General features: G+C 43.7%; 5 protein-coding genes and 3 non-coding genes across 8 annotated transcripts; 6 read left to right on the top strand and 2 right to left on the bottom strand.

Moving 5' to 3' along the window:
• Positions 1-523: 523 nt before the first annotated feature.
• Positions 524-73699, top strand: IGFBP7 (insulin like growth factor binding protein 7). The gene is made up of 5 exons (XM_049789951.1): positions 524-1140; positions 68081-68190; positions 71710-71826; positions 72308-72434; positions 73446-73699. Exons 1-5 carry the CDS (start codon positions 654-656, stop codon positions 73463-73465), a joined length of 861 nt encoding a protein of 286 aa, XP_049645908.1. The 5' UTR covers positions 524-653; the 3' UTR covers positions 73466-73699.
• Positions 73700-73894: 195 nt separating this feature from the next.
• POLR2B (RNA polymerase II subunit B) lies at positions 73895-123730 on the bottom strand. The gene is made up of 25 exons (XM_049789935.1): positions 123630-123730; positions 117547-117619; positions 115945-116095; positions 114442-114554; positions 114099-114318; positions 113643-113801; positions 112160-112324; positions 110600-110796; positions 109648-109767; positions 107948-108134; positions 105561-105704; positions 105190-105329; positions 104734-104845; positions 97723-97877; positions 95597-95795; positions 95109-95277; positions 85796-85892; positions 84621-84715; positions 82655-82905; positions 82485-82574; positions 80772-80879; positions 78736-78849; positions 78194-78354; positions 75047-75242; positions 73895-74047 (listed from the first exon to the last, which is right to left on the bottom strand). Exons 1-25 carry the CDS (start codon positions 123646-123648, stop codon positions 73958-73960), a joined length of 3525 nt encoding a protein of 1174 aa, XP_049645892.1. The 5' UTR covers positions 123649-123730; the 3' UTR covers positions 73895-73957.
• LOC126033097 (U6 spliceosomal RNA) lies at positions 89197-89304 on the top strand. The gene has a single exon (XR_007504251.1). It is a non-coding gene; the product is annotated as a U6 spliceosomal RNA (small nuclear RNA).
• On the top strand, positions 96244-96350 carry LOC126032947 (U6 spliceosomal RNA). The gene has a single exon (XR_007504106.1). It is a non-coding gene; the product is annotated as a U6 spliceosomal RNA (small nuclear RNA).
• Positions 123731-123775: 45 nt separating the features above from the next.
• Positions 123776-138752, top strand: NOA1 (nitric oxide associated 1). The gene is made up of 7 exons (XM_049789842.1): positions 123776-125243; positions 127631-127795; positions 128590-128792; positions 129346-129477; positions 133365-133481; positions 136261-136381; positions 138463-138752. Exons 1-7 carry the CDS (start codon positions 123776-123778, stop codon positions 138660-138662), a joined length of 2406 nt encoding a protein of 801 aa, XP_049645799.1. The 3' UTR covers positions 138663-138752.
• A 17637-nt stretch (positions 138753-156389) lies between these two features.
• REST (RE1 silencing transcription factor) lies at positions 156390-184189 on the bottom strand. The gene is made up of 3 exons (XM_049789936.1): positions 183285-184189; positions 170648-170731; positions 156390-158588 (listed from the first exon to the last, which is right to left on the bottom strand). Exons 1-3 carry the CDS (start codon positions 184180-184182, stop codon positions 156541-156543), a joined length of 3030 nt encoding a protein of 1009 aa, XP_049645893.1. The 5' UTR covers positions 184183-184189; the 3' UTR covers positions 156390-156540.
• A 2246-nt stretch (positions 184190-186435) lies between these two features.
• On the top strand, positions 186436-187446 carry LOC126032140 (translation initiation factor IF-2-like). Its single transcript, XM_049789841.1, has one exon. It carries the CDS (start codon positions 186436-186438, stop codon positions 187444-187446), a length of 1011 nt encoding a protein of 336 aa, XP_049645798.1.
• Positions 187447-201353: 13907 nt separating this feature from the next.
• LOC126033029 (U1 spliceosomal RNA) lies at positions 201354-201517 on the top strand. Its single transcript, XR_007504185.1, has one exon. It is a non-coding gene; the product is annotated as a U1 spliceosomal RNA (small nuclear RNA).
• The last annotated feature ends 42302 nt before the right edge of the window (positions 201518-243819 follow it).

Genomic DNA, 243819 nt, shown 5'->3' with positions numbered 1-243819 from the left:
AGGCTTTGAAGTTGATCCTATAGAGAAATCTAAAGACTGAGGAAGAACGGTAGAAAGTTTCGAGAAACGGGGAAAAAAGGGTTGCTGGTAAAAATAAACAAAGAAATAAATAAATAAAACAAAACTGGGGTGTTCCACGTCTCAGTGGTGCTCCGTGCCTCTCACCCAGCTCCAGGACTCACACTTGAAACTTGACTTGGCACCAGCAAGCACTAGGAGGAAAGGCCTAAACCCGAGATTGGCACCAATTAATACCTCCTTTGGAGCCTGCACCCCAATACCCGGGCCTGTGGCCAACCAACGGGTACACAAAATTCCCCTGTGGATTCTGGGCCAGAAAAAAATATCAAAAAAATATTAAAATGAAAAAAAAATAGATTGTTGTAGAGCAAGAAACTTCAGGGGTATGAATGAGGAGGACCACTCAGAACTTAAAAGTCCAGGGAGTCGCTCCTGGAACACCGCGCGCCCGGAACAGCCGCACCCCTCGCGGCGTGGGATGGGGTGGGGTGGGAATGGGGCACCCCCAGGAATCCGGTCCCGGGAAGGGGCGGCGCTGGCGGGGAGAGCCGCCCCGGGGTGTGGTTCCGAGTTTCTTAAGGAACCGGCGTGCCCGGGCCCCGACTCGAGCCGCTGTGCCGCCGCGTCCCGCCATGGCACCGCACGCACCGCGCGCCCTGCTCCTGGTCGCGGCCGCCGGGCTGCTGCTGCTCCTGCTGCTGCCCCTCTCCTCTTCCTCCTCTTCGGACGCGTGCGGGCCCTGCGAGCCGGCCTCCTGCCCGCCCCTGCCCCCGCGCGGATGCCCGCTGGGCGAGACCCGCGACGCGTGCGGCTGCTGCCCGGTGTGCGCCCGCGGCGAGGGCGAGCCGTGCGGGGGCGGCGGGCCGGGCCGGGCGCACTGCGCGCAGGGCATGGAGTGCGTGAAGAGCCGTAAGAGACGGAAGGGTAAAGCCGGGGCAGCGGCCGCGGCCGGCGGCGCGGTGGTGAGCGGCGTGTGCGTGTGCAAGAGCCGCTACCCGGTGTGCGGCAGCGACGGCGTCACCTACCCCAGCGGTTGCCAGCTGCGCGCCGCCAGCCTGCGCGCCGAGAGTCGGGGCGACCGGGCCATCACCCAAGTCAGCAAGGGCACCTGCGAGCAAGGTGGGCACACCCCTGCGCGCCCCTCTTGCGGGACCGACCCGACGGGGCGGGCTCCCCGAGAATGCCCGAGACCCTAGTCCGTCCGGGTGGCATCGGGGAGATGGATTAGAGGGGAGGAGGTGGGGGTATGGGGACTCACTCCCCACCACCAGCATCTTGTTTGGAATGTGTGGGGATGGAGTTTCCATGATTTAAAAACAAAAACAAAAAGAAAAGAAAAATGAGAACTTGAAGAGCGAGTGTAAATATAGAAGATTTTTTCCATTGCCTCTGACCCCCAACATAACCCAAACTCGCCCCGTGATTCATGCTCCTTTAGATAAAGCTTTTCCCTTTCTGTTGAGAAAGCAAAGATACCACTTTTCTCATCCTTTCGGATAGGGATGTAGACAGAAGTGCTGTCAAGGAATGGGAAAGGAAGTTGGATGACAAAGGAACTGCCAAAGTTGATCTGAAACTGCCAAAATGATCTGAACCCTGGGGCTCCACTTTGATACCTGAAATATTTTGAGCCTCCTCATACCTTTAGATGTGACCCCACTCCAAGTAACAGGACTTGTCGAAAATTGCTTATCCCTGGGCCCGGAGAGATAGCACAGCGCTGTTTGCCTTGCAAGCAAGCAGCCAATCCAGGACCTAAGTGGTTGGTTCGAATCCCGGTGTCCCATATGGTCCCCTGTGCCTGCCAGGAGCTATTTCTGAGCAGACAGCCACGAGTAACCCCTGAGCACCGCCGGGTGTGGCCCAAAAACAAAACAAACAAACAAACAAAAAAAGAAAAAGAAAATTGCTTATCCCTGATCTAATTGGCTAGATTGTTAAGAATTCTCTTTTTTTATTTGGTTTGGGGCCACACCGACCGCTGCTCAGAGATTATCCTGACTCTGCACTCAGGAATAGCTCCTAGCTGGCTCAGGGATATCACATAGATGCTGGGAATCAAAATTGGGTGGACTGCATGCAAGGCAATGGATCTATGCACTGCACTATCTCTCCAGCCCTGTTAAGAATTGTTTTAAATTGGGGCAAGAGCAATAGTACAGTAGGGAGGGTGTTTGTCAATCTCTGACATCCTATATGGTCCCTCCAGCCTGCCTGGAGTGATTTCTAGAAAAAAAAATTTTTTTGGTAATAGGTTGTATGATTTTCTAATATTAAGGAATCCACCTATTGGAAATTACAGAGAGGTGGGGGCACACCTGGCAATGCTCAGGAGTTGCTCCTGGATTTAAGTTCAGGAATCACTCCTGGCTATCTTGGGAGGCCATATTGGATGCCAGTGATGGAACACTGGTCGGCTGCTTGCAAGGCAAGCCTTTACCCACCGTATTATCTCTCCAGCCCTAAGAAATTATAAGGTTCTTAGGAAAAGTTACTAATTATTTGTGAACAAAAATAAAAGACTATGACTTTGAAGAAGTCTGTTACTACGTAATTTTTGGAAATGATTTTGTTTTTCCTAATTGTACCTTTTTTGTGTAATTTGTCCTCAGACTGCACTATTCAGTAGGAATGCCTTTGACATTAATTTGTCATTTATTTTATTCCAAACAAGTCCAAGCTTGCCATAAATGAGTGGAGAAAATAAGCAGAGACCAGACTTAGCAAAGAAGTCGGAGAAAACACTTATATTTTTTTCTTACTCTGCTCCCTGAAATAACATTTTCCATAGGCAGTACTTACTTTCAAAGGAAAGTCAGACATCCAACAAATCTTGGCTTTTGCATTCTTGGTTCTAGCCAGGGAATAAAGGGAGGGAGAAGGTTCTTCTGAGAGGACAGAAGCAGTTCCCTCTTTAACAAGGATTGAACTTCCTCCAAACTTTCCAAATAATTCTTCCCTTAGAGCTTTTCCCAGAAGTCCATAGGCTGATATGTCTTATGTCACCCACTTCAGAGTGACTATTGAAAAAGCTTCAATTGGGTAATTTACTGTTAACTATGTCACCATCACCTTCAGCATAGAAAAGCTCAACCTAAAACAATGCACATCCTTTCCCAAGAGAAATAGTCATTTGTTCTTTTGGATCTAACTTATCAGTTCAGTCATGACATGTACATAGTTTATAAACTCATTCCAATATTAAGATTTTTCTTAGAAACTTTCCAAGGGAAATCCCCCCCCTTAATTTATCCAAATTGCTGATATTTGCCTTAACGGAGCAAACATTTAACTTGGTGATTATCATTTTACAGTCTCTAGCTAAGGAGGTAGATTAGGTTTGCTTTTTGTTTGTCTGTTTTAGGTTCATAACCAGTAACATTGGAAAACTACTTCTAATCTCCTGATAGTGTTTGGCGGAATAATCAGTACTGATTGTTCCCAAATGCAGAGCATAAGTTATAGACTAGCTATCTTCTAGGTCCCAATAGTTAGTTGGATTTGGGGATACTTTGAAGGGTTTGGGGGTCACACCTAGCAGTGCTCAGGGAAAGTATGGGGTGCCAACAAATGCTCTGCATATTTTACTATTGTTTCAGCCCCTGTAGTTAATTTTATCCCAATTTCTTCTGTGATTTACATCCCTTTGCACTCACAGCATGGTGATAAAATACTGCAATTAATCAACTTCTACAATACAACCTCATTACTATATGCACCTAACTTCTCACCATCTCTCAAAAGCCGAGTTTTTCGCACTTTTTACACCTGTGAACCAACACCTGTCCATAAGGCCAGTGGTTTTATAACCAAGGTGGTAAAGTAGTTGTTTTCAGCCTTTCTGCTACTGCAGACTTTCACCATCCATGGAGGCTACCGCTCTAGTTTCCAAACCCCTTGAGGGTACAAATATTTATCTTTGAGTAAATGTTAGAAGTTTTAGAGAGATGGGCTCTGAGACCACTTCCTGCAGGTGGCTGAGCTGAAAAGAATCAACACCACAGAAGTGCTTCCCCATGGCAGAGACAAATGGGACAAACAGCTGATCTCCCACTGCATAGCCTTTTCAATGTGTTTTGGCAGAGAAGCAATCCCTCGCAGAGCACACTTTAGCTCTGTGCCCTTTAGTATCAGGACCTTGCAAAGAATAAGAAATGAAACTAGGGGTGCCCGGAGCAATAGTACAGCAGGTAAGGCTCTTGCCTGGAATACGACCAACACTGGTTCTATCTTTAGCATATCCTGTATGATCCCTTGAAAACTACCAGGGGTAATTCCTGTATGTAGAATCAAGAGTAATCCCTAAGCATTGATGGGTGTCACCAAAAATAATAAAAAATTAAATAAGTATAAACAAAAGAAATATAACTGGGGAAATTGGTGGCAGGAAAGGAATAGTGGTGAAGGAACATGTTGAAGTGTTGTGTCACTGAATATCAACCATCAACAATTTTTTAACTATTTCACTATGATTCAATTATCATAAAAATTTTTAACGAATAAGAAATGGGCTGGAGTGAGAGCCAAGATAGCAAAGATAGCGGTAGAACATTTGCTTTGCATACAGATGATCTGGGATGAATCCAGGTTTGCTACTAGGTATTCCATTTGGTCCCTTGCATCTGACAGGAGCAATTTCTGAGCACAGAGCTAGTGGTAACCCCTGAGCATTTCCAAATGTGGCCCAAAAACCAAAAAAAGTTTTCTAAGACCCTCCAACCATTTCGACTTGCAGAATAAAACTGCCTTCTGCTTACTGGAGGTTCGAGAGGAAGGAACCCCACACTTGTTTCATTAATATGTAATTCTTGTACATCTAGCCTGGGGCCGTGCTGTGCCAGGTGCTCTACAGCCAGGGTTGCACAAAACAGATCTCTTCTTGCTAATTAAGAAAGTAATTTCACAGATTGCAAATTCATCTCCCAAAACACTTGTTTTGGTGCCCTGGAATCTTCCCCTCTTATCAGATTCACCTTCTGAGGGGAGAGTTCTGCTTGTGTTTTGGGTCTGGGAAGAGACAAAGACATCTTCTTGAAAGCTTGAAAGACTAATGAACACATAGTCTCAAATCTTTTGTCTTTCTCTGTGTAGTGCAACTGGATTTTAGTGAAGTCTCGAGAAACCAGAAAAAATAGGGGAGTGGATTTGATAATTCCGTTTTATAAAGACTTAATATAGTGAAGTAAAGATGCATAATGAAGCTGACAATGGAAAATAACCTGGTTCTGCTTATTTATTCTGGGTCTTCATTACACTTTTTTCCCCATATTCCACTCTCTTTGAGCTCCATGACAATCCCTTTTTACCACCTTAATTCCTTCGGATACTATCCCCTTATTCTCCTCCAGAATTAATTGTACCTGTGAAATCAGTATTTATTCTTAATTCATCCACTCTTGGTGGGTGGGGGCAATGTTCAAAGGACTCAGGGAATCTTCTACAATTGTCAGCTAACTAGATCAGCTCAGGGCCTCCAGGTACCTGGAGAACCAAAGTAACTTGGAGAACCATGTGGTGCCAAGTCAGCACATAGAAATAGAAGGCTGTGTCTTAACCATCTTTCTCTCTGGCCCCAATTTATATATTCTTAAGTGTCCCCCCACCTTAGTAACAGTAAAGGATGAACTTTACACAACCTTAATGGGTTTATGAGAATAAATTTTGACCATGATTTTGTTCTGTTATTTGGGATTCCATCCTCTGCAGTCCAGCCCTATTATCAGACCCTCACCAATACCATTTTTCCCTCTTCGAACACAGCCTTTAAGGATCACCCACTTTCTCTGTTTATACTCTTTGACTCTTAGCTCTCCAGCCCAGTGACATCCTGATTCTTCTCCAATTCCACATGGGCCGTCAGCCATTTTCCCCAGCAAATGTTTCTTGCTCTCACACTGCAGATATATGTGTAAGCAAAAGGCACTCTGGCAGAACAGCCAAAGCACTGAGCTCTAAAACACAGACTCCCAGGCTATGAATCTTAACTATGCCATTTAGTCAGCCCTGAGCAAGTTGGTGATCTCTCTGGGTCTGAGTTTTCTCACGTGTACTACAATAATGCTAATCAAGTTATACCAGAGAGTGGTCATGAAGATTCAGTATTGTGTAGATTACCAATAGAAATCACTCAATAATTCACTGTCATTATTTAATTTGGCATACACGAGGGAAGGGTAACTTTTAATTTAATTATTATAGTTCTTAGTTTGGCTCACATTGTTTTAACAATAGTGTTAACACTTCGGATTTTGATCTACACAGTTACTTTAATCACCACTTCCAAGTACCCAAGATCCACACCAATATTTTTATGTTACATCTAGTCCCCCTCTTTTTTCTCATCACCCCCCCTTCCTTTGCATTCTCAGTTTTATACTCCAGGAACAAAGCTTTTCCATTATTTTAATGAGGGAAGGAAATCTTTGCTTTCTGATCCAATCCAGGTCCTAGTTCAGAGTCTGGCAATAGTAAATACTTAAATATACATTGTATGAATGAATAGTACTTTGTCAGTCACTTTCTGGTCTCAATGGTAAGCATACTTGAATTTAAAAAAAAAAATCACACTCTCCTAGTAAACAGCTTGAGACAGAAATAAGCATTATTTATTAGATACAGCAGATAAGGTTAGGATGGGGAGATGAGTGTTATGAATTGAAATGAACCAAGCAAGTGAGGACTTCAGCAAGGACCACAAGAATCCTTGAAAATACTCTAGAATTAGTTCAGCACTTCTACACTGTTCCAGCTGCCTTCTTGAAAGTCTGGTACAATTCTAGACTGGAAAGTCCTGCAGGATGGTCTACATCTTGGGTAGAAGAGGGACACTTAGTAAACATTTGTTGATGAAACAGAGGAATCCTCTTAAGGAAATGTCTTGCCTGATACAGAGAAGCATCTGGGACCTTTTAGTAGTGGTAAAGATGCACTGACTTTGTTCATCAAAACCATGAAAGTTTAGGGCCAGGAAAAGAGTACAAAGGGGTCTTAACGGTACTTGCTTGCATGAAATCAACCAGGGTTCTATCCTTGGTGCCACAAGTAGTTCTCAAAGCTCCTCCAAGAGTCACTACTAAGCACAAAGCCCCTATGTGGCTCAGAAACCAAATAAGTAAATTAGGAGCCAAAAAGGTGGTTCACGCTACTCACTCAATCTGCTGAGTTTAAAAAAAAATAACAACTCAACTACAATCAAATTTAATTTATTCAAAGTCTTCTTTTAAGTACCTTCACACTTAGGAAAACACACAGTGGGTTCTTGAGCCTCCTTGCTCCCTTTTTATCTTACATAGAATTGACCTTTCTGAGATCTAGGGCACAAACTACATCTAAGAAGAGTCTGTGCTCTTAACATTAGGTGGGTCCCCAGACCCCGATGTTTCCACATACTCTTCCTGGCTAGAAGTTGTTTCAAATTGGTCCAAAACAATAAAAACTGTTCTCGGGGGCTGGAGAGATAGCATAGAGGTAGGGTGATTGCCTTGCATGCAGGACAGTGGTTCGAATCTCAAGCCTGCCAGGAGCAATTTCTGAGCATAGAGCCAGGAGTAGCCCCTGAGCACTGTCAGGTGTGACCCCCCCCCAAAAAAAAAAACATTGTTCTCTAAGTGGAATAAGTTTCAGTCAAGATTTTGATTATCCAAAATTTATTTTGATTCATTTGAAAGTTCTTTGAGAGGCTCTTTGTAGATTTGTTTTTAATGAGTCTACAACATTTGTTGATGTACCCATGTTCTGGGCCAAAGCAATGGCACAGAGATAGGGTGTTTGCCTTGCATACAGCCGACCCAGGATGGACCTGGTTCAATTTCCAGTATTCCATATGGTCCCCTGAGCCTGCCAAGAGCAATTTCTAAGCAGTCTGGAAGTAGGGTGTTTGCCTTGCATGCAGAAGGACGGTAGTTCAAATCCCAAGTCTGACAGGAGCAATTTCTGAGCATAGAGCCAGGAGTAACTCCCTGAGTGCTGCCAGGGGTGGCCTAAAAAATCAAAACAAATAAATACTCATGTTGTATCACTACACTTTGGTGAATTGGAGGGAACTTATGATCTGTATGTACTATTTGATCTCTGTCTCTTTCTGCTAACTTGACTCTAAAGCCCTTGGAATGTTCTATTGTTGAGAAATACCAAAGTGTCCTTAAGTATGTGACTGAGGTAGCATTTGGAAAGCCTCTAAGGTCTTTGTTCCCTAAAGAAGGGAGCTAAGAGATCAGAGAGAGAGCTCAAAGGGCTGAAGAGCATGCTTTGCATGCAGGAGGCCTGGGCTTGGTTTCCCCATACACTTCTGGGAATGATCCCCCAGATACTGAGCTGAGGTAACCCCTGACAGTACTCAATATGGTCCCATACATCCTCCCTTCAAAGAAAGATGAGGGGTTGAATGCCAGTGTTGCCTCCTCTGTGCTTAATTGATGAGAACTTTCAGTTTCATCTGACTTCCAGGGAAGAAGGTGGAACTGAAGATTAAATTCAATAGTAAATGGCCAGTGATTTAAACAATCATAGACGTGTATTGACATGACACCTCAATAAAATCCCAGAGGAAACAGGTTTGAAAGGCTTTTGGAGGATGAACATGTGGAGGACAGCATGTCCAACCCACTCACTTTCCATGCCTTGATACAAATGCCTCTTTCACCTGGCTGTCCCTAAACTGAAGGCTAATATAATTTTAATAAATTAGTAACATGGTGAGTAAAATTTGGCTTTGAGTTCTGTGAACTGCTCTAGCAAGAAGGGATTTGTTGAAATCTCAGACTTCCCACTAGTTGGTGGGAACAGGTGACAACTTAGATTCATAGTTAATGACTGAAATGAGGGTGAGTTGGAAGGGGAGATCAATTTTTTTTTTGTTTAGGGGAAATGCTTGGATGTTCTCAGTCCTTACTATTTGCTCTGTATTCAGGGATCATTCTTAGGATACCAGAGGTTGAATTCTGTTCAGTCACATACCTTGCTGTAGTTTCTATCAATCCTAAAGGGAGACCAGATTGTAAGACTTAACCTATGAAATCTTGGTGTATTTCAGGGGCAACAGTGTCAGGATTGAGTTGAATTGTAGAGCACCCAACGAGTGTCAGAGATTTGTTTGATGATGTGAAAAAATGCACTGTGACTGGCAGCAGAATCATAGAGCTTAGTGGAGAGTTGAAACTGAGGGTTCCAAAGTGGCATGAAATTGTGAGTGGTCTGATTTATCTCATGGGAATGCAAATCAGTGTAATACTTTGTTAAACTAACACAGTTATACCATAAGAATGGGCAGTGATTCCAGAGGTCAGGGATTCTTAACTCATGATTGCAGAGAAAACCAGGAATTGTTTCATGCAAATGTGTCATAGTCTTAAAATAAAGAGCAAAATGAGGGAAATGAAGTATTTCATGGGTTCAAAGAAATGCAATTTGGCGGTTTGGGGTGCATAGATTCAGATGGAAAAGTGTTTTCTAAAGTGAATGCACTCCCTAGGATAGCTGGGGAGTGGGGCTTCTGGAATGATCCAGGAGGTGGCAGTAGCCAGTTTCATTTGTAGGTGGGGGTTACTTTCTGTTTATTTGTCTAAAGGAGGTTGATTGTTTTGTATTTTTCTGAAAAGGGGATTTGAGGCCAAATAAGTTTGGAAACCTCTCTGGAAGAAGATAAAATGTGTCCAAGAGGAAACAAAAATTCATATGGTGTTTTGTTTGGGGGGAAAAAAGAGAAAGATGATGTAAATCGTTAAGGAAAGATTAATGAGTCTTAACAGCCTAAACTCTTCTGTTATTCATGTTTGGTTTCTGATTCATCACCAAAAAGCCAACTGTCCTCATATCCAGATAAATACTCAAACAATTATTGGCTTGGTGGCTTCTTAAAACAATTATATTGGGCCCAGTCTAAAGGTCTTAAACACAATGCAAACAGTACACATGCATTTTCTAAATGGCTCCCCAGCTTTGTTTTGAAAATGGCATCATACATGCCAGCTTTTCACATCTCACTAGCACAAGGAAGAGAAGGAATTAGCTGTGAAGAATTAGTATGAGGTTAGTATAGCATTCGAAGGAAGGAAGGGGCATTAGCTGGGACCTTGTGGTGCTGCCCAGCAGAGTGGGAGAACTGGACTTTTAGCAGAGCCTCATGAGGGAGGCCCTAAGGCCTGAGGAGAGGATAGCTACTAACAAGAACAATGGGTGCCACTGAGTCATACAATTGGAGCTGAACTTTTTTATTTTGGGGAAGGGAACATCCAGTAATTCTCAGGATTTACTCTTGGCTCTGTGCTCAGGAATCACTCCTGGCAATATTCCAGAGTGGTGCTGAAGATCAAACCTGGATTAGTCGCATGCAAGACAAGTGCCTTAACACCTGAACTATCTCTCAACCAGGGATCTGAGCTTTTAACTTGTCTCTAATGGTGCCTATGGTTTGACCATGGATTGAATGGGAATAATTTTAAGTCTCCCATTAGGAAGCTGTTACAAGAATCCCTAGATGCCTTCTTCAAAGGGCCTATAGTTTCTCCCTTGATTTTAGAGACATTGTCAAATACAGGTCCCAATGAACTGTGTCACTTAAGAGTGAAAGGACGAAGTCTGTTTTCTCTTATTAAAAGACTCACGCAAAGCACCCTCGCCTGTCTCACCTGCTCCCTGACCAGCCCAGCTCTCTTCCTTACATGAGAAAACTTTTTCTCGCACTTCCTCATCCTGTCTCCTTAACACTTTCTGAAACAAAAAAAGTCACATTCAGATGAATAAACCCCAGCCAACAGAAGTGCTTTAAATATCTTTCTGATCCAGACAGAAAGTACAAAACGGCTGGCACCCCCTGCTTTGCATGTAGGAGGCCTAGGATTGATCGCTGGTACCACCGGTCCCCCAAGCACCAGGCCAAGAGTATTCCCAGAGTGCCACTGGTGTGGCCCCAAAAACTAAACAAACATATTTTCTCTGGCCTTCACTGCCCTCTAGAGCACAGAAAAATTTAGAACATTTAGTGGATCACTGATTCTTTCTTATCACTTGACCCAGTTTTAATCATTAGCATTTGAACAGATTTGGAGAAACCCAATGTTGCTTTAGAATAGAGTAAGGGATTAATTAAGGTATTTGCTTTGCAGGAGGCTGACCTCAGTTGAGCACTTCCAAGCCTTGCCAGTAGTGTCCCCTGAGCACTGGAGCCAGGAATAAACCCTGAGACAGGCGGGTGTGGTCTAGATCCTTCCAAATATAAAGGGATATAAGACTATATTATTTAGGAAAGTAATCCAAAGAACAAGTCTTTAAATGGAAGATTTATGACCTACTGTGTCCTCAGGAAAGGGAATCAAAAGACTTGGAATTAAAGGCACACTTAGATCATGCACCAGGAAGAACTTGTCGGTAAAACCTGCTGAGCACAGGAAAAGGCCCTGTGGGTATCAGAAATTCTGTCTGGAGTCTCCTTTGAGGAGCTGTGAGAGAAGCCCAGTAAGGAGGGGAAGCATCTGGGAAAAGTTGTTCTGACTTGGAAGAGATTTGTGCACCCTGGCGATGTGACACAGAAAGAATAAGAGGCGTGGCCTTTATTGTCAGCCTTAAATATAATTTCCATCCTGTCCCTGGAGACTTGTCTTCAAGGTTTACTGTAGACTTGCCTTCTTTTTTTAAAAAAATATACTGCCTTATAAGGTGCTCTTTGGGGGAGTTTAATGACAAAACACCCTTGGCTAGTACTCAAGGCCAAGCTGGCCTTCCCTTATTAGAATTCCTCCCACTGTGGATAAGATTATGGTGCTTCCTTTACCTCAAACTACCTCCCAGATGAACAGACTGCATCTGTGGCTTTCGTTGTAAGACAAATAACAGCTTGTTTCTAGCAACTATTAAAAGGGAGATCCCTAAGTTGTTGTGGACAGAACCATTAAACCAAGAATGTATGCATAACCTTTACTGTAGTTTAGATCCAAGACTGGCAACATTGGAAGATTCTGAGATTGAAAGAGACTTTTAAGTAAATAAATAAGTCTGCTTTGAATATTTTCCTGAAACCCTTCATGTTTTATAAGTAGGTGAGATATGGCCAGATATGACTATAGAAATTTGCCAAGTCTATGCCAGGTTGGATTTTTCCAGATCAAAATCATTACACTACAATCCCTCCCCAAGATAAAGTGAGGAGATCAGGAGAAGAAAGGCAGGGTTGATCATGTAAGTAGAAAATGTTTATTTTTGACTTAAAATTGATGCTAAGTGATGGAACTCTCTTGTCTTCCTAAATTGGATTAATGCAGTATGATCTGGCGCCTTTGAGCAAAATTTCATTTGTTGAATTGACTTCACCGCTCTACAGAGGAAACAGAATAAAGTAAAGTAGAAACAGCTAGAGCTAACATGAACAGACACACATATACACACACACCCGAATACCACCATAACACATATGCACACATACACCACCCCCAACAAACACACACACACGTGCAAATACCACCCCAACCCATTCCATGAGGCCAACAACCAGTAGGTTACCAGAGAAGCAGCTATCCAGGAAATTTACCAGTGCCAAAGCAGGCTAGGGCCCAGAGCCAGAGTGAGAGCACAGCAGGTATGGCATTTGTCTTGCACATGGCTAACCCGGGTGAAATCCACAGTATTCCATATAGTCCCCTGATTCTGCCAGGAGTAACCCCTGAGCGTTGCCAGGTGTGGCCCCAAAACAAAACAAAACAAAACAAATAAAACAGGCCAGGTCTGCAAAAAGTTTTATGTCTAAAAAGACAGGTTCAGGGCCACTGACTGGAAAGATAATCCAATAGCCCGGAGTTTATGCATTGGATTTCGGAGGTCTGAGTTGATTCCTGGCACTGCATTGTCCCTTGAACATCTCATAATCTGTGTGTGTCCCCAATCCCAAAGGTACTGAGCTGGAAGTAGCCCCTGGCAGTTCCAAGTGTGGTCCCAAAAGCCAAAAGAGGAAGGAGGGGAGGAAGACATAAACTTCTTATGATTATTACCAAAATCAAATTACTGAGGGGAGATAGAAGTCCCATATAAGCTGTCTGGAGCACAGGTTCAGTCACCTGGTAGACTGAAGTCACTTGCATATGAGCTCTTCCTTTGGTTTGTAAGGGGAAGATCAGGAATTTCATTTTGGTCTAAGTAGCAGTCTCCGTGCTTCACTGCCTCTGCAGGCTCCCTGGGTTGCTCTGTGCTGCTCACAGCACCCAGGAAGGTAAGGACAGTGATTCCAGTTTCCAAAGAAGGAAACTGAGGGTCAGCAATGAATAACCGCTCTGTTATTTACAGGTGGGTTCACCCTCTGTTATACTATATATTGTGTCCACACAGACCTAAAGAAGCATATATCTATATGGATAGATAGGTAGCATATATATATATAGATATCTATATATATATAGATATCTATATATATATATGGATATATAGAGGACTGATTAGAGAAAATAATTTCAAAATCAGCCTTTTACAGAAGTTAAGTGATTCACAAGAACTTACCTTGGGTGTGAACAAGTTTCAGAATACTTGAATAAGTTATTTTGATTACCTTTTTTTTTTACCAATGAACAAGAGACTACATTATCATCTAATTAGCTCTTTTTACATAAAATAACAGATTATGATATAATTTAATTGGCTTGTTGTTGTCTAGTAGGCCTTTAATAGATGTCATATTATAGCTAATGAAATGGGGTGGGATCTTTTGGTTTTGGGGCTATACTTGACTGGGGAAGGCTGAGGGAGGTTGCTCCTGACTTTGTGCTCTGGGTTGCTCCCAGCCTGCTGGAGGACCATGCAATGGTGGCAGCAGAACCCAGGCCACCTGTATGTAAAGATTGCACTTTGTCAACTGGGCTTTCTATAGCACAAAAACCGTATTTCTTTTTGGTTTCTGGACCACACTCAACAGGTATTGAGGGATTACTCCTAGCTGAAAGCAGTGCTTAGAATTATGGGTTGGGATCAAACCAGAAAGGTGATATGCAAAGCAGGAGCCTTATCTCTCTGGCCTCAAGATGGTATTTCATGAATGAATGAACAAATGAATGAGTGAATATCTGTAGAGGAGACCTCAGAACCCTGAACTCCATTTACCATCAGTTCTTTCAGTGTCTAGCAAACCTGAGCACCAGTTTCCTCGATTTGTACCAACAGATTCTGAAGGGGCAGTTAGGGGACTTGGATGTGATGTGTGTTCATCCGCCAGACCCTTCTGGTAACTGTGACTAGGTAGGAGAATGAAAATTGCTAAGTAACTATCATCTTCTCCAGTGCTCACTTTCTCCAGTGGTTTTAGCTGAGCACTGACTCAGAGCCAGGCCACCAGGTCCTGTCACTCATCAATTGTCCTGGTTGAAATAATAATATTTACTCCACATCTAAGCTGCAGGTCATGGTAGGAGTTCTCTTGAGGGAATTTGTGTTTTCAAGAACTAAAGCTCTTTTTTTTTTGGTCCATCAGGTGACAACTTGCAGAAGAAAATTTATGTAGGAGTTTGAAAACTTAATTAAGCATAATCCATTTTGATTTTGAAAGGCAAGACTAAAAAGAGCGCCTTAATATGCAAACAGGCAGAAAATGCAGCTGACTCCAATCACCCCGGCTTTCATCTTGTGTTTCTCCAAGAAGGGCTGCCTCCGCTTGGGGCACAGGGAGGGGGTGCAGAGACTGTCTCTTCCCTTGAGCAAGAGAGGCTCAAAGGCATTTCATGTACATCTCAGCAGATGAACAGGCCAATAGGCCAAGTGGTTGCATTGGGAAAGCTTTAGATCTAACATCTGTTCTTTTCTGGGCTAACTCCCCCAAGCAAGGGGAGGGGGAAAATATTATAAAAAAAAAAAAAAAAAAAAAAGATCTCCTGGAGGCAAAGCAGTTTCATGAGCATTGAGTGGAAATAAAAAATGGATCAGACCTGGGACCGGAGCGATAACACAACGGTAGGGCGTTTGCCTTGCATGTGGCTGACCCAGGACGAATCTCAGTTCGATCCCCCGGTGTCCCATATGGTCCCCCAAGCCAGGAGCGATTTCTGAGCGTATAGCCATAGCCAGGAGTAACCCCTGAGTGTCACCGAGTGTGGTACAAAAACAAAACAAAACAAAAAATGATCAGACCTAAATACCGAACCCAAAGTTAATGACAATAGAATCAAGAGACCCAAACCACAACAAGCTATACACAAAAGGGACCTGTTACACTAGCAGTCTAGGGGGCTAAGGGTGGAGGTACGGGATGCATGCTGGGAACAGTGGTGGAGGTAGGTCAACACTGGTGGTGGGAATTGCCCTAATGCACTCTCACTCTGTACCTTAAATATAACTGTGAAATTCACATTGGTCTCAATAAAAATTAGGAAGGAAGGAAGGAAGGAAGGAAGGAAGGAAGGAAGGAAGGAAGGAAGGAAGGAAGGAAGGAAGGAAGGAAGGAAGGAAGGGGGAGGGAGGGAGAGAGGGGGAGGGAGGGAGGAGGGAGGGAGGAGGGAGGGAGAGAGATCTCCTGGAATATTCAGAAGGTTTTGAAAGAGACCACACAGAAATGAAGTTTTCTGAATTTCAGAACGACTCCCTTCTCCATGGGGACTCTTCAAGCGTTCTGCTCAGAAACCAGAAATCCAACGGCGGATTTCTGAGCAGCTGCACCAATTACATTGCTTTTCTGCTTTCCAGGGAACACTCTTCTCCTCCCTCGCCCACACCACCCCCTTACTTTGCCTCAAGAATCCCTAGAACATGTGAAAGCAAAAGAATTGCTTAAGCAGCAGGACAGTCTGAGTTAGAAACAGACCATTAGACAGCTGCTGCTGTGAGACCTCCATTGGGGAAAAAAGCAGGAATGGATGAGATCAAGGCTCAGCCCAGTTTTCAGCTGGGCTAGGGTTGGGGCCAGGGCTATCAGAGCTTCCTCACTCTGCTCAGTTACCTTGGCTAGGATAAAGTTGGTATACAATTCGGCTTAGGGTTACATTTAGGGTTAGGGTTAAGTTTCATATAAGTTTTAGTGGTTAGGCTTGATTATGTGTAGTATTGAAAATGGAAGTTAGGTATAGGTGATTGTTCAATTTAGGCTACTTAGTCAATTTTGCCTATACTTGGGTAAGGGTTTGTATAAGATTTAGCTAGGATTAGGGCTAGGGTTGTGGGCTGTCACCTTTTAGTGCAGTGGTTTTGATCTTGTCTGTAGACATCAGAATTTCCTAGTACAAAATGCCGGTGTCTGCATTCCTCAAGATTCTGATTGAAGTTGTGGTAGGCTAGTGACTTAGGCAGGAGGGCTTTCAAAATCTTCAGATGATTTAATGTTCAGCCATATTGTTTTAAATATATATAAAGTTATTTTGGAGGTGACTTAGGATGTACCCCTATTCTTTAGGAATATTATAATCCTGGAGTAACCATTTATTTAAAGTATAGTGTAGTGTAGTGTTACAGGAAGACCTTCCCGAATAGCTCATACTCTGTAGAGAATGTAAGCCCTAGAAAAGATGTTCTCTCAGTATAGGGCTGGGAGCTTGGCATTTGGCTCTGTGCTAGTTTCCTACTCATGCAGTGATGTTATCTGAATCAGATAGTATGGAAATAATTCAGTACCTGTCAAGATTGTTGTTCTTCCAAACTGTTTGGATGCCAGAGTACTGTAAAACAAGTACTGACAAGTACTGTAAGGCCTGGGCTGGAGCAATAGTCCAGTGAATAGAGCAGTTGTCTTGCACGAGACCAACCCTGTTCAATCTCCAGTGTCCCATATATATGCTTCCCTAGGCACTGCCAGGAATAACTCCTGAATGTAGAGCCAGGAATAACCAGTGAGCATTGCCAGGTGTGACCCAAACACCATCACCACCAAAGAAAATAGTATTCACCTAAGACCAGAGAAATAGTGCAGGTTGGCATATGGCTGTGACTGCAGCAGAAACAGTATATCAAATTCTGGCACCACACACAGTCCCCCGGGTACTTCTGGGTGTTCCTTTCCCCAAAAGAAAGAAATTTCTCACCTAAAGATACACAACTCACCATGGGCTTGGTGCTTTTACCTGTTTCCTTCACTGTTGTGTCCCTTCATCTAAATTGTCCTTGAGATATAGTAGGCACTCATATCCACTGTTATTGACTAGCCAAGAATGGATTGCAAGGTGTATTGCTGAAAGGGGAAGGGATCCACACACTGGCAGAATCCCTCTTTCTCCATATCTCTGTTAGCCCCACTGGAATCTCTGCTTGATAAAGATGGCTCTGTCCAGGATTTAGAGGAAAATCTCTTGTCACGATTGCTCCTAGAAATGATGTGGTCAGGCTTTAGTAAGCCTCCAATCAAAGTCCCTTTAACCAGTCCATTCAAAACCTGGTGTGTGTATATGTGTGCATGTGTGTGTTTCTATTTATGTCACCTATTTTGATATTTATCAATGATTTTGTTTTTACATTGAACCCATCAGCTGATTGTCTGTAACTGACCAAAGTTTATTCAACACTTATTTTCTCTCAGTCACAGCAGAGTCTTCTTTTCTTTAGAACTACTAGACGGCCTAAAGCTCTATGTTTGGGGAAGTTTTAAACTGCAAAATCATCCACAGAATGCACAGAAATGTGCATTAGTGGTGGGAAGGTTGCACTGGTGAAGGGGGGTTTTATTTATGACTGAAACCCAACTACAGTCATGCTTGTAATTATGGTGCTTAAATAAAGAAATTCTAAAAAGAAATAAATATATAAATAAATAAAATGTAAATTAAAAAAAAGTAGCACTTGGAGAGATAATACAATGGATAAGGAGCTTGCCTTATATGCGGCCTACCCAGGCTTGATCCTGGAACCCCATATGGTGTCCCCCCCCCCAACTCCACCAGGAGTGACCGCTGAGAATAGAGTCAGGAATCAGCCTTGACCATCACCTGGTGTGGCCCCAAAACAAACAATGAATAAACAAGTAGCACTAAAGAGATTTCTAATAGGGTACCTCTGACTCTACTTGACATTCACTGGATGAAGTATGGCATCAGATTGTCACTCTGTATGTTACAATAAGCCTCTAGTCACATTTTCCTTAACCAGTCCATTCAAAACCTGGTGTGTTTCTGTTTATATCACCCCTTTTTATATTTATCAATGATATCAATTATATCATGATTTTATTTGAGAGCAACAAGTTTTCATGCAAATCCAGATTGTAAAAGGTGAATAGAGCCAAAGTGATAGTATAGTGGGTAGGGCACTTTCCTTGCATGTGGCCAGCTTAAATTCAATCTCCAGAATCCTTTGTGGTCAGTCCCTTGAGACCCAACAGAAGTAATTCCCAAGTACAGAGCCATGAGTAAGCCTTGATCATTGTTAGGTAACAAACAAACAAAGGTGAATGATGAGGATGGACCGAGCTGGACATGACCAGGAAGTCAAACCAGGCACTGAAGCATTGCCCCAGGTGGTGAGGGAGAGCCATAGTGCCTGTGATGCTCCCACTGGAGCCCTGAAGGATGTGACTTTCTTCTCAGCACAAAGTAACTGCTTCATGACACACAATGACTCTGGATCTGTGTTGCATATCCTGTTCCTGTGCCACTCACTAGGGGCAACACATTTACTTGAGGTGCTTGTACAAACATAACTGTGTACCCAAGATCATATACTTTATTTGTGGCTGGGGATTGGAGGGGATTCTCAGACAGCAGGCTTGCTTGGACACCCATGCTGGGCACAGGTGGGAGGTACCCAGGATCAAACTCATGGCCTCAAGCTTATAAAAGCAGGCATTTTTAGTACTGAGCCAGCCCCTGGACCTTTCAAGTGTCTGTTTTTTCTAGATGTTATTTGGGTGACATAAATGAGGATATTTGCATAGATGAGAAAGAGAATGTTCCCCCATCTCTAAGAAGCAAACCTGAGGTCCACTTAAGGATTCATGAAGGGTGGAGATGTAGAAGCAACAGCCAGACCAAGTTAAACAGTCCCTGGCAAGTCAATAAAAATGCATAGGAACAGAAAAGCACACTCATATTTGCATATACATGTCTCATTTCTTAAATTTTAATCAAAAACAAATATTCATCTACATCTGTGGCATTATATTTAAGTTGCAAACTATATGAGCTTATAAATTATATGACTATAGCTAGATGGTATAAATGAATTATTATTAGTTTGCCTAAAGTGAAGTTCTGAAGTATACATGTGACTTTTTTTTTTTTTTTTGGTTTACTCAAAATTGATTTAAGGAGAGAATGTTGATCCCAAAGAAACTTCAAAGATGGTAAGTGCTAAAACAAGATGGAACTTCATTTTGCTCTATCTCAGTCCCTAGCTGATGTGTAAAACCAAGTAGGTGCAAAGGTTTTATGAGATTCTTTCTAATACATTCTTTGTCAGGTGTTTCACTTTTTGTTTTTTGAAGGGCTTTGGTGGGGGGAGTTTTTGTCTGTGGGTCACATACATGCAGTGTCCATAGATCACTCCTGACTCTGCACTCTGGAATTCCTCCTGGTAATGCTTAGAAAACCATAAAGGATGCCTGGGATCAAACCTAGGTTGGCCATGTACAAGGCAGACACCCTTTCTGCTGTACTTTCACTCTGATCCCAGGTGCTTTGCTTTTTGAGCAAACCACAATGAGTTTAAATTCTAGAATTAATTCTAATTTAAATTTTAAGACTAATATCCTTATTAATGTAATATTTGCTATTCTGTAGTTTCTATGAGTTCTGGAAATGTGGACTCATTTAAATTCACTTTCAATATAAATATCTTTTGTTACTGAGGAAAAATGTTTTAAAGATTTGTAGAATTTACTAAAATCAAAGATTGCCTTGTTTCTATTATATCTATTCTACATTTTATTCTTTTGATGTTTGGTGCATATATGTTGATATTATTCTTTGCGACCCTCGATGGGGGACCCCTGACCCTCGGGGGTGTGGGAATGAAGGTCGCTAGTAATTTGTGGGTTCCCTCGAGCAGAGCCGATCTGTGAAGTAAACTTGAGAGGTTAATAAGGAGAGAGCTTAAGACAACTCACGATGTTCAAAAGGATTTATTGCCCAGGGAGACTAGTATTTAAAGGCAAAATACGTCATGGGAGGTGTTACAAGTACGTCACTCAATTTTCCACCAATTACAGCTTGCAAGCGCTTATCAGCATAAGCTGGGGGCAGGAAATAGGGAGGGGTAAAGAGGTAGACCTGAGCACATGTAAAACATCTTGTTTGTACTGAAAGCACAAGTCCTGTAAAACGTTACCAAACAGGATCTTATAAATTTTACTCAGCAAGCATAAGTAAAATATCAGCTGTAAACACATTAATCTTTTGCTAACACAAAGGCAAGTTCTATATGTGTAACTTTCTTTCTGGCTGGGTGGATGGCTGCTTTGAATGTACTTTAGAGTTTAGCTATTTCCTTTGTCCTCAGGGCATGAGTGCCTCTTGTCACAGTGGGTAACAAGGTCAGGGACTTCTGAGACACCCTTTTGTTCTAGGTTCTATCAGCTCGGCTCCCCACAATTCTTGATATACTTTACTTCTTCCTTTTTATTCAGACCTATTTTTCATATGTTTAGGATATTTTCTAAATATTATCCCTAATGTTGAATAGTCATTTGAATGAACTATAATTTATACCAGTCTTGTTTTGTCATAAATAACCTTTTAATGCATACATCACATCTTTGGGCATAAATATCACCTTCATTTTGATGGGAATAATGGGGCTCACATCTGAGGGACCTATGTGCTGCCAGAGATCAGACTGACAGCCTCGACCATATGCAAGACAAACACCTTACCTTCTGTCCTATCATTCCAGCTTGTTCTGTATTGATTCCAAATGGGAAGTATTGATTCTAAATCTAAGCATTTAAGGGCCAAGGATATATGTCAGTGATAACGCAACAGCTTTGCATGAGTGAGGTTTTCCAGTTCAGTCCACAGAACTGCCCCGCATCAAAGAATGCAATCCGTCCCTCACACTGCTGATATGATCTGTGTTCCTCCAAACCAAGCACATGTAAGCACCAGAAGCAAGTGTACAAACAAACCTCTCCCAATACAACCCAACAACGAAGGGGAGGATGAATGGATACATAATGACATATGACATTTTTTTTATTCTAGTTCAGAGTTGGCCTTTTTTAAATAATTTAGATACATTTTCCCCTACAAAATGAAAGCTCAAAAGCAATGTGAACCAATATACAGTAGAAATTACTTTTTAATTAGCTTCACTCTTGGGTGGCATTTGTCACAGTCCCTCTTCAATGACATTATTGAGAATTGTGTCTTAACCCCAGTTCCTGTTCATGAAATGTGTAATAATTGACCAAAAATATCCCAAGGGCCTTTTCAATTATCTAGTTGGCATAAAAGATTGCCAGGCATCTGGAGTTTTTTGCTCAAATCATTGAGAACACTTCCAACAAGAACAGGAAAGTTGTCAATTGGCAATAATATTTGTCCCGTGTTTAAAGTCCTTTTGGCTGCTCATAAGCTTCATAATAGGGCAATGAAAAGAACAGGCCTTCATACATGATTAAATTTGGGCTCTTCTCAAGCAGGTGCATCCATGCTAGGGGTAGCTTGGAAATGTCTAGTTAGGGGGCAGGTGAGCTAAGTACAGGGATTAAGACTCTTACTTTGCACATGGTCACCCTCCTTGATCCCTGATGCTATATGTGAGCCCCCAAGAACCACTAGGAGTGACCTTTTAAGCACAGACCCTGGAATAAGCCCTGAATACCTGCCCCCTCCCAAAGGGAAAAAGAAAAGAAAAGAAAAGGTAAAGTGTCTATTGTAGTTCTAGAGAGATGCCTCAGAGGACCAGAGCACATGTGAAAGCTCTGGGTTCAATCCTTGGCACTATTTGATCCCCTGATACTGAGCAGCCCCAAGCACTGACAAGTGAGATCCTAAAAGCAAATCAAAGGGGAAAAAAGTATTGCAATGGCAGCTATCTACATGAAATGCAAAGTTCATGAAGTCTGAGAGTTTTATCTTCAGTATTTTCCACTAGAAAGTGGGCTGTAGGACTCTATTGGACTACAACCAGATACATGTTGATTATCATTTTCTCTCTGAATATGGTCTCCATTCACAATACTCAGATCTGGTAGGACCTCTTGTTCAGTCTCACTTATGAAAGTGTGACTCTCCCCTCACAGGGAGTTTCGCTTAATGAAACTGGGAAAGATTTCACATTTCACTGCATGTGCCGTTAGAGCTCTCCCTGGGTTCTTCAAGAGATTGGTGAGGCCTATTTTTCTTTTCCCTAAGACCTTCCATTTTCAGCACATTTTGCAACCGTATTTCTTTGTAGGCTTATTCTGTTGCTACAGTAATGCAACAGTTATGAAAATATTCTTCTAAAGCAGTGATGCCACATGCACTCTTTCTGGCAGTATTTTCCCTACCCTTGACAGGGAGATAGAAATCCTAACTATGTCCCAGATTCACAGAACATAGCTGAAAACTTTCATACACATGAATATGTAGGTGACAACTTTAGTCCTCACAAGAACTTCATGTCTTAAGTGTAATCTTTACATTATAAACTAGGCAGCCTGAGCAGAAGCAGTCATACAGAGGGTTGGGCACTTGCCTTCCACATGGCCAACCCAGGTTGTATTCCCAGCATCCTGTAATATAAAAGCCACAAGTTGTGATATCATCCCAGGCACTCTGTTTCTAAACCGCACACAAAGGGATCTGAAGGAGAAGGATAGAGGTGAAGAAAAAATAAGCCAAGTCAATCAGGAGAGAATACTGCAGTCAGTGACTTCTCAGGACTTCTCAATTTAAGGTGTCTGCCAGAGCCAAAAGCCAGAACTCCTATCTCTTTATTAAACCAAGTCCCAATACCAGGGGTAGGAGGAGAAAGAAAAAGAGGGGGGTACCTATACAGTGGGCTTTTATATATTAGAGGAAGAGGTTTATGGAAGAAAGAAGTTGGGGGAATGCCTTTGTTTTGGGTTAATAGTTGGGAGTCATCTTATAGAATCCCATATGACTCTCTGAGCACCACCAAGAGTGATTCCTGAGTGCAGAACCAGGCAAAAGAAATAAATAAAATAAAAAGGGCCGCTAATCTTAAGTATGGAGAATGCCCAGAGCCCTAAGTAAGAGTACTCAGAAAAGCTGGATCCAGGATTCTAGGTGAGCTGGTGTGCCTTGATACACACAAATGTGCTCATATAAAAAGCTGTGGGAAGCTAACATTGAGCCTTGGGACCTATTAAACACAGAAAGATTTTATTTTTTATTAATCATTTCTTTTTGCTACAGTAATGCAACCTTTTTGTGTTGATATATACATTTACCATTAACTAGTGTTAATGTTATAATTCTATCCCTTACACCTGAAGTATTTATTGATCTTTGGGTTCAATTTCCTCTCCTAAACAATCTATCTCTTTTTAGGATGCACCCTTTTTAGAAGCTCTTGGAGAGTAATCAGAAATTGACCCTCATAGGTCCAGGGCAAAGAGATGAAACATTGCTAGACAGGTATTTGAATAAATAAGGAACTTACAAGTTTGTCTTTTATTTATTTTTTATTTGAAGCACCATGATTTGCAGCACTATTCATGAGAGGGTTTCATGCATACAATGTTCTAATACCACACCATTCACTAGACTGCCCACTCCCCTCTACCATTGTCTCTGGTCCCCTACCAATCACACACACCCCCAACTACCTTTGGGGTAATTCTGTAAACCAATCCTCAGGTTCTATCGTCATTGACCATTTACAAAGCTTGTCTTTGCCACAGGTGAGTTGTTTTCTGTTCCCATGCCCCAACTTCTCCCATCAAATCTTAGAAAGTTTTTATAGAGACCATAACTTGGTCCAGCCATATATGCCCCCAGATGATAGTCTCCACACATTACTAACTCAAGAATGTATAATTGGCAGCTTCTAAAAAGGCACATTCCAAGGGGAGGGGGGCTGAGACATCACTAATTGCCCCAAAGGGCCATCTCATGGGTCAACAGGCGGTCAAATCCTGATGTCCCCCACAAAAGTTTCCTTCATGAAATTCCATGTATTGTGAATTGCTACATTTTCAAAATCTTGAATTATGCTAAATATTCCTAATACATGGCAATGCCTTTGTTTATTTGTCTGTTAAGCTATAGATGTGTCTTTGAAGAAATCGAGCCAGAACAGCTAAAACTGTTGCTTTAGTTAATTAAAGTCACTTCCCTTCCTAGTTCTGGCAGGGTACTTGTCTAATGTAGCATGAAAAGAATTATTCCCTGAGTACTTTCAATTAACTTGGTTGATTCAGGTGTTCCAATTTCTAATTTCCAAAGCACAATTTAGTACCTGGATCTGTTGGTTTTGCTCAATGAAATAAACACATCTTTCCACTCACGGGAAAAATGAAAAATAAGTTTTTAAAAGACATGTTATATCACTGCTTTCATTTGTTTTCTTTAAAAAAATAAGTAAAATGAAAGAAAAGGCTCTTAAATCACTGAAAAATGTACGCACTTCGGGAAGAACAGATTAAATTTTGTGTTTGGATACAGTTGATGCTGGAGAAATCTGGTTTTGTATGCATATAGGCTTGCTCATTTGTGACTGTTCATCCCTATGGAATGTGTATGAGACCTACTGAGAAGTCTATGAAATGAAGAGGTATTGTAAGGACTAGAAGGCAGAACTATAGATGCTGCCAAAGAAACCAAGAGATAGTAAAATTCTCAGGGACACTCATTTACGTCACATTCAAGGAATTCTTAAGCAAAGAGATAAAGGAACATATCTCAGCCATTTTTGAGATTTGAAGGTTCTGTTTTGTTGGGGGTAGGTGATGCATGGATCATTCCTGACTTTTGCTCAAAAGATCATATGGGATGTCAGGGATAAAACCAGGGTCAACAGCACACCAGACTATCTCCTTATTCCTGTACTATCTGTCCTGCCCACGAATTGTATTCTGTTTGCAGATATTTTAATACATTCCAAAGGGGGAGCCTTGGCAGTGGGGAAGAAGGAAAGATGGATTGCAGAAGAGCAGCAACTGGGGGTATCAGTAATTAATGTGTTCAGCTGCAGGTTATAATAAACCTGGCAACAGTGTCTTAACCAGAAAGGGATTTACTTACTTGGAGAAGAAGGAGAGCTGGTGCTGGCAGCTGCTTTGGCATTGAGAATTCAGGCTTATTCTTTCTGTTCAGTCTTCCTTTGTGTGCTGGCTTTTGTCTCCTGCTCAAGTGGTCAGGCTGATTGCCTTGCATGCACCCAACAGGGTTAGATCTCTAGCACCACATATGGTCCATCAAGCACAGCAAAGAGTTATTCCTGAGTACAGAGAGCCAGGAGTAAGCCCTGAGCACCCTCAGGTATGTCCTTATTAAAGAGAGAGAGAGAGGGAGAGAGAGAGAGAGAGAGAGAGATTTAAGAACTTAAAAAAAGAGGGGCCGGAGAGATAGCATGGAGGTAAGGCATTTGCCTTTCATGCAGAAGGTCATCAGTTCAAATCCCGGTGTCCCATATGGTCCCCCGTGCCTGCCAGGAGCAATTTCTGAGCATGGAGCCAGGAGTAACCCCTGAGCACTGCCTGGAGTGACCCAAAAACCACACACACACACACAAAGAGAATTTAAAAAAAGAGGAGCCGGAGTGGTGGCACAGAGTGGTAAGGTGTCTGCCTTGCTGGTGCTAGCCTAGGATGGACCGTGGTTCGATCCCCTCAGCATCCCATATGGTCCCCTAAGCCAGGATCTATTTCTGAGTGCATAGCCAGGAGTAACCCCTGAGCATCACCGGGTGTGCCCCCCACCAAAATAAACAAACAAAAGAAAGAATTTAAAAAAGAGAACATGGAAAATGACAATGTCAATCATATATCCCCTTTTACCAGATGGACAAATGTTTTCCAGTGTTCTCTTCCAAACAAGTGTGTTCTGATTCCATATACCAGATACCCTTAGCTATCACTGGTCAGTAAGATAAAGAAGGGTGGAGATGTGACCTAACTCAGCCTACCTATAGGAGAGTAGGTCCTCAAATAACTCATTCCATTCACATAGTTTAGCTATAAAATTGATGAGAAGAACATAATTTCAGCCCATGCAGAACTAAAAGGCATTGTTGGAGTTCCTGCTTTCATTATTCTTGTTTAGCTCAATGTCACAGTTTTTAAGAACTTGACACTGACATTAAGTAAGGACCTGCTGGTCTGCTGTAGCTACATTTCAAGGGGCCAAGGATATAACTTTTGTGTTTCAAGGCACCCAGCATCTAACATTTGTGTTTCAAGGAGTGAAGGATATAACTCAGTTATAGAGAATTTACCTTGCATCGTGATTGATACTCTGGGTTCAATCTGTAATCTCTCCTTTTACCCATGCCCCAAAAAATCATCTGGCACTTCCAAAACTATGACTGAAGACAAAGAGAAACTGAAAATTTAGTGTTTCAGAATCTGCAGACTCATTCAAACTTTACTGAGCAGTAATCAATCTCCTATGAAAACCAGATGATAAAATAGATTATGATAGGAAAAAAATTAACAATGAGCATTATAGGCAAATGTCATTCCAAAATTCACTTAGGAAAAAATCCTCTCCATAAGGTCCCAGATCTTCAGAGACTATCTTGAAATGGCATTTTCCTCTTAACAGAAATAATGGCTAATGGAGTTGAAGGTTTCTGCCTGATTAGCTATGATATATGGAAAGAGGTCATTTGAAGTGAATTTGAATACGAAGTCAAGATTTTTTAATTACTTGTATATAAATAGGTACTGTAAAAAACGTTTAGAAAACAGGGACTAGAGGGTAGGACAGCAGGTAAGGCACTTGCCTTGCAAGGAAATAAACCCTGTTTAATCACTGTCATGCATATGTTTCCTCTGAACCCTGCCAGAAGTGATCCCTGAGCAGAGTCAAGAATAAGCCCTGAGTACAGCTGTGGCCCCAAAACAAAGAAAAAAAATAGTGTTTGAAAAGATAAATAAAACCATACTTACAAGAGTCAGAAACCTGACTACATGTCAACTAAATGTATGGCTGTCAGCTCCTTTATCTTTTGACCTTTCCAGTTTCCCACCTGTGAGAAGAGAGCGAGCAGGACCTATTTTAAAGAGCTGTGGTTATGGGAAAGAAGTGAGGTAATGGATTTGAAAGCCTTTGTAACTGTAAAGCCCTATATAAATGCAAGATTTTATTCCCTTTGATTTCACTGAATATTATAGCAGCAGCTCTCAAATGTGCCCAATTAGTTAACTACCTTGTGTACATCTGTGTCAAATGTTTTCTTTTAATAGGCCACCCATGAGCCAGTGGACTATCCCCTTCATTTTAAATCACTTCCAGCCAAGTGGTGCCCAGGGACAACTTCTGTGATAATGCTAGCGTGAACCAGGCATAATTAGTAAGAAGAAGTGCTACAACAAATCCATGCGCAGTGAAATAGAAGTGCTTTAAAATCAGCATCCTCCGGAGCTAGGCTATTGCTCTCCTGCCCTTCATTAGTTGGATAATCAAGAGTTGGCAATGTTCTCCCACCTAGAAGTCCATGTTGCATATTGACCTGGAAAGGGATTTTTCCAGGTAACGATGGCAACTTTTATGTGAACCATCAATCACTTTAATGAGTACAAGTGAACATTCTATCACCCTGCCAAAAGATACAGGAATTAACAATGATTCATTCATCAGCTTAGAATTTGAGTAGTTATGTGTGGTAGATGCAGCGTGGGTGCAGACCCTGTGTCTAAGGTGTACAGTCTGATCAGGCAGTAGTAGTGAGGGCTGAGAGGAATGTGGATCCCTCATGGCCACAGAGCCACTGCAAAGATGGATTCCTGTGATACAAGGAGGAAGGAAGGGGAAGCTGTTGAACGGGGCTAGAATTTCATTTGTAGGATTAAAGTTCTTGAATTGGGTGGTACAGGCAGTACAAAGGTCTACATGGTGTCAGCATTTTTATAGAAGAAAATGGAGAAAAAAAATAACATGATGAGAGAACAATGATGGAAAAAATACCACAAACCTAGCCAATAAGGGCTCAAAGGGAAGTATGGGACACCCAGCCATTTGTGGGTCAATGCAAGGGACATAAGGAAGAATCTGGGGCCAGAGAGATAGCACAGCGGTGTTTGCCTTGCACGAAGCCAACCCAGGAAAGATGGTAGTTCGATCCCATATTCTCCTTCAAGTCTATCAGGAGCGATTTCTGAGTGCAGAGCCAGGAGTAACCCCTGAACACCGCTTGGTGTGACCAATAAAAAAAAAATGAATCTGAGGAACTGGAGCAATCTAGGCCCATAAACTCACAGATCTGTCCACCCTGGGCTAGAGAGATAGTATAGAAGAAAAAAGTCTCTTGGCATGCATGCTCAAGCCTGACTTTATCTCCAGTATCACTCGGTCACCAAAGTAAAGCCAACTGTATGTTGAGCACAGAGCCAGAAGTAGCCCCTGAGTATTGCCAGGTGTGGCTTAATGTAGAATTTTGTAGAATCACCACTTCAGTTACTATAGTAACCTGCAACTCCTTCTGCTGCTCAGCTGCTGCAAGACTGTAGCTCCTGAGGCTGCCAGGGACAGTGGTTCGATGCTATCAGGGGCACATGGGGCTCAGCTGCCTGGTGGGGCCTTGTGCCCTATCAGGGATGCCAACTTGTAGTGACTGAACACCTGGAAGAGGAGTAGGAGGAGGGAGGGAGAAGAAGAGAGGGGGGGCATAGAGAGAGGGGGGGGGAGAAAGAGAGAGGGAGAGAGAGAGAGTATCCTTTTATTCCTCCTAGATCTGAGGGGTTTCGAGAGAGGGAGAGATAAATAGAAATTCACCGACCAGAGGTGGCTCAAGAAAGAAAGAGGGATAGGTACAAAGAGGCAGCATCAGGCCAATGCTTTATCTTCATGCCCCCCACCCACCTACCCAAGGACCTAAAGGCATTGCCTGGTCACTATCCTGGGTCTCCAATGGTCTACGTTTTTCCTTTTCTACCTGGCATGACAAGGCATGTCCAGGTTCAACTGTCACTACAGTTGGGTATCCAAGGAGCATTTTCAAGTCCAACTGCCGTTGCATCATCTGAAACTTAACCTCCTCTTACCCAATAAAGTGATCACTGAAATGGGATTGGCTCACAGAGTAGAATATAAATAGACACCCTACATAAATAAGCCCCTGGATTTGATCCCCAAAAATGTTTAGGCCCCTAAGCACCATTGTCGATGACTTGTAACATCTAAAATAATAACACTGATTCCCCCTTCCATGAACTCTCCCAGGAAAGAGTCCCTCCCCCACAGAAACTTCTAATGGATAAAATTGAACAGGTAAGAGACAATAGAAAGGAAGGAAAATGAAAGCCAGATAAACGTCGAACAATTAGTGTCTGCGGATTGCAAGCCAGCTGAGCAAAGGAGAAGAGGGTCAGATCTTTCATTCCACAGTATTATCAGCGAAATTTTTCTTTCTCTAGTTTTTTTTTGGGGATTGTTGTTTGTTGTTTCTTTGTTGGGGGACCATACCCAACAGTACTCAGGGACTAGTGTCTTTGTGCTAGGCATTCATCCTCATAGATGCTCACTAGACCTTTGGGAGACATGGGATCCTGAGCTTTGAGCTTAGGCCTCCTCTCTCTCTCTCTCTCTCTCTCTCTCTCTCTCTCTCTCTCTCTCTCTCTCTCTCTCTCTCTCTCTCTCTCTCTCTCTCTCCCTCTCTCTCTTCTCTCCTCTCTTCTCTCCTCTCCTCTCTCTCTCTCTCTTCTTTCTCTCTCCTCAACTATTTTTTTCTCAGAAATACTTTATCAGGGCTGAAGTAATAGCACAGTGGTAGGGCATTTGCCTTGCACGCAACCAACCCAGGATGGACCCTGGTTTGATTCCTGGCATCCTATATAGTCCCCTGAGCCTGCCAGGAGCAATTTCTGAGCACAGAGCTAAGAGTAACCTCTGAGCGCCGCCACAGGGTATGAAACCCCCCCCCCCAAAAAAAAGAAATACTCTAGCAGATCTTCTGTAGTTAACCTCAGTGAGCTAAAATGGTGTCACTCATCACTAGCTCAACTGGCATGAGGCAGTTACTGTCCTAAGTTAAGCTTAGGGTTTAAGGGCCCCTCCTTCCCTTAGCCTCACATTGATCTCTGTTCTCCTCCCTCATCCACTGCTGTATGTGAAAATGAGATACAAAGGTTAGTTAATCCAGTCTTTTTTTTTTTTTTTTTTTTTTTTTTTTTTTTTTTTGGTTTTTGGGCCACACCCCTTTGACGCTCAGGGGTTACTCCTGGCTATGTGCTCAGAAATCGCCCCTGGCTTGGGGGGACCATATGGGACACCGGGGGATCGAACCGCGGTCCGTTCCTTGGTAGCGCTTACAAGGCAGACACCTTATCTCCAGCGCCACCTTCCCGGCCCAGTTAATCCAGTCTTAACATCTTTGATCATGAGAGATTTAAGAAACAAAGACAAATCTGGTATCCTTCAAGAAAGAAGGGACCTGTCTGATGGGGGTATGTAATCATTAACATTTGTACCAGCTGATGATCTCATTTGCTCTCAAGCCTGATTATATTATAGCTATCTTCAAATGTGACAATCATTAAAGCCTGGGAATTTTTCTGCTAATTACAACTGGTAGCCATGTGATCACACAATCAAAATGAATTATAAATGAAGTTGTTTTTGAGTCCTTTTTCTCTTGGATAAATGTAGACACATGATATACTGCCATACTATGTAATTTAACTTGGTTTATTGATACTTACTTGCATTATTGATCCTCTAATTGGCATGTATTGATAGACAAGTAATCCAGGGCCGTATATGGAAAGTGAGGACTAGTTCCCCACCTCCCTTCCCACCCCAGCACATCATAGAAGTTGCCCTGCATACTTTTCCACCCTTTTGTTTATACAGCTTATAATTAGGTTTTTATGGGATAAATTATAATGGAAAGAATGAATAAGTCATAATCGTAGTATAATGTAATAAGCAAAAGATAATCACTGTTTAAACCATTTTGTTGTCAATTTATTGACAACATTGTTGTTAATTTTGCTCTTAACTAGGGTAAGTTTCAAGAAGCACCTAGATCTCTTGTTCCAGTTATTTATTTAGGAATAAACTCAGCACCAACTACATAAACACTTTTTAACTGGCCAATTAAAAACAAAAGCGGGGGGGGGGGGGCAGAGAGATAGCATGGAGGTAGGGCATTTGCCTTGCATGCAGAAGGACAGTGGTTTGAATCCTGTCATTCCATATGATCCCCCAAGCCTGCTAGGAGCAATTTCTGAGTGTAGAGCCAGAAGTAACCCCTGAGCGCTGCTGGGTGTGACCCCCGCCAAAAAAAGGCAGAGGGGAGAACAGAACAAAGAAATCATAGCATGCAAGTCAACATATCTTTAAGATTAAATGAAAACAATACAACATGTAGCTCTAAGGAGCCAGACAAATATTACCTAAAAGTAAAAGATAAATATTACCTAAAAGTTCAAGAAATCTAATTTTACATTAAAAGAAACATAATAAAGATATAAGATCAATTTATGTCACACACACCAAAAAATGCATCTAAATATGAACAAAATGGGTTGGAGTAATGAGCAGGTAGGTCACTTGTCTTGAATGCAGCCAACCCGGGTTCAATTCTCAACACCTCATATGGTCCTCTGAGTCTTCCAGGAGTGATCCCTGAGCAAAAAGCCAGGAGTAAGCCTGGAGTCCTACCAAATGTGGCCCAGAAACTACCTAAAATAAATAGTCAGAATTTTATTCTGTTTAAGATTGATTTGAATAATTCTCAAATAATATTTTAATTCCCCATTAACTACCCTGCCTGCTTTCATCAGTATAAGAGCTTTAATATTTGACAGTGTCATAATACCAGAAGGGGTTTCTCAGAACACAACTTGGGACCCACACTTGACTAGAAAGGAAAATTCCAGTATCCTTTGCAAATTCATGTCAATGTTCAGGAAAGGCTTTCTGATCATGACTGGTATCCTTTAATAGAAAGTTTATGTCTACTTTTCTACTGTAGATATTAAGATCAACAAATCCCCAGAAACTATTCTTGACCTCAAAAGGACCCTATTACTTTACCCTTCCCAACTTAAAAATGGAAAAACTGAGGATGATGCATTGTATAATCTGGATGTGGTAGAAAACTGGTCCAAAATCCACAGGGATTTTGTTGCCCTCACCAAATTCCTCTCTGATTTATCTCTGTTCTACTTACAGTTTTTATCCCCTAATACAGGGTCTGTTTGATAAGTGCTGCTTACATAACATCCAAAGTATAAACTAACTTATCAGTACCAAAGGTGCAAGAAGAGAACATAACTTGATTTATTGCTCCAAAGTTGGGCTTTTTTCATGTCCTGGTGAGGGAATTCAACAGGTTGGAGCACATAATTTGCATGTGGGGGGCCCGGGTTTGATCTCTGCTCAGCCTGTGACTATTTGGGGGTTATATGAAAATCCCTGGGTGGTATCAGATGCTTCCAGCAGCAAATGGCTTCTGCCCAAGGTTCAGGCATTCCTCTCGGACTGCTCAGAGGGTCACCCCACACATCAAGAAGGATGTGACTAACAAAGAATGTGACTTTAGAGCCTGCAAGTCCAGACAGCTTTTGATAAACAGTTTAACAGAAGTCAGGAATGTTTTTCTTTCTGAGGAGAAACTATGCAGTTTATGGTGTGAGTGAGAGGGGTTGCAGGCAATAAATCCAAATGTCAGCTTCCTCCATTCATAAGTTTTAGGACTTTAGCAGCAATCATTCTGATGCCCTGACAGGTATTCATTTTTAAAACCTGTAGCTAGATGCAGGCCCCAACATAAGAAGAATGGGATGTCAGAGAAAGGAATGACTACCAAGCACATTTAAAAACAAACTGGACAGTGGCCAGCGGCCCTCATTCCTACACCAAGGTCAGGAATATTCCAGAAAGCATCCCCTCTGTGCTCACTTTACCCCAATAGGGATCCTCATTTCCTGTGCTGACAAAAGGGGGAAGCTCTGCAGAGGAAATGGGTGTTAACTTCCAGGATAGGCAAGTGAAGTGGACAAGATGGCATCTCAGCATTCTCAGCCCACTTGAGGATTTCCAGGAATCTTAGCTCAGGACATAGTAAAAACTGAAAAGTAGAGCTGACATGGATACCACTTGGGGAGGAGAGATTTAACAGTAGGTAGGGTGCTTGCTTTGTACATGGCCAACCCGAATTAGATTTCCAAATGATCCCCTGAGTCCTACCAGGAGTGATTGTTGAACATAGAGCCAAAGCCTGAGCACTGCCATGTGTGGCCCAAAAACAAAACCAAAAATGTATAGGTACCCATTTTTCAGGGCACAGAGAAATGATCTTTATGACCCATGGTGAATTGCTGATCTCACTTTGCTTTGTGTACTTCCATTTCCGTTGGATATTTGGTCTATCTTTTCATGTATTCTTGGGGAAAGGGTGACTAAATAGTTGAGGCAGACATTCTCTTAATATTGTTGATTCTAAATTAAAAGTAAGAAAAATAGGGGCCGGAGCTATATCATAGTGGTAGGGCATTTGCCTTGCACACGGCCAATCCAGGATGAACCCTGGTTCAATTCCTTGCATCCCATATAGTCCCCTTAGCCTGCCAGGAGCAATTTATGAGCATGAAGCCTGGAGACACCCCTGAGTATCATTGGGTGTGAACCAAACACCAAAAAAAAAAAAAAGGTAAGAAAAATAAACGCCACTTTGGGGATGGGAATGTTGCACTGAAACCCATGACTAAAACCCAACCAAAATCACTTTTGTAATCAAGGTGTTTAAATATATTAGAAAAAGAAAAAGAAACGCCATTCACCAAACTTCTAAAGAAGTTTCTAAACTTCCAAAAAAGGAGAGGAGGATTCAGTACTGGAAGAAAGGAAACCTTTTATTTTAACTTTAGTCAAACTTTTCATGTATTTGAATTCTAAATTCTTTGAAAGAAGTTGGCTCAGTTACTTCAGCCATGACCCTGGTAGCCAGGAGCTCAAAGGACTCTGGATGCAGTGGAGTCAGTGCTTTTCATAAGTAACCCAAAAACATTTGTAGGTATTTCTTGGGACTGGAGAGATGTACAATGAGTAGGGCACTTGCCTTGCATGCAGTTAACCCAGGTTCTATTTCCAGGATCCCATATGGTTCCCCAAGCACCACCAGGAATAACCAGGTGTGGTTTTCCAGGTGTGACTCAAGAACAACAATAAAAAAACATTTCTTGGGGCCAGAGAGATAGCATGGAGGTAGGGTGTTTGCCTTGCATGCAGGACTGGTTCGAATCCCAGCATCCCATATGGTCCCCCGAACCTGCCAGGAGCAATTTCTGAGCTTAGAGCCAGGAGTAACCCCTGAGCGCTGCCAGGTGTGACCCAAAAACAAAAAACAAACAAGAACAAAAACATTTCTTGCTTTTTGAAGAATCCTTTTTTTTTTTTTTTCATTTTTTATGGAAGTGACTTTGTATTAGTTACCATATTATATACGTTTCAAATGTACTGCATTCTAGAGAATCATCTCTACATGCCACATATGAAGGCCACAAAAGGTCTAATCTCTGTCCTTCACCATGCAATTAGTCCTTTTGCCAATTTACCGACTTTCTTCCCCTTCTCTTCTGGTACCCACTATTTGGTTTTTATGATCTAGGAGTTTTATAGTGTTTCTTCATTCATTTTGTTTCTTTGGCACACGGAGGCTAGTTGTGTTTGGAAGGTGGCCTACACCCACATATTTAGAAGTTGTTCCTGACTCTGTTCAAGAGTGACTGTTGGTGTTTTTAAGATGTATGTGGTACTCAGGATTTGAACCAAGATCCTGAGGTTGCAAGGCCTTACACCTGCACTATCTCTCCAACCTAGTTTTGTTTTATCTTTTGCACATAATATAGCACTTGTCTTTCTCCATATGAACCATATAAAGTGCTTCATGTTAATAAATCTTCAGAACATGCATTTTCTTTTTTATTTTTATTTCATTTTTTTTTTTTGGTTTTTGGGCCACACCCAGTAACGCTCAGGGGTTACTCCTGGCTATGTGCTCAGAAGTTGCTCCTGGCTTGGGGGACCATATGGGACACCGGGGGATCGAACCGCGGTCCGTCCAAGGTTAGCGCAGGCAAGGCAGGCACCTTACCTTTAGCGCCACCGCCCGGCCCCTTATTTCATTTTCAATGAACGTTGGTTCTTTTGTTAATGTAGGTATTTCTTTCTTCTTTCAGAACTCTCCAATGCTTGTGTTGAGTTCTGTGAGGATAGAAATTAGCATGGTAATGAACCCTTACTCAGAAAGCTGGGAACCACTCAGAATGATAACTGAGAAGTCAACCCAACCCCTAGACTTGTGGCCTTCATACTGATTCAGCAAATTATTTAACCACTCAGAATTTCTAATTTCTCATTCATGAAATGGAGCTATTAAGCATAAGCTCCTCCTTAGGTTCTTGTGAGCTTTACTTGAGAGGAAACCAGAACCTGTATTATGCTCAACAAAGGGTATGTAGGTACTTTAAATGTTGATGGTAAAGATCATAATAATTTTTATTAAGTTACTATCTTCATTGTATTTGGCCTTTTTTCTGAGGAATCAGAGCCTCCAGAGTTCAAGAAAATCTTGGTCAACCAGGACAACAATTCAATGCGAGGGCCTGAGGATAAGGGTTTTGCTCAGGCCCTGCATTGTCAGGAATTACTCAGATCACAATGGCAGTGCTCCAGGGTCTCTAGAATTAAAACCAGAAAATATCCAAGAGGTTAAGTTAAATGGTACCAGCGGTTGAACTAGGATCAGCCGCATGCAAGACCAATTCCTTAACCTTGTACTCTCTATCTCCAACAATCTTTTTTTTTTTTTACTTTTGAGCCACACATAGCAGTGCTCAGGACTTACTCCAGGCTCTGTATTCAGAGGTTACTCCTGATGGAGTTCAGGAACCATGTGGGATGCTGGGTATCGAACCCAGACTAGCCTCATCATGCAAGGCAAGTGCCTTATCCACTATGATATCTCTCTAGCACTGCAATTCATATTTTTTAAAAAAGACCAATAAACTGGGGCCTGCGTGGTGGCACAAGCGGTAGGACATTTGCCTTGTATGCACTAACTTAGAACGGACCACAGTTCAATCCCCTGGAATCCCATATAATCCCAAAGACAAGAGCAAGCATAACTAGGAGTAACCACTGAGCAACACAGGGTATGGCCCAAAAAGCAAAAAAAAAAAAAAAAAAAAAAAAAATCAGTAACTCAAGAGTTGATAAAGAATAACTGGGCTGAAGAGAATAGAGTACAGCAGGTGATGTTGCTTGCCTTACATTCAACTGTCTTGGGTTCAATCCCTAGAACCTCATGGCCCCTTGAGAATCCAAGGAGTGGTCTTTGAGCAAAGAAATAGCAGTATCCTTGAACACTGCTAGATGTGGCTCCCAAAAAAAAAGCAGGGGAAATAAGATGTGTGAGGTTCTAGGGATATATACAGTGGTAGAGCACTTGCCTTATATATGTGATGCCTTGGACTTGATCTCTGCTACTGAACATAAAAAATAAAGTGCAAGCATTACAGCCTGAAGTGTGACCCATAGTGAACACAAGAGCCAGACTATGCACATGGTCCTCAATTAAATGAGCGAGATCCAGAGGAATGCCTGTGCAAACACCATAACTATGGGAATGCTCTCCCACCCCCACAAATCCCACACCTAAATGTGTGGTCACTAGAACTAAGCATAATTTCCACAGCTCTCACCCTCATCATCACAGCAATGGAGTCCACAGAGGGAAAGGAAGGGGGCTGTGTCCAATCTTAGTGGAGAAATTGGGAGATTCCATTCCTTTTGCATTCTGTTTATATTTACATTCCTGAGGACTGAAGCTTTGGTATAGAATTTAACTGAAGGCAACATCCTAGCATTTGTATTGACCTTGGAGTGCCAGGGTAATTATTCTGTCAATTATTTGACTTTTTAAAGTGTGCTTACGTTGAAGAAAGTCTGCCAAGGGAGCACCGTGTTAATGTGTAACACAGAGATAAGCAAAGCGCTGCTCTTTTTTTTTTTTAATAGCTGTTCAGCTGGAAAACTGAAATGGTTCTATTTGCATCTCATCGAGCTGTGTTGAAAGATGAAGGGAGAAGGGGCTTTTTACTAATGAAATACAGTGGGATGTGAATTTCACCAACACAATATGCAGTGAATCCTCTGCAATTTGATTTTTTTTTTAATAAGAATAAAAGACCATTACAAGAAAAAAAAAAAAAAGGCAATACCTTGCTTGAAGAAGTGCTGGCACTTAACAAGAAGACAGTGAAGAGGGTGCTCAGAATTGAACCAAGAAGATGTGCACTTCTCAGGGAAGATCATTCATAGTATGAATAGTCCCTACTTGCATAGACAGCAAGGTCATTTTTCTTACCGAGAAGAGAAGGCATTAATCCCGGTGCTGAAGAATTGTTGGGACAAGAAGGAAGAGCACTGCAGGGCACCTTGTCCTCAGCCAAGAGGTGACAGGACTCAACTTTGAACTCTCCAAGGCCAGCGTAGCCCAGATGGCAGCACCCAGGCCTTTGAGAGTGCAGTGGGGCCTCTTGAGAGGAGTTAAGAACACTGTTGTTAGAGCAATTGGCCAGTCATCATTCACGTGAATTTCTGAAATGCCTGTCCATGAGATGCTTGGCTGCTTAGGGACTGTTGGTTGTGATTAGAAAAGCCTTCCATAGCCTGCCTGCTTTATAAACAGATTGGAGGAACATGACCACATCTTTTAAAAAACAAAAAATCTAAAAAAGGTCCAGACAGATTGTACAGGGCTTGCAGCCAACTCAGGTTCAATCCCCGTTATTCCCTCTTGTTCCTTGAGTACTACCTCATGTGACTTTTTTGTTTGTTTTTGGGCCACACAAAGCTGCACTCAGGGGTTACTTCTGCACTCAGAAATAGCTCCTGGCAGGCTCAGGGGATTGGATGCCGGGAATCAAACCCAGGTCCATCCTGGGTTGGCTGCATGCAAGTCAAAGACCCTACTATTGTGCTATCACTCCAGCCCCTGCCACATGTGACTCATGAATATAGCGCTAGGAGTAAAGCCCTGAGCTAGGTATGACTCCTAAACTAAGCAAAACAAAATATTAAAATTAAGTTTTTTAAGAAACATCTACCTAAGACTACTAGCGAATGCAAAATGACAGCAACAGCACTGGAATATCAAAAGTAAAGGAGGTTTGTAGTCAGGAAGGGATCTCATTCAGTACTTAGAAGTAATTTAGATCCTAAAGAATTATATTGATGACTTGAGAAAAGACTGAAGTTGGGGGCCCGGAGAGATAGCACAGCGGCATTTGCCTTGCAAGCAGCCGATCCAGGACCAAAGGTGGTTCATTCGAATCCCGGTGTCCCATATGGTCCCCCATGCCTGCCAGGAGCTATTTCTGAGCAGACAGCCAGGAGTAACCCCTGAGCACCGCCAGGTGTGGCCCAAAAACAAACAAACAAACAAAAACAAGACTGAAGTTGGGGTCAGAGATAACTCAATGAACTGAGCCCATGCTTTACATGCAGGAGACCCAGGTTGATCACTGGCACCACATGATCCCCGAGCACATGAGGAGTGACCCAAACATATATATATATATATATATATATATATATATGGTTTTTGGGTCACACACCGGGCAGCGCTCGGGGTTACTTCTGGCTTTAAGCTCAGAAATCGCCCCCGGCAGGCTCGGGGGACCATATGGGATACTGGGATTCGAACCACCGTCCTTCTGCATGAAAGGCAAATGCCTTACCTTCATGCTATCTCTCCAGCCCCACCCAAACAGATTTTTTAAAAGCTGAAAGCGAACAGTAGATCTCTTACCACTTTTTCACCATCTGAAACAGGCGATTTTTGTAAATGGGTTCTTTCATTCAAGACAAAATTTTAGGTTACCTATTTTAGGTTTATGGGACTGTATTAGTAGTTCGATTCCAAAACCAACTACCTGGTTTTGAATCCCCAAGTCTTTCATTAACAAGCTTTGTGACTTTGGGCAACTTACTCAACCATTCTGTGCCTCAGTTTCCTCCTTTCTAAGATGGGAGGCAGCCTGGAACTGGGGAGATAGTACAGGAGGTAGAACATTTGCCTTTCATGTGGTCAACCCAGGTTTCCTATTCAGCATTCCATATGGTTACAACAACATCAAAAAGATGAGAGAAGACCCAGCTTCAGCATTACTGAGAGGATGAACTCAACACATGTCTGAATGGCCACAGTGAATAGTGAATTGGTATTGCTATAGTTCTGTCAATGAGGAGGGTAATGGCAAGGGTAAGTTGAGGAAGGGCAGAATGCAAAAAAGAGTAGGATCATGGAATCTGGTGGTATGGAACATAGAATGAAACCAGATCATTTATCTTACCTACTAAACTAAAAAGACTCCAAAATATAATCAAGACTTGAATATAAGACCAAAAGCTATCAATATATAGAAAAAAAATGACATGATCTTTGATGTTCACCCTAGTGATGATGTCTTTGTAGATTCATCTAAACAGCAAAAGAAACAAAAGAAAAATATATACAATAGTACCGTTTCATACTAAACCTTTACCAGTCAAAGATGCCATAATTAAAATGAAAAGGCAGTCTACTGAGTAGGTGGAGAGATTCACAAACCATTTATCAGACAAGGATCACTAACTGAAATATATCAATAACCCATATAAATCAACAACACTACAACAACAAAAGCCCATAAATTATAATTTACTGCAGTTTGCCCTGCAGTAAAATCAAAACTAAAATCAAAACTTCTCCCCAGCTGTGGCATTCTTTCAGATGATAGCAGCCTCATTTCTTCATTTCTCTTTTTTTTTTTTTTTTGTCGTTATTTTTGTTTTTCACCACTCCTAAAAGTGCTATGGCGTTACTCCTGGCTCTGTACTCTGGTGAGGCTCAAGGGACCATACAGGATTCTGGGAATCACACCTCAATCAGCCAAATGCAAAGCCAGCACCCTCCCTGCTGTACTATTATTTTTCCAGCCCCTCAATTTCTCATTTTTGGGGGGAGGGCGGGGGTCACACCCAACAGCACTCAGTGGTTACTTCTGAGTCTACGCTCAGAAATCTCTCCTGGCAGGCTCGGGGACCATAAGGGATGCCGGGATTCGAACACCATCCTTCTGCATCTAAGGCAAAACGCCTACTGCTGTGCTATCTCTCCGGCACTCAATAGCTCTTTTTTAACTTAAAAGGCCACCTCACCTGGAAACCTTCTGTCTTGGTTTCCAAATGTCCCAATATCTTTTGGTGAGTGGGTTTCACTCTCGCTCTCTTAAAATGGACCCAGGTCTCCAGAACTTCCAAACAAGTGCAGAACTCACCAGGACCCACTGCTGCCATGGAAGAAGACCAAGACAGCTGGCCTTGAGTCTGTTAGTGCCATTGGGCTCCATGAAGGCAGAGCAAAAGGAAACGAAGGAACAAGTTTTCCAAAATGATTCTTGAGTGGTCTAGTAGTACAGGCTTTGTGCCATTGTTTTAATTTACATTTTAAGTTGAGAAATAATTTTTTCTAACAAGTAGAAGGCTGCATAGTAGGGTAAACTTAAAAAATTATATTGAGGGGGCCAGAGTGGTGGTGCAGCCATAAAGGCCTTGCATGTGGCTGACCTAGGACAAACCAAGGTTCGATCCCCAGGTGTCCCATATGGCCCCCCAAGCCAGGAGCAATTTCTGAGTGTATAGCCAGAAATAATCGCTGAGTGTCACCTGGTGTGGCCCAAAAATAAAAAAAAAATTATATTGAGCTACCTAAGTGAATTCTTTTTTTTGTTTTTGTTTTTTTTTTTGTTTTTGGGTCACACCTGGCGGTGCTCAGGGGTTACTCCTGGCTGTCTGCTCAGAAGTAGCTCCTGGCAGGCACGGGGGACCATATGGGACACCGGGATTCGAACCAACCACCTTTGGTCCTGGATTGGCTGCTTGCAAGGCAAACGCCGCTGTGCTATCTCTCCGGGCCCCTAAGTGAATTCTTTATGGTCTGACTTCTACATTGCACTGCTTGGTTATTGCCCTTCTTTTTCAGAAATTATCAAACTTAATATTTCTATGTGTCAAATGCTCTGTAGCCTTTTCCACTGCTCTGGTTGAACACTTCTTTGCCTTCAAGGCATTTGAGTTTTGTTGGGGGTTTGCTTTTGTTTGCTTCACTGAAGGTTAGTGTGCTTTTCGTGTTTTCATCATTACCTAGCAGAAATCTCATTAGAAAAGCACTTTAATATATTACTTGGCAAGGAGACATTTACCCATGCTGGTTCATTAGTGAAGGAACCGCCCCATGCTTGAAGGGATGGACATTCCTCTGTAAACCCTGGAAGCTTTGATCATTCCTGCACAAGTAGAGAATTATTTTAATGCATTTAGGGAGAATGGGAAGAGCTATGGTATTTCATCATATAATCAAATCATATACCCAAAAAAACTGGTGGCACGGAGGGGAAGCAGTGGATTGAGACCACTATGTGAAGTGTCTGTATCTGTGCTGTTGTTGCTGGAAAAGAAAAAATAAAACCCAGAATGTGATTATGTGGTGGCAGTTATTATACAGTAAAATACAGGTATATTTTGCATTCACATCTGGCAAAATAAAGACAACATTGATTAAGAAAACAATGAGGCATTAATATTCTGTGCAATCTCTCTGAAGACCTTTGAAGCTAGGATCATTTTAGACAAATGGCGAGTTAAGCAGTTTCACAGCAGATCACAGATGACACTGAAATGATCCTAATGAGAAGCAACTTTTCAAAGCCAGGTTCATTTTACCATGAGAAAGTCTTCTTCTTCTTTGAATTTTGAATTGCAAACTTCTAAATTCCTTCAAAGCTAGGGTGTGCATGGAAGGCACAGAGTAAGAGGATTGCTTATTTTTTAAGTAAGAAGCCCTTCAGCAAAGCGCTAGGCTTTGAAATGTGATCAGTCAAGGGCCAATAGGCCTGGATTTGCCCACATGACAGTTTCATGTTGCGTTCCAAACAGAGCTACTGTCTCTCATACAAAGCATGAGTGAACCTGAGGGCATCTGGTGCCTTCTAAGCACATGAAGTTATATTGTTTTAACATAGATTATACCTAATGAAGTACAGTTTTTCGGTTCCTTAAGCATGACAGTACTTGGTGCTGGTGCTTTTTTATTCTTTTTGGTTTTTTTCCTGAAATGCTTTCTATTTTCCATTTCATGGAAAGTCTTAAAAGAAGTGAGCTGTGAAAAGTGTTTAGAAGGAGGGCTGTTAAATTGCAGGAGATGCCTAGCACAGAAATCAAGGGCATTCTAAAAGAAGGGCCTTCCTCCAACTCCAAGAGATAAAAAGCAGGGGAAGCGGAGGTGGAATAGTCAACTCTTACAGACAGAAGGAAGGCTGCAGTTTTTTCAAAGTTGCCTGAATGAGAAATTGAACTCAGATGCAATCATGGCTCATTTGCTTTGTGGGGAATGAATGGGGGTGATTGGGCCACTGTGGTGGTGTTTCAGAGCTACACCTGGGTCAGTGCTCAGGAGTCACTCCTGTTGGGGGGGGCGGATTATGAAATACCAGGGAACCCAGCCCAGTAATTTAGTATGCAAAGCACATGCTCAAGTCCTTTGAGCTATTATATCCCAGCCCTCACTTGCATTGAAGGCAGGAGGAGCCCATACCCACCTGTGCTCAGGAATCACTCCGAGCGTCAAGGGGACATGTGCAGTGCTGGGGATCAAACTAGGCTGGCTGTATGCAAGGAAGGAACCTTATTGCTTATTCTGTCTTTCCAGCCTTTCCATTCAGGATCCTTGAGGCCTCTTCCCGCCCCCTGCCCCTATTGATGCATCATCTTTTCTAGCCTTAGGCTGGAAGTACATTAGGGCTTCTGGATCATTCTGAATTATTCTCAATCTTATTAGGATTTTTATTTGTAGGGAATCATCTCCAAAGGAGGTCCAGCCTCCTGGGGTCCTCAGTCAAGAGTTGGGGAGTTAATAGCAAGAACTCTTTTGCAGATCACATCTGCCTGACTACCTACTTCAGAAGGAAATAGACTTGCTGGATGTGAGAGTGCCAGAGAGACCTCCTGGTGACTGACCCCTTTTTCCTTCCGCTCAAAGTACTCTTCTGATTGGAAGAAAGGAATACTCAAATGGGAGGTGAAATGAGGTGCTTAACTAAAATTTGCCGAAGATTACAGCAAGAAGCACAGTCTTTGTCAAGGCCAAACTAGCTTCTCTCTGGGAACCCAGAGAGATCAACAAGCTGCCTTTAGTAGGATCTGGAGTTGAGTTAATGAGCTATGCTTTTTGCCAAAATAGATTTCCCCTTGCTCCTCATTCCTCTAACAGACCTCCTCCTGATGAACCCCTCCTTTACCATCACTGTGTGCCCATGGCCCAGTGGAGCCAGGTGTGCTCATAACAGCAGAAATTGCTGTAGGATAGCCCAGGGCAAATAGATTGACCTTTTTAATGAACAGCTTTGCTTCAATAAATCAGTTACTACATTGGAATGGGTGAATGCTGTACCATTCATAATTGCTCCTCAAAGGACCAGAGAAATAGTCCAGTGGGTAAGGTGCTTGCCTTGCATCTTGATGATCGTTTCATATATGGTCCCCTGAGCATTCTCTGGGGTCACTCCTGAGCACAAAATCAGGCATAGCCCCTGAACCCCCACCAAGTGTGCCCATAAAGCCCAAAATTTCTCCCTAGAGTGATCATCTTTGACCTTCAGGTTGTACCCATTTTAGTCACCTAAGGAAATAAACAGACATCCCTGTATTTTTTGCTCATGACCTTTTCCCCCAAACTGAGCAGGCTTGAGTTATCTTAGGGATCCAGAAGAGAAAACAAAGATGCTCCTATTTTTTTTTAGCTTTGCATTCGCATGTTTTGATTTGGCTTCATTGAGATTGAGAACCTTCCAGCATTCTAAATGTGCCCCTGTGAGCCCACCTCATTTCACTGAAGCATAATACACAGGGTGGATTCAGAACTGGTTTTATCTTCTCACAGACTAATCTTTTGAAATGGTTTGCACTTTTTTTTTTCTGTCCCCAAAGGGATTTGTTAAATGTGATTTTCAGCAGGAACCATGTTCTTTTTCCATTTGTTCTCTGTGATGGAAATGCCTAGATAAACAGAATCTGTGTTAATATAATAAGGCAATCAGACTTCTTTTTCAAGGTTGGGGAGGAGGGCAGGATAGAGGAAACAAAGATAGAGCAAGCTCTGTCAAACATGAAATGAGTCCTTCTGCGGTTTTCATTCTTATTTAAACCGGCTTCCTCATAAAATTTAATTTATACATAACATTTAATGTGTAAGATAACCTTATACTGTGAGTCCAACAGGCATTACAAGGGAGTAGTGCCTCCCTCTGGGTGGACTTCTAGAAGAAAGGTTGACCTATGATTCTCAGAAGAAAACTAAAGAGAACCCCTGGCACTTTATATCTGCAGTATTTTTTTTATTTGTTTGTTATTTTGTATTGTATTGCTTTGATACAGGTAGAAATCTTGGTACTTGAAGTAGGGATGTATCAAAAGGCAAAGCCATAAACAGGAGCCCATTTTCAATCCCTGGCAACATGAGGTCCCCTGGAGCGTCACTCCCAAATTTGTACCAAAAACTGTTAAATGAAAGAACTCGAAGTCATTAGAAGGTGTATGGTTCGGACCTATTTGTGCTGATGATGCTTTGCTGTCCTACTTGGCAATCCCACAGGTAGACAAAGAGTCTCAGCTGTGTCTTAGGCTTCCACCAAAGAACTCTTTGCAAGCTTGGCAAATTGTGAGTTGGAGAAAATATTCTATCTTGAGCCCTCATGAGGTGAGGGATAGGATGAGGGTTGAGAGCAGACTCATAAGATGCTGAGGGCTGTGGTCACCTGCCAGAGACCCTCCCTAAGGCTTGGACAAGATCCTCACTCCAGTTCTCAAGTGGGGTTATAGAAGCTTCGTAGGAGCTATGACTTTTTTCTCAGGAGCTTGGTGAGAGGGGGCACTGAGAGTGATCCCTAAAGAGATTCCCAGAATTGGCGTTTTTTGTAGAAAGTGGCATGTGGAAGAGTGATGACAATGTGGAGAACATTCACTAAGGTCCTCAATTAACACAGAACCAGTCCTTTCCTTACCCCCAACCCTGCCTCGACCTTCTGAGAGCTCAGGTGTCTGTCCTGTGCCTGCCTACCTGCCACCATATTCTCTTGGCACCTGCAGAGGACACTACTTACACACACACACACACACACACACACACACACACACACACACACACACCATCAACACTACTTACACATACACACACACCATCAACACTACTTACACACACACACCATCAACACTACTTACACACACACACACACCATCAACACTACTTACACATACACACACACCATCAACACTACTTACACACACACACACACACACACCATCAACCCTGCCATGTCACTGGCATCCCTGGATATTTTCTTTTCTCACTTCTAAGAGAAATAGAGACAGAAGTGGATCATCTCTTTGTCTTTCAATTGTGACCCTAATCATGTACTGAAACAGAGAAAGCATTTCCGTTTTCTTGCTTTAGTTTTCCATGGGGATGAGAGGACCACACCCAGTGGTGTGTGGGTATGGAGCAGGCCTTTGCGCTGGCTGGCCAGTAACTTGTGCTCTGTTAGCTAAGCCTCTGTCCGCCTCTGGGCTGCTGTGTTTCTCTCTGCTTACGTCATGGTTGGCCCTTCTTATCTGGGCATGAGTTCATTGTTTACTGAGACTTGGCTTCTGTTTTGTCCTGTTCCTTGGGTACTTGTCTGCTTGTTTTGCTAGAGAGAGAATTCACTAGTAAATGGGTGATGGGTATCCTTTTTTTTATTGCCCTGGAAATTTTTTGGAGGGGGACCCGCTTTTTTTGAAACCTATCTTCAGATCCCAAGTATCTTGGAATTGTTCTTGTTGTGTATGACGCCCCACCTCCTTTCCCAGGAGGCCAGGCCTCCAGGATGACAACATTAACATTTTAAAATTTAATCTTACTTCCTTTTTTGGTTTGGGGACACATTTGACTATACTCAAGGTTTACTCCTAGCTCTGTATTCAGGGGTCACTTCTGGTAGGGATTGGGGACCATAAGTGATACTGGGGATAGAACCCCAGTTGTCCATGTACAAATACCCTACTCACTGTAATATCACTCCAATCCTTCATTGGGGAGGGGGATGTCACAGCAATGCTCAGGGTTTACACCTGGTTTTGCACTCAGAAGTTGTTCCTGGCAGGCTCAGGGGACCATATGGGATGCCGGGATTGGAACCGAGGTTCATCCTGTATTAGCCATGTGCAAGGCTGCCCCTCCAGCCCCAATCCCTTCTTTTTTTTTTCTTTCTTTTTTGTTATTTTTGGGTCACACCCGGTGGCGCGCTCAGGTGTTACTCCTGGGTCTGCACTCATAAGTCGCTCCAGGCAGGCACAGGAGACCATATGGGATGCCAGGATTCAAACCACCATCTTTTTGAATCTGCTGCATGCAAGGCAAACGCCCTACCTCCATGCTATCTCTCCAGCCCCACCAACCCTCCACTTTTTAAATGTAAAAAAACAAATTATAGGGACCGGAGAGATAGCATGGAGGTAAGGTGTTTGCCTTTCATGCAGAAGGACGGCGGTTTGAATCCTGGCATCCCATATGGTCCCCTGTGCCTGCCAGGGGCGATTTCTGAGCATAGAGCCAGGTGCTTGGTTTGTAGGCAGCTGTAGCTATACACCTAATTTAAACCCACCACCACCACATATGCTTCCCCAAGCACTACCAGGCATAGCCTCTGACCACTACTGTGTGTGAGAAAGAAAGAAAGGGAGGGAGGGAGGGAGGGAGGGAGGGAGGGAGGGAGGGAGGGAGGGAGGGAGGGAGGGATCTTTGGGGCCAGATAAATAGTGCAGGGATTTTAGGTAGACCTTAAAACCAGCTGACACTGGTTCTATCTCCAGCTCCAAATATGATCCCTGAGCAGTTTTGAAAATGATCTCTGATTACAGAGCCAAGAGTAAGCCCTAAGCACAGCAAAATATGACCCAAAAAACAAATTCAGGGGCCAAAATGGTGGTGCAAGCAATAGAGTGTTTTCCTTGTACCCACTAACCTAGGATGGACTGCAGTTTGATCCCCCAGCGTCCTATATGCCCCCCCACAAGACAGGAGTGATTTCTGAGCGCATAGCCATGAGTAACCCCTGAGCACCACCAGAAAAAACCCAAAACAAAACAAAACAAAACAAAAACACACTGTAACCAAGTGTGAGCCCCCTGGCAAGCAGAGAAGTGGTATTCAGGCACCATAACAAGTGAATAAGTAACATGGAATCATAGGAGGAACAAAGGGAAGCAAAGGAAAAGAGGGAGACACTTTTAAAAATATTTGAATGGAGATCGCAGCTATGTGCAACTTGACTGGGATTACAAGGCACGTTCTCAAATTGGCTCTTTGATATGACCATTGTCATGAGGATGTCATCACACGGACCTCTTGCTCATGCCACTTTTGCATCCTAACATGGCAACTCTCTAGAGCAAATGATCCAAGTAAAGGCAAAAGAAAGCTGCCTTGTCTATGACCAGGCCTCAGAAGTTACACTTGTACCATATTCTATTCACTAGAATTGAGTCACTGAGTCTGGCCCATACTCAAGGGCAATGGAATTAGGCTTCGCCTGAAACAGGAAGGATTTGATTAGAGGGTGGGAAACCCCATGCAGCAATAGTGTTGAACAGTACCTGGATCAGATAATCTAGTGATAGGGAAGACAAGATTAAAGAAGATGCTCCATGCACATCTCTGGGTGGGAGTGGGAAAATCAGGAGAACAACTGACTCAAGAAGGGAAGACTCTTGGCTTTGACCAGCCAACCCTGGTGGCTGTCATAGGCCATATAGGCACTTGCATCTTTTGGAGGAAGGAAGTACTTTTCACCAATCTGACTTCCACTTGCTGCTGCTAACTGTTCTGTGAGGCTCTCTTCTCCACTAGAGTAGCTCATCAGTTCCCTGAGACACTGCCTCAGGACCTAGTCTCCACATTTCTATGGCCTGCAGGGAGGCTCTTTGCCTCCAGAATAGCCCCTCTGAGCATATCCCTCTTGGCCCTTTAGCCATTCCACTCCTCAGAGTGAGCCCTTTACTCTTTTCACTGCGGACTTGGATTCCAGGAATGACATCTGTATTCTCTCCAGAGCTCCTTTCCCTTCTGTTTACTCCCCCATTGGCCTCCTAACCTCCATAGATGGAGTGTATTTGTCTTGGATGAATCAGAGTCTCAGACTCATCTCCTTGGCTCCCTTTCTCTTGGGCAGAGAACTCAGAGCCATTGTGCCTGTGTGCATGTGTATTTGGGTAACTTTTTTGTCTTTTGGTCTTGTTTATCTGTCTCCACCACAGCGTGGGGGTTAACCGGCACCTGGGCCCTGGACAAGTGTGGGCTGAGTTCACATGGGATTTCTAGCCTGGAACCTTTCCTGATGTTCCCAAATTCCAGTGTAGCCTACTCTTTTCCAAAGCCAGGCCTCAGAGGGACTGGGAAAATTACTTTGCTGGAGCCTATTTTATCTTACCCATCCTGGTGTCAGTGGAAACTGCCCCCACATCGAAGCTACAGATTAACCATCTGCCTAGAAGTGATGGAAGATTAAAGACTTTACTCAGACCTTTTTAGAAATTAGCCCAGCTTCACACTGTTTAAGTGATAGCTAGCTGATTAGATGCATAATCATTAGGCTGGAGCAATAGCACAAACATTAGGGTGTTAGCCTTGAACACGGCCAACCCGGATTCAATCCTCAACATTCTTTATGGTCCTCCAAGCCCACCATAATGGTTCCTGAGTGCCATCAGTTATGGCCCACCAACCCACCCCCCTCCCCCCAAAAAAGCATGATGCTTGTATTGGGATTTTTTTCTCTTACTAATAAAGTACAAGGAGATAATTTCATACCATTCTTGATTCTTTTCTGCCGGCGTCTAGAAATGTGCTGACGCAAATATTTATATCCCCACCCAAAGTGAAGACTTGAACAAGTTGGATCTCGGGGGTCCTTTTAGGTCCAAATTTCATCAATTGTTTCATGATTTTAGGCCAGGGAAGGATTCAGCTATCCCAGTTGGAGACTCTTCTCCCCCCACCCTTCCACCCTCTCCCAGCAAAGCCCCTCCAATCATGGGAGCTTTTCCCCTCTTTGCAAAATAAGCAATTTTTCTTTTGTCTTTGGAAACACATTTTAAGTGGATCTATTTTATTTAAAACATAAAACAGCTTTTTGGGCTAGAAAGAAAGCTCAATAGGCTAAAAGCACAGACTTTTCATAATAACTGGATCTCATCCCCAGCATAGCTGGAAAGTGGCTCCCCCCAAAAAACAAACAAAACATAAAACTTTTGAACACCTTCAGAGAATGGGCATTTATGCCTTGCTAGTTGTTTTTCTGAAAACTCATCTTACCCAATAAACCGTTAGGGCTTGTCAAGATATATTTCTGCCGTTTCCAAGAGTAATTTTATGCCGGTTTCGCCCACAGCAAATCAGACCAGTGACCTCCAATTTTTAGTCTGATAAATTGACTGATAAGGCAGCATTTTGCTATAGTTAGACTTATCTTTTGTCTCCCGAGTTTTCAAATCTGAAGTTTTAAATGGGGTTCTACTTATTTATAGATTTTTTTTTAAACATATGATTCATGTTCTCCAATCTGTAAAAATACGGAATCAGCAAATCTGGTTATTTTACTGCTCTAGTTGAGGAGCTGAGTCAGGACCATAAGAAGGTCAAACCCAAACATTGACCTATTTGTCTCCATGAACAACTGAGGATCAATTTTTTAAATAGGCCACAGTTAATCAACGTCTCTGCACTTTAACCTCTCCCAAATACTAAAACATGATCTCTACAAACTCTGGAATAAATGTACTTATAAATGTGCCCCCAATCGGAGAGATAGCACAGCGGCGTTTGCCTTGCAAGCAACCGACCCAGGACCTAAAGTGGTTGGTTCAAATCCCGGCGTCCCATATGGTCTCCAGTGCTTTCCAGGAGCTATTTCTGAGCAGATAGCCAGGAGTAACCCCTGAGCACTGGCGGGTGTGCCAAAAAACAAACAAACAAAAATAAATGTGCCCCCAAGTATAAGTAAAAATAAAGCCAGTATCTTACTTTTTTTTTTCTTGGATTTTGGGTCATACCCGGCAGTGCTCAGGGGTTATTCCTGGCTCCACGCTTAGAAATTGCTCCTAGCAGGCTCGAGGTACCATATGGGATGCCAGGATTTGAATCAATGACCTTTTGCATGAAAGGCAAACACCTTACCTCCATGCTATCTCTCCGGCCCCCTAAAGCCAGTATCTTAGACAATTTCTAAACTCTCCCTGTTTGAACTTTTCCTATGAAAATTTTGAACCTGGGGTATTTGTTGGCAGTGGCATTGGTTTACTCAACTACCTAGAAGTTGTGAGTCGTTTTCTTACTTCTAAGCACAGGAACACAGAGAAAATAAGTCAGCTCCTTGCCAGCATGGAGCCCATGATTTACTAGTATATGTAGACACAGTTATAAATTCACTGAAAAATGGCTATGAGAAGGAATAATAGAAATCAGTAAGGAAGGGAGGGAAGCAAGAGAAAGAAGGAAGGAGGGAGAGAGGGAAGAAAGGTAAAAGAAGGAAAGGAGGAAGGGAGGGAGGGAGGAATGAAGAAAAGCTTGTGAAGCAAAAACTAATACCTCGAGGATATCTAGCAGTTAATCAGGTAAAGACAGGAAGGAATGGAAAATAAAGGAAGTTTCAGGGAAAAAAAATAAGTAAGGACTGGGGAGAATATGAGAAGTTTATGGAACATGACAAGTTCTTTGTGACTTTGTAGTTTGGTCTTACAATTCAGGGGATGGGCATGGAAAGAAAGTCTGGTTAGATGCTCTGGTAAAGTTTTAATTCATTCTGGATTTCACAGTATAGTAGACATGCTCATTTTCGATGCTTTGCCAAGCACAGGATGAAGATATAAATCTGAAGCATACATAATTCTAGAGAGAAAACGTTTTCACAAATGAAAAGATTGCTTGGCTTTGCCCAAGAATGTTTATTACTAATGTGTTAACACTGTTAAATTTCTCCAAAGATTCCTTCCTATATAAGGCATTTTCTATGTAAATGGCATCTCAAGTGATTTGTGAAACAAAATATGAAGCCTATTTTTAAAAACTGGTGTCCATATTAAATACACTGAAACCTTTAGAAAAGACTGGAAATTCCAGCTGGTTTATTCTAAGATGTGACTTGTGTGGTTAAGTTCCTGTAGGATTCACCCATAATCTTCCCATTCCTCCTTCATTCATCACAGCACTTATTTCATGAACAAAATAACACTCATCCACTTTATGTTTTTCCTGCTTAAGACTATAAAATAAAAATTTTTAAGTAGTTAGCTTAATTAGAAACCTTTCTCAGCTGTATCCCATTTGCCCATAGGGTTTTCTTATAATGAATATATTGAGGTGGGGCTGGAGCTTGCCTTGCACTCAGCAAACCAGGTTCAGTCCCAGGCACCATCTCTGATTCCCCCAAACCCTGTCAGGAGTAAGCCCTGCGGTCATCTAGGTGTGGCCCAAAATCAGAAACAAAAAATGCATTGAGTGTCAGAGATTGATATTACAGAAGATTACAGCCTTGCATATGGCTGGTCCTGACTTACTCCTGGCACCTCATAATGTCACACACACACACACACACACACACACACACACACACACACACACACACACACATGCAAGCACGCGCACGCGCGCACGCACATACACTGCCAGGAGTGATTTCTGAGCCATGTGCCCTAAAAGCAACAGCAAATGTGCCTTCAACTGTGCAGTAGAAAAAATCAGGTAACTATTAGATTAATTGATTAGATGGGTTTTTTAATATCCCCTGTTTATTAAAATTCCAACCTCTGGACAGCATATTTTATAATTAATGATCAATATATTCTGGAAAGGTGAAAGATCTTTTCCTTAATCACCTTCTGAGTGTATTACAAGCTGTTAGGGTAAGCATCAGGTACTAACTCCTAGTTAATAATATAGCACACGGTGAAATGCTGCTTGCTCAGCTTTTTAAAAAATGGCTCAGATGGGGACCGGAGAGATAGCACAGTGGTGTTTCCCTTGCAAGCAGCTGATCCAGAACCTAAGGTAGTTGGTTCGAATCCCGGCGTCCCATATGGTCCCTCATGCCTGCCAGGAGCTATTTCTGAGCAGATAGCCAGGAGTAACCCCTGAGCACCGCTGGGTGTGGCCCAAAACAAAACAAAACAAAAATGGCTCAGATGCTATCATTAGAAGTTTCCCTTGACTCTTGAGTTCATGTGCTCCATTTTCACAAGGTCCACATGCCCCTGGAGATGCAAGTGGCAATATTAGACCATGTTATATTTGTTCCTTGAGGTCTAGCTCGTATTTTCTTTCTTTGTAAATAGACTCTGTTTTCTTCTCTTGAGTCAGTTTAACTGATTTCCGGCAACCTTCTTGCAGTTCGCTGGGATTAGTTCAATTACTCTCCCTTCATCTCTTCCCACTTGATCACAAGCAGTAGCTTCCCTCTGCTAAACCAGCTTCACCTTTCAAAGCTCCCCAGCTTCCTCTAGGGTCACATTGTTTTTGCCAAAGAGTTTCCTGGTTTGAGCCTCAACATCAAGGACCAGGTTAGGGCTGGGGGCCTCCCATGGCAATTACCAAACACACCCTGACTAATGGGAGACCGAGAATAATCAGCAAAGCAGAGAGAACGGATGAGACTGGGGGGGCAATGGAAGATATTTTCTTCCCAGATATGTCCCGAGTATTTCCTCCTTTCCTCTGAAGAGGTGCCAAGGGTGAAACCCCAGCTGCTCTGTGCAGACCCCGTTTTCCTTGACTGAAACAAAAGAACACAATCTCTGAGATTAGGGTCCATGTGACTCCAGCAGAACCCTTGTGGAAGGAAAGGAGGGTTCACTGGGTGGCCTTGACTTTTTGCCTGCAACTCACCTCATCACTGTACTTTCCCTGACATTGCTCACAGTCCCTGTACATTTGCAGCTTCATAGCTAGCTTTCAAACCAACCTACCTTACTGATGCGAACCCTTGAGCCCTTTTTACTGCTTCCCTCCTGCATCATCAGTGGAAGTAACAAAAACAACACACAGAAACTGAAAGCTGCATTCATTACAGGAGAAATAACCACAGCCTAAAAATAAAAGTGTCTAAATAAAGACATCTGCTCCTATTAAAGCTAGTAAGGAAAGCAAAGAGCATTCCCATGGTCTTGCTCAAGGGGAAAACACAGACATAGTTTTCTTTACTGCTCCCATTGGTCCCAGCTCACATCCCAGATGGTCCCCACTTTATAAAGCAAGGGACTTACATCCCTTAATGAAAAAGTCACAATCTTTTTTTTTAATTTAGAGGCCACACTTTACAGTGCTCAGGAAATCATTTGGTGGGGCCGGAGTAGTGGTGCAGTGGTAGGGCGCTTGCCTTGCACGCTGCTGACCTAGTATGGACCATATTTCCACCCCCCAGCATCCTATATGGTTCCCCAAGCCAGGAGTGATTTCTGAGTGCATAGCCAGGTGTAATCCCTGAGCGTCACTGGGTGTGGCCCAAAAACAATGGGGCCAGAGAGATAGCATGGAGGTAAGGCACTTGCCTTGTATGCAGAGGTCGGTGGTTCAAATCCTGGCATCACATATGGTCTCCTGAGCCTGCCAGGAGCATTTCTGAACATATAGCCAGGAGTAATCCCTGAGCGCTGCCAGTGACCCAAAAACCAGAAACAAACAAACAAACAAAAAGAAAACCATTTGGTCCTAGGGATCATGTAGTGCTGGAGATTAAACCCAGACCTCCTGCCTATGAAGCATGTGCTTCACCTTTGAATCATCTCCCCAGCCCCTAGATTCTCCTTTAATAGCTTGCATGGCCTAGAGGAATAGTACAGGGGATACAGCACTTGTCTTATTTGTAGTTGATCCCAGTTCAGTCATCAGTACCACATATGGTCCCCTGAATACCCTAGGAGTGATTTCTGACCCTAGAGCCAGGAGTAAGCCCTGTCTGTGTGCTATCAGGTGAGACCCAGCCACCTGTACTCCCAGAATTAAAAATTAAAGTCCCTCATCTCTCACTCAGTAATCTTACTAAGTGATGGAGAGACATACTCATTACCTGATTTTTTGAGCAGTGTTAGTTGGCACTTTCAAGCTTTATTGAACAATCTAGATCATTCCAGTTTTTAATTCCATATCCAGCACCTTCCTCTCCACACTCCAAAGCAGTATCTTGTCACTGTAATGGAACACACATTCTCTCTGTGTTTATGGTGATCCGCAAAGCAAGGTGGGGAGCAAAAGAATAAGTCTAACAAGGGACTTAGACAAGAATAGGTCCCCTAAGTGAGAGGAATGTTGTGGTCCAGTTTGAGCCTTGAAGACAGGACTAGAAAGTCTGGGAGTCAAACATACTCTGACTGATGGGAAACTGAAAACACTCAGCAAAGCAGAGATAATGGATGAGACTTGGGGCAAATAGCTGAACGCTTTCACCTCTGGCACAAAGATGCCCCCAAATAACCCCAGGGCCCAAGCAAAGGAGGGGAAAACCCTGAGAAGGAACAAGGGGAGTTGTTCTGTGAGACTGATTTATGTCTGGGAGTATCTGTTTATCGGTCCCTGGAACCATGAGAATTTCCAGTGAAAATTGGGATCCTAGCCTCAAGGGCAAAACATCAGGGAGTGAAATGCCAGACAGAGGCCATCATGCCCTCACCCCATCCCCAGCAGCCAGAATGGAGGGGGGGGGGGTGAGGGGCTGACTGCTCACACACTCTCTTGTGTCTCTTGCTGCTCCTGCCCTCTGAACACAAGTCACATGTCTCTTAACAGAAGATATAAAGGGAACAGAAGAAAACAGTCTTTATTGGGAATTTTTGGAATTAGGAATTAATTAGGAATTATTGGGGGGGAGGCTGTTCCCAGGCATAGCTCGGTGGAGTCCAGAATTACTTCCAGCAATAGCCAACCAGTCTGAATGATTTAAAGTTTGGATTCAGGAGCCAGAGAGATGGTACAGGAGGTAAGGCATTTGTTTTTACAAGTGGCCAACTCAAATTTAATCCTTGTACCCCAAATGGTCCTCCAAGTACCACCAGGAGTAATTCCTGAGCATGGTGGGTTGTGAACCCAAAACAACAATCAAAGAAAAAAATTATGTATTGAGAGGTTCCACCAAGATATTTCAAGAAAACAACCACCACAATCCAAGAGTAATAGGAAACTGGGTGCTCATAGTCCATGCTGAGTACTCATAAAACCTGCAGGGGCTTATGGGTCAACAGGATAAGAAGCCACAATTGCAGGATTCTTCTTAGAAACCATTCCCCAGGACATGTAGGCAAGCATGTGAGATACACTTTGTATCTATACTTTCACCAGTGAAATTTCTCAACCATACAACCTGCATATGGAACAAATCCCTCTGGGAAGTGGGTGTGTGTGTGGGTATTTATATGCATGTTCTCAGGGTCAATGCATCAAGTTTGGGGCCTCATACACATAGAGCAGATGCTTAACCATTGAGCTATATAGCCTCAGCTCCAAATCTACTCTTCAGGCAAGCTTCTATTCTGAAAGAAAGGGTGACCCATTTTGTCCTTGCAAAATGTCAGGTCCCACAAGCAGTTTCCAGAGCTGGTCACTCGACCTTGCCATTGGAGAGAGGGAACCTACAGTATCAGTCTTCTTCTGGCCAGTGAGTGAATCTATGTGCAGAGAGATCACCAGAGAACTTTATCTGCTGAGGATCCCTGTCTACACTGCTCAAAATTCAGGTCATGAACTGAAGGTGGCAGGAAACGGAAGTCTTGAAAAATTTAGACACAGCAAAAGGCTTCTAAACATGAAGCAGCCAAAAATGAATTCAAGGGCTGGAGAGATAGTACAGTGGTAGGGCGTTTGCCTTGTATGCAAACGATCTGGAGGGACCTGGTTCAATTCCCGGCATCCCATATGGTCCCCCAGCCTGCCATCGATGAATGGTCCCCAACCCTGCCAGCAGTGATTTCTGAATGCAGAATCAGGAGAACCCCTGAGCTCCGCTGGGTGTGGCCCAGAAACCAATCAATCACTGAATCAATCAATCAATAAATAAAGTTAAATTTATAAAAATAAATAAGGGCTGGAGAGAGCATAGCAATAGGACATTTGCCTTGCAAGGGGCTGACCCAGGACTAAAGGTGGTTCGAATTCCGGCATCCCATACGGTCCCCTGAGCCTGCCAATTTCTGAGCTCAGAGCCAAGAGTAACCCCTGAGGGCCGATGGGTGTGACCCAAAAACCAAAATCCAAAAAAACAAAAAGTGAATTCAAAATCAAATGCCTTAAAAAAATCAAATGCCTTATACTTAGAGTTTTTTTTTTTTTTCCTTTTCATGGTACCTAGGACTACACACAAGGTCTCTTGCATATAAGCCAGCCCTCTGCCTCTGAGCCATCTCCAAGTCCTAGAACTAGGCAACTTTTTATTTGCTTGCTTTGATATTTTGTTTGGTTTGGGACCACACCCTGTTGTGCTCAAAGCTTCTTCTGGGTTTTGTGCTCGGAGGTTACTCCTGGTTATGCTAGGGGAAACATGTGTGGTGCCAGGGATCAAACTGGGGTAAAGTTCATGCTAAGAAAGTACCTTAACCCCTATACTATCTCTCCAGCCAACTTCATTTTTTTGGGTTTTGATTTTTATGCTTTGGTACCACACCTAGTGGCACTCAGGAACTGACCTCAGCTCTGTGCTCAAGGGTGTTCCTGGCAGGAACCCCTACATGCAAAGCATGCACTCTAGGCTCTTGAGCTATCTCTCCAGTCCCTGAATGTAAGGCTTTTCCAGAAACACTCAACTGTGTGCATTTTCCATGTGAAAAGAGCAGTAGAATGAGCAGCAGAATTTTCAAAAACCCTGTCAGTCCATTGGGCCAGGAGCATCATAATGACCACACAGTGGCTCAACCTTGCCTTCTTCCATATTCCAGAATATTTTAGAATCTAGAATTAAAGTCTATTTGGGAATCCCCCCTGTCCTTTCCTTTCAGCTGCTTACAACCTTCTATTTTTTGAAACTGCCTGGTCTGCCATGCTTGTCATTCAGCACAAACTTCAGGGGAGGAAGGTGGAGAGAGGCTGAGCTTCAAACTTCACTCCCTTTCCCCACACAGCTCTGTTCTGAAGGCATGAGAAGAGAGTCATGCGGGAGAGCACAGGCTCCAGGTAGAGTCCATCTGGCCTGCACCTCTGGTCTCAGTGGCTCCAGGAATTACACACATATACATGCACGCATGCACATACCTGCACACACAGGTCTGACTTCTAGTTTTAAAAAAAATGACATCAATTAAAACTAGTCACTGCCTGAAGCCGGTGCTAATCATTCAGCAACAGAGCTTATGACTTGAATGTGTCAGGCTCTGGGTTCCTTCCTAGCAACTATGGCAAAACAAGCACATTCCAGCTGCCTATGTCTCTGGCATGGGAGTGGTGTAGTGCAGGGGCAGGCAGGGGCCCAGAGATGAGATCACACTCTCAGTTTCTAGGAATCTCAGAATTAGGGGCATGATTCCTCCTGCCATTCCCTCTTGGGGAATGGGAAAGTGTGACCCATATTTCTTTAAGTGGAAAGAGAGCAGGCAGCACATTTAGCTCTGTGCTCAAGTGTCACTCCCAGCAGTGCTCAGAAACCATATGGTGCTGAGAATCAAAGCAAGCCAAAGCCTGCCCTCGCTTCTTGGGCTATCTCCCTGTCCTGGCCTATATTCTTAATACCTTGGACTTAAAATGAGGCATAATCCAGATGAAATAGGCACATGGGATGAGGCAGAAATTGTTTCCAAGGCTCCGTGAACCCTACCAAGATCCCACCACACAACATCATCCGCGTGACTAGGGAGTCACCTCCAGAGAGTTGGGGTTTCCCTGGAGAAGGAAAGCCACCCTCACTGGAGCAGCAAGAGCTTTTTCCTTAGTCTGTGCAGACAGGCACAAACCCTTGCCCTAGCCACATAATAAAGTCAGTTCTTCCAAATGTTGCTGCAACCACATTTAAAAAAAAAAAAAAAGGGAAAAAATAAAGCCTAGCTTGCTAACTTAACTTGTTTGGACATCGTCCCGTCTGGTGTCATGAAGACGGTGCCAGTGTTCTGACTTAGGTGGGCGTAGGCCAGGTGAGCGCATGCCTTGGCACTGTGGCTGGCACGGCCCCAGGAAGCTCAGCCAGGACATGTTGCCATGGAGCACACGCTGCCTCCCCCATCTGAATGTGGCTCAGAATTCTTTGTGCACAGTTGCTGGGAGTGACAGTGCTCAGGAGCTAATCCTAGTTGATTGCTTGGGAGTCCCATGCCTAGGGTCTGAACCCAGGCAGTCTACATACAAAACCTGTGATTACTGAACCACATGGATGTACTTTTGCCCTAAGGCACAATTCTTTTGCTGATGATCTCAGAACAGAGTCACCTGTGGATGGAAATCAACCTAGACTCAGTTTTTCTACCCACTCTCTACACTGAGAAGAGAATATGTCCCATATAAGATCCAGGTCAAATATCAGATGGAAGGTTTCTAAATACTGTGCCTACTGCAGAAGAAGTAGATCAAGGGACCAGAGAAATGCCACTGGGCTTAGGGCAATTTGCCTTGCATGCATGATTGATCCCACTTTGATTCTCAGTACCCCAGATGATCCCCCAAGCACTGGCAGGAATGATCCCTGAGCACAGAGCCAGGGGTGAGTCCTGAGCACCATCAAGCGTGCCACAATCCCCATATCCTTCAAAAATAAACCGACACATTCTTGGAAGCTTTTCAGCCTCTAAGATTGAAACCAAAATGGAATGGTTCATGAACCCAGAGGTTACCAGGAGTCAGAATGAGAGTCACAGGGTCAATGTGTGTTGCTATGGATTGTATCAGACTCCAGTACATTCTAGTCAGTGACCCTGAAACTGTCTGGGATCAAAGTGCACAAAATTCTTTCTTTTCCCTTGGGGACTGTGGTTGAAGAATCAGCAGCTCCTGCATTTCCTCCATTTCCCGCCTGTGGGCAGAAAATATTTTTTTTTCATTGTGTAGGAACCCACCTAGTTTTTCCAGGATTAAAATAGCATCGAGACAGTGTATCCCTGCCCCCTTTTTTCTCTACCCATTTTAGGTCAGTCTGTCCCTTCCCCTCTCTCAGTAGGAAGACACTCTCTACTCCTTGTCACTCAGATGATACTTGCCATTCAGCAAGTCTAGAACCACATATTCAGTTGACCTCCATCACCCTCCCTATTCGAACTCATCTCCTTCAAGCTGGCACCTGGCTTCCATAGATGCAGTGACAGCCTCCTCAGACCCAGAGCACATAATCCCCACTTCTTTGGCCATTTGGTAACCAAATACTTAAGATTTCATGCATTCTCTCTGGGCAAAAGCCCCTTTACAGAGGTGACCACCTTAATGGGGTTCCTTCCTTCCCCCACTGGACCTGGAAACACAGTGAAGACACATTTGCCAGAAGAGCATTACCCACACTTCAGGAGCATTGAACTGTAAACCCATTGATGGAGAATTGCCCAGATTTTAAAGTCCTTGTTCAGACTCACAGCAGCATTTAGTTCTCAGTTCAAATGCAGTAAATCTTCCCCCATTCCACCATAGCAGATGATAGTTGGAAAAGGGAAGGCAATTCTCCTGCACTGCTTCCCTGGACAATGTTTAGCAAAGCCCTGTCATCGTCAACTTTTGGGCCTTCATTCATACACTAAGGTTGTAAATGTCCCTCAGTGGCATCATAACCAGGTGACTGCCTTAAACTTAGACCCTAGAATTAATTCCACCTTGTTTCTTTCCTGCCTTTGCAGTCCTTGGCTGATACCTCAAGGTTGTGTGTTAGACTCTTACTCTGAGGCCCAGCTTTTGTATCACTCCACCACTAGATGGTCTCCAATGATTTGCCTTGGCAAATGGCTATGCTCTTTGATTAGTACTTACTACTTCCCCTGACTTAATACCAGGACGTTACCAAGTGTTTCTTCCTTTTTCCTTTCTTGGTCAGACTTGTCTTCCTACTATTCTTTTCCCATTTTTGTACTTTTGTTTGCTGCTTTTCTGTTCAATGTATTATCAGATTCTAATATGGAGGATTTTGCCAAGTCACCTGAAGTTGTTCTCTCTATATGTGGCATCACCTATCACTCTTGAGCACTCCTTGTTTAGTATGAATGCACACAAAGGTCTATGTGGACAATTACAATGTCCACATTACAATGACCCATAAAACTCAAGAGCTCTATCATTTGTAAACCTATTGTAATTCAGCTGTCTTTATACTTGGCTATTTTTCACCATATTAATAAGCAGTTTTCCTGTTAGCAATTCATCAAAAGCTAAAATGTGAATACTATAACCCAGAATAATGCAGAGAGCCTGAGCTATTGTTTGCTTCTTTATTTTTAACAGTGTATTTTTAGAGGGAGTCAGCAGGGGAAATTAGGGGCCATATTAGGTTGTGCTTGGGGACTACTCTTTACTCTGTGCTCAGGGATCATTCTGTGTAATACTTAGAGAACCATGAGTGTCAGGGATCAAGGGTCAAACCAGGGCCAACCACATAAGCTAAATCGTGTACTATCTCTAAAAATTCCTGGTTATTAATAAGGATGATGGATGATTCTTCCCACACCCCACTTCTTACCCAACCTACCCTCCACCTTGGGATTCGCTTAGCTAATGTGCATTCAAATTAATTTGCATTCCTTGACCAATATGCCACTTGATTTGTGAGTGGGAAGTAACCAAGAAATACTGCTTGTGTTTAGAGAACGTCAAATAGAGCATTAGAGAAGAACATAATGAATGATGTGCCAGTTAATAGGTAAGAGAAGGCAATTGCTATGGAGCCGGAGCAATAACACAATGGGTAGGCATTTGCTTTTACCCAGGTATTCCATATGGCTCCCTGAGCCTGCCACGAGTGATCCCTGAGCACAGACCTAGAAGTAACCCCTGAGCACTGTGGGGTATGGTCCCAAAACAAAACAAACCATCAAAAACACTTTTGTTAGATGCCTTAGAAATGTGTCTTATGAGTTTTCAAGTCATTGGCTGTCTTCTCAGTTCTCTTTTACTCAGTCATGTTATGTGGCTATCCCTACTACATGCAATCTACGTATCAATAGCACATGAATAGCACCTGGTCCCAGCATTTCTGAGCCATCTCAAACTCATTGAGGATATTGGCGCCATCTGTTGTCCCAACTGGGGGAAATATTAGGGAATGAAGATTCACTAATGTGTATGCCACCAACTCGGAACCCAAAAGGATTTCAGAGAAGAAATAAGAAGGAAGTGAAGCCATAAGATATGTTGGGGACAAGGACAAAATTGTAACCAACAGGCTTCAAATAATGGGGAGGCATAAAGAACCATTGTGGATGGGAGGATTTCCAATAGGCATGAGCATTAGCAAAAGCGAAATTTCTGAAGATTCACTACAGATACAGAACAGGACAAATTACCTACTGGCTGGATATAAACTTGAATCATTCAGCTGAGTTCGGAAAAGCTAAGGTCAGCTCACAAAACATACCTCATCCAGAGACAATCCCCAGTGAGAATTCTGGGTTTGGAGGACATTTCATCCAGCCTGACTTTACACCTAGCAGACCTGAGTTTGATCCCAAGTACCTAATATTACCTCCAGCCCACCAGGAGTATTACCTGAGAGCAGTCAGAAGTAAGCCTTGAGCACAGCTGGGTGGGGCCCAAAACAACAAAACAAATAAATTGTAACTTTCTTCTTCCTTGTCACAACTTCATTTTGGATTTTTTTTTCACTTTCTATTCTTTTACTTTTTCTTTCCTTTTGCCTTTTTTTCCTTCAAGGAATAGTTAAAAGGCACTATCTATGGTTACTACGAGAGAGTTTTTGAAAAATAAGAAAAATGATCTTATTTGAAAATGGTCAGAGATGGAATTGAACGAGTTGTCAAAAAGAAGAGAAACGAAGTAGCCTGGGTTTAGGGACACCACTGAGAGAAAAATGCTGGTGGGTTTAAGAGGAAAGCCTGGATGCGGGTTTTACTCATACCAGACACCAGATGGCGCTTCGAACACCTCAGTTACTGCCTTGTGTGGATGGGGGGAGGGAGCCAGGGACTGGGTGGTAGTTTTCCTCTTGATACAGGATGTTTGCTAGACAGATGTTAGTAGTTCCTGAAGTCCTTCTGGAGACAGAAACAAAGATAAATAATTAAACCTATCCTGGACTTGTCCTTATGCACTTAAATATTCTGTGACTTTTTAATTTTTTTAGAGCTCACTTTTTTCTTTTTTTTCTTTTTTTTTTTTTTTTTTGGTTTTTGGGCCACACCCGGCATTGCTCAGGGGTTACTCCTGGCTGTCTGCTCAGAAATAGCTCCTGGCAGGCACGGGGGACCATATGGGACACTGGGATTTGAACCAACCATCTTTGGTCCTGGATTGGCTGCTTGCAAGGCAAACACCGCTGTGCTATCTCTCCGGGCCCAGAGCTCACTATTTTTTAATAACTTTTATTGTGAGCAACATGACTTACAAATCTTTCACAGTAACATTTAAGGTACATAGTGACATTGAATCAGGAGTATTCCCACCACTAGTGTTGTCCTCCCTCCACCCCTTTTTCCAGCATCTCCTTCCTTTGCTCCCCAGACTACTTGTATAACTGCTCCCCTCTGTGTATAGCTTATTGAAGATTGGGTATCGATTCTGTTGTCGTTGACTTTGAGTTTGGTGTTTAAGTCTGATCATTTTTTATTTCTACTCAATATTTCTGTGACTTATTTTAAATGCAATCTAGACACAGTGCAGGGTTTAGATGGCACCTTTTGTTACCCTTGGCTCAGCTTTGAGAACAAACTTTTAGCCTGCACATGAGCTCAGTAAGAACTACAAGTTCCTCTATCCCTAAAAATAGTAATAGGGCTTGGATCTATTTTGGTTTTCTTGGTAAAAAAAAAAAAAAAAGACGGAGTGGAAAGAATGAGAAGTTAATTTGTTGAGCTCAAATAGAACCTGTAGGAACTGCCTTGTGTCAAACATGAAATTTGAGCTGCTAGTGTGCAGCAAAGTTACTTATCCATGCAATATATAGGATGCTGATGATTCTTGCATTTTGGGAGTTTTGATAGGGACTGTGGGAGGAAGCATACAGATCAGCTCAGGGCTTGACCCATGCTAGCATTTTGGTTTATCACTTGAGCTACCCCCAGCCCCAGTGTGATGGTTTTGGAAAATACAGAGTATAGAATTGCCATGTCTGCCATTGTATTAGCTCTAAATATTGCTCTATCTCTTCTTTCTCTAAAATTTGTTCATGTGGTGCCCCTGTGGGTTTTCATACTGCCCATGCCTTATTCTTTTTTACTTGTATCTCACTCATCTAATATTTGCCTTTATCCAAAGTTTCTCATCTAGAGATAGTACAATGGGTAAGGCATTTGCCTTGCACATGGCCAGCCTTGGTTAGATCTCTGGCACATGGTTTCCTAAGCATTGCCAGGGACAATTCCTGAGTGCAGAAACAGGAGTAAACCCTGAGCACTGCCGGGTGTGACCCAAAAACAAAACAAACTTTTTCCAGATCTAAATGATACTACAGGGATTAAGATGCGTGCCTTGTACACGACCAACTCAAGTTTGATTCCCAGTATCCCCTATTGTCCTCTGAGTACTGCAAGGAGTGATCACTGAGCACAGAGCCAAAAGTAAGACCTGAACATTGCTAGGTGTGGCCCAAGCCTCCCACGCCCAAAAATAAAACCAAGAATTTCGCCATTCCTTCTTTAAATTCTGAATTTCCAGTGAGCCTGGCAAAGAACCAAGTGAATCAATGGAAAAAGTACAAAGGAGTTGTAGATATGTGTTGCATTTAAGCCCTTTTGAATGGGCTTTGATGGTGGTGGATGGTGAATGGAGGGGCCTTTCTCTGCTGTCCAAACACCACGTGTCTCCACCAGCTGTCGGGTCTACCCGTTCAGGTTGGCGGTGAGGATAGATGTGAACCAAGTAGTAGGAAGGACACTGGGACTCAGGTGAAAGCTAACCCATCTCCACCTATTCCCAGAGTAGCTAGTCACTTAACTATTATGTTAATCATTCATTTTTATATGACATTCCTCTGCAAGAGATCACAGACCAAAACCGCCAAGCTGTTTGGTAGGTTACCGATTTCCAGCTTAGATAATGTTTGTTAAACTTTGCATTGGGTTTAGGAATCTAACTTTTGTCTTAAGACATTTGAAATCAGGCGAGTTTGTACTATACAGCACACTGGTGGTCCTGGAGGCCTCTTCACCTCTTCTGACCTTGGAAACTGCAGCTCAGTAGGCCAATGAGGGGCATAGACTTTGGTATGGCAATCTCGTAGGAATCTAGTGAACATCCAGTAGCAGAATTTAAATCATTTAGGTTCTTAGAGTGGACCAGATATTTGACTCAGCCATTCACCTAAGATTGTATTTGTTCCAAGGAGGAAAACTACATGTGTCCCTAATCTGCCTGACCACATGTGCCCCCCAAAATGAAATCTGTTAAAATAAAAATAAAAGCATGTTGTGGGAAGATTTCATGGAGTCTTTAAGACTCCGAACATAGGATTAGGGAGGTGGCTTAGAGGCTGGAGTACATGTTTCACATGAGGGAATTCTGAAGCCAGTTCACAGTACCAGAACATATATCCCAAGTACCAAATCAGTAATAATAGTTTCATAGAGCACTGCCAAATGTATCCTAAATTCAAAAGAAAAAGAGTCAGAAGAAAAAGGAGGAGGAAGACAAGGAAAGGAGCAAGAAGAGGAAAAGAGAAGGGGGAGGAAGTGAAGGAGAAGCTGATTCAAATCCTGGCAACACAAAACCACAAAAATTAAAACTAGGGGCTGGGAAGGTGGCGCTAGAGGTAAGGTGTCTGCCTTGCGAGCGCTAGCGTAGGACGGACCGCAGTTCGATCCCCCAGCGTCCCATATGGTCCCCCCAAGCCAGGGGCGATTTCTGAGCGCATAGGCAGGAGTAACCCCTGAGCATCAAACGGGTGTGGCCCCAAAACCAAAAAAAAAAAATTAAAACTAAAAAGAACCCTGAAAATCAGGCTGACAAGTATCCCTAGGAAAGACTTCACTACTGTGACTGGAATGCAAAGGAGGCAAATCAAAATCATGAATTTGTTGGGGACACAAGAGATAGTTGCATGCATCCAACCAGGGTTCAATCCCCAGCACCCTAGATGTTCACTTGAGTGCCACCAGGAACGATCCCTGAACACAGAGACAGAAGTAAGCCCTGAGCATTGCTGGGTGTGACCCAAGGATTTGTTGGTAGGTTTATTTAAGGCAAAATTACATCCTTTGTGTGGTTTTGATCCCTAAGAGGCAGCTTTGTTCCCAAGCGCCCTCAAGTCTTGGAACATTCATGCGTTCTCAGAACAGTCCCTGGAGATCCCCTGTACTTGGCTGTCATCCTGCCAAAGTTAGCCTCCCAAACAAGGTCAGCCCACAGGCACTTGGAGAAGAGGTAGAAGTCGGTCAGAGTTCTGCCAAGTCTCAGTCCAGTTCCCCTGCTCTGCTCCCTGAACACATACTGATGACAGAGAAACCTGGCCCTTGGCCCATCATGCACACATCCTCTTTGACCTGTGTTAAAAGGAAGGAAGCACAATATATTTAGAGCTTTCAAAACCTCGACAGTTTTGCACATTCTTACAAAGGGAACCAATAAAAAAAATTACCCCAAGAGATTTTAAAGAAATTAAAAGTCATCCTTTTAATATTATAGTTAAGTGGGAAAGATTTTACATGCGGGGGGGGGGGGTCACTTCCTTTCTGTGTCAAGAAATAGCCTGTTGCAAGAGGGGGAGGCTTCATGTCCTTGGAATGTTGCTGATACCAGAAAACTTTCCAGGCCCAAAGGAGAGGTTGTTCCTTTCCCATCACTGAAACAGTAGAGATGATCCAGCAGCTCTCTGCTGCGTTTCACACGCAGTCTTGGGGTAGAAGTGAATTCAGATCCTGAGAAAATCATTCACTCATCCATGTCATGGCTCGTTCAAGAGATGGTGCTGAGCTTCGGAAAGGCGCCAGGCCCCACTCTAGCAGAAAGCCTGGTCCCAAGGTTCCAGCTTTTAGTTCTACTCCCCTCTCTGCTGAGCAACTCTAGTCTCAGAAGGCCTGGGAGAAGAAAGGGGAGGTGCTAAGACCTGGCATTGGGATCTGGCAGAAGTAAAAATACTATGTTTCAAGAACAGTGAACACAACGTTTTCCAGATGTGTGGACTTGACCATGTTGCCTTTTTAAAAAGAACTGCACATGAAGTCATTTCGTGGTTTACTTGCATCTGTTTAATGTATAAAGGATTGTGCTGGAGGAATAGGACAGGGCTAAGATGCTTGCTTGCATATGGCCAACCTGGGTTTGATTCCTGGTATGGACCCTGAGCACTGAGCTAGGAGTAAACCCTGAGCGCCGCTGGGTGTGGCCCCCAAACCACTCAATCAATTAATAAATAAAGTTTAAAAATAAATTAAATAAACTAGAACCAAGCCCAAGCAAGGCAAAAAACAAAAAACAAAAAACAAAGGGCTAGGTATGCCTGATAGAATTTGCAGCCCCAGCATCCTTTCCAGACAGAGTGATGATGATTCTAGCTAAGGACCCATCCAAACAGATCTGGGATTTTTCCAGTACAAGGGATGGAAAGGTGCCACTTTGGACATCCTCAGGTAACCTCATAATTCACTGACCCTGTTTGGGCAGTGCCCACTAGCCAGTGCACTAGTGATCCCTGGGAACTTGGCTTTTATTGAGGATTTGGTCACATGCTTCTCTTTTATGTGTCATCCACCCCCAGCTATACTCCCACCTTTTCCCTTGGATTTCCTGCCCCAATGACTTCTATTCCTCTGTGTTCCCATCCTTCTTCCTAGGCAAGCAGCCCTTTTTATTGTTCTACTCTAGCTTGCATTCCCTCTAAATCACCACTGACTCTGAGCTTCTTGGCACAGCTGCATCTTTTCTGGGTGCTGAGCATATTTTCAAATAGCTTATGATATCACAAACATCAAGACTGTCCTTTGTGTATGTTGTGGCATCAGGGTTTAGAACAAGAGGTGAAAAGGTGCACAACATTGAATTCAGTGGGCAAGTACGTCCAGCCCTAGTTTTATTTTTTTTTTCCTGTTAGCAGAAGAGTGGTTGCTTGTTGTCCCTTTCCTCATTAAAATAGTGGCTAAACGGAATATTAAACACCTTGGAGCTAAAACTTCGCTGTAGGAACTGGAGAGATACTTGAAATGGCTGGAACACATGCTTAACATGCCAGAGCTAAATTTAATCCCTAGAACTGCATATGATAACCTGAGCTCCACTAGGAATGACCTTTGGACACCTATCTAGGAACAGCCCCTAAGCATATTGGGTGTTGTCCCACCCCAGTTGTGTGTGTGTGTGTGTGTGTGTGTGTGTGTGTGTGTGTGTGTAGCCATACCTGGCAACGCTCAGGGTTTACTCCTGACTCTGCACATCTTACATACTATATAAGGCAAATGCACTACCCAAATAATGAAAAGCAGTTGGTAAATTGATCATGTGACATGATTTGAAGGAGAAGAAAATCTTTCATGAGTTATCTTTTCTTCTTATATTCATTTTTTGCTTTATCTAGATGTGAATATTCCCAAAGCATACTTCAAAGTCATGTTGGTGATGAGAGTAGGTGTGAGAGGTGTTTAGTCAACTTCTTGACTTTTCTCCACCAGTCCCCTTCTAAACTTGTTCCCCTCCTGGATCCTCTGTACTATATATATTGGTTGGTATGTTGTGGACCTGTGAATTCCACCTGTGCCCTCTTGAAATAACCTAGGGACCCTGTGACCCCAATTGATAAATGCTGGTCTAGTCTAGGACATTTTATCCAGATAGTTCACAGAGAAGCCTCAGCACATTGGTAACGATGGGCTTGGCATTGTGTCCTCTCTTACAGGTCCTTCCATCGCGACACCCCCCAAGGACATCTGGAATGTTACTGGTGCCCAGGTCTACTTGAGCTGTGAGGTCATTGGAATTCCAACCCCTGTGCTCATCTGGAACAAGGTAAGTGGTCCAGATGTCAGGATGATTCCTTCAATGGCAGGTACCTCTTGAATTCTCACGGGTGATCATTATATAGAACCCTCACTGTGTTCACTTCCACTGGGACACAAAGTGGGCACCTCACGGACTCTCTCAGATACCTAACCCTGTCTGCAGGAAACAATCTTATCCAGTTCCTGATCCCATTCCCTTGCTTCTGTTAGCCACACAAAACATGGCACCTTGGATCTGAAAGTCTTGTTCTTACAGCTCTCTGCAGTAGGTATCTGCCAGAACTGGGTGAGCATGAGTGGGGAGCTCCCTGCCCAGGCTGGCTGGATTCTACTCCCAAAGCCAGGCTTTGTGTGCCCCAGCATTGGGGCACATCCAGTGGTACTGTGTGGAGGATGGGGCAAGCAGTGACAGGGATCATATTCATGGTCTCACACATGCTATTCACATGCTCCACCACTTTGAGTCTCATCCCACCCCACTATTGATGTTTCAGATACCATTTTGTTGTTGTATGACCTTCCATATATTTCACCATAATATACAAAGCTGTTGATGAGTTGATGATGTTCCAGCCTCAAACTAAACACCAGTGTCAGCATCCATCCCCCACTTCACCCCATCTCCTTAGCAAACTTTTTTTTAAAATTTGCTTATAAGTTTGGGTCACATGCTTATAGTAGTGTTGTCTCTTATGGATGTGGTATTGTAACATTGCCTCTGAACCATAGCAAAGTCCCAGGCCCTTTTCCAATGTTTTTGTTATTTTTTGCCAGGCACCACCTCATTCCCTCACACCTTCACTTCTCCTCCTGGGAATCTTCATCCCTGTAATCTAGAGTCACAGGTTTGCCATCATTTGATACCTTCCCTTCCCTCTTGTTACTCTCTATGCCACAGGTGAGCAAGATCTGGTGTTTTGAACAGATCATTTATGGTCATGGGTCACCCTATGCATTTTACCTTTGCCCACCAAGTGACAGTGGGTGACTAAGTGGGTCACTATGTGACACACCCCAGCATTAGCAAAGATGTCTAACAAAATGTCTTAAAAGGCATATGCACCTGCGTTGCCCTTTGATTGTGAGGTAAAAGGAGAGGATGCTCCACATCCTGACTTCAATGTAAGATATGCAGATTCCAGGATCTTTAATACAGAAACATGATTCCAACAACAGAGACTGTGTGAAAAATAAAAGTGTGTTGGCACTACAGACAATGTATTGGATTGGACGATCTAACTTGCCTGGAGCCTAGACTTGGTCTTGTGCCAGGAAACTTCAGGGGTCTGGTCTCTTTGTACTTAGGCCAAGGTTATTTCTTTCCATGTCCCTCATATTTTGGTGGGCCTATGCAAACAACAATTGCCACTCTAACACCACTTTTACTGTGTTCCTTTGACTCTAATCCTTAAAAAGAACTCACTTAAAATTTGAGGTTAACTTAAGCTAATATGCATGTATATGGAAATGTAAGAAAATACTATGCCTGTAATGTTTAAGGAGTTACGTAAGTTTTATGGCTTTAGATTGCCTTGTGTACTGTTAAGAAATATTATAATGTGTTACAATCTGGGTACTTGAGGGACAAAGTATTTGTACATGATTCTGTCTTATTTATCTTAATGTTCTTTGGCTGAAATTTCAAAGTTAAGATATCAGCAAGGGGACTTCTGAGAATTATGTTATGGGTGATTGTCCTTCCACTGTAACTTTATCTTGTCCTCTTTCTTTGCACCCTTATTCTCATAATAAATAAATAAAATAATTAAAAAAAAAGGCATATGCACCCTCCCCCATGTACAAAAGCACTGAGTGACCCTTGAGTAACTTTTTTTTGGTGGTTTTTTTGGGGGGCCACATCTGGCAGCGCTGGGTGTTACTTCTGGCTCTGCACTCAGAAACCATTCCTGACAGGCTCGGGGGAACATAAGGGATGCCAGGAATCAAACCTAGGCAGCATGCAAGGCAAACACCCTACCACTGTGCTATATCAATCCAGTCCCCCTTGAGTGACTCTTAAAAACAAAGACAGGCAGGGGCCAAAGCGGTGGCTCAAGCGGTAAGACATCTGCCTTGCCCACGCTAGCCTAGGACAGACTGAGGTTCAATTCCCAAGCCAGGAGCAATTTCTGAGCACACAGCCAGGAGTAACCCCTGAGCGTCACTGGGTGTGCCCCCCCCAAAAAAACAACAAAATCAAATCCCCTGGCAGGCACAGGGGACCATATGGGATGCCGGGATTCGAACCACCGTCCTTCTGCATGCAAGGCAAATGCCCTATCTCCATGCTATCTCCCCGCCCCCCCCCCCAAAAAAAAGGTTAAAAAAAAAAATGGAGCTAGGGGCCAGAGTGGTGGCACAAGCGGTAGGGCCCAAAAACCAAGAAAGTAAGAAAGAGAGGGAGGGAAGGAGGGAGGGAGTAATTTCTAGGCCTTACCGGGTAGTTCCCAAACATCCCGCCACCCACCCCCCAAATTCTGTGCTATATCTATCTTTTGGGAGTTTTTTGTTTTGTTTTGTTTGGGTCACACCTGGTGATGCTCAGGGGTTATTTCAGGCTGTGCGCTCAAGAGATTGCTCCTGGCTTGGGGGACCATGTGGGACACTGGCAGATCCAACCGTGGTCCGTCCTGGGTCAGCTGCATGTACGGCAAATGTCCTATTGCTACACCATCACTCCGGCCCCTCTTTTGGGAGTTTTATTTGGGGCTCCCATACCCAGTGGTGCCCTTGGCTCTGTGCCCAGAAATTACTCCTGGCAGACTCCTGGCAGGCTCGGGGGACCATACGGGATGCTGGGAAGGAAACCCAGGTCTATTGCATGCCGACCCGCCATGCTATAGCTCCAATCCCACTTTGGGGAGTTCTTTGAACTTCAGTGAATTCTTAAATGTTAACACTATAGAAATCTAATTTCATCTACTTCTATACATTAGTATTCTGTTCTTTCATTAGGAGCACGATGCCACCAGTGATCAGTGATCACATCATCATTCCAGGTGTCAAATCCAGGGCCTTGCACTTGCAATTTGATCACTTGAGCCACATCTTGGTCCAGTCATTAACACTTTCATGTCAACTGCTGGCCTGCAAGAAAAAAATTCAGGTGGTTTCTTGTGCCTGAATTGTGGCCAGGACATATAACCAAAAGCCTTATCAATGGACCCAGAGATTGTGTCCAAAGTCTATACCTTTACTTTATCCTAAGGGTTAATACTTGTTGAAGAAGTAAAGTGCTAAAATGAATAAGTATTCAGGAAAAGATGTGAAAATTATTAAGTATGATTCAAGAAAAATGTTCAATCTTGAAGCTGGAAAATAGTACTGCAGTCAACTTTGTCTTGCACGTGACATCGACATCCCAGGCCTTCTAGCACTGTCAGATGTAATTCCTGAGTGCAGAGCTAGGAAAGTCCTGAGAGCTGCTGAGTGTGGCCCCCAAACAAAAATAAGTTGAATGTCAATCCTGTGTAGATCTAGGGTGCAAAGTTGACAAATCACTAGTAAATTTCATTTTATTTTACAGGTTAAGAGGGGTACCTTTGGAGTTCAGAAGACAGAACTCTTGCCTGGTGACCGGGACAACCTGGCCATTCAGACCCGGGGTGGCCCAGAAAAGCATGAAGTGACTGGCTGGGTTCTGGTGAGTACTAAGAGTTGGCATGATTTCACTTGATTAAACACAACAGGTCTGGTAAAGGGAACCAGTATATTACCAGGTACTTAGTCTCTTCTCTCTCTTTTGGGGGTGGGTGGGGTCCCCACCTAGCTGTGTTCCAGACTTACTCCTAATTCTGCACTTAGGGATCACTCATGGGGGATCATACAGGTGCCAAGGATTGATCTAGGGCAGGTCGACAGAAAAGTGCTCTAAAGGCTCCAGCCTCCCTTGCAATTTTCATAGCTGTGCAATGAATCTAACCAAAGGTTAGTCATGACATTTCCCAAGTATAAATTTTCCCAGCGTGTCATCAATGGTAGCTGTGTGAATCTCTCAATATAGCTAGGACATGTACTACTTCTAGTAGCATGCTCTGAAGCTCTTGTCTATCTTCGGGCTCTTGTAAAATGACCTGAGGCCACTGGACAAAGAGGAGGAACTCTATGCCTTTCTCCCCCCACAGGTGTCTCCTCTCAGTAAAGAGGATGCTGGAGAGTATGAGTGCCACGCATCCAATTCTCAAGGACAGGCCTCGGCATCAGCAAAAATCACAGTGGTGGACTCCATACAAGAAATACCAGTGAAAAGAGGTAGTTAATAAATCTCACCATTTAGAAGCAACTACTGCTTTTGTTTAAGGGACAGAACCAAGTACGAAGGTATCAGACAGGCCTTAATGTAATTCTGTAACATTAAGTGCGCCATCACAGCACAGATCAGAGTTCTAAAGCATACTCAGATGGGTAATGGAATGCTATTATTGTGACTTAGAGCTTTTCACTCTATCCTTCATGTAAGAGACAGAACTGAAACTTGACTGGAAAGGCTTACATTTTCCATAACTTTCTATCTACACGGCAGTTTTCCTGGGTGTTGTGACTGTTCTATTAAATCCCCATTTAAAAAGAAATGATTGGAGGCAATTCTGATCCTTCACTTAGAGCTTTTGTAAGAAAAAGCTGGAAAAGAGAGTATATTGGCAAGTACCCAACTCTTACTTCATTGTCAAAGAGCTTCCCTGAAAGCACCCATCCCGCAGTGTAAGAGCACGTGGCTACTTTACATTTATATAGTTCTATTACACTGATGTCGGAATTGGCTTTCCCTTAAGCGAAAATGAGATCAAAATTTATGTCAGCATTTGTCAAACCATTCCACGGTGTGGATCATTCAGCTGCAGTATGAAAGGAAGAAATAGCAAGATGTGTCTGATCAGCTTCTCTTCTGTCAGGATGTGAAAGGCAGGCAATGGAACAAACAGCAGAAGCTAAGAGTCAAGCTGTATGTTTGCATCTCAGTTCTGCTAATTATTCTTCTACTTCAAAATCTGATGGAGAACAAATTCTTTAGCCTCTACTTAAAACATGCTCTTCCAGTTCTCGTGAGATCCACCCTTACACATCAACTGAGAGGGCAAAATCACTTTCCACATCTGAAATAATGTGTAACCTCACACCCAAAAAAAGATGCCCACCACTTCACTGAAACAGTACAAGTCCTTTATTCCCATATTTTAATACCATTATTTACTTGGAAACCTAAACTTGAAAATGAAAAAGTCATCTATCTATAACCATTTAACCTTTTTTTTCTTTTAACAGGTGATGGTGCTAAACAATAAAAATGCAGAATATATTAGTCTCTACTATTAAAAGTACCCCTGGATAACTTCAACCCTATTCTTAATCTGGGATTACTTTTTTATCCAGCCCTCTAACATTTTAGTTATATTCACTGTTTTTTACAGAGATACAAAATAAAGATAACACATCAACTCTATCTACAAAACTTTATTGTCTATTTACATAACAAAAGCATGCACACAATTAAAGTCAATAAAACGCTTTTCTTGCAATTGAGTACATATTTGTGATTTTTTTAACAATAGAAAAAAGACACGGGGGCCGGAGAGATAGCACAGCGGCGTTTGCCTTGCAAGCAGCTGATTCAGGACCTAAGGTGGTTGGTTCGAATCTCGGCATCCCATATGGTCCCCTATGCCTGCCAGGGGCTGCACCGCCGGATGTGGCCCCCCACCCCACCCCCAAAAAAGAAAAAGAAACAAGACACAAAATATATTTACAAGTATCTTGTTGAGAACCTTTTAAAAGAACTACACACTCATCATCCGAGGGGCAATGCTCATAGACATGAGTTCCTGGAACAACAGTTTGCATGCATAAGGCATCCGTACCAAGGAAATCTGCAAAGAAATCAAGAAAAAGCAATTGGTAAAGCTATACTGAAATGAACCCACTCCTCTACCCCAGAGAAGTAAAGGTTTTATTCTATAAAAGGTGAATAAATGAGTGGCTGACAACTCTTCCTATTACCCTGGCTTGTGCTGGTTCTTTCTCCTAACAGGTGTTTTACTCTTTCTGCCAGACATAATTGCTACTCATCTACCTTAATTAAAAGTTACAGCTTAAAATTCCTTATACAAGGCATTATTATTTCTAAAATGTGAACACTTGAAAAATTAGCTCAATGAAGCTGGTTTTCAGAAAAATCAAATAATTATCCTTTCCCCATTAAAGACATGGAATTTTCTTTCTTTTTTTTTTCTTTTTTCTTTTTGGGAACACCAGGTGAATATTCCTGGATATGCACTCAGAAATCGCTCCTGGCTTGGGGGGCCATATATCGAATCGTGGTCCATCCTAGGTTAGGGCATGCAAGGCAAATGCCCTACTGCTTGCACCATCGCTCCAGCCCCAAGATGTGGAATCTTTAAAACATGAGGCCAGAGAGAGAGAGTACAGCAGACAGGACATGTGTTTGCTTTGCATGTAGCCAATCCAGGGTTGATCCCCTGCATCCCGTATGATCCAAGCCCTTTCCTGAAAGCAGACAAAAAGAGCATATCTGGGGAGAGCCTTAAATCAAAAACTAGCAAATGCAACAAAGGGTAGCATCTTTTTGGAACATACTATCAAAATATTTGGTCCATGGTGTTTTCATAAATAGAGTGGGTAGGGATCTTTGCCTTTAACATTGCTAGCCAGGGTTCAATCACTAGTACCCCTTATGATCCTAAGCCCCACCAGGAACAATCCCTGAGCACAGAACCATCCCTGAGCAATGCTGAGTGTAGACCGAAAACTAAAATTAAAACCAAAACAACAACAAAAAACAGTGAAAATGCGATTAACACGTCATAACTAATGACCAACAAAATTACACACAAAACAAGCATACATACCTGGGTTTTATTGCGACAGCCCCTACATTCATAGGTATGGGTCCTGGTGTTGGCAATAGCCATTATTCCACAGAGGTTGCAGACGTGAACTTGATAAGGATCTGATGCTTCAAACAACCTTTCCCTTAAAAATTGGGCTGCTCCATGGGCAATCTGACAGTCTCGTTCCATTTCTCCAAAACGCAGACCACCATCACTGTCAAGGAAAGAATAAATTATTCTCTACCTTTTTTCTGCTACCAATACCACCACTGTGACTAATGGCAAAGGTGAAGAATGATAATAGTAAAGAAAGAGAACTAGGCTCTTGGTTTCTTTTTGGAGGAAAGAGATGACTGAGCGGCATGACTGCTAGTGTTCGGCAGCTGGAAATTGTTATTGACAGGACCCAATTGGTACTGGGGACCAAACCCAGCTCTGGCCCCCTTTGGGGGGGGGTATTGTCCTTTAGTTTGGAGCCTACAATTTACCAGTGTTCCTACTACCAGTATGGTGCTTAAAGAGTCACTCTGGATAGTGTTTACAAATTGGTCATATGGTGTTAAGAGACTGAACCTGGGCCTCCTTCAAGCAAAGCATATGTCTAACCCACAAATGTAATACATAATTTTCCTCAAAAAATATAATCAAGAACAGAGTTGATACTTTCATGAGTTTACTAGTATTCACCTCTGTAATCAAAAGTAAATAATAGAAAAGTCCATCTAAATAAAGCAACTTCCCTGTGAAGCAATCAAGTCTGCATATAATATTAAAAACAAAGCAAAACTTCCTAGGGATATACCCTAGAAACAGTAAAACAATACAAAAATGCCCTTTGCACTCCTATATTCAGTGCAGTGCTATTTACAATAGTAAGAATATGGAAACAACCCAGGTGCCCTACAACAGATGAGTGGCTAAAGAAACTGTGGTACACCTATGCAATGAATATTATACATCTGTTAGGAAAGATGAAATCATGAAATTTGTCTATACATGGATGGACATGGAGACTATAACGCTGAGTGAAATGAGTCAGAGGGAGAGAGACAGACACACACTTGTCTCACTCATCTGTGAGATTTAAGAAAAATAAAAGGGCCAGAGAGATAGCACAGCAGTGGGCATTTGCCTTGCATGAGGCTGACCCAGGTTGGACCCAGGTTTGATTCCTGGCATCCCATATGGTCCCTTGAGCCTGCCAGGAGCAACTTCTGAGTGTAGAGCCAGGAGTAAGCCCTGAGTGTCACTAAGTGTGGGCCCACCCCCCCCCCAAATAAATAGAAGACACTATGGTAATAATACCCAAAGACAATAGAGTTGCAGTTGGAAGGACAAGCCCACGATATATAACTTACCACAAACAACGGTGAGCACAGTTAGAGAACTAACTACATTAAAAACTATCGTGACAATGATAGCAAGATAGAGAAATAGAATGCCTATGCAGAAGACAGCCAGGGGGCGGGGGAGGAAGGAAATGGGGGACACTGGTGGCAGGAAAGTTACACTGGTGAAGGATGGTGTACATTTGCCCAACTATGAAACCCAACTATGAACATTTTTGTCAACAAGGTGCTTAAATAAATTAATAATCATCATCATCATCAAAACAAACAACCAAGCATCAATGGCCAAATTTGGAGGATGCTAAGCAACTCAAGAAACAGAAAGAAGAGAGGAGGGCTGGAACTTCCAGCTCACTTCATGAAGCTCACCACACAAACAGTGGTGAGTGCAGTTAGAGAAACAACTACACTGAGAACTATCATAACCATGTAAATGAATGACGGAACTGGAAAGCCTGTCTAGAGTACAGGTGGGGGTGAGGTGGGACGGAGGGAGATTTCGGACATTGGTGGTGGGAATGTTGCACTGGTGAAGGGGGGTGTTCTTTACGTGACTGAAACCTAATCACAATCATATTTGTAATCAAGATGTTTAAAGAAAGATAAAAAAAAAAAAAAAGAATCAGTGTCTGGAGCCAGAGCAATAGCACAACCAGTAAGCTATTTCCCTTGCATGTGGTCAACCTGAATTTGATCCCCGGCATCCCATATGGTCCCCTGAGCCTCCCAGGCATAACTTCTGAACACAGAGCCTGTAGGCCAGTTAATAAATGAAGAGAGAATCATGAAATTAGAGTCTTATCAGTTTATAACACTCTAGTTCACGGCTCTAATGATCATCAGTAGCTACTAGAACCATAGAATCTGATGTTGGGAGTATACAATACTGCTTATAGAACATCACTGCAAAAAAAATTCAAACCTTATCAAGCTACTAGATCTTATTTACTACTTATAAGAAAAATGGAAATGGACAGCACAGTTAACAAAATCCAGACTGAGAAACCCTCTAAACAATACAGGTTCTTCAACAAATAACACTATGAGGAAAATAAAAGTCAAAAGCATAACTTATATTTACATACATGCAAACACAGGCACAGACATACAAGACCCAAAAGGTTAATTAACTGCAAAGCATAGATCTTATATCTGACTAAAATCAAGAAACTTTTAAAATTAAGCATTCATTTGGGCTAGAGAGAGTATGGGTACGGCTCTTGCTTGCATACATTCAACCCAGGTTTGATCCCCACCATCCAATACAATCCCGAGCCCCATCAGCAGTGATACCTTTTTGCAGAGCCAGGAGAAAACCAGGTGTGCTCCGCATCCCCCACTCCCAAATAATAATAAAATTCTGAGGGTTGGCCTTGCATGTGTGAGGCCTTAAATTCAAGCCCCCCAAGCCACCACCTATAAACACCAAGTGCAGTAATCTGGGATTCCTCAGCACAGTTTGGGCTGTATGAGTTCTGGTCCACTACTGCTAGGATCGTGTGCTCTCAAATGAAAGGGCACAAGTCTCAGAGAACATAACTGAAAAACCCCATAACACCGCAGTGAACACTTGACCCCAGCACCACCAGAATGTGTGTGAGAACAGACTAAAGGAGCATGAGAGGCCATGAGCAAAGCCACTGTGGGGCCCATGGGAGCACAGTACCTCAGTGTCACCTGATGTGTAACCCATGAGAGCAGCACTCCTCTAAGTGCAAGTTCCACAACCACACACAGGTGTGGCCCCCAGTCACTGCTATGCCTCAGTGGAGAGGCTGGTAAAGTGGCAATTTATGGTGATGCAGCAGCCTCTTACCGAGATCTGCCCTCCATGGGCTGCCGATTAAGAATTTGAATAGGTCCCCTGGCACGAGAGTGAATCTTATCGTCTACCATATGTTTCAAACGTTGGTAATAAGTTGGGCCGATGAAGATTTGGGATGTGATTTTCCGGCCAGTGAACCCATTGTACAAGACCTGAAACAGAATTTGAAGCACAGACCTCATAAAGTTTAAGAAACATATATGTGCATGTGATACATTATTCTATTAGCATAAAAACAAAAAAACCAGTCTGTACTCAAGAAACTGTCACCATGGGTGATGGTGGGAAGATAAGAACTGTGATGACAGCAGGACCATCTAGGCAACAAGGATTCTAGTCATTCACCCTTACAATTCTGAGTACCAGCCACATAGGCATGTTCACTCAGTGACAATTCATCAAGCAGTACATTTATACCTCACAAGCTTACCTGTTAGTACTTCAATAAAAGGTGTTTTTATTTTTTTTGAGAACAAAATTGTAAACACACACAAAATATAATGTGACAGGTTAATAATGAAAAACAAACGTACCTCATTTCCTCTGAGATGGTAGCCATAGTCTGATAAAAGATTAGAGATCTTCTGCACGTTAACAGCATCATTGAAAGGTGTGGCATCCCCAATTTCACCCTTGTTGGCCGACACCTTGAAAAAGAAAAGCTATCTTTTAGAAAACTGCTTCTTTACTTTTTCCCCTTAGAAGTCAATAAAAATGTTTAATAAAATTTTCTATAGCACCAAATGTTTTACACTTGAAATTCCTTTATGTGGTTTAGAGAGGTAATATAGTGAGAAAGGCTCTTGTCTTGCTCATGGCCACTTCAGGTTCAATTCCTGGTAACTCATATGACCCCTGAGTATAGAGCCAGGAGGAAGTTCTGAGCTTCATGTGTAGTTCAAAATCAAAACAAAAAATACATTATGGAGAATTACAGAGAGATTGAGGAAATAGCTTGGCAGTCAGGGTCACAGGACCCTGCAGCTGAGTGACAACCTGCCCAGTACACTATGGTAGACCCCAAGTAAGGCTCATGTGGCCCTGGCAGGCCCTGCACCACAGGACCGAACGGCACGACATCCATCAAATGGGTCAGCCAGGAGTAACTCCCAGGCTCCTAAGCAAGGTCAAGAGGCCCAGGAGGGAAAACAATCTGACATGGTAAGTTGCTATATTGTGTGGTTCATTTCATTAATACATTACACACAAAGTTCCTATAACAAATTCGTTTGCCAAAAAAATTATAATTATGAACTTTCAAATAAAAAGCTATCCATGGGCCTAGATAAAAATTAAGGATTCTAAATACTTCATGGGTCAAAGAAAATTAGATTTTTGAGGTTGGTTTATTTATTTGTTTTGGTCCACAACTGGAAGTGCTTAGGTCTTACTCTTGGCTCTGTGCTGAGATCATATATGGTACCAGGGACTGAATCAGGTCAGGCATGTGAAAGGCAAGTGGCCTACCCACTGTACTATCTCTCTGGTCACAAGGAAAATGACATATAATGTTCTAACACTAAGCAATTCATGTATTAGGCTATGGGTCATTTTACCTTAATATATTTAAAAACTGAAAACTTGGGGCCAGAGCAATAGCATATTGGGTGGGGTGTTTGCCTTGCACACGGCCAATCCCAGTTTGATTTCCCAGCATCCCATATGGTCCCCCAGGACTGCCAAGAGTAATTTCTGAGCATAGAGCCAGAAGTAATCTCTCAGTGATGCCTCTGGGTGTGGTCCAAAAACAAACAAACAAAGAAAGGGGACAGAGACCAGAAACAACTATCATGACTATGGTAGTGAGTGAAACAGAATGCCTATCTCAAAGACAGAGGCAGGGGTGGGGGAGAATGGAGATGGGGTTATTGGTGACAGGAAGGTTGCACTGGTGAAAGGGGGGAGTACTTTTTATGACCAAAACCCACAGAGGCCCAGCTAATCTCTGGAACTGCAGTGCCCTCGCAGCACCACAGCCTCAGTCCTTCACCAAACCACTGGCCTGCTCAGCCAAGAATAGCCATAGGAGGCCTCAAGTGTCCTGGTCATTACCAGGACATATCCTTCCTGTATAATTATTTCCAAGAGGAAAGAAATATGAGGGACCAGAGTAGCAGCACAGTGGGTAAAGCACTTGTTTAGCACATGGCTGACCGGGGTTTTGGTCTCCAACAACGCCAGGGGTGATTCCTAAGTCCAGGGCCAGGAATGAGGCCCCCTGCCAGGAATGACCCAAAATGGGGACTGTGGGGGGGGGGGGGGAAAGAATCATACTATCCCCCATAGTAGCCCAGTTTTAAATATAAGAACAATTTCATACCATCATTTTATACAAAGCATAAGCTTAAAATCTTTAAAAAAAAAAAATCTCTTGGAGCCGGAGAGAAAGCATGGAGGTAGGGCGTTTGCCTTGCATGCAGAAGGACAGGGGTTCGAATCCCGGCATCCCATATGGTCCCCTGAGCCTGCCAGGAGAGATTTCTGAGTATAGAGCCAGGAGTAACCCCTGAGCACTGCCAGGTGTGACCCAAAAACCAAACCAAAACAAAACAAAAAAACAGCCTCTTACCTTTCCTTGAAGACACTCAATCAAGTGACCAATAGTCATACGAGAAGGAATGGCATGAGGATTTATGATGATATCAGGAGTGATTCCTTCACAGGTGAAAGGCATATCCTATATGGCAATGTTAAAAAATTTTTTTAAATCTTTGAGCAATAAAACCAAACCTGGACTCCAGCAACAAAACTTTTCCCTTTTCCCAGGGTGCCAGTGATCACATCTTTAACCTCGTGCAGAAGTACTCATACCTTTATCAACAAGTCAACATTCTAGGTCACATGAATTTTCCTATCCTAAATTCAGCTCAACATGTATATTCATAGACTAACTCAAAACTAGATATTATTCCTTTATTGCCTTTGGATTCAACAGTTGAAGAAGTTTCGTTTAATAAATCCGCAAGGGCTACGATACCTGCCTTGCACAGAGCTAACTCCAGTTTGATCCTTGGAACCAGATAAAGTCCTCCAAGCAACATCTCTTGAGCACTACCAGATTACCAGATGTGGTGCTACCCATTCCACAAATGAATAAAATGCTCAACAAAACTGGGTTAGCATAAAAGAAATTTGTGCTCCTAAGTTCATTGCCACACTATTAACAATAGCCAAAATGTAGGAACAATTCAAGTGTCTAAAACTGGATAAAGATATAAAAGTTCAGGGGGATGAAGATAGAGTGCACTTGCTCTATAAGAGGCTAAAAGGGCTCAATCCCCATGACCCTATATACCTGAGTGCAATTCCCAATCCCAAGTCCACCAGGAATGATTCCTGAGTGAAGAGCCAGGAGGAAGGCTAAGAACCACCACCACCACCACCACCACACACACACACACACACACACACACACACACACACACACACACGCAAAATGTGGTACACCAACACAATAAAATGCTACTCAACTATAAGAAAACATGAAATCAGGCAATTTTGCGACTACATGGGTGGAACTGGAGAGTATCATGCTGAGTGAAGTTGAGAGGGACAGACACAAAACAATCTCTCTCATATGTAGGGTATAAAGAAACAAAGTAGGGTTATAACAAAGACCCAAAAGCAATGAAAACTGAAAACTGGTTTCAGTGGGAAGTTTACCACAAGGAAGGGAAGTAGGTGGGAGGAATGGGCAGGTTGTCTGGGTGGGTGGGACAATGATGGGGGAAGAGGGATGGCAGGGTGCCATACTGTGTAATGTAAGGAACTCTACCATTAACAGTATTATCAACCATGATGCTTAAAATAAAATGTAAAAAAAAAAAAAAACAGAACAAAACTGTGGTTTGGGGGGCCGAAGCAGTGGCGCAGCTGTAAGGTGTTTGCTTTGGGGCCCGGAGAGATAGCACAGCGGTGTTTGCCTTGCAAGCAGCCGATCCAGGACCAAAGGTGGTTGGTTTGAATCCCGGTGTCCCATATGGTCCCCCGTGCCTGCCAGGAGCTATTTCTGAGCAGACAGCCAGGAGTAACCCCTGAGCACTGCTGGGTGTGGCCCAAAAACCAAAAAAAAAAAAAAAAAAAGGTGTTTGCTTTGGATGTGGCTGGCTGACCTAGACAGACCGCGGTTCGATCCCCTAGCATCCCATATGGTCACCCAAGCCAGGAGCAATTTCTGACCCTAGAGCTAAGAGTAACCCCTGAGTGTCATCAGGTGTGGCCCCCAAAAAACAAAAAACAAAAAAACCCTGTGGTTTGGGACAGAGAAATAAAAGACACTTACCTCCTGTCTATACTGAATACCACAGGTACCTTTTTGTCCATGCCGACTAGCAAATTTGTCTCCAATCTGTGGAATCCTAACAGAGCGTACCTGGGTTCAAATAAAAACAGGTTAGTGCAGGTGACCCAGTTAACTTCTGGCAAACAGAGAAAATAAGAAAGTGAACTCACCCTAATTTTACAAAATTTATATCCTTCCTGGTTGAGAGTTACCATGACCTGGTCTACAATGCCTGTTTCACTGGTTCTGAGAAAAGTGCTACAATCTCTCTTAGTGTAGCGTCTATTAGTGCTCTCCAGCTCATCTTCATTTTCAGGTAAGGTGACTGTTTTGCCTATAATGACATCATCTCCTGATACTCGAACCCCTGGAGCGATCAGACCATCATCATCCAGCTTGTCATAAATGGCATGCCTCATACCTGCAAGGAGATGGGACATGAAATTTTCTAAGATAATACTACCATATAGAAAAAGTATTTCACTATTAAGTTGTACAGCCTACTCCTGCAGTTTTCGGAAGACAGTGAGGTATCTGGATTGAATCCAGGGTCTCAAACATGCAAAGCATGTCTACCATTTGACTCAGTTTCCCTCCCCATAAACTATTTTAAATGTCATGGACATTTAAATGTGACTGAAAGCCTAACATATTAATCAGTTCTAAATCAGAGAGCAATCCATGGAAATCTCTAATACCATGAATCATATATAGTAATAACATAATGCCTTTATCCCAAATACTCCAAATGAACCTGAACTCTAAAAGAGTACCTGAGCAAGCACTGTAACACAACCCGTCATTTCTGGATATGTGAGTTGCCATCTTATTCCTTTAAAACATGAACAAGAATATCTACTATGGATGCTAATACATTATCCTACAGAATCTGTTATATCTTATGTAACTCTTTTTTATTTTTTTTGGTTTTTGGGCCACACCCGGTAACGCTCAGGGGTTACTCCTGGCTATGTGCTCAGAAGTTGCTCCTGGCTTGGGGGAGCATATGGGACACCGGGGGATCGACCCGCGATCCATCCAAGGCTAGCGCAGGCAAGGCAGGCACCTTACCTTTAGCGCCACCGCCCGGCCCCTTATGTAACTCTTAATTCCACTAGACACTAATTCACTTTTACCGAGAAACACCCACAAAAAAGGGTCTCCAAGGAAGACTCTATTTTGTTTAGGTTTCGGTTTAAGGAGTGATCCATGAACACAGAGCCAGGAGTAAATTATCCAGAGCACCACCAGAGTGGCTCAATCCCTTTCCCCCTTCCCCAGAAGTGTCAAAAACAAAAACTGGAATAAATAAAAACCTGGGCCAAACCAGCAATATAATGGATAAAGTATCTGCCTTGTACCCGTCTGACTCAGGTTCAATCCCCAGTACCCACCATGGTTCCCTGAACCACCAGGAGTGATCCCTGAGCACAGAGCCAGGAGTAAGCCCTTGATATTCTGTAACTCCAAAATCGGGAAAAAAAAAAAAAAAAAAAAAATTTAGGGGCCGGGCGGTGGCGCTGGAGGTAAGGTGCCTGCCTTGCCTGCGCTAGCCTAGGACGGACCGCGGTTCGATCCCCCGGCGTCCCATATGGTCCCCCAAGAAGCCAGGAGCAACTTCTGAGCGCATAGCCAGGAGTAACCCCTGAGCATCACAGGGTGTGGCCCAAAAACCAAAAAAAAAAAAAAAAAAAAAAAAAAATTAATGGATTCCTTTGCATTTAAAAAAAAAAAAGAAAAAAATGCATATTAAAAAAACTCCTGTCCCTAGCTGTCAAGATTTCTGGAAGCCCACACATTTTCATAAATAAGAGTTCAAAAGGGGCCGGGAAGGTGGCACTAGAGGTAAGGTGTCTGCCACGCAAATGCTAGCATAGGACAGACCACAGTTCGATCCCCCCACCCCACCCCCCCAAATCCCATATGGTCCCCCCCAAGCCAGGAGCGATTTCTGAGTGCATAGCCAGGAGTGTAGGTGTGGTCCCCCCAAAAAAAATAAGAGTTCAAAGAATGACATGACATACTCCCAACCATATGGCAAAAATATTGGGGGAGGAATAAAGCCAGAAAAGTTCATTAGGAAGGCCATGAGAAGTTAACTTTGAATTCTGTAACTTAAATATCAGCTTCACTTACCCTGGCATGTCTCACGTGTAGGCTTCTCAAAAACTTCTTCCTGGTCAAATCCTTTCTTCGATTCCTGTTCTTTATATGATCGATAGAAAACAGACCTAAAAACACACAGTTCTATAGTTAACTTCTATTTTATTTTAATTACGGGCCTAATTTTTAGTGACTGGCTATTTGGGAGGTTATTTAAACCATACCCTCTAGCACAAGCATTAACTTCATTAAGGGTCACAGTTAAGTCCTTAAAGCTGACACTCAGGTCACACATGTAACATCTAACTCATCATCAGCGAAGCCCACACTGCATGTGAAAACAGGAAGAGCCTAAGGCCATTGAGTACAACCACTAACTGGAATGAGTCCCTCCCTATAACACCTCTCAGTGTCAACCAGCATCTGCTCAAGTATTTCTCATGATGTTTGTACTCTAAATCTATCATTCAGCTCTAAGTACTATAAAACTGCCTTGGGCCATACTCTCAAACCAAACAGAAAAAGGAAAAAAAAAAAAAAAACCTCTCAAAATATTGTGGTTTAAAGTCCTGTTTTCTGTTTTAACCAATCATCAATATCATAAACCCTGAGATGAGTGCTTGTCAATAAAATAATCAAACTGAAACGTAATAGAAAAGGTTAAAAAACTATTCTAATTTTAATGATAATTACTTATGACTCTAAGATTGTGGATTGATAGTATTTTATCTTTGATATTTCTATATTATCTAAATAAAGACATATTTGCTGACCAAAAAAGACAAGCTCAAAATATAAATACAATACACACAAAACAATGCTTTCAGTTGTTCAAATAACTGCCAGACCTTCTGCTTTATGCTGTAGGACATAGATTTTATAACAATGAACTACAGAAAGAAACAAACTTTGTTAATGGAAGCAAAATTTTTCTAGATCAAAATTTAATTTCTTCCAATTTATATTTGTGTGTTGGGGCATAATCAATGACACTCAGGGTTACTTCTGGCTCTGTGCTCAGAAAATTAGTCCTGGCAGGCTGAGGGAACCATGTGGGCTGTCAGCGATTGAACCCAGGTTGGCTGATGCAAGGCAAATGCCCCACCTACTGTGCTATTGTTCCAGCCCCAATTTGTAAATTTTTAAAATTTAATTAAAATACCAATATGCCCAGTGCATCTGTTTTGAAAATGTCATAAGTAGCTGACCTGAAAAAGCCTCGGTCTACAGCTGAGCGGTTCATGATAACAGAGTCTTCTTGGTTATATCCAGTATATGATGCAATGGCTACAATGGAGTTGATACCTGTAGTGAAGACATTAAGAACACATATTAAAGTGTCAGCTAGAAAACACAGACAAACCCTCCCAACCCTTTCTTTAAAATCAATTTTATTAAATTTTCTGCCACAGATGTTTGACCATTAGTAAACTGAGGCAACTACTCTGATGGCTTGATATTTACTTTATATATGCAATTCCTGAAAATAGTCATTCCCATTGTGTTCATTCTTTTTTGATGTTTTCTTGTTTGGTTTCGGGGGGGGGGGGGGGGAGGCCCACATCCAGCAGCGCTCAAGGGTTACTCCTGGCTCTGCTCTCAGAAATCTCTCCTGGTTTGGGGGGCCATATGGGGTGTTGGAGATCGAATCCAGTTCTGTCCTGGGTAAGGCAAACATTCTACCATTGTGCTACCACTCTGGTCCCATACACTCAAACTTATGGGCTTACTCCTCCTGGCTCTGTGCTCAGGGATTATTACTCTTGGCAGTACTTAGAGAACCATATGTAGTGTTGGGGATCAAACACAGGTCAGCCTCATGCAAAGTAGACACTTTACCCAATGTATTCTTTCTCCAGCCCGTGTCAATTTTGTTTTGTTTTGTTTTGGGCCATATCCAGTGGCACTCAGGCATTACTCCTGGCTCTGCACTCAGAAATCACTCGGAAAGGTTGGGAGACCATATGTACAATGCCACGTATCAAAATCGAGCTGGCTGTGTGCATGGCAAATGCCCTCCCTACCTGCTGTACTACTGCTCCAGCCACTGTATCCATTCTTATCATCAATTATCACACAAACTTGACAAGCTTATTCAGAAGTGCCTACCCAAACCAAATTTGAATAGTCCTACAACTATCCTGTAGTATACACAAAATATACGTTTTTTTCCCACCAAAAGTAGATAATATCCTATGCATGATCCTAAACTTAATAGGCAACAAACAAATTTAAACCCTTGATATTTTTCCCTGAGGGGAAAAATGATATCTGGCTATGATCAGGTCTTTCCACAGTGGAGACCAGGGGGCCAACTATGGTCCTGGGGACCAGACCTGAGTTGGCCACATGCAAGGATGCATCCTATCTGCTGTCCTGTATCTCCAGACCTATCTAATTTTTATACTTTCAATTTTGATCCCACTACTACTTTTTTTTTTTTGATTTTTGGTTTTTGGGTCACACTCGGCAGCGCTCAGGCGTTCTTCCTGGCTCTACACTCAGAAATCTCTCCTGGCAGGCTCGGGGGGCCCATATGGGATTCAAACTACCATCCTTCTGCATGGAAGGCAAATGCCCAACCTACATGCTACCCTTTTAAAAACCCTGCCAGTTCTGCTCTACTCCTATATTCTCTCCCTGTGACATACACCAAAAAAATACTTAAATGTCATCGTCCCCCTCAAAATATTATATCTAGATGCTGCTGTCAATTTTGATGAATATGTAAAGAAGGTAACAAATATTACAGAAGATTATGACTGAAACTCATCTACAATCTACAATCATGCTTGTAATCATGGTGCTTAAATAAAGATTAAAAAAAAAAATAGAGGCCGGAGAGATTGCCTTGCATGCAGAAGGATGATGGTTCGAATCCTGGCATCCCATATGGTCCCCTGAGCCTGCCAGGAGCAATTTATGAATATAGAGCCAGGAGTAACCCCTGAGCGCTGCCAGGTATGACCTGAAAACAAAAACAAAAAAAATATTTTTATCAACAGAAAAACTTGCCATATAAGCCCTCTCCCCCTATTTTTTCAAATTTGGTTTTATTTTATTTTTTCTTTTCTTACTTTCTTCTTTTAACTTCAAATTTATAGATTCTACACAGGGGCTCATCCCCATTTTTTTTTTCCTAACAGAACCATAGAACATGAAGCAGTTTGTTCTGCCTCATAAATTGAGGGGAAAAACAAGTAGACAGTGGGGCCGGAGAGATAGCTCAGCGGTAGGGAGTTTGCCTTCTACACAGCAGACCCAGGATGGACGGTGGTTCGAATCCCAGCATCCCATATGGTCCCCAGAGTCAGCCAGAAGCAATTTTTTTTCTTTTTCTTCTTCTTCTTCTTCTTCTTCTTCTTCTTCTTCTTCTTCTTCTTCTTCTTCTTCTTCTTCTTCTTCTTCTTCTTCTTCTTCTTCTTCTTCTTCTTCTTCTCCTTCTCCTCCTCCTCCTCTTCTTCTTCTTTTCTTCTTCTTCTTCTTCTTCTTCTTCTTCTTCCTCTTCCTCCTCCTTCTTCTTCTTCTTCTTCTTCTTCTTCTTCTTCTTCGTCTTCTTCTTCTTCTTCTTCTTCTTCTTCTTCTTCTTCTTCTTCTTCTTCTTCTTCTTCTTCTTCTTCGTCTTCTTCCTCTTTCCTCCTCCTCCTCCTCCTTCTCCTTCTTCTCCTTCTCCTCCTTCTTCTTCTCCTTCTTCTTCTTCTCCTTCTCCTCCTCCTCCTCCTTCTTCTTCTTCTTCTTCTTCTTTTTTTTTTTTTTTTGGTTTTTGGGACTCACCCAGCGGCACTCAGTGGTTACTCCTGGCTCTGTGCTTAGAAGTAGCTTCTGGCAGGCTCAGGGGACCATATGGATTGCCAGGATTGGGACCACAGTCCATCCTGTGTTGGCTGCATGTGCAAAGCAAATGGCTTATCGCTGTGCTATCACTCCAGCACCCAGGAGTGATTTCTGAGCACCGCTGAGTATGACCCCAAAAAACAAACAAATAAAAAAGTGGATGGTACCAGAGGCAAGCAGTCTCATGAACACTAATTAAATGGAAATTAAAAAAATGACCAGCCCTAAATTCCCAACCCAAAGTCAACGACAATAAACTCAAGAGACCCAAACTATAAGCTATACACAAAAGGGACTTGTTATACTAGCAGTCCAGGGGGCCAAGGGTGGAGACAGGAGAAGGATGCTGGGAACAGGGATGGAGGGAGGTCAACACTGGTGGTGGGAATTGCCATAATTCACTGTCACTATGTACCTTAAATATAATTGTGAAAGATTTGTAATTCAAAAAAATTTTAACAGAAAAGAAACCAAAAATCTTGATGACTGAATAGTTTGATTTTCTAAATCTGAATAAAAATTAATATGCTTCCTTAATGCTAAATTCAATCTTCAAATAATAGCTGACCCTTTTAACACACAGGGCCAGAGCATAGCAGTAGTGCATTTGCCTTGCACACGACCAACCCAAGACGAATCCAATTCTATCTCCAGCATCCCATATGATTCCCCCAAGCCTGCCAGGAGCGATTTCTGAGCACAGAGCCAGGAGTAACCCCTGAGTACTGCTGGGTGTGCCCCCCCCCCTGAAAAAATAAATAAAATTTAAAAAATAGTGCTCTCTTCGGCAGCACATATACTAAAACTGGAATGATACAGAGATGATTAGCAATGGCCCCTGAGCAAGGATGACAAGCAAATTAGTGAAGTGTTCCATATTTAAAAAAATAAAAAATAATAAAATAAAATGACACACTATTCTTGTTCTCCTGTGTGTGTACAGCAAGGGGACACAGTTAACAAGGTGCACTGGTAATGAACATCTGGGACAAACCCTCAACCTGGGCAAGAACAGATTTGGAGAAAGCTTGTAACACACACAGACACAGCCCTCCTCCCTAAATACCTGTTACTGAAAACTTCTGGCAAGACTATCCTACCTAGATAGCTTTTTCACTAGCCCAAGGCAGCTCACTGCATTATAGGGGAATGGGTTTTGGATTGTTTATTTGCTGTTGTTTTGGGGTCACAACGAACTATGCCCAGGGGTTACTATTCCTGGCTCTGTTCTCAGGAATTACTCCTGGTCTTATTCAAAGGACTATGAGATGTTGGGGAACAAACTATAGTCAGCCACATGCAAGGCAAGTGCCCTACCTGCTGTGCTATCTTTTTTTTTTAAACTTTATTTATTTATTGATTGATTGGTTTCTGGGCCACACCCAGCTTTGCTCAATGGTCTCTCCTGGCTGTGCACGCAGAAATCATCCCACGCAGGCTGGAGGATCATATGGGATGCCGGGAATTGAACCTGGTCCCCACCCAGGTCAGCTGCAGGCAAGGCAAATGCCCTACCACTGTGCTATCTCTCCAGCCCTATTGCTGTGATATCTTTTTAGCCCTGGAGAAAGGTTTTTCTAGATTTTAGGGCACTGATTATCATTCATATGAAGGCAAGTCAAAGTTATCAGACAAGTTCTGTTTGGCTCAAAGAGGGTCTGTTTTTTTTTTTGTTTAACTTGAGTTCATTTATGATAATTACTTAAAATTTAGGAGCTCAAACAGAGCTAACTAGTATGGTAGGTAGGGTGCTTGTTTTGCATGCAGCTGATGCAGGTTTGATCCCCAACATTCCACAATCTTCCACCAAATCTGCCAATAGTGATCCCTGAGAACAGAGCTGATGTGGTTCAAAAGCCAATCGCCAAACTGGGAGGTAGTTCAATAAGCCAAGTACAAATAAAGTATGATGAAGGCCTAACTGTTATCCCGAGGACCTCACAGTCCCCAGAACACTGCCAAGTGAGGGCTAGAGTTAATGCATTTGTACAAAATCTTCAACAATATCCAACATTGCTCTGAAAATCAATCTAGAGATACTGGGCTGCATTTACATAGTACCTAAAGAGGGCTAGCAACCAGAAACCCTTTCTCTAACTCAATAACTACCCATACATCTGCTTATCCCAGAGAATTTGAGTTGCAAGCCCTCTTCCTTAGGTTTGTACTAAAAATAACCTTGAATGCACTTGAACAAAAAAGATCAAAATTACAAGAAAGCATTTGTTCCACTGTGCATTTAGATGGTTTGTATTTAAATTTGGAGCAGGGAAAGTTAAAATGATGTGTGGGAGAGAGGAGATCATGGAGAAGCTGAGTCCTTTCCTGGAAAGGTGGGTAAGCCACTGGAGGCTGCCAAGAAGGGTGTTTGGAGATCAAATGACAAAGGACCACCTCTGTAATGAGGCTCTGAAATGGAACAGGTTTCCTCTAAGACAGTTTATTCACACTGGTTACTACCCTTTCATTTGTGCTAATTATTTCGAGGAAGCAGTATTAGACAGAGGAAGTGAACGGGCAGGATCCTGACTACAGGCAGACCTGAAGAGAGGCAAAAGTTGGCAGATTCCTTGGAGATCTGACCTTGGGGTGGAGGGGTGAGGGTAGTTACACTATGCTAGAAGGACCAAAGATGTCCTAAGACGCAGGCTTTCAGGCCCACACTGAGCGATGCTTAGGCTTTACTCTTAGCTCTGCACTTAAGGTTTACTCCTGACAGGACTCAGGGGACCAAATATGGTACAAGGATTGAACCCAGGTCAGGCATGTACAAGGCACATATGTACTTTATGCACTATACTATTGCTCTAGGCTCCAAAGTGGCATTTGTTTATATACTACAGGCATGACTTTTCTAGTTTTCTCATTTTAGTGGAACATAGACTACCTGCTAGGAAGTACCTATAGGCTATCACCGCTGGGGGTCCTGTGAAGTTTTCCTGCCTGTCATGTGACAAATCCTAGATCACTATGCTCAGAAGACAACATTTTCAGTACCAAATTCAAGACCTATGAAATCAGCAACATTTAGTCAAATGCAGCAAACTATGCTCCCGTTACTTATTTCTTCATTTAAAAGATCAAAATCAGGGGCCGGCGAGGTGGCGCTAGAGGTAAGGTATCCGCCTTGCAAGCGCTAGCCAAGGAAAGATCATGACCGTGGTTCGATCCCCCTGCGTCCCATATGGTCACCCCAAGCCGGGGGCAATTTCTGAGCCCTTAGCCAGGAGTAACCCCTGAGCATCAAACGGGTGTGGCCCCCCCAAAAAAAAAAACCATAAAAAAAAAATCAAAATCATGGGCCAGAGAGATAGCATGGAGGTAGGGTGTTTGCCTTGCATGCAGAAGGATGGTGGTTTGAATCCTGGCATCCCATATGGTCTCCCGAGCCTGCCAGGAGCGATTTCTGAGTGTAGAGCCAGGAGTAACCCCTGAGTGCTGCCGGGTGTAACCCAAAAAAAACAAACAAAAAGATCAAAATCAGAAGCAATATAGTCAAGAGTGAAGAGCACAAGAAAAATGAACAAAGGTTTCTGCCTGTTAATGAGGAAAACACAGGTTATATTTTCAAATATGAATTCACAAATTTTCTTATTTTAAGTTTTGTTAGCTTCAGGCAAATGGCCTTTCGGATGCCATCTCCCATTTACTAACGGTAGCTAATAAAAATACCACTATGACTAAATCAACTAATATGTATTCCTCCCTTACTATTTGCCAGGTACCAAATCATGAGTTTTCAAAATAGATTTATCCATTTTAAAATGCACTTTTAAACTATTTTTGCACCTTCTAGCATATATATTGTTGTATTCATTTTGCTGGTGTAAAACCATGAAACTTCTGTAGTGCTTAGGAGATAATGTATAAAATGCCTTGGAAGGTTTTTCACAAAAATATTGACCTTGTTAGAAATATTGATTGGGGCCCGGAGAGATAGCACAGCGGCGTTTGCCTTGCAAGCAGCCAATCCAGGACCAAAGGTGGTTAGTTCGAATCCCGGTGTCCCATATGGTCCCCCGTGCCTGCCAGGAGCTACTTCTGAGCAGACAGCCAGGAGTAACCCCTGAGCACCGCCAGGTGTGGCCCAAAAACCAAAAAAAAAAAAAAAAAGAAATATTGATTGAGGGGCCGGAGTGATAGCACACAGGTAGGGTGTTTGCCTTGTATGCAACTGACCCAGGACAGACCTGGGTTCAATGCCCGGCATCCCATATGGTCCCCTAAACCTGCCAGGAGCAATTCCTAAGCATAGAGCCAGGAGTAGCCCCTGATCACCACAGGGTGTGGCCCAAAAAAGAAATATTGATCTAAGCACAGGTAAGCACAGGTAATCACAGGGGAGGGGGCTGGGCAGACCATATCTTGGTACTTTGGTGGTGGATACAATATGAAACTATTTTTGAAGTGTTATGAAACTGTGCCCCTAAAACATACATCTTATAAACCAATGTTCCTTTAATAAAAACAGCAATAACAACTGAAAGGCATGCATTCCCTCCCAGTCGTGCCTTTACCACTTCACATTAGTCCCAAAGGAAGAAACATTTTTACTTCAAATATAAGCCTTCATTTCTATTTCTTTCCTTCCACAGCAATGAAAAAAAAAAAAAAAAGGTACTACATTTGAAGAAAACCATGTACTGTTCACAGCTCTAAGAAATGAACATAATGGAGAAGACCTAACAGATTGTTTCTCTAAGCAAGAGTAACCCCTTGTGGAGAATTATGAAAATAATTCTGTAAGAATTTACTAGCAATTTGTAGTTAACAGTTTATTAACAGTTAAAAACACTACCTTGGGGCTGGAGCTATAGTACAGCAAGGAGGATGTCTATCCAGTCAACCTGGATCAATCCGATAGCCCCCTACATGATTCCCAAGCCTGCCAGGAGTGATTCCCTAAGCAAAGAGCCAGGAGTAAGCCCTGAGAATCAATAACCAAAACCAAAACCAAAACACTACAGAACAAATTTTATTGAAAAATGGTATCTACAATCAAAAATTCTTAAGGGGGGGGGCAGAGGGAAAGCACAGTGGGTAGAGCATTTGCCTTGCACGTGGCTGACCTGGGTTTGATCCCCGGAATCCCATTTTCCCAGAGCCTAGCAGAAGTAATTCTAAATGCAGAGCAGGAGTTGTAACCAGAGAGCCACTGGGTGTGGCCCAAAAAGCCACACTGGGTATGGCAAAAATCAATCAAACAAAAGAGAGTAAAAGAAAAAGGGGCTGGAGAGATAGCATAGAGGTAGGGCATTTGCCATGCATGCAGAAGGATGGTGGTTTGAATCCCAGCATCCTATATGGTCCCCCAAGCCTGCCAAGAGTGACCACACGCCCCCCCCCCAAAAAAGAAAGAAAACCAATCTCCAAAAAAGTTACCATCTCCATGACATTTACTCTAGATTTTCAATAAAAAAACTATCACTTTGGGGCCGGAGAGATGGCATGGAGGTAGAGCATTTGCCTTGCACGCAGAAGGACAGTGGTTCGAATCCCGGAATCCCATATGGTCCTGAGCCTGCCAGGAGCGATTTCTGAGCACATTGCCAGAGCAACCCCTGAGCACTGCCGGGTGTGCCCCCCCCCCCAAAAAAAAAAAAGACTATAACTTTCTTTGGGAAATTTTTTTTACCACTTTCTACTTTCTTTCTATTCTTTTTTGTGGGGAGTGGGGGCACACACAGATGTGCACAGGACTTAGTCCTGGCTCTGTGCTTAGATATCACTACTGGTGGAGCTCATGATACTATGTGGAGTGCTGGGACTCAAGCATGCATTAGTGGCATACAAAACAAGCACCTTACCTACTGTGCTATTACTCCAGTCTCTTGTGTTTTCCATATTAAAAAATTCCACGAAAGTGATAGCACAGTGAGTATGGCATTTGCCTTAAACGCAGCCAACCTAGGTTTGATCCTGACATCCCAAAGTGTCCCCGGAGCCTGCCAAGAATAATTTCTGGGCACAGGAGTAATCTCTGAGCAATGCTGAGTGTGGCCCAAAAAATAAAACAAGGGCTCGGAGAGATAGCACAGCGGCATTTGCCTTGCAAGCAGCCGATCCAGGACCAAAGGTGGTTGGTTCGAATCCCGGTGTACCATATGGTCCCCCGTGCCTGCCAGGAGCTATTTCTGAGCAGACAGCCAGGAGTAACCCTTGAGCACTGCTGGGTGCGGCCCAAAAACCAAAAATAAATAAATAAATAAATAAAAATAAAACAAAACAAACAGGGCCCGGAGAGATAGCACAGAGGTGTTTGCCTTGCAAGCAGCCGATCCAGGACCAAAGGTGGTTGGTTCGAATCCTGGTGTCCCATATGGTCCCCCGTGTCTGCCAGGAGCTATTTCTGGGCAGACCGCAGGGTGTGACCCAAAAACCAAAAACCAAAACCAAAAAAAACCAAAAAAAACAAAAAAAAAACAAAACAAACATACAAACTTCATGAGAACAGAGGCTATATTGCAGGCATTTTATTTAACCCTTGCAAACAAATAGAAGTGTTTAAACATGCAGGACCTTAACGTATACAGAATAAAATTGAACATACCTGCTGGCAACTCTCTAAACCACAGATATTCCATATACCGTGTTGTCATATTGCAAGCATTTTATTAACCCTTGCAAACAAATAAAAGTGTTTAAACATGCAGGACCTTAACATATACAGAATAAAATTGAACATACCTGCTGGCAACTCTCTAAACCGCAGATATTCCATAGACCGTGTTGTCACAAGAGGTTTTTGAGGATAATAAAGAACATGGGCCAATGTATCCATACGAACATGAAAGTTGGTGATATAAACTCCCATAGCCTGCTTACCCATAGCAGATTGGTAAGTGTTTCTAGGGGACTAAAGACAGAAATGAAAATAAAAGATCAATGAGAGAATCAAGTATTTATGGGGTAAAATTGGAAAAGTTTGTTTTTCTCTAAGATAAGTAGCAATCATTTAGAATAATTAAAGCTCTTTTCACTGAAGTACAATAGTTAAGCATTTTAAACACTGCTTCTCTGGAAGGTTTCAGTCTCCCTCTCCTCCTTTTAAAGGATGGGGTCATGGCCTTTTAATGAGATGACATTTTTTAGAAAGAGATTATAAAATAATCCCTAATTATTTATTCTACTTTCCCAAATTCACCACAAACCAGAAGTTGAGCATTGCTACCAACCTGGTTATGATCAGGAAAGGGAATAATTGATGCACAAACTCCAAGAATCATTGACGGATGAATCTCACAGTGTGTATATGTGGAACAATAAGCAACTTCCTTTTCTTGTAAATCATCTGGAGTCATTGCAAGCATCACAGTTTCTTCTTCAAGAGTATCAATATATTCTACTACCCCACTGGCAACAAGATCCTGCCAACTAAAAAAGAAGAATTTGCTCATTTCTGAGTGTAAGGATGAGTTTGATTCCCAGCACCATTCCATATGCCCTCGGAGCAATCCCAAAGGCTCTCTGGTTTAGAAGATCCACTGCCACGAAAAAGTGTAGACTCCAGAATAACACAACAAAGTATGTGTTTAGTACAACAATTAAAGTGACCAAATCTCTGGAGAATACTGCAGCCAAGTGGTCACAACCCCCAGTCATCACAGAAGAAAAATCAGAAGAGGGAAAATATGTGAATATATATATTAAAGATTCATTTTAAAGCAGGTTAACCTCTTATTAAATTTATTTTGCATTATGTTGATGATTTTATATATCATCTCTACTGCTTATATTATAGATTAAATAATAAAGTTTAATGGGTCATTTCAATATTTAAGTAAAACCCTATAAAACACTCTTGCTTAAAAACATAAATTAAGTGCTCGCTTCGGCAGCACATATACTAAAATTGGAACGATACAGAGAAGATTAGCATGGCCCCTGCGCAAGGATGACACGCAAATTCGTAAAGCGTTCCATATTTAAAAAAAAAAAAAAAAACATAAATTAAGGGCCGGAGAGGTAGCACTAGAGGTAAGGTGTCAGGCTTGCAAGCACTAGCCAAGGAAGGACCACGGTTCGATCCCCCAGCGTCCCATATGGTCCCCCCAAGCCAGGGGCAATTTCTGAGCGCTTAGCCAGGAGTAACCCCTGAGCATCAAACAGGTGTGGCCCAAAAAAAAACAAGAACAAAAATAAGGAAATAATTTCTTTTGAAGGTGATTAATAATATTCTAGAATTAAGGGTTGGAGAGTTAATACAGCAGGTAAGGCACTTGCCTGAACCCATATGGAACATATGGAACCCCATATGTTCCCCCTAGTTCAGTGATTCTCAAATAGTGGGGTGTGCCCCCCAAGGGCGCCCAGGGGGGACTCGAGGCTACGTAAAGGGGGGGCGTGTTTGACCTTGGCAAACACTGTCATAACAAGCTAAGCCTCGTGTTTATGTCTCTGTATGTCTCTGGAGCTGAGTTGCTGTGTCCTGCTTCAAAAAGCTATGCAATGCAAAACGTGCTCACTATAGTCATTAATCCAGACATCACCTCTGATTTAAAAATCAGCTCAAAAAAAAAAAAAAAAAGAAAAAAAAAGAAGGGGCCGGGCGGTGGCGCTAGAGGTAAGGTGCCTGCCTTGCCTGCGCTAGCCTAGGATGGACCGCGGTTCGATCCCCCGGTGTCCCATATGGTCCCCCAAGCCAGGAGCGACTTCTGAGCGCATAGCCAAGGAGTAACCCCTGAGCGTCAAATGGGTGTGGCCCAAAAACCAAAAATAAATAAAAAAAAAATAAAAATCAGCTCAAATTATTTTATATATTTTTCTTTTGCAGGCTAAAGTTTTTTTAATAAAGATACTATTTATAGTTGCGTGGGGGGCGCAGAAAATGTTTTCTTCTTCCTAGGGGGGCATGACAGAAAATAATTAAGAAGCACTGTCCGAGTTCAAGCACAAGTGATCCCAGAGCATGGAGCCAGAAGTAAGCCCTGAGTATTATTGGTATGGGGCAAAAACAAAATAATAAAATATTCTAGAATTGTGGGGCAAGAGCAATAGCACAATGGGTAAGGTATTTGCTTTGCATGTAGCCCACCGGGGTTCAATCCCAAGCATGCCATATGGTTCACCTGAGATTGCCGGGAATGCAATGAGTGCAGAGCCAAAAGTAACTCCTGAGTACCACCAGGTGTGGCCCAAAACTCAAACAAACAAAACAAAAATGCTAGAACTAAATAGTGGTGTTAGGTAAAAATTTGTGAATATACAATAAACTACTAAATTGTATACATCAATAGTACATAAACTATATCTAAATTTTTCTTTAATACACGTATTTTTCACATTGCGAGTTCGTTCTTACCTGTAATTGTTATATTCTCTCTCCTTCAACTGGTCAATATGTCTCTTCTTTAAAAGTAACTTTTGTTTTTCCACAATCAGAAGTGGTCGACAAATGCGGCCTGCATCTGTATAGATCCGGATCTCCCTCTCTCGGATATCTCTGATCATAGAAACCTAATTTACGAACATAAAGGCAATAGTGTTATAAACTTGTTTTCTTCATATCATTTTTAACTAAAATAATAAAACCAATACATTTCTACAACAATCAATAAATGAACAAATCAGTTACCATTATTTAATTAAAAAACAGCCACACTGGGCCCGGAGAGATAGCACAGCATTTGCCTTGCAAGCAGGCGATCCAGGACCAAAGGTGGTTGGTTCGAATCCCGGTGTCCCATATGGTCCCCCGTGCCGGCCAGGAGCTATTTCTGAGCAGACAGCCAGGAGTAACCCCTGAGCACCGCTGGGAGTGGCCCAAAAACCAAAAAAAAGCGCCATATTTTAATTTTTTAATCTTTCCTTTGATATTTTAATTTTTTATGAAGGAAAAAATTTAATCTTGGTAGCTACTGAGTTGAAAATGAAACAAATATAAAATGCAAAATAAAAACTATTTTTTATTAACAAATAAACATATATTTAGTTCATCTATTTGGTAATTACATACATTTTCACTTTAAAACTTTTTGTTACACTTTCCCAATTAGTGAGTCTGACTTCTCATACTCATGGATCAAACAACTAATAGTTTCACATATCACTACTGACCATTTGAAATGTGGCCATTCTGAACTAAGATTGGCATTAAGTATAAATTACACACTGGATTTCAAAGACAATACCATTAAAAAGTAACTCATTAGTAAAAAATTTTTTGTTTTGTTTTTTTATTGGGTCACACCCAGCAGCACTCAGGGGTTACTCCTGGTTCTGCGTTCAGAAATCACTCCTGGGACCATATGGGATTCTGGGAATCAAATCTGGTTCTGTCCCAGGTTGTCTTAATGCAACGCAAATGCCCTACCACTGTGCTATTGCTCCAGCCCCCTCATTAATAATTTTTAAAGGCCAGGAGGTGATTCAGTGCTTAAGGAGGCCCAGTGCTGATGCTGGCACCACATGACCACCCCCAACATACACACACACCTTACATCCACCACCCCAACACTTTCGAGGTGGAGCACAAGTTGACTCCAACACCATCAGGCTTAAGTAGTACCATTACCACTGTGTCTAAGTGGCCAAGTACTACTAGTAATGGCACCCAGACAAACTGCTAAACTCCTAAAAATAATTTTTAAAAGTAATATTTTTGTGTTAATTTTAAAATATTTTTAATCTATCAAAATAAATAATCGAATGATGAAAATCACTTGGTCTCTGACTACAAAAATCTTGTTACTGAGCAGTAGGAAGAGGGAGTTGAGGGAAAGGAAAGAAGAGGTATGAATAGTAATGGAAAGTGGTGTACCGTCACTTTATACATCAAAACCAGTAAAGTGGGCCTGGAACAATAGTTCAGAAGGTAGGATATTTATACCTGGCCACCCCAGGTTCAATCCCCCACACCTAATGTCGTCCCTCAATCATCCCTGAATGCAGAGCCAGGAATAAGCCCTGAGCAATGCTAGGTGTGCACCCCCCTCCCCCCCCCCCACAAAAGCCCCACAAATGTTATCATTACTGTAACCATTTAGCCAAGCTACAATAAAAATATTTGATATAAACATTTATTTTTCTGTTTTGTTTTTTAAAATATGGTCAGTTGGGCCGAAGAGATAGCACAGCAGTAGAGCATTTGCCTTGCACGAGGCCAATCCGGGACAGAACCCAGGTTCAGCTCCCAGTATCCCATATGTCCCCCTGAGCCTGCCAGGACCAATTTCTGAGTGCAGAGCCAGGAGTAAAGCGTTGCCGAGTGTGGCCCAAAAACAATCAAAAAATATGGCTAGTAGAAAAATTATATATTTATAGAAAATATCTCCAAAATTTGGGGGAAATTTTTTTGCTGCTTTGTCTTTGGGGCCACACCCAAACAGTTGCTCAGGGTTTATTCCTGGTTCTGCACTCAGGAATTACTCCTCACAGGTTCAGGGGACCAAATATGGTGATGGAGATCAGATCTGTGTTGGCTGTGCAAAGAAACCACCTTACCTGCTGTCCTACTGATATGAGCCCAGATCTGAACAAATTTGTAATAAAAAATAGTATCATTCTTAAGCACTTATAATACGGAGGTATCCATATTATAAATCAAATGAAAATGATTATTTACAGTGAATTATTTAAGTCTATTATGTAATCTTCTTGGAAGTCAACTAAAAAATGAAGTGTAAGTGAATTAGAAAATAGGAAAACAGATTCATCTTATTTAATCAAAGTACTTAAAGATTGAACTTATCTCAGAAAGAAAATGATCAAGGCTATTTGGTTTTACAGAAAATGGAAAAACAAAGTTTGAATAAAATATTAAATTCTCTAAAACATCATCTCTAAAGCCAAGAAATAAAAATTGTCCCAAATTATTGCCCACTCCCTTTTTTAAAAAAACAATGGGCAAGGAGGGTATTTGTCTTGCACACAGCCAACCCAGGTTCAATTCCCAGTATCTCATATGGTATCCTGAGCCTGCCAAGAGTGATTTCTCAGTGGAAAAACAGGAATAACCCCTGAGCACTACTGGGTGTGGCCCAACCCCCTTGCCCCCATTCATTTCCCCCCCAAAACAATCTGGGTCAATAAAAGAGTTTAACAGGCTAAGTACATGCTTTGCATGCAGAGAAGGTCCAGGTTTAAGACAACCCAAGTAGTGAGGTTGTGCAGACCCAGAACAGAGAAAGAAAATAATCTGAAGTGAAATATGGCATGTGTGAACAAACTCCTTAAGTAGCATTCTTTTTTTGTTTGTTTGTTTTTTTGTTTGGTTTTTGGTTTTTGGGCCACTCCCAGCGGTGCTCAGGGGTTACTCCTGGCTGTCTGCTCAGAAATAGCTCCTGGCAGGCACAGGGGACCATATGGGACACCGGGATTTGAACCAACCACCTTTGGTCCTGGATCGGCTGCTTGCAAGGTAAACACCACTGTGCTATCTCTCCGGGTCCCTTAAGTAGCATTCTTTTTTTTTTTTTTTTTTAAGTAGCATTCTTATGGTGCATATTAGATTGCCTTCAAAGGTCCTACTCCTTGAATCCACAAACAATGGCATTCCTAATAAAAATTGTCTCATTAAAGTGCGCTGTGTCTCCCCCAAAGTCCAAACAGTAACTTAAATGCAGAATAAATTAGGTTTTATTTGTCTAGAAGAAACTGTTGAAAGAAAAATCCCAAAATCCTACAGAATTAAAGTTAAAAATGGATTTTGTGGGGCTGGAGAGATGTACAGCGAGTATAGCATAGATAGCATACAGTGCCTGATATGTGAATGACTCAGGTTCTGTATGTGGCACTCAATATGGTTCCCCAAACCCTTCTAGGTGTCTCCCTGAGTACAAAGCCACTCTGCATAGTAGAGTGTGGCAACCCCCAGACAAACCAAAGTAAAGATAAGGTATTTAACTTACGTCCTTTACCTTACTATGCTAACCCAGATTCAATCTGTAGCACCACACATCCCCTGAGCATCAACAAGAGTGATTTCTAAGCACAGCAGTAAATCTTGACCACCACATCAAAGAAAAAGGCGGGGGGTAGGGGGGGACAATGTGAAAACCTCTTATTATCAGAAAATATTAAAGAGAATCAGAGAGCTTGTATAATGGATATGGTACCTGTCTTGCACACAGATAAACAAGGTATAACCATATAACATATGGTCTCTGACCACCACCAGGAGTGATTCCTGAGCACAGAGCCAGGCAAAAGCCCTGAGTATAGCTGGTGTGGCCCAAAAATTAAAAAAAAAAAAAAAGGCAAAAGGCACTTATTTCTTTTCACTGGGGAGTTTACACGTGTAGTAAGTCAAGCAAATAAATCAATAGTGACTGTAAGTATCCAATCCAAAATATTTCAGTAAAATGTTATATATAGACACAAAGATCTAAAGCAGGGTCAGCACTCAATCTGCGAACTAAATCTGCCCTGAGCTGCCATTTGCTTTTTCGCAAATGAAATTTATTGACTTTAGTTATGCTACTCTTCAATCAACTGACAGTATATGATAAAGACTACAATATTTTCTACCTGTCCCTTTACACGAAGTGTATGCAAACATGTTATCTTAACAAACAGGATTCTGGGATGGCTCAGAGGCTCAGAGTGCCTGACTTGCAAATACGAGGTGGTACTGGTAATTAGATTCCTGATGCTGTTCCCTATAAACTGCAGTCCTGGTAGCACTGTTTTCTGCAATTCCAATCACCCATCAGCAGCCAAGTCTTGCCACACTGTAGCCAAGGTGTGTGCAAGCACTATAACTAAAGGTGAGCATTATGGCCAGAAAGGCCACAAGCATCACATGTGAGACCTCCCCCCACTACCACCACCACCTGAAGTACCACAGAACAAAAAGAAAACCAAAACAAAGGGCTGAAGCAACAGCATAGCAAGTAAGACATCTGCCCTAAACACAGGCAACCTGATTAAACCCTGGCACCCCTCATATGGTCCCCTGAGCCGACAATGAGTGATTCCTATCTCTGAATGCAGAGCTAGGAGTGGCCCAAAGACAAACCAAAAATCAACAAATATGCACATGCCACAAACATGGGTGCATGCAAATCACAAGTCTTACAACATCAATAGAAAGAAAGGACACAGGAAAAGTAGTAATCTATGGTCAAAAAAATGTTTTAATTAAAAAATTGGGGCAGAAGCGGTGGCTCACGCAGTAAAGCGTCTGCCTTGTCTGCACTAGTCTAGGACAGACCGTGGTTCGATTCTTCCAGTGTCCCATATGGTTCCCCAAGCCAGGAGCGATTTCTGAGCGCATAGCCAGGAATAACCCCTAAGCGTCACCAGACATGGTCCAAAAACCAAAAAAATCCAAAAATCTTAACTCTGGGGCCAAGGCAAATAGTACAACAGGTGGAGTGTTTGCCTTGCGTGTGGCTGACCCAAATTCAATCCCTGGCATCCCATACAGTCACCTGAGCCTGTCATGAGTAATTTCTGAGCACAGAGCCAGGAGTAACCCCTGATTACTGCTGTGTGTGACCCAAAAACAACAACCAAAAGATTTATTCTAAAATTACACAATTAAGGCTAAAGACTCTATACAAGATAATATGACATTACAAAATTTTTATCCTAAAGGGGAAAAAAAAAGGTCACTTTTAATCTTCAGCCTTTCCTGACTCCCCACAAGTATTTGCTCCGGAGTGGATATAACTATAAATATCCCCTGATCAAAACCCAAAGCCTACCTGCTATGGGAAGACCAAGACAAATTTATGCAATTTATAGTTTCTCTCTAAACCTACATCCACCCAGATTATCCCCAAAACATAAATCTGGCGGAATCAAAATCCTGAGCAATGGTCCACAATAAAAAAGGTCCATCTGAAGGAGTAATGAAGATTCTCATACAGTTTAATAACTTAAAAATCACCTAATCTGAAAGCTCTTCATTATTCTGCATGTAATGCACCTACATATAAGTAAATCTATGAGAAGCAATTTCTGGTTGACTCTCTGGAGTCAAATAGAGGAAAAAACAAAGATTATTATTCCCTTTTAAAAGCATTGTCAGCTTTACAACAAGAACTTCTGAAGAATTCTTTTTACTTTAAAATATAATTTGAATTCTAAAACATACTTCAGTAACTACATGACAAATTAAAAGTATATGTGTAAGCACTACTGGAATATTTTATAATATCAAAATCAAAGCATCACCTAGATTTTTTTTTTTTTTTTTTTTTTTGGTTTTTGGTTTTTGGGTCACACCCGGCAGCACTCAGGGGTTACTCCTGGCTATCTGCTCAGAAATAGCTTCTGGCAGGCACGGGGGACCATATGGGACACCGGGATTCAAACCAACCACATTAGGTCCTGGATCGGCTGCTTGCAAGGCAAACACTGCTGTGCTATCTCTCCAGCCCCATCACCTAGATTTTTAATGATCTATGGTATCACTTACTGGAAGCCAGTTAAATGAATAAAACATTTCAAAGATAACAGAGGGCTAGAGCTGAATGCCTAGCATGCAACTATTCAAAGAGCCCAGATTCAGTCCCCAGCATCACATAGCTTCATATGATGGCAAAAGAAAATTTTCATTAATCAGGATACAAACTTATGATTTGGTTAGAAATTACATATCAGACTTATTAATATTAGTATCACAAAAGTTGGTATATAAAATAGTAGTTTAATTTTGTGTAGGACAGAAAGACCATCAAATTTGCATTGTGATTTCTTTTTTTTTTTTTTTTTTGGTTTTTGGGCCACACCCGGCGGTGCTCAGGGGTTACTCCTGGCTGTCTGCTCAGAAATAGCTCCTGGCAGGCACAGGGGACCATATGGGACACCGGGATTCGAACCAACCACCTTTGATCCTGGATCGGCTGCTTGCAAGGCAAACGCCGCTGTGCTATCTCTCTGGGCCCACATTGTGATTTCTTAAGAACCAATTTTTTATTCTACAATTGAGATCTAAAAATACACGAGTTAACTAAGCAATAAACAATATTGCCAATATATGGAACAAAAAAAAAAAAAAAAAGAAATTACATATCAGGATCAGAGTGACAAACGAAGAAGGTAGAGTTCTTGCCATGCACACAGCCAACCAGGGTGTGATTCCCAGCACCCAATATGATCCCCCAAGCCCCATTAAAAATGATTCCAGTGAGGCCGAGATATAACACAAGACATTTATTTGTCTTGCATATATATGGCCAACACAGGTTTGATCCCCAGAATTCCATATGATCCCCTAAGCACCTCTGGTTGTGGGATAAAGAAAAAGGGATCCCTGAGTGCAGAGCCAGGAGTAAGCCCTAAATAAGCCAAGTATGCCCTCCTGCCCAAACCAAAAAAATAAATAAATAAAACAAATTATGTTCCTTTAAATATAGACTCTTACTTCAGACACAATGATGTCCATCTGTCGGCGCAGTTTCCTTAGAGTGTTCATAAGTTGCTCAGGATCTTTATGTATTCCAACCCAGCAGCCGTTGACAAAAATTTTGGTTGCACTGAAATTCAAAAACAGAAGTATTGGGGCTGGAGAGATAGCATGGAGGTAGGGCATTTGCCTTTCATGCAGAAGGTCATCAGTTCGAATTCGGCTTCCCATATGATCCCCCGTGCCTGCCAGGAGCAATTTCTGAGCATGGAGCCAGGAGTTTCCCCTGAGCACTGCCGGGTGTGACCCAAAAACCACACACACACACACACACACACACACACACACACACACACACACACACAAACGGCAAAACAAAAACAGAAGTATTTTGCACTTAGTAATTCTGTAATAAGCTATAGCAAAGTTTAAAAATAATTTTTATATTTTATAAGAAAACACTTCTATACATACTCAGCAATAGCTGCAGGAGAAATTTCTTCTAAATTTTCCATACTCCATTCTTCTAAAAATTCCAAAATTGGAGACGGTTGAGATCCAACTGAAATATAAGCCATCAAGGCCAAATTCTTCACTAGTCCTACAGCATGGCCCTAAGAATATACAAAATATTACACATGGCTTAAAGTGCCTATAAGTTTTTTCCCCTATTAACTTCCTTCAATTTGATTTCAAGATTTACTTTCTTATAGAACACAACTGCAGCAGTATCTTAATTACATAACACTACATATTCACATTAAAAACTTAACTTCTAGGAATAATTATGCCCTACATAATTATTGGCAGAATTTTTGTCCTGAACATGAATTCTAATGTATTACCTCTGGTGTCTCAGCAGGACACACCATTCCCCACAATGTATTGTGTAGCTGTCTTGGTTTTGCTAGCTTGCCATCTCTACCAATAGGAGAATTTAGACGACGCAGGTGAGAAAGCGTAGATGCAAAAGTCAGGCGATTTAACACCTAGAAAACAATAGGAGGTCTTTAAACTTTCGGTATTTATATACAATCAAATTGTTAGCAAATGCGCATTGGTTTTTGGACCACACCTCTCAGTGCCCAGGCACTAGTCCTGGCAAAACACTCAGAATTACTCCTGGTGGTGCTCAGGAAACTATATGGAATACCAAAGATTTAATTCATATCCATTGCATGCAAAGCACTCTACTCACCACTGTACAATGTTTTATTTTTACATACAAAATGTATTTTTATGAGGCTGGGAAGGTGGCGCTAGTGGTAAGCCTTGCAAGCGCTAATGTAGGACGGACCGCGGTTTAATCCCCGGGCATCCCATATGGTCCCCCAAGCCAGGAGTGATTTCTGAGCTCATAGCCAGGAGTAACCCCTGAACGTCAAATGGGTGTAGCCCAAAAACAAACAAAAAAAAAAAAAGTATTTTTATATACAAAACAGTTTTACCTGTAAAACTTCCCTCAATTCACTTTTCCATGCTTGCCTTGGTAATCCCCATAATTTAACTAAAAATTGCAGCAATGACAAATATGCAGTTCCAACATGTTCATTTATTTATTTATATTCCATCTCTAATCATAAGGACAAGGACAGAAATTTCTATTTGCTCTCTGCTAGATCCCAAGGACCTAGAATAGTACTTAACATACTGTAGGTACACAATAAATAATAAATATTGCCAACTCTCATTTCTTGGACTACATCATGTAACAATGTGCAAATTTTTATTTATGATGGAAGGTGGAGCTTTAGACACACCTGACCCTGCTCAGAGGTGCCAGAGATTTGAATCCCAGTCAAAGCCTTTGCAGCTAGCTGCATGCAAAGCAAATGTCTAACTCCCCAGCCTGTTTCAGTTTGTTTTTAGCAATACATAATCAAACCTAGGGCTTCAGACATGCAAGGAAAGTATTCAATTACCAAACTATAATCCCAGCACCTTCATATAAGATTTTCTAGGCTGAGGCCTTGCTCTAACTGTTGATACTGACAGTAAATTTTTAAAACAAGGTAGTATACATAAGGAAGAAATAATACAATAATCTAAATAACCTATCCTATTCCTTCCATCCTATCAAAACCCAAATATTCTTCCTCTGCTTAAGTCTCCTGTTATGGAAAATTATATCCAAAGATCAGGAAGTCAGAAAGTCAGGATCGTGTAAAGGCAGAGGACTCTACTCTACAACATGCTCCGATGCAAGCATAAGCAACCTAACACATTGTTTTGTTTGGGGGGTTTTGTGGCACACCCAGCAATATTAGTGGTTTATTCTTGACTGTGCTGAGGGATCACTTCTGGTGAGCTCAGGGGATCTTACAGGGTGTGAAAACTGAACCCAAGAAGGCTGCATGCAAAGTAAGCACCTTGCCTGCCATATTATCTCTCCAAACCCAATCTGAGCACATTAAGGTACATAAGTTAACAGATATTCATTAAGTAGGTTATGTGTATTAAATGCATATTTTTTTTCTTTGGTTTTTGGGCCACACTCGGTTACTCCTGGCTATGTGCTCAGAAATCGTTCCTGGTTTGGGGGACCATATGGATGCAGGGGGATTGACCATGGTCCGTGCCAGGCCAGGCAAGGCGAATACCTTACCGCTTGCGCTACTGCTCCGGCCCCTTAAATGAATTTTCAATTTCCAGTATTTTCTATGATAGGTTTACTAGAGCCTAGCTTAGGAGCTGAAAATCTAGGGAACAGCACAATAGTACAGTGACTAGGAAGTTTTTGTTACATGCAGTAGATCCAGGTTCAATCTTCAGCACCCACAGTCCTCTGAACCTACAGAGTGATTCTTGAGGCCAAAATCAGAACTAAACTCTGAACACTTCTGGTTATGATTCAAAAACAAAAAACAAACAAAAAGGCTGACAACCTATATTTTTAATAAAGGAAAAGGGTGCATTTATTTTCTGCATCAGTATCTAATAGCTTTTAAGATATTACAATTTCACTGATATGTCCTGTTTTATCTCCTAAACAGCTATTCAAATTTATTAACAATCTCAAGTTTCTAAAGCAAGCCAAACTTAAGTTTCAATAATGCTAAGACCTAACTTAAGTTTATTTTCATAATTTAAAACCTACAGGACTTTACATTTGACTCATGGAGTTAGGGGGGTTGCAAAAAAGAAAAGAAAAAAGGAAAAAAATTACAGTGAACAAAACAATCTCCTTCTCCCTTAAAATATCCCTATCAAACTTGAGATGACACCTTCTTACCTGAGACACACCAGCTCTGGCTTGATGAGCTTTCTTTTGATCACCCCAGTTTCCAGTAGCTAAAGAGTACTTTAAGCCATCAGATATAATTCTTGTTTTAATTGCCAACTCCAAGTTAAAATCCTTTCCTCGGTCAATAAACTTTTGTGCATAGATCCTCACTTCTTTAAGCAAGTTCTTAAACATACTGCCAAATGAAAAATACTGTCTTAAAATACATAAAGTATTTCAACATGCAGTCTCAAAATGGAAAATTATGCCCACATGGGAGTAAAGAAAGGCGAGGGGATTTTCTCTTTTTAATATAAAACACAGAATCACATATAGTAATATAAAACACAGAATCACATACAGTAATATAAAACACAGAATCACATAAACATCTTAAAAAGCAACTAAGGCGGAGTGGGAGATAGCATGGAGGCAAGGCGTTTGCCTTGCATGCAGAAGGATGGTGGTTCGAATCCCGGCATCCCATATGGTCCCCAGAGCCTGCCAGGAGCAATTTCTGAGAGTAGAGCTAGGAGTAACACCTGAGTGGTGCCAGGTGTGACGCCCCCCCCCCCCCGCAAAAAAAAAAAAAGACAACTAAGGCAAGAATGTAAAATAGGGGCCAGAGAGATAGCACTGCGGTAGGGCATTTGCCTTGCATGCTGTGAAGCTGGGACAGACCCAGTTTCTGATATCCCATATGGTCCCTCAGCCTACCAGGGGTAATTTTTGAGTGCAGAGCCAGAAGTAACCCTTGAACACCGCTGGGTGTGGCCCAGAAATCAATCGATCAATAAATAAATAAAGTTTTAAAAAAAAAGAATTAAAAAATGCTCTTTAGTGAAGTGATAATAGGACAAAAACACTAATCTATAACATCCTAAATACCAAAGCATATATAAAAGCCTAATACTTTTTGTACTCATTAACTATAAATTGAAAAAATACATCAAGAATTAAATAAAATCACATAAAACCTCAAATCTACTGGAGGCTGGAGTGATGGGACAATGGGTAGGCATTTGCATTGCACAAATCTCAGCCCAGGTTTGATTCTAACACCACAGATGTCCCCTGTGCCCTCTAGGAGTGATCTCTGAGCACAGAGAATAAGGAGTAAGCCCACCAAATAAAAAAATATTTAAAGCCTATATATTAGTTACTAATTGTTTGTTTACTTTCTTCCAATTTTTACATATTTTTAAAAGTATAAAAGCAGAATAAATATTTCAGCATCACTTAAAAAGTTATGGCCATAATTTAATGTTCTCAAATACCGTTATAAAGTTTACAGAGCAACAAAGAAATGTAATCAAATACATAAACTGTCCTCATAAACTACAAATTTTCACAAGTGAAGCAGAATTAAATCCGGGCAAATGACAAGCAAACAGAATACTAACTTCCTGTGTGGCCAGTAAGAATTACAAAACTGATAGAACAGCAGTAGGGCATTTGCCTTGCACGTGGCAGACCTGGGACAGACCTGGTTTCAATTATCAGCATCCTAAGTCTTAGATCCCCCAGACCTGCCAGGAGTGATTCCTGAGCACAGAGCCAGAGCTAACTCCTGAGCACTGCGAGGTATGAAACCAAAACCCAAAACCGAAAAAAATAAGAACAAAATTGGTTAGCCTCTTTATGAACAAGGAAAAGACTAAAGTGAATCTCCCCACTTTAATAAGGAATATCATTTTAGAATTCTTTACCCTCTAAATAAAAATGCAAGTAGAGGTCCGGCAAGATCTAGTCTTTTGTTTCCATAGTGATCTCTGTCATCCAGCTCTCTTCTACCCAAAGCTGCTAGAAGCAACCTATGAACCATGTACCTACAAAAGACAAGAAAAGAAAAAGTAAAGTGAAAAGAACACTCACTGACTTGTGTGAACCCTTCCATACATATATTTGAAATGTTATTTTGGACATTTTTAGTTTTCAGAAAACTACTTCCTTCCATGGACTAGTCCTTAAGGCCCTCATCTCTATTGTCTCTGGATATTAATACCATACTATCTTTTTTTTAAGTATTTCAAATAGCAGAGGAGTACCATTAGGGCAAAGAAAGGACCATTATGACAACAATGGTTGGAAATGATCACTCTAGACAAGACTGCTGAAAGGAGATATGATATGCATGATATGCGTGATATGCATGATCCCCTTCCAGTAACAATATTGAAAGCCATTATCTGAGAGAGAGAAGAAAAATGTCTGCCATAGAGGCAGGCAGGAGAGAGGGCAGGGGAAAGGCAAAAGAGAAACTAAGACACTGGTTAACGGGAAATATACACTGGTGAAGGGTGTTGGACACTGCATGCATGAAACTCAATCATGAAAAGCTTTGTAAAAAAAAAAAATTTAAAAAACTTCTGAAACTGTATCTTAGCAAAGAACTTAAAACAATAAATTATAGGCGCCAAAGCGGTAACACAGCAAAAGGGTGTTTGCCTTGCATTTGGTCAACACTGGACAGAGCCCAGTTTGATTCTTGGCACCCCATATGGTCCCCCAAGCCTGCCAGGAGCGATTTCTGAGCAGAGTCAGGAGTAATCCCTGAGCGCCACCAGGTGTGACTGAAAGAGTCAGGAGTAATCCCTGAGCGCCACCAGATGTGACTGAAAACCCCCCCACCCCCCAAAAAAACAATAAATTTTAACTTACCCCAAGAAATAGGCTTTTTTGGTTTCACAAAAATCACTAACACCAACATGTGGAAGCATTTCTTTTTGTAAGACTTCTTTTGCATATTTAATTCTTTTTTCTTTTGTGACACCAGGTTTTGCTCCTCTTGAGCCAATAAAATTTAGTGCAACATTCTGTTCTTGAATGACAAAAGCTTCATCAAGGGAGGGTTTAACCTAAAAGGTAATTTAAGTGTTATATACAAATTCATATTTTCACTGCCAAAGAAATCAATGTCACTTAGCTTCTATTAAATAGCCTTTTAAGGGCCTGAGAGATAGCACAATGGCAGGGCATTTGCCTTGCACACGCCTGACCCGGGATGGACCCAGGTTCGATTCCTGGCATCCCAAATGGACGACCCACCCTCCTCGCCTGCCAGGGGCGATTTCTAAGTGCAGAGCCAGGAATAACCCAAGTGGTACGAGGTGTGGCTATAAACCAAAATAAATAAATAGCCTTTTACCTAAACAGTTAAGAATTAAGAAATATATAATTTGAAATTTAAGACATTTTAGAAATCTGAAAAAAAATCTCACAGTATTGGCAATTATACTTTCTAGAAAAATACAAATAATTACAATATAAATAAGATATTTGGACTTTTACATTTTAGTGTACAGGCAGGTGACCTAGATTCAGAACATAATCAGAGTACCTGCAGGAGGACTCTTGAGCTCCAAACCAAGTATAAAGCAAACACAAAACAATTTATTAATTACGGGGCCAGAGAGATAGCATGGAGGTAAGGTGGCCTTTCATGTAGAAGGTCATCAGTTTGAATCCGGCTTCCTATATGGTCCCCCGTGACTGCCAGGAGCAATTTCTGAGCATGGAGCCAGGAGATTCCCCTGAGCACTGCCAGGTGTGACCCAAAAACCACAAAAAAAAAAAAAAAAAAAAAAAAAAGGCAAAACTATTTATTAATTACAAATAAATAAGTGTACCAAAAATGCCTATTTTCTTAAAATTTGAAACTATTTCAAAGTTAAGTAATTAAAAAAAAGACGTTTGCGAATTACCCATTTCCCTCTCAGCTACTACACCAGAGTGGTATGCTTTTAAATTTGTTCTTATACCATTTATTCCTGCTGTCACAGAACCCAGGCTGCCTCTGAAAACAAGTTTTCATGTTTATTTCACACAAAGCATTGCCAAGAAAGAAGCCAGGCCAAGACAGAAGATGTTCACTAATTCAGTTAAGTGGTATGGGACTTGTGACAACTAAACTGCTCGACTAACAGCGTTCTATACACTAATAGTTTTATTTAAAAAAAAAAAAATAAAACTTTATTTATTCATTGATTGACTGGTCAGTTGGTTGTTGGGCCATATCTAGCTGTGCTCAGGGATCACTCCTGGCTCTGTACTCGAAATCGCCCCTGGCAGGCTAGGGGACCACATCGAAAATCAAAACTGAGTCCTCCCAATTCGGCCACATGCAAGACAAATGCCTTACTGCTGTGCTATCTCTCAGGCCCAACACTATTAATTTTAAACCTCTTATAAACACTGCAAATTTATTTTCTTTCACATTACCATTTCCATCATCTCTGGGTCTTCAAAATCATAAATAATATGCTCTAAAATATCTCTGTCAGACACAAAACCTAATGCTCTAAACACAATTATGATGGGAACTTCTTGCTTGATGTATGGTAAAGTTGCAACAATGCGCTGTCCAATAGCACTCTTTTTCGCACCCTAGAAAAAAACAGTATCATTAATGTACACAGAGAATCACACCCATTAAAAACAAACAAAAACCATGAGAACAGTAAGTGTTCACTGCAGGTATTTCACAGGAAGTGAAATACTCTAAGTGCCTACTGGACTTGGGTACTTAAGGGGGATAAAATAATATGCATAGTAGCCACTTATTAACAATAGTGCAAACCACTGTCAAAAAAGAAGAGGGGGAAGGGAAGGAGAGAGGGGGAGAGAGAGAAGTAAAATGTTTTCCCCAGAGGCAGGTAGGGAAGGGTGGGTGAGAGAAAAACTGGGAACATCAATGGCAAAAGGTGTTGTACATTATATGATTGAAACTCAACCATGGACAATTTTTTAACCACAGTGCTTAAATAAGTACTTATATAAAATTTAAAAGTATTTTTAAAAGATTATCAAAATATGGGCCAAAGTGATGGCACAGTGGAAGGGCACTTGCTTTGCACATGGCCGATCTGGGATGGACTCCAGTTCAATTCCCAGCATTCCATATGGTCCCTCCAGCCTGCCAGGAGCAATTTCTGAGCGCAGAAGCAAGGGGTAATCTGAGTGCTGCTGAGTGTGCTCCCCGCCCCCCAAAAATAGCAAAACTGAAAAAGGCTTCAAGTCCATAAGTCAGCAAAGAATTAAAATAATCAATTACTCACGGTGAGGGGCCAGAGCAATAGCATAGCGGAGAGAGCGCTTTTCATGTGGCCAATCTAGGTTTGAGCCCTGGCATCTAATATGGTTCCCTAAAAGTGCCTAAAGCTCAGAAGTGATTTCTGAGTTAGTTCAGAGTCAAGAGTAAACCCTGAGCACTGTTGCGTATGGCTCAAAAACTAAAACAAAAACAAATCGGGGCTGGAGAGATAGCATGGAGGTAAGGCGTTTGCCTTTCATGCAGGACAGTGGTTTGAATCCTGGCATCCCATATGGTCCCCTGAGCCTGCCAGGAGCGATTTCTGAGCATAGAGCCAGGAGTAACCCCTGGCCAGGTGTGACCCAAAAGCCAAAACAAAACAAAACAAAACAAAACAAAATAAAACAAATCATGGGACACCGAATCCTCCCAACATCAACTTAATGACACTTAGTATACTTACCATACCCTTCTAATAGAAGGTAAGCTAGACCCAGATTCTGGACTCACCAGAAACATCTATAAATGTTGCTACTAGAATAATTCATTATACAACTAGAAATACTAAAATACATCATCCTGATAAAATGCTTCAGAAAAGTTTTCCTAAAAATGCAGTCGAAATTACATAACAAGAATAAAAGAATAAACCCGAAAGTATCCCATCCATACCTGTCCTCCTCTTGCCAACATGCTAACCCAAATAGTGCTGGTGGGTCGAGAAGAATTCTCCAGGCATGATCTACACTCTCCTGTGTAGGCATATTTTGAATCCTTTTTGGCAAAAACATAGACTGTGTTGGTTGCCATTTTTTCTTGAGCAATTAGGACCTATATAAATAATAAAAAGGTTAAGTCATAAACCCACAAGCCCTTGAAACAGCAATGAGTAAATTCTACATTTTAATCTGATCACATGTGGTTCACAGATCAAGAAGACCAAAATTACTACAACTGTCCAGTTTCTAGTACTAATCCCTAGTACACAACTAAATTTTAATCCATAAAGTAAGACATTCCCTAGGTAAGTCAACTCACATTTTCAAAGTATTCTGTATAAAAGTTTATAATTTAATTTCAACTTAAACCTCAATTATGACCTTGTGATTTAAAAAAATATTACTATACCTTTTCTGACCCATTAATAATAAAGTAGCCACCAGGATCCAAAGGACATTCATTTAATTCACAAAGATCACGATCTGTTAAGCCATTCAACAGGCAGTAAGTTGAACGCAACATAATTGGAATTTTTCCTATAAAAGTTTTCTGATGTTGAGTCTGAAGTTGTTCTTCACCTTCTTTAATGACTGTTTTTGTTATATCAACATAAAGTGGAGCGGAATACCTTTAAAAAGAAAACCAGATTGTAATTAACTAACAGTTTGATATTTGCTAAAACTGTCAACTGGTTAGAATTGTATTTTCTTAACAGCATTTCATGAAGAGTTACTAGAAAATTCTCCCTTACGTGAGGTTTCTTAATCTGGCCTCATTTGGCATCATTGGTGAGGGAGCACCATCTCTTTCCCAGTGGGTAGGCTTGGAGAGGTAGATTTGTTCAAACTTCAGCAAATATCTGGGCTGAATAAAACCAAAGGATATGACAAGAGTAAATAATCTTTCCAATTCAAGTTTTCATAATCAGGGATTGAAGTGATAGTACAGTGGGTAGGTTACTTAGTTCTACATGTTGACCTGGTTTGATACCCAGGACTCCCATAAACAAATGGAAAAAAGGTAGCTATACCAGTATTATAAACCATAGTGCAAAAATGTATATTAAAAAAGGACCTAAGGGGCCCGGAGAGATAGCACAGCGGTGTTTGACTTGCAAGCAGCCGACCCAGGACCTAAGGTGGTTGGTTCGAATCCCGGTGTCCCATATGGTCCCCCGTGCCTGCCAGGAGCTCTTTCTGAGCAGACAGCCAGGAGTAACCCCTGAGCATCGCCGGGTGTGGCCCAAAAACCAAAAAAAAAAAAAAAAGGACCTAAGAAAAAACGTTAATTCTGGGAGTCAGCACAGTAGCAACAGTGAAAAGGGCATTTGACTTGCACAAGGCCGAGCAGGTTTGATTCTCCAAGTCACTATGAGTGATTTCTGAAAGCAGAGCTAGGAGTAACTCTTGAGCAACACTTGATGTGGCAAAAGAAAAAAAATTAGTTCGTCCAAGAAACATATATAAAAAAATCCTAATTACTGAGAACTTTTCCAACCCCAAGAACTATCACTCAGGGGCCGGGCGGTGGTGCTAAAGGTAAGGTGCCTGCCTTGCCTGCGCTAGCCTTGGATGGACCGCAGTTCAATCCCCCGGTGTCCCATATGGTCCCCCAAGCCAGGAGCAACTTCTGAGCACATAGCCAGGAGTAACCCCTGAGTGTTACCGGGTGTGGCCCAAAAACCCAAAAAAAAAAAAAAGAACTATCACTCAGTCCACAGACCCCCAAAACGGGAGGGCATGTACATACATATGGCAATGTGCATGCAGAAGGCCTGATTTCAGTCCTTGACCCCATTGGTACCCACCATCCCCAACTCTGCGTTTGGGGATTCCCTCCTGGCAGAACACTGGGCCTTCTGCATAGAACGAATGCTCTTGAAATCACTAACCTATCTCTTCAACTCTTCTTGAGCTAATTAAAGATGCTCTAAGTATACTGCTAAAAAACACCTTCAATTTTTACCTGTAAGCAAGGTTAGAAAACTTAGTTTTCAAATTGACACTCTCCTTTTACTTCTTTTGGGAGGGGGGAATTGGTTTTTTGGGCCACACTCAGCAGTGCTCAGGGGTTATTCCTGGCTCTGCACTCAGAAGTCACTCCTGGCAGACTCAGAAGAACAGGTGGGATGTTGAGATTCGAACCAGAGTCCGTCAGGGGTTGGCCAGGTGCAAGGCAAACATCCTACCACTGTGTTATTGCTCTGGCCCCCTTTCCTTTTTACTTGTGATACTTATTAGTAATACTCTCTTACCGGTTCTTCAACTTCCCCACTGGCATGTTGAGCTTCTGCTTGTAGGTCTATAGGTGGAGCATCTTCCACAATTCTTTGAACAGACATCTGAATAAACTCATCAAAAGAATCTAGCTGTTGTCTGACCAAGCCTTTCTCATCAAAATAGGAACTGGGAAAATAATAAGTTACCTGTTAATTAACTCTGATGTTTTTAGCACATTTCCCATTAAAATTATAATTAAATTTAACAAATACTCATTAATACCAACTGTTTTACAACTATCACTTTATAAGTTATCATCAAATATCACAAAAAAAGGATGAGACACAATGGAATAGAGTGGAATATCCTAAATAGAACCTAAGGTATATGATCAGTTAATTTTTGATAAAGGAGCAAAAAATATGAAGTGAAACAAGGAAAGCCTCTTCAACAAGTGGTGTTAGGAAAACTAGTGAGCTACATGGAAAAAAAATTAAATTAGACCTCACTCTTTTTTTTTTTTTTTTTTTTTTGGTTTTTCGGGCCACACCCGTTAGATGCTCAGGGGTTACTCCTGGCTACGCGCTCAGAAATTGCCCCTGGCTTGGGGGGACCATATGGGACACCGGGGGATCGAACCGTGGTCCTTTCCTTGGCTAGCGCTTGCAAGGCAGACACCTTACCTCTAGCGCCACCTCGCCGGCCCCAGACCTCACTCTTAACACCATGCACAAGGGTCAAATCAAAATCTACCTGTGTTCCTTGCAACACTATCCACAAGATGGTAAAGTGTTATGTATAAAACCCTATCAGCAATAGTATCATAAAGTATTATAAATCACACATAATATAAAAAATATTTTAAAAAGTGTCTCTCGGGGCTGGAGAGATAGCATGGAGGTAAGGCGTTTGCATTGCATGCAGAAGGACCGTGGTTCAAATCCCGGCATCCCATATGGTGCCCCCGTGCCTGCCAGGAGTGATTTCTGAGCATAGAGCCAGAAGTAACCCCTAAGCACTGCTGGGTGTTACCCAAAAACAAAGAAAAAAAAAGTGTGTCTTAGGGTTGGAGTGATAGCATAGCGAGTAAAGCATTTGCTCTGCATGCAGCTGACTTGGGACTGACCCGGGTTCAATTCCTTGTCAGGAATTCCCATATGATCTCCCGAGCCTGCCAGGAGTGATTTTTGAACACAAAGCAAAACCCCTGAATACTGACAGGTATAGTCCAAAAAAAAAAAAAAAAAAGTGCCTCTTATAGAAGCAGGCTGGTGGGAGGCAAATGGGAGGAAGCAGACTGGTGAAGGAAAGTGGACAATGGTGGAAAGGATTGGTATTTAAATATTGTATTCCTAAAATCCAATTATGAATAACTGTAATTTCATGGTAATTAAAAAAAATTTTAGGAGCCAGAATAATAGCACAGTATGTAGGGCATATGCTCTGCATATAGCTAACCCAAATTCAATCTCTAGCCTTGCATATTATTGACCCAAGTTTGTTCCCCAGAATCCAAGGACATCCCATATGTTCACCAGTCCCTGCCAGTGTGACACTAGTCTCACTATAATAAAGGAAAGTTGAGGGGAAGAGAAATTTTAAGAGAAAAAGAAAATTTAATTTGACTAAATAGTTACCTGATTACAATCCAGCATGCTTCTTGCCACAAATCTGGGGTGATTTCATCATCATCCTCATCATATTGCATATCTGCAAAATCAAAAATATTGTGCTCATTTACCATAAAATACAAGCATCCTGCTATTATTTTGAAGTAGCAGAAGCATATGTACTCTCAGTTAAGTAAAAAGCAATTCTTTAGGGCCGGCAAGGTGGTGCTAGAGGTAAGGTGTCTGTCTTGCAAGCACTAGCCAAGGAAGGATATAAAGGCTGTACTAGATACAAATGCTACCCTCAGAATAAAACTATTCACTTAATACCCATCAGATAAGGGGCTAATATCTAAGATATACAAGGTACTGATAAAACTTAACAAGAAAAAAATCTAACCTGATCAAAAATTGGGGAGAAAGGCCAGAGAGATAGCAAAGTGGTGGGCATTTGCCTGGCATGTGGCTGACCCAGGAGGGACCCAGTTCAATTTCCCACATCCCATGTGGGCCCCCTGCCTGCCAAGGGCTATTTCTAAGTGCAGAGTCAGGAGTGACCCCTGAGTGCTGCTGGGTGTGGCCCAAAAGCCAATCAATCAATACAGTTTAAAAATATATGGAGAAGAAATAAACAGACACTTCCTCAAAGAAGAAATACAAATGGCCAAAAGGCATATGAAAAACTGCTGCTCATCAGTAATCACCAGGGAGATGCAAATCAAAATAACAATGAGGTATCATCTCTCGCCACAGAAACTGACACACATCACTAAAAAACAAATACAATCAGTGCTGGCAGAGATGTGGGAACAAAGGAACTCTTATTCATTGCTGGTGGGAATGCCGTCTTGTCCAGCCTTTATGGAAAACAATATGTATATTCCTCAAAAAACCTGGAAATTGAGTTCCCATATACCACTTCTAGGAACACAAAAACACAATATAAAAATGCCCTCTGCTCTCCTATGTTCAGTGCAGCACTATTTACAATAGCCTGAATCTGGAAACAACCTGAGTGCCCGACAACAGATGAGTGGCTAAATAAAAACTGTGGTACACCTATATAATGGAATACTATGCAGCTGTTAGGAAAAATGAAGTCATAAAATTTGCTTATAACTGGATGGATAGAGACTACTATGTTGAGTGAAATGAGTCCGAGAAAGGGATAGACATTAGAATAATCTCACTCATTTGTGGAATATAAGAAAAACAAGAGTTAGTATGGCAACAGCACCCAGAAACAATAGACAAAGGTCAGGAGGTCAAGCCAGGGTAGAAAGCTTGCCACAAAGAGCAGTGAGTGTAGCTAAAGTAAAAAAGTGTCTACTAGGGCAATGATGTTGTTGGAACTTGTCACTCTGAGGAGGGGAAAGAGTGTGCATGAGTGAGAGAGTGAGAGAGAGAGAGAGAGAAAGAGAGAGAGAGAGAGAGAGAGAGAGAGAGAGAGAGAGAGAGAGAGAGAGAGAGAGAGAGAGAGAGAGAGATGGGAGAAAAATGGGAGACAATGGTGGTGGGAAGCATGCCCTGGTGAAGGATGGTGTACATTGTATGACGGAAATCCAATAATAAACAATTTTGTAACCATGGTGCTTAAATAAAGCAATTAAAAAATTAAAGCAAACAACTCGGGGCCATAGAGATAGCACAGAGGTAGGGTATTTGCTTTGCATGCAGACGGATGGTGGTTGGAATTCCAGAATCCCATGCGGTTCCCCGAGCTTGCCAGGAGCAATTTCTGAGCACAGAGCCAGAAGTAACCTGAGTGCTGCCAGGTATGACCAAAAAAAACAAAACTTCAAGGAGGGGTGGGCTATTATAACATTCACAAACATCAAGTTATGGGGCCGGAGAGATAGCATGGAGGTAAGGCTTTTGCCTTTCATGCAGAAGGTGGAGTCCCATATGGTCCCCTGTGCCTGTCAGGATCAATTTCTGAGCATGGAGTCAGGAATTTCCCATGAGCACTGCCAGGTGTGACCCAAAAACCACACACAAAAAAAAACATCAAGATATGACATTTTATTTTCCAGAAATAGATGCAATTCCACATCCATGTTCACATCCTGTTATAGTAAGAGCAAGACAGTTATCTGAGAGAGGAGATTAATATAGCCTCCCCTTGAATCTGAGTTATCCTTCCTTCCTTCCTTCCTTCCTTCCTTCCTTCCTTCCTTCCTTCCTTCCTTCCTTCCTTCCTTCCTTCCTTCCTTCCTTCTTCCTTCTTCCCTCTCTCCCTCCCTCTTTCCTTCCTTTCTTCCTTTTTTTTTTCCCTTGGGTTGAGGGATCCTCATAACCAACAGGTGTGGGGAATCATTTAAAGTTTAAGGGTTTGCTGTTCAGAGGAGCATGCAGTGCCAGATATTGAACTCAGGGCTCAAACCAGGGACTCTTAGCTCCAATTCTGAGGCATCTCCCAACCTGGATTTTAACTTTCCCCTAAGGAAAAGAATTCAACTGAAGTGACAATACCCAACTTCAACCTGGCTGGCTGAAACACTTGCTTTGGAGCTCTAAGTTTTCAATTAAGTCCTATTACTCTAAGGTTGCTATACTGTGAAGTAGTACACACCATATGAAGTCACCTAGAGATGCTCCAGAAGCAGTAACTTTGAGTCCTCTGGACTAGGTAGAGGGTAGGCATATAAGTAAACACCCTACTTAGTCCCAACTTCAATACTGTCTTTCAATCTTGCCAGTCAAAGACAAATCATTCCTATTATGTTCTTCCTAAAATTCTAGCCACTAAATATACTAAGAGATTCCCCCCCTCCACTTGGTTATTGAGTCACATCCCAGCTGTTCGCAGGATTTCTTCCTGGTTCAGTGCTCAGGGATCTCTCTTGGAAGGCCCAGAAGACCATCTGGGGTGTCAGAGATCGAATTTGGGTCAGCCACATGCAAAGTATGTGACTTACTCATTTATCTCTCTGGCCCCATGAATATACTAAAATTTCAAGCAAATTTTAGGACAATTTAACAGCAATATAACTGTTTGAACAACAGTATATTTGGAGAAACATGTGGGGCCAGTGAAATAGTACAGGAGTGGAGTTTAAGTCACATGCAGATAACACAGATTTGATCCCTGGAACCCCATAGGATCACTTTCAAGAACCAAAAGAAATGATCCCTGAGCAGAGCCAGGAATAAGCCCTGACCACCACTAGGTATGAACAAAACACAATAATAACTATAATAATAACTTACTTTATTATATATAAATACAAATTAGGTCACTCCTCAGAAAAAAGTTAGACATTGTGTAATGTAATAGTATGAAAATTATCTTTTTTGGGGGGAGAAGCCATATCCAAGGGCACTCATGGGTTACTCCTGATTCTTTACTCAGGAATCACTCCTGTCAGGTTTAGAAGACCATACGGGAGGGCTGCATGCAAGGCAAGCACCCTATCAGCTGTGCTATAGCTCTGGCTCCCTGAAAATCTCTTAGATATGTGTAAACATATAAACATAAAAGTACAGGTACAAAAAGCCTTAATTATTTATTACGGAGTTGTTTATATGTGGCAAATGGTAGACGAGAATGAAATCGTAGGCTCTAAGAGAGTAGTGGTTATTATGAACCCCTGGCACTATAAATAGGACCCTGAGGACCAAGAAGGGGATTCCCTGAGCACCTGCTGTATCTAGTCACCCACATACACACACACACACACAAAGGAAAGAAAACACCCTTATGTTTTTACATTTTTTTGTTTGTTATTTTTTTGTTTTAGGGCCACATGTCTGAATTCAGGGATCACTCCTAGTGGTGCTGAGGGACCATATGGAATGCCAGATAATACCTGCTGTATTCTCTGGCCCCACTCTTAACATTTTTAATGTGTAATTTGTCAGTCCTGTAAAATACATACCCGGTGACGCTCAGGGGTTACTCCTGGCTATGCGCTCAGAAGTCACTCCTGGCTTGGGGGACCATATGGGACACCGGGGGATCGAACCGCGGTCCGTTCTAGGCTAGCGCTCTCAAGGCAGACTTACCTCTAGCGCCACCACACTGGCCCCATTTTTTTCATGATATTTTTCGGGAGAGGGTCTGGAGAAATAGCAGTGATTAGGAGGTTTACATTGGAAGCAGCCAACCTGGATTTGATCCTCAGCATCCCATATGGACCTCCAAGCACTGCCAGGAATAACCCCTTGAGCACGAACAGGAGTAATCCCTGAGCACAGTGAGTGTGGCCAAAAGATTAAAAAAAATTTTTTTTCTGGGGTCTTTAGAAACAATACAGTGGGTAAAGAACTGTTTACCCAGTTTTGTGTTTTTCTCCCTCTGACTTATATCACTCAGCATAATAGATTCCACACAGCTCACCCCAGTTCCATCTCCAGGACTACAAAGGGTACCCAGAACTAGGCCAAGATTGATCCCTAACACAGAGACAAGGAGTAGGTGCTGTGCACCGCTGGATGTGGCTGAGACAAAGATTTATTTTCTGAGATTTTCTTCAACAAAACAGAAAACAATACAATGAAGCTAATACATTAGACTCAAGATACGGAATTTTGAACAGAATGTTTGCTTGTATTGTCTCCATGAAGTAGCTGAGGACTTGGGGAAGCTGAGTAGCTGAGGAATTGGCAGCTAGAAGAAAAAGAAAGTAGTAGCTTTGGAGAAATAGCTATGGAGAATGGATGGGGAGGGAGCCTTGAAAAATACGATAACAAAGAATGAGAACAAGCAGTGCTGGCGGGGATGTGGAGAGAAAGGAACTCTTATTCACTGCTAGTGGGAATGCCGTCTAGTCCAACCTTTATGGAAAATGATATGGAGATTCCTCCAAAAACAAGAAATTGAGATCCCATATGATCCAGCTACACTACTCCTAGGGAGATAGCCTAGGAACACAAAAATACAATCCAAAAGTCCCTTCCTCACACCTATATTCATTGCAGTGCTATTTACAATAGCCAGACTCTGAAACAACCAAGATGCCCTTCAACAGATGAATGGCTAAAGAAGCTGTGGTACATATATACAATGAAATATTATGCAGCCATCAGGAGATGAAGTCATGAAATTTTCCAATACATGGATGTACATAGAATCTATTATGCTGAGTGATATAAGTTAGAGGGAGAAAGACAGAATAGTGTCACTCATCTATGGGTTTTAAGAAAAATAAAAGACATTTTTGCAGTAATTCTCAGAGACAAAAGAGATGAGGACTGGAAGGTCCAGCTCACAATATAAAGCTCACCACAAAGAGTGGTGAGTGCAGTTAGAGAAATAACTACACTGACAACTATCATAACAATGTGAATGAATGAGGAAAGTAGAAAGCCTGTCTCAAATACAGGCGGGAGGGGGAGATTTGGGACAATGGTGATGAGAATGTTGCACTGGTGAAGGGGGTGTTCTTTATATGACTGAACCCCAACTACAATCGTTTGTAATCAAGGTGTTTAAATAAAGACATTAAAATAAAAAATAAGTTAAAAATTGCTAAAAGCATGCAGAAATCAGACACATGAAATACTCAGATTTGAAGAACAATTTTTTAATTTTTTTTCTTTTTGGGGGTCACACCTGGCAGCGCTCAGGGGACCATCTGGGATGCCAGGATTCGAACCACCGACCTTGTGCATGAAAGGCAAACGCCTTACCTCCATGCTCTCTCTCCGGCTCCATTGAAGGACAATTTTTAAACATGAAATAAAACAATGAGGTTATATATAAAAAGGTTTCCGGCGTATTGGCACAGCCTGGCACAACTGACAGTAATATGATGCTCAAAATCGTTTCACTATTCTATAAACCCATAACTCTGGCCTATGGGAAATCACAGAAAGACAAAAGGAATCTTACTTATGGTGCTGTTATCTGAACACAATAAAAGGAATCGGGCTTATCGATCACTATCAATGTGGAACCTCCATTCCATCCCTACCAATCCTGGCATCGTTCTAGCCAGGGGGTGTGGGTGTGTGTGTGTGTGTGTGTGTGTGTGTGTGTGTGTGTGTGTGTGTGTGTGTGTGTGTGTGTGTGTGTGTGTGACTTAAGAACACTTGCGGGACACCCATAAATGCCCCTTCCCTTCTCTCCTTAGAAGGGTGACCACGAAATGCCTCGGGAGATCACCTACCCTCGTCGGCGTCATACATTTTGGCGACCAATTAATTCCTCAGCGCCTCACTCAAGAAGAAACCAGACAGGACGCACGCAGCACTGCACGGCAGCCACAACTCCGGCACCGGAAGCCGAAGTAACTTCGCTTCCGGCGTACCCAGAATGCCCCGCGCCTCTGATGAAAGGCCGGCCCCAAACTCCCGCGCCCAAAACCGGCGCGTGCGCAATCCCTTCTATAATCTTTTGCGCGTGCGCCAGTTTTGGAGGCTGGTAGCGGCCACAACATCTCGCGAGAACTCACGGGATGAGCCGGAAAAGGCGGAGCTTACGCGCCAGCTGACGAATAGCAAGCGGCTCTCGAGCCTTTTTAGGCTTTCCGCGGGTGTTTCTGTCTCAGAGGCGCTCGGCTGCCTCTCGCGGGTGTGGGTGCGCGCGCGCAGCTCCGCCCCCTTTTTACTCCAGGAAGCCGCTTCCCTCATGCGGCCTGCACGTCTGTCCCGGAGGCTGCTGCTGCTGCTGCCCTCCTTCCTGGGGCGACCTCCTCCCCCGGTTGCACCCTGCGGCCTACGAGGACACCTCCACGGAACGAGACGATGCGCGACCTCCGCCTCCTCCGAGAACTCCTCGTGCTTGGGACGTGGCTTTCCTCGGGGCTCCCAGGCCGCCGGGAATTCCGAAGGAAGAGATGATGCTGAGGAGACGTTTCTGTTCCCCGAATACGTGCGAGACCCAGAGCCTGTCGCCGCCCTGGAGAAAGAAGTGAAGGAGCTGCGCGACTTGCAGCAGTTGCGTGAGGAAGAAGAGCGGCGGAAGCAGCAGCTTCGAGAAGCGCGGTGGCTGCAGAAGCTGCGACCCCAAAGGCGCGAAGAGCAGACGAGGAGCCTTTCGGACCCGTCCTCGCTGCACAGCGGCCTCAGCTGTTCGGGGTGCGGGGCCGAGCTGCACTGCCAGGACCCGGGCCTGCCGGGCTACCTGCCCAGCGACAAGTTCTCCGGCGCCGGGGCTGGGACCGTGTGTCAGCGTTGCTGGCTGCTGGTGCATCACCGACGGGCCCTGCGTTTGCAAGTGAGCCGCGAGCAGTTCCTGCAGCTGGTGAGCTCCGCGCTCAGGCGACCCGGGCCTGCCCTGGTGCTCTACATGGTGGACCTGCTGGATCTCCCTGATGCCCTAATGCCACAGCTACCCGCGCTGGTGGGCCCCAAGCAGCTGATCGTGCTGGGTAACAAAGTGGACCTGCTGCCCCAGGACTCTCCTAACTACCGGCAGCGGATCCGGGATCGGCTGCGAGAGGACTGTGCCCGTGCTGGGTTACTGCCTCCCCCTGGGTCGCGAGGACCCCCGCACCCTAGTGGAGACGGGCCCAGGAACTTGGAGGAGGAGGAGTCCAGTCCCAAGGCCAAGCCTGGCCCTCTGCTCAGAGATGTCAGGCTGATCAGCGCCAAGACCGGCTACGGAGTGGAAGAGTTGATATCTGCACTCCAGCGCTCCTGGCGCTACCGCGGGGATGTCTACCTAGTGGGTGCCACCAATGCGGGCAAGTCCACGCTCTTCAACACGCTCCTGGAGTCCGACTACTGCATCGCCAAGGGTGCTGAGGCCATCGACAGAGCCACCATCTCCCCCTGGCCAGGTGAGCCTCCAAGGCTCACCACACTGCGTTTGCTGAGAAGCTATATTCTGTAGCCCAACAACCAAAATAGATCTTTCTTTTAGGTCTGCCAAGATGGATCTGGAGCCTGCCCTTTATTATCATCGTTCTCCTGGGGTCCCAGAGAATTGGACAGTGAATAGGGCATTTGCCTTATTAAGAGGCCCACTAGGGTTAGATTAAAGCACAGTTAGGTATATCCGCTGGAGCGGTGGCACAAGAGGTAAGGCGTCTGCCTTGCCCACGCTAGCCTAGGACGAACCGTGATTCGATCCCCCAGCATCCCATATGGTCCCCCAAGCCAGGAGTAACCCCTGAGCATCGCCGGGTATGGCAAACCCCATTCTCCCCCCCCCCCCAAAAAAAAAACAAAAACAAAAAAACCTAAAGTAGTTCTCTGTCTTGGTCATACATCTCAGCCAGGGTTTTAGCTTTGTTCCTCGAAATTCAGTGACTGCTGCAGTCTTCTAGCAGAAATGTTTTTGGAACATAGCTATGTATTTCAGTTTCTCAAGAAAGGACATCTTGGGACTTTGTGTGCCTGCATCTACTCCTCATACTTAAATTTGTTCACTATATATTTGACTTTTGAGAGATTCCCTAATGATGTTTGTAGCTTTGTTAAGGAACAATCCACAGGCCTGAGCACTGCTTTCCCCTACCACCACCACCACTGCAAAAAAACAAAAACAAAAACAACAAAAAAAAAAACTGTTGGACAGGGAAGTAATACAGAGGGTTAGGCCTTGGACTTGGACTTAACAGGAGTCCTTAAGCATAGCAATTGTGGCCCAAAACCAAAAATTGAAGAAGAAATAATCTTAAATTCATGTAGGAGTGCCAGAGAGATAATAGTTAAGAACCTTGATGTGGCATTGCTAACAATCCCTGTTTTGTCCCCAGCACATGTCCCCTAAGCACTGCTGGTGTGGCCCAAAATACACACAAGTGCCAGAGTGATAGAAAGCACAGTGTAGGGCATTTGCCTTGCTAACAGCTGACACAGGGATGAACGGGATTTGATCCCTGACATCACATATGGTTCCCCAAGCCTGCAAGGAGTGATTTCTGAGCACAGAGCCAGGAGTAATCCCTGAGCACTACTGGTGTGACCCAAAAACCAAAACAAATATGCACAAAATGGGGCCAGAGGGATATTGCAGATAAAGCAGTTGTACACAAATAACCCAGGTTCAATTCCCAGGGATGATCCGCTGAGCTCAGCCGAGTAAGCATTCAGCACAATGGCTTTGTCCAACACTCCCCCCCCCCCAAAAAAAAAAAAAAAAACTTTTTCTTTTTTAGGGTAAGAGAAACAGTGCACAGTCTGGGCAAATGTGTTTCATGCAGAATCTAGTTCCCTGGCGCCTCTAGGTGCAAGCCCTGTGCATGATTGAGGCTAACTGCAAAATGGAACTTTTCTGACCCTGTTTGTATTAATCAGTTGACAAAAACAGCTGCCCTCCTCCTTTTTCCCTTTGGATCCAGTGTTTAGCTAGCTGTTTGATAAGTAGTTCATCTCTATCTTGGCTTGTCAGGAAACATAGCACCCCAGCCAGAAGGGGCAAACTTGGGGAGAATTCAGATTCACAAAAGCTTTTTGTCTTTGTTTTGAGGCCACAACCAGAAGTGCTCAAGGGTATTCATATGGTGTTGGAATTCAACCTGGGGTCCCCACATGCAAAACAAGTATTTCTTCCCTTTGAGCTATCTCCCTGTCCCCACACAGAAGTACTTTTATACTGGATGGCAGTGGGGTGGTAAAGAAAAGAGATCAGATGTGCAGATTTAGAATTCAAGTCATGATTTAGCCCGCAGGCCACTCTGAGTTTATTTATTCATCTGTAAGGTAGGAATTTTACAGAAAGCTGTCATCAAAGTTAAGTGGAACAATCACAGTATCCCACAGTGAACCTCCTCAAGGAGTGTTTTACTCTCTTGCTTCCTACTCTTCCACTTTGCTCAAAATGTATTTTGGTGGGGCCAGAGAGATAGTATAGCAGTAAGGTGTTACCTTGCACATGGCTGACCCAGGAGGACCCAGATTCAATTTGCGGCATCCCATATGGTCCCCCAAGCCTGCCAGAAGTGAATTCTGAGCACAGAGCCAGGATTAATCCCTGAGTGCAGCCGGGATTAATTTTTGCAAAACAAAAATTAATAAAATGTATTTTGGGGCTGGAGCAATAGTATAGTGGTGAGGGCATTTATTTGTCTTGTGCAAAGCCAACCTAGGTTCAATCCCCAGTGGCTCCCTAGACTGCTACAAATGCTCCATGAGTGCAGAGCCAAGAGTAACTTTTGAGCACACTGCCAGATGTGGCCCAAATCAAACAAATGAATAAAACATTTATTTTTTGGTATTTTAGGTACTACTCTAAACCTCCTGAAGTTTCCTATTAGCAACCCAACTCCTTATAGAATGTTTGAAAGGCAAAAGAGACTGAAAAAAGAGGCAACTAAAGATGAAGAAGATCTGAGTCAACAAGAACAAAATCACCTTAACCTCTTGAAAAAGCATGGTTATGTCGTAGGTAAGCTTCTACAAAAACACTCTTCCTAGGTCTGGGTTAATATTTTTTTTTTTTTTTTTTTTTTTTTTTTTTTTTAAGTTTTTTGGGTTACACCTGGCTCGTGCTCAGAGGTTACTCCTGGCTATCTGCTCAGAAATAGCTCCTGGCAGGCACAGGGGACCATATGGGACACCGGGATTCAAACCAACCACCTTAGGTCCTGGATCGGCTGCTCAAGGCAAACGCTGCTGAGCTATCTCTCCGGGCCCCCTGGGTTAATATTCTTTATTGAGGGGCTAGAGCAGTGGCGTAACTAATAGGGTGGTAGCCTGGCACGCACTAACCTAGGATGGACTGCTATATGATTCCCTAAGCCAGGAGCGATTTCTGAGCTTATAGCCAGGAGTAACCCCTGAGTGTTCACCGGGTGTGGCCCAAAAATTGAAAAAACAATTCTTTATTGAGCAACCTAAAAGCTGCTTATATTGTTATTTACTCTATACTCCAGCTGTAAATTATTCCCCACCCCCTTTTTTCTCCTTACCTGTTTACAGCCTTCCTGTACTACAGCCATCTGATTTCCAACTCTCTTCTGGCCTACCACCCAAGAGTGCACACCCTTGATCATTGCAAATATCTGACAATCCCCATTGCCTTCGGGGGGAAAAAGTGTTGTAGTTATACTTCTATAAACTGTAGTTTAAAAAAAAAAACTGTAGTTAATATTAGTAAATTAGTATGGCAGACAAGAATGACCTGCCTGGAGTCAAATATTTTAAATCACTGACTAATCGTTTCAGTCTAAATTGTTCTAGGAAGAGTTGGAAGGACATTCTCATATTCAGAAGAACAGGTCGAAGCTGGCTTTGTGTTTGATGCTGATTCTCTTGCCTTTGACATGGAAAATGAACCTGCCACAGTTGCAGATAAATCTAGGAAACGAGTAGAACTGACCCCCCAAGATGTGAAAGATGTTCACTGGTTTTATGACACCCCTGGAATTACAAAAGAAAATTGTGTACGTATCGATTTATTTTGTTGTTCTTTTTGTTTTTTGGGGGGTTTTTTTTGGTTTTGTTTTGTTTGTTTGTTTGTTTTTGGTTTTTGGGCCACACCCAGCGATGCTCAGGGGTTACTCCTGGTTGTCTGCTAACAAATAACTCCTGGCAGGCACGGGGGACCATATGGGACACCGGGATTCAAACCAACCACCTTTAGTTCTGGATCGGCTGCTTGCAAGGCAAACTCCTCTGTGCTATCTCTCTGGGCCCTTGTTCTTTTCGTAGTCACACTTAACAGTGCTTGCTAAGAGATAGCTTGCTCCTATCTCTTCATTCTGTTATTATTCCTGGTAGATTCAGGGGACTATATTTGGTGCCACGGACCAAACCCCAGTCACCTACTTGCATGATAAGCACCATAATTCATGTACTATATCTCTAGCCCCTCAATTCATTGTTTTTTTTTCTTCATGTGTGTTTTGGGGCGCATCCCCAAATGGGTGTGCCAGGGATGAAGTCAGAATGACAATTGAGATAATTCTCTTTTAAAATCTGCCCTTTGCTTCACAGGTCTTAAATTTATTAACAGAAAAAGAAGTAAATGTTGTTTTGCCCACACACTCCATTATTCCAAGAACTTTTGTCCTTAAACCCGGAATGGTTCTATTTTTGGGTGCCATAGGTCGCATTGATTTCCTACAGGTAAGAAAATTTCTGACCCCGTATGTACCATGACTCCATATGGTGTTGTGTAACTATGTGTGTGAGTGATGGGGAGGGGTGGGGAGGGAAGGGAATGGAAGGAGGGCAGGGAGAGTTTAAAAAAAAAAATGGGGGGGATGGGCCCGGAGAGATAGCACAGCGGTGTTTGCCTTGCAAGCAGCCGATCCAGGACCAAAGGTGGTTGGTTCGAATCCCGGTGTCCCATATGGCCCCCCGTGCCTGCCGGGAGCTATTTCTGAGCAGACAGCCGGGAGTAACCCCTGAGCACCGCCGGGTGTGGCCCAAAAACAAAAAAAAGAAAAAATGGGGGCAGTAATAAAAGGTCTCTGAATTCAGGACAACCAAAAGTGAATTCCAAATCTATCACATTGGAGCCATTGTGATAGTATAGCAGGTAGGGTGTTTTCCTTGTACACTGCTGATCTTGGTTGGCTCCCCCACATCCCAGTTGGTCTGAATCTGCAAGGAGTGATTCCTGAGTGCAAAGCCAGGAGTTACCCTTGCACAGTTGAGTATAACCAAAAAAACAAACAAATAAAAATCTATAGTATCACAAATCCAATGGGTTTCTGGTAGCACTCACCTGCATCACATTTCTCTGGGAAAAGGGGTGGCAAATAGCAGAAGTTTAAGCAGCCCTGGGGAGACCTTTAGAAATGAATTATATGCATTTAAGTAAATTCCATGCTTTTTATGCACATTCAAAATTTGGAACTCCTTGTTCTAGAATGATAGTAAAGAAGGAAGGGCCTGGCCTTGCATGCTCCCTACCCGGGTTCAATCCCCTCCACCACATATGGTCATCTGAGCCCCAGATGTGATCCCTGAGTACAGAGCCAGTAGTAAGCTCTGAGCAAGCACCACCAGATGTGACCCCAAAACCTCCTCTCCCCAAAATAAGTACTCACTAAGGATCAATCTGAAGATTTTAGAGTATATAATTATTATTTTCAAAAGTGAGAACAGAATATAAAACATGTGTCCAGCCACACTGAATGTTTCTTATTTAATTTGTTAATATTTAGTTGCAAACACTTAAAATTCATTTATATTGCATTAAAGCCCACAGAATGTTCAGGTGTTTGGGAGGTTTTTGGTGTTGGGTTGTTTTGGTTTTTCTGTTTTTTCAATTTTTTGGTTGTTTTTTTGGTTGTTTTGGTTTTGGGGCCACACACCCCAGCTCTGTGCTCAGAAATCTCTCCTGGCTCAGGGGACCATATGGGATGCCTAGAACCAAAAGGCCGTGTGCAAGGCAAATGCCCTGCCTGTGTGTTATTGGTCCAGCCCCTTTTGGGGAGTTTTTTTGTTTTTCTTTCATGATGCTAGGGATCAAATCCAGGGCCTCACACATGCAAGGCAGGCCCTGCCCACTAAAAAATATTTTGTTTGGGGGCCCACCTGGTTCAGTGATTGGGTATCATTCATAAAGCTGCATGAGGACCATGAAGTAGTATGGATGGAACCTGCATGCTTATCCACATGCAAAGCATATGCTCTGGCCTTTTTAACTATCAAATTATAGTCCTTTAACTTGATATTTTGGTTTTGGGGCCACACCTGGCAATGGTCAGAGGCTTACTCTCAGCTCTGTGCTTGCGGTGGAGCTCAGGGAATACAAGATGCTGAGTGGAGCCAGGCCTCTCACACATTTTACATGTATTCAGCCTGTCAAGTTCTCTCTCCAACAGTGGAACGTTAATATTTTTTACCTTAATTTTGTACTTGAACAATTAAAGAAAACAATATTTTCTTTTGGTTTTAGTATGAAGCATTTATTTTCCTAACAATAAATAAATAATGGGGGGGGGGGCAGTGTGATGTTGTGCATCAAACTCAGGCCTGAAATCTGCTAGGAATGTATGTGCTTTGCCACTGGAACTACTTCTAGGACAGACCATGAGGCATTCTCTTTACTTTTTTGTTTTGTTTTGTTTTGGGGACCACACCTGACAGTCCTCAGGGGCTACTCCAGGCTCTGCACTCAGGTATTATTACCCCTGGCATAGGTCAGGGGACAATATGGGATGCTGGGGATTGAACCTGGGTTGGCTGCACGCAAATTGGCCTTTGGCTAAATATGGCCCCTACATTTTACACTTTTGGGTTTTTCTTTTTAGTTTGCAAGTTTTGTTTTGTTTTTGGGTCACACCCAACTGCGCTCAGGAGTCACTCCTGGCTCTATGCTCAGAAATCCCTCCTGGCATGCTCGGGAGACCATATGGGATGCCGGGATTCGAACCACTGTCCTTCCGCATGCAAGGCAAACATCTTACCTCCATGCTATCTCTCTGGCCCCACTTTTTTTTTTTTTTTACCTTTATTTTTTTCTTTTTGGGCCACACATCGTGACGCTCAGGGGTTAATCCTGGCTATGCACTGAGAAATTGCTCCTGGCTCGGGACCATATGGAATGCCAGGGATCGAACCAAGGTCCATCCTGGATTGGCTACATGCAAGGCAAACGCCCTACTGCTGTGCTATCACTCTGTCCCTCCCCCCTTTTTTTACCTTTTTATGTTATTCTTTATTTTGGGACCACACCCATTAGTGTTCAGGGACTACTCGCCTTGTAATCAGAACCCTAACTAGTAGTTCTTTGGTTTGGGAGGGGTGGGGGCTCCTGTGGTGCTGGAGATCAGATCAGGGCCAGCTATGTATAAGGCAAATAAATGCCTTACCCCAGCACTTGTACTTGTATTATCTATCTGTCTCCCAGGAAGCATTTTCTTTTTTTTTTTTTTTTTTTTGGTTTTTGGTTTTTGGTTTTCGGTCACACCCAGCAGCGCTCAGGGGTTATTCCTGGCTCTATGCTCAGAAATCATTCCTGGCAGGCTTGGGGGACTATATGGTATGCCGAGATTCGAACCACCGACTTTCTGTATGCAAGGCAAATGCCTTACCTCCATGCTATCTCTCTGGCCCCTGGGAAGCATTTTCTTAATGGTATCAGCAAGGCAACAGAAAAGGGACCAAGAAAAAGTGCGACCTGGGTTCCCTTCCCAGCACCACGAAGCCTCCCAAACACCACAGGATGTTCCTGGTGTGTCCACAGCACTGCAGGGCCCAACAACAGGACAGTTTCGGGTTCGATCCCCAGCATCCTATATAGTCAGTCCTGAGCCAGGAGCAATTTCTGAGCACAGAGCCAGGAGTAACCTCTGAGCACCACTAGGTGTGGCCCAAAACAAAACAAAATCACTCCTGGATGCTCCTTCCTTCCTTCCTTCCTTCCTTCCTTCCTTCCTTCCTTCCTTCCTTCCTTCCTTCCTTCCTTCCTTCCTTCTTCCTTCCATCCTTACTATCTTCCTTCCTCACTATCTCCTATCTCCCTTCTTCCTTACTTCCTTCTCTTTCCTTTCCTCTCTCTGACCTTCCCTTCTTCCCTACCTTTCTTCCTACCCTCCTTCCCCTTCCTTTCCCTCTATCCCATCTTACTTCCCTTCTTTCTTCTTCCTTTTTCCTTTCCTTCCTTCCTTAAAAAAAAAAATCACTCCTGGTAGGCTCAGGGGACAATATGGAATACCAGAGATTGACCCCAGATTGTCCGTGTGCAAGGTAAGGCCCTACCCTCCCTGCTATTGCTCTTGTCCCTTAAAAAGTCTTCCTCAAAAACTAGTCTTGATGATATTTATTTTTTGCCAAGAGATCTACTTTGTAAATTGATTTGTTTGTTTTGGAGTCACACTCAGCAGTGCTCAGGGCTTATTCCTGTCTCTGCACTCAAGGATCTCTTCTGACCAGGTTTATGACATCTTGTATATTATTTTCCTGGAATACAACCAAGTCTGCTGCATGCAAGGTAAGGATTTTACCCACAGTAGTATCATTCCAACCCTGTATAAAATACCTTTTTGTCTTTTTTTCAGGGAAATCAATCAGCTTGGTTTACAGTTGTGGCTTCCAACTTCCTTCCTGTGCATATTACTTACCTGGACAAGGCAGAAACTATATATCAGAAGCATGCAGGTCACATGTTACTCAAGGTAAAGCAGACCTGTGTATAGTCAGGTACAGACACTCTCAGGCATCCAAGGCCTGTCTCAGAAAGCCTTAGCTGAGCACAAGCCTCTATGTGAGGCCCTCAGCTCTCTCTCTTGTTAGGGTTGTGGCTATAAAGTGAAATGGACACAAGAAAAGGGATATTTTTGTGGACTAGCCCAAGAACAGCTGCAGAGCTCTATTCTTTGGTTCATGTTGTCCCATGGCATAGTCACATGAGACTATTTAAATAATATAGTTACAGAGCTGGAGATATAGTACAAGAGATGAGATGCTCTCCTGGCATGAGGTTCAAAATCCCCAGCACCAAAAGGAGGAAAAGTAATACACATGATACCCCTTGAGTAGCAATGTTGCAAATTATAGTATCTAAAAGGAGAGAGAGAGAAAAAGAGAGGGAGGGAGGGAGGAAAGGAGGGAAAAAGAAAAAAATATTTCTAGGGTCCAGAGCAGTGGCACAAGTGGTAGGGCATTTGATCGCTCGGCGTCCCATATGGTCCCCCAAGCCAGGAGCGAATTCTGAGTGCATAGCCAGGAGTAACTGAATATCACTGGGTGTGGCCCAAAAAGCAAAAAAAGAAAGAAAGAATATATATATATATATATATATATGTATATATATATATATATATATATATATATATATATATATATATATATATATATATATATATATATATATATATATCCAGGCAGAGGGGAGTACTGGCGAGAAACTGAGGACATTGGTGGTAGAAAATGTGCACTGGTGAAAGAGGATGGTTGTTGAACATTATATGATTAAAACCTGATCGTGAACAACTTTGTAACTGTGATTTAATTTAAATTTTTATTACTGGGAATTAGAGTGATAGCACAGCAGGCAGGACATTTGCCTTGCACATGGCTGACCAGTTCTATCCCCAGCATCCCCTATGGTCCCCCAAGCACCTCCAAGAGTAATTACTGAGAACAGAACCAGGAGTAACCCCTGAGCACAGCTGGGTGTGGCCCAAAAACAAACAAAAGTGTTTATTTAAAAATCTCCAGTGCCTGGGGCTGGAGAGATAGCACAGTGGTAGGGAGTTTGCTTTGCTTTGTGGCTGACCTGGGAGGGACCCAGTTTAATTCCTGGCATCCCATATGGATCCCCAGACTGCCAGGGGAGATTTCTGAGTGCACAGACAGGAATAATCCCTGAGCTGGATATGGCCCAAAAAACAATCAATAAAATAAATAGTTAAAAAGAAATACCCAGTACCAACCATGGTCTCCCAATCATTACCAGCAGTTACTCCTGAACACAGTACCAGGAGTAATCCCTGAGCATCTGGCAACATTTGGGAGTTACTCCTTGCAGGCCCAGGGAACCATATAGAGTATTGGGGATTGAACTCAGGTCAGCCATGTGCAAAGCAAGCACCCTATATGTTGTGCTATTGCTCTGGCCTCATCCCTCCCAGGTTCTTAATTCTTTTTTTTTGTTGTTTTTTGGGCCACACCCGGCAATGCTCAGGGGTTACTCCTGGCTGTCTGCTCAGAAATAGCTCCTGGCAGGCACGAGGGACCATATGGGACACCAGGATTCGAACCAACCACCTTTGGTCCTGGATCGGCTGCTTGCAAGGCAAACGCCACTGTGCTATCTCTCCGGGCCCCTTAATTCTTGGTGCTTACCCCCTTCTCTACTGTTCTACAAACTCCTTCTTTCAACCAATAATAAAATTTCCCCCATCTTACTACAGGGGTAAAGACATTTATCTTGGGGCCGGAGAGATAGCATGTAGGTAGGGCATTTGCCTTGCATGCAGAAGCACAGTGGTTCGAATCCTGGCATCCCATATGGTCCTCCGAGCTGCCAAGAGCGATTTCTGAGCATAGAGCCAGGAGTAACCCCTAAGCGCTGCTGGGTGTGACCCCCCCACCCAAAAAAAAAAAAAAGGCCAGAGAGATAGCATGGAGGCAAGGCATTGCCTTTCATGCAGAAGGTCATTGGTTCGAAACCCGGCATCCCATATGGTCCCCCGAGCCTGCCAGGAGCAGTTTCTGCTCGTGGAGCCAGGAGTAACCCCTGAGCACTGCCGGGTGTGACTCCCCCCGAAAAAAAAGACATTTATCTTGCATATCATCAAGTTAGTTCTGTCCCCTTCACTATATATGATTTCCTGAGAACTGCCAGAAATAATCCTCAAGCACAGAGCTAGGAGTAAGACCTGAGTATACCAGATATGGCCCTGAATTACAGGCCAGAGAGATGGTACAGTGGAAAGGATGCTTGCCTTTTGTTTTCGTTTTGTTTGGGGGCCACATCAGGTGGTTACTCCTGGCTCAGAAATTACTCAGAAATCACTACTGGATGGTATTCAGGGGACCATATAGCATGCTGGGGATTACCACATGCAAGGCAAATGCTGTATGATCAGTCCGACTCCTACGGTTCTTCCTTGCATACAGCCAACCCATGTTCTATGCCTGCAATTCCATGTAGACTCCTAAGCCCACTAGGAGTGATTCCTGAGTGCACAGCCAGGAGTAAGCCCAGAGCAATGCTGGGTAAGGCCCAGAAATAAAAATAAACAAAATACAGTGGATACTAAAGCAAGATTCTGCTAGTAGACAATACTGTCAGGTGCACGCAACCATATCTCTTAACTAGGAGATTTTTAGGCCTCCTCTCATTGCTGTACTGCAGTACAAAATTGTTTACTCTGATGTACTTGCTATCCAATTTGGAGGTAATTCATTATGAACTTTTAAATATGGTTGGTTTGATCTCAAACATAGGTTCCAATAGGTGGAAAGGAACGCATGGCAGAATTTCCCCCTCTTGTTCCTGAAGACATTACTTTAGAAGAAGGACTTAGAGATGCTGAAGCAGTAGCTGACATCAAGTTTTCTTCTGCAGGTAATTGTATACCAAGAACTTCTGTTGTTGTTCTGTCTTGTTTTTGTTTGGGGTGGGGGGAAGCACACATAATGGTGTTCCTGAATTATCCTTGGTTCTACATTCAGGAATCACTCCAGGAAAGCTGAAATGGTAGTGTGGGAAAATAGACTATATGTGATGCTGGGATCAGACCCAAGTCAGCTGGGTGCAAAGCAAGTGTCTTGCCTGCTAACTTCCTTTCTGGTCATTTTGATTTTTTTTTTTTTTTTTTTTTTTTTTTTTGGTTTTTGGGCCACACCCGGCGGTGCTCAGGGGTTACTCCTGGCTGTCTGCTCAGAAATAGCTCCTGGCAGGCACGGGGGACCATATGGGACACCGGGATTTGAACCAACCACCTTTGGTCCTGGATTGGCAAACGCTGCTGTGCTATCTCTTCGGGCCCCTTGATTTATTTTTTTAATCAAGTGAAAGCACTTTTAGAGAGACTGCACAGGAATCAAGCCAGTTGCCTTGTACACACTCACTTTGGCTAACCCTGGTTCAGTTTTCAACACCACACAGGATCCCCTGACCACTGCCCAGGACAGCCCCCCTCCCTGATCTCCCTCACCCTGGAAATGGAACAAAGTTAAATGAAAAATGACCCACAGAGGCAGAGTAAGCAGCTGGAAAGTAGTTTGCATGCGGGAGACCCACATTTGAGTCCCAACACTACATGGACCCCCAAACAGAATTGAGAGTGGCATTAGGAGACCACCAAGTGTCCCCAAAACCAGGAGAAATTAAAAACCAGAATGGGGCTGGAGTGATAGCACAGCAGGGCATTTGTCTTGTATGTAGCCAACCTGGGTCGGACCCAGCTTCAATCCCTGGCATCCCATATGGTCCTCTGAGCCTGCCAAGAGTGATTTTTGAGCCAGGAGTAACCCCTGAGTATTGCCAGGTGTGGCCCAAAAACCAATCAATTACCGTATTTTCCGGCGTATAAGACGACTTTTGAAACAAAAAAAAAAGTCAACCAAAAATCGGGGGTCGTCTTATACGCCGAGTATATCCCGAAAAATGTTTCAAACAAACAAACAAACAAAAATCAGGCCACAGAGTTTCCAAATCTCTTTCTTGGGGGCTCCCAAACAGTACTCAGGAGATCCGGGGGCCACTTCTGGCAAAATCCAGCTAACTGTGTTGGTGGTTCAGTGCTAGGGTCCGAGGATGGGGTGTTGTTTGGTTCATGTAGTGGGGGAGATTAACTGACGCCACCAGGGAATTGCCAGAAAAGGTGCCTATGATAAGGGACCAATCATTGCAAGGCTGCTCGGACCGCCTCTCTAACTCAGCCAATCCAAGCAGGCTTTTTATGCATGCAAATTAGACAATGTTCTGGACCCGAATCTACACTATCAAAAGCCTGCTCAGATTGGCCAGAGTCAGAAAGGAAGTCTATTACAGTATAACTTTTGAACCTTTGCTTGTTGTGATTGGCTCACTGTGGTACATACAGTTGCAGCACAGGAACGTTCTGTCTGATACAGCGAATATAGGCCTAAACCTGTGTTTTAACTGCAAAATTAGGGGGTCGTCTTATACGCCGGAAAATACGGTAATAAATAAAAACCAGAATGAGGGACCAGAGCAATAGCACAGCAGATAGGATGTTTGCCTTGCATGCAGCCAGCCCATATTTGATCCCTGGCATTCCATATGGTCCTCAAGCCTGCCAGAAGTGATTTCTGAGCACAAAGCCAGAGTGCTGCCGGGTGTGACCCAAAAACCAATAGAAAAAATAATTAGGGGCCGGAGAGATAGCACAGCAGTAGGACATTTGCCTTTCACACAGCTGATCCAGGATGGATGATTGTTCGAATCCTAGCATCCCATATGGTCCCCCATGCCTGCCGGGAGCGATTTCTGAGCATAACCAGGAGAAACCCCCTGAGCACTACCGGTGTGACCCAAAAACGAAAAAAAAAAAAAAAAAGGAAAAATGAAAAAGAAAAAAATAATTTTGAAAGAGAGAATAGAAGTATCCTTGAGCTTTTGCCCTGCTGTTTTCCTGGGTAGGTGCTAACCACACTCTATTCTGATACCTGTATGCACAGGTTGGGTTGCAGTGACACCTCAGTTTAAGGACAAGCTGCTTCTCCGGGGTTACACACCGCAAGGAACAGTTCTGACAGTCCGACCCCCCCTCTTGCCACATATCGTCAATGTCAAAGGAGAGCGCATGAAGAAAAGTGTCGCCTATAAAACCAAGAAGCCTCCTTCCCTTGTGTACAATCTGAGAAAGAAGAAAACTTAAGTACATGGAGCCGACCTTCCTTGTGCTGAATGTTATCTATGTTGAACTTGATCAGATGCCTTAAATTATATTAAATATACCTACCCTCAAGACCCACAGTTCCTAGTCTTTTGTTTTAGTTTTGTCCCTCCTGCAGGTGCATGCCAGGTAAGTCCCTAAACCTCTGTCTCTGGCCCAGATGTAGTTCTTTTATTTTTTAACTTACTATTTTATAATTAGGGCACTAATTAAATCCTACCTGCTGTGCTATTACTCTGGTCCCTCATTCTGGTTTTTATTTATTACCGTATTTTCCAGCATATAAGATGACCCCCTAATTTTGCAGTTAAGACATAGGTTTAGGCCTATATTCACTGTATCAGACAGAACGTTCCTGTGCTGCAACTGTTCATGTTATAGTTTCAGGCATAGAATGTTCCAACACAAACCTTACCACTAGTGTCCATTTCTCTCTACCAATGATCCCAGTTTCCCTCTACCCCTCAGCCTGCCTTCTTTGTAATATTTTTTTTTTCTTTTGGTTTTTGGGTCACACTTGGCAGCACTCAGGGCTTACTCCTGGCTCTATGCTCAGAAATTGCCCCCGGCAGGCTCGGGGGACCATATGGGATGCCGGGATTTGAACCAATGTCCTTCTGCATGCAAGGCAAATGCCTTACCGCTGTGCTCTCTCTCCAGCCCCGTAGGTAATTTTTTTTAAAATAACTTTTATTGTGACCAAAGTGAATTATTAATCTTTCACAGTAATATTTAAAGTACATAGTGACAATGAATTAGGGCCATTCCCTTCACCAATGTTGTCCTCCACCCCTGTTCGCAGCATGCATCCCATACCGCCCCCTTTGCCCACTGAACTGTTAAGTGTAATAGGACCCCTTTGTGTATAGCTTCTTGTAGATTGGGGATCGATTCTGTTTCGTTGACTATGAGCTTGGTGTGTAGGTAATTTTTTAAGTTTGGTTATTGTAATTTTGGTCTCATGCTTTTATAGTGTTGTTGGCTCTATGGTTTACATACCTATACTACATCTCTACTCCACCATTGTGTCCAAGGCACTGGCCTCTGCCCTATTACCACCTGTTCACCTCTTCTTTCTTTTTCCCTTTATTCCTTACCTTTGTTTTCCTCATTCCTATTATTCAGGGTCAAGGGTGTTCCCTGTAACCCCCTCTGATACCTTGCATTGTGAGACCATCTGTTATTTCTCCTTTTTACTTCACTTAACATATCTGCCAGCTCCATCCAAGTTGCAGAGAATTTCTGGATCTCAACTTTCCTCACAGTTGTAGGAAGTAGTTCTTAATGTGTAAAACTGAATTTCAGTCCATCAGGTATCACACAGCACATAATTGCAGTGGCAGTAACAATTCCCCTATCTGGGGCCAGAGAGATAGCATGGAGGTAAGGCGTTTACCTTTCATGCAGAAGGTCATTGGTTCGAATCCCAGCATCCCATATGGTCCCCCGAGTCTGCCAGGAGCGATTTCTGAGCATAGAGCCAGGAGTAACCCTTGAGCGTTGTCAGGTGTGAATCAAAAAAAAAAAAAAAAAAAAAAAAAAAGGGGCCGGGCGGTGGCGCTCGAGGTAAGGTGCCTGCCTTACCTGCGCTAGCCTAGGAGACGGACCGCGGTTCGATCCCCCGGCGTCCCATATGGTCCCCCAAGCCAGGAGCGACTTCTGAGCACATAGCCAGGAGTAACCCCTGAGCGTCACCGGGTGTGGCCCAAAAACCAAAAAAAAAAAAAAAAAAGCGGAAAAAACAATTCCCCTTTCTGCCTGGGACAATCCAAAGGTGCCCTGCATATCCAAAAATATCCTCTAGAGGGCGGTAACTTCTCAAATAGGAAAATTAGACATTTTAAAAGCTTCAACTTGTGTTTGTGGCCATTAAAATTTTTGTATCTACTGTTGAGGATAAAAAAGAGTTGAGTTTGGAGCTTGCATCTGACTCTTTGGATAAAATGAATAAAAACATGATGAAGTTGGTATTTGTGGGGAAACACAAACTTTAAACTGCTGACATAACCCTGTTACCAGGAATTTTAAGAAAACAAGAATGCCTGCCTCATCTCTCAAACTCTGCTTTTAAGATCTTTTGATTACCAAGAAACCCTTTTTAAAATAGCCACAATTCTTATAGGTATTATTTACCTCTAAAAGTCAAGTTCCTATTTTATAAAGCTTAAGATGTATCTAAAACCCCGGAAAGATGGCACAGCAGCGTTTGCCTTGCAAGCAGCCGATCCAGGACCAAAGGTGGTTGGTTCGAATCCCGGTGTCCCATATGGTCCCCCGTGCCTGCTAGGAGCTATTTCTGAGCAGACAGCCAGGAGTAACCCCTGAGCACCGCCGGGTGTGGCCCAAAAACTAAAAAAAAAAAAAAAAAAAAAAAAAAAAATGATGTATCTAAAAATGTTCCAAGGCTTCTTGCTTGGAGATTCCAGTGGTGAAATTTAACTAAAGCTTCCATCTCCATAGTGTCCATCTTTTCTGGACTTAGTTTTCTCACCTATGACATAAGAGGATGATGGTAGATTTTTCTTAGTTTTAAATTCTGATTCTCAGTAAAAACAGGTGGGAAAATCAGGAGAAGCCTGGTAACCTCACACCAAAGTGTTTTGTGCCTTGCTAGTCAGGATTTGATTGGGAGTAGGAATTGATGTACTCTCTGGTCTGCTAACTTAAGAACTAGGGTACAGATGTAATCTCATGCGAATGTGTCTCTTGATCATACTTGATCATACTTCTGGCAAGATGGAGAGAGAACAGGCTCACTTCCTCCTCATGACTGATGGGAGCTCTAGGCAGGGTTGTTACTTCTTTGCAGAACAGGCACCAAGGCACTCCAGCCTGGGCAGACTCTCTCATGGGCGTCCTCTGATCATTTACCCTGGCTTCCCTCCCACTTGGCTCTGTCTCATGGAGTAGGAGAATCATTTCCATTCTCAGACTGTTCCATTTTCCCTTGGCTGCTTTCCTCCCACGGGGATTGTTTTCTCTCAACCATCAAAGAGTCAAGCTTAAACATAAGGAACAAGGCTTCAGATTCATGTGAATGAGAGAGAGAACACCTCTGTCTTTTTCCACAGCTCTTTGCCATGTCGTCTGCCTCACTCATGCCCTACAGTGGGAGGAGACTGGCTCAGACAGGAGTGGGGCCTCGTGTTTTCACTTCCTGTCAAAGAGACCTGTTATTTCTTCGTTTACTTAGGGAGTTTTATGATCTGAATATCCCTATTCGTCATCATCCTTAGAGCAACCACAGCCTGGACCCCCAGGTTCCTGTTTCACAAAAGCTTCCTGTATAGCTGGAGGGAGTGAGGCTTGCCTTGCTAGAAGCCAAACCTGGTTATATCCCAAGCAGCCACACACACCCTGAGCCCTACCAGGAGTGATCCTTGAGCACTGCTGAATGTAGCCCAAAGTTTTAAAAATAAAGTTTCCTAGGATCAAAGAGATAGTAAAGTGGGTAAATGCTTGCTTTGCACGTGACTAACCCAGGTTTCATCCTTGCGGCCCATATGAGCATCGCTAAGACATGACTCAAAAACTGAAAAAAATCTTTTTTCTTATATTTAGGAAATTATCAGAATTTACCTTGATCTAGTCAACCTAATGGAAGGTTATTATGTTCTTCACCTTTTATTTCTACTCACATTGCCAGGGATCAAACCCAAGTTTCATAATCTCAAGGCATGCACTTCAACACTGAACCATATCCCCAACCTACATTTTTTTTTATTATCCTTAATTCAAAGCCTCACATATTTAAAATGCATACTACATTGCTGAACTATCTCCTTGCACAGGAGAAAAACATTAGTTTTTGTTTTTTTAATTTTGTTTTGGGGGCATATCTAGCTGTCTGTGCTCAGGGCTTACTCCTGGCTCTGTGCTCAGGAAAATTGAGGTATTAAAACTGCGCTAGGTGCTGGCAAATGCCTTAATCCCTCTACCTTCTCTAGCCCCATGCTCTAGATCTCAATATTCTCATTGGAAGAAGCAGTGAATCTGATGCTTAATCTAGTTAGCCCCCTACCAATACCTAGGAAACTGAGGAAATTAAAAAGATATTCATCTGGTAGAGAAAACATGATCAGATGATTTTTGGTTTTTGTTGTTGTTTGTTTGGGGGCCACATAGGCTCTCAGGGGTTAATCCTGACTCTATGCTCAGAAATCTCTCCTGGCAGGCTCAGCAGACCATCTGGGATGCTTAGGGATTGAACTTGAGCCGGCTGCTCAACTATGTGTTAGGCAAATGCCCTACCCGCTGTGCTATCACTCCAGCTCCCTGATCAGATGATTTTTGTATGACAGCCAAAATCCTAGATCCTAACTTTTTTCAGCAAATCTCTGGAAGAATAGTAGGCATGTGATACATGAAAGAAAGAATGAAACGAAGGAACATTTTTTTGGTTTGGGTTTTTATTTGCTTTTGTGGATATTTGCTTTTGTGGAGCTGAGAGCATACCTGTAAGTTCTCAGGGAACACTCTTATTTCATTGTTTGCAGTCTGTTGCCTTCAGTACCCAGTGGACCACTAAACCCAAGCCACCTGCATGCACAGTATGCAATCCAGTCCTTTGCATTATCTCCCCAGTCTGGAACTTTGTTTATCACCAAACTATGCTCAGGGCTTAGTCCTAGTTCTGTACTCAGGAATCACTCCTGCAAAGACTTGAGTGGTGCTAGGGATTAATTCCCAGGTTAGCCTCATGCAGAGTAAGTGCTTTTCCCACTGGCAACATTTGTTTGGTTGGGTTTAGTTTGGGGGCCACACCCAATGGTGCTCAGGATTACTCCTGGCTCTGAGCTCAGAAATCACTCCTGCCAGGCTAGGGATGCTGATGATTGAACTTGGGTCAGTCCCAAGTTAGCTATGTGCAAGGCAAATGGCCTACTTGCTGCGCTATCACTCTGGCCCCTGGTAACATTTTTTTTTATTAATTTTAATCTTTCCTGGAAAATATCAATAGAACTTAAAAATATTTTTAGTATTTATACTTTGTATGGTTTGGGGCCACACCAGTTGTGTTCAGAGGTTTCCTATTTCTGCACTCAGGGATCATTTCTGGCAGAATCAAAGAACCAAAGAGTTGCCAGGTTCAAATCTGGATGTCAGCTGTGTGCTATACTACATGCATATGGTGTGATTATTACCTGAATCTTTGATGAGGCAACTGATGCAAAAGAAACCTGCCCAAGGTCACATAATTACTCAGTGATAGAGCTTTGATGGACAAATTCAAACAGTCTACCTCCAGAATCATGGCTTTATTACCAGTTAGATCCACTTTTTTTCATCCTTCCTGTATATACAGTTTAAGGATATGTGTAGATTCAAGAGCCCCATCACCAAGACTTAAGGTTATAGTACAATCCCCTAAACATCTCTTTATTGGTAATGACCATCTACTATACCCTCTATACACTAGAACACATCATAAGCCTAAAGGTGAACATTTCAGGAGGGGAGTATTGGGCCATACCTGGCAGTACTTGGGGGCTACTCTGTGTTCAGAGATCACTCCTAGTAGTGTTTGGGGACCATGAAGTGCCTGAGATGAATGTGCCATACTTTGGTACTCTTTCCAGTCCCTCTCCAAAAAAAAAATTTTTTTTTTTTTTTTGGTTTTTGGGCCACACTCGGTGACGCTCAGGGGTTACTCCTGGCTATATGCTCAGAAATTACTCCTGGCTTGGGGGACTATATGGGACGCCAGGACCGTAGCCCGTCCTAGGCTAGTACATACCAGGCAGACACATGCTTTATGGCTTTTTAATAGAAACTAAATAATTACCAGTTGATTCTCTACCATCCTTGTTACCATATACAATTCCATCCTGAATATGTATGGGGAGGGGGGAAGAAAAGGGGGAGGGAGAGAGAGATGGTGGAGGCAGGTCCTAGGGTTGTTTTGTTGACTCCTCTGTTGACTGCTTCCTGGGAATTTTTTTCTGTGACTAGTGAGCTTTGCCAAGTACCACGGACAGATCACAGCAAGTGTACAGCTCCTCACTGTTTTGATGAATAGAACTGTCAAGTAGATATAAAAATCTCAAGTGCAAATGTCCAGAGAATATATCAATAAACGATCATGGGGGTAGGGGCTGGCTTTTAGGGCTAAGGAAAGGGCTTGAAGGGCCAGAGCTCGTGTTTTGCATGTGGAAACCCTGGCTAGTACAAGGATCCCAGGTACCACTGGGAATAGCCAAAAAAGAACTGATAATTGAGGCCAGAGCAACAATACAGCAGGTAGAGCACTTCCCTTGCATGGAGCCACCCAGATCAGATCTCTGACATCTCATATCCCTGAGCTCACCAGGAGTGACTTCTGAGTACAGAGCCAGGAATATTCCCTGAGTACTGCCTTGTATGCCCAAAAAACAAAAACGCACTGGTATTTAATCCTAGTTTTACCAGTTATATATTGAAGATGGACTAAAGGAGCCAGAGTGATAGCACAGAAGTAAGGCATTTGCCTTGCATGCGGCCAAGACAGGACAGACTCCAGTTTGAATCCTGGTACCCCGAGCCTGCCAGGAGCAACTTCTGAGCACAGAGCCAGGAGTAGCTCTTGAGTGTAAAAAAAAAAAAAAGATGAACTAAGAACTGAAGGATTAAAACTTCTAGATTTTATTTACTCAGTTTCAAAAGATTTTACTTTCATAAAAGGGAACCCTGGTTGCTTCCACACACAGAAAAAATTAATTTTTAAAAAGCTATCCACCGGGCCGGAGAGAGCATGGAGGCAGGACATTTGCCCTGCATGCAGATGGACGGTAGTTCGAATCCCGGCATCCCATATGGTCCCCCAAGCCTGCCAGGAGCAATTTCTGAGCATAGAGCCAGGAATAACCCCTGAGCGCTGCCAGGTGGGACCCCAAAAAAAAAAGTTTTCCACACACACAAATAAAAAAGCTTTATACTGGGCCAGAGACAACAAAGAGTACAGCACTTGCCTTGCACACAGTAGATCCTGGTTTGATACTTGGCATTGTGGCCCACCAATCAAGGTGTGATCTCTGAGCACAAGATGAAGCCCTGATCACTCCTATGTGTGGCCCAATCCCCAAACAGCAAAAGCTATTGTTTTCTGAGATAAATATACAAGAGGAAAATATAAGAAATGGGAACAACTTTTTCTTAAAATGTCAGATTTAAAACATAAAACATGGGGCCAGAGAGAGCACAACGCATTTGCCTTGCAAGCAGCCGACCCAGGACCTAAGGTGGTTGGTTCGAATCCCAGTGTCCCATATGGTCCCCCATGCCTGCCAGGAGCTATTTCTGAGCACAGCCGGGTGTGGCCCCACCCCCCCCCCCCAAAAAACATAAAACATTCAGGACCACAGACAGTATAACTGGTAGGCCACTTGCCTTGCACAAGGCCAACCCAGGTTTGATCCCTGGCATCTTATATGGTCCCCTGAGCACAACCAATTACTGACTGAGTGCAGACACAGGAGTAACCCCTAACGCTGCCAGTTATGGCTCCGAAGCCAAAAAGAAGTTAAAACACTCTGAGCCAAAAATATAATACAGGGATTAAGGCGCTTGTCCTGCACACAACCAACCATTATTAGATCCTTAGTACTGCATAGTTCCCTGAAAACAGACACACACATACTCTCTCACTCTTTCTCTCTCTTTCTCTAAATAAAGCTCTTATGGAAAGCTGAGACTGAGAAATGAGTTAAAAATGAAAAAATGTGTTACACATGGGAACTTGGACAAGAAACTGTTGAGTAAAGGAAAACAATGCTTAACAGTTCCAGTTACTAACTTCGCCATTCAGCCTAGGGCATTTCACTTCTAAGTACAGTTGCTCATTTGTTTGGAAAATTTTTTCACTAGATTGACAGGGTACAATTAGGTTTGTATCCATATTCAAACAGTAGCTATATATATATATATATATATAGTGGGGTTATGGATGGGGTAGGGAGCTTTTACTACACCTGTTGATGCTCAGGGGTTACACTGTAGTACTCGGGATCATATGAAATGCCAGGGATTCAACCTGAGTTGGTGGCATGCAGAATAAGTACCTTACCTGCTATACTGTATCTCCACCCCCAAAACAATGATTTGGGGGGGGGGTCACTTTTTTTTTTTTTTTTTGTGGCGTTCAGAAATCCCTCCTGGCAAACATAGGGAACGATAGATATGGAATGCAGGGATTTGAACTACCATCCATCCTGGATCGGCTGTGTGCAAGGCAAACACCCTACCGCTATGCTATCTCTCCACCTAAGAATTATTTTAAACAAGCATTACTTGCTCCCTTTTTTGAGTTTGGCAATTTATGCTGGGATAATACATCTAGACATCACACTATGTAAGAAACTTCAGCTGGGATGGTTCAGACAACTAGAAAACCAAGTCTTCCCTTGGTTGGTCTCATCCTCAAAATCACCCTTGTTCACAAGACATGTTAAAAAAAAAAATAAATAAAAACCTGAGACTAAAAAGTGCAAAGCCTCCAGAGATCTATGCATGTTGTAAGTAAAGATTCAAGCTCCAAGGGGCTGGAGTGATAGTACAGTGCAGGAGTGGCGAACAAGTTCGACACAAAAGAGCCAAAATTTTAAACTGAGTCAGAGAGCCACACCACGCAGTGACCTGCCAAAACAAACACACACACAAAAGTATATAATTTTAACAATAATAAACACATATTGCATTTTGCCATTTCGAGTGAGGGTAAAAATCCTGTCGCCACCCCTGGTACAGTGGGTAGGGCATTTTTGCCTTGCATGCAGTTGACCTAGGTTCAATCCCCCTGCATCCCATATGGCCACCAAGCCTGCCTTGAGTGATTCCTTAGTGCAGAGCCAGGAGTAACCCTTGAGGTCAAGGTATAACCCAAAAATAAAGCAAACAAGACTGAAGATCATTGGAAGACTATATACATTTGTGGTCATTTTCTTACTCTAATTTTGGTGAATACCCTGCTGTGCTCAGGGCTTTCTCCTGGCTCTGCACTCCTGGTGGTGTTTGGGGGTACAAGAGATCAAACTTATAACTGCTATTCTATTGCTCTAGTCCACTGTGATTTTAGCTACCACCAAGCTTCTGTGGTTAGAGGTGGTAGCACTGAAGGTAAGGTATTGCCTTGCCTGAGGGTCAACCCCAATTCGGTCTCCAGCATCACATATGGTCTCCTTGAGCACCAGGAATCACTCCTGAGCAAAGAACCAGGAATATCCCGAACAAGATATGGTTCCCAAACCCAGTAACAAAAAACTTTACCATGGGAGTCCGGTACAGACAGCACCTATGGAACTGAGCAACTTTCACACCCCACAATGCTCAGATGTTACTCCTGGCTCTGCGCTCAGAAGCCATTCCTGGAAGGCACAGGGGACCATATGTGATGCTGGGATTCGAACCACTGTCCTGGATTGGCTGCATGCAAGACAAATGCCCTACCACTGTGCTATCTCTCCAGCCCCCAACTGAGCAACTTTTATTTCATCATCTTGCAAGACAAATGCCCTACCACTGTGCTATCTCTCCGGACCCCAACTGAGCAACTTTTATTTCATCATCTTTTTTTAAAGAATGCCAAACCCAGACTGGCTACATGCAAACCAAGTGCTCCAGCTGCTGTACTCTCATACATCCTACAGAAACTTTGGTGCTGGGTACTGGAGGAATAGTAAGTGGGTAGGGTGTTTATCTTGCAGGCATCAGACCCGAGTTTGTTCCCAGTACCCCACAGGGTCCCCTGATCCTTGCTAGGAGTGATTCCTGCCTGCAGTGATCCCTGCCAGGAATAAGCCCTCTTCTTTAGCTGGGTATTTACTGGAGATCGCACACACCTCTGTGGGTGTGGTGTGGCTGACCATCAACTTTGTGGTATCAGATGTCATTGCAAAGATGCCTGGACCATGTGTGATGCCTCTGAGAACATCAGGAATTGAACGAATTTTTGACCAGTTGCAAAGCACGCATTCTAAGCCACTAGGCCAGTGATGGCTAACCTTTTTGAGCCTGAGTGTCCAAACTGCTGCACAATGCCCGGTTCTCCCAATGACCAGTCAGCCCTGATGCCAGGTGAGCTGCAAAGCAGACACCAGCACACTTGCCACCCACCACACTGCATATCTTTTTTTTGTTTTGTTTTGTTTTTTTGGGCCACACCCGGTAACGCTCAGGGGTTACTCCTGGCTATGCGCTCAGAAGTTGCTCCTGGCTTGGGGGACCATATGGGACGCCGGGGGATCGAACTGTGGTCCGTCCAAGGCTAGCGCAGGCAAGGCAGGCACTTTACCTCTTGCGCCACTGCCCGGCCCCCACATTGCATATCTTAATTGCGGACCCCTTCCCTCGTGCCAGCTGCAAGGCCTTTGTGTGCCACAGCTGGAATGCATGCCATAGGTTCGCCATCGAGGCACTAGGCTATTCCTTAGTTTACTCTCTAGGGCCAGAGCATTAGTACAGCAAGTAGGGCACTTATTTTGTATGTGCCTGACCCAGTTCGATTCCTGGTACTCTAGCCTGCCAGGAGTGATGATCAGTGATCAGAGCCAGGAGTAAGTTCTGACCACTGCTAATGTGGCCCAAAACAAAAACAAACAAAAAAACCGAACACATATGCACACACACAAATAAATCCCTACATGTACCTAAAACCCTAGATACCCTTAGTGAATCTATTGCTTTGGTAAATGTCAAATTTAGACTATCTTTGTTCCCATCCCTAGTTGTCCAGTCACCCTACTCACAGAGTTAAAATGCTGCAGGAAGTCAGCCATCTAAGAAGTCTCTGTGGCAGAAAAGGTTATGAAAACACAGAATTGAGCAATCCTGTTAACTCTTCAAGAACAAGGGACTGAGGTTTGATGACTAACCTGGCCCAAACTCTGAGATTATTTCTTTTTCAGGGGGTTAGATAGTACAGTTATAAGGTGTTTACCTTGCACACATTGACCCAGGTTTGACCCTAGCAGCCTATATGGTCCCACTTCAAGCACTGCCAGGAATGGTCCCAAAATAAAACCACCAAAACTTTTGTTGTGGTTCCACAAGCATGTCACGACTTAGATACTTCCAGGATGAGGTGTAGCTTGGTTACTGTAGAGCACTTGACTTGCATCTGAGTTCCTGGGTTCAATTCTCAGAAATGCCCAAGCTCTGTTGGAGTAACTATAGATCACCAAGTAAAGAGCAGTCCCCAGTACCATTGGGGGTTATGTTTCCAATTCCTAGAATTATTTCAAGAACAAAAAATGCGGGACCGGAGAGATAGCATGGAGGCAAGGTGTTTGCCTTTCATGCAGAAGGTCATTGGTTCGAATCCCGGCATCCTACATGGTCCCCCGAGACGGGCACTGCCGGGTGTGACCCAAAATTCTCCCCAAAAAAGAGCAAAAAATGTTGCCCAAATGGTGAAGTGCACAGCCTGTATATACAAGGTCCTGCATTTGATTGTGCACCAATGGATATAGACAACTCAGGTGGCCTGATTTCACTGATTTCAGTATTCCTCAGCATTGGTATCTACCATACTTCTCTGTCCTTTGCCCTACAAGTCCAAACCAATTCTGGCAAAATTAAGTGGGATAAAGATGTAAAAGGGAAATAATGGGGATTTTAAAGCAATCATTGAGGTCAGCGGTAAATGGAATTATATTCAAAAGCATTAGAACTGGGGCCAGAGAGATAACATGGAGGTAAGGCGTTTGCCTTACATGCAGAAGGACGGTGGTTCGAATCCCGGCATCTCATATGGTCCCTCGAGCCTGCCAGGAGCGATTTCTGAACATAAAGCCAGGAGTAACCCCTGAGCGCTGCTGTGACCCCAAAACAACAAAAATAAAAAAGCATTAGAACTGGAGAGTACAACGGCCAGAGTGCACATAGCCATCCTAGATCATCCTTCCAGCATTCTACATGGTCAAGGCCCACCAGGAGTGATCATCACTGAGCAGAGCCAGATAAGTCCCACAAATTATCAAAAGGAGGTCCTATTGAAGGACAATGCTTGAACTTCAAGATAAAAATCACCTGGGACCAGAACACTAATAAAGCAGGTAAGGGCTGCACAGAGCAGACCCAAGTTCAACTCCAGAGACCTTATATGATCCTCCAAGTCCACAAGGAGTCATCCCCAACACAGTGCCAAAAAGTAAGCTATGAGCACTTCCACTTGTGACCCACATACAACAAAATATCTGACTAACCTAATTAATAAGAAAGCTCTCATCACACTCGAATTATTAGGTTTGGTCCTGGCAGTGCTGTGGAGTTTCTACAATACCAGACTTGGCTACAAGCAAGGCAAACACCTTAACCCAAATACTTTAAAAGAAACTATCTTCTAGAAAAGGCTTTTTTTTTTTTTTTTTTTTTTTTTTTAGTTTTTGGGTCACACCCGGCTGTGCTCAGGGGTTACTCCTGGCTGTCTGCTCAGAAATAGCTCCTGGCAGGCACGGGGGACCATATGGGACACCGGGATTTGAACCAACCACCTTAGGTCCTGGATCGGCTGCTTGCAAGGCAAACGCCGCTGTGCTATCTCTCCGGGCCCAGGAAAGGCATTTTTAAATGTACCACAGGTTCATTCTCCATATTGGACTGACCTGTATCTTAAACCTGATATGTACTTCTATTTTTGTTTTTGTTTTGGAGCCACACCCGACAGCGCACAGAGATCATCATCCCTGGTGGTGCTCCGGTGATTATATGGAATGCTGGGGATTAAACCCAGGTTGGCCTTGTGCAAGTCAAATGATGTACCTGCTGTACCATCACTCTGGCTCCATTCGTCTAATTTTGTTGATGGTGGTGGTGGTTTTTGGCTTTTTGAGCCAAACCCAATTGACATTTGGGTTACGCCTGGCTTCTGCACTCAGAAATCACCCCTGGCAGGCTAGGGGACCATATGGGATGCCGGGAATCAAACCAGATCCCTCCTGGGTCAACCACATCCAAGGCAAACACCATACTGATGTGCTATCTCTCCGGCCCCCTCCTTTTCTAAATTTATTTATTTATTTATTTATTTTTTTTTTTGGTTTTTGGGCCACACCCGGTGACGCTCAGGGATTACTCCTGGCTATGCGCTCAGAAGTCGCTCCTGGCTTGGGGGACCATATGGGAAAGCGGGGGATCGAACCGAGGTCCATCCAAGGCTAGCGCAGGCAAGGCAGGCACCTTACCTCTAGCGCCACCGCCCGGCCCCCTTTTCTAAATTTTTAACATAGGGACATTTAAGGTCACACCTCATCACATCTTAAAAGGTCATTCCCATCCATGCTGGGGAACAATATGCAGTGCTAGGAATTGAACCAAGGTCAGCTGCAAGCTAAGCAATGACTTAGCCTCTGATCTCTGACCCCCAGTCTGTTTTGGTTTTTGCAGGGTTAGAGATAAAACCCAGGGACTCACATGTGTAAATATTCTCTAGTAAGTTTCATCTCCAGAATCAGGTGATAGAGGGCCACATCTGGTGGTGCTTCACCAGCTACCATCACATGGTATCATGTGATTGAACCTTGGCCTCCAGGATACAACCTTATGTTCTCAGCCTATTGAGTCATCTCTGCAATCCCATAATCAGTCCCTTAACTGACACAACTGATGACAGTAATCAAAGGTTCTGGAGGATTTGGGAAATCTACAAAAGACAATGTTTTAGGCTCCACCAAAAAGCACATTTCCCTTGTATAAGCATAGTTCAAGAGCTCCTTAAGGTCCCTCCCTTCTGGAACAGGGCCCAACATCTGCTACTTGAGCTGACTTCTACTTGTAAAAGCATCAGAAAAAATGATCACCCCATGCCAGAGACAGAACTTTAGTTGCAGAGCACTTAATATGATGCTTGATGTAACAACTATTTCCTCTTCGAAGCATCTTTTCCGGCAACAATATGACAAACCTAGGGTAGGGGCTAGAGAGATAGGACAGCAAGCAAGGAGCTTGCCTTGCATGTGCAGACATGGATTCAATCCCCATTATCCCCAAGATTGAGCACAAAGCAAGGATAAAGCCCGAGAACCATGGGTACAGTCAAAAGTCTGGGGGTTGGGCGAAACAGTAACAAAAAATACATAAGGATACTTGCAATTGCAACAAAACTAATTTGGTGTACCAATAATAAAGGCATAAAAGGCTTTTTAAAACTTTATTTCAACATAACTATGCTTACAGAAATACACTCATATTGGTTAATAGAATGCAATTTAAGTTTAACTTATCCTAAATAATTTGGACCAAAAACTTGGTACATGGTTTAAGCTTTTTAAAAACAAGAATTCACAATCTGATTTTTCATCTATTACAAATGTATATAAAAGATCCTCCATCATATGCTGCTAAAGCTGGCAGCAATAACCTTGAGAAATTAACCTTTGGTTTGTTTCTGAAAAGTAACATGTATTGCACTGTAAAAGTTTATAAAATTGGTGCAACAAAACATTGCTGTAATGTTTCAATGCCAATTTACAAAGTTCATTAGCTAATGGATGTTGAAAGGGTGGGGAGAGCCTATGTACACTTATGAAACTGTAAAAGCTATCTCATCAGTTAATATTGCATGTAGATCATAAGTCTACACAAACCAAGATTAAGATAATTCCTTGAATCTGAATTAATACTATCAGCTCAGTTCATCTGCTGAGGTCAACAAGGGAACATGAGTTTTCCTCATTTACACAAAAAAATTTTCTTCCCCAGCTTTTCAGTCCAGAACTGATATACTACAGACAAGGTCCTCCATTGTCAACATTCATGGGGTGACATGTAATGAGGTCTACTTGGATTTATATTTGTATTAGCACACATATGCATAGTAGTGCCCAAAGGTAAAGACCACATGACTTTTAAGAATTGTAAAAAACTAGAAAGGTCCTTTCTTGGAAGACTACATCAAAACATACAGCAAGTTATAGAGAAACCTTATCAAAAAGATGTAACCACTTGTAAATGACACAATTAAAAAAAAAAGTAGCCCCCCAAAAGCAGCTCTGAAAGAGGAAAAATATAACTTAAAATATCTTGAAAACCAATGTGACTATAGGTTCAAAAGATAGTTAAGAGAAACAATTCCTTAAGACTACCTAAGTTTAGGTTTATAATGTATCCTATTTCAAGTTTATCTCTAGTTACTAAACATCAATTTACAAATAACATGTTCGTTCTTTATCCTTATATCAAAAGGGAAAAATCCTAGGTTTAATTCTATCCAGTAGAAGGGAAACCAAGAAAAACAAAAATACTCCATGCAAATATCACATTTTTTAAATGGAAGAACTCCCAACTAGACCAGAAGTTCATACTACTAATATGCTTTTCACTGAAACAATTTTTAATTAAGTACAAACATATGGCATTAAGGTTCAGAACCTAATATAGGCCTGACAAGTCCTTGTTTTCCGGAAGGCCTCAAGTCAAACTCAGTTTCCAGTAACCATCCTTTTTAACAGATCAATTTCATAATAAGGGATTATAATTTCCTTTGTATTTTGTTTTTAGCATTCTAGTCTTAAAGAATCCACTCTTCCCTAAACGGATTCCCAACGTCCAATCTATACTAACTTGAATCTTTCTGTATTTAACATAAAAGGTAACTTACTTAAACTGTACCATGAATATTAAAAACTAGCCGTTAGAAAAGACTTAACTAGCTTTATAACTTAAGCTTTAAAACATAAATATTTGCAGCTTGATCTTTCGTTGACAATGATTGTCTGAGCCGAGAATTCACCTAAAACTTAACATCATTTACAAATTCTCATTCATGCAAACAAAACACACACCATCAACACACAACTTACCCTCACACCTAGAATCTTCTTTAAATCTTTGGCCTCCCAGTCAATTTCCAAGTTCGTATGTATTATAACTCAAACATCACTCTGATGTTTCACCAGTTTAATACTACCCACACTTCACCAATGCTTTTCCTAACGTCCTCTGTTGTTCTGCCAAAAAAGAAAACCTGTCTCAAGGAAGTCACCAAATAAAATAAAAAAGGGACCACAGTGGTAGTGCAGCAAGGTGGGTGCTTGCCTTACATGCGACCGGCCCAGGTTCAATACCCCAAGCCCATCAGGAGTAATTCCAGAGTACAGAGCTAGGACTACATAGATCCTGAGCACCACCAGGTATAGCCCAAAAACAAAAAAAAAGAAAATACAGATATTGGTTACTTCAGAACAGCCCATGAGACAGAATTGTTCACGATCCCCTATTGGGATCATACTTTTGATTAATGAGCATAACTAGTATCAGCAAGGAAAACCCTACATTGGATTCTTTTTTTTTTTTTTTTTTTTCTTGGCAATTGGACAAAGAACATACCCAAAAAAACTGGGAGTGGACACTTTTAGTACAAAGTGCCCCTTTCCAGGTCCTCTATCACAGCTGCATTTTCCTCTGAGGCCTCACCTTATCAAGAGACTGTCACAGACAGTCAGGACACCCACAAGTCTGTGGAAATCCCTGAGAAAAATGTGATCTTTAAGCCTGGACTGTACTTAAGTTTTACTAACCCTTTCCGACTGGACTTATATCATGGAAAATATAGAGGCTGGTCTAACAGCACTCAGGCTACCACCCTCTACCAAGGTTTTCTTGAGAGCTACAGATATGGAAATCTCTCAAGTGATGTTCTGAGTAATCTGGAGAAAATTATGCCTCCCAAATCCAGGTCTGTGGTTTCCAAATATCACCAAGTTTGTATGCAGCTGAGTAACCATGAGAACACCAACCATCTAGTGGGGTGGGGGAGGTTTTCCTTGAAAATGACTTAGCATTGTACATTTAGGAAGTACCTGTACCAAAACAGGCCCCAAAATTGTTTTCTGATGGTTGGTATTTGAGATAAAATTACATACAATAGATAGCCCCAGTAGTTTGTTTATTGCAAAGTTTAGACTGAGAGCTGTGAATGTACTATCATCCATTTAAAATAAATAACATGAAATAAAGATTCTGGCATTAATAAAGGATGTGAAAATCAAAATCAAAGGATTGAAGCTGCATGTTTCATTTGCTCACAACTTGCACACACCAATGTTCTGCAAAAAAGACAATTGCAGCAAAAGAAAAAGAAAACTGCCCTTTTGCAAACAAGTTTTTTTAAAAGCACTCCTTCTCCAGAGGCCAAAAACAAAACAAAACAAACACATGCATATATATGTATAAAGTGTTACTATTTAACACAAATGCTATTTCTAGAAAAAGTATAACTGCATAGGTTAAAAAAATACAATGTGCAACATCTTAAGCCATTAAAGCACCCCCCCCAAAAAAAAACAAAATCATAGTTTTTATAACGATTAAAATGCAAATACAAGAAATGATCCAAAAAAAATAAAAGGAAAGAAATGATCGAAACACAGGAAGTAAATACCTGGACTGATATAATGTCCACTGCTGAGATAATTTTTCTTCAATTTAAATGTCTTTTTTCATCGCTAAAAAAAAAAAAATTTAAAGTGCTAACTTTATATAAAGCAGGCAAAATTTTCAAGTAATTTGCTATTTTAAGTATGCCAATTTTTATAGAGCTAAATAGAGAGCTAAGAATAAACTAAATAAGGAAAGATAGACTCAAGAGAAAAAAAATACCCAATTATAGTTGGATTAGCAGTAGCATGCTCTCATCTCATCCTGATCCTTCAATGAGCTAACCAATTCAGGTGTCTGCTAGTTGAGTATATACGGACTCTTAGCTTTGCTACAATCTAACAACAGTTATAACAACCCTAACAAAAGAGCACTACTTAAAAAAAAATCAACACCAGCCACGAATTAAAGCGATTTAAAAAAAAAATCAAAAGACCGTCTACTACCGTAAATGAATATAAAATACAATAGATCTCACAGAGTAAAAGCTATAAAAGCCTTGTCCAAAGTTTGATCACTCCTGCCCCTTAGCTGCCTTTTCTAGGAAATACACGTTGACCAAATGGCGATTGAGGTGTTTGCTGTAATCTTTCTCCTTCCTAAAAGAACGATCACAGAAGATGCAAACAAAATCTCCCTGGGCCGCTTTGCCAGCCGAGGCGTCCTTGGTGTTCTTCTTGGTCGCGTCCTGCGGCGCTGATCGAGCCCCGTTCAATCCCGAGTCATCGCTGCCCTCGGACATGTTGTCACTGAGGTCGCTCCCGTCATGGCTGTGGATGCCCTCGTCCTCGTCCATTTCCTGAGACTCGGTGGAAGCTGTACTGGCAGGCAGGGGCGCCACAGCCGCCTGGGACCCGGCTTCACCTTTCTCTTCGGGCCCGGGCGACAGCGGCGGTGGTGAGATGGATTCCGGGGCAGGGGCAGTGGTGGTGAAGATTGCTGCATTGTCACCGTCACCGTCACCATCACCATTACTGTCACCATTACCATCACCGGGGAGGTCCTGGGCTTGGCCCTCCTCAACATCCACTTCCATGTCACAAGGCTCGGTGGCAGCCCCGGGCTTCTCATCTCGAATTTCGCACTCTGGCATGTTCGAGTTTTGTTCTGGGGGTAAAATGGGGGTAGATTCTGGCAGAGCACCAGGAAACTCAGCTGCCAGCCTCGGCTCACTGGTCTCCACCTCCTCCAGTGCTTCCGTGTCTTCCACAAGAGGCTCCAAAGTCTCGGCGCTGCCCTGGCCCTGAGGGAGTGATTTCAGGTCTCCCGAGGCATCGGAGTCAGACTGGACCTCAGCCTCAGCCTCGGCCTCAGCCTCGACTCCCTTCATGGGTGATGGGACATCGAGCGTGCTGGTGCTTTCCTTCACGGGCACTAAGCCCACCTCAATGAGGACCTGCTCCTTCTGAGTCATCTTACACTGTTCATTCAACTTACCCTTTGTATTCTCTTCCCGAGACTCTTTGGATACAGGCTCCTTGGGGGGAGGCTCCTCCTCGGTGGAGGCCTCCGAAACAACATCCATGGGAGTGGGCGCGGGCAGTGACGGTGGCGACAGGGCCAGCCCAGGCTGAGGCAGAGGCTCCGTGGGCGGCTGCGGCCGAGTTGGGGAAGTCGGGGTCGGAGTGGAGGACCTCGAAGACAAAGGTGAAGATGAGGGTGCTGTCCTAAGAGGCGATTCCTTCCGAGCTGGCTCTTTGTCTGGCGGTGGCATCTCTTTCTGAACGTGCCCCTTAGGCACAGACTTGCTCCCCTTCCTACTGGCTTTACTTCTCAGCGTTTTCTTCTTGGAACTTCTTTTCAGGCAACCATTCTGCTTCTTCGTCTCCTCTACCTTGCTGGCACCCTTTGGCACATCCTGACTCGTTTTGGATTTGCTCTCGGCCTTCTTTTTCTTTTTCGCTGCAGGTTCGTCGTGGGCAACCGACTCTTTTGAGGAATGGGGTTCGGCTTCCGCCTTCCTTTTGTTCTTCTTGGCCTTGCCACCCTTTTCTGAGTGACTCGCTGGATGGTGACTCCCTGGATGCGGCGCTGTCCCTTTCATCTCCAGGGCTGACTTGCGAGTTCGCGTGGTCACTTGGCTGGAGGCATTACTCGAGGCTTTTTTCTCTTTCGCAACATCCTTCTTCTCAACTTTCACAGACTTCTCGTTTTTCTTCCCAGCCACATCCCCTTTTATTTTTGATGGCTCCAGTTCTGGTTTCTCGCTGCTGTTGCTGTTGTTATTACCAGGCAGGTCCGCCTCCCTCTTTTTGGTTTTCTTGAGCTTCACTTTCGAAACGTCCATGGTCTTGTTGGGACAAGTAGGATGCTTAGATTTGAAATGATACTGCAGGTTACACTTCTTGGAAGCCGCGTAGTCACAGACGGGGCAATTGAACTGGCGTGGATTAACGTGGAGCTCGACGTGTTTTTTAAAGTTACTTCTATCTGCTGTTTTGTAGTCACAGTGTGGGCAGTTAAGAGGTTTAGGACCATTGTGAACCTGTCTCGCGTGACGGGTTACTTCGTGCTGGTTAGAGGCCACATAACTGCACTGATCACATTTAAATGGCTTCTCACCTGAAGGTTAACGAGAGATGTTGGAGAAGACAATACATTAGGAGAGGAACTGAATATTGAATATATGAAAATACACTTACTTACAAGGGGGAAAAAAACCACTTCACTGCACCATGCATCTTACAATGACCCATATTAATTTGTATATCCCATGATGTTGATTCTCAAAGCAAACAAAAAACTGTTTTCGGGCCCGGAGAGATAGCACAGAGGTCAGCCGATCCAGGACCAAAGGTGGTTGGTTCGAATCCCGGTGTCCCATATGGTCCCCCGTGCCTGCCAGGAGCTATTTCTGAGCAGACAGCCAGGAGTAACCCCTGAGCACCGCCTGGTGTGGCCCAAAAAAACAAAAAAAAAAAAAAAGAAAAGAAAAGAAAACTGTTTTCATAAATCATCACCTGATAAATTTTAGTCCATAAACTGAAGTGTTCAAGCACTACTAAAAAGCAGAGGCTCGTCAATAAGTTTATAATAATTACTGAAAGACCAGTGCTCTACTAACTTTGGGACAAGAGCACACAAACTTTCTATCTCATCCTTAGTTTTTATTTATTTTTAAAAAAGGTATAATGAAGTGGGTATATATTCAAAGATAAACTGAAAGATTCCAAATAAGTATTTCACATGCAACTATAGTCACAGATAGTTGAGAAAAAAAAAAAGTAAAACCATGTTTTGAGCCTCATGGAGCAGATTTATAACTGACATTACTTAACCCTTTTGCAGTGCAAGAGATGAGTCATTTTATTCAGAAAAACTGTTTGCAAAAAAGTGTTTGCAAAGTCTGGGTAACTATTTAATAGCAAAAAATGTTATCTTTCCCAGTCTTATTTCAAAAAGGCAAAGAAACAAGGTAAATGAATGGAATATACAAATAGATATGGCATGTAAAATAAGCATAAATCATAATCACAGATACACATAAAAATCAAAATGACCCGACCCCCAAATTAAAGGCATTAAGAGTAACACATTCTATCTGAATACATACCCATCTAGATCACACTTTAGTAAATATTACCAAATGGTATCCATACCCCACTGGTCCAATGGAATGCATAGTAGAAAAATGGAAATTAACATTCATGAAAATTCACATGTCAACATTCTTAAGTTCACATCAAATTGTATTTTTCTTCATAAAGCAAAACTATTCAGACATTACAAAAACCATGTAGTTGGTAAGTTACATGACTAAAAAATGTCTGATGGTACTCAAAGCAAAAACATATCCAAGTATGTTATGTAGGTAACAGGATAACTCTTCCCATGTTATCCATTAATAGATCCATAAGGAAAGGTTACTGTAACATAACTTAGCCCTCTACTGGACTCCATCTTGTCCTCTCCAATGAATAACTTCACTCCAAGCAAACATTTAGTCAATACATAGAAACATAGAATGGAGAAGACAGATTTCCTAAGAGTCTATCAAGGAAAAAAAGATAGCTCAAAGGGCCACTGAAGGTTGAAAAAAACAATACAAGGATAGAGCACTTGCCTGCATTTAGCTGTCCTGGGTTGGATCAAATCCATGGCCTCAGTCATCAGGCATCTGCTCTACCACCACTGAACCATATCCACAGCCCATGATTTTGTTTTCGTTTTTGGGGGGGTCACACCCAGTGGTACTCAGGGGTTACTCCTGGCTCTGTGCTCAGAAATCGCTCCTGGCTGGCTCGAGGGACCATATGGGATGCCAGGAATCGAACCCATGTCCAAGGCAAACACCCTACCACTCTGCTATCTCTCCAGCCCCCTCAACCCATTATTTTCATTTTGGTTTTAGGGCCACAATGGGCATGCTCAAGATTTACCCCTTGGGGGTGGAGAGATAGCATGGAGGTAGGGTATTTGCCTCGCATGCAGAAGGAAGGTGGTTCAAATCCCGGCATCCCATATGGTTCCCTGAGCCTGCCAGGAGCAATTTCTGAGTGTAGAGCCAGGAGTAATCCCTGAGCACTGCCGGGTGTGACCCAAAAAGCGAGGTGGCGTTAGAGGTAAGGTGTCTGCCTTGCAAGCCATAGTCAAGGAAGGACAGCAGTTCGATCCCCCGGTGTCCCATATGGTTCCCCCCAAGCCAGGGGCAATTTATGAGCGTAACCCCTGAGCATCAAACAGGTATGATCCGGAAAAAAAAAAAAAAAAAAAAGGAAGGAAGGTGGTTCAAATCCCCGCATCCCATATGGTTCCCCCGAGCCTGCCAGGAGCGATTTCTGAATGTAGAGAAAAAAAAAAAAAAAAAAAAAAAAACGATTTACCCCTGGCTGTGGTCAGGAATCATTTCCGGAAGTATTCAGGCAACCATATGGGATGACAGTGATAAAAGTAGAGCTAGTTGCTACATGCAAGGCAAGCAACCTTACCTGCTGTGCTTTCACTCTAGCCCTGTCCATGTATTTGGTTACACCCAACTGTGCTCAGGACTTACTCCTGGAACTGTGCTCATGGATTATTCTGGTGGGTCTAAGAGTGCCAGGGACAGAAGCCTGGTTGGCAGCATGCAAGGAAAATATCCTACCCACTATACTATCACTCTAGCCCCTACAATTTTTATAAATATATTGTTACAAGCATGAATCAATGTGCAGGTTCTACCTATAAAAATGTGAACAGAGGGCCCGGAGAGATAGCACAGCGGCGTTTGCCTTGCAAGCAGCCGATCCAGGACCAAAGGTGGTTGGTTCGAATCCCGGTGTTCCATATGGTCCCCCGTGCCTGCCAGGAGCTATTTCTGAGCAGACAACCAGGAGTAACCCCTGAGCAATGCCGGGTGTGGCCCAAAAACCAAAAAAAAAAAAAAATGTGAATAGAGGGGCCAGAGAGACAGCACGGAAGCAAGCAGGACGTTGGTTTGAATCTCGGCATCCCAGATGGTTCCCTGAGCCTGCCAGGAGCAATTTCTGAGAATGAGCCAGGAGTAACCCCTTGAGAGCTGCCGGGTGTGACTCAAAAACAACAACAAAAAAAAACAAACAAAAAAAAAATTGAATAGAAAATTACAGTGATCTACTTAAAACTTAGATATGAGGATTTACTTGATTCTTTTCTATTTCGCCATACACATTCTCAATTTACTACTACTAAATTTTGCTTTTATTTAGAAACTGTTTTCACGGATCAGAGATGGGTAAAGAGAGATAGCAGAGTGGTAGGGTGTTTGCCTTGCACGCAACTGATCCAGAACAGGCAGTAATTTGAATCCCAGCATCCCATATGGTCCCCGAGCCTGGCAGGAGCAATTTCTGAGCCTGAGCGCAGAGCCAGCAGTAACTCAGGAGTGGCCAGGTGTGACCCAAAACAAAAACAAACAAAAAAAAAATCAAGGATCTGAGATAATACAGCAGGCAGGGCCCTTGCCTTGCATTCCTGACCTAGGGGTTCAATCCCCAGCACATTATAGGGTCCCCTGAGAGCACATTATATGGTCCCCTGAGAACATAATTATAGGATCCCTGAAATTAGAATCAGAGTAAGCCCTCAGCATTCCAGGTGTTTTGATGTTTTTTTCCTTCTTAGAGAAAATAATTCCTAGTTAAGGAGGACAGTGCAGGGCTAAATCAATAGCACAACAGGTAAGTAGGTCATTTGCCTTGCACAAGGCAACTCAGGCTCGGTCCCTGGAATCCCATATGATTCCCAGAGCACCACCAGGAATGACCCTTTAGTACAGAGCCATGAGTACTGTAATGCCTGAGCAGCGCCAAATGTAACCATAAATAAATAAATAAATAAATAAATAAATAAATAAATAAATAAATAAATAAATAAATAAATAAAAATTACTGCACAAATAGTGCAAACTACTGTTTTAGAAGATCTATTTCTCAATTTTTTTCTTTTGATAAATCCTTATGCTACATGAAGTCCCCAAGCACCACCAGGAGTGATCTCTATATACAGAACTAGGAATAAGTCCTAAGCTTAACCAGGTATGATTCCCTATTATAAAAAAAAGTTCCGGGGCCAAAGAGATAGCATCGAGGTAAGATGTTTGCCTTGCATGCAGGTCGGTGGTTCGAATCCCGGCTTCCCATATGGTCCCCTGAGCCTGCCAGGAGTGATTTCTGAGCATAGAGCCAGGAGTAACCCCTGAGCGCTGCCAGGTGTGACCCAAAAACCCCCCAAAAAAAATCCAAATCAAAGAATGTTAAATCCATTTTTATAAGTCTGGTATCACCTACATATTTTTTTTTACTACATCAGATAACTACTATGTTATTCTTAAACGAACATATGCATAAAAAGGCAAAAATCAGAAGCTCAGGGTTTGGGGGGTGGAGGAGGCCCGAGGATCACGGCAGGATAAGGGAAATCTGGCTTCAATATGGTCCCCAAGCACCACCATGTCTATTTCCTGAGTAAAGCCAAGAGTAACCTCTGAATTTTTTTCAGATCTCAGAAACTAGCACATGCTCTACCACTTACCTTACACCTCAAAATGAGAACATTTTGTTTTGTTTTTGTTGTTGTTGTTGATTTTTGAGTCACCCGGCAGCACTCAGAGGTTACTCCTGGCACTACGCTCAGAAATCGCTCCTGGAAGGCTCGGGGGACCATATGGGATGCCGGGATTATTCTTCTTCATCAAGGTAAACGCCATACCTCCATGCCATCTCTCCGGCCCCGAGAACATTTTATTTGGGGGAGGAGGGAGATCATACCCAAGGGTTTTCATTTGTTACTCCTATCTCAGGAACCAGGGGCTCTCCTAGCAATGTTCAAAGTACCAGTGCAGTGCCAAGGATTAAATCAGTGTCAGTTACAAATGCCTTAATTCGGGGCCGGGCGGTGGCGCTAAAGGTAAGGTGCCTGCCTTACCTGCGCTAGCCTAGGACGGACCGCGGTTCAATCCCCCGGCGTCCCATATGGTCCCCCAGAAAGCCAGGAGCAACTTCTGAGCGCATAGCCAGGAGTAACCCCTGAGCGTCACCGGGTGTGGCCCAAAAACCAAAAAAAAAACAAAAAAAACACAAATGCCTTAATTCCTATATATTTCTCAGGTCCAAAATAGGAAGGTTTTTTTTTTGGGGGGGGGGGTTTGGCCACACCCGGTGATGCTCAGGGGTTACTCCTAGCTATGCACTCAGAAATTACTCCTGGCTTGGGGAACCATATAAGTGTGGTTCCATCCTAGGTCAGCCATGCAAGGCAAACGGCCTACAGCTATACCACCACTATGGTCCCAGAATGGGAAGTTTGCATTTACAAAATAATGGAGGGAGAACTGATGACCCTTCAGCAAATTAAAAAGTCAGGGTAGGGGCCGGAGAGAGAGCATGGAGGTAAGGCGTTTGCCTTAGATGCAGAAGGTCGATGGTTGGAATCCTGGCATCCCATATGGTTCCCCGAGCCTGCCAGGAGTGACTTTTTTTTGTTTTTTTGGGTCACACCCGGCAGCGCTCAGGGGTGACTCCTGGCTCTATGCTCAGAAATCACTCCTGCCAGGCTCAGGGGACCATATGGGATGCCAGGATTCGAACCACCGACCTTCTGCATGAAAGGCAAACGCCTTACCTCCATTCTCTCCCTCTCCCTCTCCCTCTCCCTCTCCCTCTCCCTCTCCCTCCCCCTCCCCCTCCCCCTCCCCCTCCCCCTCCCTCCCTCCCCTCCCTCCCTCCCTCCCTCCCTCCCTCCCTCCCTCCCTCCCTCCCTCCCTCCCTCCCTCCCTCCCTCCCTCCCTCCCTCCCTCCCTCCCTCCCTCTCTCTCTCTCTCTCTCTCTCTCTCTCTCTCTCTCTCTCTCTCTCTCTCTCTCTCTCTCTCTCTCTCTCTCTCTCTCTCTCTCTCTCTCTCCGGCCCCAGGAGTGACTTCTGAACATGGAGCCAGAAGTACCCTCTGAATGTTGCTGGGTGTGACCCAAAAACCAAAAACAAAACAAACAAACAAACAAACAAAAAGTCAGGGTAAAGGGAGATGGAGCACAGCAGTAAGGCGTTCGCCTTGCATGCTGCCAACACAGGAAGGATCCCAGTTTGATTCCCGGCTCCTGGCATCCCATATGGTCCCCCCTGCCTGCCAGAAACAATTTCTGAGCACAGATTCAGGAGTAACCCAGAGTAACCCCTGAGCGCTGCCAGGTGTGACCCCCCACAAAAAACCCAAAACTTAAAAAAAAAAAAAAGTCAGGGTCAGAGAGCTCAAAGGGCTAACAGTGCAGTAAGCAGGATGCTAGAATTTGTACTGGAACTACATGGTTCCCTGAGCACTGCCATAAGTCACCCCTTAAGTACTGAGCCAGGATGGCCCCTGAGCATAAAGCTGTTATGCTCCCCCAAAAAAGGGACATCCAAGGACCAGAAAGAAGGCTCAATGAATGGTAAAGTTTTTGCCTTAAATGCAAAAAGGCCTGTGTTCAATATTCAACACTACAAAACACAAACATGCACTATGTTCAAAATAGCAAAATATTCAAAAAAAAATAGCTCTAATGCTAACAGACTGATGTATTTTTTAAAAAGACAGTATTGAGGTCCGGAGCGGTGGCACTAGCTGTAAGGCGTCTGGCTTGTGCGTGCTAGCATAGGACAGACTGTGGTTCGATCCCCACCGTACCAAATGGTCCCCCAAGCCAGGAGCAAAGATAGTATTGAAGAAAAAAGAACAGTATTGGCAAACACAAAATCTGAATCCCTGTTATGTAGGATGTGGCTGCATCTCCACTGAGAACAGGAAAAGGAAAGTGTTTCATGCACTACGAAGGAAAGGATCCCCTTAAAACCATTAGATAAGAGGGCAGGAGCAGTGGCACAAAAGGTATTTTTCTTTTTTAATTTATTCTGGTCCACACCTAGAGAGAGATGCTCAGGGGTTACTCCTGGTTCTATACTCAGAAATGAATTCCTAGCAATGTTCAAGGGACCGCATGGGATGACAAGGATCAAACCCAGGTTGGACATGTGAAAGGCAAGAGCCTACACACTATCTCTCCAGCTTGTTTTACTTTTCCTTTTTTTTTTTTTTTTTTTTTTGGGGGGGGGGGTTGGGTCACACCCAGTGGCACTCAGGAATCACTCCTAGCAGGCTTGCCATATGGGATACCAGGACTTGAACCCAGTCCATCCTGGGTGGACAGCATGGAAGGCAAACGCCCTACCACTGTGTTATCACTTGTGTCTTTTTTTTTTTTTTTTTAATTATTTTATTTTATTTTTTTGTGGTTTTTGGGTCACATCCGGTAGTGCTCAGGGGTTTTTCCTGGCTCCGTGCTCAGAAATCGCTCCTGGCAAGCACGGGGGACCATGTGGGACGCCGGGATTCGAACCGTTGACCTTCTGCATGAAAGGTAAACACCTTACCTCCATGCTATCTCTCCGGCCCCATCACTTGTGTCTTAAATAATTGTATTAATTATTTTAAAAGCCTGGTTAATTTTATTTTATTTTATTTTTATTTTTTTTTTTTTGGTTTTTGGGCCACACCCGGTGACGCTCAGGGGTTACTCCTGGCTATGCGCTCAGAAGTCGCTCCTGGCTTGGGGGACCATATGGGATGCCGGGGGATCGAACCGCGGTCCGTCTCCTAGGCTAGCGCAGGTAAGGCAGGCACCTTACCTCGAGCGCCACCGCCCGGCCCCTAATTTTATTATTTTAAGATAGCACAACAGGTAGGATGTTTCCTTTGCATGTGAACCCGGGTTGCAACATCAAGAATAAAAATAGCAGGGGCTGGAGAAATAGCATGGAGGTAAGGCATTTTGCCTTGCATGCAGAGGACTGTGGTTCGAGTCCCGGCATCCCATATGGTCTCCGAACCTGCCAAGAGCGACTTCTGAGCATAGAGCCAGGAGTAAGTAACCCCTAAGTACTATCAAGTGTGACCCAAAAACAAAACAAAGCAAAACAAAAAAAAAAAAAAAAAAAAAGAATGAAAATGGCAGAAATTTTGCTGATTATCAATTAAACTGAAGGGACAGATACAGTATGATCAATGATCACTTAAACTGCACTATTTCTTTTGGGGGGATGGAGGGAATGGGCCTACAACCAGCTGCGCTCAGGGGTTACTCTTAGCTTTTTTTGGGGGGGGTCACACCCGGCAGCGCTCAGGGGTTACTCCTGGCTCTACACTCAGAAATCACTCCTGACAAGCTCAGGGGACCATATGGGATGCCAGGATTCAAACCACCTTCCTTCTACATGCAAGGTAAATGCACTACCTCCATGCTATTTCTCCGGCCCCCTTTTTTGGTTTTTGGGCCACACCCGGCGGTGCTCAGGGGTTATTCCTGGCTATGCACTCAGAAATCGCTCCAGGCAGGCACAGGGGATCAAATGGTATGCCAGATTTTGAACCACTGTTGGTCCGGCTGTTTGCAAGACAAATGCCCTACCACTGTGCCAACTCTCTGGCCTCTATTCCTAGCTCTTGAGCTCAGAAATCATTCCTGACAAGCTCAAGGGACCAACTGAGATGTCTGGGATTGAACACCCTACTCGATGTGCTATTGCTCCAGCCTTTGTACTATCACTTCTTACCTCATACTACTTATTAAGATATTCTCCCCTCCCCTACAGTATCAGGGATCAAACCTAAGGTATAGCACAAGCAAGACAAGTAAGTGCACTGCCAGAGAATTGCACAGCCTGTCATTCCTCATTAACAAGACTTGAAATATTCAGGGGGAAATAAATGAATAAATATTCAGGGAGAAAGCTCAACAGGTTATTTTGCAAATATGACTTCTAAATGGACACAAGAATGTCATGGATTGAGTGCAAACTCTGTATGGAGGTTTAATATTCAGTACTGTAAAGTCCCCAAGGAGCACCTGCAACAATTTCCAAGAAGAGTTGGGAGTACACCCTGAGGATCTCAGATGTGGCTTTAAAAAAAAAAAATTAAGTGGGCCCGGAGAGATAGCTGTTACAGCGGCATTTGCCTTGCAAGCAGCCGCTGATCCAGGACCAAAGGTGGTTGGTTCGAATCCCGGTGTCCCATATGGTCCCCCGTGCCTGCCAGGAGCTATTTCTGAGCAGACAGCCAGGAGTAACCCCTGAGCAACACCAGGTGTGGCCCAAAAACCAAAAATAAATAAATAAAATTAAGTACAGGCTGAGGGGCCAGAGAGATATAGCACAGCTGTAGGGTGCTTGCCTGGCAAACAGTTAATCCAGGATAGATGGTAGTTCAAATCCCGGCATCCCATTATGGTCCCCTGTGCCTGCCAGGAGCAATTTCTGAGCACAGAGCCAGGAGTAACCCGAGCACTGCTTGGTGTGACCCAAATAGAAATGCATGGGGGCTGGAGAGATAGCATGAAGGTAAACCGTTTGCCTAGCATGCAGAAGGTCACTGGTTCGAGTCCCAGCATCCCATATGGTCTCCTGAGCCTGCCAAGAGTGACTTCTGAGCATAGAGCCAAGAGTAACCCCTGAGCGTTGCCGGGTGTGACCAAAAAAAAATAGAAATGAATGAACTGAATTTTATTTTGTTTTTTGGGACACATCCAGTGACACTCAGGGGTTACTCCTGGCTATGCACTTGCATGGGGGACCATATAGGATGCCTGGGGATCACATGCAAGGCAAACACACTACCGCCTGCACCACCACTCCAGCCCCATGAATGAATTAAAATTAAAAACATTAAATTAAAATTTAAAAAATAGGTCATTGGTTCGAATCCCGGCATCCCATATGGTCCCCAGAGCCTGCCAGGAGCAATTTCTGAGAGTAGAGCCAGGAGTAACCCCTGAGCATTGCTGAGTGTGACCCAAAAACAAAAACAAAAAAAAGATGAGACAATGTAAGCCAATCAAAATAGCAAACTTCTTGGAAGCAGCGGACCCAGGTAAAATCCCTAGCATACCATATGGTCTCACAAGCCCTGAGCACTCAAGTGTGGCCCAAAAACTGAAAAAAAAGGGCTAGAGAGATAGCATGGATGTAGGGCATTGCCTTGCAAAAGGACGTGGTTCAAATCCCAGTATCCCATATGGTCCCGAGCCTGCCAGGAGCGATTTCTGAGCGTAAAGCCAGGAGTAACCCAAGTGCTGCCAGGTGTGACCCAAAAAATAAAATAAGAAAAAGGGGCCATAACAATATACTACAGCAGGTAGTGCATTTTGATTTGCATGCAGCTGTCCCAACTTCAATCTCTTGCATCCCATATGGTCCCCAGACACCAATAGGATTAACTCCTGAGTATAGAGACAGTAGTAGTAACCCTTAGTATGCTGGGTATGTGCCTCAACCAGAAACAATTCCAACAAAAAATAAACCCTCATTGGTATTACTGGGTCACAGTAGAGACAAGAATGATGACATTTGTTTTTGGTTTTATTGGGGAAAGGAAGGGTTGCTTTGTTTCTGCAAGTGCCTACCCATTGTACTATCAATGAGATTCTTATCTCTAGTGTGACTCAGCAACACTAATGAACCAGCTATGACTTCAACTGAAATAGAACAAGCATATAATCTCCTGTCTAGAAGAGATATAAAGTAGGATGAGGAAACACCATGAGATACAACATCAAACCAAAAGAGGAAATACTCCATAGAAATAATGTATTTCCCCATTTGCAACATGTGACAACAGCATTTCAACACCATGAGGCTGAAGAGATAGCACAGTGATATAGTGTTTGTATTGCACGCTGCCAACCTGGGATGGACCCAGGTTTGATCTCCAGCATCCCAAATGGTCCCCCAAGTCACCAGGAGTAATTTCTGAGTGCAGAGCCAGGAATAACCCTGAGCACTAACAGTTGTAGCAAAAAAAAAAAGTCACCAGCTGGGGCCTGGGTGATAGGGTACAGCAGGTAAGGTGCTTGCACTGCACGTGGCCAAACTGGGTTCAATTACCAGCAACTAACTCATTTAACACCCCCACCCTAGCCCAAGTCTGCCAGGAGTGGGGGAAAAAAAAAAACCCACCCACAAACACAAGCATAAGCCATTTGAGGCAGGCTCCCACGTAGTGCTCAAAAGGCCAAGGGGCCATCCCAGCCATTCTTTGCCCAGATGTGGGAAATTCCTTGATTTCAACTGACCCCAGCTTGATCCCTGAGCAACAACAGGAATGATCCCTGATCACAGTACCAGGAGTGAGTCTAGACACAGCCCACTCACTGGTCACTATCCCAGTAACCCAGTTAGCATTCAGTTTCAAAAGTTCTACTAACAAACACCATAAAATTTTTCATTTAGGGACCGGAGCAGGACATTTGCCTTGCATGCAGGTGACCCAGGAGAGACCAGGGTTCAATCCCCAGCATCCCAAATGGTCCCCTGAGCCTGTCAGGAGCAATTTCTGAGCAAAGAGCCAGAAGTAACCCCTGAGCGCTGCGGGTATGGCCCAAAAACCAAAATTAAAAAAAAAAAAAAAAAGAATTCTTATTTGGTGGAGCCAAAGTGACAGCACAATGAATAGAGCATTTGCATTGCACAAAGCCAACTCGGTTCGATCCCAGGCATCCTATATGGTTCCCGGAACCTGCCATAAGTAATTTCTTAGTGTGGAGCCAGGAGTAACCCAAGTGCTACCAAATATGGCCTAAAAGCCAAAAAGATTCAAATAAGAGCCAGAGATAATACAATGGGTTAAGGCACTTGCCTTTTACCCAGAACCCCTATTGTCCACCCAAGCCACACCAAAAATGATCCTCAGCATGGAACCGGAGTAAGCTCTGAGCTCACACACTTAAGCACTCCACTACCCCTCCCCGCAAAAAAAAAAGGAAAAGCTGGAGCTTTATTATAGCACATAAGGCACTTGCCTTGCATGCCGTCAACCTGGATTCAATACCCTGTCCCAAGCACCGCCCACCTTGACACAAAAGAAAAATGAATTCCCATATAGAAAACTGGATATAGAATCTAAGTCTGTGGTCAAATACAAATATCAAGTGCCTGAGGCCCTGGAATAGTCCCTGGGAACATATTCATGAACATAGGCATGTGCGCGCGCACAGACCTACACACATCCCTATAAAATCTCCATTTATACACAATTCCACTCTAGATCATATTAAAGACAATAATAAATAACTACTGGTTTCAGATCTAGAACTTCCTTGTAAGAGTAGAGAGAAAGTTCCCTTTTTGTTATTTTACTAACCTGAATGAGTACGCATATGTCTAGTTAGATGAGTCTTCTGAGAACTTGAATAATGACAAAGTTCACATTTATATGGGCGTTCTCCTGCAAAAGAAAAACATTTACATTATTTATTTGTTATCAGTTGTTTATTGTGTTTTTGTTACACCCAGCTATGTTCAAGGGTTACTCCTATACTCCTGGCTATGCATTCAGGAATTACTCCTAGTCGTGCTCAGTGAACTATAGGATGCTGAGGATCAAACTAGGGTCAGGCACATTACAGGCAAGCATCTTACCCTTACCCACTGTACTATTCTCAGCTCCTTATTTTTTTTTTTTTGGTTTTTTTTTTTTGGGGGGGGGGGCCACACCCGGCGGTGCTCAGGGGTTACTCCTGACTGTCTGCTCAGAAATAGCTCCTGGCAGGCACGGGGGACTATATGAGACACCGGGATTCGAACCAACCACCTTTGGTCCTGGATCGGCTCCTTGCAAGGCAAAGGCTGCTGTGCTATCTCTCTGGGCCCAGCTCCTGATTTTTTAAAGGAGAGATAGCATGGAGGTAAGGCATTCGCCTTGCATGCAGAAGGATAATGGTTCGAATCCTGGCATCCCAAATGGTTACCCCAAGCTTGCCAGGAGCGATTTCTGAGCTTAGAGCCAGGAGTAACCCCTGAGCGCTGCCGGGTGTGATCCCAAAAAAACAACAACAACAAAAAAAACCTCTAATAGGGGCCGGAGAGATAGCATGGAGGTAAGGTGTTTGCCTTTCATGCAGGAAGTCATCGGTTCAAATCCCAGCGTCCCATATGGTCCCCCGTGCCTGCCAGGAGCAATTTCTGAGCATGGAGCCAGGAGTAACCCCTGAGCACTGCCGGGTGTGACCGAAAAACCACAAAAAAAAAAAAAAAAAAAAACTCTAATAATCAACATTCAATACTTGGCATTTTTTACCTGGAACTTGTTCCCATACCTGGAAAAACCCCATAGATAAATCGAGTATGGGAGAAAAAAATCTACCAGGACCCAAGAGAGAGAGCTCAATGAATATAGTACTACATGATTTGCATGGAGGCCTACAATCCCTGATCCTACATATCCTAGAAGCAACAAACCAAGCTGGGAATACTCTGAGCAATGCCATGTGAGATATCAAAAAATAGTAACAATCATAATAATCTGGAACTTGGTTTTGTTTTCATAGTTCTCTGTCAGTGTATTGTCATATATAATATAAATGAATAGGTGAATTCAAAATTCACCTAACTACAATTTGCTAACAAAAAATACCTAAGAATTCAAATCTTTTTGTTTTCTTTTGGGGGGCCACACCCGGGGGTGCTCAGGTGTTACTTCTGGCTCTGCACTCAGAAATTACACCTGTTAGGCTTGGAAGAACATACAGGATACCGGAAATTGAACTTGGGTTGGCCATGTGCAAGGCAAACAAAATCAGAACTTTTTTTTTTTTGGGGGGGGGGGTTGGGGCCACACCTGGTCGTGCTCAGGGGTGACTCCTGGCTCTCTGCTCAGAAATCGATCCTGGCAGACACAAGGGACCATATGCAATGCAGATATTCAAACCAGCATTGGTCCTGGGTCAGCCGCTTACAAGGCAGACCCTTACTGCTATGCTATCTCTCCGGCCCCCTTTCTTGGTATTTTATATGGGAATTTATTTCCCAATAACTATTGTTAGCACACACTTCTTCTGTCACCACCATAATGGTGATCCCCCATAGATATGCCAGGCCACCCAGCAAGGCAGAGATGCCAGTAGCACCCCACATATACATAAAAATACACACAAAACAACAACAAAAAACACAATACATTCACTCAAGAGCCATAGGACTGAGCACTGACAATTTAAATCTTATCATCTAGTTTTAACCACAAGTTGCTAACAAGATAGACCATGGACAGTTATTTGGGAGCTCAGTTTCCTCATGTATCAAAATAACATCCCTTTTAGAACTGAGATTAATTTAAATTATGCTATTACTTGTAGCAAATAATTCAATACTCTGTAACAGAACAAAACCTTCAATAATTCAATCTGTCTACACAAAATACATTAATAGATGTATCGAAAAAAATAAGAAAAAATCCACTGGAGGTCTGGGGGAGGGAGAAGATGTGGCTCAGTGCTGGAATGCATGCCATTCATGTGGAGAATATGGGTCCAACACTGAGTATGAAATAAAAAGTGATGTAAGGGGCTGGAGTGGGAGCATAACGGTAAGGCGTTTGCCTTGCATGTGGTTGACCCAAGATAGATCCCCAGCATCCCATGATCCCCAAGCCTGCCAGGAGTGATATTTGAGCACAGAGCCAGGAGTAACCCCTGAGGGCTACCTGGTGTGGCCTCCCCCAAAAATTTTTTAATTGCCCTATAGTTTATCATATAGAATAATTTCTTAAAATTATTTAAAAGGATTGTGGGGGCTGCAGAGATAAGAATGCAGGCAGGGCTCTTTTGCCCTGCAAGTGGCTGACTAGGGTTCCTGCATTTCCTGGGAACCCTCCCGAGTATTGTCAGAAATGAACCTTGAAGGTAGAGCCAGAAATTAGCCATGGAACACCACCAGCCCCACAAGGAAAAAGAGATTTTGAATTGTTTTATGTGACCTTGAACAGTAATGGTCTATCTTCAACCACCATTTTTTCCTCAATGTACTATTCTGAAGATTATCACAGAACAAGAGAGAAAAAAAAAGAAACCCCAAGGCCAGAGCGATAGCAGATGAGTAGGGCACATGCCTTGAATACAGCCAATGACCAATCTGGGCTGATCGACCACATCCGTTATGGTGCCCCACGCCACCAGGAGTGATTCCTGAATGCAGAGCCAGTAGTAACCCAGAGCACCAAAATATAATTGTGAAAAGGAAAGGAGTTTTCCCTATAAGAAGTTCTTTTTTAAGTGCAGCTTTTTTTTTTTTTTTTTTTTTTTTGGTTTTTGGGCCACACCCAGTAACGCTCAGGGGTTACTCCTGGCTATGTGCTCAGAAGTTGCTCCTGGCTTGGGGGACCATATGGGACACCGGGGGATCGAACCGCGGTCCGTCCAAGGCTAGCGCAGGCAAGGCAGGCACCTTACCTTTAGCGCCACCGCCCGGCCCCTTTAAGTGCAGCTTTGCTTTAAGTTTTAAGTTCTGGGGCCGGGCGGTGGCGCTGGAGGTAAGGTGCCTGCCTTGCCTGCGCTAGCCTAGGACGGACCGTGGTTCGATCCCCCGGCGTCCCATATGGTCCCCCAAGAAGCCAGGAGCAACTTCTGAGCGCATAGCCAGGAGTAACCCCTGAGCGTCACAGGGTGTGGCCCAAAAACCAAAAAAAAAAAAAAAAAGTTTAAGTTCTTCATTAAAAAAACTCTCAGTGATCCTGACTGTCTGTTACAAGCCAGAGTCACAAGCCAGTGACAACAAAAGACGAGCAATCTCCAGCAGAGAAGGTACCCCCTACCCTCCTGGTCTTAAAACTTCAGGTTAGCACAAAGAGAGAAAGATAAAGTCCTGGCCCCGCTCAAGGGAGGAGCCATATATGAGCCATATACCCCCAACTCATTCAGGGTCTGTTTTTCTTTAAGATTCGGATAAGCTAGCCACCTCCCATCCTTTAGGGTAGGACATTACTTCTAAGAGTTTAAAGGAGGGGCCTCCGGCCTCCAGGCCTTCCTGGGGTGGCAGCCCAGGTGGCCAGAAATGGTGGGTCCAAACTTGGGGTGAACTGAGATTTGCTCGGTTGCACTGTTTGTCACTGACAATTTCTTACCAGTCTACATGTTGAAAACGCGCGGGGGCGCTACTGCATGTATTAAGAGTATTCCCTATCCTTATGTTATGTTTTGCGTATCCAGAATGTCCATTTTGTATTCTGTCCTTACCCACACCCCTACAAAGCTCATTTTTACTCCTTAACTCTCTCACCCCCCAAACATCACTAACCCACATTACTCTTTTTAACTTCAGTACTGCACAATCCTAATCACAAACCAAAGCCTTGCATTGTGTGTAACAACCTCCAACTATTTCAAATGACATAAAATGGACACGTATTTCTTTTGAATATTTTATGTGTTTTTTTCTCTGACAGCTATAAGTCTTACTAAATATTCCCTTATACAGTGACGATTCTAACCACTTTTTATCTTTTCTTTATGACCGTTCAATAAGGAATTTTGTTGAAAGAGTCCCCAGTTTTATGCTTTTGAATGAACCATGTCATGGAGATTGTTGGACTTGTTCTTATGGCCCCCATATGTGCCAATAATGCCACGTGGCGTTGTTCCTTTTTTGCATAGGCACATTAAAATGGGAAAATACTATACATACAAAGCAGACCTTATCTAATAGAGATTGAAACACACAAATCTTGTAGTGCAAAGGGACCTTACACCCTGAACATTGACATAACGACCTGGCACAGGCCTCAGAAGAATGGGCATTTTCCATTCACCCTTGAACCAGGGAAGCCATCCACGAAACATCCAAGTGTGTCTATAACATCACCTGGAAGCAATCCTCTACCATGGAAGACCCTACCACTGCTCAGACATGGACCTGCTGAAAAGAGACTTACTTCCCTTAACACTGAGAAGACTTAACAACAAGGACCTGCTTACAGGACAGGGCTCTCTGCATTGCCCTTTGTGAGGTGAAACGAGAGGACCCTCCACATCCTGAGTTCAATGTAGGATATGCAGATTCCAGGATCTTTAATACAGAAACATGATACCAACAACAGAGACTATGAAAAATAAAAGTGTGTTGGCACTACAGAGAATGTCTTTGATTGGACAATCAAGCTTGCCTGGAGCCTAGAGATAGTCTTATGCCAGGAAACTTCAGGGGTAGGGTCTCTTTGTATTTAGGCCAAGGTTATTCCTTTCCATGCCCCTCATATATTGGTGGGCCTATGCAAACAACAATTGCCACTCTAACACCGTTTTACTGTGCTCCTTTGACTCTAATCCTTAAAAAATCCACTTAAACTTCTGAGGTTAACTTAAATTAATATGCATGTACATGGAAATGTAAAAAAAAAATACTATGCCTCTAATGTTTAAGGAGTTACATAAGTTTTATGGCTTTAGATTGCCTTGTGTGCTGCTAAGAAATATTATAATGTATTACAATCTGGGGACTTGAGGGACAAAGTAATTGTACATGGATTCTGTTTTATCTTAATGTTCTTTGGTTGAAAGTTCAAAGTTAAGGGGACTTCTTCTGAGAATTATGTTATGGGTGATTGTCCTTCCACTGTAACTTTACCTTGTCCTCTTTCTCTGCATCTTTGTTCTCAATTAAAAATAAAAAATTTAAAAAATAATAAAAAAAAATAAAGCAGGGGTCTCAAACTCAATTTACCTGCGGGCCGCAGGAGGCAAAGTCAAAGTGATCCTTGAGTGCAAAGTCAGATAAGCCTTGAACATTGGGGGGTGTGATCCAAACAACTAAAACAGAACAAAACAAAACAAAACAAAACAAAAAGATTCTTCTAGGGCAGGGCCACAAAATGTTGTATGGAGCTGGCAAGAGTTTGAGACCCCTGGATTAAAATAAACTAGCCACCCCCCACCCTTTAGGGTAGGAATGCAGCCCTAAATGTAATGTTTACCCTGCATAATAAAGGATGTGACTTCCCTTAGGTTGTTTTGTTTTTGTTTTTTTGGGGTTTTTTTTTTGGATTTTCGGGCCACACCCATTTGATGCTCAGGGGTTACTCGTGGCTAAGTGCTCAGAAATTGCCCCTGGCTTGGGGGGACTGCAGTCCGATCTTTCCTTGGCTAGCGCTTGCAAGGCAGACACCTTACCTCTAGCACCCCTCGCTGGCCCTCCCTTAAGTTTTTTGTTGTTTTTTTTGTTTGTTTGTTTGTTTGGTTTTTGGTTTTTGGGCCACACCTGGCGGTGCTCAGGGGTTACTCCTGGCTATCTGCTCAGAAATAGCTCCTGGCAGGCACGGGGGACCATATGGGACACCGGGATTCGAACCAACCACCTTAGGTCCTGGATCGGTTGCTTGCAAGGCAAACACCGCTGTGCTATCTCTCCGGGCCCTCCCTTAAATTTTTATGGTTGTCTTTCTGTTATGATAAATGTTCCTTTCTCCTAACTGAGTTAGGATGCCTGAGTTAAAATGTTTTTCTAAGATAAAGACCACAGCTGTGTCTGTGGCAGAGGGTGAGATAACACTAACTCTGTACCTTGCTGTATAAAAACCTGTGAAACTTGTGGTTCAGGGTCTTTGCTCTGGGGTTCATCCCTTAGCACTGGCCCTGGTATCACCCTGGCACCAGAAATAAATAAATCATCATTTTTACAAATTTGCATGGCTCCATTTCTCCTTGAAACGCTCGAGACGCCACTTGAGAGAGGGGGACTAATCCCAGACCCCAACATTGTTTATATTATATTTAGTATATAAAATGTTCGATTATACTGTATGTACTTTTATTAATTTCATTAAACATATTAAATATTAAATTAAATTGCCCCCCCCCAAAAAAGAGAAAGAAAAAGTCCATCTAAGGGGGACTTGTGATGTGCCTTAACTAGAAGTGCTTGCTGTGTGTGTGTGTGTGTGTGTGTGTGTGTGTGTGTGTGTGTGTGTGTGTGTGTGTGTGTGTGTGTGTCTGCCACCCTGATTCCTGTCTCTTGTACTGGTAGAGGCCACTGGGCCCAGCGTTGCTCCAAGCAATGCAGGATGTACTGCAGATTAAAGCCAGGATCTGTACTCTGATAGTAGTTACAACCTATATACTCTACAGTATTACCAATTCTAAATTAGGTTCCCATCTTAAAACAAAGGCCAGAGACAGGACAGTAGGAAGGGTGCTTGCCTTGCACACAAGTCATGTGCATTTGATCTCCAACAACCCGTATAGTCCACTAAGCCCCACCTAGAGTGATTGCATGTAGAAAAAAGCACAAGTAAACTCAAACCTAGGTATGGCCCAAAATTTAAATTAAAAAAAAAATGGGGTGAGGAGCTGGAGAGAGATAGCATGGAGGTAGGTGTTTGCCTTGCGTGCAGAAGGACGGTGGTTCAAATCCCGCATCCCATATGGTCTCCTGAGTCTGCCAAGAGCTATTTCTGAGCGTAGAGCCAGGAGTAATCCCTGAACGATGCTGGGTGTGACCCAAAAACAAAAACAAAAGAAAGCGGGGCGGGGGGGGGGGGGGGGGGGGGGGGGGGGGGGAAGAGGCGCTGGGGTGATAGTAGAGTGGGTTGAGTGTTTGCCTTGCACAAGCCCACACACTCATACCGTGTCTCATATAGTCCCCAAAGCCCACCAAGTGTGATTTTTGAGCACAGAGCCAGAAAGTAACCACTTAAGCACTGCCAGGTGTGGCCCAAATACCAAAAACAACAAAAAAACACCAGCCACAACTATGAGGGCTAACCAGAGAGATGGTTCAATTGGCTGAGCCCAGATGTTGCATGATAAGAGGCTTGGATTCTATCCCCGAGCTACATAATCTTGTACATAGATAGCCAGGAGTAACCCCCAGTACTGGCAAGGTGTGGCCCAAAATCCAGAACACTGTGTGGCAGGAGGTATAGCACATGGCCTTGCAGGTGGCATACCCTGGAAAGACCTAGGTTAGATCCCCGGCATCCCATATGGTCCCCAGAGCCTGCCAAGAGCAATTTCTGAGCACAGAGTAAGGAGGAACCTAAGTGCTATCAGGTGTAGTCCAAAATCAAAACAAAAACAAAAAAACACACAGGTACTTGAAAAAAAAATCCAGAATCAACACACATACACTTGTACTTGAAAAAAACGTACTTGAGGGACCGGAGCAGTGGTGCAAGAGGTAAGGTGTCTGCCTTGCCCGCACTAGCCTAGGATAGACAGCGGTTCGATCCCCCCAAGTCCTATATGGTCCCCCAAGCCAGGAGCAATTTCTGAGTGCATAGCCAGGAGTAATCCCCAAGCATCACCGGGTGTGGCCCAAAAAAAAAAAAAACCAAAACAAAAGAAACATACCTGAGGTACTTCATGTACTTATGAAATACTTATGAAGTACATATGGTATCTGAGGTTAGACTGCTTTACTCTAATAGCTATACTTAGTGAATAGCTTTACTTAGTGGGGTAGGTTGACTGCTTTATTCTAATAGCTTTACTTAGTGGGACAGAATTTCTAAATAAATTTCCTTCCCTAGGCTATTTATTTCTATAATGTTTAAACAATTCTACATTTAAAATAAAATTGTTTCAAAGCATAAAGACAATCAACCACAAGTTACAATGAATTTCAAAAGTCTGCAAAGTGGAGGGTACCTACAAAGGGGTTAGATCAATAGCGGGTGCCGAAAAGTGTCCGGCCTTAGTTCCATCCCCAGCATCCTCATTCACTGATTAGTGGTCCCTGAGTGCAGAGCCAGGACTAAGCCCTGAGCACAGCCAGTTATGGCACTCCCACAGCCTCAGAAAATGTTTACAAAATCTTTTTTTTTTTTTTTTCATTCACACCCGGCAGCCCTTATGTTACTCCTGGCTCTATGCTCAGAAATCGCTCCTGGCAGGCTTGGGAGACCATAAGATGCCTGAATTCGAACCACCTACCTTCTGCATGCAAGGCAAATGCCTTACCTCCATGCAATCTCTCCCGCCCCTTTACAAAATCTTTATATCTTTCTTTCAAACTTTATTTCATTCAATTTATATACTCTGTTGCTTTCCAAGCAGTATGTGCTGAAAAGACCAACTGGATTGCAAGGGCCCCAAGATATGCTGCTGCTCAGGCTCTCTGTGCTGCAAAATAAATCAGTTCATCCTGGTCTCTTGGGGTCCTCCAGGGCTGCACCCAGCAATGTTCTGGAGACCAGGTATAGGAAATTGAACCGTGGTTGGTTACAAGCAAGGCAAGCACCTTAACCCCTTTTAATTTTTCTCCAGCTCAATAAAAAATTCTGACTACATTTCAAAGCTTTTAAATGCCATCTACGAGGAGAGGCTTAAAAAATCTTGCAGGGCCAGAGCAACAAACAGCACATGGGGTAGGTAGGACATTTGCCTTGCATGTGGCCGGCAAGACCAGGTTTAATCCCTAGCATCCCATATGGTCAGCCACGCCTTCCAGAAGTAATTTATGACCACAGAGCCAGGAGTAAGTAACCCCTGAGTGTTGCTGGGAGTGACCCAAAAACAAAAACAAAAAAACTTGCTGTGGATTTATTTCTCACATCATCTATCACAGTAGTCAAAGTGTGATCAATCACCTTCAATTGAGTACTCCTTAATTTGTGGAGTTCAGTCTGAGAGATTGACAAACTCCTGCAAAAGTGACCCAATACAATAGCATCCCATAGTCATTCTTTTAACCCAAAGAATACATAGTATAACCTAGATTGTTTTTTGTCTGCTGGGGGGGAGGGCAAAATGGAAAGAGGAGTATTTTTCATAACCCATAGGGAGCTACTCTTAATTTACAGTACCAGAAGGATCATGTGCTGCCAAAGATCAAACGAGGGGACTCCAGCATGCATGCTCAGGATGTTTAAAGTTCTCCACCTGGCCCCTAGATCATCCAATACTTTTTTTAATTTAGTTTTGGTTTCTGGGCCACACCTAACAGAACTAAGGGGTTATTCCTGGTTCTGCACTCAGAAATTACTGCTGGGTGTGACCCAAAAAACAAAATAAACAAAAAACAAAAACAACAAAACAAACAAAAAAAAACAAATGTTTTAAAAATAAATTTAAACATCTCAAAATGAGAAAATCCTATTCTGTACAACATGAACTTTATCCTTATACTTGGGGTTTCTAATATTTTGACACACTTGACAATTCATTTTTAAAAGTAACAGTAGCCGGGGCCAGAGAGATAGCATGGAGGAGGTAAAGTGTTTGCCTTGCATGCAGAAGGTCAGTGGTTCAAATTCCAGCTTCCCATATGGTTCCGAGCCTGCCAGGAGCGATTTCTGAGCATCGAGCCAGGAGTAACCCCTGGGTGCTGCTCGGTGTGTCCCAAAAACCAATAAATAAATAAATAAATAAATAAATAAATAAATAAATAAATAAATAAATAAATAAATAAAATAAAATAGTCAGACTTCAGATTTTGGGGGCTTTTTTTTTTGGTTTTTGGTCATACCCGGCAGTGCTCAGGGGTCACTCCTCGCTCTACACTCAGAAATCACTCCTGGCAGGCTCAGGGGACCATATGGGATGCTGGGATTTGAACCATTGTCCTTCTACATGTAAGACAAACGCTCTGCCTCCATGTTATCTCTCAGGCCCCAAAACACTTGTATTTTGTGTGTGTGTGTGTGTGTGTGTGTGTGTGTGTGTGTGTGTGTGTGTGTGTGTGTGTGGTTTTTGGGTTACACCCGGCAGTGCTCAGGGGTTACTCCTGGCTCCATGCTCAGAAATTGCTCCTGGCAGGCACGGGGGACCATATGGGACGCTGAGATTCGAACCGATGATCTTCTGCATGAAAGGCAAACACCTTATCTCCATGCTATCTCTCCGGCCACACACTATATTTTTTAAAGAACATTTAAATGCTTTCTTTGAAAATATTTCAAAGAAATATGGTGTACTAATCACCAATCTTTAAAAAATTAAATTATTGGAGCTGGAAAAATTAGCATGGAGGTAGGGTGTTTTCCTTGCATGCAGAAGGAAAGTGGTTCAAATCTCAGCATCTCATGTGGTCCCCAATCCTGCCAGGAGCAATTTCTGAGGGTAGAGCCAGCTAGGTGTGACCCAAACCCCCCCAAATTATATTATCTTATTTCTATCTTGAAGACAGATCACTCCATTAGGAACAGAAAAACAAAATTTTAGTGGGGCCGAAGCAATAGCACAGCAGGTAGGGAATTTGCCTTGCACGCAGCTAAACATGGGTTTGATCCCCAGAGTCTGCTTGGAGTGATATCTGAGTGCAGTGAGGAGTACCCCTGAGCACTGCAGGGTGTGGCCAAAAAAAATTAGTAAATTTGGTAGTTTTATTAAATCAAATTCTGAAAGGGTAAATCATTGGGATCTAAACTCTCAATTCCTGGGCCAGAGCGATAGCACAGCAGTAGGGCATTTACCTTATATAAATGGCCTACAAGGACGACCGGAATTCAATTCCAGACATCCCAAGTCAGCCTGCCAGGAGTGATTTCTGAGCACAGTCAGGAGTAACCTAAGTGGGGGCCGGAGCGATTGAGAACAGAGGGTAGGGCGCACCCGCTCTACCTGAGTTCAGTCACCAGCATCCCACATGGCCCCCTGAGCATGCCAGGAAGGTGTCCGGAGCAAAGCTAGGAATAACCCCTGAGCATCACTGGGTGTGGTTAAAAAAAGGCAAAAAAAAAAAAAAAGAGTAACCAGAGTGGTGCTGGATGTGGCCCAAAAACAAACAAAACAGCCAGAGAAATAGCAGAGAGATAGGGCATTTGCCTTGCACTGAAGTTAATCCAGGTCAAACCAGATCATGGTTTGAAACCCAGCATCCCATATGTCCCCCATGCCTGCTGGGTGCGTTTCTGAGCATAGAGCCATGAGTAAACCCTGAGCACGTGCGGGGGGTGGGGGGGTTAACCCAAAAACAAACGAAAAAAAAAAACACTCTCAGTTCCTTCTGGAAATAAACTCTACAGATGCAGCCACTGTTACCTACAGTGTAGCTTCTTTAAAAAAAATTACTGGGGCCAGAGAATAGCAGAGGGTAAGACACTCCCGACTCTCTGGCATCCCATATGAACCCCCAAGTCCAACCATGAGTGCACAACTGGGAGTATCTCCAGTAGCCCCAAAACAAAAAAAATAAATCACTATATGCTAAAAGTTAAAAAATGAGTTATGGGCCCAGAGAGATAGCACAGCGGTGTTTGCCTTGCAAGCAGCCAATCCAGGACCAAAGGTGGTTGGTTCGAATCGATGTCCCATATGGTCCCCCGTGCCGGGTGTGGCCCAAAAACCAAAAATAAAAAAAAAGAGTTAATTTAGGGGCTGGAGAGATAGCATAGAGGTAAGGCATTTGCCTTGCATGCAGAAGGTAGATGGTTCGAATCCTGCCATCCCATATGGTCCCCCGAGCCTGCCAGGAGCGATTTCTGAGCGTAGAGCCAGTAGTAACCCCTGAGCGCTGCCGGGTGTGACCCAAAAACCATAAAAAAAAAATTAGTAAATTTGGTGGTTCTATTAAATCAAATTTTGAAAGGGTAAATCATTGGAGTCTAAACTCTCAATTCCTGGGCCAGAGTGATAGTACAGCTACAAGGACTATACAAGTTCTAAGAACTTTTTTTATCTGTTTCTTTTGGGCCACACCCAGCTGTATTCAAGACTTCCTAGCTCTACTCTCAGAAATCACCCCTGGGGTGAAGGGGAGAGACCTTATGGGATGATGGGGATGGAATCAGCTCTACCACTGTGCTATCTCTCCAGCCTGAGAATATTTTATTATGTATGATTTGTCTTAGCTGCTCTCTCCCTAACGTTTTACACAGGTTTCTTCACTTAATCTTCAAATCCTGTAGACAGACACCTACCCACACCCATAAATATTAATGTCAAAAGATTAAAAAAAAAAAGTAAAATCACAACTTGAACCCAAGCGTTCCCTTTTTTTGAAAATTATTTGACAACCCACTCAACTACCAAAAGTGAGAAATACTCAGGGACTACAGAGATCTATCCTCTTACCTGTATGCGTTCTAACGTGTTGAACGTAATTGTTCTTCCGGTCTGAGAAATAGTTGCATTTTCCACATGTGTACACTTTCCTTGGAAAATGGTTTCTCAAGTGTTTCCTCCAGTGATACTCGCTTACTGTGGTGTAGGTGCAGATGATGCACTTGTACACGCGCTCATTATCCCCAGCTCTTGTGTGGTGTTTCAAGTGGGCGGTATAGTGATCGTATCTATTGGTATTATAGCCGCAGCGATCACAGCGAATGGGACCCTTGGAGAAATCGCCCTCTTCCACAGTGGTCGCAGCACCAGATTCCCTCAATTTCGCCTGCTTCTCTGCACTTTCTTCCACAAAAAACTTCTTGGCACTATGAACTCTGATGTGATGCACGAACTGTTCTTCAGACTCAGCTTCATACTGGCAAGGCTTACAACGGAAGGGTTTGGTCTTCAGGTTCTTGCCCTTGTCTTCTGCTCCAGGTGTTTCTGGGGGAACTTCTTTACTTGCATTGTAGACTTCTGGGGCTGCTGAGGTCTCAAACACAGGCTGTGGCTCTACCACACTGAGTTCCAAAGTTTGAAGTTCCACACTGCCCAGTCCGCTGGGTTCACCTTTTATTTCAGTAGACTCCTCAAGTCCTTCCCCATCACTGTCTGAGAAGTTGTTATCCCCAACAGGCATCAATTCAGCCATCTGTCTTTCTTCGCCAACCAGGTAATCACAGCAGCTACCATTGACTTCCCCGGTCAGAGCCACATTTGCCAACATGATGAGCTGCGGCGCTGCCAGTTCAGCTTTGGAGAGGTCGTGTAAGTCATACATGTCGTTTGGCAAGGTCATGCCGATGTTGCCAGTGCCGGCGAACAACCCTCCTCCTCCAGAAGACTGCCCCATTACCTGGGTGGCCATCACTACTGTGCTCTGAATTAAAGACAAATAGACAGGTTTAAATTCAACTCTAGCCTAACGAAGCAACATCATAAAGTTCTATAGCTTAAAAAAAAAATTCCAGGAGACAGTGTTTGCCTTCCAAACATCTGACCTGGGTTAGGTACCCCAGGCACCGCCAGAAATGACCCATGAGCACAGAGCCAGGAGTAACCCAATCACGGCCAGGTGTGGGCCAAAAAACAAAATAAATAAATCCAACATAACCCTGCATTCAGTAATTTTCATTAACTGACTAAAAATAAGCCTTCATATAGTTTTGTGACTTTTCTCTTTACTACAATCACCCAAAGGTTCTTTGTTGTTTTGGGTCCACACCTAGTGATGTTCCTGGGTTATTCCTGGCTCTGCACTCAGAAATTACTCCCCTTGCGGTGCTTAAGGGAACATATGGGATGCCCAGGATCGAAACCCTATGAAAGAACAAGTGCCTTACCTGCTATACTTGGTTGGGTGGTTTCATTGTATCCCCGGGTACCCCAATTTTTATTAGCCTCCCTCCAAATTTCATCTTGTTTGACAATATTCCATCAACCGTGTCTATCACTAGCATGTGTTCCCAAGAACTTTTCGTTGTTCTGGAATTTCTTAAAACTACTTTTAAAGCCAACTAGAATCATTTTTTAAATTAAATACATGAGTAACAGTAACCTGCTATCCCTCAGTTTTAACAGTTTACTGATCTGAATGAGAAAGGAAGAAATCCAAAAGCCATACAGTGCCTTTATCAAGCACATTCCTGTCTGGAAAATAAAAATCCTGTAATAATTGGTCGAACAAATTTAATTTCATATGAACTCAACTGGACTCCGGATGAATAAGCTACTGTGGGGGGGGGGGGGGGCAGAGGCAGTATCACTTTGTTTCTAATTTTTTCGATGACTTTGAAAACTGAAAGAAAAAAAATAAAAACTACCCACCCGCTGCTTTTTGTGTGCAAGACTGGTGCATTCAATACTTGTCTCAAAAAAGAAAAGAAAAAAAAAATCTACACCGAACCCACCAGTCAAACAACCGTACAACTCAACTCGTTCTCAGCAACTTTCTGGCATTGTGCTGGCCTCGGCCTGCTTGCCTAATGGAAGCCATTACAAGATCACCTTCTTGCAAACACGTTGGGCTTTTTTTTTCTTCTTCTTCTTCTTTCTAGATCATCGGACCCACGACGCTGAACTACAAGTTCTCAAAGCGAGGTGTTGTCTCGCACAACGGGAGAGCAAAATAAAGTAAAAATAAAAGACGCTAAAACTTAAGGGAGAGGGGAGGGGAAAAAAAAAAAAAGTCGAAGTTTGACAAAAACAGACCGTTTGTCTCAGGTGCCTAAACAAACCAGGCCAAGTCGCAGGCAGGTTCCAAGTCACAACAACAAAAAAGCAAAGGTGAAGTCGGATGCCATCACAGCCAAGCAGCCGGGAGGGCCAACAGCTGCCCCGGGGTGGGGTGGAGTGGGGGGGGCAGGCCTCGAGGAGGGAGAGCCCCGATTTGGGACTTTTCTACCTGCCATCCTGGAAGGAAGGAATGTCCACGTTTGGTGGCCGAGGGCCTCGCGTCGCGCCGGGCCCCGGGAGCCCAACGCGTGGGCACGAATTCCTCCGTGCTGTTTGCAGCCACTGGCGCCCGGACAGGGCCCGGGACCTAGCCCGGGGACCCAGCCCGGGCCTCGGCGGCGGCATTCCTGCCTGAAATAGGCATTCGGCCATTTTCTCCAAAGACCCAACACACACGCACACGCACACGCACACACACACACGCACACACACAGCCCTGCTTTGCAAAGTCGGGGCTGAGCTCTCGCTTCCTCTCTTCGGGGCTCTTTGCAACGCAGCGCGCAAGCCCGGGGCGACCCGATCCCGGCGCCGGCCGCGCCAACCCACCCACCCACCCACCCTTGCAAGACCGAGTGGGGCTGAAGGGCAGAGAGAGGGGTGCCGTTGGGCCGAAAGAAACGAACCGAACCGAGTCCGGCGAACTAAGCCCGCCCGGCTCGGGACCAGGGGAGGGAAGGCAAGGCAGGAAAAGAAAAGTTACCGCGTCGTCGACTGACTCGGCGCGCTGGGCCGGGCCGGGCCGGGTTTGGGCCGCTCGCCCTCCTCTAGCTCGGGCGCCCTCCGGAGGCGTCGGGGATCTCCCCGCGGACCCCCACGCGCCCCGAGAAAGTCCGCGACCTCTCAGGCCCGCGCCCCGGGCCGGGCGCAGAAATCGCTGTCCAGCCCCATGGGCGGGCGGGCGGGCGGGCGCAGGGAGGCCGGCGCGGGACGTCCCGTCCGGACCCGCCCGGGCCCCGGGGCTGAGTCAACGCCGCCCGGTGCGAGGAGTGCTCGGCCGCGCGGCGCGGCGCCTTCCGGCGAGAGGGCGGGGAGGGGCCCCGGGGCCGGCCGAGGGGCTGCCGGGGGGCCGGGAGGAAGTTTCGGGCCGAGGAGGCGCCCCCGAAGCGAGCGGCGCCGCTTCCGCACCTCGACCCAGCGCCCTCGTCTCGAGGCCCGGCGCGGCCCGGGGGCGGCGATCCCGGCGGCGAGCCGAGTCCGTGCTGCGCCCGGGCCCCGCACTCGACGCCCCCGGCCCGGCCCCGATCGAGCGCGGCGCTGTAACCCGAGCCGCCCGCCGCCGCCGCCGGGATCCGCGATCAGCCCTGGACAGCGCCTCGCTCGCCCGCCCGCCGCCCTCCCCCACCCGGCGCGCCCCAGCCCCGCTCACCCGCGGCCCCCGGGGAGGCGAGTGGACACTCCGCTCCTGCCTCCGCCGCCGACTTTCCTTTGTTGCCCGAGTTTCGGGGGCGGGAGGGAGGGAGGGAGCGAGGGGGAGGAGGGAGGCGGAAAAGTTGGGCGCCGGGACCCCGAGAGGCCCGGAGAGCGATCCGACTCCGACTCAAGCCCGCCCTGCTGCTCTCGGGGCGGGCCCGGCCGCCGCCGACGCCGGGGACTGCGGCCCGGGGCCTCGGCGGCGCTGCTGCTGCTGCTGCCGCGGCTGCTGGGCGACGACGAGCTCGCGGAAGCCGCACATTCCAGCACAGCGCAGGAGCCTGCGCCGCCGCCGCAGCCGCCGCCGGACACGCCCCCTCGCCGCCCGCGCGCACACGCGGGCCACGCCCCATTTGTGGGGACACGCCCACAGGACACGCCCCACAATCGCCGCAGCAGAGCGACGAGACACGCCCACTCTGCCGCAGGCTCCGCCCACTGGACACGCCCCTCCCTCCCCGGCCCGCCGCGCGCTCCAACGCACTAGACTAGCCCTAGTTCCTCAGCACCGCTCGCAGGACACGCCCCCTCCCTCCACCGCCCGCCCGAGCCTCCGGACACGCCCCTACCGTCGCCCGCCCAAGCAACCAATCAGACACGCCCGTTCGGTCGCCGGCACCGCCCTCTGGACACGCCCCCTCCATACCGCCCGAGCAACCAATCAGACACGCCTTTTCGGTTGCTGGCACCGCCCATCGGACACCGGACACGCCCCTCCGCTCCGTCGCGCGCGCGCGCGCCCCTCCCTCCTTCCCCTCGGCGTCGGGGGTTCTGCTGGCTCCTGACTCAGCTCTCCCGGCACCAGGCGGGGGTGGGGGGTGGGGTAGCGGCCGCGCGCGGAATCGGAATCCGCCGCCTCGCCCCTCTCGCTTTCGCCCTCAGGTCAGGGTCTGAGACCCTCCCCTGCTGCCTCGACCTCTTTTCCACAAACTGTAGAAAAGTTTTTCCCCCTCACACACAGCATGACTCTGGCGTGTAGCACGCCTGACAATAGAGCTGACCCGTGCTCTGAGGAAACTTTTGTCCGCAGCCCCGGAAGCGCTCGCCGAGACCCTTGCAAAGCTCCTCCGAACTCTACCCGGAACCGGCCTTGACCGCTTAAGCCCCGCTGTGAGCGGTTGTCCCCGGCGGAGACCGGTTTCGGGTGTTAAACTAAGAACTGACGAGAAGGCGAACGAACATCTTGCAAAGCCAAGAACATTTGTTTCTGGGAGACGATGGACTGACTCAGTCTGAACGAGACCTTGGGGGGGGGGGGCCAGGCCTCCAACGAGTCCCCGCTGAACGTGCTCTTCCAGGCACAGTTTGGGGGGGACCGACCGACGGCCGCCTTCCCTGGAACGACCCGAGGGAAAGCCAACGGGGAAAGCCGCCCGGCGACCACGTGTGGGCCGGGATCCCACTTCCGCCTGGAACCGGCCCGTTGCCATGAGCTGCAGAGAAAGGAAAGGTGGTTTCCAGGCACCATTTTTTCAGTCAGGCTTGGGTCCTTTCTTTCAGGCACTCCTCTTTCCAGAAATGGGCTGAGTCGCTCTGAACTTTAGTGAAAGGCAAAATGCACCCCCCCCACAGATCTATGTGACTTTTTGGGGGGTGTCTACTTAAAAGGAAGAAGGGCCTGACGATAGGATGGCACAGTGGGTAGGGCATTTGTCTTGTATTCAGGCCACCCGGGTTCGATCCTTGGCATCCCATGTGGTCCTCCGAACCTGCCAGGAGTCATTCCCAGCAGGATGTGGCCCATAAACAAACATACAGAATGCATCTACTAGGCAGGAAAAGTTAACTCAAATATCTGGGAAGCAATCCAACCCGGCCTCTTCTCGACATAAATGCTCTTGGCCGGTAATCACAGAATATCCCCAGTTGGATGCGCACCCACCTCCCCAATCTCGGGAAGATATGGCTCAGCGATGGAACACAACATTACAAAGGGCAACAAAAGTTCCCAGTAACTAGGGGAAAAAAAGGGTTTTTTTTAGGGGGTTGAGCCACACCCGGCAATGCTCAGAAGTTAGTCCTGGCTTGGCTTGCAGGAATCCACGGGGGCCGGGGGGATACTAGGGACCTTTTGGTGGATGAAACTCAGGTCAGCTGTGGCTGCACATGAGGCCAACAAACGCCTTACCCGCTGTACTATCTCTCTGACCTCTATTTGGACTTTAACTCCTGCAATTCCGCAGGTGCCTCCTCTTTCAAGTTCCTCCATGTATTTATCTTAGGATAGCATTTTCAGACTCCTCAATTTCGTAGTCTGATCCTCAGAACTCTTTTCCTGAGACCCAGGCAATAAATACATTTGCAATTATTGCAGTATCAGAAGCAAGCTACTAATGACCCGAAGGTGCTTGTGGTAACAACTGCAAGTTGTCCCCAAGCATTAATTGCAAAGTAATCATTTCATTAAACCAAAGAAAGAAATTTTTTTTGGCTTTTACAGGTTTGTTTTTTATTTTACACTTAATCCTTATTTACTTATTTAAAACTAAACTCATTTGAAAATACATGGCTCAGGAGCCGGGAAGGTGGCGGTAGGTGTCTGCCTTGCAAGCCCCCTGCGTCCCCCCCCAAGCCAGGGGCGATTTCTGAGCGCATAGACAGGAGTAACCCCTGAGCGTCAAACGGGTGTTGCCCAAAAACCAAAAAACCAAAAAAAAAAAAAAAAAAAAGAGAGAGAGAGAGAGAGAAAAGAAAATACATGGCTCTTCTAGATGCTCAGGGAACACAATTTTGATAAAAAAAATAAATAAATAAATAAAAAGTCAAAATAAACTTTTCTTTAGAGAAATTAACTTAATATCCAAAATGCCAAAAATGAAACTTGTCTTTTTTAAATTTACTAGCTCGGTGTCCTTCATTTCCTCAGTCTGAATGCTCACTGGAAATGTTTTATTAATTGTGAATTTATTCCCACATATTGTGATGCAAATAGAAAGGCAGCTGCATTCACTTAAAATTAGCAGAAGTCCTTGTTCATGGGATGGCATATTCAGACTGACCCAAATTATCATGACGTGAAGGCCACAGGTCAAACTCAAGGCCAAGTTACAAATCAATAGAAAATTTCCTTGAGGGAAGCGGCTGCTATAGACTTGAATTCTTGATTGTTTTCAGGAGGCTGTACTTTGCTGCATCTAAGTGCTAAGATACTTCTTCAAGATAAAGGCCTTAAAAAGGGATGAGTTCTGCTTTTTAAGAACATGGATATTTTTGCTACATATTTAACTCATCAAACTTCATTTTGTTTCATTGGTAGGGGTTAAAATACTCCATTTTAATTATATGTTCTTCATAATATTTTTTCTAGAAAATTCAAAAGGCTAGTAAAATACTGTTTGTGAGTATGTATGTTTTATTCCTAACTGTATTTTAATACTTCTTTCTTTACTTTTTTTTTGGTGGGGCCACACCCGTTTGATGCTCAGGGGTTACTTCTTTTTTTTTTTTTTTTTTTTTTTTTTTTTGGTTTTTGGGCCACACCTGGCTTTGCTCAGGGGTTACTCCTGGCTGTCTGCTCAGAAATAGCTCCTGGCAGGCACGGGGGACCATATGGACACCAGAATTCGAACCAACCACCTTTGGTCCTGGATTGGCTGCTTGCAAGGCAAACGCTGCTGTGCTATCTCTCCAGGCCCTCAGGGGTTACTTCTGGCTAAGCGCTCAGAAATTGCCCCTGGCTTGGGGGGACCATATGGGACGCTGGGGATCAAACCGTGGTCCTTCCTTGGCTAACACTTGCAAGGCAGACATCTTACCTCTAGCGCCACCTCTCCGGCCCTTCTTTCTTTACTTTTGACTAAATCTTCATTAATGTTACACTAAATTTCAGTAATCTGCAATCAATGTTACAAATGATTTCAGTTTTGTGTTGATTAAAAATTAGGGAGCTAGAGGGATAGCCTCATGGGTAGGGCATTTGCCTTGCAAATGGCCAACCTAGGTTCAATCCCCAGCATCCCCCAACCTGCCAAGAGTGATTTTTTTTTTTTGACTTTTTGGGTCACACCTGGCAGTACTCAGGGGTTACTCCTGGCTCTGTGCTCATAAATCGCTCCTGGCAGGCACAGAGGACCATATGGGATGCCAGGATTCGAACCACCATCCCTCCTGGATTGGCTGCTTACAAGGCAAATACCCTACCGCTGTAGTATTTTTCCAGCCCCCTACCAAGAGAGATTTTTAGTGCAAAACCAGGAGTAACCCCTGAGCACTGCCGGGTGTGGTCCCAAACCATAAATAAAAGAATGAATGAATGAATGAATGAATAGGGCACAGGGCTAAAAAGAAAGTGTAGAGGGTAAGGCACTTATCTTTCATTGATCTGATCCAGATCAGTCCTTGACACCACATATGGACCAATGTGCACCCAGCCAGGAATAATCCCTGAATCCCCCCCCCCAAAAAAAAGAATGGGGGGATGACTGTGGACATAATTTATCAATAAAATACTTGCCTTTCATATGAAGGATCCTGGTTTAATCTGGTACCACAGGGGAAAAGAAAAAAGAAAAAGGGGCAGGAGAAATTCTCTTTTGGGGGGGGGGCACCATGCCCAGCAGTGCTCAGGGGTTACTCCTGGCTCTGTGCTCAGAAATCACTCCTGGCAGGCTCAGGGATGCCACAGATCAAACTCAGGCTGCAAAGCAAAGGCCATATCACTGTGCTATCTCTCCAGCCCAGGAAACATTCTCAATACACTCAAGTACATTCAGGATATCTGGGTTCAATCTCCAACACTGAGGATTATGTTGTTGGCCAGGGCAGTGGGGGCAATGGGGCTAAGGGGTTGTTGGACTATTCCTGTCAGTGCTCAGGGATTACTCCTGGCTCTGTGCACCAGGATCACTCCTGGCAGGGCTCAGGACAAGGCCATATGTGATGCTAAGGATTGAACCCAGACCAGCCACATGCAAGGTAAGGATCCTACCCACTATGCCATTACTTTGGCTTCACATATTTCTATTTGAGGGGCAGGAGAATAAAAACACTTGCTTTGCTCATGCCTAACCTGGCTGTTTTTTGTTTTTTGTTTTTTTTTGGTTTTAGGGTCACACCTGGCAGCGCTCAGGGATTACTGCTGGCTCTATGCTCAGAAATTGCTTCTGGCAGGCTCGGGGGACCATATACGATGCCGGGATTCGAACCCCCGTCCTTCTGCATGCAAGGCAAACACCTTACCTCCATGCTATCTCTCAGGGCCCATAACCTGGCTTTGATCCTTGACTACCAATATGATCTCCCAAGCCCACCAGAAGTGATCTTTGAGCACCACTGGGTGTGGGCCCCTTTAAAATTCTTTTTCTATTTGATCAATGCTGTGCTAGAATATTTTTTCCCCTGGGAGTGCTTTATAAGGAGCTAAGCAGCCTCCTTTCCTGAAATCTTCACCTTACCTTCCATAATTGCAATGCAAACAATGTGATCCTACAAAGTCAAGTGGTAGCGGAAAGGAAGTATAAATTGAGTCAGACTGAATTGAGCAGAATCCAAACTTTGTCTTTTAGCTTTGACCTTAGGCAAGTCCTCTCCTCCCTCAGCCTGGATTTCTTAGTCTGGAGAATCTTGATGAAAATACCATATTGGTGGGGGCCGGAGAGATAGCATGGAGGTAAGGCATTTGCCTTTCATGCAGGAAGTCATCGGTTCGAATCCTGGCATCCCATATGGTCCCCTGTGCCTGCCAGGAGCAATTTCTGAGCCTGGAGCCAGGAATAACCCCTGAGCACTGCCAGGTGTGACCCAAAAACCAAAAAAAAAAAAAAAAGAAAATACCATATTGGCAAGACTAAGTTAAGAATTGTATACGGGGCCCGGAGAGATAGCACAGCGGCGTTTGCCTTGCAAGCAGCCGATCCAGGACCAAAGGTGGTTGGTTCGAATCCAGGTGTCCCATATGGTCCCCTGTGCCTGCCAGGAGCTATTTCTGAGCAGACAGCCAGGAGTAACCCCTGAGCACCGCCGGGTATGACCCAAAAAAACAAACAAACAAAAAAATAATAATAATAATTGTATACGATTCAAAAAAAAAAAAGAATTGTATACGAAGGGCCAGAGCAGTGCCGTAAGCAGTAGGGCATTTACCTTGCACGCATTAACCTAGGACAGACCACGGTTTGATCCCCCAGCATCCCATATGATTCCCCCAAGCCAGGAGCGATTTCTGAGTGCATAGCCAGGTGTAACCCTTTAGCATCACCGGTGTGCCCCCCCCAAAAAAAAAGAATTGCATACAGTCACAGGAAAAGAGAGTCCAACCGACTAGTGCATGTTTTGTATGCAAGCAAGCTGGAGGCTCAGGTTCCCTCTCGTGCACCACATGATTCCCTAGAGGGTTGGAGCAATAATATAGTAAGTAGGTTACTTGCCTTGTACATGGCCAACCTGAGTTTGATTCCCAGCATTACATATGATCCCCCTGAGCACCACCAGAAATGATTCCTACACACAGAGCCAGGTGTAACCCCTGAGAATTGCCAAGTAGGACCCAAAAAGCAAGCAAAATAACCCTCCAAATACACGATCCCCAAACCCTACCCAAGTTCTGCATAGCCAAGACCTAGAAACCAATGAAAGAAAAAAGCAGAAAGTTTTATTTTATTTAATTTTTTGGTTTTGGGGCCACACCCGGCAGCCAGGAGCAAAGCAAACACTCTACCAGCTGTACTATCACTCTGATCTCTAAGTGTTTTTCTGGGTGCTGTGGCCCATATCATTTTAGAGAGAGCAGAGTCTAGTTAAACCATTTTTGTACTATTTTTTTTTGGGGGGGGACCACACCCGGCAGCATTCAGAGTTACTCAGGAATTACTCCTGGCTCTGCACTCAGAAATTACACCTCGAGGGCTCCAGGGACCAGATGGGATGACAGGGATCAAACCCAGATAGTCAATGTGCAAGTCATATGCCATATATTTGCTGTGCCCCTGTTTTATTTTATTTTTAACTATTCTGCTTTCTTACCTTTATAATTAATATGTTATAGGCCAGAGAGATAGCACAGTGGTAGGGTGTTTGCCTTGTATGCAGAAGGACGGTGGTTCAAATCCTGGCATCCCATCAACCTGCCGGGGTGAATTTCTGAGCGTAGAGCCAGGAGTAGCCCCCTGAGCACTGTCGGGTGTGACCCAAAAATTAAAAAAGGAAAATGTATATTTTTTTTTGTTTGTTTGTTTTTTGGTTTTTGGGCCACACCCTGTGACGCTCAGGGGTTACTCCTGGCTATGTGCCTCAGAAGTTGCTCCTGGCTTCTTGGGGGACCATATGGGACGCCGGGGGATCGAACCGCGGTCTGTCCTAGGCTAGCACAGGCAAGGCAGGCACCTTACCTCCAGCGCCACCGCCCGGCCCCGGAAAATGTATATTTAATTTTTAGTCATAATGAAATTTTATTTATGATATAACTTTTGGGCTGGAACAATAGCACAGTGAGTAGGAAGCTTGTCTTGCACGTGGCCAAACTGGGTTCAATCTCTGGAATCACATTTGGTCCACTGAGCCTGCTAGGATTTTTAAGTGTAGAACCAGGAGTAACCCCTGGTTACCACCAGATGTGGTCCAAAAACAAAAGACTATATATATAACTTCTGTTTAAGCATGCTCTTATTAGGTTTTATTAACTTAATATTATCATAGATATATATTAATATCTATGATTTTTTGTTTTGGGGGTTGGTTTTTTATTTTATTTATTTATTTGTTTGTTTGTTTGGTTGGTTGGTTTGGTTTTTGGGTCACACCTAGCTGCAATCAGGGGTTACTCTGGCTCTATGCTCAGAAATAGCTCCTGGCAGGCTCGGGGGACCATATAGGATGCCAGGATTCGAACCACCATCCTTCTGCATGCAAGGCAAACGCCTTACCTCCATGCTATCTCTCCGGCCCCTTATTTATTTATTTTAATTTTGGGGCCACACTCAGTGATGCTCAGGGTTTACACCTGGCTATGTACTCAGAAATCGCTCCTGGCTTGGGGGACTCTATGGGACACTGGTGGATCGAACCTGCATCTGTCCTGGGACAGCCCTGTTTTTTGTTTTTGAGTCACATCCAGTGGTGTTCAGGGCTTATTCGTGGCTCTCTACTCAGAGAGCACTCCTGATGGGCCTTGGGGGACTCAATGGAGTACCAGGGATTGAACGGGGTCAACCATGTAGTATGCATGTGGTCTACCCACTGTATTATCACTCCAACTCAAAAATCCCACAATTTTTTTGCTGAAAGCATCTGATGGCCCAGTTTTCTGTTATATATATATATATATATATATATATATATATATACATATATATATATAAACAATGGCCCAGTTTTCTGTTATATATATATATATATAAAAACAATATGTATATACCTTAAAATAAAAATTTGGAGATGGCTTTAGAAACCTAAAGGGGGCCATATACAAGAGTGCTCGGCAGCTTTTCCCTGCAAGATACTCCTCATTCATACTCCTGCAGAAGGACTGGATTCCATATTAGTACCACACAGTCCCAGAGCATACAAAGAACACAGAGTGTAGAGTAGTCTTTAGCACTACTGGTATGGACAACAAACAACAATCCTAAGATGCCACTTTTGGTTCTGTGCTCAGGAAGTCGTGCTCACTGGTGTTCAGGAAACTGCCTTGTCATCGAGGAATTAAAACTGGGCTACCACATGTAACATACAGGCTCAGCTCACAGAGCTATTTCTCCAGCCCCTCAATTTTACTTATTTCTATTTGTTTGTTTCTTGAGGGAGCACACCTGGCAGTGCTTAAGGGCTACTCCCAGCTCTGTGCTCCAAGGACCATATTTGGTGCCAGGTATAAAATTGGGTTGGCTATCTGCAGGGCAAGCACCTTAACCCCTGGTAATGATCCGTCAACACAGAAACAAAACCAAAAGGAAAAAAAAAGTTTATTAACAGTGTGGTGAATGGGGCTGGAGAGATAGCAAGGAGGTAAGGCATTTGCCTTACAATCAGAAGGTCGGTGGTTCGAAAATCCCGGCATCCCATATGGTCCCCTGAGCCTGCCAGGAGCAATTTCTGAGATAGCGCCAGGAGTTAACCACTGAGCACTGCCAGGTGTGACCCCCCCCCAAAAAAAAAAAAAAAAAAACAGTGTGGTGAAGATAGATTAGATAGATAGATAGTTTAGAAGATAGAGCACACATTTTACATGCAAGCCTGGATTCCATTCTCAGCACAGTATCATCCCCTGACACAAGCTTTTACCTCTGAGCTGGGAGTATCCCTCAGGACCACCCAGTGTGGCTCCAAAACAACAACAGAATTTGTTCCTTATTTTCATGCATATCAGAGATAATAGGGCAACAAAGGAGTTTCTCTAACAGTCAAAAATGGCTTTGTTTGTTTGGGAACCACACCCAGCTTTGCTGCGGGTCACTCTTGGGGTTGCTCACTGCAATGGATGTGGTACTAGGGGTTCCTCCCTTTGAACTATCTTCCCAGCTTCTCCTCTTGCTTGTGCCAATTCAAAAATTTGCTGAGTCACATGAGAAGGTTCATAGAAAAAAGGTCAAAAGGAACAAAATACACAACTAGTTTGCTGTTCTGGCTCAGTTAGGAATAAACTAGATAGCTGTGAATAACTCATACTGCTACTCTGGGACTTATGTCCTCCCTAAATGAGTTGTAAACTGTGGGTGGAGATTGATGGGGAGAACTCAAATGTCTGAGCACATGTGTTGCACACAGGAATTTCATGCACAGCACTGCATGATCCCCTAAACATCATTAGGAACAAAACCAAAGTTGGAGTTGGAGTAGCCCCAAGCACCACCAGGTAGGCTTCTCCCCAAACAAAATAGGCAAAAATTCAGGAATGGGATTTCTGGGACTTCTTGGCCTTCTACCTTATTTTGTTGGAGTTTTATGGGGGTGTGAGGGGGTTGTATTTGGATTTGTTGGATTGTTGTTGTTTTTGGTTTTGGGGCCACACTCGGTAGTGCTCAGGGGTTACTTCAGCTCTGTGCTCAGAAATCGCCTCTGGCAGGCTCAGGACCATATGGGATGCCAGAAATTGAACCTAGGTCATCCTGGGTCAGCCGCTTGCAGGGCAAAAGCCCTACCACTGTATCATTCTGGACCCAGGAATCACTTTTGATGGTGCTCACGGGATCATATGGGATACTGGGAATAGAACCCAGTTTGGCCGTGTGCAAGGCAAGTGCTTTACCCACTATACTATCTTTCCAGCCCTACTTTATTTTTTATTCTAAAATTCAGTCATTAAGCTACACTCCTTTGCTGACCATTATTTCTTGCTTTAACTAATCTACCTTCCTTTCATTCCTGCCTCACTGCATTCCGTTGGACATCTAATGACCTTAAAATGTCAACTTTTAGGACCAGAGAGATAGCTCAAAGGTGTGGAGTACATACAAGGCTCCATATGCTTCCACCCCACCCCAATATTGCTGTAGGCCTCCTATCTTTGAGCACTGCTGGGAGGTATATATATATTATATATATATATATAATATATATATATATATATATATATATATATATATAATTATTATTATTATTATTAAGACCCCTGGTTCACCTCATCCTCTGCTCCCAACAAAGCCAGGAATGACCTCACAAACACAGTCAGTGTCTCTCTCTCTCTCTCTCTCACACACACACACACACACACACACACACACACACACACACACACGTCACACACACACGTCACACACACGTTGACTTTGAAAAATATAAGTCAGGAGGTCAAGGATATGGCTCAAAAGACCTGATCACATGATTTTGCTTTTGGGGAAACCACTGCTTGTCCCCACCGTTGGGAACAAACCCCCAGCACTTCCAGTGTGTGAGCCCAAAAATTAAATAAGCACAAAAAATATAGATCAAATCATGAATCTCATCACTCTGCTAAAATGTGTTCATAGAGCTTAGCACAGACTATAAGGCAATGAACTGGACTTGTCCCGGTCTGCGGGTCTGCACTGGCCCAGCTCACCTTTACTACCCTTCTGAGGCTTAGCTTCCCTTCACATGCTGTTCCTTCCTAAAGGCTCTTCTGAACTCAACAAAATTCCCTTTGCTGAGGAACTTTTTTGTTGTGTTTTGTTTTGGGGCCAAACCCACAGCACTCAGGTTACTCTAGCTCTGTGCTAAGAAATCATTCCTGGCTCAGGGGACCATATGGATGCCGGGTATCGAACCCCGCATTCATCTGGGTCAGCTGCATGCAAGGCAGACACCCTACCACTGTGCTACCACTCTAGCCCCTGCTGAGGAACATTTTTTTGGGGGGGGGCCACACCCAGAGGTGCTCAGGGGTTACTCCTGGCTATCTGCTCAGAAGTAGCTCCTGGCAGGCACGGGGAACCATATGGGACGCCGGGATTCAAACCAATCACCTTAGGTCCTAGGTCGGCTGTTTTCAAGGCAAACACCTCTGTGCTATCTCTCCGGCCCCATTTTTTAAAAAGGTTTTTGGCCACACTGAGCAGTGCCCATGAACTACTCCTGCCTCTGTCCTCATGGCTCACTCCTAGTGATTCTTGGTGGGACTAACTGCATTGCCAGAATGGACCTTACCCTCCTGCATGCATAGCATGTGCTCCAACCCATTTCTCTGGCCTCTACTTGCGCAACTGCTCTTTCTCCGCGAATCAGCTTAAATATATGTGTCGCCCCCAGGAAGCGTTCTTGAGACCAACTCAAGTCCTCCAAACTGAATTCTGTTAATTAGCACACATACTTGCATGTGTTGGCCCCAAACAGTTTTGGAATTCACTGGTGACTCGTGTTCTTGTTTAACATCTGATATTTTTCACCAGACTGTTCATTCCCAAAATGACAGTTTTTACTGTTTGAGTTGTCATTGTTACTCCAGCACCTGGCACAGTGCCTGACACAGAAATGGCATGCAACTCAATATTTGTGGTCAAATGACAAGTTACCTGCTAGGCCTGAGGGATGGAAAGAACAGAACCACTAAGTTTATTTTTTATGGTGCCTCCACCAACTTTTATTTATGAAAACTGGCATTTAAAAAAAAGGAGGGGGCAGAGTGATGGCACTAGAGGTAAGGAGTCTGCCTTGCAAGTGCCAGCCTAGGACAGCCCGAGGTTCGATCCCCCAGTGTCCCATATGGTTCCCCAAGCCAGGAGCGATTTCTGAGCGCATAGCCAGGAGTAACCCTTGTGCATCACCGGGTGTGGCCAAAATAAAGAAAAAGAAAAAGAAGACTGACAATTTTGGGGGGCCACACCCAGCAGCACTCAGAGATTACTCCTGACTCTGTGCTCAGAAATCGCTCCTGGCAGGCTTGGGGTACCATATGGAATGCTTGGGAATTGAATCTAGGTCTGTTCCTGGGGTCAGCCTTGTGCAAGGCAAATGCCCTATGGTTGTGCTATCACTCCAGCCTGGAAAACCAACATTTTATATTTGAAATTTTTATTTTCAATGGTCATATAATATAATATTTTTATTTCTTGTGAAAATTTTTTGGCTAAACCAGGTGGTGCAGAGAGGTAGTTGCAAAGTAAACCTGGCCTCTACACCAGTGTTTCTCAAATAGTGGGAGCGCGCTCAGGGGGGCACGAGGCTCCATAAAGGGGGGCGCGTTTGACCTTTGACCTCGGCAAACACTGTCATGTTTATATCTCTGTATGTTATGTTTATATCATGTGTTTATGTCTCTGTATGTCTATTTACAGAAAAATGTTTTCTTCCTAGGGGGGCATGACAAAATAATTGAGAAGCACTGCTCTACACTACAGGGTGCATTCCTGGCATTGCCAAGGGGAATCATATGAAATGCTGGGGATTAAACATGGGTGGATCAGTTGTGTGCAAGGTAAGTTCCCTACCTGCTATGTTATAGCTCTGGGGCCCTTATTTTAAATTTTTGAGGGAGGCCACACAAGGTAATGCTCATGGGTTACTATAGGTTCTACACGCAGACCAGATTTGGCCTGTGGGATTTAGTTAATCTTTTGGGGGGTGAGAGCAAAGAGGGTTGAGATTGAGTGTTCTCAGGGATCACTCCTGGCTCTGTGCTCAGAGGATTATATATGATGCTAGGGACTGAAACCGGATCAGCCACTTGGGAAGGCAAGTGTCATCTCCACTGTACTATTTCTACAGTCCTTAGTTGCTGTTTATTTTCTTAGTTGTTTTTAAAAAGTTCTTCTAAACAGTATTTTTATTATAGTTTAGGCAGCATAATTATAAGTATTTATGTTCATGGTTTTGATGTACAGTCACTGTACTCCACTATCATCAAAGTACCCAAGGTCCTGCCCCTGTGTAGTCTCTTCACCCCTACCACTCTCCATCACTGCTTGGTAATCTGGAAAAAAACCCAATCAAACCAACAAACAAAAAACCAGTTTAATGAGGAGTGAGTGAAAAGGAAATGAAGAAATGCAGGCTTTTCTAGAAATGTTTAACTGTGGGTAATGATACAGATAATGATGTCCATATAAAGGGGTACAGACCCTCCTCTGGGATAGCTTACTGGGACCAGTGACAGGAAAAAAAATCCATTCCACAGGCTGAAGTGATAGGACTGTGGGTAGGACACTTGTCTTGCACGCAGAATACCCAGGCTCAATTCACATCATCCCATTTGGTCCCCTGGACACTGCCAAAAATGATTCCTGCATAATTACATGTATGAGCCCCTCACCCCAAAATAAATCCATTCCACAAGCCACAGCTACCGAGTCACAAGTGGGCATTGATGGGAGCTGTGTCAGTGAACTGCTAGGAATGGTCACACGCTGCATTTGCATGTGATATACCTCCAGATAAAAGGCCTGTGGTAGGTACATTGCAGCTTTTCTTTGTGGAATTGTCTGTGAGCAGAGCAGCTATTATTGTTCATCCTTAGTAAGTGGGTAGGAGTGGGGAAGCCTTTTGATCGCATTGTTTTGGGAGTCACACTCCAAAGTTCTTGGAGGTTATTTCCAGCTCACAGCTCATTGTTGCTTCCTGCAGTTCTCAGTGCTATATGACCCTGTGGTGTTAGGGACTGAGCCTGAACCTCCTTCCTGCCTTTTACTTTTTTTTTGTTTTGGGCCACCACCAACACCCCATTATGCTTAGGAACCACTCCTGGTATGGTGGTGATGGGGCAGGGGTGGAGGGACCATATGGGGCAACAGAGATTGAACCCATTTAGGCAGCATGCAAGGCAAACTATCTCTCCAGTCCCCCCTCTACTTTTTTTTTTTTTTTGGTCACACCCGGCAGCACTCAGGGTTTACTCCTGGCTCTATGCTCAGAAATCGCTCCTGGCAGGCTCAAGGACCATATGGGATGCCAAGATTTAAGCCACCGACCTTCTGCATACCAGGCAAACTCTTTACCTCCATGCTATCTCTCCATCCCCCTCCCCCCACCTTTTTAAGATTTTGTTTCATCATACTTACCTGGCAGGGGAGATACCATGATCACGAAGGTGGTTTTCCCAGGGTGAGGCTTATCCATTGCACTCCGAATGTGCTGACCCCTGCGATTTCCCCAAATGAGGGAAACTTGTCTGCATAATTTGTGGTAGTGGGGGACTGCATTCGCACTCTCCCCTGAAAAAAAAAAGATTTTGTTTCATTTTGTTTTGTTTTGGGGACATACCTGACGGTGCACAACTTACTTCTGGTTCTGTCCTCACTCCTGGCAAGTTGAGAGGCCATAAGGGGTCCTGGGGATCAAACCTAGGAAACCTAGGTCATCTATGTACAAGGCAAGAACCTTACTGCTGTACTCTCATTTCAACCCTCCCCAGTTCTTTTTCACTGAGAGAGAGAGAGAGAGAGAGAGAGAGAGAGAGAGAGAGAGAGAGAGAGAGAGAGAGAGAGAGCTAGCTGTTGTGTTGGATAATGATAGGACACCAGTTTGCATATGCAATGATTTCCAAGACACCACTGAGACCTCCTTTAATTTGGAGAGGGAAGTTTTTCTTTCTTGAATTATTGTTGGTAAAAACCCTTGTTTGAGGTGACTCAGGTTCAATCCTCATTTCTCAAAAAAATAAGACACATTTTCTCTTTATGTTGGTTATGGTACTCTATGTTTTTATTTAATTATGTAATTTAATTTTTTTTTTTTTTTTTGCTTTTTGGGCCACACCCTGTGATGCTCAAGGGTTACTCCTGGCTATGGGCTTAGAAATCGCTTGTGGGGCCCAGAGAGATAGGACAGCGGCATTTGCCTTGCAAGCAGCCGATCCAGGACCAAAGGTGGTTGGTTCAAATCCCAGTGTCCCATATGGTCCCCCGTGCCTGCCAGGAGCTATTTCTGAGCAGACAGCCAGGAGTAACCCCTGAGCACCGCCGGGTGTGTCCCAAAAACCAAAAAAAAAAAAAAAAAAAAAGGAAATCGCTCCTGGCTTGGGGGACCATATGGATGCCTGGGATCGAACCAAGTTCAGTCCTGGATCGACCACATGTAAGGCAAAGGCAAACTCAGTACTACTTTGCTATAGCTCCTGCTCCTAACTTAATTATATTTTTATTATTATTCTAATGTTTAGTTGTCTCATATAGTCCCAAAGTGTGCGTTTTTATGCTCTCAGAGAGAAATAATAGGGGGTTTAAAGAAGGGAACAGGGGACCAGAGTGATAACACAGCAGTAAGGCGTTTGCCTTGCATGCAGCCTACCTGGGTTTAATCCCTGGCATCCCATATGGTCCCTGGAGCCTGCTAGGAGCAATTTCTGAGTGCAGTCGGGTGTGCCCCCCCCCCAAAAAAAAACAATCACACACACACAAAAAAGCAGGAAACAGACCTGGCCTAACTGTTTAGTCACAGTGACTAGCAGAGAGGAAAGAGCTGCTGTCTAGGGAAGGTTTATAAACAGTATACAAAGAACCAGGCTTTTCTCCTTCAAAATTCAGGGCTGGAGAGATAGTGTGGAGGTAAGGTGTTTGTCTTGCATGCAGAAGGATGGTGGTTTGAATCCTGGCATCCCATAAGGTCCCCCGAGCCTGCCAGGGGCGCTTTCTGAGTATAGAACCAGGAGTATCCACTGAGTGCTGCCATGTGTGGCCCAAAAACAAAAAAAGAAAAAAAAATCCTCCACCATAAACAAAGAAAAAAAATTCAAAAAAGGAGGTGGGAGAGGAGGGAAATGAGGAACACTATTGATAGGAAAGTTACATTGGTGAAGGGTGGTGTACATTCAATGACTGAAACCCAAATACTAACATTTAGTAAAGAAATTAAAAAATAATCCTCCACCAAAGCACAGGAGTATGTTTGCTTTGTATCTAGGAGATCATGTTTAATCAGCACCATCCAGTCCCTCAACACTGCAGGAACTGACCCTTCAGCACCAAGCCAGGAATAAGTCCTGAGCACCACTGGGTATGGCCACAACACAACAAGCAAATCCTCCGTCTCAAAAGAAAACCAAAGCCCCTTTGATGCTTTCCCCCTAATTTCTACTGTCTAAATTCCCCACCCTAGATGTGGGGGCTTCCAAAGCAAAAAGGATCCATTGTTCTGTTCTTTGCTCTGGGGCCAGTGGTTAGCAGAGCATCACATAATGTTGGTTATTGAGTGACTGACTCTCTTTTGGCTTTAGGCTGTATTTAAACATTCCTTACTTGATATCAAAGGCCTATATCTATTCTTATCATTCTTGCCTGGTTCTTTTGCTGCAGACCTTGACCTGACTTTTTCCTTTCCCACAGTCTTGGAATTACCTGTGACCTATGCTTAGAATGATTTTAACTCATCCTTCTCTCTCCCTATTTTCCTCCCCTCCCCCTTCTCCTCCTATTCCTCCCTTCCTCCTTCCCTTCTTTGCTTTCCTTCCTTTTTTTCCTTTCTTCTCCATAGTGCTGAGCCTACCCCTAGATTTGAGCTCAGGGGAATGGGTGGGGGCCATGTGGTTGCTGTGATTAAGTCCAGAAATCCTGAGCATGTGCTCAGTCCCAGTTCTCTAAGCCTCCTGACTTTTTGTGAGAGGGAGTCACACTCAATTATGCTCAGAGATTACTCTGGTGCTTGTGGAGGCACACATCTGGCTGTGGTGCTTGCCAGACATCATCTTTGTTGTTGTGGTACCAAAAGTCAGTCTCAAATGGCAGACATGCTGGGTTGCATGTTAATTTGTAGAGTTTCGTCTTGTAATAATGAGAGAAATATTTTTCTTTCCAGAAAAAATAATATATACAAGTCGATAAAAAAAATAAAATCACATTGGACACTAGTTTGATCTCTCTCCTAGAAACATGTATATTTGGAGTCAGAGCAATAGTACAGCAGGTAGGGCATTTGCATTGCAAGCAACCAACCTGGGTTTCATCCCTGGCATCCCATATAGTCCATTGAGCCCACCAGAAGTGATTTCTGAGCCAGAGCCAGGAGTAACCCCTAAACACTACTGGGTGCGGTCCAAAAGCAAACAATAAAAAAACAAAAGTAACATGTGTATATTTATATAGCTTTGATTTGAATTAAATATATTAGTTTAGGGGCCAGAGAGATAGCATGGAGGTAAAGTGTTTGCCTTGCATGCAGAAGGTCAGTGGTTCGAATCCCGGCATCCCATATGGTCCCCCAAGCCTTCCAGGAGTGATTTCTGAGCATAGAGCCAGGAGTAACCCCTGAGCGCTGCCGGGTGTGACCCTAAAAACATATATATATATATATATATATATATATATATATATATATATATATATATATATATATATATATATTAGTTTAGCTTAACAATTAGCAATACTAATAGAAAGCACACATATCTCTATTTTGGATGAAGGGGTTTGAGGTATACCTGGCCAGGTATCTACTGGGGTCAGGAGCAAGCAAGGAAAGTACCTTAACCTCTGTACTCTCTGATTTCAAAATACATGTCTTTCACCACAAACTGTTCCTCAAATAGTCTTTAAACCTTTTGGGAGGCCCAATATACAGTATAGGGATTAAGGCACTGACCTTTTTTTTTTGGGGGGGCTATACTGGGCGGCTCCTGGCTCTGTGCTCAGAAATCGCTCCTGGCAAGCATATGGGATGCCTGGATTCAAACCAACATTGGTCCTGGGTCGGCAGCTTACAAAGCACATGCCCTACTGCTGTGCTATCTCTCTGGCCCAGCACTTGGCCTTTCATGCAGCTAACCTAAATTACATTCCCAGCACTACACCAGAGCACTGCCAGGAGTGATTCCTGAGTGCAGAACCAGGAGTAACCCCCGAGCACTGATGAGTGTGGTCCAAAAGCAAAAAACAGAGGCCAGAGAGATAGCATGGAGATAGGGTGTTTGCCTTGCATGCAGAAGGATGATGGTTCAAATCCCCATATGGTCATATGGTCCCTCAAGCCTGCCAGGAGTGGTTTCTGAGCATAGAGCCAGGAGTAACCCCTGAGTGCTGCTGGGTGTGACTCCAAAACAAACTAAAATACCATTAGGTCAAAAGCAAAAGACAAAACAAGATCAAAAGGGGCCGGGAAGGTGGCACTAGAGGTAAGGTGTCTGCCTTGCAAGCACTAGCGTAGGATGGACAGCGGTTCGACCCCCCCCCCCCAAGCCAGGGGCGATTTCTGAGCACATAGCCAGGAGTAACCCCTGAGCGTCAAACGGGTGTGGCCCCCCCAAAAAATATAAGACCAAAAAAGCACAGTAGACTCAATATAACACTTCCAGTCATGAGTATTAACATATTTTCATCTATTCAGCTGTTGTAAGTCACCCAACTCCTGCAATCTCCCCAAAAGTCGCAAGTGACAGTGACAGTAGGGAGCCAGGAAAGTAGCCAAGAAAAAGTACTTCAACTTACCTAGTGCCTAGTCTGGATCAGGAATGATCAAGTCTGCACTAAGCACCTACAGCAGCTGTCAAACCTCTGCCAAAGCCTACTTGTTCTGCACATACAGAAAAGGACCCCACCACCTGAGCTCTAGGAGATCTATGGACTCTGACTGGAATGAGGAATTGATCTTTGCAGGAAAGAAAGGTCAGTCCTAATATCTGCACAGTCTGGTCAATCCTAATCTCTGCACCTTCCCCAGCAGTAAAGAATGGGGGTGGATGAGATGGGGGACAGAAGTACAGATACATATTCCAGGGAGAACACAGACTTCTCCAAGTACAAAGTGCAAAGAATGGCTTTGGGAAGAAAGTTATGTATAATTTCTCAAAATTGTCTTGTCCTGGATGGGGTTCTCTGAAGACAAAAGTTAATCTATTGTTAGCACCAGAAAATGTCTTTAATTCTTGTTTTGTTTGTTTTTGGGTCACACCCAGCAACTCTCAAGGATTTCTTTTTGCTCAGGGGACCATATAGGATGGGGGTGGAGGGATGGTGTGAGGGGTGGTAGAATCAGTCAGCAGGGCAAGCACCTACCCACTGTACAATGGCTTGGGCCTCAAGTCTTTAGATTTTTGATAGCCCTTTCATATTCTTTTTTTTGGGGGGGGGGTTTGGGCCACACCCAGCAGTGCTCAGGGGTTACTCCTGGCTGTCTGCTCAGAAATAGCTCCTGGCAGGCACGGGGGACCATCTGGGACACCGGAATTCAAACCAACCACCTTTGGTCCTGGATCGGCTGCTTGCAAGGCAAACACCGCTGTGCTATCTCTCCGGGCCCACCCTTTCATATTCTTACTCAGATCTTTAGATTCTCCAGTAATTTATTTTCTGGAATGTGCCTCAGTTTCTGCATAAGGGCAGTGACCTATTCTCTCAAAAGAGCTTTGGATCTGTCCTGGATGAGCATCTTTATGCCTTCAGGTTACTTAGGTCTAGGCATTTTTTTTTTTTTAGTTTTACTATTCCTGAAAAGCTCATTGTTGAGCCCTTTCCCTTCCTCCATCTGTCTGTAATAGTCACTATTTTTATTTTATATATATATATATAAAATCCTTCACCAGTGCAATATTCCCATGACCAATATCCCAAGTGTCCTTCCTCCCCACCCCACACAGGCCTGTACTCTAGACAGGCTTTCTACAGTTACAGTACCATACCTACACCAGAGTGTCAGCTTCCCTCCAGCATTGCCGCACATGACTCTTGTTTCCTTTTGTTTGGAGGCCACAGATAGTGATGCTCAGGGGTTGCTCTGGGAATCATATTATCAGCATTGAACCTCTAGTTGGTAAAGCAAACTTGCTACTTAATGTGCTATTGCTCCTGCCCTGACTCTTGTTCTGATTCTGAAGTTGATTGTCTTTACCTTGTGATCCTCTAGTCTAGAATATAATGTATCTATTTCATTTTAGTGATGTAGATAATTGAACTCATACTGAGTCTCATCAGCCACCAGTTAGTTGTATGCTTTATTATTTAAAATTTTTGGGCCACAGGGGCTACTCCCAGCTCAGTACTTTGGGTTCTTTTGTGAGACTCAGGGGACTCAATGATCTTGAGAATCAAATCCAGGGCTTTATACATGCTAGACAAATGCTCTGAGCCATGCCTAGGCCTATAATTTTTTATAAGGCAAACACCCTACCTCCACGCTATCTCTTCACACCCCCCAACCTTAGAATTCTTAAATTTGTTGTGTTACACCCAGTGACACTCAGGTGTTACTCCTGGCAGGCTCTGGGGACCATCTGGGATGTTGAGGATCAAACCCGGGTCGAACACTTACAAGGAAAACACTGTGCTATCGCTCTGACCTCTAGAAAAAATTCTTTAGACTCCCTTTTGTCTTCTCCCAAACCAAAGTTCCGGAGATTGTATCTTTGAGATCCTCCATATCTGGAGCAAGGACTGCATCTTCTGTCCTAGGCTTTAAGGAATTTCTGAAATTGCCTCTAACTGCCTGAAAGGGCTAGGAGGAAGACCCAGAAGAGATAAAAGACCTGGGAGGCCTTTGTTGTGGTTATCAGGCTGCTGCTCAAGCAGCAGTGTGGTTTGATAATAAGGGCTAAAACTTCATGCTTGCTTGGGAGAAAGGAGAGTTAGCAAATCAACTGACCTGGTCTCTCATTTAAAACCCATCATGGGGGCCTGGAGCCAGAGTACAGTACGGCGGGTAGGTCTTTTGCCTATCAACCTGGGGTTTGATTCCTGGCATCACATATGATCTCCTGAGCACCTCCAGGAGTGATTTCCTGAGCACACACAGCAGGTTCCCAAACTAAAGTGACACACAAAATATAAAATAAAATACTTCAGGGCTTTTACATTTAAGTTCCTTTTAGTGGCAGAGGGTACTTAGGCTTTGGGGGCACACCTGAGGCGTGGCTTCCATAAGTGCTCTGGCCATTTATGTAATTGGGGTTTTTTTTTTTGGCGGGGGAGGGAGGTCACACCCGGCAGCACTCAGGGGTTCTGGCTCAGAAATCGCTCCTGGCAAGCTTGGGGGACCATATGGGATGCCGGGATTCGAACCACCGTTCTTCTGCATGCAAGGCAAATGCCTTACATGCTATCTCTTCGGCCCCCATTATATAGTTATTTTTTGAAAGGAGATTGGCACAAGGGTGTGAAGGGGAATCTTATGGGATTCTGAGGATGAGTCACATGAAAAGCAAGCACCAGTACTCTCTCTTGCCTTTTATGTATCCATTTAAAGTAAGGTAAGAATTGGACTCAGAAGGACCTTGAGAATTGCAGAAGTCTAACTTAGATAACTTCGAGTGTGATTAGTCACAGAAGCCCATGAGAGCACACTCATCTCCCTCGAACAAAACCATGATCTTCCTGGTCAGCAGGAAACCTGGAGAACAGGGAAGGGATCTTGCTCCTTGTAAACTGGCAGCAGCTGGGCAGCAGGCCTGGCAGGGGAACTGTCCCAGCTCTGCACATGGTCCTGGGAAACTGGAGCCAGGAGCGCCTGCAGGGGGCGCTCCGGCGCGCTGGCTCTAGACTCGTTTTCACCGCGTGCGCGCACAGGAAGGAGCGACCTGGCCTTCTGAACAGGAAGTCGGCTGGCTCCTCCATCCCCGGCAAGATGCAACTTGCAAGGCCGACTCGCCCAGCAAGAAGAAGCGCTGTGTTCCGCCGCCGCCTCCCTCCCATGCACCTTCGTTTAGAACGGCCCCTTTCAACTTCCCCTTTTCACCCACATAAGCAACCCTCTCGCCTTTGTTTCTCGGAATTCTAGCATGCTGCCTTAGCCTGCAGGGCTGGGGTTATAAATTCCCTTGCCAGTGGCAAATAAATCCATTTTGCCGGTAAAGCAGCCGGCAGTGTTTTTTTGTTTTTTTTGTTTTGTTTTGTTTTGTTTACAAAAAATTTTGGGGCCACACCCGGCGGTGCTCAGGGGGGCTGGCTTGCTCAGAAATAGCTCCTGCAGGCACGGGGGGACCATATGGGACACCGGGATTCGAACCAACCACCTTAGGTCCTGGATCAGCTGCTTGCAAGGCAAACACCGCTGTGCTATCTCTCCAGGCCTGTTTACAAAACTTTTTTTTTTGTGTGTGTGTGTGTGTGTGTGTGTGTGTGTGTGTGTGTGTGTTTTGGGTCACACCGGCAGTGCTCAGGGGTTACTCCTGGCTTCATGCTCAGAAATTGCTCCTGGCAGGCACGGGGGGACCATATGGGACGCCGGGATTTGAAACCGATGACCTTCTGCATGAAAGGCAAACGCTCTTACCTCCATGCTATCTCTCCGGCCCCTGTTTTACAAAACTTTTAATGACGTTTTTATTTTTGACTCCATCCAGAAGAGTGTGTGTGTGTGTGTGTGTGTGTGTGTGTGTGTGTGTGTGTGTGTGTGTGTAAGGCAAACGCCTTACCTCCATGCTATCTCCGGCCCCAGAGTTTTTTTTTTTAATGACAAAACTTTTAGGAAAAAGCTATTAGGTGTTATAGTGTTTAAGTGGCTGTTTGTTTGGTTTTTATGAATACTACTTTCCATAGTCTTAGAATATCCTTTTTTGGGGGCCGGGCGGTGGCGCTGGAGGTAAGGTGCCTGCCTTGCCTGCGCTAGCCTAGGACGGACCGCGGTTCGATCCCCGGTGCCCCATATGGTCCCCCAAGAAGCCAGGAGCAACTTCTGAGGCATAGCCAGGAGTAACCCCTGAGCGTCACAGGGTGTGGCCCAAAAACCAAAAAAAAAAAAAGAATATCCTTTTTTTTTCCACCCAGATCATACATTAAAGATGAACATTTTACTTCAAATTATTTAAACTAAGACAGTAGTAGGGCAATTGCCTTGCACGCGGCCACACAGGATGGACTCGGGTTTGATTCCTGGCATCCCATATGGTGCCTGAGCTTGCCAGGAGCAATATCTGAGTGCAGAGCCAGGAGTAACCCCTGAGCACCGCCGGGTATGGCCCAAAATATACACAAAAAAGAGATGTTGCATAAAATTAATATATGTGGCTCAGCTCTTGTATTGTGTATGTGTGGCACTGAGTGTATTGTTGGCACCAGCAAACCGCACCATAAAGATGATTTTACGCTTGTCCTTGTGAAGTTTTGTTTTGGTGCTATTTACTGATAGTACTAGCAAGCTAGTAAACTGTTGTGGGGTGACTGTCTAGTCTTGACCTAAGACTTAGGGGGTACTGTTAGCAATTACTGGGCTGTGCTCACAGGTTCATAGGGGTGCTAGAGCTCAAATTCCAGGCCTCTTTCATGCAGTTCCCTTTGAGCCATCTCTGGCTCACACCAGTAGTCTTAAATTCCACTCCCTCCATGTTTTATCTTTTTGGTTCATATGGGGTGCTGGGGATTGAGTCAGGATTGGGTGGTGTGCAAGGCGAAATGCCCTGCCTGTTGTTACTATCTCTCTAGCCCCCACTCCATTTGTCTTTGAAGGTCACTTCTAAGAGCATGATTTTAGAGTCCAAAGAGCCAAATTTAGATCTCAGGGAAGCCTTATTGTCTTCGATTTGTTTGTTTATTTTTTTTTGGGGCCGCACCGATGCACTCTGAGACCATATGGGATGCCTGAATCAAATAAATATGGGTCAGTCTGGGTCGGCTATGTGCAAGGCAAATGTCCTACAGCTGTGCTATCTCTTCAGTCCCATTTTCCTCGTTTTTTTTTTTTTTTGTTTGTTTTTGTTTTTGTTTTGGGGGTTACTCCTGGCTGTCTGCTCAGAAATAGCCCCTGGCAGGCACGGGGGACCATATGGGATGCTGGGATTCAAACTAACCACCTTAGCTCCTTGATCGGGTGCTTGCAAGGCGACGCTGCTGTGCTATCTCTCTGGCGCCCCATTTTCCTCGTTTTTAATGCGGGACTGAGAAATCTCTCTCTCTTCTCTCTCCTTCTCTCTCTCCTCTCTCTCTCTCTCTCTCTCTCTCTCTCTCTCTACTCTCTTCTCTCTCTCTCTCTCTTCTCTCTCTCTCTCTCTCTCTCTCTCTCTCTCTCTCTCTCTCTCTCTCTCTCTCTCTCTCTATCTCTCTCCTCTCTCTCTCTCGGTTTTTGGGCCACACACCAGTGGTGCTCGGGGGTTACTCCTGGCTGTTCTGCTCAGAAATAGCTCCTGGTAGGCACGGGGAACTATATGGGACACCGGGATTCGAACCAACCTTTGGTCCTGGATGGGCTGATTGCAAGGCAATAAGCCCGGTGTGCTATCTCTCCGGTTGGGCCTGAGAAATATCTCTTAAATACAAAAGGGCCAGAGAGATATATAGAAAATAAAGCCAGAGGCCAAAGAGATAGCAGAAGGATGGTGGTTCTAATCCCTGCATCCCATATGGTCCCCGAGCTTGCCAGGGAGTGATTTCTGAGCGTAGAGCCAGGAGTAAGCATAAGAGTCGGTAGTATAGCTCTGAGCGCTGTCGGGTGTGATGCAAAAACAAAAAAACAAACAAAACAAACAAAAAGATAAGGCCAGTTTGCCTTGCTGGTGGTTGGTTTTGGGATCCTGATTCAAAATCCCCAGCACCACATTGGTTCCTTGAGCCAGGTATGGTCACAAAACAAAAACTAAAACAAAAAAAATCGTTGTAGTAACAAGAGGATTAAAAACTGTAACTTGGGCCCGGAGAGATAGCACAGCGGCGTTTGCCTTGCAGCAGCTGATCCAGACCAAAGGTGGTCCGTGCCTGCCAGGAGCTATTTCTTTCTTTCTTCTTTTTTTTTTCTTCTTTTTCTCTTTATTTTTTTTTGGGGGGGGGGTCACACCGGCAGTGCTCAGGGGTTTTTCCTGGCTCCAGGCTCAGAAATTGCTCCTGGCAGGCACGGGGATCATATGGGACGCTGGGATTCGAACCGATGACCTTCTGCATGAAAGGTAAATGCTTACCTCATGCTATCTCTCCAGCCCCCAGGAGCTATTTTTTTGTTTTTGTTTTTGTTTTTGGGCCACACCCGGTGGTGCTCAGGGGTTACTCCTGGCTAGGCACGGGGGACCATATGGGACACCGGGATTCGAACCAACCACCTTTGGTCCGGATCGGCTGCTTGCAAGGCAAACGCCGCTGTGCTATCTCTCCGGGCCCCAGGAGCTATTTCTGAGCAGACAGCCAGGAGTAACCCCAAGCACCGCTGGGTGTGGCCCCAAAAAAAAACAAACAAACAAAAAAAAAACCTAACTCATAGACATTACTCAATAAATGTTGATTCTCTTCTTTGGCACTACCTAAATATATTAATCTTCAATGGAGATAGTGCAAAGAGATGAAACCCCTGACAAGCATAGGGTGCTGGGTTTGATTCCAGCTCACATAAATTTTCTCACCTGGAGGCCTATAGCTGCTAGAGGAGGGAGAAAAGAAAAAAAAAAACATTGTGGAATGTGGAAGATGGAAATATTTATAAAAAGACAGTTCTTAGGGCATGCCAACATAGCATTCCTTCCCCTTATTTTCTTTTTTGGTTTTGTCTTGGGGGCCACACATGGCTTAGCTCACAGCTTACTCCTGGCTCTGTACTCAGTTGGGGCTGAAGGGACAGTAGGAGATGCTGGGCATTAAACCTGGGTTGATCTTGAAGCAAGTTTCCTACCCACTATACTATATGACTCTAACCCTTTCTCCCTCATTGGGGGGTGGGGGTGGGCCACACCCAGTGACGGTCAGGGGTTACTCCTGGCTATGTGATCAGAAATCAATTCTGGCTCAGGGAACCATATGGGGCATTGGGGGTCGATCCCAGGTCCATTCTGCGTCAGCCACGTGCAAAGTAAACACCCTACCACCTTACCGCTGTGCTATCATTCTAGCCCCATTCCTCCTCATTTTTCATTCCTCCAGGCAAGCTTTGCAATATCACTTTGCCAGGGGCCTAAGAGATGCCTAAAAGCACTTTCTGCACAAGTGTGAGGCCACAACTTCAATCTCTGGTGCCACCCACATATGCTGAGCTATGTCCAAAATACTCTGCTATTGGGGCCGGAGTGATAGTACAGCGGTAAGGTGTTTGCCTTGCACAAGCCGACCTGGGTTCAATCGCCAGAATCCCATATGGTACCTCAAGCCTGACAGAAATGATTTTTTTTTTGTTTTGTTTTGTTTTTGTTTTTGGGCCACACCCGGCATTGCTCAGGGGTTACTCCTGGCTGTCTGCTCAGAAATAGCTCCTGGCAGGCACGGGGGACCAATGGAACACCGGGATTCGAACCAACCACCTTTGGTCCTAGATCGGCTGCTTGCAAGGCAAACGCCGCTGTGCTATCTCTCCGGGCCCACAGAAATGATTTGTTGTCGTTGTTGTTGTTGTTGTTGTTGGGCCACACCCGGCGGCACTCAGGGGTTACTCCTGGCTCTGTGCTCAGAAATCCTCCTGGCAGCCACGGAGGACCATATGGGATGCCAAGATTCAAACCAATGTCGGTCCCTTGTCAGCCACTTGCAAGGCAAACACTGTGCTATCTCTCCAGCCCCCCAGGAGTGATTTCTGAGCACAGAAGCCAGGAGTAATCCCTGAGCATCACTGGGTGTGGCCCCAAAACAAACAAAACCGCCCACAAACAATACTTTGCTGTTTGGGACACCTTGACACTGAAACTTCGTGTGTAATCTTGGCACACAACCAGGTGTGTACAAGCATGAACACAAAGTGTGCCACTGCTGGAGAGCACTGCTGTTGGGGCTCAGGACTAAGATAGAATGAGAGAAAAAGCAGAAAGGGCAGAAAACAAACTTGGAAACATAGAAAAACTGGCACTAATGTGGAAAACCACTGAGGCAAGGGTCTTGTGATTCTGTTAGTTTTCCCCCAATAAATAATTCCTTTAAACTAGCCTACAATATAGACATTTATGCCAATTCATTGAGATTCTCTGATATGTAAATAGGTGAGATTAAGATAGTTAGGCATGTGATCCAAGAATGTTGTTCTCCTCCCAGTAATGTTTATAGACTCAAAGCAATAAACCCTGGGCATGAAGGACAGTAAGAGTTTTCAGTTCATGGGTCTCCATGCTTTTTCAGTCTCCTGGCTCCAAGTTTTTTCTCTATTTCTTTTCTTTTCTCATTTTCTTTCTTTCTCTTTTGGGTTTTTTTTGGGGGGGGGAGTAAAAACAGGTTTTATTTAGAAATTTTATTTAGAAATTATTTAGAGGAAGAAGAGGGGGAGGTAGAGAATGAGAGTAACATGCTCAAGAGAGAGCACAGGCTTCTCCAAAGGAGAGAGCTCCAGTCCACATCCCAGCCTTAAAGGATGGAAGTCCACATCTCAAGATGTGAGATGCAGACAATGTGTGCTCTGGCACCATGTACAAGGCAACACATGTCTACCTCTCTCTCATTTTCTTTTTTTTTTCTTTTTCTTTTTTTCTGGTAGTTTTGGGCCACACCCAATGGGTTACTCCTGGCTATGCACTCAGAAATTGCTCTTGGCTTGGGGGACCATATGTGACACCAGGGGATCGAACCGTGGTTCGTCCTAGGTTAGCGCATGCAAGGCAAATGTCCTACCCCTTGGCACCACCACTCCAGCCCTCACTGTCTCATTTTCTTAATTCTCCACTGAGCACTTCTATTTCACCCTGCTCACCAGGATTGGTTTCCAGCACACTGTAGCTAAAGATGTGAGGGCTGAGGTGGAGAGTGTATGTACAAGCCCCACAACTAGAAAGAGTACACCTCTCAGTGTACACCTTGATGAGGTGTTCGAGCTGCATGCAACTCATGGTCATTGTCACAACAGCAATACATGGAAGGGAAGCTAGATTTGTGTGTGTGTGTGTGTGTGTGTGTGTGTGTGTGTGTATTAAATTCTATTGTATAAATCCTCACTCCCCACAGTGAGGCCACAGTGACCCCAGGAGACATCTAGGAGACACCTACTAGGAGACATCTTCCCTTCTCTAAAAGCCAAAAAGTATCTTTGCTTACAATAGATGCCATCTTGGAGATTCATCAGATGTCTGAGCTGGAACTGTAGAGAAAGCAAAACCATAGATTTCAACATAAGCAAATGGTTTGAAACCTTCTGGTGTAGTGTTGCCTGAAGCTTCTGCCTCTGCTGAAATCACCTTCCTGGATCTCACAGCTGCAGAGAGCCACAGGGCTTTGTGTGAGGAAGAAAGGCCATAGAGAGATTGGAGTGACAGCACAGTGGAAAAGGCACTTGCCATGCATGTGGCCAACCTGGGTTTGATCCCAAGCATCCCATGTGGTCCCTGAGAACCACCAGGAGTGAGTCCTGAGTATAGAGCCAGGAGTAACTCCGGAGCATCTCCAGGTGTGGCCCACAAACAAAACCATGGAACAGACATCATTTAAATTGACAGGCTGACCATCAAACCCAATTTGGTTTGGCAAGGCAAATACCCTACCTATCATTCCTTACCCTGAGACTTTTTAAGTATTGACTCCTGACCATCAGGAAAATTTTTCTTACTAATTGACCACAGAATTGGATATATTCTGGCTCTGTGGTTGTGGCTCAGAGGTAGAGCAGTTGTTTTGCATGTGTGAGGCTCAGGGTTCATCCTTTGACACTGCAAAACAATGCTAGCAAACAATTAGTCTTAGAGAACAACGCTTTACTTATTTGTCTTGTTATTAATATTGTAAAATGGTTCAAAATTCTCTCTTTTGGGAAAAAGTACTTATTTGTTATTATAACTTGTTTTTATTTGGAGGTGTCACCTGGCTCTGTGCTTAAGGGTCACTCTTGGCATTACTAGAGGGGCCATATAGGGTGCTGGAAATCAAACTGGGCTCAGTTGAATGCAAGGCAAGTGCCTGATCTAGTATATTTTCTCTCTCTCTCTCTCTCTCTCTCTCTCTCTCTCTCTCTTCTCCTCTCTCTCCTCTCCTCTCTCTCTCTCTCTCTGGCTCCTAAAGTATTTTAGACTTTTATTTTCATGTATATGTTTCTCAATTTTTTTTTTTTTTGGTTTTTGGGCCACACCCGTTTGACGCTCAGGGGTTACTCCTGGCTATGCGCTCAGAAATCGCCCCTGGCTTGGGGGGACCATATGGGACGCCGGGGGATCGAACCGCGGTCCATCCTACGCTAGCACTTGCAAGGCAGACACCTTACCTCTAGCGCCACCTTCCCGGCCCCCAATTTTTTTAGTATTACTAATATATATAACTAAAATTGGGCCCAGAGAGATAGTAAATCAGCTAAGACACTAACCTTGCATGTGGCTGTTCTATGTCAGATCCCCAGCATCTTATATATTCCCTCAAGTCCATCAAGTTGATCCCTGAGCACAGAGCCAGGAGTAAAGTCCTGAGCACTGCCAGATGCAACCTAAATACTAACAGAGAAAAAAATTAAAAGATGCTAAATGAGCCCAAGTTCTAAGGAAGGATCCTTTGGGTTACTCTTTATTGAGTGCTCCCTATGCAGGCATCACATATGCTTTATTTATATATTTTTGGTTTGGGGGCCTTTCCCAGCAAAACTCAGGGACTACTCTGGTCCTGCACTCAGGAGTTACTCCTGGCAAACCATATGGAATGCCAAGAATTGAATCCAGCTCAACTGCATACAAGGTAAATGCCCTATCTGCTGTACGATCTTTCTGGTCCCATCACATCTCCTTTAATAACCACCTGTTTGGTCTCTTTTGGGGGAGGGGCTAGGGCAACACCCAGTAGTATGCAGTGACTACTCCTGGCTATGTGCTCAGGAATGACAACTGAAGGTACTCAGGAAACCACTATGCAGTGTTGAGTATCCACTTGTGTGCCTCTTGCAAGATAATGTCTGTATCCTGTACCATCTCCAGCTCAGTTCTCTGCTTTTAGATTGCATTTTAGTAAAAATATATACTTTCAAGACCAGAGAGATAGTACAGTGCGTAGGGCATTTGACCTTGTATATATTCAAACTCTGGCATCACATATGATCCCCAGAGTCCTGCCAGGAATAATTACTTAGCAGTTCTGAGTTATTCCCCCCTCCAAAATTAAAAACACAAGAAAGAAATATGTTATTAGAGAGCTTAACAAGCTGCAGAAAACCTAGCTTCTGTCTCCTTGTACTTTGGACCCATGAGCACTGCAGGGAGTGCGAAGAGAGCAGAGAGCGCGGGCAGTATAGCTTCCAAGTACCACCAGATATGGACCCATCCCCCCCCCAAAAAAAAAAATAGACCAGCTGAAACATGAGCCATAGACTGATTTCCTAAGTCAGGTTGAAGGTATATACTCTCCTGAGTCTCCATTGGCCAGTGGCAATCTTGCCTCAACCAGATCCCTATCTGGGTCAGCTGCCCTGGAATAAGCATCCAGGGGCCAAGGAGCCTGTGTACCAAAGCCATTTTCTGGTTTTCCACATCTAAGGCCAGGGAACACTGTTTTGCCTTTATATTTGAATGACATGGGATCCTCAGAAGGTGGTAGAATCTCTCTCTCTCTCTCTCTCTCTCTTCTCTCTCTCTCTCTCTCTCTCTCTCTCTCTCTCTCTCTCTCTCTCTCTCTCTCTCTCTCTCTCTCTCTCTGTAGGGGAGGCATGCATGCCCCCACTGGTGCTCAGGCCCTACTTCAGGCTCTGTGTTCTTTCATAGTTGTGCTCAGGGGATCATTTATTAGATCACAAAACATATGCTTTCAACCTGTTGTACTATCTCTGATCTCTACTGTTCTTTTTCTCCTTAATTGTTATTTGTTTGTTAGGGGTCCACAAGGCCATGCTCAAGATTTATTCTTGGCTCTGTGCTCAGGGATCACTCCTGGCAGGGCTCAGGCACCATAATATGTGCAAGTGATCAACCAAAATTGGCTGAGGGCAGGCAAGTGTCTTACCCACCCCCTGTACTATCAATCCAGCCATACCATCCTTGTATGTTGTTTGCTTGTTTATTTTTAGAACTTAGGTGTTTTATAGATGTGAGCTCTGTCATGAAGCAGGTTAGCTTTAATTATTATAACAGTATTTTTGTATTATTAATATGCATTGAAATTTTATTCATAATTTCCTTAACAATTTTGTGAGGTGCCAGGGATTGAGCCCAGGGCCTCACACATGCATGATAAAGTGATCTACCTTTCCCTGAACACCACTGGGTGTGGTCCTAAAACCAAAAACCCAAAAAAAAAAAAAAAAAAGATCTACCTTTGAGCTATATCCTGCCTTTGCATTAGAATTTTTCAGGTATATCGGAGAGATAGCACAGCGGCGTTTGCCTTGCAAGCAGCCAATCCAGGACCAAAGGTGGTTGGTTCGAATCCCGGTGTCCCATATGGTCCCCTGTGCCTGCCAGGAGCTATTTCTGAGCAGACAGCCAGGAGTAACCCTGAGCACCGCCGGGTGTGGCCCAAAAAAAAAAAAAAAAAAAAAAATCTAAAAAAAGAATTTTTCAGGTATAATCTTGTCTACCATCAGAACAAACCTCTGTAGTAACTTAATTATTAGGACTGTCTCTGGTTTTGAAATGAGGAAATGAAAGATCTCTTGGAGTTCCCACAGTTCAGCTCATTTGGATGTTTATTAATGTTTAAGGATAGAGTATAGCACATGACTATATACTTATTGAGACTATATTTATCAAGATGTCTGCATATTAAGGCAAACTTCAAATGGAAGGACTGGATAGAAGCAGTTAGCTTCCAGTGGAAGGAAGCACTGATAATGCCAAAATCTCTAGCTAAGGGCAAAAAGTGAAACGTCTAGGGTTTGAGTTTTCTTTGGGGGGTGGGTGGGTGGGTGGTGCAGCCATATCTCATGACTGCTCAGGGGTTACTCTTTTTTTTTACATTTTTATTGAAATTATTGTGAGTTACAAAGTCCTATAGTTGGATTTCAGGCATATAGTGACAACAATGAATTAGGGCCATTCCCACCACTAGTGTTGACCTCCCTCCACCAAAGCTCCCAGAGTGCATTCTGTACTACCACCCTTAGCCCCCTGGCCTGCCAATGTAACAGGCCCATTATAAGTTTAGATTGTAATAGTTTGGATCTCTTGATTTATTTTTCTTTTTTTTTTTTTTTTTTTTTTTTTGTTGGTTTTTGGGCCACACCCGGCGGTGCTCAGGGGCTACTCCTGGCTGTCTGCTCAGAAATAGCTCCTGGCAGGCACGGGGGACCATATGGGACACTGGGATTCGAACCAACCACCTTTGGTCCTGGATTGGCTGCTTGCAAGGCAAACACTGCTGTGCTATCTCTCCGGGCTGATTTTTTTTTTTTCTTTTCGAGCCACAATCGTTTGATGCTCAGGGGCTACACCTGGCTAAGTGCTCAGAAATTGCCCCTGGCTTGGGGGGACCATATGGGACACGGGGGGCGGGGGGATAGAACCGAGGTCCTTCCTTGGCTAGCGCTTGCAAGGCAGACACCTTACCTCTAGCGCCACCTCGCCGGCCCAGATTTTTTTGTTGGTGAATTTGGCTTGGATATTTAGTTCTGTCCATTTTTATATCCACCAATGCACCTGAGACCACTTGGCCCCTAGCCCAACCCTCTTTTTTATTCTCAATTTTATAGAAAAATGCAGAAAGATGAGGTACAACATAGTAATTCATGTCTCAAGGTTTTATGAAAAAGGCAGAGCCCTTATCAAAATAAAATTTAAAAATGGGGGTGGCAGGTGTGTGTGTGTGTGTGTGTGTGTGTGTGTGTGTGTGTGTGTGTGTGTTGTATAGGCACAGCAAACACTGGGGAAATTAGAAAGGTAATACCTTTGGCCTAAAAAAATCCAGGGTGTCCCTACCCATGAAGCATTCTGTCGTAAGAACAACTACAGGCTCCAGGCATACTAATTGTCCAACCCCAAGGTCTTTCTTCATGATCCCAGGAAAAGTTTTCTTGTTTCTTTTTCTTTCTTTTCTTTTTTTTTTTTTTGGTTTTTGGGTCACACCCGGCAGCGCCCAAGGTTTACTCCTGGCTCTATGCTCAGAAATCGCTCCTGGAAGGTTCTGGGGACCAAATGGGATGCCGGGATTCTGCATGCAAGGCAAATGCCCTACCTCTATGCTCTCTCTCTCTCTCTCTGGCCCCTTAGGAAAAGTTTTCAACCACGTTTGTTGCAGTCAGTCTTCTGTAATTAGAGATCTTGGTTTTTGCACAGATCCTATGTTGAAGCTGGGTGTCATGGCACATCATCTGATTTCATCTTACCCTTAGGTGGCAAGGCAGGAAAACCTGCTCTTAAAGCAAGTTGTTGCTGTTTTCTAGTTGTCTGGGTGTCATATGAGCCCATCCTGGAGCAAGGGTGGCATTAGGGCCTCCCCATGTGGAAATTTGATTCCTGTTGCTGGTGTAGAAAAACCATGCCAGTTCAAAGGATTGGGGTTGGATGGTTGATGTCTGATCCATCGAGGCCTAAGTTAAGTCCTGTGTTACTCTCGACTTGACTCAGGAAACACTCTTGGTAGTGCTCAAGGGACCATATGGGATGCCTGGGATGGAACCTGGACTGGCTGCTGTAAGACAAGTGCCCAACCAGCTGTACAATATTGCTTTGACCATAGGGCTTTTTATTTTTTTTAAGTTTTTTTTTTGGGGGGTCATACCTGGCAGCACTCAGGGGTCACTCCAGGCTCTATGCTCAGAAATCGCTCCTGGCAGGCTCAGGGGACCATATGGGATGCCAGGATTCGAACCACTGTCCTTCTGAATGCAAAGCAAGCGCCTACCTTCGTGCTATCTCTCTGTCCCCTTAAAGTTTTTTTTATTTCTCTTGAGTTATTGATAACTAAATTGATTCATCTTAGCTTTAGCCTTTCTATTTTTTGGGGGGGGGAGGTACACTCGTTGGCACTTAGGTGTCACTCTTGATTTTGCACTCAGAAATTGCTCCTGGCAGGCTCAGGCGACCATATAGGATGCTAGGGATCAAACCCAGGTAGGCTGCATGTAAGGCAAACATCCTACCTGCTGTGCTATCACTACAAAAACCAAATACCAAGAAAAAGTTCATGATCAACAATCTCCTCTCTCTCTCTCTCTCTCTCTCTCTCTCTCTCTCTCTCTCTCTCTCTCTCTCTCTCTCTCTCTCGTGTGTGTGTGTGTGTGTGTGTGTGTGTGTTTGTGCGTGCGCGTGTGCCCTGCACGTGTTGGGTCATACCTGTGCTCAGTTTATTTTTGGGGGACACACCTGGCAGCAATCAGGGATTAATGCTGGTTCTGCACTCCTGGCAGGTTGGGGATCATATGGGATGCATGGATGGAACCAGGGTTAGCTGCATGCAAGGCAAACACCCTACTTTCTATACAATTACTTCAGTTCCAAATTTTTATTTAACGAAACTTGCTTAGAAAGGCGTGAAGAGGGGCCGAGCGGTGGCGCTAGAGGTAAGGTGCCTGCCTTGCCTGCACTAGCCTTGGACAGACCGCGGTTCGATCCCCCGGCGTCCCATATGGTCCCCCAAGCCAGGAGCAACTTCTGAGCGCATAGCCAGGAGTAATCCCTAAGCGTCACCGGGTGTGCCCCCCCCAAACAAACAAACAAACAAACAAAACAAAACAGAAAGGTGTGAGGAGAGAAAGAGGGGAAATATGTTCAAGAGAGAACACAGGCTTCTACAGAGTGGAAACAGATAACAAGCGAGACTTGTGTTCAAGGGGCAAGACGGGAATGAAGTGCAAGCCGAAAGTCAAAAACTTTTGACACAATCCAAGTCTTTGACCTAGTTCAAATTCAGAGGTAATGCAGTTTCCTTACAATAGTTATCTGGTTGCATTTAATTAATTAGCTTATGTTTGGGGTCCATACATTTTTTTTTTTTGGTTCAGGGTCTTTCTTCAGGGTTTATTTCTAGCTCAGCAGTGTCCCCTGGTGGTTCTCCTAGGTGGTGCTGGAGAAGGCAAAAGCCTTCCTTACCTCCGGTTCTGTCTCCTTGGCCCCCTGGCTCCATTTTACTTGACTTCTTTTTCTTTTTCAATTTGGAAACTCAGGTGGAATTTTTAAGGTAACTCATAAGAACGTCTGTCCTTTTTGGGGTCGGAATAATAGTCCAGCAGGTAGAGGACTTGCCTTGCACTCAGCAGACTAGGATTAATCTCTGGAGTCACACCTGAGCCTGCCAGGTGTGGCCCAAAAACCTAAAAGAAAAAAAAAAGGGGGGGGTTAAAAGGGACCGCAGCAGTAGCGCATCGGTCGGGCGCTTGGCTTGCACGCAGCTGACCCAGGGTGGACCTCAGTTCCGATTCCCGGAAGGGGGCCGGAGCAATAGCACAGCGGCAGGGCGTTTGCCTTGCACGATGTCAACCCAGGACGGATGGTGGTTCGAATTCCAGCATCCCATATGGTCCCCCATGTCTACCAGGGGCGATTTTTGAGTGCAGAGTCAGGAGTAATTCCTGAGCGTCCACTTGGGTATGGGTCAAAAAAAAAAAAAAAAAGGTTAAAAATAATAACGGCTATATATTTTCTGGGCGGACAGAGTGATAGTGCCGGGCCAGAGTGATACTACTTAGTACACTTGTCTTTCATCCCTATGCAATGTCAGGTGTGGTTTTTGAGCACAGAGTCAGGAGTAACTTCTGAACACTGCAGGCTGTGGCCCAAAAAGCAAAATCAAAAAACAACAAAGCACAGTGGGTAGGGCTCTTGCCTTGAACATGGTCAACCCAGTTTCCATCCCTCTATACCACAGATGGTCAGTTCCTGAAGTCTTGGCAGGAGTGAGAGCTAAGCGCAGAATCAGGAATAATCCTTGGGGCCCAAGCGGTGGCGCAGAGGTAGGGCGTTTGCCTTGAACACGGCCGACATAGGATGGACTGAGGTTCGATCCCCTGGCCTTCATATGGTTTCCCAAGCCAGGAGCTATTTCTGAGCACATAGCCAGGCATAATCCCTGGACGTCACCGAGTGTAGCCCCCAAATCAAAGAAAGTATGATCTTTTGTTGTTGTTGTTTTTGGGCCACACGCAGAAGCCCTCATGGGTGACTCTTGGCTCTGCAATCAGAAATCGCTCCTGGGGGCCCGGAGAGATAGCACAGCGGCATTTGCCTTGCAAGCAGCCGATCCAGGACCAAAGATGGTTGGTTCGAATCCCGGTGTCCCATATGGTCCCTCGTGCCTGCCAGGAGCTATTTCTGAGCAGACAGCCAGGAGTAACCCCTGAGCACCGCCGAGTGTGGCCCAAAAACCAAAAAAAAAAAAAAAAAAGAAAAAAGAAAAAAAAAAAAAAAAAGAAAAGAAATTGCTCCTGGAAGGCTCGGGGGACCATATGGGATACAGGGATCAAACCCACGCCGGTCCAGGGTTGGACGCGTGCAAGGCAAATGCCCTACCGCTGTGCTATCGCTCTGGCCCCAATAAGTATGATTTTGCTTCAAAAAACAAAAACCGATAAAAAGCCCCCAAAATCTGAAGTCTATTTTATTTATTTATTTATTTATTTATTTTTGGTTTTTGGGTCACACCCAGCAGCACCTAGGGGTTACTCCTGGCTCTATGCTCAGAAATCGCTCCTGGCAGGTTCAGGGGACCATATGAGATGCTAGGATTCGAACCACTGACCTTCTGCATGCAAGGTAAACACCTTACCTCCATGCTATCTCTCAGGCCCCCTGACTCTATTTTAAAGAAGGCTTCAGGGGCTAGAGCCATAGCACAACAGATGGGGCTTTTGCTTTGCATGTGGCTGACCCAGGCTTGATCCCCAGCATCCCATATGGTGCCTTGAACCTACCAGGAGATATTTCTGAGCACAGAGCAGGAGTAACCCCTGAGCACCACTAGCTGCAGTTCAAAAACCAAAAAGAAAAAATAGGCTTCACATCTGTCACCTTTTTTTTTTTGTTTGTTTTTTGTGTGTGTGTTTTTGTTTTGTTTTTGTTTTTGGGTCACACCCGGCGGTGCTCAGGGCTTACTCCTGGCTGTCTGCTCAGAAATAGCTCCTGGCAGGCACAGGGGACCATATGGGACACCGGGATTCGAACCAACCACCTTTGGTCATGGATCGGCTGCTTGCAAGGCAAACGCCGCTGTGCTATCTCTCCGGGCCCTGCATCTGTCACCTTTTTATAAGGATGTAGAGCTGCGATATAGCCCTTGTGACTATGTTTTACTTGGCACCCCAAATGAAAGATTGAGACAGAGTCTAGTGTGAGCCTAACAACAGAGGGAACAGGTTTGAGAACAGTTACTCTCTTTTACTATAGTTAGATAAATTGGTTTTCCCTGTTTTTGATTTTGGGTCTCACCCAACAGTGCTCAGAACTTACTCCTGGCTCTGTTCAGGGATCATTCTGGAAATGCTTAGGGTTCAATTGAACCCTGGTCATCTTCGTATAAAGCAAATACCCTACCCACTGTACTATCGCTGCAGGTTAAAGTTGGTTCTTTTACATTTTCTAGCAAAATATTTCACTATTGCATATTTGAATTTATAAAATCTGGAAAAACAATCACATTAGAAAATTTCCAAAGTCTCCATTTATGACAAAACCACTCCCTTTTCTTGAGAGCAGCTTTTTATATTCCCTGGGAAGAGGAAAGAAAGGAGAAACTTGAACCTGATTTTTGTGAAAATTCAATTTTGCAAAATTGTGAAGTGTTTAAATCTAAGTTAGATCTATGACTTAATTTCAAAACCAGATAGAACTGCCTCAAAAGGTGTGAATTTTCTAACAGCATATCTGTCAACATTTCAAAAATACATTTTTTGGGGAGGCCACATCTGGTGGCACTCAGAGGTTACTACTGGCTCTGCACTCAGAAGCTGCCTCTGGCAGGCTTGAGGGACCATATGGGATGCCCGGAACCGAACCCGGGTTCTACCCGGGTCAACCTCGTGCAAAACAAACACCCTTTGTCTGTGCTATCACTCTTGCCTTCAAAAATACATTTCTTTTTTTAATATATAAAATATTTAAGCACCATGATTACAAACATGGGTTGGTTTTCAGTCATAAACAAAACATACCCCTTCACCAGTGCAACATTCCCACCACCAATGCTCCCCACTTTCCAGACCTTGCCTGTATTTGAGACAAGCATACTACTTCTCTCACTCATTAAGATTGTCATGATAGTTGTTAGTGTAGTTGTTTCTCTAACTGCACCATGTATGGTGTAGCTTCATATTGTGAATATCAAAAGTACATTTCTGAGGGTGAGAATCTTACCACCTGCAAATAAATGAGGTATACTTTTTTTTTGTTTTATTGTTGGTTTTTGGGCCACACCCGGCAGTGCTCAGGGGTTAATTCTGTCTTTGTACTCAGAAATTACTCCTTTCTCAAGGGGATGCTGGAGATTGAACCTGGGTCAGCTGCACGCAAGACATTGCCCTATCTGCTGTGCTATCACTCCAGTCTTGAATTATATATTTTCACTTATTATTATTTAAAATTTTCTTCTTTTTTTTTATTTGAAGACAAAGATGCAAAGAAAGGACAAGGTGAAGTTACAGTGGGAAGACAATCACCCATAAAAAGAATTCTCAAAAATCCCTTTCTGATACCTTGATTTTGAATTTTCAACCAAAAAAAAATAACATTAAGAAAAATAAAACAAAACACATGCATATTTACTTTGTCCCTCAAGTTCCCAGATTGTAGTATACTACAACATTTCTTAGCAGTACCCAAAGCAATCTAAAACCACAAAATCTATGTAACTTCTTTAACATTAAAGGCTATAGCATTGTTGATACAGTTGATTATAATACATTATTTCATCAAGGATGAGTCAAAGGAGCACAGCATAGACGGTGTTAGTGTGACAATTGTTTGCATAGGCCCAGCAAAATATAGGGGACATAGGAAGGAAAAGCCTTGGCCTAAATAAGGAGACCTTACCCCTGAAGCTTTCCAGCACAAGACCAACTCTAGGCTCCAGGCATACCAGGATGTCCAACCCAAGTCATTGTCTGTAGTGCCAATAGACTTTTATTTTTTTATTTTTTTTTTTGGTTTTTGGGTCACACCCAGCATCACTCAGGGGTTACTCCTGGTTCTATGCTCAGAAATCGCTCCTGGCAGGCTTGGGGGACCATATGGGATGCCGGGATTCAAACCGATGACCTTCTGCATGAAAGGCAATCGCCTTACCCTCCATGCTATCTCTCCAGCCCCTTTTATTTTGTTTTTGAGCCACACTCAGTGACACTCAGGGGTTACTCCTGGCTATGCGCTCAGAAATCGCTCCTGGCTTGGGGGACCATATGGGATGCCAGGGGATCAAACCGCAGTCTGTCCTAGGCTAGCGCATGCAAGGTAGATGCCTTACCACTTGTGCCATTGCTCCAGCCCCTATTATTTAAAATTTTTGAAGCCACACCAGAATTGCTCAGGGGATCATATGTGGTGTCAGGAATTTAAATCAGGGTAACTGCAATTGCATGCAAGGCAAGTACCATACCTCCTTTGCTATCTCTCTAGCCTCAGGAATAGTTATATTTTAAAAATTTCCATATATCTCTCTTAGTGGCCAGACTGATAGTACAGCAGGGAGGGTAGTTGTTTTGCATGCAGTCAACCCAGTATTGATCCTGGCTCAGCAGCGTGTAAGGCAAACGCCCTACCACTGTTGTGTCTTTTCTAGCTAAATATCAATAGAGACCCCAAGCTCCCAAAGATTGCATTTTAGAATATTGGCAGAAAGGTAATACTAAGAAGAGGCTGACATTTCCTGAGCTTTATTTGTTGGAACTGGGAGAGGCCATGTGCCTGAGCTTTGTTTCCTTGAATCCTCCTGTTAGCATTGCAAGGAAGGCGATGAGACTTTGTTTATTTGGGTTACTCATTTATTTATTTTTGATATTTGGCCCATTCCTGGCAGTTCTGAGAACTTAATTCTAACTCTGAGCTCAGGGTTCATTCTGCGGTGCTCAGGATTGAACCCATGTCAGCCAAGTGCAAAAATAGAAACTTACTGCTGTAGTGCCCTTGGCCTGCATTTATTGCTGAGTACTCTTTGTCACAGGGACTTTAAAACTCATCCACTTACTCCCCTATAGTAGGAATAGGGAGAGAACCATGTATGTTGAGATACATCTATTCCAAAGTTCACATTTTTGGGAATAGGGGTGTTGGAAGACACAGCTCCTTGAGGTTAAGGTCCTACTCCTAACTTGGTGCTTAGTGGTTTTGGGATTGAATCTTGGGCCTTCAGCATATAAAGCATGCATACTACCCTTTCTCTTTGCCACTCCTCCCTAAAGCATGCCCTCTTGATTAGACCAGACTGGTCTAAACATGAACAAAAATAAAAAACCTGGGGCTCGATTACAGCAGGTAGGGTGTTTGCCTTGCAAATGGCCAACTCTCAGCATTTCCTATGATCCCATGTGTACCGCCAGGTGTAATTTCTAAGTGCAGAATGCAGAGACAGGAGTGAAAAAAAGGGCTAAAATTCCAGTCTCATCTATGAGGTAAGTGTATTTTTTGGTTCTTTTTGTTTGTTAGTTTTTTAAACAGGCGTAAACTGCTGAGTGTGGCTCAAAGAAAAGAAAAAACAAAACAAAACAAAAAAGACCCTGGTAAACAAGCTAGAGATAAGCACCAAGGAGTTGTAGTATTTTATTTCTTTCCTCAGGAATCCCTGGAGTTGATGGATTCTATCTTTGTTTGACATGTACTGTGCAACAATTGCAGTTATATGTAACATTTACGCTTCAGATATAGCCACCAGCTCTCTGAAGTTTCTGCCCCTGATTGAAATTGCCTTGCAAGGAGTTTTTCCAAGCCAGCTGTCTGTGGGAGCAATCAAGACTCAACCCTGACTCTGACAGTGGAGATTTGGCAGCCTCATCACGCCTCCATGGGAAAAATGAAATGGACAGATTAAGGGAACAATTCCAAGAATAATCTGGCACTTGATTTAAGACTGGAAAATACGTTTCCTTCTTATTTGGGCAAGGAAAATGCCCCAAGGAGAGTAAAAGTCAGCAAAGAATTCCAGCTGAGAGCCCTGATCTGACTGATTCATGCCTGTAAAACAGCTGTACTATTTGCTACCTCTTGGAGCTTGTGCTCAACTGTTCAATGCAGATCTGCAGTGAACCTGGAAACAGGTGGGTGTTAGGGGGGAATAGATGGGAGACAAGGAACCAAAAAATGCAAGACTGGGATTGTAGCTAGTGGTTAAGCACTTGGCCTTGCAAGTGTGAGGCTCTAGGATAAATTTCCAGCACTGATTGAGCACTTTGAGCACCGCATGCTTCCCCAAGCAGTCAGGTGTGGTCTCTTACCCCCCCCCCACACTTTCACCACACACACACACTATTAGAATGGGAGAAACAACTAACTATAAAAGCACAAGAATTGGGGCCAGAATGATAGTACAGAAGGTAGGGTGTTTGCCTTGAACCAGTGTCAAGCATGTCAAGGCAAGTGTCTTAAGGCTTCACATGTACCCCCCCCCCCAAATGTCAATCTCAGGAAATATTTAGAACAAAACTTTGGAGCACAGGCTTTGTATACTAGAGTCCCCAACACCGACTGTCCTGCAAGGGACCCTGAGAACAGAGCTAAAGCTAGGAGTAGTTGATGTGTCTGGTAGGCATTGCTAAGTGTGTCCTCAATCTCCCAAGAGGCTCAAAGTAATGGGATTCCCTGAACTCAAAGTTCCTTCTCAATAACAATCCCCTAAAAATGGACTCTTTGGGTCCGGAGAGATAGCATGGAAGTAGGGTATTTGCCTTGCATGCAGAAGGATGGTGGTTCGAATCTTGGCATCCCATATTGTCCCCCGAGCCTGCCAAGAGCAATTTCTGTAGAGCTAGGAGTATCCCCTGAGTACAGCTGGGTGTGACCCAAAACAAACAAACAAACAAACAAACAAACAAAAAAAGGACTCTTTTGTATCTTTCTTTTATTTTTTTTTGTTGGGGGCAGGCCTGGCAGTGCTCAGGAATTACTCTTGTTGGTGCTTGTGGGACAATATGGTATGTTAGGGATCAAACCTGGGTCATACAAGGCAAGCACTGTACCCACTGTACTCTCTCCCCAGCCCCAGTAATGAACTCTTACCTGCACCGAAAGCCCAAGCCAGGGAAGGTTAGGAAAAAAAAATTTATGAAATCAACTTTGCAGTGGCTGGGTCCACTTGCCTTGTATTTGAACAACTCTGATTTGATCGCTGGCATCTTATATGTTTCCTGAGCTATGCCAGGAGCGGTCTTTGAGTGCAGTCAGGAGTAAGCCCTGAGCCAGATTGCCCCCCTCAAAACACCAAAAATCTATTTTCCAAAACCAAGAGAGGCACTCTTAGTCCTGGGAATCAACCACACCCCTTTGTTCTGGATGTGTCCCACTTCCCTGTGCTTGGAGGCTTGGAATGCTGGCCAGCACTCCATTCTGGGGGCTGCCACATCTTCCATACCCATCAACTTCTCTTTCCAGGGGTAACTTTTTTTTTTTTTTGGTTTTTGGGCCACACCCGTTTGACGCTCAGGGGTTACTCCTGGCTATGTGCTCAGAAATCGCCCCTGGCTTGGGGGGGACCATATGGGACGCCGGGGGATCGAACTGCGGTCCTTCCTTGGCTAGCGCTTACAAGGCAGACACCTTACCTCCAGCGCCACCTACCTGGCCCCACCAGGGGTAACTTTTCCCCATACTAAATAAGGCACATTCCTTTGGGGATTCTCCACTTTCCAATTCCAATTTCTTCCTTTTACTTTATAAGACTCTCTCTTCTCTCTCTCTCTCTCTCTCTCTCTCTCTCTCTCTCTCTCTCTCTCTCTCTCTCAGGTCACACCTGGTAGTGCTCATGTGTTACTCCTGACTGTGCTCAGGGATCACTCCTGTGATCTCAGGGTACTATATGGGATGCCTGGGACCAAACTCAGGGTGGCCACATGCAAGGCAAACATCCTATCCACAGTACTATCACTCCAGTGCCATTGCTTTGCCCCTTACTTATGCCTTTTTCTGTGCTCCTATATCCTAAATAAGATGATAGTTCCTCACTAATTGTCACCATGGAAGTTCTTCCTACATGAGAAAGACCAAGAACCTGAGTATGTGTTGAGGTTAGACTAAATCTCCTTTGCTTGTAAAGAGCCTGATATTCCCTCAGCCTGAGATCATCACTCCTGAAGTCAGCGGCATGTTGCCTATGGTGCAGACCAAGTGGTTCTCAGGTAGATGCCAGATGCCAGATAGTCTTCATAGCAGGGCCATTGTGTCCAAGCTAGAAGAGCTCATAAAGGCTTTTCTGAGTCCAGATCTCCAAGGGCAAGTTACCCATAGGTTACAGAGGGCCAAGCAGGAGGGAACAAGCTCTCTATTGTGTGGCTGTTTCCTCTCATTCTGTGACACTCCACTCTTTCATCAGAAACACCATGAAGGAGGCCCAGGTGTGCTCTCTGGCACCATATGATCCTCTGAATACTGTCAGGGCTGACCCAACACCTTGCCTTGTATGTGTGAGGCCTTGTGTTTGATCCTATCTCTTTGTTTAGATCAAAAACATTTAAAAGCTACAGAACTCAGAGTACCTAGAATGCTATTCTGTAGACTCCGTATATGCACACATGCATGTGCGCACACACCCGGTCCTGAGAGCATCTTTATCATTATATTATATTATTATTAATTATCATTTGTTTTTGGGCCACACCCGGAGCTCAGAAATCATTCCTGCCAGGCTTAGAAGATCATATGGGATGTTGGGGATTGAACCTGGGTCAGTCCTAGGTCGGTCCTGGGTTGGTCCTGGATCGGCTGTGTGCAAGGCAACTACATGCCCTACCTGCTCTGGCCCCTGTTATATTATTTTTATTTGGGGGCCACATCTGGCAATGCTCAGGGATTACTCCTGGTTCTGAACCCAGGAATTACCACTGGTGTGCTTGAGGGATGCTGAGAATTACACTTTGTGTGGCTGTGTGGAAGGCAAGTGCCCTATCCATTGTACTATTGATTGCTCTGTACACCACCACCCCAGTTTTGTTCTTTTTTTCTTTTTTGGACACAGCCTGTAATGCTCAGGGGTTACTCCTGGCTATGCGCTCAGAAATTGCTCCTGGCTTGGGGAACCATATGGGACTCCGGGGATCGAACCAAGGTCGGTCCTGGATCCCCCCCCTCCATCCCCGCTTTTTTGGTGGGAGCACACTCAACAGAGCTCAGGGGTTACTTCCTGGCTCTGCATGCAGCAGGAATCACTCTTGGCAGACTCAGGGGACCATATGGAATTCCAGGTATAGAATCCTGGTCTTTCCTGTGTCCGCTACATGAAAGGCAAATGGCTGTGCTATCACTTCAGGCCCCAAACATCTTTAAAAAAACACACACACACACACACATTTTTTGGGGGCCAGAACAATAGTACAGTGGTTGGGCATTTGCCTTGCATGTGGTGGACTCAGCACTGAACAGGATTCAATACCTGGTATCCCATATGGTCCCACGAGTAACCTCTGAGTGCTACTAGGTGTGGTCCCACTTCCCATTTTTATTTTTGGTTTTTGGGTCAAACCTGGAGGAGCTCAGGAATTATTCCTGGTTCTTCACTCAGAAATCACTCCTGTCTGGCTCGGGTTGTCCATATGGGATGCTGGAGATTGAACAGGGTCTTGGGACTTCCTGGGTAGGCCGCATGCAAGTCAAATGCCCTACCACTAAACTATCGCTCTGGCCTGTAGTCCTATATAAAAAAATTAATCTTCCATAATATGTTCAAGAGCTTTTATTTTATTTTGTTTTGTCTGGAGCCACATGTACTAGTGCTTAGGGCTTACTCCTGCTCTGTGTCCAGGGATCACTCCTGGCAGGCTAGGGGGACCATATGGGATGCCAGAAATTGACCCAGGGTCCGTCTGGGATTGGCCCCGTGCCAGGAAAACCCCCTACCTAATGCTGTGCTATCGCGCTGGACCCCTGAATACATTTTTTTTGTTTGTTTTTCGGCCACACCCGGTGACGCTCAGAGGTTACTCCTGGCTATGCGCTCAAAACTCGCTCCTGGCTCGGTGGAACATATAGGATGCCGGGATTCGAACCACCATCCTTCTGCATGCAAGGCAAACACCTTACCTCCATGCTATCTCTCCAGGCCCAAATACATTTTTTTTTTTGGTCACACTTGGCAGCCGCTCAGGGGTTACTCCTGGCTCTACGCTCAGAAATCACTCCTGGCAGGCGCAGGGGACCATATGGGACGCCGGGATTTGAACCACCGTCCTTCTGCATGCAACGCAAACACCCTTGCCTCCATGCTTATCTCTTTGGCCCCCTAAATACAGTTTTTTTTAATTTAATTTTATTTTTTTTTTGGTTTTGGGTCACACTCGGCGGTGCTCAGGGTTACTCCTGGCTGTCTGCTCAGAAATAGCTCCTGGCAGGCACAGGGGACCATATGGAACACCGGGATTCGAACCAACCACCTTTGGTCCTGGATCGGCTGCTTGCAAGGCAAACACCGGGCCCTTTTTTTTTTTATTTTTTATTTTGACCAAAGTGGACTACAAATCTTTCACAGTAATTTTTTAGGTACTCAAATACATTTTTTAATTAAATAAACATGAGACACACAGTTACAAAGTTGTTTATGATTGAGTTTTAGTCATCCAATGTCCAACACCCTTCACCAGTGGACATTTTCCCACCATCAATGTCCCCAGTTTCCCTCCTGCCCTTCCTCATGCTTCCTTATGCTCTATGGTATAATGTTTTCTTCTCTCTCTCTTCCTTTTTTTTTCCACTTTGGACACTGTGGTTTGCAATATTGTTACTTAAGGTGTATCATGCATATAATTTAATCTTCTTTCAGCACTCAGTTCTTGTCCAGAGTGATCATTTGCAACTATGATTGTTATAGTGGTCCCGTCTATGTCCTAGCTGCACTCCTTCACTTATTGTGCAAAGATTCCTACCATGGACTGGTCCTTCTGGACCTTGTCCCATGAGCATCTTTAATTGTGAGAGCTAACACTGAAACTGAAGAACAAAGCTTTTTCCCATAAAATCTGTGCCACAACCACACAGGCTTCTAACTTTGACACACTTTTTCCAGGAGTGAATTTTCCTTTCCTTACCTTTGCTTTATAACATGAGTTTTGTCTCTCTGTTCCAATGAATTTGTATTTCATGGCAATGGTGAGCTCAGATTTTTCAGTTTTGCCCATTCGAAAATTATGCTTGTATGTTTTTTGTATTTGGGAACTTGATCATTTCTTACTAGGTGGTGAGTTTCTGAATTTTGATTACTTTTCCTTTAGTCTTAAATTATAACTCATTCCCTCCCTCTGCCCATGAAATCTATCTGCTTACCATATGGAGAAACAAAAGAAAAAATTGGAGATCAAGCTTATAAAGCTTTCCTTTATTATGTAAATAAATTATTTAATTGAATCACCATGAGATACACAGTTACAAATTGCTCATGATTATAGAAAAAAAACCATTTAACCCCATCAAAAAATGGGGAGAAGAAATGTACAGACATTCCCTCAAAGAAGAAATATAAATGGCCAAAAGGCACATGAAAAAATGCTCTACATCACTAACCATCAGGGAGATGCAAATCAAAACAACAATAAGGTACCATCTCACGCCACAGAGACTGGCACACATCACAAAGAACAAGAACAACTAATGCTGGTGTGAATGTGGGGAGAAAGGGACTCTCATTTACTGCTGGTGGGAATGCTGTCTAGTCTAGCCTTTCTGGAAAACAATATGGATACTCCTTAAAAATCTGGAAATTAAGCTTTCTATGATCCAGCAATACCACTCCTAGGGATATAACTTAGGAACAAACAAACAAACAAAAGCAAAATACAAAAATGCCCTTTGGGGCCCGGAGAGATAGCACAGCGGCATTTGCCTTGCAAGCAGCCGATCCAGGACCAAAGGTGGTTGGTTCGAATCCCGGTGTCCCATATGGTCCCCCATGCCTGCCAGGAGCTATTTCTAAACAGACAGCCAGGAGTAACCCCTGTGCAAAGCCGGGTGTGGCCCAAAAGCCAAAAAAAAAAAAAATGCCCTTTGCACTCCTATGATGACATAGGACTATTTACAGTAGCTCAAATCTGGAAACAACCCAGGTGCTGACAACAGGTAAATGGCTAAAGAAACTGGTATATACATAATAATGAATACTATGTAGCTGTTAGGAAACAATGAAGTTGGGCCTGGAAGATAGCACAGCGGCGTTTGCCTTGCAAGCAGCCGATCCAGGACCAAAGGTGGTTGGTTCAAATCCCGGTGTCCCATATGGTCCCCCGTGCCTGCCAGGAGCTATTTCTGAGCAGACAGCCAGGAGTAACCCCTGAGCACCGCCGGGTGTGGCCCAAAAACCAAAAACCAAAAACAAAAAAAAAAAAAAAAAAAATGGAAACAATGAAGTCATGAAATTTGCTTGGAGAGTATTATGCTGAATGAAATGAGTCAGTGGGGGCCCTGAGAGATAGCACAGCGGTGTTTTCCTTGCAAGCAGCCAATCCAGGACCAAAGGTGGTTGGTTCAAATCCTGGTGTCCCATATGGCCCCCCGTGCCTGCCAGGAGCTATTTCTGAGCAGACAGCCAGGAGTAACCCCTGAGCACCGCCGGGTGTGACCCAAAAACCAAAAAACAAAAAAAAAAAAAATAAAAAAAAAAAAAAAGAAATGAGTCAGAGGGAGAGGGATAAACATAGACTAATCTCACTCATCCGTGGGATATAAGGAAAATAAAAGACAGTGTGGGGTGATATCCAGAGATAATAGAGATGAGGATTAGAAGGATCAGTTTATGGTAGGAAGCATGCCACAAAAAAGCAGAGTGCAATTACAAGAGAGAAGGGTCGAAAACAAAAGAAACATGTATGGCAGAGAGAGAGAGAGGTAGAGAGAGGAGAGAGAGGTAAGAGAGGAGAGAGAGAGGTAAGAGAGGAAAGAGAGAGAGAGAGAGAGAGAGGAGAGAGAGAGAGAGAGGAGAGAGAGAGAGAAGAGAGAGAGAGAGAAATGCCTATCTGTGAGGCAGATGTGGAGAGTGGGTGGGAAGGAAGAGGGCATCAGGGAGGGTGAGAAGAAAAATGTTGACATTGGTGGCAGAAATGCGCACTGCTAAAGGTTATTGTACATTGTATGACTGGAACTAAATCATGAACAACTAACTGTATTAAAAAAACTGTATTGGGGCTGGAGAGATAGCATGGAGGTAAGGCGTTTGCCTTGCATGCAAAAGGACGGTGAAGAATCCCAGCATCCCATACGATCCCCTGAGCCTGCCAGGGGCGATTTCTGAAGCCAGGAATAGCTTCTTTTTTTTTTTTTTTTTTTTTTTTTTTTTTTTTTTTTTTTTTTGGGCCACACCCAGCGGTGCTCACGGGTTACTCCTGGCTGTCTGCTCAGAAATAGCTCCTAGCAAGGCACTGGGGACCATATGGGACACCGGGATTCGAACCAACCACCTTTGGTCCTGGATCGGCTGCTTGCAAGGCAAACGCCGCTGTGCTATCTCTCCGGGCCCAGGAATAGCTTCTGAGCGCTGCTCTGTGTGGCCCAAAAACAAATACAAAAACAAAAAGCAACAAAGAGAAGGTATTTCTCTTATACCCCTCACTCCCCTCCAGCAGCTGTTTGCTGCTTCTTTTTCTCTTCTATCCCTCCCTCCCTCCTCCTCCCCCCTCCCTCCCTCCCTCCCTCCCTCCCTCCCTCCCTCCTTCCTTTCTTCCTTCCTTCCTTCCTCCTTCCTTCCTTCCTTCCTTCCTTCCTTCCTTCCTTCCTTCCTCCCTTCCTTCCTTCTTTCCTTTCTTCCTTCCTCCCTCCCCTCACTCCCTCTTCTTTTTCTTTCTTTCTTTCTTTTCTTTCTTTCTTTATTTCTTTCTTTCTTTATTTCTTTCTTTCTTTCTTTCTTTCATTCTTTCTTTCTTTATTTCTTTCTTTCATTCTTTCTTTCTTTCTTTCTTTTCTTTCTTTCTTTCTTCTTTTCTTTCTTTCTTTCTCTTTCTTTCTTTCTTTCTTTCTTTCTTTCTTTCTTTCTTTTTTCTCTTCTCTCTCTCTCTCTCTCTCTTCTCTCTCTCTTTTTCTTTCTTTCTTTCTTTCTTTCTTTTCTTTCTTTCTTTCTTTCTTTCTTTCCTTCCTTCCTTCCTTCCTTCCTTCCTTCCTTCCTTCCTTCCTTCCTTCCTTCCTTCCTTCCTTCCTTCCTTCCTCCTTTTCTTTCTTTCTTCTTTCTTTCTTTCTTTCCTCCTTCCTTCCTTCCTTCCTTCCTTCCTTCCTTCCTTCCTTCCTTCCTTCCTTCCTTCCTTCCTTCCTTCCTTTCTTTCTTCTTTCTTTTTCTTTCTTTCTTTTTTTCTTTCTTTTTCTTTTTCTTTCTTTCTTTCTTTCTTTCTTCTTTCTTTCTTTCTTTTCTTTCTTCTCTCTCTCTCTTTCTTTCTTTCTTTCTTCTTTCTTTCTTTCTTTCTTTTCTTTCTTTCTTTCTTTCTTTCTTTTCTTTCTTTCTTTCTTTCTTTCTTTCTTTCTTTCTTTTTTCTTTCTTTCTTTCTTTCTTTCTTTCTTTTCTTTCTTCTTTTCTTTTCTTTCTTCTTTTCTTTCTCTTCTTTTCTTCCTCCCTCTTCCTTCTCCTTTCACCTTTCCCCTCCTCCTATTTTCCTTTTTATCTTCTTTTCCTTTCTTCATTTTTTTTTTTAGCTACACCCAAGACTGCTCAGAGCTTACTCTTGATGCTGTGTTCTGTGCTAAGGAATCATTTCTAATTTTTGTATATGTGCTGCTGAAGTGCACACAAGTGCTCTGTAATCCCTCCTTGAGTGCTTGGGTGCTGGGGATTAACCTGGGGTTAGCCATATGCAAGGCAATTGCCCTACATGCTTCACTATTCTCTGGTACAGTAGAATGTTGAATCTCATTTTTTTTTTTTTTTTGGTTTTTGGGCCACACCCGGTGACGCTCAGGGGTTACTCCTGGCTATGCGCTCAGAAGTCACTCCTGGCTTGGGGGACCATATGGGACACGGGGGGATCGAACCGCAGTCCATCCAAGGCTAGCCCAGGCAAGGCAGGCACCTTACCTCTAGCGCCACCGCCCGGCCCCCTCACCAGATTTTTTCTTGTTTTATTTCTTCTTTGTTTTTTGAGTCATATCTGGCAGTGTTCAGTCTACTAGGAATTAATCCAGGAGTAGGCACTGATTGGTGTTGGAATATTGAGTGCCAAAAATAACTGTATCATGAATAACTGTAAACCACAGTATCTAAAATAAGAAATCTATTTAAAGGGCCGGCGAGGTGGCACTAGAGTTAAGGTGTCTGCTTTGCAAGTGCTAGCCAAGGAGGGACCGCAGTTCGATCCCCTGGCGTCCCATATGGTCCCCCTAAGTCAAGGGCGATTTCTGAGAGCTTAGCCAGGAGTAACTCCTGAGCATCAAATGGGTGTGGCCTGAAAAACCAAAAATAAATAAATAAATAAAAGAAATCTATTTAAGACAAAAAGAAAGAAAATGAAAATAGGGCTCCAAAGGCCAGAGCAATAGTAGGGCACTTGCCTTGTACACGGCTGATCCACGTTTAATCCCTGACATCCCATATCATGCCCCAAACACCACCAGGAGTGATTCCTGTGTGCAAATTTAGGAATAACTCCTGAGCACTGCCAGGTGTGGCAATAAAACAGAAAAATCTGGGGCCCCTGCATATAAAGCAGGCACTCCAGCCTTTGAAGCTCTCTGGACCCAGTTACCTCATACTTTACCCCCCCCACACACACATTTTCTCCCCTCTGTTGCTACTGTTACGTGTACAGGAGTCCTGTACACACACTTGCTTCTGGTGCCCCTAAATTTAGCTGTGGTATTTGGGGGAGTCACAAAGCTTTACTTGTGGGAAGAAAGCTCCTGGCAGCAGAGTTAGAAAAATACTTTGTTTTCAATTGATGCTTTCCAGTACCTGTGGTGCTTACAGGGAGCAACTGGAAATTGCAGTGTTGGGGATCTAAGTCAGTAAAGCTAGCTGCCTAAATCATGCTTGATACCTGCCATAGTGCTGGCATAATACTCACAGCCTTGATTTAGCAAAGCAGGAGCTTCCTAAGTTCTCTAAACTTTAGCTTCCATGTCTGTGAATGGCATAACAATATAGGTAATACCTATCAGGTAAGATTATATTAGAGGGCCTGGAGAGATAGTACAGCGGCGTTTGCCTTGCAAGCAGTCGATCCAGGACCAAAGGTGGTTGGTTCGAATCCCGGTGTCCCATATGGTCCCCCGTGCCTGCCAGGAGCTATTTCTGAGCAGACAGCCAGGAGTAATCCCTGAGCAACACCGGGTGTGACCCCCCCCCAAAAAAAAAAAAAAGAAAAAAAAAGATTATATTAGAAATAAGCAATATCACTCATATATAATGCCTGAATCAGTCAGGTCAACAACATTAAACTTTTCTGAAAAAGTAAAACAGGATCAGAGAAAAAAATACAGGGTAAGCACTTGCCTGGCATGCAGCTAAACCTGGTTAGATTTTTGGCAGCATAAATGGTACCCTGACACCACCAGGACTTATTCCTAAGCACAGAGCCAGGAGTAAGTCCTGAGTACTACCAGTGGGTCTCACTAAAACAAAAAATAAAAATAAAATAAAATAAAAAGGTAAAACAAACTAGTATCTAAATTATAGGTAATTTGAAGAAAGAAAAAAAAAAAAAACCAGCACCAGAAGCCTGGGGACTGGAGCCATAGTACAGTGACTAGGGTGTTTGCCTTGTACCCAGCCAACCAGGATTTGATCCACAGCATCCCATATGGTCCTCCGAGCCTGCCAGTAGTAATTTCTTTTTTTCTTTTAGTTTTTGGGCCACAACTGGTTGGTGATACTCAGGGGTTACTCCTGGCTGTACGCTCAAAAATTGCTCCTGGCTTGTGGAACTATATGGGATGCCAGGGATTGAACCAAGGTCCGTCCGCCAACCGTGTTCAAGGCAAGTGCCCTACTGCTCTAGCCCCCAGTAGTAATTTCTGGTTTTTTTTTTTTTTTTGTTTGTTTTCTGGGTCACACCCAGCAGCGCTCCTCAGGAGATACTCCTAGCTGTATGCTCAGAAATTGCTCCTGGGGCCGGGCGGTGGCGCTAAAGGTAAGGTGTCTGCCTTGCCTGCGCTAGCCTTGGACGGACCGCGGTTCGATCCCCCGGTGTCCATATGGTCCCCCAACCAGGAGCAACTTCTGAGCACATAGCCAGGAGTAACCCCTGAGCGTCACCGGGTGTGGCCCAAAAACCAAAAAAAAAAAAAAAAAAAAAAAAAAAAGAAATTGCTCCTGGCAGCTCGGAGGACCATTATGGGATGCTGGGATTTGAACCACCATCCTTCTGCATGCAAGGCAAATGCCCTATCTCCATGTTATCTCTCTGGCCCCATCCCCCTAGTTAATTTCTGAGCACAGAGTTAAAGTAATCCTGAGGGGTGTTTGCTGTGGTTCCCCTCAAAAACTAAAACAAACAAAAAAACCTGAGCGTCACTCAGGTGTGGCCAAAAAATCAAAAACCAAAACAAACGGAAAACACTGTGTAAAGGAGGTATTAATTTTATTTACCTCATGTCCTAGATGGCAGAAAAACATCACCAAATTCAGCTTCATTTTCATAAGCATAGCATTGAGAGGGAACTACCACCATTGCATGAAGTTTTGAGACAGTTTTTACTTTTGGGATTGTATAAAAATGTGATTGGAATACATATATATGTATATATCTATACATTGTATACATACATATAAATATGTATAGATATACACATTTATATTTATTCCAATATTGCACACTACGACTAGTACACACACACGCACACACACACACACACACACACACAACGTATCTGTAATCAGGGAGTACTCCTGGAAGGACTCAGGGACCATGCTGGTTGACAATTTACAACTTGGTTTCACCCAAAAACAAAGATTACCCTGGTTTCTTTTCTTTCTTTTTTTTTCCTTCGGGCCACACCCGTTTGATGCTCAGGGGTCACTCCTGGCTAAGCGCTCAAAATTGCCCTGGCTTGGGGGGACCATATGGGATGCCGGGGGATCGAACCGCAGTTGCGATCTTTCCTTGGCTAGCACTTGCAAGGCAAACACCTTACCTCTAGCGCCACCTCGCCAGCCCCTGGTTTCTTTTTTTATAACTTGGTTTTACCTCCATTTTATGAGGGCTTGAACATAGCCTCACTCAACAGGTTCATAAAGGCCTGCACCTCATATGGACCAACATCCTTGTATTGTGTTGAGTTCCTCACTGGCTGGAGTGAGGATGTGCTTTGGACTTCTCAGGACTTTCATACAATAGGTAGGACTTGTCTGAGCCCTTCTCAGTTTTAGCAGTGAAAGATGTTGCTTAGTGATGAGACTAAGATTAAACTCCACACTCTAAGTCATTCTGATAGAATTTTAGGAGTTCAAATGACTTATGAGATGTTAATGTTTTTGTTTTTGGGCCACATCCAGTGGCAGGGGTTACTCCTGGCTCTGTGCTCAGAAATCACTCCTGCAGCTTTGGGTACCATATGAAATGTCGGATCTGTTCTGGGTTGGCAGCATGCAAGGCAAACACCTTACTGCTGTGCTATCACTTTAGCCCTTGAGATGTTAATTTGGGAAGGGCAGTATGTTGACATGAAAAAGCAAGTTGCCATATTTTTTGGCACAGGTCCATGAGATAGTGCTGTGAGCTTGGGAAAAAATTATGCTGATACAGAATTTAAGGGTAGCTAATCAAATAATTTTCAGGGAGTTGCCAAGCCATATGTAGAATTTCTGTGGAAATGAATAGATGCTATCCAGAGGCAGGTTAAAGGTAAAGAAACACAGCAGCACCTGATATGGCAATTAGCCTTTGAGAATGCTAATGAAGGTTGCCAGGTGATTTTGCACCCTATCAGAAAGAGAGATGATGATATGGGGTACCTAAAAGCATGTCAAAATGTTGGTTTAGGGGCGGGAGAGATAGCATGGAGGTAAGGCATTTGCCTTACATGCAGAAGGACGGTGGTTCGAATCCCAGCATCCCATATGGTCCTCCGAGCCTGCCAGAGGCGATTTCTGAGCATAGAGCCAGGAGTAACCCCTGAGTGTTGCCGGGTGTGACCCAAAACCAAAAAAAAAAAATGTTGGTTCAATCAAATGTCAGGCACGCATTCATGCTGCTGAAATTTATTCAGCTTGGAGGTGAGCTCAGGATAATCGAAGTGGGTCAGACTATTTCCGTGGGGAATACAGAGCATCTCCTAATACTACCGCTTGCCTCCAAGGGGCACCTGGACCTAGTTTAAGGTGTGGCAAGGGAAACCATTGGGTTGGAGACTACTGTTTGACTGGTAATTTTGTCTTGAGTAACTGGACAACCCCAGGCTTCACAGGTTCAGGGCAGATGTTTATTTTTTGTTTTGTTTTGTTTTGGTTTTGGTTTTTGGGTCACACCCAGCAGTGCTCAGGGGTTATTCCTGGCTCTACACTCAGAAATCGCTCCTGGCAGTCTCGGGGAACCATATGGATGCTGGGATTCGAACTACTGTCCTTCTACATGTGAGGCAAATGCCTTACCTCCATGCTATTTCTCCAGCCCTAGATGTCTTAACTGTGGCAAACTAGGGTATCTTTGAAGAAATTGCAGGATTCCTCCTGGACCTGCCTTCTTGAGACCACTACCCAAACATCCTGTCTCAGAAAATTGGGTATGGGTTCACTCTGGCTTCCCTCCCAGCCCAGGTCAACGGAACTACAAACAATAAATTCACACAACCTGCTACTGCCGGAAGTTGTGCCTTAGATATTCTCTGCCCTGAGACCATAACCATAACACCGACCCAGTGTCCCTACAAATTAAGATCTGGCATAAAGAGGCCAATTCCGTCAGGCACTGTAGGCCTGTGTCTGAGGAAAAGCAGCCCAACTATTAAGGGAATCTTTCATGTGAGGGTTTTTGATCCTGATCACGTTGGAGAAATAATAATTGTCATTTTCATACCAACTGTTTGAACTTTTGAGCAGAGAGAGCACATTGCTCAGTTTCTGCTACTCCCCTTTGTAATGCTTGGTCACTCTGATTGCCTTAGGAATGGAGGCTTCGGTAGCACCAACCTCCCAACTGCCTTCACTAATCCCCTGGTGGCCTTTACCTATATGTTTACAAAGGCCAACCCCCATTTCTAACCCTTGAGATTCATGTGAAGAAATTTAAAAGTATATTTTTTGACATAGATGCTGATGTTTTTATCATTTCTTCACAACACTGGCCATGTAATTGGGCTTTGCAAGAAATACCTTATGGCCTACAAAGGAATATGTCCTTCTTCCTCTGCCCAACAGAGTGCTAGACAGCTGAAATGCATTGGTCCAGAAGGACAGGCAGCCACCTTCTTACCAAATGTAGCTCTTCTGGCCCCGAATCTATGGGGTTGAGATCTACATGATCAGTGGCAAGCTGAGTATCATATTCCTCCCCCAGATCCCTCTCTAGCCATTAATTCAGAGGTCACACCTTTTTACTTGGGTCCACTGCAGTTCAGTGCCTGCCACCTCTCCACATTCAGTGTAAATCTCATGATTCTGTGTGGATGCTGCAGCTGCTCCTTAACAACACAAAATTAATTTTTAAAATTTTTTGTTTTGTTTTTTTGGACCACACCCATTTGATGCTCAGGGGTTACTCCTGGCTAAGTGCTCAGAAATTGCCCCCTGGCTTTGGGGGACCATATGGGACGCCAGGGGATTGAACTGCGGTCCTTCCTTGGCTAGCGCTTGCAAGGCCCCAACAACACAAAATTAAAGGCACTAATAGACTTGGTAAAGGAACAGCTTAAACACTGTCAAACCTCCTTTTCAGTTAATTCACCTATTTGGGTAAAAATTGACCAAGAATGGATAGCTGGTAATATCCTCATTTGAGGAAAAGGATATGCTTATATTTCTACAGATGGAAGCCCCACCAAGAAACTCTGGGTCCCATTATACCTCGTCTCATTATATCTGGGTATATATACCTGGGTATTATACCTGGGTATAAACTCTGGGTCCCATTATACTTTGTCAGAATCAGAACTCTTACAAATGATGAAACCAAGCCACGAATTACTGCTGAATGGGAGAAGGAACCCTCCCAGCTGAAGCGTTTCTGCTCCTTCCCAGATCCAACCAAGACAACTCAAGAGAAAGAGAAAAGGAAAACTGCAGCAACTCTAATAGGTAATAAGGATAACAAGGGGCTGGAGTGATAGAGCAGTGGTAGGATGTTTGCCTTGCACATGGCTGACCCAGAAGGGATCTTGATTCGATTCCCGGAATCCCATATGGTCTCCCAAGCCAGGAGCAACTTCAGGAGTAACCCCTGAGCCTCACCGGGTATAGCCCAAAACCCAAAAATAAATAAATAAATAAATATCACACTAAAGCAAGCAGTGATTACAGGGATTATGATTAATACGATCCCAAATTTCAGTTCTGTTTTTTTTTTTTTTTTTTTTTTTTGGAAACTGGTTCAGCTCTCACTGACTTTGTAATTTAGGAAACACTAAATATGCTAATATTACAATGCCTGTGTAGCAGTCCATGTTTGACTGATTATTTCAACTGAAACCATTACCAGGATGATATTAACAGGTCAAATCTGTTGGGACATAATGGTTTGGCCTAATTATCAAAGCACCGTGGGAAGAACAGCACAGGTATATCAGCCCTGAAAGACTTTAAGATAACCGTTGGAAAGATCAATAACCCGTTTGCAGGTCAAGCTAACAAGATTCACATGA

Source organism: Suncus etruscus, chromosome 16, assembly GCF_024139225.1.
Source record: "Suncus etruscus isolate mSunEtr1 chromosome 16, mSunEtr1.pri.cur, whole genome shotgun sequence".
NCBI classification, from domain to species: Eukaryota; Metazoa; Chordata; class Mammalia; order Eulipotyphla; family Soricidae; genus Suncus; species Suncus etruscus.
This window is presented reverse-complemented; position numbering and strand designations above follow the sequence as displayed.

What these genes read in the sequence shown, in the direction of transcription:
- NOA1 (XM_049789842.1), top strand. Translation starts at nt 123,776, where the DNA reads ATGCCCCGCGCCTCTGATGAAAGGCCGGCCCCAAACTCCCGCGCCCAA. An exon ending in CACCATCTCCCCCTGGCCAG is followed by an intron (nt 125,244 to 127,630) that starts GTGAGCCTCCAA and finishes TTGGTATTTTAG; the next exon opens with GTACTACTCTAAACCTCCTG. An exon ending in GAATTACAAAAGAAAATTGT is followed by an intron (nt 128,793 to 129,345) that starts GTACGTATCGAT and finishes TTTGCTTCACAG; the next exon opens with GTCTTAAATTTATTAACAGA.
- POLR2B (XM_049789935.1), bottom strand. An exon ending in GCCAGATTAAGAAACCTCAC is followed by an intron (nt 114,319 to 114,441) that starts GTAAGGGAGAAT and finishes TTCTTTTTAAAG; the next exon opens with GTATTCCGCTCCACTTTATG. An exon ending in TTATTAATGGGTCAGAAAAG is followed by an intron (nt 113,802 to 114,098) that starts GTATAGTAATAT and finishes TTATTTATATAG; the next exon opens with GTCCTAATTGCTCAAGAAAA.
- IGFBP7 (XM_049789951.1), top strand. Translation starts at nt 654, where the DNA reads ATGGCACCGCACGCACCGCGCGCCCTGCTCCTGGTCGCGGCCGCCGGG. An exon ending in CAAGGGCACCTGCGAGCAAG is followed by an intron (nt 1,141 to 68,080) that starts GTGGGCACACCC and finishes CCTCTCTTACAG; the next exon opens with GTCCTTCCATCGCGACACCC. An exon ending in AGAAATACCAGTGAAAAGAG is followed by an intron (nt 72,435 to 73,445) that starts GTAGTTAATAAA and finishes TTCTTTTAACAG; the next exon opens with GTGATGGTGCTAAACAATAA.
- LOC126032140 (XM_049789841.1), top strand. Translation starts at nt 186,436, where the DNA reads ATGGGCGGGCGGGCGGGCGGGCGCAGGGAGGCCGGCGCGGGACGTCCC.
- REST (XM_049789936.1), bottom strand. Translation starts at nt 184,182, where the DNA reads ATGGCCACCCAGGTAATGGGGCAGTCTTCTGGAGGAGGAGGGTTGTTC. An exon ending in ACACGTTAGAACGCATACAG is followed by an intron (nt 170,732 to 183,284) that starts GTAAGAGGATAG and finishes TTTCTTTTGCAG; the next exon opens with GAGAACGCCCATATAAATGT. An exon ending in ACATATGCGTACTCATTCAG is followed by an intron (nt 158,589 to 170,647) that starts GTTAGTAAAATA and finishes GTTAACCTTCAG; the next exon opens with GTGAGAAGCCATTTAAATGT.